This window comes from Cupressus sempervirens, chromosome 6 (genome assembly GCF_028749045.1).
Source record: "Cupressus sempervirens isolate cs-2001-9-10 chromosome 6, ASM2874904v1, whole genome shotgun sequence".
Lineage (NCBI taxonomy): Eukaryota > Viridiplantae > Streptophyta > Pinopsida > Cupressales > Cupressaceae > Cupressus > Cupressus sempervirens.
The window spans coordinates 466,811,024-467,099,381 of record NC_143123.1 but is presented as its reverse complement, the minus strand read 5'-3'; the positions used below and the strand labels follow the sequence as shown (position 1 = coordinate 467,099,381).

The following is a 288,358-nucleotide window of genomic DNA, read 5'->3' as shown; positions in this document are numbered from 1 at the left end:
TGTTGCAGCTATCCCTCTAATGCCCTAGTCTGTTGGTCCCTTGGATCACCCCCTCGTCCAACTAGGGTAGGTGGTATCTATCTCTCCTCCTATCTTAGCTATTGCCTCTCCACTTGAGGTCGTCACACCCATCCCGCTTGTCTCTCCTCCTCCTCCTCCTCCTCATCCTCCACCTCTATCTTTGCATGACTCCTTAATCACATCTGGTAGTTAGATGCACCCCTAGAACTACTCCCCCACTCTCTCCCTCTACCTCCTCTCTCTCTAATCCCTCCACTCCCTCCATCTCCACCATCCTCTCCATCATCACCTCCATCATCTCCTCATGCTCCTATATCCTCTAGTTGTGCATCAAGAATCATGAACCATGGGAACAAATGCCTCCTTATGCCCTGGGCATTATTAGGTGTCACTCCTCCATCTAAGACTCCTGGAAGATAATCGCACATCTCTTGTAAGGCTGCAACATAGTCCAACATGGGTAACCACCCTAAATCCTCCTCTCCTTAGAATGAGGCGTATGTGGTGGTCTCAGTCGGAACCCTTTGTCACCACTCAAACTACCTCCACACCCATGTGATCACAAACCAATCCATAATGCATGCATGTTGTCCTACCAATATCTAACTCCTAAACATATAACATAGCTCATACAGTACATCCTACCAACCCTTGCATCCCCTATAGGAACACCACTCAAAAGATGACAACTCATCAAATAATAATTGATAATATGTCACATCTCCATTCTATGGCTAGGAGATGAAGTTGAAAAATCTATAAATAAAGGGGTAAGATCTCCCCTAAGGTTGTACTCGAGGCCAAATGGTTGTTATGTGTTTCCAAGCCCAAACCTGTGCTAATACTATGGCACATGCCCATGGCTTCCCCTCTTGGTAGATAATCTCATGCAGCTTGTGATACATATCGGCTAGAATAGCCAATCCCTAGAGCATCCATCATGGACTCCCTATCAATTCCATGATCAATTTACCTCATCCATATGGGAAGCCATTATGGCTTCTATTTGTGACTAGTGCCTATGCAACCAAGGAATACACAATGCATATAATTGGGTATTGATCCCCATACTCCTCTATCAACCTCTCCCATGTCAAATGTATGTCAATAATCATCAAATCCTCAAATAATTCCTAAAGTGTTGCCTTACCCTCTATTGGGGCCTAATCATAATACACCTGTGACACACAAAGCTTATTTCAACACTCATTATCACACAATAATTCAAAGAAAACATAGATATATTTGTTACACTTATAAGATCTTTATGAAAAGGTACTCATAGGATGTGATATATATCCTCTACTATGATAGTAACCTCTCCTATAGATAGATGGAAGGTGTTATGCTCATTGTGCCACCTCTCTGCTAGTGTGGTAAGTAGGCCATGGTTTGCCCAAATATAGGGAAAATGCAATATCCACTCAAAACCCATAGCCCTTAGCATCATCCTCTAATACTCATCTAGATGGTGCATTAATCCCAATCCCACTACCTTCGAAGCCCTGATATGCAACATCAAAAACACCATCTACAAAAATGAGCCTATATGTCAATACATATCATAATAAAAACAAAAACATGACTAAACCTATCTATAGTCTGTCATTCAAGTGCAAAAACTTATATTCAAATGAGAAATGATGAAAATCTAGCTCACAAATACAAAATTAACTGACTAAGTATCATATGATACTTTCTCTAATAGTCATGTGATACATCACACGATATCATATGACTATTGGGTGAGTCTTGTACGATACTTGGTTCATGCCCATGTGTTACTTTTCAAAAACTATAAATATTGTACAATAGTTCATATAACCATTGTGTGATACTTAATAAAGTATTGCATGCCATTTTGTGAGAAACCTATGAAACCCTGCAAAAATAGCTCAAAAACTTAGGAAAAAGACTTAAAAAGCTCAAAAAATCAAAAACTCGTCAGGGGCCTCCATACTGTAGAGGCTAGTTATACAACCAATTGAGCTCAAAACAATGTGATACAATTAGAATACCTCCTTGTGCCATCATCTCTCTCTCTCTCTCTCTCAAAAGGCTCAAAGCTCTCAAAATCACAAGAGGACAAATGAACTGAAAATGACCCCTTGGGCCTCTTTTATACCTTTTGACCTCATTTTTTCACCCACTATTTGAACTCTTCAGAATTGTGCAAAAAATGTACCCCTAGCTAATTTTGATGTCCTAGATCCATTTTCGAGATCAAAATCTAAGTTCATCTTGATGGTCAAAATCACATTTTAAAATTTCTTCCTTATTTTATGCAGTTCGCTGACCTTTTGAGGCATAATCTTTGAATCTCACTGGGAATCACCACTTCTTCATTCCTTCATAATTTCTACTCTTTTCCATGCTTCTTACTCACTTTAGTATATTTCATTTCACCGTTCTCTTCGATTTGACCTAGTTATAATGCTTTATCTTCCTTGGTCAAACTTAGTCAAACTTGGGCATTCTATGACTTCTTAATGGTTGCTCTTGCATTTTAGTCACTTATATGTCATCGTGAACCTTTCTTTATCGCAATTTGATCTTGTTTCACTCATTTCTACACCTCCTCTACCTCATTTTGATTTTGATCCCGAGGGGGAAAGAATATTCTATCATCATTGCAAAATTGCTTACTATGGCTATCTATCTCTAAAGAGCATATGCTTGGCCTTTCTATTTTCTATTGAATCTATATGCTTTTCTTGACATGTTAGTCCTCTTCTTGAGTTCTAATATCATCTCTCTCTCCTAGTGTTGAGCATTGTCGCTACTAGGCTATGCATTTAGGGTTTTCTACCTCGCTCTGCACTTCATTCTTTAGAGTCAAATCTCTCTATATGTTGCTATCTACTAGGCTTCTTCATTCTTTGACATAATGTGTTCCCATATCGATCACACATTAGTCAAAGAGGGGCAAATGTAATCACCCAAAATTGGTCACCTAGACTATTAGCCCCCTTCTTAACATTCTTTACTAAATTATTAAATCATTTATCAAGATCAAATCTTCAAAAATCAATTTATTTGATTTTATCCTATAGTTTGACCGCTATATCCCAAGTTCATATTTAATTAAAAGGAACATGTCCCCCTTTAATTTAATTAAAAGACCCCTTTCATATCTTATCCTAAGTTGCACACATAAAGTCATTTTGACATTTAAAAAAATAAAATAAAAGACTTTTTGTCTTGCATAGAGATACAAAAGTCAACTCTTTTTTATTAGTGGAAATGATCTTCCACATGGATCATGTAAAATTCAACTCCCCACCCTTGATTAGATCGTCGTGTCTCATGATCTTCACCATTTGTACTTATTTAAAAGGGAGAGCTCTCTCCTCATCTAAGTATCCATCTTCTTTGCATTAGTGTTATGTTGCATATTTTTCTATAGGTACTTTTGGAGCTCTTGAAGAATCTTGTGGCTTCACACATATTCTTGTATTGCATAGTAGTGTAATCTCATATTGCATTTCTCTAGTTTCCTTTATGCAATAGAGTAGGTTCATTTTAGAGCTATTTGTATTCCTTTGCACTCCATGACTAGGGAGCTCTAGGGTTACATTTGACACTCTCAATCCATGAGATCCCTCAAATAGAAGGACTTTGGCTCTTGGGTGGATTTTCCTACTTGTCAATGTGAAGTATGCTTTATTGGCCCCAATAAATGAGTTCAAGATGGTAAGGGGAATGTCGATGAGGTTAATGGATAGTTCCTAAAGAACATAGTCTCCTAAGAAGATGTCATCAATGTAGATATCATCATAGGCTTTCATTTTAACTTCCTTATGGATGTCTTTCACCTCCACAAGTTCACCCTAGATGTTCAAGAAGATGTGGTCATTCTTACTAGTGCTTCTAGTTGTGGGGAGTCCAAAACTAAGGCCTTTCTTTTTAACTCCTTTGTATTCTTCTGCTAATATCTTAATGTCAGATTCCTCTCGATCTAAGCCACCTCCTTGGTAATCTCACTGTTCAGTCAAAAGTTAGTGTGAGTTAGGATATTTTTGCTTGAATTATACAAGGAGTCCTTCATCTTTAGGAGGTGGTTATTTGTATAACAAAGTACTAATATCTAGGGTCATCTCTTATCCATTTCAGATTCCATTAGTGACAAAAGTGGATGATCGGATCTGTTTGAGTTGGGTGTTGAATCTTTATTTGGACCTTGATGTAATTGGTACCCCTGAGTGTTTGGATCAAGGGGAAAGGCTCCAAAAGTGAATGTATTTGATAAGCTATATTCACCACAATCTTGGTGGTTGGTCTTAATGGTGGAGAGTATGGAGCAAGGATTATGACAGGTGCCAAAAGAACCAACCACAAAAGTGTTGATCTTGATCCCAATATAGTATTATGATGGGGATAGGATTCTTCAAATGCACAATAGTATTCAAAGGGCTCATGATCAACATGAATGGTAATTTCCATGCCTAGATACAAAAATTCGATGCACTGATGATATGTGGATGCAATGACCTTCATTGCATAAATCCAAGGTTGGTTGATGAGGATGTTGAATGGTAGGTTAAGATCAACAATGTAATATACTATTTATTTAGTAATAGGGCCAACTTTTATTGGCAACAGGATAATGCCCTCTGATATCCTCTCTAGGTTGTTGCAGGCCTTGATTGTGATTATGTCATCCATGATATTTGCCTCAGTATACCTTACTTATTTGATGGATTTCAATGTGCATAGGTTTAGGACTGACCCATTATCTATCATGACCCTTTTCACTACAAATTTGGAGACCATAATAATGATTTAGAGTAGGATGGTGTAATCTAGATCAGCTTCAAGGATGTTTGATGGTTTGAAAGATAACACACATGGAGCAAATAAGTGTGCCACTAGATTTCATAATTTAATTGCATTGATGTATGTGGGAACATGGGATTCATGGAGTGCATTATTGAGGATCTCTTTGTGAAGTGGGATATTATAGAGGAGATCCAAGATGGATATTTGGGCTAGCATATTTCCATGGTGTTCTAGAATTTTATACTACACCTCTAAGGGAGGAGTGGTAGATGGGTCTTCTATATTGAGTTAGGTCCTTTGGGTTGTGACAACATATTGGTTATCTAGGCACTTGAGATTTAGAACATTAATAGAGGGCTTGACCTAGGATATAAATCCAATCATACTACTATAATTACGGTATGTTGAGGTATAACTTGTGTTTTTTCACAGCCATCACCTTGTTTGGGTTGGGTGTTGTTGTTTTTGTGATTATTGTTGTTGTTATTATTGTTCTAGCTGGGTGCATTCTGTAAAATTAACATCCCTATATTGGGAGAGGTTTGTACCCCTACCATGATGTCCTTGTAGTTGATGAGGTCTTTCACATATTCCTTGAGTTGCATACACTTGATAGTGGAGTGTCCCTTAACGTAGTGAAAACCACATAACTCATTTTCTTTGTACCATGGGGCCTTAGGCTGATTTGCATCTAATGATTTTTTTTCTATGGATGGATTGCAAGGTTTTTCTTTAGTAGTTTTTAATAATTGACATCAAGTGGTTCCCTTATGGGGGTGTAAACTCTATTGGGTTTGTTCTGAAACCATGCTTTTTACCCAACTCCAATATTTATAACATTAGTTTGATTTGTTGGTGCTTGTTAGGATTGTATTCACACTCTTTATAGATATTGATCTCATTGTATTTGTTGATACAATTGCTTATAGAATGTTTTTTATTACTGATATGTTGGTTGTTGTTGGAATGATTGTTGATGGGGAATGTTTGATGTATTAGGCGTCGTGCTGAGCACATGGACTTGTTGTGTATTCATGGCACCATACCTTACCATGTTTTGATTCTTGTTCTAATAGTGTGGTTTATAATTTGATTGCCCTCATTCTTGAGTGTTCTATTTATAGAGCTTTATGATTTTTTCATTAATAAGTCCTTACTCAAGGCTCATTCCTTTCTCCTTGATGTTCTTGTATGTTTGTAGGAAATTCATGACCATGTAATAAGCAATTTTAGGGTGCACATTACATATGAACATTTTAACAAGGTGTCACTCTACTAAGTTGTAAGAGATCCATGTTGTGACATTTTCCCATCTTTGTAGGTAGCTAGCAGGGCTTCCCCCCCACCATTATAATTGGTGTGGACAAGGCCAACTAATAATAACTCAGTTTTGACAAAGTAAGCATACTATACTATAAAGACTTCTAAAAGATATGCAAATGTGTTTACAGTGCTATAGGGTATCTGATAGAACCATTCAAGGGTCGGGACTCCCAAGATTTTGGGGAAGAGGCACATAAGAAATGCGTCATTGTAGGCCACCTCTTGAAAATGCATATAAAATTCCTTAACATGTGTAATTGGATCTCCCTTCCCCCTGACTTTGTCAAATTTGGGGATTTTGAAATGCTTGGGGAAAGGTGTCATTGTCATAGCCCTATTGAATGGATATGGGTAGACATTTTCATACCTAAATGTTTCAAATTTAGTACATTTCTTTAGTGTTTTTAGGGTGCTCTTTATCTCTTCCCACTATGTATTTTTAGGTCTTGTATTTGGTGCCCTGAATCCCAAAACCCCTAGTGTAGCGTATGTATTGGATGGAGTGGGTGAATATGGATGATTTTGATGCATGTACTATGATGGTTAGAATGTGGATTGACCTACAATTAGGATGGGGTCAAAAGTTATTGTGGTGGTGGTTGGGCATATTGTAACACTTGTTGGGTGAATTGTTGTTGGTATTGTGGGTATTTTTGTAGAGGTAAGTGTGGGATTTTTGTCTGAAGAGATAGTTTTGTGTGATATCCATGGTGGTTGATATTGTGATGTTATATTTTAGGAAGCCATATTTTTTCCTATATAAGATGCATGTGCAACTGCCTTAGAGGATAACTGGGTGTTGAGGGGTTCCACATAATTGGTGTAGGGGATTGTCCCTATTGTTGGTTATTGTTGATGTAGTACTATTTGGCTACTTCCTAAAGGTGGAAAAGAAAAATAGTTGGTGATAGGTGGCAGTAGATGGACTTGTGGTGGTGGTGGCTATTGCACTTGGAAGGTTGGCATGAAAGGATTTCTAGTTGGGAGAGTTATAGCCTATCCCTATGAATGTGTAAAGCTCCAAGGGATTAGTTGAAATGAAGTGGAAGTGTTTTGGGTGGAAGAAAATGGAATGGTATTAATATTAGGGGTGATGAGAGGTTAGTTAAATTGGTGGCATTCCTATAGTGAACTAGGGTGTTGATTGGGAATGGGTTAGAAGCACTTCTAGCGGGTACATATGATGTGGAAGCACCCTTTTGAGAGGTGGAAGGTCTTGAAATATTGAGTGAGATGGATGTAGGTTGCATGGTATCACTAGTAGTGATATAAATGCTTGTGGATATTGTTTGTGCAATGGTGGGTGATTGGGGAGTTGTGTGGACCAATGATTATGCTATGACAGGTTGGTTATTCTATGGGATGGGGGCACCGATTTGAGTTGATCCTATGATTGGGCCTATAACTTGTGGTATGTTGGGATCAATGATGGGGTCATTGGGGTCTACAATTGGTAGGAACATTCCATAAATAGGATCTGAAGGGTCTTCCATCCGTATTGCTGGGAGTGTTCTCCTAAAGCCAAACATGCTAATATTACGTCTCTGTGTCTTGATAATGGCATTAACAAGGGTCGCATGCCCAAGTTTGTTCATAAAAGAATCTAAGTTTGATGGTGAGGATCCTAAAACTTCTAGATTCTAATGAGATGGGTCATGTGTGACCACAATGACTAATCGGTCTAGTTGTGTGTCAACTAAGCCACCACTAAGATTAGGATCCATGTCTTTCTTCTTTCTTTTGTTCTTGTTTTGACATGTGGTAGATGGCATGAAATGATAATGCTCCTAAGGATAATATGCAATATGATATGGTGGTGAGTGCAAGATGCAAGGGGTGTTTTCTATGTTTCCTAAAGATTAGACAACGTTTAACCTATGATGCAAGGATTTCCTAGGATCTAGAGACGTGTGAAAAATACAAAAGGATAACATGTTGTAATGAAAAAGGGTGATGAAGGATCTTACTTTTAAATATGTGATTCTTAGGGACCTAAAGGATTAGTGACATGATTCCAAAGTAAAAAGATTCTATCATATATGTGAGCTCAAGATGTGGTGATTATGTCAACTTTAGGATATACAAATGACCCTTTAGATGACATTTGAAGATCAAATGTGGAGCCCAACCTCTGGCTTAAGGTGATGAGGGACACAAATGACAAAGATAGACTACCCTAGATAGTGTGTGGTCAAAGGGATAGTTGTGATGGTGTAATAAATGTAGGATGTAGGATAGACAACTCTAAAAAAGTAACATCAAGTGCTCAAGGATGATGGGGATGATGGGGGATTTTTGATCTAGGATTTGATTGGATGATGATTGCTTGGCTAAGGATTTATTAAGATATTCTATGAAGATTATGGATCTATGAATTCATATGGGACATAAAGACATATATGATGACTTCTAAAGGACAACTCTATGGCAGAGTGAGTGCAATGTGTGTGAGGAAGAAAATGGATCTAATCACAGTAGTTATAAGTTATGGCCCTAATAAGGCTATAGTGAACACCATGTCTAGACCTCAAGTTTTCAATTTTACAATCCCACTCAACTTGCAATACATTTTCAATACCTTCTCAATTAGGTCTAGTCTAGTAATTGCAGGATTGGATTTGTGATTCATATGTTTTGCTTCTATTTCCCTATATAATATTGGTTGTTTGAGTTTGACCTTTTTGAACTTGGGTTGTGGTTGATCTAACATGAGGTTTCCACTTATCTATTTTGAGTTATTCGCAACATTTGGTTTGAGGTAGTGAATATACTAAGTGTGCCTTTTACTTAGGTTGGAACATATGAACTTTGGGTAGCAAATGATTCTAAATGTGAAAATGGTCTTTTAAAGGATATTATTGTAACCTAGGGTGAAAAATGAGTAAATGAGACAAGACAAACCTAGGGTTATTAGGAATGGACTTGCTAAAAACCTTTTAGAAAACAAGGGTAAGACTCTCTAATAGTAGATAGGATTAGTGAGCAAACAATTTCTCAAAGGAAAAAGCAACTATGGGAGAGACAAATTAGTGATCTCTTTAGCAAAATGATTTTGATAGAACAGGGTGTGTATGTTTTTACAAAAAAAAAATCATGTAGTCTGATCACAAAAAAGATAATTCAAGCACATATTATCCCTAAGGTTAAATTGGCTTCAATATGTTACTCATTAGGTCTACTAGGAGGAGCCCATCTTGATGTTTTATGGATCTAGTGTAATATATATCTCTCAATCTAAGAGGTGATTTGATACAAGATTTGATCAACAAACTTACACATCAATGATCCTTCAAGGTATGACATATAGAAGTCCCCCTTTTGTAGGGCCAATGAATCTTGGGGATAAAATCCAACTAGTCTTATGCCTCTACTAGGGAAAATGCATATGTCATGTAACTTTAGAGAAGCCTTATATTCTCTTGCACCATGAGTAACATACCAAGCTTAAAAGGGTAGCTACTAATTGGTTTGTAATAAGATCCATGGAGTCCTTCCAAATAATTGTTACACACGTGACCCACTTAAGAGTATTTTGACCATGCTGAAATTGTAGGAAAGCTTTTCTACCTTAGGCTACCATCAAAAAGACATAACCCAAACTTGTGTGGATATAAGGAAAGAGTTTTTTTTCAATGTATTGTTTATATATTGACTGAGGTATTTACTAGTTTGAGGTCATTATGCAATGGGGACACACTTCCCAAAGGACATGCCTCTCTAGAAGCACTCCTGGGTTGTTGCAAATGATCTTGCTAACAACTTTTAGTACATGCATCATGTATTTAAATGTATCTAATTTGCAAGGAACTAAAAGATAGCTCAAAGATATGTTAAAAAACACATCTTAAGACACATAAGACACTTGGTTCATTTCCAATTTCAAGTTTAAGATTTTCTATCTATGATTGAAGACACCTATGATTAACATGTATGATCTTTCCAACTTCACAACAATTTTCAACTTAGGAAAATTAGTTCAACTTAAGAAATCATTCATGAAATATTTTTGAAAGAGATAAGAATAAGGACAATTTAACTTTATGGCATTCAATGTTGGATGTGTTCATTTTAAGCCCAAATCTGAAATGTTTGTTTTCAAATGTTCATTGGTACTCCAAAATCAAGTGTTTATCGCATTTGTTATTTTTGAAACCTTAGGCATTTGAGATTTTATGAACTTATTTTAAAATCCTAAAGTTGAAATGTTTAATTTTTTTAAAACATTCATTCCATGAAAAAAGATGTCAATCACTTAAGAATTCAATATTTTATGTTGATTATTTTACAGCCCAAAAAGGGGGTGTTTGATCAAAGCAATGGTAAGTTCCTTAAGGCATTTGAGATGTGATTAGTTGATTTTAACTACCCAAAATGAACTATGACTAAATTTTAGATTTATGAAAAACAAAGATGAACTCCTTAGTACCCTATCCCTACACACCAAAACCACAGTCAGTCAATCAAAGACAATGATCCCACAGGGTTAATAGGATTTCCCACAACAAAGGGAATGAATTCAACAAATGCAAGATTAAATTCAAAAATGGTAAAAATAATAGCATGAACTGGTAAACACCCAATTGTGAGCATGTTTCTCATAAAGTGATCCCATAGAGGACACATTCCCAAAATTTATAGAGGCATTCTTGTAGTGGGATGCATTCATGGGTTTGAATGGTAAAAAATAGTTTTAATTAAATGCTTGAAGTCTTGTAAAGAGTGTTCTTGTAGTCTGTACTAGTGATCTTGCTTACACGTACAAGTTTTCCTACAAAGACAAGAATGAGAGAGAGAAGGGGGAAGTCAAGAGAGAGAAAAAGGAACATGTTAAAAGGACAAGAATTTGAGGAAACATTCTCACCTTCACAGGATCGTGTTCCCATCAAAAGATGCCTTTAGTCTCGTAGTTGTGGGATCACACAAAATAGGTGATTTTGGGGTTTCTTGTGTGAAAATTGATTAGATATCTAGTAGCGTGTTTATCTCCTTCAGACCTACATCCTATAAATAAAGTCAAAAAACCTAACACAAAGGTCAAAAGACACAAAATTTTAGATATTTGGTTAGTTCCAAAATGATGAAAAACCAATAAAAGAATGATAGAATGACCTGAAAGCAAGGTCCCACTAAGCATGCCAAAATGTAGATGTGAAATGTAAGTATAAGAACATGGAGATAAACCACACATTCAATAAACAAAGTCAATATAAAGGGAAAAAAATAAGAGAAGGTAAACCACGTATGGAAAGCTCTCAAGATTATCTCCTTGATGTTCAAACTATGGGAGTGTGGATGAAATTTGACATTATGAGGGTATGGTTTGATAAATTTGTTGTAAAATAGAGAATTATAATATTGGCATGGAAGGTGGATGATTTTTGAGAGGGGAAGGGTTCAATTTATAGGCCAAGGGGTAGTGAAATGGAGGGCCAAGATGTGAGATAAAGGATTTGGTGAGGGAGGGCTAGGATGTAAGGAAGGGAGAGCACATGGATTGTGCTTGTTTGGAGCCAATGAGGCTATGAAAATTATCACAAGGAGAATGAGTATGGGGGGATAGGAGTTTTGGAGGGAATGTGACCATTTTTGGGAATGTGAGGGGACAAGGTGGAGTTATGAAGAACATGGGCTTGTAAGAGGCATTTATGTTTCTGTAAGAATATTTAATGCATTAGGGTGAGGATGTGAGGGATGTGACATGAGGGTGGACTTTGGTTTGAGTTATGATTTCTTAATCCATACTTAAAGATATGAAAATGATTAGGATGGGATTAGGGGAAATATAGGAGACAAGTGAGGTTGGTTAGGAAAAGGCAAGTGGGTTGGTTAATTAAGTAAATGGATGGATTAGCATGAGTGAATGGGTTGGGTTGGGTTTGAGTTCTTGGGTTAGGGGTTTAGTCCATTTGATTTATTGAATTATAGGATAAGTTTGGAATTAAATTAAATAGGTTAGTGCAATTATTCAATTTAATAGAGGAAAAGAGATTAATTAATAAATCAAATTATAGGTTGTCATTTGATTATTAATTGGACCATAGTTAATTAATTAAATTAATTAACTAGGGGATGAAATAAATAAATTAAATAATAAATACTTAATCATTATTTCCCTAAAAGATAATTAAATAGGAAAACTTAAATGGTGTAATTAGATTTAGGTGTCTACGACTTTAACCTTTGCAATCAAAGCTTCCTAACCATCTCATATGATACAAGATTATTAGTACTACCTCCATCCATAATAACCTTGCAACATTTGCCTCCAAATTTACGAATAATTCTTAAAAAATTTCTTCTTTGCACTAGTTCCTCATCATACTTAGCCAACATGATCTTTCTCATCAAAAGAGATTCGTCAACCTAAGATAAAGCTAAATCAGCATCAAATTCCTTCTCACTCTGATCTTCTTTAACTACCAAATTTTTTTCATCAATATTTTTACCAGGGCATTCAAAAGCTTGGTGTCCCTCATTACCATATAAAAAAGTACCTTTAAACATAAATTTCTTATAACGAATTGTTTTCTTATCTTTATCCATCTTTGTGAATTTTTTACCTTTCTCTCTTTCTAACTTATCTTCTACCTTCAATATATATTGAAAACAATCTTCAATTGAACCAAGTTTCAATATACTCAACTCATCCCGAGTGTTGAATTTCAAACCATTAACATACCTTGCAATATTTTCTTTAGAAGATTCATGATGTCCATGTCTGATCTCTACCTTTTAAAATTCTTCAGTATATTCCTTCACAATCACATTTTTTTGTCTCAAGTTTTGCAACTTCTTAAAAAATTCACATTCATAATTTTCAAGAATGAATTTAGCCATAAACATAGAAACCATAGATTTCTATCTACTAATAGTATGTTCTTCATTATCCTCTCCATATTTTTGTAATTGTTTTCACCACAAGGCAACATGACCTTTCAACTTAGTCTATGCCAACCTAATCCTTTGTGTGTCTATAACTCCCTCAAGCTCAAAATAATGCTCAATTTCATCAATCCAATCTATTAGTTCCTTGGGATCTAATGAAATACAATAATTTGATACCTCTATTCTATTACTCTTACCAACTTGTTTCATCACTCTTAGCAATCTTTCCTCTTCTGAAGGGTTCTCTACCTCAGATACTTCAAGATCTTCAATAGTTTCTACATATTCATCCTCTATCTCAGGATTTATCCTCAAGCCATTTAAGATATTACAAATCTCATTCGTCATTTATGCCTTAAATTCTTCAAACATATGTTCCAGCCTCCTAGGATTCATCCTTCTAGGTGACATACAAAATCAAAACAAGGTGCAACTACCTCAACTTTGACAATATGTCCACTAACAAGAAACTAAAAGGTCTATAATAGGTTATAACCAACTTGTGCAAGGCCTTTGTAATTGCAAGCTAGAACCATGATCTGCCACCTCACAACCAAGATGCCCAGTTCTTAATAAGTCACCAACAAGATCAACCATGCTCTAATACCATCTGATGTAGTAAAAGGTTGGTGTATCCCCAAAGGATATGACCAAAATCCAAAATAAAACAAGATACAATTGAAAACAAGCCAGTTTATTATCAATAGACCTTGAATTACATCAAGTGAACACCATACATGTTAGGTTATAAGGCCTTCCTAGCTACAAATACATTCCAGATTACAAACTAACTCTTCTTCTTCTAGCCTCATCTATTAGTTACTTCTCTGTACTTATCATGATGATCTACAAGACACATCTATATTACATATATAGCCATCAGGACACACAAGTTAGCTTTTAATTCACATTATCTGAAATAGGAAACATGTTTAAAAATATAGGAATAACCCACAAATGGTAAATGACTAAATAAATAATACATTATAAGAACCTTTTTTCCCTTATATATAGGTCATTACATGATTCAAGAAATCATATGCAAAGCCACAAAACCTTGCAAAAAGAGATGAACCTAGCAGAAGCAAAACACCATCCCTTGTTTGAAGAACCATGTGTAAAATAATACCCAAGAAGATGAAACATCAAATTATGTGAACATAGGAGAATGAACAAAGATAGGTCCACCATAATAAGCCAAGATCATGGAATCTAGAATGAGAAATCAAGTGATCACCAACTTAAACTAACAAACAAGAAACTAGAAAACAAAAACCAAGCAGAACATTTTTGGGTAATGCAAGATTGCCAATAGCCCGAGGATGGTCCTGCATCACAAATAAGTTTTGGTAAAAAAATTGAGAGTGATTTGAATTTCCATATAGCATTTTGATAAGCGAAAATTTAGTTATCAAGTACTGGGTCCTCTCCCCTTATTTGATTTGTAAGTTGATCATGATGGAAGGAGTAATATTAGCATAAATGAATTCATACTAATCCTAATTCTAATAGCCACATCATGACGCTAGCAACTATAATGAATATACATGGTGATGTTTGGTAGTATGAAAATTATGTGTACGAAAAGTATCACACTTCTATAAACCATTGTTTTTTAGAATGCCCATGAAAGAAAGCATCCAAAGAGGTGGCTTATAGCTCTCTATCTATGATGTGAAAAGGTATAAATAGTGAAATGGTGGCTCTCAAATGAACCAAATCCATGCAACCCTTACAAGGTGCACCATAGAATGAGAGATTCAAAGAGTAGAGGCAATGAGTGCCAATATCCAAGAATACTCAAATGGGTATGCAATGCAAATGAAAAATAAGCTAAATGGAGTGCAAGATGAAAGCTAAGATAACAAGAATAAGGATTACGAGACTTTCTACTTAAACTATGTGATCTATTCCAAAGCATAAAGAAAGCTAAGTTAAGAATGCCATAATGAAAGTAGAATGGAGATAAGCTAAATTGCAAGAGTGAAAGAATGTTCCAAGTCTTTCAAAGCTCCAAAGTCACCAAGAAAATCTGCAACATAATGTTAGCATGAGAGTCTATGATTAGAGAATGAGGAATAGCCCTCCTTTTTAAAGAAAAATGGACGGTAGGGATTACGAGGCAAAAGAGGCATAATCAAGGGAGGGGAATGCATCTTGAGTGATCCATGTGGACAAGAATCTCCACCAATCATAATTAACTATTAACTTTTGAGAGGGTTTGAAATGTGTGGAGGAGAATTAAAGTTATTTTAAAAATAGAAGATTCCTCTCACATAGAAAATTGTGCATTCATGTGTACACAAAAATATTTTTTCTTTTATTTTTAAAATAAGAATAATGTTTTATGTGTGCACACCTAGGATAAGTGGGAAGTGGGGATTTTATTTAATTGAAAGGGAGCATGTTCTTTTAATTAAATAAGAAACATAGGATAAGGTGGTCAAACCATAGGTTATAATTAAATAAATAGATTTTTGAGGATTTGATCAAGAATAAACAATGGATAAATTATACAAAAATGCTAAAAAGGGGGCTCATAGTCTATATGACCATTTTTTGGTGATTACATTTTTCCCTCTTTGACTAATGTGTGGTTGATCTATAAATACATTACGTCAAAGAATTAATAAGCCAAACAAATAGCAGAGTGATCTGACTCTGAAGAATGAAGTGCAGAGAGATAGTAAATCCTAAATGTATTGTCTATTTTCAGCAATGTTGAACATTAGGAGAGAGATAAATAGTATCAATTCTTGAGACAGGCACTAATATATCAAGTGAAGCGGCCAAAGCAAGTAAATAGATCAAGAGAAAATGGAAAAGTCAAGCATATGCTCTTGAGAAATAGATAGCCATAGCAAAAAAGGAAATTTGTAGAAATGATAGAATATTCATGCCCCCTAGGAATCAAAATTGAAATGAGATAGAGGAGATGTAGAAATGAGCTAGATTTGATTAGATAAAGATAAAGTAAGGTCCATGGTGATAGATAATCAATTAGGACCAATGAGGGACCTCCAAGCGGTGATATTATGCCCAAATTTGACTAAGTTTGACGAAGAAAGGTAAAGCATTAAAATTAGGTCAGAGAATGAAGAAAGGGTGAAATAGAATCAATAGAGAGGGTGGAAGAAAGTGGAAATGATAAAAATATGGAGAAATGATGATTTCCCCAACTAGATTCAAAGATTAGGTCTTAAAAGGTCAACTAACTACGCAAAAGAAGGGAACTTTAAAACAAAATTTTTACCATCAAGGTGAAGTCAAATTTTTATTTCAACCTCAGAAATGGATCTAGGTCATCAAAATTAGGTACGAGTGCAATTTTTGTACAAACCCAAGGTGTTCAAAAATTAGGTCAAAAAGTGGTCCAAAATGATAAATAGATGTGATAATAAGACTAACCCCTTGTGATGACATGATATAAAAGAGGCAAGTGAAAGAAAAAAAGGAGATGAAAAGACATGATCAAGAAGAAGAGAAAGGATATGAATGCAATTAGTTGACATGTCCATGAAAGATAAAGAAGACTCTCTCAACATTTAAATGCAAATTAAGCTAGAATGAACCCTCGAATGCAAGCTAGTATGCAAATGTGCAATTGCAAGGGTTATATAAGTAGGTCCTATTTTTTAGCATCAAGCTTTATTAGGGACATTAGAAGATCATACAATCATCACTAGCATAAACTATGAGGATTATATTTGATCTATATCAGATTGAAATGTGGGAACCCAACCTATACATCAAAGACATATAGGTCAAGATGACTAGTGTAGTTAGATTCCCTAAGTTTAATATAGGAAGACTAGACGTATATCAAAGCATAAGTGCCAAGGTAACCCTCGAGTGTGGTCTTATGAAAACAACAAGGATGATACGTTGTAGATCCTAAATGGAAAGTAGTACAAATATGAATGCTCGTGACATTTAAGATAAAAAAAGTATACCCACAACCAAAAAAACAAGAGGAAAAATGTCCCATGGCCTAGGTCTTCTAGTCCATGAAATCCTCGAGAGACTATTAGGGAGGGAACACTCAAAAAAAAAGCATCATAGATAACATGCAAAGAAAAATAAAGTCATCAAGTCTCAACAAGTTTGACATTTAAGTGTGTGTATTTAAGTCACAAGATTATATCATTAGGACTCAAGTCTTCTAATTAGAACTATTTTGATATCCTAGACTCTAGCTAAAGTATCCAGTAAGTGTTAAGGAACACTCAATGTCAAGAAGAAAGTGTTGAAAAACATTGTTGAGCAAGCTACCAGAAAAACACCAATGCAACAAGGAGACCAATGATAAGCTATACAATTTGTGCCCACTAGATCTAGACTAGAGTCAATTCCAAGCTAGGAAAAAAAAGATGAGATGAATGGTTCAAAGTGCAAAGAGAAATGTTGATAGACATAGGTGTAAGGGTCTCAAGTAGCACATGTTTCTAGGTTTTCACCACTTGGTATGATTTACTAGCTATTAAGCAAGATCATATCATTTTGTTTTGATGTCAAGCAAGGTGTAGCATATGATGTAGTAGAAAGCTAGGGGATAAGTAGAGATGGATGGAGCAAGGAGTATGCAGCTAGTGAAAGAGATCCTAAAGGACTATCCTTAAGAGTACCCAAGCTAGGGAAAAGGTAAAAATAGCCATATGAAGCATGTTTTGAATAAGACAAGAAAGCCAAGAAAGGAGGTGCACATGGTGTAAATGAATATTCATGAAACTTTAATGTAGAATGCAGATAGACTAACAACAAACTAGACTAAACCCAAGAAATCATTATCAAAATGTAAATTCTACGAGTGTCTCATGTTTCCCTAACTACAACTGCTAAGAAAGCTCTTAGACCAGAATCTCAATGACAGTTCTAGAATGAGAGTATGCTTAGAATGCAAATTTACTAGAATGCATGCAAGATCTATGACTATAATGTAGATTATGTGAAAATAACAACTCTTAAAGTGCTATGACAATGGCCATACAATGATCTAACATGTAATAAATTATGCTAAATGACACTTTAAAAAATGCTAAAATGCTATGAACTTGCTAGAATGATATTGCTAAAATGATGAATCAAAATGTGCCTATAGTACAAATGCCTAAAACTTGGGTTCTTTGGCTCTTGGATTTCCCTCCTATTTATAGGATTTCGGAAGGGGTTGGGGTAAGAATCAAGATTTTTACCTTTGACCGGTGGGTGAAAGTGAAACTAAAAATTTATCATAAGAGACCAGGAGGAAGAATCCAATAGACTTGGTTTTGAGGATAAATGGGGGTATTTCTAATTCTTTTAAATGAAAAAGGGGGATTTTCTCTTTTGTGAGGATAAATGATTTTTGTTTTAATAAATGTCTTATTCATTCTCAAGACTTTTTCTTTTTCCTCCTTTTTTTGAATTTCATTTAATGAATTTGAATTATTTTTCTCCTTTTTTAAAGTTGATTTAGGTCTTGTTGATTTGATAGATAATTAATAGCCTGATGTGATTTTTGATTTGAAAGTTTGTTGTGTTTCTTCTTATTTTCTCTTTAATTTGCATCGATTGATCGAAATTGCGTGATTTAGGTCTTTGCCAATTTTTGGGTGTCTACAAATGTCCCTCTTTGAGCTAATATGTGAAGCATATTAGTTCAAAGACTGTCTTGACTTTTTGATTTTAGGTCAATTTCTAATGATTGGATGTATGTTCAATGATATTTTGACATTTTACAGTTGTCATAATGGCTTAATGTCTGATCATTCATGATTTTATGTTTTGGTTGTTGTTGATTTGATGATTGGTGTCATGATTTTTTTTGTGCTTGGATACCCTAGTTTCAGTTAATTTGATATTTGCAATTTTGGCTGGGGTAGGATGTTTTTTTACTTTTCAAAAAAAATTGATGCCCCAGTTTGATATGGATATACTGCCCCTCAGAAATGAAATTGAAAAAAAATGGAAGTGCAAAAATTAAGTAGGTTCCAATTTTGTTTCTAAAATTTGGATAGTTGACCAATAAAGATGATCAGGTTGGTTTGATACAATGCTCATGCATGAAAGTGAGCAAAGGATACCAAGGGTGGGTAAATAGGGTGAAAAGTGATATAAATGTCCCATAAGAGGGTTAAATAGGTCAAAAGACATTTTACCCTTGTCATTTTCATACTCACCTTTTGCAATTGGTGATTTGGAGCTCTGAGTCAGTGAGGATGGTGGTCCCCTTACGAGAGCACAAATTCAAGCAAGGTCATTGATATGAGCATCCAAAAGACTATTATACCCTGGTAAATCATTAAGAGCCTCTATTTTTAATATTTTTCATTTGTACCTAAGTTTTTTTGGATTTTCATGTGAATTTTGGTGATAAATATAGTAGTGTAAGTCTTTTAGTGCATTTATCTCATCTGAGTTCTTGTAGCACATTCACGTAATAATTTAGTGCATTCGAAGGCTGATTTAGCGCATACAAAAACCTAGGCTTTAGGAAAAATAGCACATATAAGGATTCTAATAACGCATTTAAAAGTTTGAGTGCATATGATCTATTTTATAGTGCATATGTCTAATCTTTTAACATTTATAAATTAAATAGCGCTTATGCATTGTTGAATAGTGTGTATGATCATTTAAATAGTGCTTAGGCATGTTATTGCACTTATGATGTAGGAAATAGCACTTTTGAATGTCATAATAGTGCATATCTCTTTTTTAATGTATTTAATTGATTTGGTAGTGCATATGTCCTAGGAAATAGCATAAATGGTTATTGAAGTGCGAAAATTAATTGTAGGGCCTCAGTTGAACGTAAAAGGCTAGATTCTAGGTTTATCAACCAGGGATCATCATAATGAGTAAACAATAGTAATCAGGTATTTGTGAAGTGATGTTGTAGGATCAATCTGATGATAGATAGGTAAAAAAATGATGCCCCAGCTTAGGATACAGAGTAGGGAAAACAAACAAGTCTAACTCTGGATAGAGAAAGATGAGTAACAGGTCCAAGTAGAACTAGTAGTGAGGTAGCTATATATAAATAGGAGACTGATGTGTGATCACTTTGTGAGGAAAACTAACATTTTTTTTTGTCTGATGAAAAATAGGTATGTGGGCAAAAGCTCATGGTACAAGGATTGTATATGTGGCCTTTAGAGGCAGTGGACTGATTGTCAGGCACATACCATCAGGTGTGTTGGTGTTTTGAAATGTTACAGGTTTCAAATTACCCCAATGAGAATATGGTACATCTAGGGGCAACTAACTCCCATCTTTAACATATCATTTCAAACACCAAGCCAACTATAAGGCTAGACCCTTCTTCTACTTCAGGCTCTACAAAACCTAGGTGAGTGAACCTCATATTCAATTATATGGTACCAGTGCAAAACATATTCCTAAATCTACTAAGCATATTTAACCCTTATTTCTCTTATCAACTCATGCAATGACCTAGATCTGCAGTAGCTAAACAAATCTATGAAATTCACAAGCTGAGCGAGGACAATCTATTGCAGCTCTTCAACATAAAAAGGGAAAAACAATTGATTAATAATGTTGAATTCAACACAAATCCAAATATGCAGCAGTAAGAACTAATTGATCCTATAACTAATTAGTGCCTAATCCATTGGGAAATTTCATGAATTCAATACATACATTTGTGATACTAGGACATGTTTCATATACCTATACATCAGATCTATCCTATCACTTTGTGAATCAGACATTGGTGTTCATCAAGACCTCATTCTCACGAAATATCCTTCTCAAATAATCAGCAACCTTGTCAAACACATCAAGCATTTACGTGGCCCTTTGTTCCAACAGCAAAACATATCTAACATACAACCTTAAAGGGATGCAAATGGATCTCAGCTCTTTATTCCTAGACCACATAAGACTATAGATTACTAGGATAGGAGACGAGAATTAGAATGAAACTAATGAAATTCTTGCTCATTTGTATTCATTTCCTTGAAATAATACAATCAAATGCATGAAATCAAAACATGAAAACACCTAACATATTAGAACTAGTTGTATTATCTTTCCTACTATTGTTCATACAAGAGAAATTGCTGAAGAAAATGTGGTGTCACAGTTAAGAAAATATGTCAAAACTGGAACCAATGGTCTCACAGTGAATAATTGGAACCCCTAATGGTATCACAGCAATGAAACTTGTTCTTCCCCCCAAAACTGGAACCATTACAATGAGAGAGAAGGAGAATGATATAGGAAGCAGTGAATTCCTAGATCTATTGTGAAGACGACATGTGTCCACTTGAAAAACCTCTCCTAATAGTGAAAAGAATCTCTCTAATCTCTCTCTATAATTGGATATCAAATCCTTGATGATTTTGCCTCCCAAAAGCATAAAGTGATTCAAAAACTTGATGGAAAAATAACTACTTTTGATGCCAGATCTCAAATCAAGGCAAATGCCAAAATCAGTTAAATGGCCTTTCGAATGCAATATAATCTTTTCAAAGTTGTTTTTTCCACATCTAGGCTTTAACAGACTTTTATATCTGCTTCCTAGCCAATTTTGATGCTCCATGATGAAATTTGCCCGTTCTACTGAGAATGCCCCAAAAATTACAAATCTGCTTATAGCACGAACTGGTGAATAGTTGTGCAAAAAATGACTCCATATTTGAAAATTTTGTTTCCTCCCAGTTACAACAATATATTGAAGTCCATATTTCGAACAAAAATTGCTCCAGTTATGCCCCTTTGAAAATCTAGGCTCCTATTCATGACTTTCATGACACTTGAAATTTTTAAAAATTTAACCCTTTTCTATAGTTTAAAACTATAGAATAAATCAAATTTTTATTTAAAAAGGAATTGCACGTGGTTTTGAGGATAAATCAATAAAATATTAAAATTTGAATTTTTTTAATTTCCCCACCATTCTCCTTCGGGTCAAACCTATTGACCAACCCTAGTGACATGTGTTGAGTCTTGATTGGCTCACTCCTATGCTTGGTCATATGTACCTGCCATGTGGATGCCACATGTCAATATCTCAGCATCTCATTATGCCACATTAGTGCCACCTCATCACTAGCTCAATGCCACATGTCAACATTTCATTGGGTCGCCATGTCGCTATGTTAACAATCATGCATCTTTTCCTTGGTGACATGGTGACAACTGTCGGATGTGCCATGTGTCACCACCCTATTCATCATTGCAACTTGATCATCACATCATAGCCTTCCTTGATATTTGTGTCATGTGGCACCTTGTGGTTGGTTTAAAACCCCACATCATTATTGAGTCATTCCATACACACTGCTTGGCTGCCACTTGTCAAATTTTGGTTTGCCAACCACATCCAGGCGGGACCCACATCTTCCTTCACTAGGTTTCAAGTTTTTAGGGCCAGATTTGTGATTTTTTGACAAGTCGCCAAGTTGCTTGGCAGAAAATCTCTTCATTTTCTGGTGGTGACATAGTGACCATCGAAAATCTCCACTTTTTTGGTAAACATTTCTAGCTTTTTTGGTGACTTTTCCGTTTGCTCTATTTTGCGTGCTCATTTAAAAGTTTCTCCTAGGCACCTCCATCTATCAATGGCTAAATTGGGCCCAACATGTAGGCTATAGCTTGCAAAAGCCTGTTGTCTTGAAGAGACTTCATTATTGTGTGTGGTAGCATTTAAAAAACAAAAAGAACACCCACCCGACAGATGTGGGATAAACATTTCAAACTCAAAATTAGTAATCAATGTTGAGCTTTCTCCATTTGAATCATGTAATGTTGATCCAACAATTTGTTTAACTTTCCAATTGTGTATGTCAATGCAAGGTTTGAAATGAACAACACACTTTGCAACTATTGCAATAGTCGATGATGCTTCTCAATAGAGACAATGCTCTTCTTCTTTCTATTTGAGATTATCAGTCAACTAGCGCATGAATCTCTAAACGTACAAGCCTGCAACTCATTTTCCCTTGCTACTAAATCAATCCCATTCAAAGTTGACTTGAAGTAAATTGTGGCATTGCCAACATTATAACATCATCTCAATTTGTCTTTGAAGTTAACACATAACATGGTGTCCAACTTCTTTGAAGTTTTGTCAAGCCACCTAATCGATTTGCTCATAGGCGGCTGAGTCGAGGATCATCTTCTTCATTTTAGTGCATTGGAATCTATTCAAAATATGTAGAAGGGTGTTCCATTATGTTTGCTCCTTTATGGAGTTATCCTTGTTTCTTGGTGACTACCCTTCTTCTACATGGGTTTCCTTTGTTTGGGTTTCTCACATCATTGGTTGTCGTGGTCTTCTTCCATTCTTTGCACTGATTTCCTTTGCTTTTATGGTGTGGACAGCTTTGGAAAGCAGATAGTTTAATTAAGACACTCAAAAATTCATGCCACTTTGCCATTTTTTCTCCTACGGCTTTCACATTTGTCGTGGGCACGTTTGGCTCCCTCTTTGGTGCCTATTCTTGCCTCTATTCATGCTCCAATATACTGATCCAAGCTGATAAGCTCATCCTCACTATACTATGAAAAGAACTAAAAAAGAGGAGCTAATTTTTTGTGATTTGAATTATCTTCAATAGTACCTATCTTAAGATTCTTCCCAAAGTTATCCCAAAACTTTTTGTAGTCCTCTTTATTCTCACTTAGAGCAATGCCTGAGATCATCTCAAATGTCCTTTTCAAAAGGTGTTTCCTCATGACTCAAACAATGTGACTCTCCTAAAGAATCTCCCTGGAGACATTAAGCAACAAGTCATTTGAATCCACCACTCCCTTAACGAAGTCCAAATACCATGGAAACAACTCCCCATCAAAATCATCTGAAATAAATACGAGCTTAACATACAAACAAATTTTTTTTGTCTTTGGATTTTCTATGTCTTCCCTGCCCATGGGAGCTATGGCAGGTATGTAAAGTACACTCATAAATTCAACTTCACCCTGATCTGTATTAAAATGAGTGCATGCAAGAGGATCCATGTATTCATTAAAATTCTTCTTGTAAAATTTGTTGTACTCTTCTAAAGAGACACTCTTTGAATTGGACATCTAGATAGGTTTGGTTTCATTGGCCAACTTGAGGCAAGCAAACTTTTTCCTTACTGGTATCATGATATTTCAACCATGGAGTAGGGAGGATTTGAGCTTCTATAGAGGCAAGTTTGTCACTAATTTTTATATCAAATTCCTTTGCATAAGGATCTTGATCATAATCATTATGGTAAATAGTCTGTAAGATGTCCATTTCCCTTTATGTATTTCTTGAGGATTTCATAAATCTCCTGACCTAAAACTTGCAACATATCAATCTCAAACATAGTCTTGGAAATCTAATGAATTTAATCGAGCCCCAAAGTGGGTCCAACTAAAAAAAATCATTTCCAAACAACTAAATTCTCAAAATTGATCCACTAAGATCTTCAAACTAATCTGAAATTAAAATCAAGCATTGAATTATCCCTTAAAAACTCATTTTTGCCCTTTACTACCATCATTTTAGTGTCAGAAGGTCCTTTGACTATCCTTAAAAATTGATCCAAACAGATAACTCAGCTCTGGGAATTGACACACTGATTCTTTGTTTCACATACTCTTACCCTTTCGAATCTCATCTCATGAAAAATTCTCAATAAAAATATATTCACTGTCAAAGTTACCTTCTCATAATCACTTGCAAGAAAACATGTCAGAAAACAATAAATCACGTTCGGATTTGGCTTTGAAAACTGGGTAAACTGACACTTTGGGGCATGGAAGGTGGGGCATTGGTTCATTTTCATGAGGAAAATATGAATTTGGGATTTTTGCTCATGAAAAATAACAAGATGCATTTGGCAAGCAGTCAAAGTGGGCTACTCATAATTTACAGACTGGAAGTACTGACAAAAAGACATTTTTTGCAAATGAAATTGACTTGGGAAAGTGTGCAGACAGATTCGTCAAGATTTGAAAATTGGCAAAATTAAAGTATTTTTAGAGGAGAAAATAGTGGTACAATCCATTAGATCTCATCTATCATGGATCTTGATTTATAACATCACAAACAGGGGTTCCAACAAATCTGCACTTCTTGACACCAGTAAAAAGTTACAAGTTGCATTTGGAATCGCATTTGAAAACTGATCAAACGGATTCATCATAAGCTCAAAATTGAAAGATAGCAAGTCTTTGACCTCTAGAATGCAACAAAAAAAGAATTTTAACATTTTAATCAACTAGGTCAAAGATATGATGAGCCAAACAAGGCTTCCCAAAATTTAGAACTAATTGCATTAGCATGACATCAATAAATGACCAACTTTGAGGGATTCAAAACCTAGTCAAGTAAATTCAAAATAATTCAAAATCTAAAACATAAGCTCTCTGGTACAGACACTAGAAACTCCCAAAATGGCAAGTCATGAAACATTACTAAGTGTGAAATATTCAGATGCTAACACAGCCTCCTGTCATTGTTTGACACAGGTGAATGCAGATTTGACAAAAGCTCAAAATGGGACTTCATGAAATGGCTCAAAATGAAAATTTAACTTCATTTAACAAGTAGACACATTGAATGCAAGGTGTTAGAAACATTAAACACCTCATAGGCTTCAAATGGATAACTAGGTACATATGTATTAAAAGCATTTATAAGGCCTAATTTTCTCAATGGTACTCAAAATTGAGGCCTCAAAGGTGATAGATAGATGTGGGTTCACATATTTTCTATAGATGTCCTAGTTCCAAGTGAACTGAGAGTTACTGGCAGTTGTGGCCAAGTAATGGCACTCAAACCACAACGCCTTTCATTTACTGATGGGGGAGATGACAGTGACTCCTAAGGATGTATACAGGATATTTTGAATCCTGACAATAGGGGATTTTTTGTATTATTATTAGACTATTGATGGCACTGCTTTTAGAGATGTGTTTGGAGATGACAACATTGGGGATGACAGTGTATCCTAGTTCAAGATGCTACAGTATGAGCCACTGCCAACAGTTTTGGTGGAATTGATAGGAGGGTTTTTGGTTCCAGATTGATAGGGGCAGGGATGTCCAATTGGATGGGGCTAATTGATACAAGATATGATTGATTAGCCACAAAGATTTGCATGGGGCAATTGCATTTTGGCACATATCATGATTTACATCAGGTTGTGTGTTCTAATGCGTCATTGTTATTAGCAGGGGTGCTATTGCTATAGCTATGGACATGGGAGCATTTTCCCATTACTCATCTAGTGTGTGTGTCATAGTGGCCTTGAGGTATGCCATTCATGTATACTTATTCTAGTATGATCATATAGCCCCATTTGGGCAAGACAGAGTATTGGCAGTAGATTTTGTATGACATTGATGAGGTCGTATGGAGACCTTACAGGTTCACCGAGCCGTGGGCAGAGAATGATGATGAGTTGAGATGATATATTTCTTTGGTCTAAGGTATTTTTGGGCCAGATACCTATAGTGATAGAGTAGTTTTATTTTGGGCAAGTGATGAGACAGTTTGGTCGATGGCAAGGCATGCCACAGGGGTCAGCTCATTATGCTATGCACTACAACCATGGGCCTTGCGAGATGGGGTGGCAGATACAGGGATGGAGAGGGATTATGCATGGTAGTTTTGAAAGCATCCCTTCCCTAGATACACAAATCCAATCGAGCCTATTCTGGGGATTGATGAGTCATCGAGTGGGGGAGAGGATGATGATGATGAGGGTGGCTAGGGGAGAGGTAGAGGGAGACAACAGTCTAGAGCCAAGGTGAGAGGTGTGGTCAAAGCATGGGGGAGGCGAGGTTGAGTAGCTATGGTACTACCACAGAGGGGAGTAGGATGAGGCCCAATGTAGGGACCAATGGGTGCAGGGAGGGTTGGAGGGATCTGAGACTATAGTGGGGCAAGGGTGAGAGGAGGATTGGTTGGTGGTGTAGGTGTTGGTCAGTGGGATAGAGGGGTGGAGTGTGCCAGAGCAGAGAAAGTGAGGGCTAGCTTACCAAAGATGTCTAGTGCAGAGGCCATGGGTGTAGGCTTTGATCAGAGATCCACCAAGTGCACAACCACAGGGACAATAGCAGGTGTTACTAGAGGCATAACCATAGGTACATCAACCATTATCACTAGATGCATAGCTTCCACTAGAGAGGCCAGGGGGATCGATTAACTTAGAAGCTAAGATGAGTGTCATGGAGGCTCATATGGGTGAGGTGTTGAGCACCCTACAGACATTTATAGATGTGATGACACCAGGGTGGCCACTGCCACCACTGCTACCAAGGATAGAAGGGGCATCCACAAGTTAGGCCATTGTGATCGGACAGGTTGCACCATCAATAGATGTGACAAAGTAGGTGCCCTGAGAGGGGACGAGTGCCCCTAGCAAGCTAGGACCATTAGATTAGGCACCTACACATGGATGAGTGTATATTATGTGTTGTGGCCTCACTTCTCATTGTGTATGATTATTCTTTTGATGTTCATTTGATATTTATGCTGATGCACTTTTGGATGTTCATATGGATAGACATTTGTGATTTATTGATGTTCATGTTATGTGATTATTGGATGTTCATGTGAGTGTAGTCTATCTTATATTCATGTGGATTTTGGCCTTCAGATGTATTGTCCAATTGTTGTTTTTGCTTTATGAGATATTAGAGCTTATAGATGTTCAGATGTGTGCACTTGTGATATCATGGTCTCATGTATGCATGTGATGGTTTGGTTTGATGGATATGATAGTAGTAGATGCAGATGTGTATATATATGGGAATGATTAATGTAGCATCACAAAATGGATAATGATTAAAACAAATGACATGGCAATAATGGCATAATGAAAAGTTGATGTGATAATATGAGTGTAATGGCATGAAATGAAATATGGTAGAATAACATTGGGTTTATTGAAATGAGATGTAATGGAATGTAATAAAATAGAATATAATGAGATGTAATGGAATGTAATATAACAACATGAAAATATAGTAGAATGAAATTAGATGTGATGAAATGAGACGTAATGGAATGTAGTAAAATGGAATCTAATAGATTGACATTTGGTGTAATGTAACATGATGTAATGAGATGTAGTGTGATTTAATAAAGTGATTTATAATGTAATGTAATGGAATGAAGCATGAAAAAAATGAACTGTAATGGGATGAATGCTGTGGTAATGTAATGAAATAAAATAAAATAGGAATGAAATGAAATAAAATGAAATAGGTAATGAAATATCTAATGAACGAAATGATATGTGATGAAATAAAATGAAATGAAATTGGTAAGTGAATGAGAAATGTGATGAAATGGCAAGGAAATGAAAATAATACGACGTAATGAGAGGAAATATCATAGGAGATATGATAAAATAGGACTATATGGTATGGAATAAAAATGAATGTAATGCAATGTAATGTAATGTAATGATATGTAATGAAATAAAATTTATCATGATGTAATGTAATGATATGAAAATGGAATGAAATGAAATTTGTTGTGATGTGATGCAATGTAATGTAATGATATGAAAATGAAATGAATGTGTAAATGAAAATAAAAATGTAAATGAACGAATCTGTGGCAAAGTGTCTTGGAAGTGAATATGGCAAAAGGAGAAGAAAAATGAAAATATGAAGATGGGATGAAATGAAGTTGAAAAATGGAAGGAAATGGAATGGTTTGAGATTTGAAAGCTGTGGGATGGGATGTCAACTTTTGAGATTCAAAAGCCATGAAATAAAATAGATGAAATGCATGAATTAAAGGTAATGTGAGGAAGAACACAAAATTCAAGTCACAAATGTAGAAAAATAGGGAAAGTGAAATATAATTAAATGAAACAAACTGTGATATGTAAGGAAATGAAATGGGGAGGGATGACGTGTGATGTAGTCAGTTATGGTGAATGAAAAGGAGATGAAATGGGATATGACAAAATGAGATTCAAAAAGCATGTAATGCAATAGAGGATGGGGTGTGATGAGGAATTAAATTTGATATAAGGCAATAGTGACTAGAATTGTTTGAGATTCAAAAGCCATGTAATGCAATAGGTGGGATGAAAATATAAGACAGTGATGCGAAATAATGAAGTGTGATGCATGGTGGCAATATTGCGAGGAGACAAAGTCCATGATAGTTGAGTGCTAAAAGCTCATCTTGATGTTGATGATGTTGCTTGTTATTGGATAACAAGTTGTGATTTTGCTGAATGATGTCGTGAAGGTCATCTAGTGTAATCTTGACTTATGTGCTAATTGTTTGCTTTCAAGGAACCCAAGATGAAAATGCAAACTAGATGAATACAACTAACTATCACTTTTTAAAGAGATGCAAACTAATTGTCATCATAGAGCATGTGATGACAAGTGAATAAGTACAACCACCACTAGCTCAACTATAGTTGTATGAATACTATGTCATGCCAAGAAGTACCAGCAAAGATGAACAATGCAGATGAAAATATGAACAGAAACTATAGTTGTAGAAGAATAAAAATAAGCACACAAACAGTCACATGTAAGATAAAAGACTGCACCTAAGATAGCAAATAAATTGGTTGAGGTACACATGGCTCTCCAAACGAGAGGAGGCACTTATAAGTGGACACCAATAAAGTGTGAAACCAAAGGATGACTGGAGTTAAACAATGAAAATCCAAAGAATATCATGACTTCATCTCGGTACTTCTAGTCAAGCACATCATCAAGGTACTAAAAGCACATGATAGCATAGAAAACCATTATTTGTGAACTAGGTGTGCTTCCAGTTGTGCATAATAGTATCAAGTTTGTTCAGTTATGCTAGGAAACAACTATTGTACCAGGCAAATAAGAAAGCATGGGATGTGTCAGTGGTGATTTAGGAGTGGGTTCTTCCAGGTCATGTGCATCTACGAGAATTAGGGTAGCTAAATGTTGGAGCCAAGGTTCAAGTGTACCAAGTACCAGTGTGATGGGGTGCAAAAAGAAAATACATGGAAGACTATAAAGAACTAGTCTCAAGTGAGTGACAACTATAAGTAAGTGGATAACATGGGAATGGAACAAGGCAAGGTGAAGAGTAGAACGTGGCTATTGGATATATTGAGAATTTGCAGGAAGCATGCAAGTGAAAGTATGTTGGGCTCACCAGATCAATCATAGCAAGAGGGTGATGCTAGCTAGAGAAGGTGGATGAGGCAACCGTGAAGAGTGAAGCACGTTTAGTGAACCTCCAAGGACTTGGTGGATCAGTTAGAACTAAAAATGTTAATTTCAGAGCCAGGTAAAGCAATTCAGGTGGGACAAGGGTCAACACAACCCAAAGAGGTGGGGATTAGGGTAGAATAAATGTCCTTATCAACTTTAATGATTTTGTTAGAGACTATAGTGCAACAGGTGTTGCAGGTGATATTAGATGATGAGTCGATGATGTAGGTGGACAATAGTTCACCTGGGATGATGAAGAGTATGTCAAGAGCAGAGGAGGAGGTGAGGGAGATAAAATCTCTTAAAAATTCCACTAGAGAAGCTCCAAAGGATGATGGACACATTAGCGAGGGTGAGTGATGAGTGAGACGCATTGGTTGATTAGCCTCGGGACACCAGGACAAGGGTCAACAAAAGGGGGAGCGAGCAGTGTAAATGTAGAGGAGCCACAACTAGGGGTAGGAGGCAAAGATCAATCATCACGGGACATGGAGGAATTATGGAGGATGTTAGCTATAGAGAGAGTTTGATCAAAGAATGCATAATAGGAGGTCGCATTTTTGTTGGGATTAATGGAGAAGGTGCCGGAAGATGGAGTGGAAATAGAGACAAGATGGTTGCAAGCAGTGGTGGAGTAGAGCCAATGCGGGCACAATCACTAGAGATGGAGTTGCATGTGGAGCATGCATGAGTGAAGGGAAATGATGTAGGAATGCAAGCAGAGTGGTCATGGGCCCAATGGTTGTAGGAATCTCTGAAGATGGTGCAAGCAGGTTTAGAGAGCGTTCAGAATGAATTGGTCTTACTGCAATTGCAATCTGAGTCATTTAGGGACGTGATTGCCAAAGAAAACTCCCTAGAATTAAAGTTGCAGGAGTAGTTGGCATCAAGTGAGGGGAAGGTGAGGCAATTGTTATAGCATTTGAGTGAGGCAAAAGTAGATGTGGAGCAATGGTGAATGGTGACTAATCAAATGTAATAAGAGCAGGATGTGGCCCAACGAGCAATCACTACACCAAGAGTAAACAAGTTGGTGGAGAATGTGTTCGTGGAAATGCACCAAATGGTGAAGGTACATTGGGAAGCCACTTATTGGATGGGATGTTATTATTGGGCATTCTTGAATAAGGACAAGCGAGAGACACAATTCATAGATAGGGAATTTACACAGCTACTGAATGTGCAATTACACGATGGAATCCCATGGATGCGATGTGGGTACATAGGGGGTTGACACCAGGGGCTTCTTCTTTTGGAGCTAGGCCAGAAGAGACATCATTGATTGGACACCCTGTTTTGCCACCTCCCCTAGGGAGGCTAGAATAATTAATCTGCCAAACATTGTTTAAATGTAATATTATTGTTGTTTTCGTAGGAGAATAAAAATTTTGTGCTTATTGTTGTGGCAATCAAAGGGACAATAGATATTGATTGTAATGCATTCTCATGTGTGTTTTCGTTATTTTCATAATATATTTGGATGTTTTTGGTGTTTTGAGGAATATGTGAATGTTTTTGGAATTTTTGATAGATATTTGTATGTTTTGGGATTTTTTGAAAAATGTTAGAAAGGTTTTAATTATTGTAAAAGTGGGAACATGATACATAGAGGAAGGAAAACCTTTACTTATTTGTGGGGAATTGAATTTCCATAAGGGCTCATGATGAAAGATGAGTAGAGATTTACATAACATTTGCAGAGTCATGATATGTAAGGCATAATTTTGCATATGTTAACAGTCATTACAGATGATCACAAAGCCAAAATTGGGACATTATTCTAGGTGTGTGCCAAGAAGGACATCCTTGAGGCCTATAAAAAGACATTTGGAGCCCCAAAAAGGACACTTGGGTCTTGAGAAGGTGAAATAGGGCCTTGAAAGAGGCACTCTGACTTAAAAAGGCACGTTGGGGGCCCAAAAGGACATTGAGGCCTTGAAAAAGGCACTTTGGGCCTAAAAGGTGCTTGAGGGGCCTAAAAAGGTGTTTGGGCCTAAAAAAGCACTTGAGTGGTCCAAAAAAAGTGTTTGGGCCTAAAAAGGCACTTGAGGGGTCCAAAAAGGACACTTGGGCCTTGAAAAAGGTGCTTGGGGGGCCTGAAAAAGGCACTTTGGGCCTAAAAAAGCATTTTGGGGCTAGGAAGGTGCTTGAGGGGCCTAAAAAAGGTGCTTGGGCCTAAGAGGCACTTAAGGGGCCTAAAACGGTGCTAGAGGGGGAGCCAAGCTCTCATGCTTATGCTTACTTATTCTATGCCCCCGATTGAGTGAGGATGAAAGAGTTTGACAGATATCTGGGATTTCAAGATAGCATTGATATATTTGTTGAAAGGGGCTAGACTAATCATGGCCACTACAACATAAATAAGAATAATGATCCATTGGGAATTTTTTCTTGTGACAAGAGGAAGGAAACGGGCGCACCACTTGCACTATCTGCGTTGTGCCAAATTTTCCAAAGTCCAACAAAATGTTTCAAGACATTAATAAGTTGCTTCTTAATATCAGTGAGGCATGTTGGATTCAAATATTGTTATGTCCTGTTGTATAGCCTAATTGAGCTAAATTGAGGTAGGAATTGATAGAAATTTTGAGGTGTTGTTAATTTTTTGAGTTGTCGCAACTATGTTTGGCAATTATGACCCCCTTTTGAATTTGTTGATAATTTTGGACAATTTTTGAATTTTTTTGATAATTTTGGATATTTTTGGGTCTATGGGAGTGGAATGGGGATATGAGTGAGATTTTTTGGAATACAGGGATAAACAGGGCCATGCAAGGTACCTAAAGAGGCAAGGAGACCAAAATAGGCCAAAAGGCAAGAACATGAGTGTGGATGGCTATGTTTGGGATGCGAGGGGTAATGAAAGGAGTTTGGGACATCAAATGGGCCAAACGAGGGCTAAAATAAGCATTGGTGATCATTGGTTAAGCTGGATAGCTAAGATGTGCATTGATTTTCTTGTAGTTCATGTCTATGATATCTCAATACATAATTAGACTCCCTGTTTTACTGAATTTTTTGTGCTCCCCTTTGTTGCTATCATACTGGTTGTCTTTACTACTGTGAACTACTTTTGATGCCAAAGAACCATAAAACTATGACCCACAAGTGTGTCTCAATTGGGTATGTGTGAAATTAACTTGAATGTGCTAGATGAGCCTCAAACAAGAAAAATTTGTTCGGAGGTAGTTGCTTGAGGGTTGTCTTAACTATTTTTTAGCATTGAAGGACTTGTGTTGTTTAGGGAAGTCCAAAGGTGTTGTCTCTTACCCCTTTTCAACCTAAAGGTGGCATTCTCACTTCTTTTCTACCAAATTTATTTATTTATTTGGAGTTGGTTTTGATTTTATTTTATTTTTTGGTATTTTTGATGTGTTTCTCTCAAAGCTCTAGAAATAAAACCATTTGAGATGAATACTATTGATGGATTCTGCTAGGTCAGTGCCATCATAATCTGAAAGTTTGTAAGTACTAGTCCCAAAGGACTCTGTGATAATGTAAGGACCAATCCAATTGGCTTCCCACTTACCTTTCTTTTCTCGAGCTGCTTGGTTCTTAGGGTTTTCTCAAAGCACTAGGTCACCAATCTAAAAAACATGGGGTTTGACCTTTTTGTTGTAATGTCTCGATAACCTATTCTAATACACTTTGAGATTTTCATGTGTTGCACATTGATGTTCTTCTAAGAACTCTAGCTACTCTAGATGGGCCACTCTGTAATCCTCATCGGACAGGACGTCCCGAAGAGTAACTCTCAAGGATGGGATCTCAACGTCTAAAGGAAGAATAGTTTCATAGCCATAAACCAAGGAGAAGGGTGCCATGCCCATAGGCATCCTAATACTCATCTTGTAGGCCCAGAGGGTGAGGTTAAACTATAAATGCCAATCTCTACCAATGTCATTGACAGTTCTTTTGAGGATGTTGATAATGGTTTTGTTGGTGGCTTATGCTTTGCCATTGCCTTGATAATAATAAATTGATGAGGAGTGGTGTATAATGTGAAACTTTTCACATAATTCATCAATTATTTGATTTTTAAAGTACAGGGCATTGTCCATGAGAATGGCATGGGGTATGCCAAAACTGACAGATGATATGGTTTAGAATGAAGGAAGAGATTTTTTTCCCCTTAGAGTCAGCAAGTGGCACCACTTTGACCCACTTGGTAAAGTATTATGGGGCGGTGATAATCCATTTATGTCCACTGGAGGAAGGTGGATGGATGGATCCAATCAAATCAAAACCTCACTAATAAAAAGGCCATGTTGTGGCCAAAGGGTTGAGCTCTTGGGCTAGTGTATGAATAAGGTTATAACCATGGATTTGGCATTTTTTGCAAGTTTTAACCTAGTCGATAGAATCCTTTTCCATGGTTAGCCAAAAATAACCCATCCTATGAATCTTCTTTGTTAATGTGAACCCACTGGAGTGTGACCCACAAGTCCCTGCGTGGACATCCTACAGAACAACTCTAGACTCATCCTTTTCAAGACATCTAAACATAGTATCGTCAAGACCCTTTCTATATAGCGCATCAGCCACCAAAGTGTAACATGAGGTTTGTTGTATGAGATTTCATTTTTGGTTACATGAGAGGTCAGACAGAATGGTGTTATCATGGAGGTAAGTGATGATGGTGTTATACCAAAGGGAATCAGGAGCATCAAAGTGGCAAATGATAAGAGAGTTAGGTTGAATAAATGTGGGTTGAACCATCTCTTCTACTAAGAACTCATACCGCTCATACTGCTCTGGGAGCTGGAGTAAGGAGGCTAAGGTGGCCATAGCATCCACTGCTCTATTTTTATCTCTAGGAATTTGTTCAAAAGTAATATGAACAAAACATGCCTTGAGGGTGTCAATCATATGTTTGTAAGGAAATAAATTTTCATCTTTGGTTTGGTAAGTGTCAATGACTTGATTGATGATAAACTAAGAGTCTCCATAAACCTCTAGTGTTTTCAGTTTCCATTCTAATGCTAGTTTGAGACCCAAGACCAAAGCTTCATATTCTGCCATGTTGTTGGTGCAACAAAAAAGTAGTTTATAAGACTTAGGGATGGTAACACCTAGTGGCGTGATGAACAAAATACTGGCACCTGATCCATGATGTGTGTAGGAACCATCAAAATAGAATTTCCATATTTCTAGCTCTATTTGAAGAATGTGCATGTCTGGGAAATCTGCTAGGATAGGATTTGAACTCTCTATAGGCACATATGTTAATTGATCGGCAATGGCCTATCCTTTGATTGCCTTTCTATCAACATACTCAATGTCGAACTCACTTAAGATCATCACCCATTAGCCAATCGACCTATGAATGTGGTTTTGATGAGAAGAAATTTGAGGGGGTCAATTTTGGATATGAGCTTTACTTTTTGTGTTAGAAGATAGTGATGTAGCTTTCAGGAAGCAAAAACTATGGCTAGACAAGCTTTTTCAATAAAAGAGTAATTGAGCTCATAGTTGACCAAGTTACGACTGATGTAATCGATAGCCCATTCTTTTCTTTGGTCATTTTCTTGTGCTAGGAGGGCTTTGATTGATTTATATATTAAAGAAATGTATAATAGAAAAGGTTTGTGTGATATAGGAGGTACCAACATGGGTGGATTCATCAAGTAGGTTTTGGGTAAGTTAAAATCCTTCTGACATTGATCATCCCACTTAAAATATATATCTTTGTGTAGCAAGTGTGTGAAAGGTATACACTTTTTTTGCCAACTGACCAATTGATTGAAGCCTACCTTGAAGAGAGTGTAGTTGACTCAAATCCTTTGGAGGTTGCATACTAATTATGGCATGTACCTTTTTTGGGTCAACTTCTATCCCTATGGCTGAGACAATGTATCCTAGAAGCTTGCTTGATTTAACACCAAAAGTGCATTTCTTAGGATTGAGCTTGACTTGGAACACTTCTAGGTGGGTGAATATCTTGGCTAGTATGGGGAGATATTCTTCTCCAATATGGGATTTGGCAAGGATGTCATCCACATAATCTTCCATAAAGATATGCATCATATCGTGAAAGATAGTGGTCATAGCCCATTGATAGGTAGCCCCGGCATTCTTTAGCCCAAAGGGCATCACATTAGAACAAAATGTGCTCCATGCACAAGTAAAAATTATTTTCTCTTGATCTTTTGGTGCTATCCTGATCCAATCATACCCTGAAAACCCATCCATGAGTGAGAACATGAAATGACCTGTTGTTAGATCGATAATGGTGTCGATGTTGGGGAGGGGGAAATCATCTTTGGGACATGCTTTGTTTAAATCCTAGAAATCAATGTAGATGCATATGTTTCCATTCTTATTTGATATGGGAACAATGTTGGATATCCATGATGCATACACCAAGGGCTTGATGAAATTGGTGTTGATTAACTTTTCTAACTCTACTTTGACTAATAGAACTATATGGGGATGCATCTTTCTAAGCTTTTGTTTTACTGGATTAACCTCTAGAAAAATGTTGAGATGGTGGAGGATTAAAGTTGGGTCTAAGTCGAGCATGTCTACATAAGACCGTGCAAAGTTTATCTGTCTTTCTTCAAAGAAGTGAATGAATGCCTCTTGTTCCTCTGTGCTTAAGGATTGTGCTAAATAAATGATCCTCAGTTCTTGCTCTATGCCAATGTTGACTAGTTCTATTAGTTCAATCAAGATAGAAGACCTTTCCTTGGAGTGTTTAGGTAAGGTATCAATTACCCCATCCATGAGTGCCACAATTGGGTTTTCACCTTGGGATGCATCACTTCTATTTGTTTCTATTTTTTTCTTGAGGTCAACCACAACTTGGTAGTGATCATTGAGGTTATGGAATGCTTGACCTATTCTAGTGTAACTGAGGTAATTGATACCAGACTCAACTATATACCCTTCTTCTGTTCTTTATCAATGAGATGGTTCAACCGCATTAAGGTAGATAAAGACTTCATGGTCAGTGTCCAAATGAGGGATGTGGTGAGGCTTGGTTGTATCCTAGTTAATGAGTTTGAGATGGACTAGGGGGAGTGATTTGTAATATAGAAAGGGTTTGCCAAGGTTTAAAGACATGATTTCATTGGGTGACTCATACATTGTATCTATCAGATCTATGACATGAGCTTCTTCTAGAGTATCAGAAAAAGTAGAGCTTGTGAGAGGCTCGTAGTAGTCATCTTCAACTTCTACTAGAAAGAAGTCAGGGAATATTGTTTGAAATTGAAACCCTTCAACATGTTCATCATCTTCTAAGCTACTCTATTGTACCCTGATTCTCGGTGAAGTGGGTCTCGGACTAGAGGTTGTTCCTTGTGTAGCCAAACTGTCAGATGCAGGTATGTGAATAACATCACATTCTTTATTGTGAAGAGACTCCTTGGATAATGATTCAAACTCCCATTTAGTGGATTCATCATCATCTTTGTTATTAGAGGTGTTTATGGATGGTTCTTTCATGGGATGTGAACCTGAGAGGGATAGATTCACATTTATGATGTTAGTTTTTTTCTTGCTATAACCTTACTTTTGCTTTGGTACCTATACCAAGGTGGAAGAGGAAGAATCATTATGCTTAGGATGAGCTTCAGAAAAGGTTTGTGTCTTGTCTTGTTCACCATACCCTACCCTCATTTTGGACCTGTTGGACCTGAATTGTGCCATTAGAGGTTCAATGATGCATGTCCCTTTCCTTAAAGGACCATCTACCATGTATCCCATCTTTTTCATTAGGTCAAAACCTTTTCCGTGTAGGTGGGGGGAGATGTCAATGTTTTGTTGATTGATTTCTTCCACTGAGTTTGGTGGTGTGCCACTCACTTTGATAAAATGTGCATGATACGGTTTGGTGGATGATAGAGATCTTGGAGAAAGTGGGGGATCAAATAGGGAGACTGAGTACTCACCCACCCCTTTGCAATGCAATTTACACTTTCTATCAAATCATTTCATCAATCTATCTATTTCTTCGTAGTGTGACTATTTAGGGTCTTCAGATGATGATGGTGAAGAAACAGAAGGACCCAAACAATCCACTTTCTCTTTACCCTTAGTTGACGTTGATGAGTGGTTGTCATTTTGGTTAGTAGAGCATGAAGCATTTTTAGATGTCGACTAGCTGATGTCATTTGTTAGTGTGCTAGTTTCTTCCCAATTGTGAGGGACAAGGCAATAACAATATTGGGCAAAGTGCTAATCTCCTAGTGTGGTCACCTCGTGACCCATGTAAGGAAATTTAACACACTGATGATATGTGAAAGGAATGACCTGCATGTCATGAATCCATGGTCTTCCCAATAGGATGTTATAAGTTAATTATAGGTCTAAGACCTGACAAATAGTTTCTTTCACAACTGGTCCTACTCTGATTCGCAGAATAGCCATGCCTTTGAAGGATCTCTCCTCATCATGGTAGGCTTTGATGGTGATTTTCTTTCTTGGGTCAACATCATCCTTTGTATACCCTATGGTTTTTACTAGATTGAGTGTGCAAATATTGATGCATGCACCACCATTGACCAATGCTCTTTTAACTCTATTTCTGTGGATAAAGACTTCAATATGCAAAGGAGAGTTTTGTGGCTGAATGACAAACATGTCATCTTGGGCTGAAAAAGATACATAGTTAGGGGCAACCAGATTGTTGACCATGTTCTAAAATCTACTCACATCTAGGTCATTTGGCACTAAGGCTTTGGTGAGTATTTCTTTATGCTTTAGGGAGATTTGCAGTAGTTTGAAAATGGAGATGTGGGTCAGAGTCTTAACTAATTGGTTGACCAGGTTGTACCTAGGCAATGAGGAACTTACAATTGTATGATTAAGATTTTTCACAAGTTCTGGTAGAACAACTTTAGAGGCATGGCCTTGAGTGACAACATTTGATGACTATTTCTTACTTTTATCCTTAACTATGATAACATTTATGACATCAGCAAAATTGGAGATCATGTTAATGGTGTTATCGTAATGATGTGCATAATTAACCTTAGTTTGATTAGATTTGGAGGATTCCCCCTTTTCATGGCTCATAAAGGGGTTATTAAAGGCCATTGGGTCTTCATTGTTGGTAAGATTATTCACTTTGATGGTTCTGTCATTGATTAATTGTTGTATTGCCCCCTTAAGGGAAAAATAATTATTTGTTAGATGCCCCCTATTTTGATGGTAGGTACAAACGTACTTGTCATTCCACCACTTCAGCTTGACTTGGGGTTCATAGGGTTTGGCCTCAGGAAGTACGATGAGCTCATTAGCCAAAAAGGTTTGCAAAGCGCTTTTGTAAGACACCCCGATAGGAGTATACACCTTGGGTATATCGGAGGATTGATATCTGCGGGGAGGAGGAGCTTGATTGTAAGAAACTTGTTGATTGGACATTGAGGGAGTTTCCACATTATGTCAATAGAATCGGCAGGCATTGTCTTCTTGGGGTGTGTTGGAGTTGGTATTGTTGATGGCAGGATACAACTGACTTAGATTGGTTTGAGGTTTGACATGGTTAGCTTCAACCATCCCGTCATTAATGATGTTCTTTTTGTTGTTACTCCACCATGAATTTTGTTTATTGATTGCCCAATCAAAGGAATTATGAGTCTGTGTGGAGTTATTTGAAAAGCTCTTACCATCTTGTGATAGTTTAATGATGTCGTTATTTAGTAAGGTATCTTCTACCTTAGCAACATTCTCTAAGGTAGTTTTGAAATCTTTAGGCCCTTGGAGTTGGAGCCAGTAATTCATTGGTTTGGAGAGACTATTAATGAAGATGTTAGTCTTCTCTTTGTCTGGTATGTCTCTATGATACTTTGTGAACATGTGTCTCCACCATTATAGGAGGGTCTAAAATGACTCACCGGGGAGTTGTTTCATGTTGCATAAGTCAATCATTGTGACTTCTCTTTCGATATTGTAGGAATATTGGGAGATGAACACAAAAGCCAATTGATCAAAGGTCTTGATTTTAGAGGGTAGCTTGGAGAACCACTCCATGGCTTGCCCTCCAAGGCTCCTAGGAAAGAGATGCATCAGGTAAGTCATGTCATGGACAAATTCCATACTCAGGGTATAGAATTGTCTAAGGTGATCTTGTGGATTTGATGTGCCAAAATATTTATCATATTTTGGTATTTGTAAATTTTGTGGGAAAGGTGTGAAGGTAATCTTTTTATCGAAAGGGAGAGGACATACTTTTTTGAGGCTAAATTCTGTGGGTTGTGTTTTTTCTCTCTTCATTCTTTCCATTTCCATTTGTAGGTCTTGTAACTTTTGTGTGACAACATCTAGGGGTGACTCTTCTTCATCTCATTTCAAGTTGGTTACACCAAAATCATATGGTAATTTTGCACCTTGTTGTGCTAATGCTAGTATATAACATTCCTTGTATTTCTCGAGTATATTGTCGATGATATCAACAAGTTTGGGATTTTGTTGAAAATCTTTGATTTTAGTTTTGATACTTTGGTCATCCCATATGTTAGATGAACCCATTGTGGCTAAGGATTTTGAATTTTGATTGAACAAGGGTGACTTTTGAATAACTACATTCTATGAGCAATCTATTGTTGTAGTAGGTTCAAGGAGATTTAGAGGTTTTGTGTGTTTGATGGTTCTGTGGGCTATTCTAGCACTCACTCGTATAGGTGATTGTTTTCCTTTTGTAGCTATAGTGGTTTTATGCAGTGGCATGAAATGTGAATTGGATTCCTTTAGTTCTTGGGCATTTTTGACATGTGAGGGTTTCCATTGACTGTGACTCATCTGGAGCAACAAGCTAGGTTTTCCAAGGTGTTTGCTAATGTCAATAAGATGAGCTTCACTTTTGTGAAGTCAGGTAAATGATGGATGTGTGTCTTTGAATATCTCTAGCTTGATGTGTGAAATGAAGCAATGATAACAGTTGGGCTGATAATGATGTTTGTAGCCTTGCTTGTTTCAAAAAGATGTTTCTCAGTCAAATATGGAATTTCTCAAACTTTGTAAAATACCACCGAGGAAAAGGGTATCCAAATTTATCGCTTGTTCGTAGTTACCATACATGCAAATGGACTTTGTTTTATGTTTTTGCTCAAATGCATCACAAGATTGGTCAAATGCATTGTTTTACTAACCATATTTGCTTTTTAAATGCTTAGATGCACTAGTCTAATTGTCATATGCACTACTTAATGTTTCAGATGCATTGTTTTACTATACAAATATGCTATTAAAGGTTCAAATGCATTGTTTTGCAGGAATATGCATTATAATAGAGATCAAAAGCATCATAGGAGTGTTCAAATGCATTGTTTCCTACAATATATGTGCTACTTCAAGATTGTTCACCAATGTTCTTGTTTTGGACTTGGTTTCTCAATGTTTAGTTTGAAGTTGCATCTTTCAGAAGGAGAGTGATTCGCACTGGTGTTCTTTATTAAATTTTTAAGACACACTCAAGCAAAATGGTAGTATAAACCAAAGTAAAACATAAAACTGCACACACCTATAAAGTGAAAGGAAAGAGCTTCCTAACAAGGTTATCTAAAGCCAGTGACTAGCAGGTCTTAGTGTTTAATCAACTATGTTTGGATTTACCTCTCTTGTAACAAAGAGCTTCCCACCAATGCTAGGGAGGCTTAGCACAATCCCTTACAAGACTACTGGAGGAAGGCTATATTCCAAACATAGGTGGCTTGCATTCGATTGGGAATAAAAGATTGGGAGGCAATCCCTCTCACCGGCCCTACTAAGGAAACTTAGGAGGTCGCCTTTCTATGGCTAGATAATCCTACCTAGTGAAAAGTAGGAAATGGAAGTCACAAATAGGTTTGGGAATCCGATCACTCGAGAAGAGTGAGAGCATATCCCTACTATTTTGGCTTCCCAAACACAATACACACAAAGGTTTAATCATCAGCCCTTATACTACTGAAGATAGAGGGGCTCCTAGTTAAGCTATGTATGGATTCTTTCCTCATTCAATTGTAACCAATCTTTATAGAAGGTCAAGCATTCTGATCAACTCGAAGGAGTTGAGAGCATAGGCCTACTTCTATTTTGGATCAGTGAGATTGAACACTTCTATTAAGCTATGTTTGGAACTTTGAAATGTCGCACTTTATATTAACAAGAGTCAAGGTCCACTTACCTAGTTCAAAGCTAGCAAAGGCTAGGTGCTTTTAGGAGGGTCTTCATTCATGTTGCACGTTGTCTACAATCTAAGAGCTTTATGTTAACTCAGAAGGGACCTGTAAGAAAATGATATTTGGATATGGAAGTTAGATTTAGGAAACTGTAAATTTTACTAGATGTGCTACAGAAATACTCAAATGCATTATAGAAAGCTTCATAAGTGTTGTTTAATCTATCAAAGGCACTATAATAAAAGCAAATACATTGTAAAACACTTTATATGTGGTTCAAAAATAATTAGATGCTTTATAGAACTATTCAAAATCATTGTAGAAAGATGTAAATACATTACAAAACCATTCAAATGCACTTCAAAAATATTAAATGCATTAAAATAGACTTTAGAAGCATCAAAACATCTCTTGAAAGTGTTAAAACAAAGCTCAAAAGTGTTAGAAGGTTCAGATTCAGCCCTTGTGTGCTCAGGGAATACTTTGTGACATTGTTTTCACTGATATGAGGCCTCTCGAATGTTGTAGAACCTGTAATCAATCAGATCTACACAAGAAAATAGCAAGAAACATAGATCTATGCTAAAAATGAAAGATTAGACTGAAAGATTTGAAAATAGAGAGGCCTTTAGTTCAAACCCCACGGTGGGCACCAATTTGTACACAATGTAAACGTGTATTCATGAAACTTTAATGTAAAATACAGATAGACTGACAACAAACTAGACTAAACCAAAGAAATTAATATCAAAATGTAAATTCTATGAGCATCTCATGTTTCCCTAACTACAACTGCTAAGAAAGATCTCAGACCAGCATCTCAGTGACAGTCCTAGAATGGGAATATGCTTAGAATGTAGATCTACTATAATGCATGCAAGAGATGTGACTATAATGCAAATTATGTGAAAATAACAACTCTTAAAGTGTTATGACAATGGCCATGCAATGATCTAACATGTAATAAATGATGCTAAATGACATAAAAACAATGCTAAAATGCTTTGAACTTGCTAGAATGATATTGCTAAAATGATGAATCAAAATGTGCCTATAGTGTAGATGCCTAAAGCTAGGAGTGTGGATAGCAAGTAAGTGTAGGTGAGAAAGTAGAAAAGATCAACATTGACACACACCTTGAATGGTGATGGAATGATGGGGGAATCATAGATAAAATAGCTTGAGGTTTTGATACATGAGATAGCAAGAAACTTTTGGAGGAATGTGGAGTAGAAGCCTTTGGAATATTTTGAGGAAGATATTTGGAAGAAGATGAAGTGGAAGCCTTTGGAAGCTTGAATTTCAACTTTGACTTATTTTCAAGATTCAAGTCTTTCAAAAGAGACTTGAGAGTCCATATCACTTTTGATTTTTCTTTTCCTTTGGATGCTTTAGAGAACATGTATTCAATAATAGATTTAGGAACCCATATTTGCTTTGATTTCACTTTTTGAATATGGACATTTGTGGTCTCTTGAATAATTTTCCTCTCTTTTCATTCACACGTCAATTAGATAATACACAATGATCACTTGTAGATGGAATCTTGTATTTGTTCTTAAGTTGATCATCAAAATTACTTCCAAAAGACTTGGGATTTGTGGATGAAGAAGGCTGATATGACTGGTTCATATAGATAGATGAAGGAAGATTTGTTAAGGATGAGTGTCTTTGTTGATCTTGAGGTACAATTGGAGAGATAAGAGATGAGCTAGGAGTGAAAGTAGGATATGGAGGAACATAAGGTCCAAATATATATATATGGAAGGTTTGAAAGCTTTAGTTTTGATTGATAAGGACCAAGGATAGATTTATGAAATGCAAAGTGATAGTGAGTAGGGATATTAGCATCTTTAGAGTGAGCAACATGATCAAGGCCATCAATGGACTCATGAGTACCTTTAATAGGAGAATTTGAAACTTAAGCATAGTTTTGAAGTGCGTATGGAGAAGTGGAACAAGATGGGATACTTTGGTCTTAACAAATTCTTTTAGATAACATAGGCATAGTACTTTTCTTATGATTTTCAGTAAGCTTATTAGAACTATTAGAAGTGGGTCCATACCAAAGAGGTCAAGATTTATAATTCACCTTGAAGGGTCCTATTACTTGGTTCTTCCCTAAAATGCACAAAAAATATAAATTAAAACCACTAAAAAGTGGAGTATCTCAGTCACTTTCTTTGATCCAATGAAGGGTCAAGATTCCTGATTCACCCAAAGGATGAAGAGCATACTCTCCTACCAATAAAGGACCCCTACTCATGAGTTTTATGTACCTATTGAAAAGAAATAACTAATCAAATGTTACACTTGGAAATGAAAGAATAAACACAAAAACTTGTTTGTTTATTTTTCTTGGGTAGCCTTGCAAACACATTAGTAGCCCATTTATATTTGAAAAGCACTCTTATATTTTGTTTTGGAGGGAAAGTGTACAACTCCTAAAAAACAACAAGGTTAGGGCATCAAAACTAAGCAAGACCTGCAACACAAAGTGTTAGTTGCCTCAAAAATCCAATTTTTCTTCCAATCAAGTGTGTGCAAAAAGTGCAAACTAATCATAAATGCTCTCTTTTTTACTTTTTTCTTTTGACCTACTCAACAAGATCTTATTTGTTTTTTCTATTATTTAAATAAAACAAATTTATTTAAATCAATTTATTGAGCCCTAATATGACCTCTATATTTAAAACACAAATAACCAACCCTCTATAGAATTTAGAGACCTTTCAAAATATGTAGAGTTTTCTTTAAAAAATTGTTGATTTGTGATGAGAAATATTTTTTTTAATGAAAAATAACGACTATAAATAACTCAAATCAACTCAAAATAATCTTAAAATTAGACCAAGACACCTTGAATGCATCTCTAACCTACAAAAAAAAAAATTGATCCAAACTCCAAGTGGTTTTGAAGATATGATCAAATCTTTCAAGAACTAGGTTTTTGGCCTTCAAACCAATCTACACGAGGTTTAACCTTGAAACCAAAATGAGAACCTTTTAAAACCACTTGATTGTATTCAATAAGTTCCTATAGAAAATTAGAAATGAGAATGTAACTAAAATGCAATCAAGAAAATGGAGCTAGAAACTTGGTTGTAGCCCCACGGTGGCTGCCAAAACTGCGTGTATAAAAATAGATCACACTTTTATAAACCCTTCTTCTCAAGAATAACCATGAAAGAGAGCATCTCAAGGGGTGGTTTATATCTCTCTATCTATGATGTGAAAAGGTTGTGAGATGGTAGCTCTCAAATGAACCAAGTTATGCAACCCTTGCAAGGTGCACCATAGAATGAGAGATTCAAAGAGTAGAGGCAATGAGTGTCAATATCCAAGAATCCTCATATGGGTATCCAATGAAAGATGCAAGATAACAGGCATAAAAGATTAGAAAACCCCTATTTAGACTAGGTGAGCTATTATAGAGCACAAAAGGAAATCTAAACTAAAATGCCATGATGCAAGAATGAGAAAGAAAATATCAAATCCAAATGCAAGAGTGCTGCAAGTCCTTCAAAGCTCCAAAGTCACCAAGAAAACCTACATCATAACATTAGTATGAGAGTCTAAGATATGAGAATGAGGAGAGAGCCCTACTTTTAAAGATAAATGGATGGTAGGGATTTAGAAGCAAAAGATGGATAATCAAGGAAGGATAATGCATCATCAGTGATCCATGTGCATAAGCATCTCCACCAATCACAATCAACATTTGAGTTTTGAGAGGAAATAAATGTGTGGAGGAGAATTAAATGTTGGAATACTTTTAGAATAACGAAAGGGGGAGCGAGGTGGGGGGGTGAATTAGTTATCCAATGTCCAAATGTATAAATAAAACTTTTCACAGTTTAGTGAACCCATAAAACATTTATCTTCATGCATGCATCCATAAGATTATGCAATCACTTAAAACTTGCAGGTTATTGTCAAATCAACTTGCATAAATGTAAACATGAAACATGATAGATTCATCAATACACATGACACAATGATTTACATCAAAACCCAATTTGGATAAACCACAAGTAACATGCTACTCTTTTTCACTCTTCTAAAGTGATGCCCTATGAAAGGCCAACCCTATTAAAGGTTACAATACACATTGTTAAATGTGACCCTGTTAAAGGATTTCAATCACCCTTTTAGGAGTGAGCCTTGTTAGAGGACTTTAGACCATTCACTTGAAATGTCACCTGGTTAAAAGATTTACAAATGACTATTAGGTCAACCTTAATCAAAATGATTTACCCTAAACTGATACAAGTATTAGAGAGTAACAATAAAGCTTGATTTGATAACAAATTATAACTCCATTTACAAATTATAGATCTCTGTTCCAATCCTCCATTCTGCTTGGCTTTCACACATTTTAGCTATGATAGCTTTTTCACCCTTCAAGCATTCACAGTCTTAAGCCTTCTTATTTAACATGCCAATATAGACTCTTCTCTTAGGTCACTTGATGAAGCAAAACCCTTGACTCCTTGTCTTCCTTAGGTTCTCACACATGACTACCTTTGCTTCTGACTAGCCATTCCTATAAATAGGAAATTAAGATCTTTTGTTGCTCATTCTCCATCGTCCAATTTAGGGTTAGGATAGATTAGGTAGGATACAATGAATCTGTCCCACATTCCATACCTCTTCTAGAAACTTCTCCTTTAATTCTCTTTGAATTCACCTAAAAATGGTTTACTTTGAATTCTATGCCATCAACTCATCAACCTTATCTTCCACCTAGTTCACACATTCAAAGAAAATAAACTTGTTGGCCTAAATCTATCGAATTCGTGATCTTCTAAATAATGCAACCACTCAACATTGTCTAGCTTCTGGTGCTCGGCACATACTACATTGCTCAACATCCTTTATAAAATCACTTAGCACGAACTAAAGTTTACTCTTGCACAACATCAACTAAACTTTACTTGACATCCACTATTTTTCTCAACATATAGTAGAATAAACTTTTACTCAGCTCCAACTGATTTTCTACTCGACTTGCACTGACTTTGCTAGGCACCTACTATCCACTCGATCAAGCTTGGTAGACAAACTTTATGTAACTTGTTCTTTTAAATTTTCTTAGTGTAACTAGCCTTTGTAACATTAAGTAGATTATCAATGCATCATGTTATCACTATCTTAAATAATTCTTATAGTCCTTTACATAATCATAACTCAATCTTTCCTCTAGGTCCTATTGTTACATCTTTTGACCAAATCCTCTTCATCAATCAATTAAGTGATAGTACACAAATCATATAAGCAGTTGTCTTACCAGCAAATAGCAGGTTTGACATTAGTTACAAAATAATGATTGAAGCATATTGATCATACTTGTATCAGTTTGTTCTCAATAATCTCCCTCTTTGGCATTGATGGCAAACCAAACTGATCAACCAAACTAACTAGATTAAAACAATAAGACAATACCAAAAAGAAATTAATTCTTTATATTGAAATCTCTCCCTCCATTAGTAACTTCCATCTTCTGAGTAGGTTACAAAATTCTTCCTTATAACTCCCTCTGAATTTCGTTATAACTCCCTCTGAATTTTGTCTTATCATATCTCCCTCTTACTAGGTAGATGTTAAGATTTCTTCCTCTTTGATAAGTCTCCAATCTCTTGTATATATATCCCTCTTTTTCTTGTATTTTACTATCTCCCTCATCATACTTGTACTTTCCTTTGATCAACAATTATACAATCTCCCTCAGTAATTACTTTCTTGATCATTCCATTGACTTCCTCTTTCTTGCATTTCCCTTGATCAGTAACTATCTCCCTCTTTGACAACAATGCCAAAGACTTGTCATCTTAATATGCAGATATGAACTTCTTCAGTTTCTCCCTCTGTCACCTGGCTTGTGAGTAATTTGGAGTGTTAGTTCTTTGATTACTTTAGGCAGCTCCTAAAGTAAGATCCATTGCACCAATGTGTGAAATATGAAAATCAACTTGTTTGATTCAGGGCACTTCTTTTGTGACTTAGATAGCCTTTGATAGGGGTATCACCCCTAGATACTCATGAGCATCCCTAGGTAATGTTTTTGTGAAGATATGATGCAGGAGCATCCAGAGGTATAAGGGCAATCCTATGTCACCCAAAAAAATGTACTTAGACTTAGTTTTTGTTTCATGTGTTTTCATTTTTGGATACCCATTTAGGTCAAATAAAGGTTCCAACTCTCACAATTCCACTATCAGTGTTCTAGGTTAGAGTAATTGAACACCTTGGGATACGTGTAAATGTCAAAAAAAAATAGGACTATGTAATTGAGCCATAATTTTGGTAAATTAGAGGGTATAAATTGGTCAGATGAATGTAATTGTAATTTAGAGCATTCCAAAAAAAGAATCAGGTCAAAAGGCCCCACAGTTTGAAAGTTATTGCAATTTTTCAGTTTCTAGAGACCTCCTAAGAATGCTTCAAAGTCAAGTTAGGGGCATTAAATGACCTCAAATAGGGCCAAAAAATGGGGGACGAGCAAAGCTCTTCCATAGGGCTATAGAGTGCTTCGAGAGCTTTTCAAAAATGTAAATGGTTCATCAATCAGAGCTACAGTTCAAAAGTTATGCCTCTCGAAAGTTCGGTTATCATATCTAGATTCTTCTAATTTTGTGCCGACTTCTAATGCGACTTTTGGAGCCTTCTATTTGATCGACGGATGCCAACTAGCACTTTCTAGAATGTATTCCTAATCCTTAACCCTCTAGGGTCTATTTAAGAATATTTATGGCATTGTAAAAGGTAGTTCGGAGTGGAGTTTGAGAGAAGGTACTGGGAGAAGAATTTATCTCTAGATTTATGCTATTGTAAGCCCATAGAGCATGTTTTGGAGTTTTTTTCTCTACACTAAGTGTACTAGCATGTTTTTACAGTTAATAAAATTTTCCCTTTCCTATTGTGTCCATTATGTGCTTGGGTTGTGTCCCCATCAAGATATCAACAATTTGTTCTTTTTTGGTGACATATTCCATCTTCACCTCTTTATCTTGAACTAATTATCTTAAGTAGTGATATTTGATTGCAATGTGCTTATTCTTCGTGTGCATCATAGGATTCTTTGATATATTGATAGCACTTGTATTATCACAATAGAGTGTTACTAGTTCTATGATCTCTTCCTTCATAACCTTGAGTAACTATTTGATCCATACAATGTTTGTACAATTTACAGTAGCAACAACATATTCAACTTCAGCAGTAGAGTGTGATGTGCAATTTTGTTTCTTGCTAGTCCATGTAACCAACCTTTTGCCTAAGAAAAATGCTCCTCCACTAGTGCTCTTAATGTTATCAATGTTTCCAACCCAATCAACATCAGCATAGGCTCTTAATTCAATTTTTTTATTTTTCTTATAGTATAGACCATACTCCTATGTTCCTTTTAGATATCTCATTATTCTCTTTACAACCATAAGATGATTCTCCCTAGGATTCATAGAGAATCTTGCAACTATCCCTACAGATAATGTAATGTCAAGTCTACTATGTACTATATATTGTAATTTACCAATCATAGACTTGTATATTGTTTGATTCACCTCAACCAAATCATCATTCTTTGACAGTTTGTGTCCTGTCACCATAGGTGTACTTACTGAATTGAAATCCTCTAATCCAAAAGCTTTTAATATTTCCTTAACATATTTTGACTGAGTAATGTATATACCATATTTCATCTGATATATTTGCAAACCCACAAAGAATTCGATCTCTCCAAACATAGACATTTCAAATTCCATTTGCAAAAGCCTTACATAAAGCATCTTGACCTCCAAATATGATATCATCAACAAAAATTTCAGATAACAAAATACCTTTGCCTTTCTCTATCTTTATGTACAGATTGTTGTCAACATCAACCCTTTCAAATCCAATCTTTACAAGATACTTATGAAGTCTCTCATACCATGCTCTTGGTGCTTGTTTCAAACATATAGAGCTTTGTGTAATCTACTTGGCCTTTGCACATTTTAGCTCTAGTAGCTTGTTCACACTTCAAGCATTCGTAACCTTAAGCCTTCTTGCTTAATATGTCAATGTAGACTCTTCTCTTAGGTCACTTGATGAAGCAAAACCCTTAACTCCTTGTCTTCCTTAGGTTCCTGCACATGACAACCTTTGCTTCTGACCAAACATTCCTATAAATTGGAAATTAAGATCTTTTTCCACTTATTCTCCATTGTCCAATTTAGGGTTAGGACAGATTAGGTAGGATACAACTTATCTATCCCACATTCCATACCTCTTCTAGAAACTTCTCCTTAAATTCTCTTTGAATTCACCTAAAAATGGTTTACCTTGAATTTTGTGCCACTAGCTCATCAACCTTATCTTCCATCTGGTTTACACATTCCAACAGAAAAAACTTGGCAACTCAGATCCATCAAATTCATGATCTTTTAAATAATATACCCACTTGGCATTATCTAGCTTCTGATGCTCGGCACATACTACGTTGCTCGACATCCTCTATGAAATCACTTAGTACAAACTAAAGTCTACTACTACTCGACATCAACTAAACTTTGCTTGACATCCATTATTTTTCTCGGCATACACTAGAATAAACTTTTACTTGACTCCAACTGATTTTTTGCTTGGCTTGCACTAACTTTGCTCAACACCTACTATCCACTCGGTCAAGCTTGGTAGACAAATTTTATGTAACTTGTTCTTCTAAACTCTCTTAGTGTAACCAACCTTTGTAACCTTAAATAGATTATCAATGCATCATGTTATCACTGTCTTAACTGATTCTTGTACTCCTTTACATAATCATAACTCAACCTTTCTTCTAGGTGTTATTGTTAGATCTTTTGATCAAATCCTTTTCATCAATCAAATAAGTGATAGTACTCAAATCATATAAGTAGTTGTCTTATCAGCAAATAGCAGGTTTGACATCAATGACAAAACAAATATTGAAGCATATTGATCATACTTGTATCAATCTGTTATCAACAATCTCCCTCTTTAATAGTCTCCTTCAATCTATTTTCAACATTAAAGTTATTTTAAAAATAGAAGATTACTCTCACACAGAAACTTGTACATTCATGTGTAGAGAAAAATGCCTTTTATTTTATTTTTAAAATAGGGATAATGTTTTATGGGTGCACTCTTAGGATAAGTGGGAAGTGGGGGTTTTATTTAATTAAAAGGAAGCACTTTATTTTAATTAAATAAAATACTTAGGATAGAGTGGTTAAACCATAGGTTATAATCGAATAAATAGATTTTTGAGGATTTAATGGTCATCTAGACATTAGCTAACAAGAGAGTTATAATAACCACCTAGTTAAACTATGTGATCTATTCTAAAGAATAAATGAAAACTAAGTTACGAAGAAATCCATGAAGCTACAATATAAGTGAACCAAGATGCAAGTATGAGGAAACTAGTATGAGAATGCAAATGCTCCAAGTCTTCAAAGCTCTAAAAGCACCTAAAAACCTATAACATAATGTTAGCATGAGAGTCTAAGATTAGAGAATGAGGAAGAGCCCTCCTTTTTAACAAAAAATGGACAGTAGGGATTAAGAGGGGAAAAGGCATAATCAAGGGAGAAGAATGCATCTTGAGTGATCTATGTGCACAAGAATCTCCATGAATCACAATCAACCATTGGCTTTTGAGAGGTTTTGAAATGCATGGAGGAGAATTAAAGTTATTTTAAAAATAGAAGATTCTTCTCACATAGAAAATTGTGCATTCATGTGTAGGCAAAAATGTTTGTTTTTAAAATAAGAATAATATTTTATGTGTGCACACTTAGAATAAGTGGGAAGTGTGGCTTTTTATTTAATTAAAAGGGAGCATGTTCTTTTAATTAAATAAGAGACTTAGGATAAGGTGGTCAAACCATAGGTTATAATTGAATAATAGATTTTTGAGGATTTGATCAAGAATAAACAATGGATAAATTATGTAAAAATGATAGAAAGAGGGCTCATAGTCTAGATGACCATTTTTGGGTGATTACGAAAATCAACTTGGCACTTTGTATACAATAGTTTTCTCAACAATAACATAATAAGAACTGGACATTGTATATCTTGTTTATTAAATAGTTTAACAATCAATCTTATATAGTACACATATAAACTAACCAAAAATAAAAGTTTTAAAGTTCTAACCTACCTTTTACATATCTTAGAATACCCATTATGCACTAAGATGCAAATGTTACTTCAAAGCTTTTATAAATAGGAGATAAGCCCAAAACTAGCCCTCTTGAAGATTTCTTATATTAATAGCTTCCAAAAAGAGATACCGCCCATGCATTAACTAGAGATTTTTAATTATATAAGAAGAAATTATGGTGTGTATTTAAGTAATTTACATATTTCTTGAACTAGTTTCTCTCAAAACAAAAGTTTGATAAGATCTATTTGATATCCAAATTTGAGCATTCCATTAACAAAAGTTGCGCATTAAAATCCACATATAAGATTTTTTCACTTATTAAAAGTTCATCAAACATACAACAACATATATGTGGCCAGACTAAGATAAAATAAAATATTAAATTCACATAAGAGTTTTAAACATGTAGTGATAATGACATAACAATACATAATCATTTTTTGAGGCTAATATATATGTCCAAGTGGTTGTTTGAACAACTCAAGATGTTGAAATATAGAACTATTTTATTGTATAGGGTAAAATATGGATGATAAGGGTCTTGAATAATGCATATGAAAGAGACCATAAACCCATATTTTTACAAATACATTTAAATTATTATGATATGAGATGTAAATATAGGAGACTAATATAGAAATGAAGAAATAAAATGTACTTACCTCTGAAAATGAATCGGCTAAAAACCCTATCAAACAATCTCAAACAATGTCAATTTTCTCTAACTTGAACCAAAATTGTGAGATCTTCAAAACCTAGAAATATTTTCCTTTTCTAAGGGTAGTTCAACCTTTACCCAAATAGGGGGGCAAAATCTTACCTCAAGGCACAATTGTGCTCCAAAAAGTCAAACTTGACCTACACTACTTCGACAAAAATTTTGTTCATAGATTCTACAAGTTCAACGAAAAGGGTATCCAAATTTGTACTTCAATTCATTGTTCCACACCTATACCTGCAAGAAAAATGGTTTTTTTGTTTGGATGGGGAGTTTGCCTTGGCTAAACCCTAGTTTGGAATCAACCTTGAAATGTAATTGAAATTGTAATATGTATAAAAAAAACAAATGGAACTATTCACCTTTCTTATGTAGAAATCCTTGCGGAGGATTCAAATCCTTGAATCTACAAGTATGGATGCTCCAAATGAATGTAGAAATGAATATAAGATGTCTCAAATCAATGACATTAGATATTCAACACCAATCTTGAATGGATCTTGGATTAGGAAGAGGCTTGAATAGAAATGGATGAACCTTCAACAAGAGGGCTCCATAGAGCTTGAATCCTTCAATGGTTGCTAATGGATCTCCTCAGTGAATTGAATGCTTGAAGATGGATGTTTTATTGAACTTGATAATGCTTGAATGCTTGATCATTAAAGAGTATAACTTTGTCTCATTTTCTTATGCCTTGTTCATTCTTTTAGTCTTAGAGAAAATGAGAGGAGGCTTCCTTATATACAGATCTAGGGCACAAACTTCTAGAGAAGGTCAACATGGGAACATTAAATCCCAATTAAGCTTAAGCCCTAGAAATGGATCTAAATTAAATGAAATTTAAGAATTTACCATTTCAAAGACCAAAATAGCTGACTTGAAAGCGGGAAAACAATTCTTTCTAAAACCCAACATCTGAAAATCATGGAACTTTGAAATGTGGACCTAGTGTCAAGGATGAGGTTGACCCTGCCCTAGGTTAGGGTCGAGGTCATCCTTGACCTAGGTCAAGGTTGAGGTTGACCTTGATCTAAAATGTTGTCCTTAACCCTGAGGTAAAAAATCTTAGGATCTCATTCTAGAATGCCATAAAAGCGCAAGAAAGAAAGTGGAAAGGGGAAAAATAGGATTAAAAGACAAATCCAAGTCAAAGACCTATTCAAGGTGCCTGACATGACCCTAGACCACTTACTCGGATGGCTAAAACACTCTTAACATGGAAGTGCTTCCATTTTAAGATGATATAGTTATATCTAGCACAAAGAAATATTTTGAGCAAGTAGATTAAGCCTCCAAGGATTTTGGTTTGATATTAGGAAGAAGTCCATATTCCTTATTCTCTATTGTATTTTTTTTCTTCCTACAACTCTTTTAAGTTACTTTTCAGTGAGTCTACATTATAATAATACATAACATCTTGAAAATGAATGTGTGGATTTTTATGAGTTTTGAAAATTATTTTGCTCGCTTTGTTGTGTTTATTTTATTATTCATCAATAAAGTTGTTATCAATGAATGCATTATTCCAATTAAGAGTGAAATGCCCTTTTATGTCAATATCATGTAGGCTAAGGATTTTTATAATGATTTAGAATGACTAAGAGGGGGGGATCTTCTATCCTCAAGTCTAGATTACCAATTTAACTTTTAATCACTTTAAACATATTAATCAAACTCAAATACCCACTCGGTCTTTATAGCATAACTTAAGCAATTTAACATTTCATGCAATAACTTATCTCTTTGTCTCTATACATATTGATTGTCAGTGAATAAATAGCTATAAAATATAGCATGCATAAAAATAACATCTACACATGAAAACAACACTTTGACACTAGGATTTAACGTAGAAACCCAATTTGTAAAAACCCACCAAGTAACATGCTACCAAATTTTCACTCTTTTAAAGTGAGCTCAGTTAAGAGCCAACCTTGTTAAAGATTATACAAAACACTATTAAATGTGACCATATTAAAGGATTTAATTACCCTATTAAGAGTAGCCTTATTAGAGGACTTTAAAACATTCCATTAGAATGTCACCTTGATTAAAGGATTTTGATTGATATAGTAAGAATTTTCTTTAGGGAAAAATTCACCCAAGAACAAAGAACTCAAACACAAGCACAATTGTAGACTAGAAAGAGTATGATCAGAATATTGATATGTATTTGATTCAATGTGAATGAAAGTATACTAGGATTGCCTATATATAAAGGCCTCTGAGATGCATCTAGAATGCCTAGGAATCAACATCATGATAAGTCATACAACCAGGCACATGTACACCAGATATGGGTTATCCTCCATTAAGCACGGAAGTAAGTGCGATGATGAGAGGATAAGCCTACAAAGGTATAGTGCACAAATTTATGTTGTAGACACCATGTGCTAAATTAGGAGTGTGAATAACTGTGTTGTCTACATGACAACTCAGTGAATGATGCAAACTTCAGTGTTGTAGACACCATGTACTGAATTAGAGTTGTGCACTTCTATGTTGTCAACATGACAACTCATAAAGGTACACAAAATCCTAAGCGTCTCACAAAATAAATAATAAAATAATGCATTAACCTAAGTAAACTTAAGTAAGTGTAAATAGTAAATACGTATTTACACCAACACCCCCCCTTAAGTGCAACTTATGGGAATGCCCTTAAGCTTACGAAAACTAGGATGAAATGCATGATGGGTCTCGGCTACTAGGCCATGTTAGGTACCCATGTACATAATGAAATGCAATCTCTCATAAAATAGAGAAAGAGGGAAAACTTCATGGGAAAAACCCTCCCCCAAAAAGAGAGATGAAAAAAGAAGATGCATGGATGGATGGAGTAATCAAGACCCCCCATTACGACATACATCCAGTATATACAATAGTGAATAATGAGAAGAACAAGACCTCATAAGAGGAAAAAGTCCCCCCCACCATAAGAAAGAAGAGGAAGAAAGACAAGGTAGTCCCCCACCTAATGAAGAATGTTGACCGATGATTGTTGCTCCAAGGAAGAAGTTGGTCCATGACTATTGAATGATGTTCCTCCCCTTTGGAAGAAAAAATGGCAAAGGTACAATCATGAAGATGTATGTTGACCCTGAAATCTGCTCAAGTGTCCTTGTGCTGATGATCACCCCTTCTAATATTGCTAAAAAGAACGAATGCAAATCTGGCAAGGATGTCTATAGAACTTGTTCCAATGAACCATCTGTCTCCTCAACTAATAAAGAGACCTTTGACAATTGTTGTCCATAAGGATCCACAATCACATCAACCTATAAAGATCGATCATGTAGAGAATGGACATGAGGGTTAGAGTGAGCCCTTGCAACAATTGTAGAAGGATCATCTTCATCAAAGAGAAGATGTAAATCATCAACGATATCTCCCAAATCTACAGTGTGTGACTCCATGAACAAACTTGCAATGTCTACCATGTAGTCATCTTCTATTACTAGAGCTAGAAGACAAAGTGTACCCTACTATGCTAGACCTATCATTGTGGCAATATAAGAATGTGGACTATACTGATGTCGTGACCTCTTGCTACAACTGTCAATAGAATGCCACGTATCTGAATCTATTGAAGCACTATCACTGGCATTACTATCAGTTTCCACAAGGTATGAAGTGTGGAGAGGATTAGAGGATAAGTTGGGCGAACTTTCCTCAAAGTGAACATCCTTCTCCACAAAAATCTCATGAGTCTCTGGATCCATAAGTCTATATGCCTTCGCACTATCTTCATAACCAATGAAAGTACAAGGCCAAGATGGTGGTGCCTTGCATCCCCTGGAAAATAGGTTTGCCCCTGTTGGAAAATTGAAGACTCTAAAGTGACTCATAAATAGTTTTTTTCCACACCATGCCTTAAAAGGAGTTTTTCCATCTAAGGCATTATGAGGAGACTTGTTAAGTATGTGATTCACACTACTTATGGCTTTGACTTCTAGTGTGGGATCAAGAGACTTGGCTTGTATCATGCAACTTTCCATGGACTTAAGAGTGTGAATCCTCAGTGCTATAATATCTATCTTGTGCAGACTGAATGCTAGTGGATTCTAAAGATCAATTCCCTCAAGTTTGCAAAAGTCTTTGGGTCTTCTATTCACATATCTGCTTTCATTGTCCATCGAAAGAACCTTGATGGCTTTCCTTGATTTCTATTCAACATGACTCTTAAAGGCTTGAAGCTTATCAACCACTTCATTCTTGTGATGAAGTAGACCCATGTGAAGTGTGAAAAGTCATCAATGAAAGTAAGGATGTAGCGGCCTTGGCTAACTGATGTCACTGCAAAAGGACCAGCTAAAACCATGTGAACCAATTGATGAACAACAGGAGCTCTTGAAGACTTCCCTTTATCATACTTCTCCTTGAGATTCATATCCACTGAACATGATGAACACTCACCCTTAGAAAAGTGGATGTTGGGCAAACCTTTGACCATGTGTTTTGAGCAAAGTTGCTAAAGAGAGTGGAAGTCAAGATGACCAAACCACTCATGCCATAGTTTGGTTTATGAATCAGATTGAGTTATCAAGGCATGCGAAGGAGACTTAGGCGCAAAGTTGGAGAAGAAATAAAGCCTCTTATCATGATTGACTTTCCCCACTACAACCAATGAATCATCTTGTAGACTTTGCACCATCACTAAATCTAGAAGGAACTCAACTTTATTGCCATCTCCAAGGTGAGTGATTTGAGAAATTGAGAGGAGATTAGAGCTTAGGTTTGGAACATAGAGAATGTGTTTGAATTCCCCATTTTCCATTTTCACATGTCCTTTCCCTTCAACTTATATTTTAGTATCATCTCCCACAAAGATGTTTGGTACTTGTGACTGTTTCACTGAAGAAAAGTCTCCCTTTGAAGAACCAATATGATAGGAGGCACCTGATTCAAGAATCCATTCCACAGAAGAACTTGTATTTTCCATAATTGCTTGCCCTTTTCCCTTGGAAGTAGGTGGAGTTGAATCCTTGGAAGTACCTAGCACTTGAATTTTGTTCTTCTTGAGTAGGTTTTCCAACTCATCGATTCTCTTAGTCTTACAATGATGCTCATCATGATTTGGCTTCTTGCAATATGCACAAAAAAATTTGTCCTTCTTTTCATTACTTCCCTTCTTGTTGGAAGAAGAATTGCCTTGCTGTGAGGAGGATTATTGTGTCTCTGACTATAATTTCTGCTTCCACTGCTTCTTCTTGTTGTTGCTAGAACTTCTTCCTCCTTGACTTGATTGGTGCTCATCACTAACCACCAATGCTTTGGTATTTGATGATGTGAAAGTCCCAATCTATCAAGTGAGATTGTTCAAGTAACATCTCTACAAAAGCATCAAATGTAGGCTTTTGGAAAGCACTTCCCATGGTTAACCTGTGTGTATTATAACTTGAAGCAAAGAAAGTATACTCTAAAGGTAGCCTCTTCAAGATATGATGAATCAACTTGTCATCCTTCATGGGATTTCCATAATCTTTAAGTAGTGCCCTATACTCATTGGCTTTGTTGATGTAATAAAGTTATTTGGATCCAATAGAAGTAGATCATCCTCAATCTGGAATCCCTTTTCTTCATCCACCTTACCATACAATGCTTCAAGTTTGTCCTATGCACATTTTGCTTCCTTGAAACTGGCAATGTGGAAGAAGAGATCTCTATGTACATAACTCCTGATAATTCCTAAAGCCTGATTGTCTATAATTTTCCAATCGATGAGTTCTTTAGCATCAGTGGGTTTTAAAATTGTACCATAAACATAAAGATTTTGACCTTTTTCCATTAATCTACTCCATACAATATCTTTCCATGTAGAATAATTGTGTGAAGTTAGAAGTGGACCTTTAGGTGAACCCATGATGCAGAAAAGTAAAAGAGCACAAAAGAGAGACACAAGAACATAATACACACTCCCCCTTTGCACTCAATCAAAAGACCCCCCAAAAAAGATGCTTTTGGCACTTTATATGTAGTGTGTGTACAATAAGCCACTTATCAAAAAGTACAAAGTGGACTTTTGATTTTCCCATATACAATTGCCTTTTGAGGCCCAAATTTGTCACTAAGCATTATAACTCAGATGTACAACAATTTTGAAAAGTAATCAAAGCATTACAATGCAGAAAAGGCCCTAAGTCTAAAAGTGAGATTTTTTTTCCACGCAACCATATGATCTGATTACAGATCTAGAAAGTAGATGAAAAATAATGCATTTTCAAAAGAAATAAAACCTTAAAAAGTGTCTAGACGAGCCTGTACGAAGCGTTTGAAGTTGCAAAATGCAAGATTGAACAAGTATAGTCACCAAAAAATGCAATTTTTGACAAATCCTTGTACCAAAACTAGAAAAGAACACCACCACTAAAAAGTTTAGGAAAGTTTACCCAAAATCAAAAAAACTTGCACCTAATTTGGAGTCCATATGACTAAGTTCTGGCCTCTCAAAGTCAAGCTGCCAAATCAAAAATGCATCTGAAGAGGGGTCTGGGTAGGAATCTGCTAGCTTAAATTTGACAATCAAATGACCATCACCACAGTTAGAAAATGACTAAGAATGACGGTCAAATGGTTGTCAAATTTAACTTAGTGTCTGGATGATGTCAGCAAAAAAAAGCCAGCCAGTGTGATGTGGCAATATGGATTGCTAACTGGGCAAGGTTGTACACTTACGTGTATGTATGGTCAATGACATGGCAAAATTACAACTGGCATGCATGGCAACTAAGTGGCTTTCCATGTGGTGGATGAGCTGGTATCCACGTCACAGTCGCTGTCCACATGGAGGCAGAATTCGTCGAGGTGTATGAAAGCCATGTGGCAAAGGTCTACTACTAATGGTAGACATGTAGACTTTGTTGAAGATCTGAGAAAGTTATCGTAGCTATTACAAAAGGGTATTTGACTACTGAAGGTGATTTCTAATAATGAAATCTACTATGGAGTCATCGAAATCACAATCAATGATGGTCAATTTTTTTAAGCACACATCAAAAAACTTAAAAGTAACATAGGATATGGTTTGACATTACCACAAAAGGAAAATTGTTGCCAGGGTCCAAGATTGTTGTCGTCGAGGGCCAAGAATTGGAGGGCAGGGCCGATAAACTAAAAATGGCACCAGAATTTACAAGAATAGTCCCACATCGGTGGGAGTAGTAAATGCAAAGGGTTTTAAAAACCCATTCCCGTCGTAGGGAAATAACAAGCCACTAGGTTGTTTGGCTACTCATCGGTTGAGTAATATTAGGTCAAAATTTGTTGCAATACCGTGGGTGACTAGATTTTGATTAATGATAAAGGAATATTCAAAGATGCCCACCAATTGGAATATTCTGCTGCACAGGGCCGAGGTGTGACTGCCTAGTACCTATGCAAAAAAAATTCTCTACTACCTGAAGGGCAAATTTTTTTTGAAAAAATAAAGACAAAAATGGCAGAGAAAAAAATTATAGATCTAAATAAAAAAATGTAAATCTAAAAAAAGATCATACCTGAACTTGCAAATCGAGGCCTTCGAGTTCTGATTTACAAAAAAAATTTGCCTCGCGATTGACTTGGACCTAGGGTAGGCATATTTATAGCTGATTTGCACTGAATCAACATTTTGGACTCAATGGCAAGGTACATTCTAGCTCTAGATGCTCCCAATTTTTACGATACTCCAAATTTGGGCCGAGGTGCTAAAGTAACAATGCTCTCGAATGGCTATGTGAAGAGAGATTCTCCAAGCTTTGATACCATGTAAGAATTTTCCTTAGGGAAAAATTCACCCAAGAACAAAGAACTCAAGCACAAGCACAACTGTAGACCAAAAAGAGTATGATCAAAATATCGATATGTATTCAATTCAATGTAAATGAAAGTACACCAGGAGTGTTGGTATATAAAGGCCTCTGAGATGCATCTAGAATGCTTAGGAATCAGCAACATGATAAGTCATACAACCAAGCACATGTCCACTAGATATGGGTTATCCTCCATTAAGCACAGAAGTAAGTGTGATGATGAGAGGATAAGCCTACAAAGGTGTAGCACACAAATTTATGTTGTACACCATGTGTTAAATTAGGAGTGTGAATAACTATTTTTTCTACATAAGAACTCAGTAAATGATGCAAACTCCAGTGTTGTTGACACCATGTGTTGAATTAAGTTTGCGCACTTCTATGTTATCAGCATGACAACTCATAAAGGTACACAAACTCCTAAGTGTCTCACAAAATAAATAATAAAATAATGAAGTAACCTAAGTAAACTTAAGTAAGTGTAAATAGTAAATATGTATTAACACCAATAGATACAATGGTTAGAATATAATAGTAGGTTTGATCTATAAAGTACAACTCACTTTGAGAATTCAAATCTCCATTCCCTCACCTGTTGGTTCATTGATTGGCTTATATTCATGTCTCCATCATTGATAGTCTTGGCATCTCCTCAAGAAATCACTCTTCACACTTCACCTCTATTGTTATACTCTTCACAACTTCTCCTTAAGATCACCAATCAACAATGAACCAAGCTTTAAAAAAAAATCTCTTGTGCCTACGTAATTTTGACCTTTTTCAACCGAAAGATCATTGTTGATCTTAGGGTTAAAGGTTAGATTTATCAAATCCATCCATCTTTTTGTTCTCCTTCTTCTAGAAACTTTTGATCAAATCCTTACCTTTGATTGCATTAAAAATTCTCCTCACACATTAAATATGCCATTTCATCAATCATTATCTTCCATGCACTTTGACTAATTCAAAATTCCAACTATGTCAGCCTCAAATTTAAATCTTTCTAAAAATATAACTTTTATTGTCACTCAACAATCAATGTGTTCTTCAACTTGGTTATTATTATGTAGCTTAACACACACTATACTTTCTCACTAAATATTAATAGGGTCACTTGGTCATTACTATGATTGGTCGCTACTACACTTCTTCATATATTTTCTCAGCAATAACTAACACTCGACTTGAACTATTTTGCTCGACAATTATATAAGCTCCTTAATCTTTTGCCTTAGCTCCTTCATTGACCATGTAAAACTAATACTCAAACAAGATCATCCTTATTGCTTGTTTCTACTCTTAGCTTCATCCAATTATCTTCTTTACTTCATGTATTGATTTAATAACACATTATCTTGTCAAGGACTAACTTATCAAGTGCCCATTATAATTACATGATACTTAACACATCTCAACTCAACCTTTCACTAGGTTATCTCATGATCTCTTCTTTTCAAATTCTCTTCATCAATCAAATGATATGACACTCTTATACTATTAGTAAATGTCTCTCCAATAGGTTTGAAACTCTTTCTTACCAATAGGTTTGACATCAATGATAATATAACAACTGCTCTAAATATAGTTTCCAACAATATCCCTCTTTGGCATTAATGACAACACCACTCATACTTCACTAGTTACCATGCAATCCAAAAAGCTTCAATACTTGTATTGTCAACTCTCTTTGTGTTTGTCTTATCTCTTTCTTAGTTTCATTTGAATTCTCATCTATGTAGTCATAGGATTCTCCCTCTATTAATTCAACCTCAAGAAGTTTAGAAACATGTATAACAACACTCTGCATCACTTCACTTTGATCTTACTCTACTTCTTTGTGTTATGCTAATCTCTCCCACTTTATGTTTGTTGCTCATGCATTTTCTCCCTCTTTAACTGATCAATGTTGTATGGTAGCTAACTTGTACACTTCTCCCTTTTTTACAACAATTTCAAAGACATAAACTTGTGTATGTATGGTTAATATAGACATATCATCTCATCATTCACTTCTTGTAGCTTCATCTACTCATAGTTTAGTGTCTTGCTTCTCACATCTTTAGGCAACTCCTAAAGTGTGACCTCTTGTATCAATGTTTATGATATTATGATTAAAACATTTGATACAATGTAGCATCTCTTCTTAGTTTGCTTCAGATAGGGAAATGACCCCTAACTTACCTCTTAGATACTCATAAGCATCCTTAAGTAGTGCCTTAGTCAATATGTCAGGTAATTGTTCCTTTTTATTCATGTATGACAATCTCACTTCTTTTTCGTGTACTAGCTCTCTCAAGTAATGATACTTGATCTTAATATGCTTAGTCTTTGTATGCATCACAAGGTTCTTCGATATGTTTATAGCACTTGTGTTATCATGATATATCACAACTTGTTTAGTAATCTCTTCCTTCACCTCTTTCAACAATTTCTTGATCCATAAAATGTTTCAACAATTTACTGCAACAACAACATATTCAGCCTCTAATATAGATTGTGAAATATAGTTCCACTTCTTGCTTGTCTAGGAAATCAATCTTCTTCTTAAAAAGAAAGCTCCTCCACTAGTACTCTTTATTTCATCAATATTTCCTACCCAATTAGCGTCTGTATAAACTTTCAACTCACATTTTGTCACTTATCTTGTACCATAGTCCATAGTCCATAGTCTTATGTTCCTTTCAGGTGTCTTAATATCCTCTTTATTTCCATCATATTATTCTCTCTAGGATTAGAAGAGAATCTAGCAACAATTCCAATAACTAATGTAATGCTAGGTCTACTATGTATAACATATTGTAGTTTCCCAATAATTGACCTGTACAATGTTTGATTCACCTCAGTAGAATCATCATTCTTTGACAATTTGTGTCTAGTCACTATAGGTGTTCCAACTAGTCTTGAGTCTTCCATACCAAAAGTCTTCAAAATTTATTTGATATACTTTGATTGAGTGATGAAATACCTTTATTCATATGATATAATTACAAACCAACAAAGAATTTAATCTCTTCAAACATTGACATTTCAAACTACTTTTCATTTGATCAACAAATGACTTGAACAATGAATCCTTTCCTCCAAATATGATGTCATCCACAAAAAATTTAGTTAACAATATCTTGTTTTCAACTTCACTTTTTAGATACAAATTTCTATTATCATTAGTTCTTGCAAAACTATTTTTTACCAAGTAATTGTGCAACCTTTCATACCATCCTCTAGGGGCTTGTTTCAAACCATATAAAGCTTTGTGTAAATTATATACCATATTCTTTTTATTTGGATCAACAAATCCTTCAAGTTGTTCAATGTAGACTTCTTCCTCTAGAATTCCATTCAAAAATGTAGATTTTATATCCATTTGATACACTTTGAATCCCTTGTAAGCAACATATACAAGAAAAGTTCTCACTCCTTCCAACCTTGCAACTAGGGAAAAATCTTTACCATAGTCAACCCCTTGCTCTTTTGCATATCCCTTATAAACTAGTCTTACCTTGTTCATTGTGACTTCACCTTTCTCATTCAACTTGTTTCTGAACACCCACTTAGTTCTAATCACATTCTTATCCTTTGGTCTAGGTACCAATGTCCATGTCTTGTTCTTCTCAATTTTATCAATTTCTTCATTCATTTCCTTGATCCAATCTTCATTCTCCAAAGAATCTTTGACATATTTAGGCTCAAAGTCATATAATAAGCATGTGTCATTCCTCGGTCTTCTTCCTATCATGACTCTTGAATATTTGTCTCCAATAATTTGATCTAGTGCATGATGTTTTTTCACATAATTTTCCAATATAGGTTGAGGTCTTAGTTTCTCTTTTTGTTGTTCACTAGATTTTGCATGTTCAATTCCTTATGTTATCTCTGGCTCTAACTCAACTTCCTTTTTCTGTTGGTTGGTAGTCATGGTCTGTGACTTGGCTCATATAGCCTTATGCTTGGCAGAGTATTGATGCTCAATAGAACTCTACTGCAGAACCTCAGTAGTACCTAGTTGCTAATGCTTGACATCCAAATTTTCTAGTTTAGGTAAGGTGTTATGTTCACCTTCATAGATATAGAAAAACTTCTATAATCTTTAGGTTATTTCTTGTATTCTTCTTCATTTTTCTTTGCAAATTCATCAACTGTAACATTCACACTTTCCACAATTTTATTAGTGTTAGAATTCAAACACTTATAAGCTTTGCTCTTAGTGGAATAACCTAGAAATATACCTTCATCACTCTTTGCATCAAGTTAACCTTTTCTTAAATCTTTCAATATGTAACATTTGCTTCCAAAAACTTTAAAATAATTTACATTTCATGCATATCCATACCAGAGTTCAAAAGATGCTTTGTTTGTTCCTTTCTTCACTTGAACTCAATTCAGAGTGTCGATTGTAGTACTTACAATCTCTCTCCAATAATTTTGTGAAACATCTTCTCCATCATTAGAGTTTTTTCACAATCCATAATAAATTTATTCCTTCTCTCAGGTTATACCATTTTGTGGTGGAGTCTTTAGTGCACTCATTTTCCTCTTGATTCCTTTGGCATTGCAAAATATGTTAAACTCATCTAAAATGAATTCACCACCTCTATTTGATCTCATGCATTTTAGACACTTTCCTATTTATTTCTCAACTCTATCCAGATACCACTTAAACATTTGAAATGCATCAAATTTTTCCTTAAGAAACATCACAGACATCATTCTATAAAATTCACCAACAAACAAAATAAAGTATTTATTACCATAATAGCTCCATATTCCAATAGGACCACATAAGTCAATATGAACCAACTCCAAAACATCATCAAAAGAATAGATCTTTCTCTTGAAGCCAAATTATGTCATTTTACCCATTTGACATTGTTTTCACATCACTTTATGAAGTTTTCTTAGTCTTGGTAACCCTCAAACTCTTTTCATTTTACTAATGCTTACAAAGTTTTCAAAATTTGCCCTCTTATTCCATAACCAAACATCTTCACATTTTGAAAATAGACAAGTATCTTTAGATAGGTCTAGATAGAATAAGTTTCCTCTTATTATCTCTCCACTTCCAACTATTTCATTCGTAGCATCATAGATCTTTGCCTTATTTTTTTGGAAATCAACTCTATAACCTAAACTTATCAACTGTGCTAGACTCAACAAGTTATATTTCAAACCATTAACCTAGTATGCATTGTCAGATTTTATATTTTCATTCATTTTAAATCCTTTACCTTTCACATAACATGGTGCATCATTACCAAACTTAACACTAATTCTATTATAATGTTATAGCTTATCAAACTTACTTGGATCACTAGTAATATGATGTGAGCAACCACTATCAATTATCTATCTATCATTCTTAATCACATGTGAGATCAATGTAATTTTATCATCTTCATCATAATCATCTTTCATTCCAACATAAATAGTGGAGTAATTGTCAAAATTTAATAATTGTGCTTTGAATGTAGATTCAACATTAGTAGGGAAGTAATTGTCAAAAATTGATAATTTAAATGTAGTAAGTCTACCAACCAAACTATCCAACGTCAGATCATTACCAAGGGTACATGTTAGTTCTTGAATTATAGATACTCTAATTACATAGATAAGGAGTAAATTCCTCAATACCTTACTTATCACAATTTCATTAGTTACATGTCCTCCAGCTCCTTTGATAGCCTTCACCACTTCTTTGATTCAACCACAATACTATGCAATATTCCCACCTTCTTGCATCCTCATGTCATCAAATTTTCCTCTCAAACTTTTTTCCTTAGCTCTCAATACATTCTTGTCTCATCCATGGATTTTTTCCAACTGGTCCCACATTTGCTTAGTAGTAATGTATTACTTCACATCATCAAATTCTACATAACTTAGGGCTACTGCAAGTTCAATCATCATTTGGTTGTGCTTTTGCTTCTCTTTCATTTGCTCAACTATCATAGGTATAGGCATCTTAATGTATTCATTTTCCAAGTAGTAAGATGTTGAATCCCCAACACCAAATAAGTGCAATCTCATTAGCCTTTTCCATGCTAGGAAGTTCTCCTCATTCAACGTAGGTATCTCTCACTTGTACAAGTTGATCTTTGCCTTGAGTCCCTTCAAAATTTCCTGACAAGAACCAACTCTCTAATACCAATTATTATAATGATTTAGAATAATTGAGAGGGGGGTAATCAATTATCCTTAGGTCTATATGTACCAATTCAACTTTTAATTACTTCAAACAAATTAATCAAACTCAAATACCCACTTGGTCTCTATAGCATAACTTTAGCAATTTAACATTTCATGCAATAACTTAAGTCTCTATCTCTATGTGTCAACTGCCACTAAATAAACCACTATAAAATATAGAATACATAAAAATAATATCCACATATGAAAATAACATTTTGACACTAGGATTTAACGTGGAAACCCAATTTGGAAAAAACCACCAAGTAACAAGCTACCAATTTTATACTCTTTTGTAGTGAGCTCAATTAAGAGCCAACCTTGTTAAAGGTTATAAACCACCCTCTTAAATGTAACCCTTTTAAAGGATTTAACCACCCTATTAGGAGTTTCCTTGTTAGAGGACTTTAGAACATTCCATTAGAATGTCACCTTGATTAAAGGATTCACAAAATGAATGTTAGGTCAACCTTGATTAAAGTATTTTGATTGATACAATGGTAAGAATGTAACAATAGGTTTGATCTGTAAAGTACAAACTACTTTGCAAATTCATATCTCTCTTCACTCATCTTTTGGTTCTTTGACTGGCCTTCATTTACATCTCCATCACTGATGTTCTTGGCATCTCCTCAAGCAATCACTCTTTACAAACTCTTCACATTGCACGTCTGTTATTCTACTATTCACAACTTCTCCTTAAGATAACCAATCAACAATGAACCAAACTTAGAAAACATCTCTTATGCCTCCTTAAATAGGTAATTTTTATCTTTTTTTGATTAAACATCACCGTTGTTCATAGGGTTAGGTCAGATTCATCAAATCCTTCCATCTTTTTGTTCTCCTTCTTCTTCTAGAAACTTTTGATCAAATCCTTCCCTTTAATTGCTTAACAAACTCTCCTCATACATTAAATATTTCATCTCATCAATCCTTACCTTCCACGTACTATGATTAATTCAAAATTCTATCTGTGTTGGCCTCAAATTTAAATCTTTCTCAAACTGTAACTTTTGTTATCACTTGACAATCACTATGTTCTTCAACTCGGTCAATATTATGTAGCTTGACACACACTATACTTTCTCACTCAAAATCAATAGACTTGCTTGGTCATTGCTACACTCGGTCACTTCTACACTTCATATATTTTCTTGGCAATAACTAACACTTGGCTTGAACTATTTTGCTCAACTTCTATATAAGTTCCTTAATCTTCTGTTTCAACTCTTTTATTGATCATGCAAAATTGATACTCTATCAAGCTTATCCTTATGACTTGTTTCAACTCTTACCTTCATCCAACTATCTTCTTTACTTCATGTATTGATTGGACAACACATTAGCTTGTCAAGAAATAACTTATCAAGTACCCATTATAATTCCATGGTATTTAACATACCTCAACTCAACCTTTCACTAGGTCATCTCATGATTTCTTCTTTTCAAATCCTCTTCATCAGTCAAATGATTTGGTACTCTTACACTGTTAGTAAATGTCTCTCTAGTAGGTTTGAAACTCTATTTTACCAATAGGTTTGACATCAATGACAACATAACAATCGCTCCAATTGTAGTTTCCAACAAGGACAACTATTGATTTGTCCTGCATGAAATCTTTATATGTTATGTTTTTAATCTTGAGCATTAACTGTTGAATAATAGATTGGTCAATGCAATAATGAATTGTTTATTTATTTTCAATTTTGAGAAGATTTTTTAGACAAAGTTGGTATTTTGAGATGAAGTTAGTAAACAAAGTTTACATCTTTATTGCATATGATGCAGTGGGTAGTTTCTTCTTCGAGGATGTCATGTCTCTTAAATTTGTAATGACAGTGTGACTAGAAAACATGAAATGGTTTGGAGAATGTATTTGTCACCACACCTAAAATTTGATGGCCATGTTGGATGTTTTTCTTACTTTTGAACAATTTGTGCTAAATATTTATAAAACCATAAATATGACACTTAATTTATGAATAAATTGTCAAAAATTGTTATAGCTTGTAGTTCCCACCTATATTTTTTCTTTTCAGCTATTGTTGTCAAACTCTTTTAGGTTGATTTTCATGCATGTGTTAGTTTCAAAGATATTGGATTTATAGTTATATGATGTTACATCATGATTGGATTATACATCACTATTTACTACATAGTTAAAACATTTCAAGTGTTATTTGATGGTTGTGATTACTTTCGTATTGATGATACTTTAGTTAGTAAACATAATTGCTTTACTAATGATGTCATAAGATATGTCTTCAAATGATACTTAATGTACCTTCATGATGATGAGTTGTTCATATTGGATTTTGATTCTAGCTATACTTGTGATTTATTTATGGTACTTACCCTATACTTGCATGTGTATGGTGTACATGTCTAGTTTGCATTTCTATTTGATGTGCCTAACATGGTTAAGGGAGGGAGTCGTAGTCACCTGCGAATCAAGATCTACAAGATGCACTACTCCCTATCATTTATTGTTTAGTTTATACACACACACATATGCACATGTCCATTATTTATGCAGGTTGCAAGTACCAGCCATCGACTTCCCTGAATTGTCAGGATGAGTGTGTCCTATTATAAAAACTTAATGGTAAGAATGGGGAGATAATATTTAGGTCAAATCCCAACCAAGATTAATTACTTTACTAAAAATGAAGACATGCATTTGACTACCTACCCTTTTTAAACCTGCAAATTTTTGTGTGTGTTGTTTGATTTTGGTTTTGGTCAGTTTTGTTTATGTTGCTCTTATGTGGATTTAGCTATGCAATTTACTTGGTAAATTATTTAATTATGATTCATGGATTAATCATATGACATTGTAATTATTAAATATTATTTGTTTAAAAAGAAAATATTAAAATATGATGATATGTATGTTGGAATACTTTTAAAATAATTTGGGGGACAGGGGGGGTGGTGAATCAGTTATCCAAGGTCTAGATGTATAAATAAAACTTTTCACAACTTAGTGAACCATAAAACATTTATCTTCATGCATGCATCCATAAGATAATGTAATCACTTAAAACTTGTAGGTTACTGTCAAATCAACTTACAAAAATGTAAACATGAAACACAATAGACTCATCAACACACTTGACACAATGATTTACGTGGAAACCCAATTTGGGAAAAACCACTAGTAACATGCTACTCTTTTTCACTCTTCTGAAGTGATGCCCTGTGAAAGACCAACCATGTTAAAGGTTACAATACACACTATTAAATGCAACCTTATTAAAGGATTTCAATACCCTATTAGGAGTGAGCTTTATTAGAGGACTTTAGACCATTCACTTGGAATGTCACTTGGTTAAAGGATTTACAAATGATTGTTAGCTCAACCTTAATCCAAAGGATTTACCCTAAACTGATACAAATATTAGAGAGTAACAGTAAGGCTTGATCTGATAACAACTTATAACTCCATTTGTAGATTACAAATCTCTGTTCCACTCCTCCATTCACTTGGCCTTCACACATTTTAGCTCTGATATCTTGTTCATCCTTCAAGCATTCATACCCTTAAGTCTTCTTTCTTAACATGTCAATGCAAACTCTTCTCTTAGGTTACTTGATGAAGCAAAACTTTTGACTCCTTGTTTTCCTTAGGTTCTCACACATGACAACCTTTGCTTCTGGCCAGCCATTCCTATAAATAGGAAATTAAGATTTTTTGTCCAAATTAGGGTTAGGATAAATTAGGTAGGATATAATGAATCTATCCCACATTTCATATCTCTTCTAGAAACTTCTCCTTCAATCCCTTTAAATTTGCCTAAAAATAGTTTACCTAGAATTTTGTGCCACCAACTCATCGACCTTATCTTCCATCTGGTTCACAGATTCCAAGAAAACAAACTTGTTGGCTTAGATCCATCAAATTCATGATCTTTTAAATAATATAGCCACTCGACATTATCTAGCTTATGATGCTTGACACATACTGTGTTGCTCGGCATCCTTTATAAAATCACTCAGCACAAACTAAAGTTTACTGGTGCTTGACATCAAATAAACTTTACTCGACATCCACTATTCTACTCAACATACACTAGAATTAGGTTTTACTTGGCTCTAACTGATTTTCTACTTAGCTTGCACTGACTTTGCTCAGCACCTACTATCCACTCGGTCAAGCTTGGCAAACAAACTTTATGTAACTTGTTCTTCTAAACTTTCTTAGTGTAACCATCCTTTGTAACCTTAAGTAGATTATCAATGCATTATGTTATCACTATCTTAAATGATTCTTGTACTCCTTTACATAATCATAACTCAACCTTTCCTCTAGGTGTCATTGTTACATCTTTTGATAAAATCTTTTTTATTAATCAAATAAGTGATAGTACTCAGATCAAATAAGTAGTTGTCTTACCAGCAAATAGTAGGTTTGACATCAGTGACAAAACAAGGATTGAAGCAAATTGATCATACTTGTATCAATCTGTTCTCAACAATCTCCCTCTTTAATAGTCTTCTTCAATCTATTTTCAACAATCTCCCTCTTTGGCATTGATGGCAAACCAAACTGACTAGGTTAAAACAGTAAGACAATACCAAAAAGAAAATAACTCCTTGTACTAAAATCTATCCCTTTATCAACAACTTCCATCTTCTGAGTAGATTATAATATTCTTCCTTATAACTCACTTTGAATTTATTCTTATCATATCTTCCTCTTACTAGGTAGATGTTAGGATTTCTCCCTCTTTGCTAAATCTCCAATCTCTTTATATATCTATCCCTCTTTTTCTTGTATTTTACTATGTCCCTCATCATACTTGTACTTTCCTTTGATAAAAAATTATACAATCTCCCTCAGCAATTACTTCCTTGATCATTCCCTTGACTTCCTCTTTCTTGCATTTCCTTGATCAGTAACTATCTCCCTCCTTAACAACAATGCCAAATACTTGTCATCTTTAACATGTAGATATGAACTTCTTCAATTTCTCTCTTTGTCACCTTGCTTGTGACTAATTTGGAGTGTCAGTCCTTTGATTACTTTGGTAGCTCCTAAAGTAAGATCCACTACACCAATGTATAAAATATGAAAATTAGCTTGTTTGATGTATGACACTCCTTTTTTTACTTAGATAGCCTTTGATAGGGGTATCACCCCTAGTTTACCTCTTAGATACTCATGAGCATCGTTAGGTAATGCTTTTGTGAAGATATCAGAAATTTGTCTTTTGTGTTGACATATTCCATCTTCACCTCTTTAACTTGAACTAATTCTCTCAAGTAGTGATACTTGATTGCAATGTGCTTAGTCTTTGTGTTTATCACAAGATTCTTTGATATATTAAAAGCACTTGTATTATCACAATAAAGTGTTATTGGTTCTGTGATTTCTTCCTTCATACCTTTGAGTAACTGTTTGATTCATACAATATTTGAACAATTTATTGTAGGAGCAACATATTCAGCTTTAGTAGTAGATTGTGATGTGCAATTTTGTTTCTTGCTAGTCCATGTAACCAGCCTTTTGCCTAAGAAAAATGCTCCTCAACTGGTGTTGTTTCTATCATCAATGTTCCCAACCCAATCAACATCAATGTAGGCTCTTAATTCAAATTTGTCATTTTTCTTATAGTATAGACCATACTCCTCTATTCCTTTCAGATATCTCATTATTCTCTTTACAACCATCAGATGATTCTCCCTAGGATTTCTAGAGAATCTTGCAACTATCCTCACAAATAATGCAATGTTAGGTTTGTTATGTACTACATATTGTAATTTACCACTCATAGACCTATACAATGTTTGATTCACCTCAACTAAATCATCATTCTTTGATAGCTTGTGTCTTATCACCATAAGTGCGATTACTGGTTTGGAATCCTCCAATCCAAAAGTTTTCAATATTTCCCTGACATACTTTGACTGAGTGATACATATACCATATTTCATCTAATATACTTGTAAACCCACAAAGTATTTGATCTTTCCAAACATAGACATTTTAAATTCTTGCTTCATTTCATTTGCAAAAGCCTTACGTAAGGCATCTTGACCTCCAAATATGATATCATCAACAAAAAATTCAAATAACAAAATACCTTTGACTTTCTTTGTCCTTATGTATAGATTGTTGTTATCATCGGTCCTTTCAAATGTAATCTTCACAAGATACTTATGAAGTCTCTCATACCATGCTCTTGGTGCTTGTTTCAAACCATATAGATATTTGTGTAATATGCATACCATGTTCTTATTGTTAACATCAAAAAAACCTTATGGCTATTCTATGTAAAAAAATTCCTCTAATATGCCATTCAAAAATATAGATTTAATGTCCATTTGATAAACTTTGAAACCTTTGTATGAAAAATAAGGAAGTAATATTCTTACTCCTTCCAATCTAGCAACTAGAGCAAATGTTTCTCTATAGTCAATTCCTTCTTCTTGCAGACTAATCTTGCCTTGTTCCTTATGACTTCACCATTTTCATCTAGCTTGTTTCTGAATACCCACTTGGTGCCAATCATATTTTTATCTTATGGTCTAGGAACTAAAGTCCATGTTTTATTTTTCTCAAATTGTTTAATCTCTTCTTCCATGGTGTTACTCTAGTCCACATCTTCTAATGCATCTCTCACTAATTTAGGTTCTTTCATGCTCAACAAATATGTATCATTTCTCAATCTATTTCTTGTCATTGGTCTAACATCTTTATCTCCAATAATTTGTGTAGTAGGATGATGTCTTTTGACATATTTGGATAATCTTGGTTCAACTCTAGTTTCTTCAATTTGTCTCTCAACTTCAAAGTCACTGTGCACATCTCTGTCAGGTAGCTCAACATCTCAACTAATTTCTAAATTTGAATGTGCTTTAGCTTCATTTTGTAACTCGGCATCTGAGTGTAACTTGGTTTCTAAATGCAACTCGACATTAATAGTGTGTGACTTGACAGTCACTGAAACTTTTTGTTGGTTTGTAGCTTGATTTGCAGCATCTTCTTTAGCAAGCATACCTTCATAAGAGTATACAAATGATTTGTATTCTTCTAGTTATTTCATAGGTTCAGCCTCATGTACTTTTGTATATTCATGAAATTTCACATTTGCACTTTTCACAACCTTGTTAGTGTTAGTATTTAAACACTTATAAGCTTTACTTCTTGTGGAATATCCTAGGAATATACCTTCTTCAAATTTTGCATCTAGTTTACCATTCCTAAGGTCTTTAAGAATGTAGCATTTACTTCCAAATACCTTAAAATAATTTATATTGCATGAGTATCCATATCATAGTTCAAAAAATGTTGAATGAGTACCTTTCTTAACTTGTACACGACTCAAGGTATAGAGAGTTGTACTTGTAGCTTCTCTCAGTATTTTAAAGCAACATTTTTCTCCATCATGAGTGTTCTAGCACAATCCATTATAGATATGTTCCTTCTTTTAGAAATTCCATTTTGTGGAGGGGTTCTAGGGGCAGATGTCTATCTTTTGATTCCTTTATCATTACAAAACATTTCAAACTCATTTGATGTGAATTTTCCTCCTTTGTGAGATCTCAAACACTTCGGACTTTTACATGTGTTCCTTCTCAACTCTTGCTAAGTACCACTTAAACATTTGGAAAGCATCAGATTTCTAGTTCAAAAACATAGCTGTCATCATTGTAGAATAATCATTAACAAACAACATAATGTACTTATCTCCTTTGCAACTTTTCACTTCAATTGGTCCACACAAATCAATATGAACAATCTCTAGTATACTTTTAAAGGTATGAGTTTTACTCTTAAAACTTGACTTTGTCATTTTGCCTAACTAACATTGTTTGCACATATTATCAGGCTTCTTCAACTTAGGAAAACCTCTAAATTTTCTTGTGATACTGATATTGACCAGGTTATCAAAATTGACATGACATAACCTTTTGTGCCATAGCCACACATCATCAAATTTTACAACTAGATAAGTAGCATCCTCTATATCAAGATAGAATAGATTACTCCTAGTTTGATCACCCTTTCCAATCAATTTTCCATTTGTGTCATATATCTTAGTAGCCTTGTTTTCAAATTCAACTTTACATCCCAGTTGTGACACACTCAAGAGATTATAGTTAAGTCCTTCAACATAGTAAGCATTATCACATAAAATCTTATCTACGAGTTTGATAGAACCTTTTCCTTTTATCAAAAATGGTGCATCATTACCAAATCTTACACTATTTCCATCATAACAATTTAGGGTAATGAACTTACTTTTATCTCCAATCATGTGATGTGAATGCCTACTATCAGTGATCTATATGTGATTCTTGTTCACACAAGTCATAAGTGTAGTTGCCTCATTTTCATCAAATTCATCCTTCATTACAACATACACCACTTCATCTTATATGTGAGTTTGGTAGAACCTTTTCCTTTTATCAAACATGGTGCATCATTACCAAATCTTACACTATTTCCATAATAACAATTTAGGGTAACGAACTTACTTTTATCTCCAGTCATGTGATATGAACACCCATTGTCAATGATCCATATGTCATTTTCGTTCACACAAGTCACACGTGCAGTTGCCTCATCTTTGTCAGTTTCATCCTTCATTCCAACATACACCACTTCATCCTCGTGTCCATCAGATTCATCTTTTGTTTCCTCTTCAACAATGTAGCATGACTTTTTGCCTTTGTCTTTGTAGTCCTTGTTGTCTTCATCTCTCCTACTTTTGTATTTGTCACCACCTTTGTAGTTCTTCTTCTCTTTACATCTAGCAGCAATATAACCAACTTGATTGCAATTGAAACAAATGATAGGTAATTTACCTTTGAACTTGCCTTTACTTTTGTGGAATCTTCTTGCCAGTAGTGCTTCAAACTGTTCAACATCTTCCTCATTTGTTTCACTGTCACTAGACACATGCTTTATCTTTTTCTTCTTCTTCTTCTTCTTCTTCTTCTTCTCATCAAGTTCCTTCAGTGACACCTTAGCTTTGAAAGTAGATTCAATATTCTCAGGTTTGTAATTATCAAAGTTAGATAGCTCAAAAGTAGTGAGTCTACCTACCAGACCTTCAAGTGATAGATTATTCCTTGATATACATCTCAGTTCTTGAATTGCAGAAACTCTAATAGCATATACAGGAAATAGTGTTCTTAAAACTTGGCTTAGTATAATATCATTATCTATTTTACCATTAGCTCCTCTTATTGCATTGAAAAATTATTTTATCCTTGCAACATATTGAGCAATATTTTCACCTTCTTCCATTCTCATATCATCAAATTTACCTTTGAGACTTTCAACTTTAGCTCTTAGAACATTGGTGTCTCCTCCATAGATGGCGGCTAAGGAATCTCACATTTTCTTTGCACTATCAAGACCCTTGATATCATTGAATTTGGCATAACTTAAGGCAAAGGCAATCTCCAAGATTGCCTGGTTATGTTCTTTCTTCTTTTTCATATCCTTAGCTATTGGGGCTCTAACAGGGTCAACATGCTCAATGGTAATGGTAGATTGTGCATGATCTCCAAGTCCTCCAAGGTGTAGCTTCATTAAACTTTTCCATGTAGGAAATTTATCTCTATTACGCTTGGGTTATTCCCTTTTTGACATCTTGATCTGTGTGCTTCTAGTACCTTCAAACTAGTCCTCTTAAGAAGATGGCTCTAATACCAATTGTTGGAACACTTTTAGAAAAACTGAGAGGGGAGGGGGGGTGGTGAATCATTTATCCAAGGTTTAGATGTATAAATAAAACTTTTCATAGTTTAGCAAACCCATAAAATATTTATCTTCATGCATGCATCCATAAGATTATGCAATCACTTAAAACTTGTAGGTTACTGTCAAATCAACTTGCATAAATGTAAACATGAACATAATAGATTCATCAACACACTTGACACAATGATTTATATGGAAACCTAATTTGGGAAAAACCACCAATAACATGCTACTCTTTTTCACTCTTTTGAAATGATGCCCTGTGAAAGGCCAACCTTGTTAAATGTTACAATACACATTATTAAATGTGACCGTGTTAAAGGATTTCAATCACCCTATTAGGAGTGAGCGTTGTTAGAGGACTTTAGACCATTCGCTTGGAATGTCACCTGGTTAAAGGATTTAGAAATGACTGTTAGGTCAACCTTAATCCAAAGGATTTACCCTAGATTGATACAATTATTAGAGAGAAATAGTAAGGCTTGATCTAATAACAACTCACAACTCCATTTACAGAATACATATCTCTATTCCAGTCCTCCATTCTTCTTGGGCTTCACATATTTCAGCTTTGATAACTTTTTCACCCTTCAAGAATTCACACCCTTAAGCCTTCTTGCTTAACATGCCAATGTAGACTCTTCTCTTAGGTTACTTGATGAAGCAAAACCCTTGGCTCCTTATCTTCCTTAGGTTCTCACATATGACAACCTTTCCTTCTAACCAGCCATTCCTATAAATAGGAAATTAAGATCTTTTACCGCTCATTCTCCATCATTTGAATTAGGGTTAGGATGGATTAGATAGGATACAATGAATTTATCCCACATTCCATATCTCTTCTAGAAACTTCTCCCTAAATCCTCTTTGAATTCATCTAAAAATGGTTTACCTAGAATTTTGTGCCACCAACTCATCAACCTTATCTTCCAATTGGTTCACACATTCCAAGAAAATAAACTTGTCAGCTTAGATCCATCAAATTCATGATCTTTTAAATAATACAACCACTCAACATTATCTAGCTTCTAATGCTCAGCACATACTGCATTGCTCGACATCCTCTATAAAATCACTCAGCATGAACTAAAGTTTACTGGTGCTTGACATCAACTAAACTTTACTCAGCATCCATTATTTTTCTTAGTATACACTAAAATAAACTTTTACTCGACTCCAACTGATTTTTTGCTTGGCTTGCACTAACTTTTCTCTGTACCTACTATCCACTGAGTCAAGCTTGAAAGACAAACTTAACATAACTTATTCTTCTAAACATTCTTAGTGTAACCAGCCTTTGTAACCTCGAGTAGATTATCAATGCATCATGTTATCACTGTCTTAACTGATTCTTGTACTCCTTTACATAATCATAGCTCAACCTTTCCTCTAGGTGCTATTGTTACATCTTTTGATCAAATTCTCTTCATGAATCAAATAAGTGATAGTACTCAAATCGTATAAACAGTTGTCTTACCAGTAATAGTGGGTTTGACATCAATGACAAAACAATGATTGAAGCATATTGATCATACTTGTATCAATCTGTTCTCAACAATCTCCCTCTTTAATATTCTTCTTCAATCTATTTTCAACAATGTATTAATTGGAAATCAATCAAATGTGTGTTTTAATTTAAAAGACTTGATTTAAAAGTCTAATTCAAAAAATTGAGTAAAAAGATAATTAAAAGATTATAATATTTAATATTGATTTATTATAATTATTTAGTTAATAATTATAAAATGAGAGTTGCACTTAAACAGTGGGATTTAATTATTATTATTAATTAAATAATGGATTATGCTTTAAAAAATACTTTGCACAAATAAATAAAGGAGAAAAATAAATAAAGTAATATTCTAAATTAAGCATTAAGTGTATTTACCAACAAAAAAAGTGTGTATTAGGGCAGCAAAAAATTCACGTAGGAATTTGACAAAAATATGCAAATCTTCGACCCAACAACGAAAAATATCTAAAATTTAATATTTTGGGCAGATTTACCTCGTATTTGTCAAAATTTAGGCAAAATTCGATGAAATTAACTCATTTCCACCAAATTTGATCTATTGTCAATCAAATTAGAGAATGATGAGCTTGCAAGAAGAGTAATCGACACATGAATAAGTTTCCTAATAATGAACCATTTTGAGAATCCTACAATAAGCCAAAATTGAATATTGCGGTCCTTGAGAATCAAACTCTAGTTTAAAGAAGATCTTTATGCCAACTAAATTGATCTAGATGAAGTACTTTAGTCTGTGCATTACAAATATAGAAATTTTTGGCCATGTTCCCAATCTTGTCTGATTGTTCAAATGTATGAAACAATTTTTTTCAGCACTTGCTCAAAATCCAACATCAAATCAACATGCTAGCATTGGTGACCTTGATTTGAGCAACTTGATTACATCAATGTTTACCATTTGAACAACATTTTTTTCATTGACCTAGGCAACCCATATCATTGAAATTTTACAATTAAAAAATATCTTCACCGAGGTATCAAACTCAAGTCTAAAATCCATTGGGAAAGTGCTTCCAATTGGAATTATCAGTGCATTTACAAATTGATCACTCCATAATTCAAATTCACATCCAAAATTGAATGTGAAGAAAAAACTGGCGAACTAAAATATCAATAAAATTCTCATGAGATAGTAGCCTGATTGCATTGGAAAATAAAAATTCAAAAGAGAAATAAGAACATGTGATCAATGGAGGCAAATATATGAAATTAAGAGAATAGTACCATGGCTCTACAATCAATGAATAAATTTGCATCATATTTTGCAAAAACTAAGTACGTGACAACAAAAGCCCTGCCAATCCATAATAGATATGAAATTTTCCAAGACATTGATGAAGCTCTATTGATAGGAAAGGGTAAAGGAAAGAACCAAAATCTTCAAAATAATAGCATCCAAAAGATGGATTTTGATGGTAGACTTAAATGAAAAATAAAAAAAATATTTTTCAAAAACCTGTACCAGTGCAATGACAAGGAAGGAGTGGATAACACCCAAGCTCATGAACCACCACATAACTTAAAGGGAAAAGTTGAATCTAGAACTCTTAGAATAACAATGAGGTATGGCCTTAGAAAAACCCTAAGTTTATTTACTAAGCCAAGAACACATATAGTGATGAGGAATGGACTATAATAAACATTAAAATAAATCACTATAAAAACCCTATCTGTATTCCAAAGGAAAATGCATCACAACGACCAAGTCAAGATCCAGATTCAAATAGGGATCCATCCCAAAAAAACATGAAAGATAGTACTAGGGAGGCAATTAATAGTTGATGTTATATATGTCCTCAAAAGTCTATTACAATAACCCTAAAAAGGAATGAAGATGAAAATTCTTATATCCCACCCCATAGACAACTTGGCAAAAGATTAGACAATACTTAGAAACAACCACCAAAACATTTACCAAGTAGATAAAGTAAGAAAGAGGAAAAACTCACACACGATGTTAAGCAGGATGGATGTCCTAAAGCTCTGATTACTATAGAAGAAACAAAAACTAATATAAAGATAAACCTGACAAATAACAAAGATGATAAAGATATTCTGATAAATAGTGATATGTACAACAACAAAAAAATGGTTTGAATGTCAAGATTTAGGGTTCAAATTCTAGAATGGGTCATAATCAAAGAACCCAAATTTGGCCAAATGGTTGAAGGATCATTGTACAGACAAGGTAAGTATATCCTCTTTATCAAATAGATTAGTATATATTCAATGTAAATAAAAATAATTAGAGATCAACTTATTTCTAGCTATGTTTGTTTTTATAAAGGATACTCATTAAATTTATAAAATGGAATCCAAATTTTAGTGAACTTCAAGCTTAAAAACTATGAATACTCACCTAGGTAATAATAAAGACATTACCAAAAAAGTTACTTAATCTTCAAATCCTTAAATGTATTGGTCTATCAATAGGATATCTTATAGGTTTTGAAGCAAATTATTATAACTCAAACAATATCAAACACCTAATTAACACATAAATGTACCTGTATAATATTAAGCCACTAAAAGTCATAACAAATAGATCAATCTATAACTCAAATTTTATTAAATATGATGGGTATATTTATGACACAATCATATTAGACTCCTTCAAGAACCCTTAGACAACTAATTTTGAGTTTTATGAAAGAAGTTTAAATTTAAATGAAGTATTTCCTCTAATATACATATGGAACAAGGTCCTAATTAGGGATCAAAAGCTACAAATCCAACAGATCATCAAACTAACAAAGAAAGTAAACAAGAATAATTCTTATGCTTCAAGGTTGAACTTTGCAAGCAAAATTTTTCACCCAAAGGTAGTAATAGAGGAAGCATAAATAATGGAAGAAGGAGGGAAAACATGAAAAATCCCCTGTTGCTCTAATAAACAACTAGCTCTGGATGAAGTATGTCAAGAAAGTAGGGAACAATATAGGAACCTAGGATATTTATCCAACAAAGATATCCCATATTTGGTGGAGAACATAGAAATCAAGGAAAACATAAATAGATTGCAACAATGTGAAATATGTGTGAAGCAAAATATTTTCGCAGAAGATATAAAAGAGAATTTAAGGATATAAAACATATTAACCCATGAATTTCTATTGATTCAAAGTAATTTAAGTGACTAATTAACCCTTTGAGATAAAGCACATAGAGATCATATAACCGATTTGGATGTGGAAGCCTAAAACACAAAGTAGAACAGAACAATAAGATGATCAGAAACAAACCCATCTCTTTATCAACATAAGAAAATCAATGACAAGAGTAAATACACACATAAATGAACCCTCACAAACTTTAGAAGTAAAATTAATTGAGGTCACAGAAACTAATCAAGGTTGCTCAAAAAGTAATAACTCAGTCAAAGAGGTACTTACCATCAACTCAAAAGAAGGTACATAGACAAAAAAAAAAAAAAATTTGCAAGAAAAAATAATTTGCTCGAAGAAAATAAGAAGATCATGGATGATGACTTAACAAATAGTTCCAAAGAAAATTCAAAAATTCAAAATCACATGATAGAAGAACTAGAAGTAGAAATAAGAGAACTCAAAGATAATAGGAAGATATTTAAGGAAACCAAATAAAAATCTTACAAATATTGGCAAACACCTATCAATGGGAGGAAAATCTTTGATGATGAAGTATTGGAAACATCTACCTTAGATATGAAAGAATAAGTTGGATAAAAAGAAGTTAACATTCCTTTAGAAATAGAAACAATAATTAGTGAATATAGACCTTTAAATTAGGAGGAATTATGGCAGCTTTAGGCAGATGCTATGCAGGATTGGGAAGCATTTAGTGTACAAACTCTAGCATATTGGTTCAAGATCAGAACTTGGATAATGAAAAGGAAAATCAAGCAGAGACTATGGAGATGATTCATACTGAAGAAGGAGATATGAGGCTTGAATAGAGATCTAATAATGCAAGAACTGAGAGAAGAAGATGAGGAGACAAAAGAGAACACAATAGGAAACAATATACACAATGCAAAAAAACAATCTAGACAAAGTAGGCATATACGCTAATATGGATGACCTAGAAAAACAAAAATGTGGGAAAAATAAGCAAGAAAAGGAGCCTTGTTGAACTCAGAACATCAATAGGTAAAGCTAAAAACCAAAAAAAGATCAATGATATCCTTAATGGAAGGAATGGGAAGAACCTTCCCATAGAGCCATAAAGCTCACTACATGAAATTTTAGGGGCCTAAATGCCCCTAACAAAAAGTGCATTCTAAAGCGTAACCTAACATTATTCAAATCAGATATAATATTTTTACAAGAGACAAAACTTAATAAAGAAGACAGAGAAAAGTTAAAAAAGAAACTAGGTTACTAGAAATATGAAATGAATGAATCAACAGGAGCATCTGGAGGTTTAGGAATTATATGGGACCCAAGAAAAGTATAATTTACTTTCTTAATAGCAACAAATAATTGGATGGGTGGTAAAATTTAAATTTTTAGAAGTGAATTTTAATTCACTATCATAAATTTTTATGGACCAACTCCTACAATAGATAAAAAGGTAGTATATACAGATATAAGCAATTTTTTGGATACTCTTCCAATGTGAAAATTTATATTAGGGGTAGATTTTAACACCCTCATAAGCTTTATATAGAAATAAGGGGGTTCACAAACAAAGACGCAAGTCATGACGAACTTTAGAGAATGGTTTGTAATAAATTCCTTCATTGACATCCCAACATTAAACAAGGTTTTCACATGGAATAACATAAGGAAAGGTTTTAGTCATATCATAGAAAGGCTTGATAGATTCATTTACAAAGGTGACTTCAACACTTTTAATTTTTCCTTTTTAACATCTTTCTCTGTTTTCCTAGTTTAGATCACTTCCCTATCAAACTTGAAATTAACAAGCAACAAAAACCAACTAGAAATCCCTTTAAATGTGAAAAGATGTGGTTTCTAGATGATAACTTCCTAAAACACATTAAAAGATGGTGGCTAGAAGATGTTTTTGAAGGATCTAAAATGTTTTGTTTTGTACCAAAATTAAAATCCTTTAAAGAAAAAATAATAAAATGGAATAAAGAAATTTTCAAAAATATATTTAACGAGAAACTATATAATGAAGAAGAAATTAAGAAACTCAATGAAGAAGTTATTAAAAATGATATGAATAGCAACAAATTCAGAAAAGAAAAAGAATTATTAGTAAAGCAAGAAACTATTTTGGCTAAAGAAGAAATATATTAGAAGCAAAATTTGAGAGAAACATGGTTAACATAAGAAGATAAAAATGCAAAGTTTTTTCACAACATGATTAAAAGAAAAAATATTAACAGAATCACAAAAATAAAAGATAATATAGCTCACGAGATAGAAACCTCTAATCGAATAGTAGAAACTTTTATCAAAATATTATGCTAATATACTAATCAACTATGAATACTTTGATTATGTTGCTCAAAATAAAATGCTAAAAAGTATTCCTAAACTACCATATGCTAAAGACCACACAAGTCTAAACAAGAAATTTACCTTAGAAGAAATTAAAGAATCCCTCTTTTCTCACAAACTAGATAAATTTACAGGCCTAGATGGCTTCTAGGCTTTCTTTTTTTTAGAAATGATTGGACATTTTAGCTAATGACCTATGGGAAGCTATAGAAGCAACTAGGAATTTGGTTCATTGTTATCAAAGATTAACAATACATTTGTCACTCTAATACCCAAGAAATCCAACTTCAAAACTCCAGGGGATTTTAGACCAATAGCACTTTGTAAAATGGTTTATAAAATATTGTCAAAAGCCCTAGCTAATAGGCTTAAAAAAATTCTAAACAAACTAATCTTAGAAGAATGAACCAGTTTTGTACCTAATAGATCTATTTATGATAGGATAATCATCATCCAAGAATTAATTCACTCAGCTTGAGTTAATAGGGAGCCATCCATGTCAATGAAACTAGATATCCACAAAGTTTATGATAGAGTGGATTGGAGATTTCTCTTGAAAATAATGGAAGCATTTGGCTTCTCACGTCAAAGGATTAACTTAATCTTTAATTGTATTTCAACCCCAAAGATCTCCTTGTTAATAAATGGCACTCTTAAAGGATTTTTCAACATATCAATAGGTATAAGGCAAGGCAATCCAATATCACCCTTTCTCTTCATCATCATAGTTGAAGCCTTTGGTAGAGCCACAAAGATGGTGTAGACAGAAGCAAAAATAAAGGATTCAAAGTAATAAATGATGTGGCTAGGATAACAAATCAACAATTTGTGAATGATACAATATTACCAAGAGAAAGTGCATTGGAGGAAACATATCAATATAAGGAAATTATTATAACATATATGGAAGCCTCAAAAAAAGAAGTAAAAACAAACAAATCATAGATATTTTTCCTTAATACCCACCCATATATAGAAAGGAGTATATACAACACTATGGGATTTTAAAAAGGAACATTGCCTTGTAAGTATCTCAAGATTCAATTGGAAAAAGGACCTAGAGATAGTAAAACATGGAACTTAATATCTGAAAAATTAGAAAAAAAATTGGAAAGTTGGAAAGGGAAATGACTAACTAAAGTTGGTAGATCAACGATGATTAAAGTTGTCTTATCAACCATACCTACTAATCAGATGTCATGTCTACCATTATAAAAAGGAGTTAAAAGATATCTTGATGGTAAATTAAGAAATTTCTTCTGGCAAGGTATAGATGACAAGAAGAAACAAACTTTGATAAAATGGGACCAAATATGTAGACCCAAAGAATATGGTGGGCTAGGCATAAAAAACTTAAGTTGGAAATATAATGCACTAGGGGGCAAACTAGTGTGGAGAATGCATCAAAAATATGAGAGTAAATGAGATAAAAGCCTTTATCATAAATATCTGAATAATCCATAACCTATTTCTTTATTTTGAACAAGAAACCCACCTAAAGGTTCAAAAGTTTGGAATTTTATGATGCAACGTCGGTATTTAATAACCAACAATATCACATGGGATATAGGAAATGGATAGGAAGCACCTTTTTGGGAAGATTCATGGGATGGTCTCTTGTCTCTGGACAACTTCAATTTACCTATTAACATTAGAAACCACTTTAAAACAAAAATGGGGCCCAGATGTTAAGAATTATAAAGAGGAAATTAGAGAAGATAGATATAGAAGATTGTGTTGGAAATCATCAATAGAAACAAATCTATTTCATGAATAAAAAAAAATATATGTACAATTTTTGAATAATAGGCAGGTAAATAAAAAAGAAAGGAGAGATAGATTAATTTGGAGAGAAGCCAAGAATGGGAAAAAATGGAAATTCCCCTTAACTTATGTTGGGACACAACATGTCTCCCTAAATATGGTATTTTTTATGAGTTGTGCTTTAAAGTAAAATCCTAACAACAAATGAACTCATAGAAATAGGGTTTGAGGGGCCTTCAAGATATGTATTATGTGAAAATGAATCTGAAACTATGAAATATCTTTTGTTCTAATGCCCTTTCTCTAACCAATGCTAGAAATAGTTATGCAATAAGCTTAATTGGAAAACTACTCTAACTAAAAATCTATGGAAATTCTTAACTAAAAATCTATGGAACTTCTTAAAGAGTTGGCCTAAAAAAGGATCATCAAAGGTCTATAGTGACCTATGGAAAATTTCCCCATCCATCTTCTTTGGGAAATCTTAGTAAAGTGGAGGTAAACATATTTGAGGTAGAAAACAATCGCCTAAGAAACATATACAAAGAAGAAATATATTTCTTTGACTAGGATGCAAATATGCAAAAGAATTGGTATAAATTAATCAATCCTCCACTAACCTACAGTAAGGCTAATAGGCAAGCCAAAGTTAACTATAAATTAGATTTGGCCCCAGATGGTTGGGAAAAATTGAACATTGATGGTGCCTTGAGGCGAAATCTTGGGGCTATAGGATTAGTTTGTATTATTAGAAATGAATATGGTTCTTGGATGGCTAAACAAGCTAAATGCTTAAGGATGACCTCTAACAATTTTCCAGAATTAGAAGCCCTAATAGAAGGATTAAATATGGGTTTGGAGGAAGGCATCTCAAAGATAGTTATTGGAGGTGAGTCTCAGATTATCCTTAATGCTCAAAGGAAAAAAAGTACCATCAACTAGGTTCTAAATTCTAAATTTGAAGAAGCTACATAACTATAGGATAAATTTTAGGAGACTAGAATTAACCATATAAACAGATAAGGAAATGAAGAAGCAGACACCTTGGTTAATTTAGGGGTCGATGATGAAGATCTAAAGTTAAAAATATCGACCAACCCCCTATTTAGCAACCTAATCTTGAGCTTCTTAGAAAATTCCTTACTCACTAATACTTTTGGTTTCAACCTAGAGTATGATAATTTATTATCAGAATCTTTTTCAAGCTTCACTTTGTTTGTACCAAGTATGACATTCTAAATAAGTTTATGACAGTGTCCCTAGAGAAGTATAAGGTGTTAAGGATCTCTAGTTCTTGTTTTAATGATCCTCTACCTTTATATTTATCTTTGTCGTTCCCTTTTTTTCCCTTCTTGAGACTAGCACCCATCTTGTCTCCTCTAACAGTCACAATTCATCTTGTCTCCTCTAATATGGTAAATAAATCTCAATTTTATAATAGCTAAAGAAGTATAATTAAATTTTACAATTATATCTAAAAAAACTTGGAAATATTAGTCAAGTTAAGACATTCTAATTATCTTCATTCACATTAACTGCAACTCAGAAATAAGATTATATCAAACAACAAAATTTACTCTTAAAAGAACTAGGGAGTGAGAATAGCAAATGAATGCTAATTGATTTGAAATACTGACTCCTAAACATGAGCTTGAAGTGTATCTAAATTTTTAGGGGCACACAAAGAAATATAGAAAGTAACACCAAAAGGAGGAAATCTAATCACTCAAAGATCGATAATAAAGAGGATATGAATAATAATAGACATAGCATAAAGGATTCATTCAATCATAAAAAAATGTATTTGCAAACCTATACCCATGTCAAGGGTTCATATATGAGTATAAATTTCTAATTTAAAGGAAGGTATGCATTCCTAGCCCTTAGAGGTTTCAGGGGTCTAGTAAACCTACAATACTAATGAAGTAAAGTTGGTCTTTAAACTTTCTCCAGTGTAAAGGAGGGAATTCCCTCTTGAAGCCCATTGCAAATACATAAAGAAAAATGTACCATCATCTAAATAGGACATAAATGTCTTGTGCAATATTAGGGGTTTTCTTCCTTGCTCTTTTTCTCCCAATGCCTACGCTTTGAATGGAAAAAATTGTGAAATAAATATATATAGGGCGTTTAGCCTTTTACCACTAAACAAAAATGCATTAAGTGTGCATGTGAGGATTAAATAAATTAAATAGATTATTTTTAATGGATTTTTAGAATATTGGAGAATAGAAACCATAGGTAAGGTTAGGGCCCTTTAGTAGAGGATTTCAAGTTTATTTTGCACACATAGGTTTTGGAGAGAAATTTTGGGGATTTTGACACGAAAAAGATTGTTGAAAGCTTAGAAATATCTAGAATTGCAAGCTATTACAAATTGTCTAGAATTTCATTTGGAAAATTGAGGTAGAGGCTTATATCCATCTTGTAAATTAATTTGGAAAAAATATATTTGCCTCGTGTTTGTCACATTGTTGAATCTAATTGTTGGAAATGGTAGAATAATATTGCTTTTATTTGGGATTAAATTTCATTTCATGCTTATTTGAAAACTTTGAGAGAGATACAAACAATATGGTTATGCTACCAAAATTCCATTGGAAAACCTAGATCTATGCGACCAGTAGAAAAATCACATTAAAATATAAGGAAAATTGGAATTTATGATCGTTATTAAACCCTTTTCAATATTATAATTTTAATAATAGGAATTGGAGAAATACTATCATATGACAAATCTCAAACATAAGGAAACTAGTATGATTAAATCTACTAAGATTGTGTGTAGAAAAGTAGAAAAGGAAGAAGATATAAAAAAGGAGATTGTGGGATATTTTTCCAACTTATAGAAGGAAGAAGTGAACTTAAATGTTCATTATTAGGAAGACTTGCAATCCCCCATTCCTCGAGGAATATCTAAGCAACATAATAAATGCTTACTACTATTCCTTCTCTAAAAGAGATCAGAGAGGCTACCTTTGCTTTTTAAGAGGAAAAATCTGTAGGTCCTAATGGTGTCACCATTATGTTTTCCAAAAGTTTTGGTAGGTTATCTCAATTGATGTTTCTAAAGTAGTGAAAGAAATCTTTGGATCTCAATCTTTACTCAAAGAAATAGACTCTTCTCTTATAGTATTGATCCCTCAAACTCTAGGAGTTGACTCTGTGGATGGGTTTAGACCTATTAGTCTCTATAACTCTTCTTACAAAATCATTTCAAGGTGCTAACTTCTAGAATTATTTCTATTCTACCTACCATCATTTCAGAACAACAAAATGTATTTGTTCCTCGTAGACAAATCCTAGATTCAATCATCATTGTCTATAAAATCATTCATTCTTTGGAATTTATGAAGTTAGACCTTTCAAAAGCCCATGATAAAGATGATTGGTCTTTCTTATGCAAATTTATTAAACATTTTGGATTCAAAAATAGAGTAATCAATATCATAAGGTAACTCATATCGACATCTCTAGCTACTATTATGGTTAATAGGGCTTCCTCAAACTTCTTTAAACCTATTAGAGGTCTCAAACAAAGAGACCCTATTTCACCAATTTTATTTGCTATCATGGCAAAGTCTTTAGGGAGACTAATTGTTCATATGTTTAGGAATATAAAATTAAAAGGATTCATCCTTCATGTGGTCCTAAAACTTGTTCTCATGAGTAGCTTGTGGATGATACTATTTTAATAGGAAGCTCTTCTATCCATGAAGATAGAATATTTAAGGAAACTATCACTAAGTACACTAGAGAAACTAGGACACTAATTAATTGGACATAAAAGATTGATTTACTTTATTGATCCTCTAGTTCAAAGACAATTGACAATGTCAAGAATTATGTAGTGTAGGATTGAATTGCTTCCTACTACTTATCTTGGGCTTCCTTTGGGTTTGAAAGTGGATGACTCTTTCTAGAATAAGATTATTGATAAGTTTATCTCTAAAGTAGTTGATTGGAAAGGATCCCTCCTAAGTTAAGAAGACAAGATCCAACTCCTCAAGGCTACTCTTTAGAATATGCCAATTTATGCCCTCAACTTGTTTTTGATTCCTACTAAGTATGTAGATTCCATTGAAAAAATTCAAAAATATTTTTATGGTTAGGAGTAGAATTCAAAAATTATATTCCTCTTGGTAAATGAGAAGATGTACATGTAATCCTAAGAAAAAAGGAGGTCTTGGTATAAGATCAATTAGATTGACAAATAAAGCTCACCTAGCTAAACAAACTTGGAGGATCTATGGAGAGGAAAAAGATTGGAATGCAATTGTTAAAAATAAATATCTCTCAAAATTTGTGAACTTGGAATCCTTTATAGAATGTGATATCATTATAAATGGTCCACAAATTTGGAACAACATAGATAAATTCAAGTCCACTACAAGACTAGCCTGTAAATGGATTCTTAGAATGGTAATAAGATAAAAAAAAATTGAAAGATACTTGGTTGATGGATAAACCCCCAAAAGGAGTATCTAATTAAACCTCAACATAAGGACAAATGTATTGAACTAATTGGGAATGATTTTAGTAGCTACCAGAGGGATAATAAACAAATTAATTTGAACTTGATCAACATGGAGTTAGCTCCTGTAAACTTAAATCTCGATCTTTAGTTTATAAGACTAGACTTTGAAGATGAAATGATCTTAATCCCCATGGTAGGTACTGGGTTGCATTAGTGTTCTCAGAGGTGTTCAAAGATTTGGCTATGCCTTTCTAGGCTAATACCTAGATGAAAACTCTTACCCCTAAAATCAATCAAAATTTTGTATTGGTTGTTCCTTCAAAACAAAATTCTAAATACTAAAAATCTTTAAAAGAAGTGCTTTGTTATACCTAATAGATGTTATCTGTGTGAATGGGTAGTTGAAAATGTTTTTCACCTCTTGCTTAAGGATTCCTATGCACAAGAGATATGGACTACTTTTTTTTATAAATTGAATCTTCATTGGGTTATGCTTAACACTATTCAAGGATTTTTTGAACAATTGAAAAGTCCTATTTCTCATAATGGAATTGAAAAACTATGTAATTTCATAGTTCACTCACATGATTTGCAACACATGGAAAGAACACAACAACATGATATTCTAAAACTAGAGTAAGAAATCGAGAGAGATAAGTGTAAGATTATATTTTATGTTAATAAAAATATGCAGTTGGTCAAGGGAAAGAGAAAGAACTAGAACAATTATGAATTTTTTTTTTTTTTTAAATAGTAGATTGCTAAAATCAAGAAATATCAAAAAAAGGGAGAACCTATTTTGGACTTCACCTCCTAAGAATTAGGTAAAAGCCAACTCGGATGGTGTTGCGAAGGGAAACCCAGTAAAAGCTAGATGTGGAGGGATTGTTAGAAATGAAGTGGGAAGTTGTATATGTGCAATTATAATCCCTTTAGGGATTCAAACTTGTCATACTGCAGAAGTCATGATTTCTTTACATGCCATTCAAATTACAAAAATGGCGGGTTGCCAAAAAGACTAGATGGTTGGTGATTTTGAAACTTTAACTGGGAAACAGAAATACTAAGAGGTTGGGGGGGGGGGGGGAGGCGGAGGACTGAATCAGGACCTATAAAAAAATTATCCTTTAAAATAACTTTATTGTATTCACCATATTGACCTTCTCATATCTAGTTTATGTAAAACATAACTTATAAAATTAAATGTTGAAATAAATAGGTCTAACCATCAATATCATCGAAGAAATGTAAACACATGACACAAAAGGTAAACCTGGGGTGGGGATGCCACCCAAAAATCTTCGCTACCACAATAACAAAGTTAACCTATTAGGGTTATAATTTTGATCGCTTCTGATGATCTACCCTGTGAGGGGTCTACCCTACTAAAATCATTTAAGCCTATTAGATCTTACCTTGTTAAAAGATTCTACACTTACAATGAAGTAAGGAGTCTATTAGAAGATTTACAAAGGCTTGTTAAAACCACTATGTTAACAGATTTGCCTTGATTCAATCTATTGAAATTGACTCACTACCTGATCTTTCAGTTTGTACTATAATTGTTGATTATGGATCTCCTCCTTCCAATGTCTGATTTGATATAACTTTGCTCAGTCCTTCACTGCTTCATTGGGTAGCTAAACTATGTTCTTCACAACTTTCACATGCAACATCCAAAACTTAACTCCTTCACACAATACTTCACTTCCTTTGCACAATTCACAATCTCTTCTACAATAGCTCACATCACTTGTTAAAAATAAAGTTTGGATCTACCTATTTAAATACTTCTATTGAGTCTTCTAGATATGTCCCTTTTTCCTCTTCATCTAATTGGTTGTTCTTTCCTTATAGGGATCAACAATCCACGTCAAAATGCATAACAACCTTTGTAACAAACTCTATGATCATTAATTGTCATGTCCAAGTCATCTTGAAATGATTTACCTCAAAGTTTGTATCATTCTAGATGTTTATGTCCACTCTATGTTACTTGGCACATACTGCCTTTGATGCTCGGTCATAATTGTTCTTCGTTATGTTGCTCAATTTTAACTGTACTCTTCTTCTTCTGTATAACTCAACATCTATGTGCTCTATCTGCTTAGTATTCACTAGACTCAACTTATACTAAAAATGCTTAGCGACCAAAGACTTGATCAAATCCTATAGAGATCAGCATATACATCATTATTTACAAGTCTTTACATGAATCAACCTATATAGATTAGCTTGGTCATAATGACGACCAACTAGCTTTGCCTTATATATGATCAAGTGTTTGACACTAATAGACAAAAAGACTTAGAGATATCAAAATCTCCCCATTTGATATTAGTGGAAAAAATATTTTGTCATGATTACTAGAGTACTCCCCCTAAGCCTATGACTTGGTTCTTATAGAACTTTCAAAAATTTCTATGTAACATAGTATATAATACATACTTTACATGACTCAAATTAGTTTGATTGTAACTTTGTCATACCTTGTCTATTTTTTGTCATTCTGATCTCTAAAAATCATCATTCTTCCTTGATGATTTCACTTAATCATCTACCCTTTCAATCATCATCATTCCCCCTTATTTTTGACACTTATGTCTATTGCATTTGCTATTGGGGTTGTGAGGGTAGAATCAAATCGTATTTATCAATGAATGGTTTATGAATTTGATTGATCATGGGAAGTACATGATCCCATGTGGTTCTTATTGATTCCAAAACATAAATCTTCAACTCCTAATTTGTTGCTAAGTCAATTAAGTTGTCACCAATCAAAAGATTATGATATTTTTGCACTAGATCCTTTGTTGAGATCAACTCTCATTGCATAACCTCCAAGTCAGGTATCAACATTGACTGTATAAAGATCAATTTGGCCCTCATTTAGCTATCTATGGTTTGTAGCTCAGCCAACCTCCTTGTGCAAACAACAATCTATTATAATTCATTGAACTTGATTCAACTGATTGCGAGATAGATCCTCCAGATTACTTCATGTCAACTTGAATCCTCTATATGTTTGCCTGAAATTCATTCATGAATCTTGGCAGATCACAAAGTATATTGTACAGATCTTGTAGTTTCTCTACAAGCTCTACTATTTTCTATACAATTTACTACAATTCAACTTTTCTAACTACAATAATAGTAGAAACTTTCTCCAATACTCTCTTCTCAAATTTCTTTTCAGACTAGGTCATTAGTTTTTCATTTGCCTCAATATCTTCGGTGATGACTTTTTCAAAAGTTTGTACCAAATGCGAGATAATGGGGGCTTGCTCATCAATGGTCTGAATATCAAAAGCATCAACACATATGTCTTTGATGTCATGCAAAACTTGTTTTTGTTGCTGTTCTTACCTCATTTCTTTCTTGTAAGGATGTCCTACAAGATGTTAGTTTGCTCAAAAGTGAGATTGGCTAGATCCCATTTTGGCATATCAATTACTTCATCTAGACTAACATTATTATCTAGAGAATTGTATTTTATATTCTTTGGAGTGCTACTGCTTAACATCATTAGAGTAAGAGTAGCTAATGAGGTGTCACCACTTGGTCTTGCTTGAGCTTCAGTGCTTGGAACAACAATGGTAACACTCAACACTACATTCTTTGTTTCCTCTTCTTACTATCTAATCTCCTTATCTCCCTCATCCTGAGGTCCTAAGACATGTGGTCCTTCTTGACCTGTAGTAGAAACTTCTACATTTGTTTCCTTGATTGGTTCCTCTTGCTCTTGCTTCTCCCTTTCTCGTTCCACAACTTCTGAGTTCTTCATTTGTTCACCAATGGGAGTGTTAGGCATGGTGGCATGAATAGGGGATATGTTGCCTTGTGGTCTTAGCACACCTAAGCTTTCTTCATCACTTTGATCATCTTTAATGGTTATTGTATCCACTATTTCTCATGTTCAACTCTTTTAGTAGTTAATTTAAAAATGTTCTTCCATAACAACTCATTTTGTTGCACAACAACCTCAATCTTATTTTGTAGAATCAAAAATGTTTTGAATTTTGGAATGAATTGATTCTTATACTTCTCCAAAAAAAAATTCTTTTTTTAAATTTGTTAATTCAAGCATAATCTTGGCCAATCTACCTTCTCTTATTTGTATCTCTACTTCCAGTGATTGTTGCCATCTTTTATCTAGTCTACTATACATATCACTTGGAATCTTCTTTTCCAATTCAAAAGGAGAAAGATTATTATTGGCCATCATATCTATCATGGCCTCTTCTACATATATTTTATCAACATTTCTCAATGTATCATACTTTACATATCTGAAACTTGATAGACCTGCAGAGCTTTGGACGTTGACACATACCTCGTCAATATTTCTTGGCTTTGTAGGTACAATGACTTGGTGATGTCCAGGATCATCAAACTCAGTCTTCTCTTCATCTTCCTCTTCAATGCATTTCATCTTTATTATCCTTCTTTCATTTGTCTAGCTCATAGTGTTTGATATTCCCTCTTTTCTGCACTAGTGCCACTAGGATTGGTGATTTTAAACACTCCTCTCTTCACTGGTGGCTTAACACTTACTACCATTGTTTCCCTAGTCCTCAACATTGATGGTGCAAGAGAATAGAGGGGCATGGGTGTCATCTTCTTTGCAACCTTCTTCACCTTAGGATTTGTGATTTTCACTGATTTAGCCTTCTTTACTAGGGGGGTGACCAATGCTAGGGTTTTACCTTATTTCTCGACACTTTCTTCCTCCTCCTTGTCACTGCTATCATTTTCTTCATGCTCTCCAAGGCATTGAGTCAACATCAAATGTTATTTTCCTTTTATCTGTTTGCATAGTTTTCCTTATAGGTCTTCAATCATCTTCTTTCTCTTCTTATTTGTAAAAGAAATCTTGATATTAATTGTGATTTTAGCCTTTTCTTCTTCATACTTCCCAAAGGGCTCTATCTCTACATTAATTTATTCCTTGAGTAGTGTAGCAATTCTTACACTCACATCATCACTCTCAACTTCATAACCAAAAGGTTTAAGCCATGCTTTCCTAGGGTTAACTACCTGCACAAATGTATTATATGTGTCCACCAGAAAATATCATCATTGTAATGCTTCATCACTAATGATCATGAGATCCTCATTCTCTTTCTCATATTTATTTTTAACTTTCAAAATATGCATCTAGAATATCTTCAAAAATTTCTTCCAATTGTGTTATAAACTCACCAATTTATCTTGTAACAAGTTTTTATTGCTCTCAAACAACATTTCCAATAGTAGGAAAATAACTCTAAACATAAAATAAAATACAAATAACCAATGATCCAAACTTACATATTGAGTTCCTTGCCTTCTTGATTGATGTCAGGTTTTCTACTAGTTGTGACCTTTGCAACTTGACAAGATCATATATCTTCTATGCTTGATCAACTGCCATACACGACACACTATTCAGTCTACTTGACTGATAAAATTTATGAGAGATGACTCTCATTGCAAATTCAATCACTATCTGTGATGGTTGAAATAGACAATCCTTATCTAGTTCACTCAACTTTTGTATTAGCCTCAATTTCTCCTCAGCTTAGGCAACACATTGTTTTCTTCTTATCCAATGTTGGATACCTGGTAATATTATGAATCACTTTCTTTGAAATCTTGATAGGTCCATTTGTCTAACCACTTTGCATCATGAATTCAACTCAACACAACTTTAATCCATTCAATCTTAAAGTTTCTCAGGAAATCTACGGCAGGCATTAACCCTTTCCTCTCAATAATTTTAAACTCATCCTTTAGTATACCTTCATTGCATAATTTCTAGTATGCTACTCAAATCCCATAATCTCCAACTTCACTAATTTTACACATATAACAACTCCATACATCATGTATCATAATAATCTTAGGTGGTATCAATGATAACACACCCATTAAATCTCCTTTTGTAGCAATATATAGAATAACATGAAATTTAGGTGGACGTCAGGCATCACTCATCACCAATTGAACATTGCTTACCTCTTGACTCTTTGCTACAGATGACGAAGATGTCATTTTATCTTGTTAGGGTTTTGAAAATTTTCTTTTTGAACTATTTGACACAACTAAAGATCAATACTTGACCACTCTATCACTATTAGTTTGCTTCCAATAGCTTCACTACCACTTTGTAAAATGCTCAAATCGCTTGGTGCTCTCAAAATTTGAATGCAAGGTGTGTTCAATGTATTCAAACTCTCAATATATACCTTCATTCATTAAAGTTAGGGTCTTCATTAATTTTGTGTCTTATGTTAGGTGGAATCCAGCTGTCTTGGTCGATATAGACACTTTTGAACTCGATTTCCACTATACAGCTTGGTCAATTTCATCTAACTCGGCCTATACATCAGTTTGGAATTTGGGGTACTCAGTCCATATTGCAGTGCTCAGTCAATATAGACAATTTTACTAATGTTCGACACCCATCATGTAAATGGTTCTTTTGCACTATTGTTTCCATAGATATGTTCTATTGCATCTTTTCTCATGCTAATATGAACTTTTTCACATTTTATGTTGGGAACTAATGTAAGATAAATCATTAAGTATATAGTTCCTTACATATCTTTTTTTATTAGTTTGAGGTGGTGCGATCACCTTCTCCATTGGATTAGGGGACCTTGACTTCATTTGCTCCACTATTTTCTTCTTTCACCTTTTTCTTCCAGGTTTGATTCATCTCCTTCTTTGATTGTTCGTGATCAACTTTTCCTTTACCCTTGTTGTGTTCATTATTTGGTGCTAGTGCTCGGGTCTTGCAATTCTTACTCACATGTCCAATCTTGTGACAATTAGAAAAAACTTTCTTTGGTACATTCCTATTTGTCCAATAGGGTTTTTCCTATGCTCTATATTCATATGCTTTATGTCCAAACTTTTGACAATTATAACAATATCCCTCAAATCTAAGTACAATAGAATTATTGTTCATTCTTGATCTACACTCATGTATTTGATGTTCTTGCTCATTGTAGTAAAAACAATTACTAGTAAACTTAGGTTTAGGATTTTGCATCCCATTCTTGCTTCTACAAATGTTTTTAGTATGTCCAAGTTTACCATAATGGCAACATGTAGATTTGTTTTTAGACTTTGCATTCCTTAGCTCTCCACTCTTGGATGAATCTTCTTCTTCAATAGATAAATGTTGCTTTGTATGTCCTTGTTTAGAAGTGTTGCTAGATGACCTAGGTGATCTCATCAATTCTTCAAAGTATCTTAATGCTTCATTGGGCTTGTTCATCCTTTCTATTAGTTCTTTATCATATTTTAACTCATTCCTCAATAGGTCAATATATGATCTCAAATTTGCTATCTCCATGTCTTTCCTATTTAGTTCTTGATTAGAAAGCATTAGTTGATTCATCATGTCTAGCTGAGTGCTTGTAAACTTTTGCACATCAGATGGCCTTTCTTCAAGTTTGATAGCCATTTGTCTTTTGTCTTCCATAGCTACTATAGAATTTGATGATGATTGAATTCATAGATCCTTGGATATCCTACATGCAAACAACCTATTACAAGGAAGTAAGAAGGGCATAGAGAGATAAGAATTTTCTCAATAAACAAGTAGATTGAATTTTCTTGTGCAAAACTGAATGAATGAACTTATAACTAATCAATCCTTAATAAGAAGATCAAAAACCTAAAGGAAAAACCCTAAGAGGTAAATGACGTCTAATAATTAGTAATTAATTATTAAATGGAAATGCAAGGTGCATAAAGTGAAATCTGAAGAAGGGAGTAAAGGTGATTTAATAAATTAAATTAAATCAACCTTTTACTCTGTCACCCCCCTTAGGATGAGCAACAATGCAACTATAAATAATGCAGAAAGATCAAACTTGGGTCCTAGCAACAAGGTCTGATGAGGTACCCAATCACAACCAAATCTCTATGAAACAAAGAAATAGAGAAAACAAAGTGGGAAAAACCCTACTCCAAAAAGAGATAGAAAATGATGCACAAAATAATAAAAAATATCAAGAGACTCTCTCAAGACCATAAGTACAATAAAAGCCCCTATGATAGAAGCTTGAGACTCCATAGCTCCCCCAAAAATGTAGAAATCCTGTGTCGATGAACATACCAATGTGGCTCCAATCTGAAAGAAAAAAAGGAAGTGGACAAGGATGATATAACCCCTGAATGTAAGGTGAAGTTGGAAGTCCTAGCTAATGCTCAAAGGAGAATGCATGATAATCCTGAAACAAAATCTCCAAAATCTATCATTTGAGAGGAAATGTGTCTCTTCTGATATATCCTCAAAAACTATTGTAGGTGGCTTGATGACTAGAGCTGCAATGGTAGGCAATGTTGAAGAGTAATCATGTGAAATGGATGGAATATGAATAGGAGGTAGAGGTGTATAAGTCACAAAATTGGTCTGGGGAACAAGACATAAGTTTAAGCGACTTGACTTCACCTCAGTGGTCTCCCGTAAAGAAGGAGAGAGAGTCTCTAATAGTGGAGATGGTGAACCAAAATGAGAGAAAGAGTATAGGCGAGAAGAGTGATCAATAATCCTTCTAGTAACAATATTGCTTGTCTCAATATCTTTGATGTGCATTGAATCTAATGCAAACTCAATTGTCTTCCCTGTCCCATTATGTGTAATTTTATAAATAGAGAGAAGGTTAGAGGACAAAGATGGAATACAAATTACATCATGAAATATACCATCATCAATGCCAATAGAAACTTTCTCACATGCAGTCATAACAATGTTGTTCCCCATCAAAATGTGTGGAATAGGAGAAGCCTCAAAAGAAGAGAAAAAATACTAAGAAGATGCCATATGGTGTGAAGCACCTGAATCCAGTAACCATCTAGAAGAGGGTGAAGTAGTAGTTGCACATGGTGTATGACCCTTTCCTATATCCATCTGAATGAAATGATGATAATGAAGAAGATCTATGAGAAGAAGAAGGAATATCAATGTTGTACTTCTAAAGGAGACCTATCAAATCTGAAAATTGTTTGGCATATATCCATCTAACTTCTTCTCATAGCAATCTGATTCATCATGATTGGGCTTATTACAATAAGCACACTTCATTCTTTCTGGCTTTGGTTTACCCCCCTTACGAGGAGGTGGCCCTGATGAATTGTGAGGGCTAGAATCAATCTAAGACTCTATAGAATTTAATTTATTTGTCTTCTCTCTTCATCCCAGAAGATGGCTGAGCTACCAATGCATAAGTCTATAAGCCTATGAGAGAATTCAAATAAGAGAGCTTAGCCTGCTCTTGAGTCAAATGATCATCAAAAATCTCAAAGGATGGCATGGTAAATCTATTACCCAAAGTATCTTTGGTGGAATACAAGGTAGAAGCAAAAATGTGAAAGTTTCCATGAAGCTTAGAAAGAATCAGGTAGATGCACTCAGTGTCAGTCTTAGTTTTCCCACAACCTTGCAATGAGATTTCTATTGTTTGAACTTCATCAAGAAGTCCTCAATGGAAGGAAAAGAATATAGTACATGAGAGGTAAGCTCTGCCTCAATTTGAATTTCCCTTAACTCATTCGTGGTAACAAATAAGCCATCAAGCTTTGTCCACATAGCTAGAGGGGTATTTCACCCATCAAGATGAAACTATAGATGATGGATACTGGTAAAGAAATCAACCCCATTGCCTCATCCATCTTGTTCTTGTGTTGCATAACCTCAAATGGCCTCTGTAAAATTGGCTATACTGCATCTAAACAAGACAAATCTTTTGACTGGAGAATCCATGTCATCAAGGTCTTCCATGTGTGATAGCTATGAGGGGTTAGAAGTTCTAGACAAGAAGAAGTCTCGACCATTTTTTTAGAAGGTGTTGGATTGGTTTTTGAAAAAGTTTTGGTTTAGTAATGTAAATAACAAAAACAATAATACAAAACACCTCGCATAATACAAAAAATTGAACCCCAATTGCTAGAAGGAGTGCGTTAACAAGAAGAGAGAAAAAAAAAACTTTAGTTTGAGAATCACATGTACCTTTGAGAAATACTAATGAAAATTGCAGATAATTTGGATAGGGCTTGAAAAGAGCCTTCTTTTCCAGAGCAAAAAATAGAGCTATAACAAACAAGTTATGCCCCTTGGAAGATTGAAGACATCATTAGACTTCAAGTACAAAAACAAGTACCAAATTGGAAAAAATTCCAAAAATACCTGTAACATTGTCTTAGTCTTTGAATCATCTTTTTTAGCACTTCTTTTGGATCGAAAAAAGACCCTCGCATGCTCAAATTATCACCAAAAACTTGACAAGGCCTCTGGAATGATTAAAAAAAATTGCTTAGGGGCTATAATTTTGGCCCTCGGCCCCCAACATGACCATGAGCTATGCATGGAGGGGTGGAGTAGCCCTTTAGTGGAGCTCGAGCTAAGATATGACAAAGGCAATGTGCGCTAGTGGAGACACTGTTGGAAGTGGGGTGGCCACATTGGTCGAGTGGAGGACAAATGCAAGCATGGGAATAGTGGTGCAATAGATGGAAGCTACACGCGAGCACAGGGATAGCAGAGTGTGAGCTGCTCTTAGTGGCTGAGCCATGATCACTCCATCCTCTATGGTGGTGCATCTTTTTTTTACATTGCAAGCATTGTTTAAAAAAATGTATTGTAATTTTCTTTTGCAAAAATCACATCAAAATGTATGCTAGAGTTTGTACGACCTTGGTATGCAATTTTTTTTGCCTCCAGGTCAACGTTGTCCAAAGTTGACAAACTTTATATGTAAATAAGGGTTTTGACACCTTCTGAATCCAACTGTGGGGTCTTTTTGGCCTAAAAGTGCTCTAAAAATCAGCAACCCCCTATTTTCACAAAAACAAAAGCCTAAAAAATGCTAGATCTATTATGTCAAACCCTTGTTCTTCTTTTTCTACAAACAAGAATAGGTAGCCGTAGACAAGGCTTTGATACCATATAAATTTGATGATGAACAAATTCATATATCCCTGGATATCTTGCATGAAAATAACCTATTACAAGGAAGTAAGAAAGGTAAAGAGAGAGAAGGGTTTGCTCAATAAATACGTAGATTGAATTTTCTCATGCAAAACTGGATGAATGAATTTACAACTGATCAATCCTTATGAAGGAGATCAAAAACCTAAAAGGGAAACCCTAAGAGGTAAATGACATTTAATAATTACTAATTAATTATTAAATGGAAATGCAAGGTGCATAAAGTGACTCTTAAGAAGGGAGTAAAGGTAATTTAATAAATGAAATGAAATTAACCTCTTACTCTGATGGCTACAACTTTGTCTTCTTCAGATTTCTTCTTCTGTTCAATCACTTCACATAGCCTTACTGACTGAATTTCATGTTCTCTTTTCAATCCTCTTACTTCTTCATTCATGATATTGTTCTTCTCTAATAGATTGCAATGGTTGCATCATTCTCATTAGCATTTCCAATGTTAAGCAATCCTTGTGTATCAACTTCTTCATAATGTGTGTCATTTTTTTCAATAGACATATGCTTTCTCTTTGTAAGAAAATTTCTCAGTTCCTCTCTTGCTACTTCAATTTGTTGCAATATGAGCTGGATTTCAATCGCTTAATTGTTAATAACCTTTCCCAATTTGTAAGCCTCTATCTCCAAGATCTGAACTCACAAGTTGTTAGACTTCCTTTAAGAGAACTACTACTTTAATACCAATTTTTGGAAGTTTAATTGGGAAACTAAGATACTGAGGGGGGGGGGGGTGTGTGGGGGAGGGGGTGAATCAGGATCTAAAAAACTTTTATCCTTCAAAACAACTTTATTGCATTCACCATATTGACCTTCTCATATCTAGTTCATGCAAAACATAACTTGTAAAATCAAATGCTAAAATAAATAGATCTAATTATCAATCTCATCCATGAAATGTAAACACATGACACAAAAGATTTGGTAACTCAAAAACCCCCTAAGGTGGAGGTAAAACTAGGTTGGGGATGACACCCACAAATCTTCACTACTACAAAAACAAAGTTAACCTGTTAGGGTTACAATTTTGATCACTTCTGATGATCTACCCTATGAGGGGTTTTCCCTACTAAAAGTGTTTAAGACTATTAGATCTTACCTTGTTAAAGGATTTTACACTTACAATGAAGTAAGGACTTTGTTAGAATATTTATAAAGGTCTATTAAAACCACCATGTTAAGAGATTTGCTCTAATTCAATCTATTTAAACTGACTCAACACCCAATCATTCGATCTACACTGTAATTGCTGATTACATATCTCCTCCCTCCAATCTTTGATCTGGTCTCCAATCTCATATAGCTTTGCTTAGTCCTTCATTTCTTCATCAGGTCACTAAACTTTGTTCTTCACAACTTTTGCATGCAACATCCAAAACTTAACTCTTTCACACAATACTTCACTTCCTTTGCACACTTCACAATCTCTTCTATGATAGCTCACTTCACTTTATAAAAATAAGGTTTGGATCTACCTATTTAAAGACTTATGTGGAGTCTTCTAGAGGCTTCCCTCTTGCCTCTTTGTGTGAATGGTTGTTCTTTCCTTATAAGGATTGATGATTCACGTCAAAATGCTTAACAACCTCTGTAACAAACTCTACAATCATTAAATGTCATGTCCAAGTCAGCTTGAAAAGGTTTACCTCAAATTTCATATCATTCCAGATGTTTATATCCACTCTTTGTTACTTGACACGTACTGTCTCTTATGCTCAGTCATAATTGTTCTTGATTTTGTTGCTCGACCTTAACTATACTTGACTTCTTTTGTATAACTCAACATCTATGTGTTATGTCTGCTCGACATTCACTAGGCTTGGCTTACGCTAAAAATACTCAGGAAACAAAGACTTGCTTGAGTCCTATAGAGCTCGACATATACATGATTATTCACAAATCTTATCATGACTTGACCTATATAGAGTAGCTCGGTCATAGTGATGACCGACTGACTCCACATTATATATGACTAAGTGTTTGACACTAATAGACAACAAGACTTAGAGATATCAACAAGTGATTCCAAGAACATTGTAAATCATATAAATGGTAATTATGATGTGGCTATAGATATCAAACATGTCATTGATAAAATAAACATTGTGGATCAAATTTTTAGTATCTTTCACATCTCACATGACTACATGACTTTAGAGAAAGAAATTCAACAACTGATAAATTGGCTAATATTGGGACCTTCAATAATGAAATCAATACTTGGCATGGTACTATCAGTATGAGAGAGGAATTAATTAATATAATTAATGAGGAAAAGTTAAACCTCTGAGCAGAGGTAACTATTAATCTTGATGGAGATGAAAATTTATTGTGATATGATTACTGTAAACACCTAAATCTAATCACATAGATTCGTAATCACATTTAATCATCTTCTAAAGCATATTTTAATTAAATATTAAATATTAAATTATTTAAGTGCTATCCCCTAATTAATTATAGCCCAATTAATAAATTAAATGGCAATCAATATACTGATATAATAATCAAACCACCCTTCCTCTATTAAATTAAATAAATAGAAAGCTCATTTAATTTAATCCCAAATCCCTCTCCATTTAATTAATTTAATTAATTAAATCTCTCCAACCACAAACTTGCCCCCTAAATGAGCAGATAATTCCCCTTTTAATTAAATAATTCATTTATTTAATTAAAATCCTCTACCATTCTTTTTCCTAACAAATCCATCCACCACTCACATCATCCAATCAACTGAACCACCTCACCCACCTTAACTAAAACACATCACCTCGTCTTCCATTTCTAAAATCCCTCTCCAGATCACTTGTAAGAATCAAGGCAGGATTTATTCTCTCTAACTCAAGCCTAAGTCAACTGTCCTGCCACATCACCCTCTTTCACCTCTAAACACAAAAGTCCATCTCCTACACCTATCACAATCAACTCAAGCCTATCTCACACCTCACTCATTTGACTATCCATCAACAATTATTATCTCCTCCTCACCCAATTGCCTATGAATTGGACCTTTTTCTCCTCATAAATCATCCACCTTCTGAGTAGAATTGCTATACCATTTTAAGAGCTAATTACTTTCAAAGCACTATTAATATAATAAAATTCTCACCCATCCATCCACAATCCATCCGTTGTTGAAGCATTGAGCATACCATCGAGCACACATCTATAATGACAACCATATCAACACATCAAGGAGGCTACATAGAGGTATCAAGGTTTGCATTCTATGTTTTTGGTTTCCTTACAGTTAATCTATTTGTTGCTTTGCTATTAGTCTACGAATGTTTAATTTTAGTTTTATATCCTTAACATACTAGTTTTATTGCATACATTTTGGTAGGTTCGGTGGGACCCCGCAATTGGGTCATTTTGTTATCCAAGATTAATTTTCTTTGTCAAAGGACTAACAAATTTTATAATATTTTTGTGTTTTTGTGGTTTACTTGCATAGTTTCTTGGGTTTTGCAAGTCAAGGTTGATATTAGGAGCCTACAGTAAAATGCTCTGAGTTTTTTGATCAATTTTTGATAATTTATATTTTTTTCATGATTTTTCATAGAAAAAATCATTCTAGGAGAAAATAAAAGAATTAAGATGAATGATTTTTTACAGATTTATATTGATGTCTGCAACCTATAGTAAAAAAAAATGAAATTTTAGATCAATTTTTTATAATTTATATATTTTTTTTATAAAAAAATATTTTAGGAGCAAATAAAATAGTTAGATGATTAGTTTTTTTTACAAGTTGTTGACGTTTGCAGCTTATGATAAAAAAATCAAAAAATTTGAATCAATTTTTGATAATATATATATATATATATATATATATATATATATATATTCATGATTTTTTATAAAAAAAAGTATTTTGGGATAAAATCAAAGAAGTGGATGATGAATTGTTTTTTGAAGGTTGTTGTTGATCTCTGCAACTTACAGTAAAAAAAATAGATTTTCTAGATCACGTTTTGATAATTTATATTTTAAATAATTTTTCATGAATTTTTTTATTTTTGAAGCTAGTAAAAGAATTAAATGATGTGATGTTTATTGGTTGGTATTGATGTCTGCAACTGAAAGTTAAAAAAACCATAGCTTTTGGTATCAATTTCTATCAATTTATAATTTTACCATCATTTTTCATAAAACAATACTCTTGGGAGACAATTATGGATTTGGCTGATTTTTTTTTTTTGCAAGTTGATGTTGATGTCCGAAGCCTACAGTAAAATAACCAGATTTGTTGGTCAATTTTTTAAAATTTATATTTTTTTCATATTTTTTATAAAATAATTCTTTTGGGAGCAAATAAATGAATTGTCTAATGATTTTTTGCAGGTTGGTGATGCTTTCAGGAGACTACAATAAAAATTTCAAATTTGAACAAAGATTTGGGAGATAACATGTTTACATCTTAAAAGTTAACCCACGCTTCATTTTGGGCAATAAAAAGAATAATGCATGCACTTACATGAACACATTATTGAATGAACCAAACAACTAATTTTTTGATTTAGGCTTAAAAACATCACACATTCTTGAATGCATAAGGTTTTAAAGAACATTGCAAACTAAATACTTGGTTTTGGGCTTTAAAATGAATGCACAACTATTGAATGATTAAAGGCTAAACACATTCTTATTCCCTTCATTGTCAAACTTTCTACAAATTAATTTATTAAGTTGACCACCAAATGGTTTATTAAGTTGATAATCGATTTCTTAAGGTGACCACACACATTTTAAAATTAGAAAAATGAACTTACATTTTAATCATGTGTGTCTTCTGTCATAGATAGAAAACTTAAAGATTTCAATTTGGAAAGAACAATCTGGTTGGTGTATTTCTATGAGTGTTTCTACTACAACACTTTCGTGGGCTCATTTTCTTTCTTGCATCTTAGAATCCAGTTCATTAAGCGATGTGTATACCAAAAGGTTGTTAGTAAGATCATCTACAACAACCCTAGGAGTGCTTCTAGAGAGACATGTCCTTTGGGAAGCGCATCCCTATTGGGGAATGACCTCACATCGATAAATTCTCTTGTCAATATATAAACAAGGCTAAAAAAACTCTTTCTTTATATCCACGCAAGTTTGGGCGATGCATTTCTAATGGTAGTTTGAGGTACATAAACTTTCCTATGGTTTCAACATGGTCATAATAGACTCTTAAGTGGGTCACACACCTAACGACCATTTGGGAGGACTCTATAGATCTAATTATGAACCAACTTAATAGCTACCTTTTTAGCCATATTCTACAAAGTCAATTTGACCTTAGGGATAATGTTTTTATGAAGTGTTTGCATTGTGATTTGACCTCGTCAAAACATTTGTTGAACATACTTAGTTCTTGGTTCTTTTTTCCAAAATCCTTTTTTAGAAGAGATCGTGTCCTTATCTCTCGCAAAGTTGCTATGTCCTTTAAGAGCCCGTTTGTTCACATATCTTATTTATTGTTGAGAAATCCATCTTTGAGTATCGAAAGGTTGTTAGCAAGTTCATTTGCAATAACCCTAGGATTGTTTTGTTTGAAAATATAAATAAAATCATATAACTACTTTATCTGTTTAAGAGATTATTTGTCCTATTTGCTATTGAGATTATTTATTTGTGCATAGAGAAGTTGAGTCCTTATGTTCAACCAACCAAAACCCAAGTTTACAAAGGTCAAGCTTAAGCCATCCTTAGCATATAAAGAAAGAGAGTTGACACATCAAAAATTAACACCCCCCAATCCAAGACTTGCAAAAGAACTATGAATTTAGAAAGAAGGCTTCAATACAAAATTACAAGCTGAGTGGAATAATAAAGTCAACAATCTAACGCTTAGGAAGTGAGTAAACCACATGTTTATTAACCATTCATAGGTCAACCATCATAATTTATTTTAGCTTCATCACACACCTTACACTTTGTTACTAGAATTTTCATCATTGAGTACTAAAATGTTGTTAGCCAATCCATTCACAACAATCTTACAATTTGTTCCAAATAAAATGGTCATTCAACCAAAGCTAGGGTATACTTTTTGTAGTCACTACCTAATCTAAAATTTGCCATACTGAGAAAAAGAGTAAAGTTGAGTCCTCATGTCAAAATGATCAAAACCCAAGTTCAAAAAGGTTAAGCTTGAGCCATCTATAATATATAGAGAAATAAAACCCGAATGCAAGAAAGAAACACCTAACCCAAGAGTTTCCAGATTAGACTAAATTAAGAAAGAGAGCGTTGAAAACACATTACAAGCAGAGTGGGATTGCAAGATTGATAACTTCATATCACAACCTAGAGTGAATTATAGTCTTATCATGATCACCACTTATGACTATTATGATTAGGTCCAACTTCTTCCTCACACACCTTGCACCTTTGTTTACCCCAGAGTCCTTTTTAGAGTCATCACATAGGTTACCCTCTTAAGCATTGTTAGATTCACCATCCTTTAGACACATATTTGAAATCCTTGTCCATTTACATCTTGATCCACATCCTCTATCACATCCTGTCTTTGGTATCATCATCCTAGCAGCCACATATCTTATATCTCACATCCCTCATATCCCTATGACTATCCCTTGGCTAACACACTTGCCCAAGGTAGTTTATCTCATTACTTGCGTCCCTTATCACCTTGTTCTATATGTTAGGCTCCATACTTGATTATCTACCAGCATCCTACAACTTCCACATAGATCATATCACATCCATCTTGGATACCAAGATAATCCTCATGATCCTATAGGCACCACATCCTTAGACTAATCCTCCATCATCAGGCCATCTTTGCACTTTGGTCACCATCTTTAGATCCTTAGAAAAATTGTGCATCTTAGGGAAATCATAGACTCTACCTCATAGCTTGCATCCACCATCACACCATCTTTTTGCATCCCACGTCTAGGTTATAGTGTCATTCCATGCCACCAATGCACATCTCAATAAAAAAAGAAAAAGGAAATTACTCCATATCTTCTCAGCACAAGAACTAACACACTACTCAACCCTACGAGTACCACAAACATGTAGGACCCAACATTTCAAGACCCAAAACTTAACACTGAAAACATCACAAGTTCACTGCCTACGATATCTACCATAAAGGCATTCATGGATCGGCTTGACAACACAACATTCATCAATGCTATTATTGCCTAGAATAAAGATACTATCATGGCAAACTTGCAAGCTTTGACTCTGGGCAGATGCCACCAACCAACAATTTCATCGATCCCACTTCATCCTATCCCAATAATGATGAGGATCTTGTTGACCATGGTGGGTACATGGAAAGTCTTAGAAATCTTGCTCCAGACATTCTCCAAAATCCAAATATTCCTTCAAACTACCCCATCATGCCTCCATGCATACCCACCAGTACTCCTTATCCTACCTTTGGCAAGGGAAATCCATTTTTGCATTCATCCACACCATCTCCCTATATCACACCCATGTATCCCTTGCACACATCATTTATGTGTCTTCGTCTTCCTCCATAGTCATATCCCAATCTCCACCTTTCCATAGAAATGCTACTAGCTACATCCCTAGTCCAAATTCACCACCCTCATATCCACCAACCCATTTTCCAAATCCTCAATTCAATCCTAGTTATGTACTGCATAAAAGCACTCACCATTAAATATTCCTAAAAAAATTGAGTACTTATTATATTTTGAAGGACGCTGCTTCCATATGACCCTAATCTAAAGGATTAAAAGAAAAAAATATATTAAATAATCCTCTAGCCTCTCATAATTTTTAAAAAAAGAATCTCTTTGGTGCCCAAGACTGCCTCATAAGATTCCATGTGGAAAATCAAATAGAAAAAGCTTGTGTACTTTGATTGAAGTCCGAAACCCTGTATTTGAGCGCAAAGGATAGAGTGGCACCTAGACTCTCTAATTGTACGAAATTATTTTTAAAATAAGGATAAAACCGTTTTATTTTGTTTTTATCTTCAAAGTGAACCTCGCGCAAATGCGGGTCCCACACGCCACGTCATACAAACGGCCGTTTTTAGTTGGCCAAAGATTTTTTTATGAAATTGTGGCATATATAAACGGGGTACTGCCATCAGAGAACAAATATGGAAACCCTAAATATTTTCGGACAAAACTTTAGACAACTATGTCTGATGTTGGGACGTAGATGAACAATACATCTTTTGAGCTGCAACGCAGCTTCAAAATTCATCTGCTTCACAATTAATCTGAAACCCTACTAAGTTAGCTTCCTCAGCGCTAATATTGGCGCACAGCAGAATTAAAATAACAAGTAAGATCTTTTTGAAATTTTAATTATTCTAAATTTTGTCCTAGATGACTGACTTTTGTACAATTATTTTTAACAGTAATTGCACCTTTTCATTTGGTCTGTCAATGTTTGCAATTCTTTGAACAGTATGCGCATCCTTAGCATCTCCAGATAGACAATGCGTATGAGACTTAGGAATCGTGCAATTTTGTTGAAATATCATAGATTTTCACATGCATTACTGTTTGCATAGTTTTATCTTCTGTATAAACTTTGTTTCATTTTCTATTTTGTATTATGTAGTGCGGCATAAAAAATTGTTAGGATAAAATGTATTATGTCGCATAATTCTGACATTGAATATTATTAGTCCAGCATGGTGGTGATCTTACTAGCTACCTTTACGTTTTCCTTTATAAATTTTGGAAGCATCTTTGTGTTTGTTCAATATCAATGGTTTCTTATTTCTCGACATGACAAATTTTTGGTTGGATAGTTGTAGCTCTAGACCTCTTGCTACAGACGTATATTAGAGGCGTTTGGGAAGTTCGTCTCAGTATGTTGACATGTGAGAACTTGACATAATTAACATTACTGGGGATTTGGTGTGATGTTTCAGGGTTTTGTAGATAAGAACTTGGGTTACAATGACAATGGTAGCAGAAATGGGGGAGAAAAGTAAATTCGTTGCACAGAATGCCAATGGATCGGCGTCTGCCATACCTCCCCACCTTCCTCACGAGATTCAAGACGAGTATAAAAGTGCTGTAAGACTAAGGAAGGTGCCAAATATTGATCATAAGCCAGAGAGCTACGATGATGTGAGAACGGATTATCACCCTACTTTGTTTAGTGCTCTCGAGAGGTTCCTTCCACCAGACTTTCTGAATATGCCACGAGAGATTAAGCTACAGCACATGAATGACATCATAAGTGGCTATTTGCCACGTGGTGAGCGGCTGCGGGTAAGCAAATGGATTGGTTCACTATCAATATTTTATGCATCATTTTTTTCTTCATTTGCAATTTTCATCTTATATGCTTTAAGAATTAGTGACTTAAGTCAACTTTAAACATTGCTAGGAAGAATTTCCCACTTGACAAAAGCAAGAAAGGATAATGTCTGTGGTTGTGTCTGGGAAAGCATTAACAAGCAGAACTAGGTTTTAGTTTTTTAAAAAAAATTGCTGTTTGTCTTCAGAGCTCAGATTTGAATTTTATAATGCTTCTAGGGTGCTTTTTTCTTTGACAAGAGGACAAGCCTTCTTTTCGTAACAAGTGGATTGTGGCATTTGCTGATCATTTTATGATGTACCATCAAGGATACTCTCTGACATCATCTTTGTGCTGATTATTGAACAAAAAATCCCTTGAAACTTGTATAACACTTAAATACAATTCCTAGGGGTTTCCACTGTGCCAAACTCACCTAGGACTTGCATCCCAGATAAGTGGTTTGTCTTCGGACTACTTTAGAACAGCCAAGTTTCTTGTGTGTTGGAAAATACAATATTTTAAGGGCAGCTCAGGCGTGTTGCCTTGACACGCAACCCTGTCAAGTCTGGTTTATCACAAACAATGCGGTTATGGGTTCTACCAAATACATTGCATTTTCAAGATCCAGTAAGTGTCGTGAATTGAAAATTTTACATGAGGGCACGCTAGTAGGGACCTGCATTGTCAGGTGGGATGAATTAAGCTCTTGTGAACTTCCTTTACAGGAAAATTATAGTGAAGACTTCAACACTGGAAGCACATCTTGCACAGCACAGTCCTTTTTGAGCATCATAGTAGTCACCATGGCTTGCCTGTAGGCCGTTTTCTGCTTGACTGGTTTAAAGGACCATTGCATTTCAAAATTAACCACTAGAGATGGATTTCGTCTTTTTGAATGCCTGGTTTAAAATTTTGTATGGAGGGATAAATACCAGAGAACCATAAAGAGTGAACATTGTCTCCATCCAAAATACAGATACTCTAATGATATCTTTGTTGCATACCTAGAACTATAACTACCCTAAACCATAATAGGTCACAATCTATGGTGGAAGTTTTTGAAATGTGTGTATATCATGGTATTTACTTATTGCTTTATATACAAAATGAGCTTGTTGGAAATGTCTTAAAATTATTTTGCAAAAATAGAAATCAACAGATGTATAGTCGTATCTGTCAACTTTTGCCTTCTTTGTCCCAACTTGTATCATACTTGGAGCTTGGATTAGTCATTGAGATCCCGTGTTAAATAAATGAAAGTATAATTTCCACCTGGTTCCTTTTTTTGGCTCACTCATCATCATGAAGAACATACATAGTTAGAGTTTTCAGGATATGAGTCAAACACGAGAAGCTATGAAACTGAAATTGTCATAAGTGAATTGAAGCAGCTTCATTTAAAGGATTACTGAAAACTTGGAATTGTCTTGAGAATGCCAATGTGTGAGAGACTGGGATTAATCTGACCTAGACATTACAAGTCTAGAAAGCAATGCCTCCAGAATTGTATTCTCCAGGGCAGGGGATGTGATAAATAGAAGCATTGATTAGAATTGGTAAGCCTTTTCTATAAAGATTATCTATTCTTTTTCACCAACTAAATATCTAGCAAGTATTGTCCTAACAGTAAAGCAAACATAAAGGATCTTTCAAAACCATAAAATAACCATATAATTTAGGAATATCAACATCATATTTTCTGAAGATAAATCAAACTGCTGGCTGAATGCTTCAAAGGCACAGAAGTCGGCGTAATTAGAAGAAATGAACTTTGTAAAAGATAGTATCATCAAGCATAGAGATGGGTATGAAAAGAAGGGCAAGGGCCAAAGGAGAAATCTAATAAATGATGAGGATGTGGATCTAGCATTATATTGACTTTTCACCTTGTAGTTGATTTACCTGTAGCTGAAGGTAATGATGCACAAATATGAGATCATTCATTGAATTTGGATTTGAAAGGTTACATTTCATGGCTATATGCTGGTTTACATGGAAACACATCTGGTCCTCTCTTCCAAATTTTGAGTCCCTATCTTCTAGCACTATTTATGGGACATGAGGGCTACACAGGATGACATCAAAATGGTCACTTTAGAAGCCCTATATAGTCCCTTGATTGTCTTGGGGATATTCAAACGCCCCAATTTTTCTGAGTAAGGAAAAAAAGAGTGAAAAGAAGAAAGACTTCTGGATCTATATAGCTTGATGAGGATGTGTAACAAGTATTGGTTGGGGTCTCCATTGAGTCAATTTGGTAGAGGAGTGACTTAGATTTAGAACCCGATTTTGCTATAATAACCCAAGTGAGTCACATTTGTAGGAGGTTTACTTATTGGAAATTAGATAATTTTATATCTTGAATCTTCCTGCTATTCCTCTTGTTGGACGTTTGTCATTTTCTATCCTTGAGACATTTTGTTGTAATGATAAATATGAATACGTTATTTTGAATTGCTGCTATAGTTGAGTCATTGATATTAATAAATCTCGAGTTTGATGCATTAAGTGAATCTCCAAAAGTTAAATCTTGATGTCAACTTTGCCTAAACTTGCAAAGAATTATGCATAATATTGGTTTTTATATCATCATTCCTTGTCATTCCCAAAAGTCTCTTCGATTCCCAAAATGTGGCCTACCATCGTCATCCTAAAAACTGTATAGAACAGAAGGCGTATGTGTTAAAACATAGTCCAAGAATGCTCTGAATTGGAAGCATTGCATGGTTGTTCAATATTCAATTAACCATAGTTGGAAGACTCACGCTTTGTGTGTTGAGCTAATCCTCCAATTGTGTGTTGAGTCTGGTCTGCATTCTTGCCGACTTGGTGAGGTTTCTACAAAAATGCACTTAAGTTACCCACTTAGATTTGTGCAACTCATTAGTATTTTAGAAGGGTTTTGAAGTCTGCAGGCAAGGCAGGTTTCTAAATTTATATTAAATCAAGTCTAATCTAATGAATGCTTGCTGAATTTGCTCAACCACGAGCTTGAAGAAACAAAACTATTAAACACACTCTTGTTGATTTGCAGCCTAGCATCCATCCCCAACCCAATCATTGCATGGGAAAAATAAATCTTGATGTTTTTTGGAAGGGAAACTAAATCAGCCTAAGGGGAATGAATAAATGAATGAAAGATTTTAATAACATCTGTGAGGCCGAAGCAGCCTATAGGACCCCAAAAAATAGCACGCGCCCTAGAATAGGGTGTTAGAATTTAGGTCATTTGAAACTTCTTTAAATCTGCTCTTTGACAGTGAACTTTGATCATTAAGTTTTCTGTCTTGTCTAGCTGTGTTTCTTCAAATGAAGTACCTAATTGTCCACTTATAAAATATCCTCATAGCTGGAGCCTAAATTGCCAGCTGGGATTCGGGTTAGAGATTTGGGTTTGAAATTCGTTGAAATTTTTTGGGGTTGAGTTTGGATTCATTTTGGATTCGTCTGTACAAGAATATACGTTTTTAAATAAATAAATAAATAAATAAATAAATAAATAAATATATTTGTGTGTGTGTGTACAAATATGCAGCAGCAAATAAGTTCATGCACCACTATGCTAATTTTAAAGCAACATAGCAAAATACACCACCATATCGATGTTTCAGTTGAAAAACAATAATGTCAACATTAATAATCAGCCATCATGATCAAATATCATCAAAAACCATCAAGCAAATCATCATCATTCCGCTGTTGCAAATTAGAAGCACAAAAAGTAACGCTGTAGGTCCGTTTAAAGCCAATGTTGTGATTGTGCCATATTGTAAGCTTCACACATTAATTGTCATACACGATGATTCAAAGAAAGCAGCTTTGGATCAGACTGGATGAAGCCAAGAAAGTAGGCTTTGGATCCAGATTTAACCATAGTAAAGATCTCTTTAGATTTTGTTCAATCCATAGTTTTCTATACATGTTAGCCTATATGCACAAATTATGGTGTATTCATACATTTCATTGTAGATGCGTGACACTTTTATACATCTTAATTCTTCTCAAATATCATTTAATTCAAATGAAATGTGATTAGCAATTTGAGTCAAATCATGTGCTTGAGTCGAATTTAGTATTAATTTTTTTTGAAAAAGTAAGCAAAAAGATGTTTTTTGACCAAATTCTCCGAAATTCTCTTTAGGTTCCTATATTGGAATCCAAAGTCGCTCAGAAGTCATTTGAAATCTGCTAGGGTTCCTTTGCGAGAATTCCCAACGATGAAAACTTGTCCTACAATGTGCTATAAGCATTTTGACCTCATTTTAAATTTTGCTCTTATGTATGCTTTCTCCTCATGATCTCTCGTGGAGTCAAACTCATTGATCTAGTAGTCTTTTTTGTGCCCATTTTGATTTGACCATTTGCAACTCTTGAATTTTTCCCTCACAAACTTTTTTATTTCTTCATTGTTATCTAGACATTCATGCATATTAACATTTCTTTGTCATCCATTTGATGTTTTGCTTCATCTACGCATTCTTTCTTTTGTCTAGTGTTTCCTCCATAATCAATTTAGGCCAACAATATTTTTCCATCCCTTGAGTTTTCTTTAGATAGTTTAACAATTGAACCATCACTGGAGCCTTTAAAGCAAATATGCTTGTGTGTCTTCTTAGTTTTCCTGTCCCATAGTTCTGCATTCTTGCTTCTATTTTGTAAGTCCCAGAATTCTGCATTCTTGCATCTATTTTATAAGGAATATAGCGCTTTCTAGCCTCCCTAAATTATTTTTGCTTTACATGTTTCCCTATTTAGTTTGTTGTGGAAGTCAATCTTGTAAAGGATTGCCTTTGAAAAGAAAAGTGCTTTGTGTCTTCTTGTTTCTTTTCAAAGAGATCATCACTTCGGTTTTGCTAGTGTTCATGTGAATTCCAACCTCATTACAAAAGGTATCAAGCATCTTCATGTGTTCCCTTAACCCATCAACCGTTTTAGCAATAAAAATGAGATCATCCACATAGAGAACTCTATCACATATTTAGCTAGTTGGACCCCATCACCATTAGTTCTGTTTAACCATTCTTCTAGCTTATCAATATATCACCCAAATAAGGTTGGTGAGAGGGGGCATCCTTGTGTAACACCTATATCGCTACCAAAGCATTTTGATATTCCATCAATAGTTCTCATTTAGCCTTGACCTGCTCATATAGTCTATGTACAACAGCCCTAAGTTCAATAGGAATTTTCAGTTCATCCGTTCTATCACAAAGTTTGTCGTGTGGTACAATGTCAAAGGCCTTAAAGTTGATAAAGTGGCAAACGGCCTCACCACCTTGAGTATTCCATATTTTTTCAACCAAGAATCTAAGTGCAACACCATGATAAATAGTGGAATATTTTGATTTGAAAGTAGCCTTCCCTTGCTCTTTTACTTTCTGTTTCTGCCCACTTGCTGATTTTGCATTCAACCGTGCTACCGAAGAGCTTCCCAAGGAGGGTGTTAATCAGGATAGTGGGATAATTTGATGGATTATTTATGTCTCCACTTTTGTGGAGAGGAATCGCCAATGTCTGACTTTCAGGAAAGCCTTCTTCATTGACATCATCGAAAATACGATTGACACGAGGTGCAAGGACATCAATGCCCCATTTCAAACATTCACCTTGCAGCCCATCAATATCTTGGGCTTTTCCCCATGCCAATCTCTTTATGCCTTCGAAGATAACTTTGATTGTGAAAATTTAATTTGTGACATTGATTGCTGGGGGTCTATACTTATCCTGCTCACGTTCATATGACATCTTTGCAAATTGAAGCCATTGGGATGCTGTGATGTTGTTTTCTGTTTGCTTCCTCTTTTGTTGCATCTCTCTCCCAATTTTTTTGGGATTTTGCATTCCAAGACTAATCAACTCCATCCTTCTTATGCTCACATATTTTTCTTTTTTACACCTTAACGACTTTTCATGCTCTAACTCATAATGTGAAGTTGCTAACCAACCCAAGTTCTCACAGGTTTCCTGATGTCGCTATTAAAGCAACATCATTAAACATTTTTACATATATAATGATGAACATTGAATTTTGATCTTTATTAGTCTATGATCATTTAAATGTTCATAGCTTAGTTAAATGTGAGTAAATCAACTATCATTATTTGAATTATCAACTCAAGCCATTACCGTTAAGATTAGTTTTATTTAGACATTAAGGTAGAGATAAATGTTCATTAAGGTATGTATTGTCTTATTACTTTACATTCATTTTAAATGCATTAAGCAAACATAAATAATTCACTACTCAATACAATCAAGTTAGTGTGTCCATCCATTACATCATACCTATCCATTGATTAAAAGTCTAATTTCCACAAGTTATCAATCATAACACTTCCTTTGAACATTCAGTTAAAAAATGAAATTTTCTTTCTTTTCTATCACTCACTTAGATAATCATAGCATAACTATTCCAAGGTTTATTTTCTCTTTATCCATCAACATAAAGAGGTCCTTAGACAAATACCATTATCGAAACATCATCTTTTAAATGCTCTAAAATAATACAAACTGTTTAACTTTTCCCTTTCCTTTCTCTTAGAGCTACCCGTTCCCTTTTACATTGCTTTGAAATTGATTTACATCAATATAGATCATTATGCCATATACTTACGACGACTTCTAGGAGATTCTATCTACTTGAATACATATACATTAGTACATCTTAATATAAAATAATATACTCGAATATAAAGTCTTCAAAGATCAATCTGGAAGGGAACATGAAAAAGGATCATCCATGAGACCACGAACAATACCTTGATAATATTAACCCTCCATCAACGTGGAACCAAAAATGCCCACTCCCTTGAGCTAGGAGATAGAAACCAAGGTCCATGCAAGAGGTGATAACTAGGATGTTCCTAAGGTGATAGTACCCTTCTCAAAATAAAGTACAACAAGGTTAGAAAAATAATGATGCAAAAAGGACTACCAAATGCAACAACGTCAAGTGCAAGGGATTCTAGGATACTGACTAGGTGAGTGTCACCTCATACCCTTCAAATGTTGGGATCAACCTCTTGAACCATTGTCACACTGCTGCACCTAGGCTTTCTATAGAATGGCGTATTGTCCCAGTACTCCAACAGGGCATATGCGGCCTCTTAATCATCGTTATCTTTATTGATGTGTTAACCCAACCCCCAGTCCCCCAATATCCAGTTTATTTTATTAATGTTTTCACTTTATTACGAAACTTACACGTAGACTCTGACCTACTCACGGTCTTGGTCTCCTACTTCACAGGATCCTCTAATAACCACTTTTGGGTCCTAGCACCTAGGGTGAGCCACTCACCTAGGGTACCTAGTTTACCCTATCCTTAAATGCCATTAAAGCATAGGAAAACACATAATAATGATTAAACCTTCCATAACAACATCAAAACATCATTTGATTGGGTTTAGAAAATCGCTAGTTTTCTCTAGTTCATTAGACAACCCTAAACCCTAATCTAACCTTCAAAACTCATGAGAAGGAATCAAAATGCTCCATTCATCATATCAAAACAATATTCAATATATTTAGGGTCCAAATGAGTGAAAAATAAGATCCTAAAAGCCTTTGGTAACCTACAATTCCTCAACACTTGAAAACTATCAAAATTGATTCATTTCAAACAATGGACAAATGCCAAGAAAAGCCATCAATGAACAATAACCCGTATATTTCACACAACACATAATTAAGCTAATCAATTTGGTGAAAATGAATAAAACATCTACGCATGCTTTCCCGTAAATTTATATGAAGATCCAATGGTGGGGATGAAAGCATTGACTCATGTTCTAAAACAGAAAACCCTATTAAGGGTTCAGACATGCCTTCAATTAAAAAGTTGTTTCACAAAACATAACAAAAATCCATTAAACCAGTGGCAAATGAATGATAAGACATAAGACCATCTCTGATATCAAATTCAGGTCTGTACATGAATTTTACAATCTGTACCATTCAAATAAGCTTGACTGTAAAATCAGAACCCGAAGTGGACAGATTTGGTTTGACAAAATGTACATATTAGGGCATAAATTCGACTCTAAAAAGAAAATCTAAGAGATACCATTTGAGATCTTTGAAGTTTGCTTCGAGAAAATGAACCAAGAAGAACCCTAGACTCAACTTAGACTGTTCAAAAAACCCTAGGAAAATACATAACACTTTACACAAACAAGAACTCAAAATTGTTAAATAACTCTTAAGAACCCTAGGAAAGTACATCCCTGATATCAAATTCAGGTTTGTACATGACTTTTACAATTTGTACCATTCATATAAACTTGACTGGAAAACCCGAACCCGAAATGGATAGATTTGGTCTGATAAAATGTACATATTAGGGCATTAATTTGACTCAAAAAAGAAAATCTAAGAGATACCCATTTGACAAGGTCAACCATAGTCAACAAGGCAAGTCAAGCGAAACACCTGAAACATAACATAGCAAAGATCATCTTAGAGTCGTCCCAAGGAGGAGAAATAAATGAAATGATCAAACAAATAATAAAACCAAAATAATAGAAGTGTAAAATTACCAAGTCCAAGAATATCAAATAAAGTCAACTACTCCACCTAAATAGAAAACCTATACCAAAAGGAGTTACTTGTGGGGACCTTGGTACATCCTTCGCAACAACTTTTGAGGATTTTAAAGGCACACCAAGACCAATGTAGCTAGGTTGAGTTGATGCTTGGTATCTGCTGTAACATCCCAATTTCTTGGGTCTTATTTAACAACTAACATCTCCAAGAAATACAGTTATTACTTCAATTTCATAGGAAGACAATTATAATAGTCATGTTCATGTGAAAGAGATTTACTGTAAAAACAGTTAAACAAAATTTCTCAACTTAAAACATCATCAATGAATTTATTATAGAAATAAAATCCACATACCATGGAATTTGAGATCGAAATTAAAACTAGGGATGCATCTGCAACCACCCGAGTTAGTCCACAAATACCACTATAACAATATCACATGAGGACTAGCATCTAAAAACCGCTATCTCAAAATCAAATGATGATTATGATTAAATACCACTATATTTAAAATTAGGGAATCACATACCACTGTTTCAATTAGGGCATCGATTACCATTGGATCATTTGGGGCTTTCAGTTACCACAATGTCACTTAGGGCTTCCGATACCACTGATTCAAATAGGGCTTCCGATACCATTGATTCAATTAGGGCTTCCAATACCACTGTATCATTTAGGGTTCCAATTATCACTGAATCAATTAGGGCTTTAGATTCCTTTCCTTCTGATTACTTAACTGTGGTGGTAACTCAAGATTAGAAAATATGCTCATATTTGATATTCATATAAATAAAAATCAATCCATAAATCTATCAATTATCACTGAATCAATTAGGGCTTTAGATTCCTTTCCTTCTGATTACTTAACTGTGGTAGTAACTCAAGATTAGAAAATATGCTCATATTTGATATTCATATAAATAAAAATCAATCCATAAATCTATCTCTCGCATCTAGGTGTAAAATATCTGTAATGATGAATTATCTCAATTAATCTTACCTTCTCATATATATATAAGAGATAATACCTGTTTTCGATAAACAATTGAATGCATAGCTTCTCTTTGTTTGACGCACACCCAACGTCTTGGGGAGAGGTAAAACTTGCCAAGGGCTTAACCACCCAACCTCAGACCAAATCTTATCCCCATACGATCTCTAACGAGAAAGACCCTTCCTACCCGGAATAGACAGGGGTCACTTTGCCATCCACTGAGCATCTTGGTATTTAACACACCATGTGGCTTGGCAACAGGAGATCACAATAACAGGATTATGCATGAGCTATAAATATTTCATATTAAAAATGATAAATATTGTTATGTCATAACTGATACTATTGTCATGTTATTGCAGAGTCCTTTCTCTCACCTCTTCACCCTTTTCCTTGGCTACACAGTCAGGTGAGTCCTAGGTGTTTGGAATTCTCAGAACAACCGGTTCTGTCAATTATACAAGAAGATTACACACATCCAACATTTCACAATCTGTGATTACATGTTTATGTTCTTTAAGATATTAGCATTGATTGTTTAAATCTATCATCTAATGACATAGTGAATATGGACCCATACTAAGTTTACCTGGCTATCACTTGCCATGAACAAGGCAAAATTAGAAAGAGAATCAAATTAATAGTATCAAACAAGGTGTCAACGTAAGTAATAAACGTGCAAACATATTGTGACTGGGTCAACATGTACCAAAGAGCTCGTTAACATTCAAACATTACCCATCAACATATCTTTGCCTTGTATTTCATTCATGGAAGTTTGTGATTCTACCTATTTGTGGCATTTGGCATGATGATTGAATTCAGAAATCCAGTTGTTATTTACCTTGCATCGAGCCTTGAGAACGAAATCATACGAATACTGAATTGAAGACAATGTTTTAGCTAAACATTAAATCTGAATGAGAAGTATTTACCAGATTGACCATGCTGCAATAAGAGACAAGGAGTCGATAACATCAACGGCAATTACAGAGATTGACTCAACATGCAAAGATAGTATTTGTAATTGAAACATACGTCAATAACCAAGGATTTTGGCAAGGACCTAGAAGCTTAGGAAAAATTGATCCATGACAGTCGACTTCAAAAAAGCAAGGACCGCTAGAAGGGCACCTCATTTGTGGAAGAGAAAAACATAATGTAGAGATAGGAGTTCAAGAACATTGTACATCAGCTTATCATGGAAAACAAAACAAGAAATATCATTATCAGAATTCATGACCTGAGATTTGTTTGTATTTTGTCCTCCTGCAAATCTGAGGCTTAATTCCAGCTTCAATTTGACAGCATTGATAAACAACAAAGTGAATGTATTTGCTATACCGCAGGGATTCGGGGTGCAAAAGGTATGGTATTTGGCAGAGAGAGAGAGAGAGAGAGAGAGAGAGAGAGAGAGAGAGATCAAATGCAGAGAGATCAAATGCAGACGTAGAGGAGGAAGAGAACAAAAAAATGGAAGAAGTATATACCTTCTAAATTCGATCACGGCTTCTTAATAACTAAGCAGTCTCCTTGGCTTCCATCCGTTTTCAAGAAGACTATAGGGATACCAACATGAATTCAATTTGAAAAGAAGAGAATTAAAGAGGAAAAGAAATAAAAAGGTTGGAAGAGAAGTTGGAAAGATTATAAAACAATTCGAATTGCCAAAAAAAAAATTGATTTATCATGCCAAGTGCTAATTGGTCAAACCAAGAATAGTAAAATGGAAAGAATAGAATTGGAAGATAATAATTCCAATATTATTAAAATTCGAATGTTATTATATCTTGAATATTATTATAATTTTATATTTATATAAACGCGTGTAAATATATGAATTAGGTGACAACACTTAATGAAATCATTATAATATAATGGTGCCATTCATTTTTATATCTATGTGCACGTATATAGATATATCTATTATGATAATATGATGAAAGATTATTTAACATCCTTGAGGTACGTTTTATAATTCAATTATTTTAATTAAATAATTTATTAAAATAGCTCATGTGGGTCCTACGGATGTATCTTGTTTTCAAGTTGCTAGGTTCTTAACCCATTTGCTCAGTAATGGTGATGCTCTTGCCTAATTCTTTTCTGACAATGCTTCCACCCCTTTGACATGCTTCCTACAAGAAAATTCTCCAGAGTTAAATTATATTATCATAATAAATTACTAAATTATAAATAATCACAATGGTTGACCATCTTCTTGATTCCATGAATTTGTGATTAATGATCAATTAGCATGTTATCGTTACTTGAAATCATGACGACTAACTATCTTACCATTTTGCCAGATTATAACAATTTAAACTGCCAACTGACTTCATGTGAACCTCAACAGCTATATTTCAAATTAGGTCAAAAATTGGGATGTAACATCTGCAACCTTGCATCACTGAGACGAGGAAAGAAATACACACATACACATAATATAGGCAAACAATAGCAGACAAGGAGTGGGAGTGCGACATCATGTAGATCTCCCGCAAGAGTGACTATGACTGCTTCCCCTCATCCAACAAAAACACCCAACACACACACACACATACATATAGATACACACACAAGACATGATTGGTTACTAGGGTTAGACCAAAATATAATAATCATATAATCAAATAGCTGCACCAATCAAAGAAATTGACCATTATGAACATTCACATTGAATGATTAAGATGTTGTTCCAAAATAACAAAATGGTATTATCTAGCTAATATTCATTTCATCGATTATAATCAAATCATATGATTCCTCATCCAAATCCAAACACAATAGATAGTATTATCAGGATAGATTCTACAAGAAGGTCATCATGTAGACAATGGTTTAGCACATATCATAGTAGATGCTTTTTGCTAAGTAATATTTAGAGTCCTAATTTGAAAAAAAATTAAAAATATAATCAAGTACAATTTTATAGTATCTCATCCACTGGGTAGAGGTATCTTATAAGCATACATATACCACTGTCAGCTGGATTGCCGGACATAACATTTAGACCCAAGCACTTTAGACAAAAATGTAACTTCAAGATAGCCCTAGTGCTCTAATTACATCCCTTAGTACTTTAAATTACATTTCAGGATTAGAGGGGCATTACACTATCCCTAAAACTTGGGGCTTAGGGTCGGGAACACGTCCTTGGGTAATGTAGTTTTTGAATGCATGCAAATAATCCACATTTCAGCTTTGGATTCTTCATGGTAGAAGTTAGGGTTAATGTAATAATTATCAACTTGGAAGTGCCAATGCAATTTTAAATCTCATCCCTGATACTCCACTCTAGCATATATTTTCCTGGTCTTTCAATTTTGTGGGTTTTATTGCCTTGAAAGCTAATTCATATATTTTCTTCATCCATTTATCATTTCCAGAACCTTAGGTAGTAGTGCTAAAGTCACTGCAACATTTTTTTGTGCATCATTCTGAAAGCTTTGATAAAACAATCAATATTCCCTAAGATATTGAGGACATGGATGACAATGGCGAGGATACAATTTTTGGGGGCAATAAAGGAGATGGTCATATATCAAAATCTTAAATATAGAATAGATGAAAACTTACATAATGCAATTTAAGAAGATGAAATTTAAACAAGTTATAATACCTAAAACTAAATGTTAAAACAAGAATAATTATATATTAAATTTCTTTATTTATCATAACTCAAGTTCAGATATTCACACGATGCATCAATTTCAAGAATCAATGTTCATTGATTCAAGTATAGCAGCAGTAATGTTTTAATTGTTTTCACATATAATGGAGAAAGGCCTAAAGGCTACAAATTGTGTGATAACAGGGATATTAGTAAGATTAAAAGAAATTTAGTGATTGGATGTCCTATGGTTGTACATCATTTTTGATATCAATGTTAACATGGACCTCTATCTATTAGTCATAACCAATTTCAAGTTGGGACTCATCCTGTAATGACCCGAACCAGCACTAAAATGTTCGAACCATATTTTTTTGTTTTCCCCTTGGTGCTAACCCCAGAATATAAACCCTCTAATCAAATAACCAGCAAAGGTGAACTACAGATGATAACCCGGAAAGATATTTCTGCAACTCTTAAATATAATATTTAGAAACACATACACATGAAGAAGAAACACGAACAACAAATAAAGGCCAGAACTCACTCCAATCACTCTGTCTTCTTCAAATTGGCATTAAAGGTGCAAGCAAATGAAAATGCAGTACAAATCAAAGTACTAAACCAGTAACCTTCCCACAATCCGGAAGTACATTGTTGCATTAGATATCAACAATACCATAACTAGCAACTTCTAGATAACTCCTAAAATGTTATTGCATTATACAACAGCAATACAATAACCAACAAACTATAAATCCAATCTTAAACACAGTTATACAATCAGATTGGAAAACTTAAGAGAAGAACTTGAAGCACAACCGAGACACCTGAATTGATATTTCCATTGGCAATGGGTTTGCGTCCATTGCTTGCTTGCACGAGGGGCCATGTCCTCACACGGGCTGAAAGCTGAAGCTTTCCGAATGACTCTCACAAGAGAGAACTGAAAAGTTGAATAGTAAATCCAGGATCCCAAAAGAATGAGTCTCATCGCTTTTTATCTTCACAATGGTGACTCTTCAACTTCTCCTTGGAAAATTGTCTTATCCCTCCTCGTCCTTTTGTGACCACATGAGATATTAATTTGACCTTTAATAATCAATCCTAGGTAACATAGTCAAATTTCATATTGAAAATTCGTTCCTTCTTAATAATTCTAATGTCCCCACAGAAGGGACATTACAAATCTCCCCTCCTTGAGATTGCTTGCCCCAAAGCAATCAATACCAGGATCCCATACAAGTCTGGAGGCAGCCCTGAAATCCAAATTGAAAAGAATTTCGGCCATACTGCGAAGCCAAATGTCTCTTTGCAATAAGACTTTCAACCGGATCCCTGGATCCCATATAACTCTCTGAAAGAACTTAACACCTGCACCTGTAAACTGTTCAACACTGACAAACACCCGGACCACAATAAAATCCTTGTCGAACCATAGATATAATCTGCCAACACTTGGATCCCAAACTCTGTTATGTTGCCTCGCTGCTATGATGAGATACAAATATATCCAACGTCCATGTATAATCCAGTAGAGTGTGAAGACCTGACCTAAGCGGATGATGTAAGAAATGAACTGCTCAAAAGCTGAAACTATCATCCCATGGACATCAAAGTTCATACTATCGGCATAAACTTGGAGAATTCTCAAACGCATAGGTGCTATGAGTATGAAAGATGTTGAAAATCTACCCACAAACCTCACATAAATATTCCACCAAAAACTCTTCAAAGGCTGATGAAGAAAATTCACCCAACTCCTAAATGGGGTGAAATCGGAAAATATGTTAGGGCTGAGCAAATGATAAGCAACAGAAGTTGATTCATCAGTCACATGCTGAGATCCGGATTCGTTGCTAGGATCTGAGCCAGGATCCCAAGGTCGAAAATCAAACTCTTCCTCTTCATGGCCGACAAGAGAAGATCCATCATGAAACACAAAAATAGGATTGTCGTAAATCCAATCAGCAACGACTTCAAACAAAGGGTTGTCAATAGGCTGAAAGGGTTCTGAAGCTTTGCTACTTAATTGTTTGGGGCAGCTATCCAAATCATACATTTGTTGAATGCTCTCAAATTCATCAATTACCTCTAAAAAAAATTCCCGCCTCTCTTTGTCCTCGTGCTCTTCGGAGTGATTCATGATCCTAATCTGATTTTCTGCCTCCTGAAGAGAAAATCGAGCATCATCTAATGCCTCATGAGTATATTTAAGCTCCCCTTTTAGCTCCATAATCTCATTCCTTTCTTTATCTAGTTGACCAACATGAATTTCAGCGACCTTAAAAATGTTATCCCTGTTAGAAAGCAAATGCAAATAATCTGATTTCATAGTCTCAAGAGCTGTTATGATCACCTGCAAATCAGCAACAAGCGAATCTCCTTCCACTCCCTTTTGAACCTTTCTGTATAGATCTTCCACCAACTTATGAGTGTTGTCGTAACGTACCAGAGAAGTCACAATGCTATTTTCATTAACCTTCAACTGACTCAAGGTGTGGATTTCATGATTGTTATTTTGGAGCGGTTCATTGTTTGGAAGGGTCATCTCAAAATGTTCTTCTAATCTTATGTTATGGGCATCAGAATTAAAAGATTCATCATGCAAGTATTCCAACCAACAATATTCTCGAGTGCAACCGCCTTCATCTGCCTATTTGTCAATGCTCACCTTCATTTCACCAACATAAAAACTTGTAACTCGTGTAACCTCTTCTTATGTGATCGCGAGAAGGCTGCCCATCTCTAGTAGTTGTTTGCTCTACAATTTCAAATTCATCCAATTGGTAATTCTGGTTTATCTGAATTTCTTCATACACCCCTGTGTGTTGTTTATTTGCAAAAAGATCCTGGGCCAACTCCAGATACTTTCCTTTTGCTCTATCAGTCATATTCAGCTGCCCTAGATAAAAATCCAAATAGTCAATGAATGATAGATCATTCTAGATTCGGGTAGGAAATTCTTTATATTCTCCATAAATGTCATGTATTTCTGCCCTTATATCAACTTTAGAATAATGAGCCAATTGTGCTTGAGGCTTCATCGTACCTTCCCTGATTTTAACCAAATCTTTGCCCCCCTGTATTGAGCACTTCTTAGCAGAAAAATAATATCTTCAGCTTCTACAAATTGTAGCTTCTAGAAACTAAGTGTCTCTTCGAGCAATAATCAACTCTTCAATAGTTATCTATCCTTTGTTGGCTTTCAAGTCTTTACCAATCTACAATCAGTAACTTCTTTCCACCGGGTACATAGCGCTAAGTGTGTTGATGATAACACCCATTTGTCACCAAATATCCAGTTGCCAACTCAACTGTTTGAAGCCTGCATTAACTCAAACCACTGTCTCAACAAATCTGCTAGTGTCCTTGTTAATGCCTCAATGCTTTTCAATGTAATATAAGGAAATGAATCCTAGTACTTAGAGAATGTAGGTGCTCCCCTATACAGATTGCACATTGAAATTCTTATAATGCTCACAATCTCTTTACTGTCGTCAACTTCATATTGTGCTGCTCCTGTACTTGCTATTTGCACTCAGTCTCTACGTGATAGCAATCTTAGCTATGAATAGCTATTCAATAGTCTCCGCCAAGTATGCACACTGTTGAGAGTCCCCAAAATTATGTTCACAATGCTTATGCTACCATCTCTTGATGACTGAAGCTAAGCTGCCAACCAGTTTGATGATGTTGTAACCAAGTGTTGTGAATATTGTAGAGGTGATATCACCAAGATATAAGCCACAATATCTGATGTATGCGAATGATAGATGCCTTAATGAATGAGCACAATATATGCCCACAAACTCTGATATATGTGCCTGACATTCACAATCTTTGTCACAACCTCCAATGATACTGTGATTGCATGTACTGATATGCCAATGCTTGATCGCAATCCTGAATGGTGGCAGACTATAGGAAAATTGCTGATGTTTGATATCACCCTAGAAAAATATATTGTTGATGTCATTGGGCTACTCGATGGACGCTTCTCACTCAGTTGGAGACGATCATTGAGCTCTATGTATCCAATTTAATACCGCACTCAATGAGATCTTAGATTTTGCTGTTCGTTAGCTGTACCTTCAACTGTCACTCAATGCTCAAATATTCCGCTTTGATTAAAGTTTTGGCTCATTCAGAGCAACTTGATAACAAAATTTAAATCTGCCCTCTGCGTTTGATTAACCCAACTGAAGTCACCAAGGAATGGCCTTAATTTACTTAAGTATTTCAGGTAATGCTTCTGTCCAAGTTTGATAATTTCATTGGACACTAACCAGGGCCCAATATATCCTTCAGACCACAACTCTTGCTATAATAGAAATTGACGGATTTGGTGACGTTACAACTAATATGCATGTGCTTGTAATGTTCAGAAGGCTAAGTACAAACTATACAAAAGACCCCTTTGAATTACTCGACTCCTCAGATGTGTGTCATCTATAACATGCTTACTACACTGGTTTGAGCGTCTATCAAGAAACGACAGTTTTCATGATGAATTTGTGAAAGGCGTTACAACTCCATCTATGAGGCTTCCTTCAAGGGTGATTATTATGGCAACAATCCTCCGTGATGCACGCGCAATTGCTATTTGTCGTGGAATGGCTAAAAAAAATGCTACTGGGGACATTAAAAATGTTGAGGCTATCTGACAGTTTCATCTCATGTGAATTTTGAAACATTGGGAGGAATAATGACAATTCCCTTTTAATAAACCGACAAACGGTTGTCATCACGTTAGCTGAGCCTTTGTCCATATTTTATTTCAAAATATGCTTTCACAAGTTAGATTCTATCAACATGGCTGTTACAAGGGATACGTTACAGCTGGGCCTTGACACCTAGACTTCACACTGATGCCACAGACTGGGACTCAGTGCAGATGGTAAAAATAAAATAAAATTTGATGCTGCTTCGATGATGACCGACTTGGGGAATAAATAATGCCAGACAGATGCCGAAACATCTCCATCCTGTCAAGAATACGTGGAACTTTGAAGCCCCGCACTTATTCAAAATTTGCCCTCACCCGATTCTATGATTCATTCCCGCGATAACGATCTTGCTCACTTTGGCGTTACAAAATCTTGCACGACTCCCACTATGGACGGTTTCCACTCACACCTTCAACACCCGTCCCGTGACCAAGGTAAATGATTCATAATCCTTAAGAAACCGATTGCTTGCTGCCGACGACACACATCATCTCAGTCTCCCTGACGTTGACAACTCTCGGTCGTGGTGGCGTGAACCTGAGTTTTTCCAAGTGGACGTGGCACACTCCAACTCTCTGTGACCCCGGGTTATCCCTTCTCTTGCTTGGGTAGTGTTATGCAAATATTTGACCTGTGAGATGTCTACCAATGCTTCATAAACTTCGATTTTTTGAACATCTTTCCTTTGCCGTCTTGATTGGTGAGAAGTCCTCGTAACTCGACAATGACAGTGATGAACCAGAGTGGTTTTACTGGTTTCGCGTGAGAAGTTTTGTTATATATTTACTCCTGTACCCTAGGCACCATCCACGCATTCCATACAATGGCAGAATGAAACTCTGGTTGGACTGATGGTATTGCCTTCCACGACGCGGACGGAGCTTAGTTTCTTCCCTTCCTTTCTCAACTGGCGACAGTAACTCCAGGTCAAGTTCTCATAGTATTAGCGTACCTATGATGTTCTCATGAAGGAAAGGGCATCTCTCTTTCATAAGCATCAATCATAGCTGGGCCTGTTCTTCAGCGGGAATGAACTATTGAGGACCCATTATTGAGGCCGCCACTGTTCCTGCAACTGTTGCTTGGAACCTAGCACGTCTGAGACTCTTGGTATGTCACTCACGGTACATTAGATGCCCCATGCAATAAAAAATAACTCATCCCTCTCTGCGGTGAGGAAATGGGCTATCCGACACCCTTGAACTCCACGTTATTGGTCGACACTGCTGGTCTGATGCCACACTGTCAGAATGACCTTCCAACTACACTGTTACTGCTGTGACATACCTCCCATACACTGTAGATTTATCATTCGAACTCCAGCTAGTATTAGAGAACTCACAACTATATATTTGTTAGACAGAGTTACTCTTGGGTGAAGATCCAATTGTAACAATGTATCACCATGCAAACTACATGCCAGAAAATGAATAAAGTCTCCACTGAGTAGCTAGGGCTACGTCCAACTCCACGTTGCCTCAAGGGGTTTCGTCCTCAAGAGTAACCAGTCATATTTAAGCAACCTTTGCCATTTTTGAACAATATTATATTTCATGCAACAAATCCCAAGAAGGTCTATTGCTTTTATAACCTCGATACGAGGGAGATCACAAACAAATAGGCAATGTGGGATCAAAATCCTTTTTCGTCTTTTAGTCACTTAAGTTACTTTTGTGATAAAATGACTTTAAGTCATAAAGTAACTTTATAAATCCACTTTATAAAATAAAGTGACTTAACTATAGGAAAACTCCCCAACTTTAATATTTCCCCAAACAAAACCAAATAAATTCCTTTGATTGGCTGGTAGCCTCTAGATTAATGTTGTTAGCCTATCTGGATGGGAAGATAGACCAACAAGGCGCCAGAAAGGTCTAGCGCGGAGAAGGGGACATTAAAGTCCTCCCTTCTTGGGATTGCTTGCTCTCAAGCAATCTCAGTATCAGATGCTGCATGATTGATTCACCCTCCCAAATGGCATCCTCATATGGCAAATCCTTCCAGTGAACTAAACACTCCTTGATGGATTTATTACGCAGCTTCCTTTCTTTGATCTCTATCACCTCGGTTGGAACCAAAACCAGTTTCCCTTCCATATCAAGCGGGGGCAATCCAATTGAAGGCACTATATGCTGATCTGTCACCTTCTTGAGGCACGACACGTGAAAAACATTATGGATCCTATTGTCACCTGGCAATTCTAGCTCATAAGCAACCTCACCAACCTTCTTGGTAATGCGGTAGGGACCATAAAATCCAGGCTGAATCTTTTCGGATCCACTCTTCTTCAAGGAGCTCTGCCTCTAAGGTTGGAGGTAAAGATAAACAATGTCTCCTAACTCAAAACTCTGCTCTATCTGATGGTGATCAACATACATCTTCTGTTGATTCTGAGCCTATAGGATGTTCTCCCTAAGAGATTTGAGGATGTCTTGTTGGTCCTGTATCCAATCTCTAGCTAGCGGTGCTCTTCTATCCTGTAAGGTCAAATCTACGAATGATGGTGGCTCATTGCCATAGAGAGCTCAAAATGGTGTCATCCGAATGGACATTTGATAGGAGTTGTAGCAGTACTCCCCTAAATACAACCATTTAACCCAGGCTCTCTGTTGCCCCGCTACATAATTCCAAAGATAACCCTCCATCCATTTATCTACTATTTCAGTTTGCCCATCTATCTGAGGGTGGTAACTCGTGTTGGGTGTTAACTCAGTACCTGCCAATCTGAATAGTTCCTACCAAAAGGTGCTGAGAAATTTGCTATCCCTGTCGCTCACAATAGTATGAGGTAGGCCATGTAGACAAAAAACCTCTCGAAAAAACAACTCAGCTGCCTAAGAGATTGACCAGTTTGCCACTATAGCATAGAAATGAGTAAAGTTAGTCAATCTGTCGACAACCACAAAAATGGAATCTTTGCCTTGAACCCTCAACAACCTTGTAATAAAATCCATAGAGATAGCCTCCCATTTTTGTGCTGGAATGGGAAGAGGTTGTAATAATCCAGTCGGAAACTCGTGCCCCGACTTGTTCCGTTGACAAGTCTGGCACTCTACATGCTGAAGGACATCATCCTTGAGGCCCTTCCATGAAAACCTTTCTCTGACCTATCTATAGGTTTTGAAAAACCCTGGGTGTTCGGTTGAGGGCACAACATGAAGGGCATTCACAATTTTTACCTTGAGCTTAGGCTTGGGCACGAGGTAGATCCTATCCTTATAAATAATCATATCATCGATTACCTTGTACCTGCTGTCCTGGAGTTGCCCATCCATGATTTGACAAGATTGAGTATTCTTAGAATACTCAACCAATAACTGGGACTTCCAATCTGCTGATATTACCGAAATGACACAACACTCTACTATTGGAGGTCTCCTAGAAAGTGCATCGACAACTATATTGTTCTTACCTTGACATTCCCTATGTCAAAATCATAGGCCTGGATCTTGCTGACCCACTTTTGCTGTCTTTCATTCAGATCCTTCTGTTCTAAGAAGTATTACAAGTTTTTGTGGTCTGTCTTAATCGTGAATTTGTCACCCACCAAGTACTGCCTAAACTTGGTTAACGCTTGCATAATGGCTAACATCTCCTTGTCATAGGTGGAGTACAAGCTCTCACTGTCCTTGAGCTTTCTACTCTCTTAAGCTATCGGATGCTTGTCCTGCATCAGAATTGCGCCAATTCCGTTTCTTGAAGCATCGCACTCTAAGACAAAAGGGTGAGAGAAGTCGGGAAGTGCCAGAACCGGACGTGCTCATCACCTTCTTGAGCCTATCAAAGACTACCTTTGCATCATTCGTCTACCTGAATGCCCCTTTTCGTGTGAGATTGGTGAGGGGGGCTACTGTCTCAGAGAAGCCTCTAGCGAACCTCTTGTAATAAGAACAAAGATTGAGGAAATCTCTCAAAACTGATACATTCCTTAGAGGCGGACAATCTAGGATTGCTTGTATCTTTTCCAGGTGTACCTAAACCCCATCTGCACCAATCACGTGTCCAAGGTAAAGAATCTCAGTCAATCCGAACTTACACTTCGATTCCTTCGCAAACAATGAATGCTCCCCCATAATGCTAAGTACCTCATCTAATTGCTGCAAATGCTCCTCCCAAGTCCTGCTAAAAACCAATATATCATCAAAGAATACCAAATGCTCTTGCGCAACTGCTTTTTAAAAGATTAGCCATATTGTGCATCATGATTTGTGATTATTAAGGGGGGACCGCAGACATTAAGATGTAAAATAAAGAGACCACCGACTGCTATGAAGAAATGAAGAATGGGATAAGATTTTTTATGCGGTCAGTGGCTTGTATGCAGTCCAACAATCAATATCCAATCAGGGCTCGAATTGAGGAATACATCAGCAATAAGGACAAACAAACATACAGACAATATTTTCACATACACAATTAGCATTGAATCCTGCATGTTAGCGCTTAACATCAACGAAGGAGGGAGGAAAAAAAGGAGAGGCTTCAACAAGAATTTTGGCACACCTTGCAGTTGCTGTGAAAGAGTAGAAGAAATAGAGGGAATAACTGGGAAGAGCAAATTTTTGAGGGGAGGATAAGAAAATGATCATTATCCTAATCAGGAAGTCCGTAACTGTCATCAGTTTTGAATGGAAAGATATTAGCATTGATTAAGGAATCTGAGCTAGATGGCAGCCAATCAGCGTTTAGATAGTCAGATCCACGTTAATTCAAATCAACAAGAAAATGAAAGCCAATACTGGATATAGAGGAATCAGATAACTACAATGATCAAACAATAATAATATCCATGGAGTGTTCAGCCCATTCAACCATTTCAGACCCATTCCCAAAATAATATACGGAATAAAAGCATCAAAACTCTCAATATCAAGCATGGTCAGATAATGAGATAAGCAATAATGATTAACAGGTCAAAATTCAGCAATTCACGTCTGTGCATACTAGCTTCCATATCAAAATCAATATCACTCATCCAACACAGTGATCATGGAAACATTTATTTGGAGGATTTAGTATGGCCATTGGGTTATGTATAGAAGCAACGACCAGACCAATTTACCATCCAAGAGAGAAGGGCTCAAGTAAGAGGAATCAATAATTCAACAAATACAAAATTATTTAGATAAAATCGAAAAGGACACATCAAGAATATCAAGCAAACACTTTATAATAACACAGTCAAAATTTACACGGCCCATCATTGATTTAGAGATATCATACAGTCAATAACAAATTCTTTCAGAGTATTGAATCTATTGAAATTAATAGAAGAAGATATAAACTGCATCAATGAGCCTCTAATAAGAGGACAAAAGAGAATCAATAGTAGTTCCCAGAGGAAATTAATGCAGAGAGCTAATCTCTCTGAAGGGCTTCACTAGACATTCTAAAATTGAATGTTCTATTGGGGTAAGGCAGGTAATCAAATGTTCTCTAGAGGAGCCACTATATACTGTTAGGCAAAACATATGCATATGTATGGTTAGACACACCTAGAATGGGTATCCATAAGGCCTAGGATGAGACATAGTTCTCTCATAGGAAGGATGGATGTACCAGGATTGACTATCCATAAGGTCGAGAAAGTACAGTGAGGAGATGGTACGCATCTGGAGACCTGTTCTAAGTTGTATGAGACAACTAGAACTTTAGGAAGCACTCCCCCAGAGGCTTAGTATCTGGTCATAGTCTCTCCTTAAGAAGGGATTAAATCAGGACTTAGGATGTTATGTTTTATCCTATATGCAACTTCTCTTGCTGCCCAAACTTGTCTCAGGAGGGCTCAAAAACCTTCTTATATCACAACAACATTTCTTACACCATGGTTCCTTTGTTGACACTTTTTTCACTTTTCTCACAGACCCATAAAACACACAACAACAACAAAGAATAAGCCAAAAAATGTAAGAAAGAAACACTTGCTTTGTATTATCCTAATGAAATGAAAATACTACCTTCATAAAATACATGCTATATCTACATGGGCTTTCTCATTACAATAATTTGCTAGCCAGAGCCACAAATTTCACTGTTATTTTTCACAAATTGTTTACCTTCTCTCAATTGGAATGTCTAACTGCCTTAGATTGTTATGGAAAGTGCAATCCCTGCTTTTGTGGCCCATTGCTTTTCTTTTTTCCTCTCATAGAATATTCCAAAAATATGCCCAAAATGGGTATTGGCGTCCGCCAAAATAACCTTTGATTTGAAAACCCAGTTGAGCCCAATTTTTGTTTGAACTTAAGATCTCAGAGTGATCTACACCATGGTTTTCCAAATCATCAATTAGTTAAAGTTTCATCAATGTCCCATTTGATCATTTAGAGGTCCAGAACTCAAGGTAAATATCTTTATTGGATTTTGAAGCTTGAAATGTTAATAATAAAGGATATTGAAATAATATTGTCATAAGTCATTTGGTTCTATTCCTTGGGGTCTATTTTTGAGTTCATTTGTGCAAAAATGTAAACTTACCAAAAATAGTAACTCTGCCATTTCTAGCCTACATTGACAATTATTTACTAAATCTAACAAAAAATTAACTAAACTATATTTTTGGGGGGCGCAAGATTTCTCTGACACCCTAGATGCTCCTGCATCAGCTCTTTTCCTTAAGTGATTGGAACTTAAATCCATTTATATCAGCATGTTTATGTAATGAATAATTTGATTGTAAGATCTTTCATGTGTATAAGCTGTTTATCATTTTATTTTGTTAAGAATGTGATGGGAGAATAGATGTTGGTTTGGCATCTCTGAAACTTCATGATTATACAAGGTATTTTTTACATCTTGTTCTCATTAGCTGATAGTTAATTACACATATGAATATTTAGTCAAGCAAGTCATCATATCTTTTAGTATTGGTATTTTGGAGAGTTTAGATAAGATTAGTTAAGTTGGTTCAAATGTGAATTCTGTTAAGAGTAAAAGACCCAAGAATGTCTCTGCCCATTACTAACTCATACGAGTTTTGTTCTGTTTGACAGGCGCAGCGGCACTTTGAATATCGAGAAAGAATTAACAAACATTATCAGGTTAATGCTGTGTAATGTTTTAAATTTTAGTTGCTGAAATGTTTCATTTGGTTTAACTGTGGTGGCAAGCTTTTATTTGTAAAAAATCTCTGTTGCTATTTACTGTAAAGATTTGGTAATTTAAGTCAATTATGGATATACTGGAAGCTATTGACTAACAATTGCACTATATGGAGCAATGAGTATCCCAATAGGGATCGATAAGTTGTGTTTATGAGTTTTTTTACCAGGTTTATAAAAATTGTCTTCAATTTATGTTAGCTTTTTGCTAGATACTTTTTGTCATTTTTGTAGTGGATTCAGGCAATTTGTCTGTATTTACAATTTTTAGTATGTGGCAGCTTTGCACCAACTTGATCTATCTTGGGAATTTTGGTGGATGCATTTGATGTTGATATACCTATAGCTTTTGATTAAGGAAAACATGTTTTGATGGGGCCTTGAAACCCCACAAGACTAAAAGATTAACATAGATAAAGCGCTTAAAGTATCAACAACATAAAAGCCACAAGCTGAACAACAGCCCCCCACAGAAAAACAAGATAAAACCAGAAAAAAAACAGGGAAGCAGAACAAAAAACTAGGATAAAGCGCTTAAAGTATCAACAACATAAAAGATTAAGGAAAACATGTTTTAATGGGGCCCTGAAACCCTATAGCTTTTGATTAAGGAAAACATGTTTTGATGGGGCCCTGAAACCCTACAAGACTAAAAGATTAACATAGATAAAGCGCTTAAAGTATCAACAACATAAAAGCCACAGGCTGAACAACAGCCCCCCACAGAAAAACAAGATAAAACCAGAAAAAAATAGGGAAGCAGAACAAAAAACCAAGAAAGGCCCAAAAGCTAGGAGAACAACTTAGGCAATTTCTCTTAGGATTTCCGTAGCTCGAATCCCCAGCTCAAACATTCTTCTAGCCACTTATTTCAGGTCTGAAAGATCTTTGTCAGGTTCGTGAATGTCCTTTTTCTTTGTGCTGGATCTAGTTCCCTTCCTTGATCCATCCATAGGAGACTTATTTTTGGCGCTGTTGGGAGATTGGTCATCCTCCTTACTATCCTTGTGTTCTTCAATTTTGTTTATGAGCACCTTTATGTTATCATTAGACGCTTTAAGAATGTTATAGCTTTGCTCAGCAATTTTTTGTAGAGTGCCCTCCATCGTCTGAACTCTACTCTTCACTTTATCAACTCTATTTTCCATATCCTTTTCTTCCTCAGTTTTCCTGTTCTGAATGCTGCAATTATCCCTCTCCAATCTGCCCACTCTGTATTTAAGCTCCTGGATTTCATGGAAATTCCATTTTGTGGTTCGATAACTATCAGTAGCACTATTTTTTGCATTGTTAAGCACATCCATCTGAGGGTTTTCTTTTATGTTGTCGCTCAAAATAACAAGGGCAGAGTCAATTAGCTCCTCCATCTGTATTTTGCCCTCCTTATTCTCCTTAACCAGAGTTTTAATCATCTCTCTCTTGAGCCCCATCCTCGTAGAAACATTATTAAAATTCCTCCAAACCACATTCCTGTCTTTGACCAAAATCATACATGTGTAATGGCTATATCTAAATTCCTCAAACTATTGCTTATTCTTTCCCTACTCCCCTACTTCTCATCTTCCTCATCGCTATCCTTCCCCTCCTCCTGCCTTTCCTCCTTTGGTTCGATATCTCTACCTCTTTTCAACCTCCTGAAAGGCTTGCCCACATAATCCTCCTCTTTGTTGTTAGGCATCTTAATAGTAATGTTTCTCTTTCCACCTGTCCTCTCCTTGTTTTCCTCCTCTCTGAGATTGGTATCTTCCTCCCCATCAATGCTGCACCCTCCATATCCATGCCCTCTGCCCCCTCATTGTAGTCCCTATCAGATGAAATCTCAATACCTTGTTTAGGATCGGTATTCTCCTTTTTCTCCATTTTGATTCTCTTTTTCCCCTTGTTGTGCTGTGGGGTGGCATCCTCTGTATCCGAATGCATCTCTTGGCTGTCCTCAGTCTCAGATGGGGTATAATCATCTCCTGACTCATCCGACTCATCTTTACCCTCCTTTTCCACCTTCCTATTCTTAATTTCTTTCCCCATAATCCTAGCCTTAAAAAATTCATAAATTAACAGCAAAAGCCCCTCACGGAAGGCTGGATTACCTATGTGCTTCTCCCTATAGTCATTGATATTCTCATTAATCAATGAATATAGGAAAAAAGGGATTGAAATCTTCGCCCCATACCTAAAATGGTTGAGAAGCACGAAATGATGAGTGTAGAGGTGGTTGAATCTCGTGTCGAGGGAAATGTACTTGATGATAAGCCTTAGCACAAACCTCCACAGCGGCTTGATAGAGCTCGGCAGGTAGTAGGTACTTTTCTTCACTAAAGCCTTCTTTTCCTCCACATCCTTGGTAAATTCGATCAGCCTACCCTAAAATCCGTCTATCTCTGTAGAATTTCTTCCCAATAATGGGTATTCCCGTCACTGCAGAGATAACCTCCTCTGTCATCGTGAAAACTACCCCATCAATCTTAACAATCCCCTCATTCCAACTCTTAACCATGCTACGCATAACAGAGGGTTTCCACCCATGAAGCTGTTCAATGAACGTGGTAACTTCTCCATTTTTTAAAATGCTCCACACCTTAGAGCGCCGACGCCATTTCTCTGCTTCATCCTCAGGTTCCCTCCTATGTCTTTCCCCCACCATGTTTTCGTCCTCTTTGCAAGCTTTTCTTTTGGTAGTGATATGCTTTGAAGGCTGAATCCAATGGATATGAATTGTTTTTGCAGAAGTCCTTTTCACTTTATGTACTTGATACCCAAAAATCGAGCCTCAAATTGTGATGATGAATACTAATAATGTGTTTCGTGCTTTGGCTATTGTACTTGTACATCATTTTTCGGCAGATTTCCCATAACACATAACCTTTCATAGTTGACTTCTAATGTTTCCAATCTGCTTGAGATCCTGTCCCTTTCTATCAACTCTAGGATTTCCGGCGGAATATTATACTCGTTCATCCACTTTTTCATTTCATCATTCTTGATTGCCTAGTTGGCCAACTTGTTAGCTACTTGATTAGCTTCCCTATACTCACGAGACACATATATATTATCAAAAGACTTAAGGATCTGAATGCAATCTTCAATGATATTCACTATCATCCACATAGGCTCATTCTTCTCCTTTAGATAATCTATAATATTCTTGGAGTCTCCTTCTAGCCATAGATTTTTGACTCCCATGTCCCGAGTAAGTTTGATTGTTTGAAGTGCCGTAGTTGCCTCCACATAGTGGTTAGTTTGCATACCCAGAGGAGCCATTTACCAATAGTTAACATGGTCTACAACATTTAAATTCAAATGACATTAATTTTAACTTTAGCATTAGTTAATTTAAATAAATTGAACTTTTGCTTAATTGGGCAACTAGGAAATGTTAAATTGTTTTTATTTAATGAAATGTTTTTGTGCGTGGGCACAAGAATCAAAGAGGTCTCTATAAAGGTATTTTAAGCTCTTTTTTTGATGAATAAGAGGCAAATGCCCATTTTATTAATTTCAAAAAAAAGTACAATTTTACTGGACCTTGTTCAAGTGCAGGCACTGGAGGAAAAGAACGGGGTGAAGAAAAATCCCCGGTAGATGCCCATTTTATTAATTTCAGAAAAATGCACAATTTTATAGGACCCCGTTCAAGTGCAGGCATTGGTGGAAAAGAACGGGGTGAAGAAAAACCCCTGGTAGAGCCTGGGACCGAAGTGTGGATTCTTATAGTTACCCAAATTGGGATTTGAAGAGGGCATTCCCTCTTTTACAAAGATAATTTGGGGTTATATCCCCTATTACAGAAATTTTAAGTTCATAAATCGGAATTGATAATTACTCAAAATAAATAGAGAGCAAGAACAAAGTGGAATTCTTCTGAGAAGCTTGGAGAAGGATAGCTTGCTAACATGAAGAAATGTCCATCTGCAAAATGCAAACACTCCAACAGACAGATTAATCCCTTCCTCAGATTGTTAGCATGAAATTACAAAACCCTTAGATAAACCTCAGTTAAGAGGACAGAGATAGAGGTGCTGTATTCCAGCATGCTGAATACAAATGGAAAAGCTCTAGAAGAATATCCATAGGAGACTTCTAGGGCCCTTTCACCCCTAGCTTGCTTAGATAGATTCCTGATCCATTTCTAGCCCCCTATTTTAAGCTCATTTGGGATTATCATTGGATTGATATTTGATAATAATGCTCTGTTGGATTGAGTTCATTCATTGTGTGGCTTTGTGAGGATAAAAATCCTTGGAAGGAAAATCTTCCTTGTGAAAGATCTACTTTTGAAGATTAATAATGGTGTCTTCAAGAATCACATCCAGGCTTGATTTTTGTAATTATTATTTGTAGATATTAGAGGATTTCATTGTTTGTTTCGTAGTTCGCAGAATTGGACTCGAAAGAGTACTTGGGAAGCCCAAAACTTTCAATTCGGTAAAAGCTCTGCAAAAAAGTTAAAATATCTTAAAGAAACATATTTGTTTTGAAAAATTGAATTAGAAAATGTATTAGTTTGAAAATTAACATCTTGAAAGAGAAAATGCATGGCTTTATATCAAAACCAACATGTAAAAGACACATTTTAACCAGCATTTTACCTGTATTAGTATGTTTACCCATATTTTTTTGTCTATAAATTTGTGAGCTATTGTTAGTACACATTAGTTGGCTCCCATTTCCAGCTGCACCTTCCATTTGCTAGCCATGCAAGATTGAGGAGGGGTGATTGAGTTCGCACGAAGAACGTCTAATATTATGGAAAGTTTGAGGAGGATTTTCTTTTTCCTAGGGCTTAGCAATGCATTGACATTCATTTCATGGTTTTCCATAGCTTACCTTGAAGTGTGGTGCCCAAATTTCTGTTGCCAATTTGCTGAGCTCCAGTCATAAATTTGAGCTATTTGTGAACAGCAAATGGGTATGTTCGAAATATGATCCTTATGCATTTGATCATCCGGGTAAATAGTACTCATTGTTCCAAAAATAATTCTGAAAATTGTTGTCAGTTGTGGATATTTTGAGTTATTGCATTTGAAGAGTTATTTCTGTGGTTTCATTGCTGAAAATAAGTGTATTGCTATACCTATTCCTGCATTTCCATCTGCTTTCTAAAACAACTCAAACAGAAAAATAAAATAAAAATAATGAGGGTGTACATTACAGTGGTATTGCAGCAGTATATCATGCCGTCCTAAAGGGTTACAAATAATAAAGCAGTGACATGTCAGGTTTGAACATCAACATTTGACGGTCTAATCCAAAATTAGCAACAGAAGAATAGAGGCTAGAAGATATGGGCGATCAAGATGTCGAAGGGGAACATGCAATGAATTTGTTGGTCATTATTAGTAGAGGATAACGTGGTGTAGATCAATGTGCACATGAAACAAATTAGCGTCTTACTCAATTGCTTGAGATGACGGCTCTTAGTTTGGAGACAACAATAACAATCACAATGATAGTGGTGCAAATAATAGACAAAATGGAGGTAACTATGTATATAATGGAGGTAATAATGGTCAAGGGGACAAATTGCTGAACATGTCAGCATACAAGAACAGTTAGTCCTAGACCCCTTAGGTTGGTATTCCCACCTAGAGTCCAACCTTAGGTTGAGAGTGAACCACAAGTGAATGATCTGCAAAATCAATTTATGCAGGATTGGACAAATGGAGGCCCGTATTTTCAAGCTGCTATCTCTTAGAGGTTATATAGACCTGAGAATGAAGCATAGACCACATGTTCGTGGAAGAAGTAATAATCATGATTTACAGAAAAAGGTCAGAAAGCTAATCCCTTCTTTGGCAGAGCAGGGAAGACTTCAGCTAGAGCTTTGATACATAAGGTGGATACATATTTTCAGCTAAATCCTATTCCAAGGATGAAGCTATGAAAGATGCCACTATTCACTTGGATGATATTTGCTTATGAGTGGTGGCATCATGGGATGATTACCATGGGACATGATCAAATCACTTCATAGATTGAGTTCATTGAGAGACTTACTGAAAGATTCGATAAGAAATATCCAAAGCTCCATTTCAAGGAATCAACCAAGTTGAAAAAATGAACTAGAGGGGATATGTTTATGTTGCTGATTTTCAGAGGTTGCCTTTGTGGTTACAAATATTTCAAAAAGGAGACATTGTTTTGTTCATGGATGGCATATTAGATCGTTTGAGGGGTTGGATCAAGGCACTCAAACCACCTAATTTGTCAAAGGATTTGAGGATGAAAACCCTCCTATTCATTTGAATAATTCAATGTATGAATTTTTATTGTACCAATCAGATTCATAGTTTTTCCAGTTTCATCATTTAGTTGTGTGGGATCTATAAGATATGTCCCAATTTGGTGTGAAGAATTTAGTTCTCAGTGTTTTTGTGTGGAGCTTAATTTGTGGGTTGTCATCGTCAATTTCTGTTCTCTTTTAGTAATAACAATTTACTTATCTGTAATGATGTTGGCTGTACCTTCCATTTATCTTGTTGTTGCTGTACTGAGTTTACTACTAAGTCACAGGGTTTGAATTTGAATTCGAGTTAGTTGATCATAATATTCAGAGGAAATTCGGCAAGGGTAAAAATTCGGGAAATTTTTTGAAATTAACTCAAATAAATTTATTTATTTTCAAATATAAGTAATAAATCCACAAATTTCTCAAAACAGTTTGACATTGCTAAATAATTAAACTAATAATTCTATATTATTTTAAAATAAAACAATATTATTATAAATGGCAATTGTATACTAAAAGTCATAAAATTCTGATGAAGTTCTGAAAGGGTAAAAATTTGCTGAATTCAAACTTCGTGTATGAAATTTGGCATATCCTGTGACTTAGTTTTACTACTAATCACAACTTATTTTTCTTGAAGCGATTCAACATTTGGCTGCTGTTTGAGTTTCTTAATTGGGCAAGTCTGTATGAGCAACTAACACTTTTGATCTTTAGGGCAACCACTCTTCTTTGTGGAGAATTACAGCCCACAGAGCCTGCGAGTTATTATTTCATTTAACTTATCATTTTTCTGACAGCTTTACAAGTTAGTGAATGCAGCCCAAAAAAGAGAATTTTGATTCCTAATGTCAAAGTTATATGATATTGGGATTTTTGATAATCACTTTAGTATTGCTTCTTCTGTTGAAATTAGTGAGATCGCTGAAATAATACTTTTCATTGCATCTTTTTCTGCAGTTTACCTCACAATATTTTAAGTCTAGAAATGGATTTAAATATTGTTTGTTTGGATGGCTATGCCACTACAGCATTAAAAAAATTTAGTTTTATTTTGACATTTATATATCTAACATTAATTTGTTCAGTTTTCTGCCATATTCAGTATTTTTATTCAATCTTGAAGGCTTGCTGCCAGAATCTATTATATTATTTCCAATCCTTTCATCAGTAGCTATACATAATTGTGTGGCTTATTGCCAGCAAGCATTTTCTACAAAAATCAGGCTAATCCTTTTCACTGTATGCTTTCACCTTGCCCACATTGTGATTGTAATGTTCCTGTTTAGTAGTGTTAATTGGTTCTGCTCAACCTGCACATAGAAGCTTGTTAGAAACACGATAATAATAATAATCCTATCCTTCTACCCTTTGGCTAACCCCCAATCTTAAGGACGTCTCCAAGTCAGGCTTCCTAGCTCGTAGCTACCTTGCCATCTTCTTGGGAGCGCACCCCTTAAGGTTCTTCTTGGACAGGCATCCTCTATCCAAGGCTACTCACATATGCGTATGTTGACAACATTAGAATATTCTATCTTATCGATTATTGGCTATGGTGGACAATGGAGATCTTAATATCTCCATGTTCCATGCTTCAATATCGATTCTCGGCCATGGCGGACAATGAAGAAATATCTCTCATGCTCCATGCTTCGAGTATCATTGATATTCATGGTGTTAACCCCATAGGTTAACACAATCATATAAGTAATAAGTTCACAATAAATTAGTAAATCTTTCCTTGTATTCACATTTGCTATAATCATAAGTTATTGCTTACATGTATACTCTCCATAATATTCACACCTCAACATAAAAGATAATTTATACTTTAATTCATAATCTATATTTTAACTAATAATTATAATTCTATGACATGTAATTATATTGTAATGATCATATATTTCCAAGCAATGATGAGATGTCTTCGTATAATTTACCTTTACTCAATGGTCTACCCTTCCACATGGGTAAGATGTGAGCCATAATACGACTACCACCTCCTTGTTATTGCCTCTGCACGTGGGTTTAATGGTGATATGATCAACTGTCCTCCCATCCCTACTACTGCACACGATCAACATCTTAGTTGAGATTGCTTGTCCTTGGTTTGGTCATATGTCCACGTGGGTATGTGCCTCTATTCTCTTCCCTTCTTCCGATGCCTCCTTGTCTTCATTGCATCCTTATTTTATATGTGTATGAGGGGTCATGACTCACTTGAGTCTTTAATAATTGATGGGTCCGCTTTTGATACATGGTTTATCTTTGATTTATTAAAATCAAGTTAATTTTCTTATTATTAATCATTATGGTTAAACCATGATCTTAGTATTTACAATAATCACTAAATTGTAGTTAATAATTTCCTTATTAATTTAATTTTATAATTTGAACACTTTTAATAAACGAGTAATTTTATTGCCATGATGATAAGAAAAAAGCTTTCATTTAATCATTCTATATTTTATTTACATAATGTTTTGTTTTAGCTAAGGGCCATTGCAGTTCTTTCGTCCTGAATTTGCTTGTCCTCAAGCAATTTTAAAATTTCCTCCTCCCATGTGGCATCTATATCTGGTAGATTTCTCCGTTTAATCAAAAACTCAGTAATAGTTCTATTCTGTAGTTTATGTTCTCGTGTATTGAGGATACCTTCAGGTATTAAAGCAAGTTGTCCTTCATCGTCTAGGGGAGGTAGTTCAGTCTATGGAATTATGTGTTGTACCAAAACTTTCTTTAGTCACGAAACATGGAATACATTATGGATTTTACTATCTCTAGGAAGTTCAAGCTCATAGGCTACTTCCCCTACTCTCCTTATAACTTTATAAGGTTCATAGAATCGAGGTTTGAGTTTTTCCATTCCATTTCTCTTGATTGACGTTTGCTTGTATGGCTGTAGTCTTGACAATGAATCTTCTGTAGACTAAGTATTGTTAGAATTTGGCTAGAGCATGCATTATAGCTAGCATTTCTTTATCATAAATAGGGTAGAGCCTCTTTGAATTAGTGAGCTTACGACTTTCAAATGCTATTGCTCTCATCCTTTGCATGAGGACTACTCCTATTCCTCCCCATGATGCATCACATTGTAATTCAAAGGGTTTGGTGAAATTTGGGATGGCTAGAATTGAGCAAGAACTCATGATTTCCTTAAGTTTATCAAAAGCTTGATGTGCTTCTTGATTCCGAGTGAAGACTCCCTTTTTTGTGAAATCTGTAAGGGAACATGCTAGTATAGAAATCCCTCTTAGGAATTGTCTGTAGTAACTGCATAACCCTACAAATCCTCTGAGCTGAGTTAGGGATTTGGCCCTTGGCCAATCCCTAATCGCACTAATTTTTTCTTCATCTACACTTAAACCCTCAATATTGATTTTGTGTCCTAAATATAAGATTTCCTCCAGTCCAAATTCACATTTTGAAAAACTTCGCATATAGAGATTCTTCTTCTAAGATCTTCAAAACCTTCTCAATATAGCTAAGGTGTTCTTTCCAAGTAACACTGTAGATGAGTATATCATCAAAAAATATGAGTAAAAATTTCCTCAACTGTTGTCTAAAAATGTGATTCGTACATGATTGAAAAGTTGCTGGAGCATTAGTGAGACCAAAAGGGAGGACGAGAAATTTAAAGTGTCCATAATGGCATTTGAAAGCTGTCTTAGGTATATCCTCTTCCCTCATTCTTATTTGATGGTAATCGAAGCATCGATCAATTTTTTAAAAATAACACGCGCCATGCAATTCATCCATTAATTCATCGATTCTGGGAATAGGTCACCTTTTTTTTTTTTGTTTTCTTATTTAGAGCATGATAATCAATGTGCAACCTCATAGTACCATCTTTCTTTTTTACTAATACTATTGAGGATGCAAAGGGGCTACTACTAGGTTGGATATGTCCCATGTCTAGGAGTTCTTTAATAGTCCTATCTATTTCTTCCTTGTATTTTTGAGTGTGTCTGTAGGGAGCGGTTATTACAGGGTTTGCCCCTTTTTCTAGTTCTATGGGATGTTCAAAACCTCTTTTGGGAGGAAGCCGTGGAGGAATCTCTTCAAATACCTTTTTATGTTTATTTAGAATAGGTTGCATATCTATGTGGATAATTTTTCCTTGTGCAACTGACTTATCTAATATCATGCATTATGCCATCCATCCATTTGCCTTGGTTGTGACTAAGTATTTTTTCCTTTTTTTTGCAAGTGACCATTTTTGGGGAGCCATGAGGTAATCCCTTTAGTGTAATTTCTTTTCCATTGTAAGTGAAGCAGATTTTTGAGTTAGGACCATCCATAATGAATCTTCCTAATGAATTTATCCAAGGCATTCCTAGGATGATATCGTTCTAAATATTTGCCACATAAAAGTTCCTTTTAATTGAGTGCCCTCCAAGGGTGACCTATAGGTTAGGTACAATCTTGGTGCATCGTTCGATAGTTCCATTCCCAAAAGCTATTTAAATCCACTGAATTCTTCTATGTGTAATTTTCTTCTAGATACAATGTGTTTAGCAGTGAAATCATGTGAGGCCCTCGTATCCACCAAGGAAATTACTCTTTGCCCTTTAATGTCACCCTTGATCCGAAAGGTTCTAGTCTCATTCCCTTTTGAGATCACTGCTAATATTCATTGTTCATTTTCATTTGTCTTCATTTTCTTGTTAGACTTATCATCTTCGCATACTTAATCTATTTGGTTTAGTCGTCCTCTTTTGCAACGATGATCACGATCCCACGGTTCTTTACATTTAAAACAAGGAGAAAATGAGTGATAGGCCATAGTAGAAACCATAGACGGAAAACTTTCACTTGGCAAAAACTCGCCAAGCCCTAGAAAAACACTCGGGAAAAGAATGGCCAGCCAGTTTTTAAAAATTTGCGGAAAAACTTGACAACCCAAACAACTTAATTTAATTATAAATGCATTTTTTCCCACAATTCAATGAGAAAATGCATCCAATGAGTTAACTAATGAGAATACAAAAGAAACAAGCACAGTTTAGTTACATATAAATGCAAATTGGGTAAAAAATCACATTCTCATGCGGAATACTGATGACGGGAAGCAAAATAGTAAATAGCTTCTATAAAACTAGAAGTAAATGCATCATAGCAAAATAGTCCGTGAGTGAGGTTGAGCAATTTTGGCTTGCTAGAAAGTAATGTTTGTCTTGGGTGTGAGCAAGTAGTTGAGCTAAGTCTGTTAGGACTTAGGAATATAGAATTGAAACCAAGTGATTTGTGAGAAAATGAATTAGAATTAGTAGAAAATCCTTGTTCTAGCTTCAATTTGACCTCAAATAGCCAGGACAGGTTGTGGGAGATAACACTGCTAAAGGCATGTTGAATCCTTAAATTCGGCTAAGCTTGGAATATTTTGAAAACTACCAAAATCTCAAGTATTTATTTTAACTCCTATTACCCTAAAACCTATCCCCAACATCTTGACATTATTTATACAAATATAACTTAAGTACAAGTTAACTGATACTTAAATGTTAGATTTGTATCAATCTTCTTGTCCCTGAGCTGAAAAAATGACTAAATCCTCCTGCAAATAACAAATGAGCTTCGAAAATGCCATTTTTGAAGCTTTTAGATGTTGAAAGAAACGCGGGTGAGAGACTTTTTCAAAAACTTGACATTTTTCAGGGAGTTTTTCTAAAAACTGACCCTCCTTAACCTTTGAGTTTTCCTTTGGAAAACTTGTCGTGTTTTAACCACTTGGCAAGTAGACTGCAAGTATGCCAACTATAGTAGAAACACATACTCATGGAAATTAGTCATTCAAGTGATGAGTTGAGCATCAAAGTTCCATTCAGTGATGAGTCCTAGAAAAATAAAAATTGTAGCAATTCATTTTATTTGTCTTATAATTAAAAATCTGTTGTTATTGCTCATTAATAGGCTTAAATGATGGAGTGTAATTTTCCAAAGAAATGTACTAGTATTCAGGAATGCTTTAAATCAAGTCATTGTTTGAGGATGCTAGTTTCATTATTTTGGTAGACCAGGACTGCAAGTTTATTTATGTCTTCATTACGATTGTTATATATGAACATTCTGGAGTCTGCAACCAATTGGCATTTATCATCTTGGAATAATTTTTAATCACAAAGGTGTACTTAAATGGGTTAGTAGCTCTGGAATATGTTGTTCAGAAAAACCAACCATTAAGAGCACTGACAAATGGTCAAGTTTTGACCTAAGAAAGTTGGTGTTATCATTATGTGCGTGCTCAAATTATCTTCTTGAGAATGGCTTGAATTGATTAGGCATCATGGAGATATCATTGTTTTGATTGTTCTCACTAGGAGTCATTGCTAATCTGGTGCCTAGAAATTCCTCATTAGTTTGTATGGAACTAATGAGAAGCCTGCTGTCAGGTAAACACACTTTTCTCCTGAATCTGAGACATGAAACAAACTGGCTAACAAGTTGTCCAAATTGAGGGGCTGCTTGGTATGTCTATGGCTTTTCTCTTTAATGACAGGTGTTTCTGTTTTGCTCTCAGTCCTCAGTTCAAAGTATAAGAAGAATAAGAAGATAAAACTACAAATAGATCCAAGTATATATGCAATTCTCAACATTGGTCTGATAGTTAATACAGTTACTGTACTGCTGAGAGGACTTCCAAATCTCCGTATTCCTTACGGGAAACGAGCAAAGGCAACACTTGGCAAATTATTATTGTTATTGAGTCATGTAAGTGATATCACATGTATTATAAGATTCCATAAGCAACCAGAGTTAGGCTGTTCATGTCAGTATCTCATCAGCTTCTTGCTGATATTTTGAGGAATGCTGAGAGAAGTCCTACCTTGTTGTAAACTTTGAAGAAAAACATTCTTGTATTTTTATCAAAGGAATTTAGAAAATTGCACTGCCTTTTTTATACAGATATTGTCTTGAAAATCAGACGGATATATTGCTTTAGTTAGGGTGAATAATGGATTGACTTATTGTTTTAGAACCAATTAGAGATTAAATAAGACAATGACCATTTCCAAGCAAAAAAGATGGCAAATAAATCATCAGAATAGGCATATTCTAATGAAATTTGTAAAATTCAATCTGCTACAGTCCTTTTTACTCACTAAAATCTTCCCAGCAACCTGACATTAAGCCCTCCACAAAAGAAGGATCCCTTGAGATCATCTAAAATATTGTAATTACATGCAGCTATTCTAGTGCTACCGGGGTGGTTATATTTTTCAATTGGTAACAGAATCTGTCTATATATTGGTAACATAATCTGAGTTGACCTTGTGAATAAATTGTGCAAATGGTTTGTATGTGTGATTTTGTATTGTGAAAGCTGATGCTTTTGCTTTAATAAAAATAATTCTTCAAGGAGCGTTGTGGCTTTTGGTTTATGGTGGTAAGCTTGGTATTTATGTGGAGCTGTTGCATCCTACCAATATATTTGCTTGCATGCTCCAAAATTTGTGGAGCTTTGTTTAAATTTTTTGTTATCTGGTTTGAAAATCAACGCTAAATGATCAATGTGATTTCTTGTGTCTTTTTTTAGTACTATGCGGTTTTTATTAATAGTTTGATCAATGCAAATAAAGCATTTCTTTGGCTCAGATCTCAGAATTTTTATCCATTTCATTCAAAGTAATTATTTAATTAATCAATAGTTTTGGTGCCAGAGAATTCTATCTCAGTCTTAGGGTCTAGAAAATTCATTGAATGCCATGTTTTCTTTCCATGCTCATTCCAATATTTTTCTGGTTCTATTAGCCCCTCAACAGAGAATTATACACTTTGAAACCTGATTGCGTCTTTGTACAATCATTTATTGATGCTACTAAAGAGAATACTGAGGAGAGTTTTAGAAGGATTATATCAGAGCCATCCCCAGGAGTTTACACATTTAACATGCTTCAACCAGGATTTTGTGAACTGTTAATAGCTGAGGTATGTTCCCAATACCTTAGCTTCATATTCCTATATGTATATATTTTCATGATACAAATATAAAATGCGATCCTGTATTTCACTTGTATATTTTATTTCTTCTGGTTTGTTTTTCATTTTTCTTTGAGTGATGATTCTGTGTGTGAATGCTTAGGTGGAAAATTTTGAGAAGTGGGTTGACATGACAAAGTTTAAGATAATGAGACCAAATACAATGAACAAATATGGGGCGGTCCTTGATGATTTTGGCTTCTCCCCTATGCTTGACAATCTGATGAGAGAATTTGTGACCCCAATGTCTACTGGTGCTTACTTAGATTATGCCTCAATATTTGGGTTTCATTTATTGCTAGCAGATAGAAATTTTAATATGTAATCTTTTGGGAATTTCTAACTTTGCATAGTTCTACAATGTTGCAGTTCTCTTTCCTGCTCTTCTTGGATCGACTCTTGATTCCCATCATGGTTTTGTTGTTGAGTATAGCAAGGATCGAGATTTAGAATTGGGTATGCCATGTATTCTTCATCTGTCTGAAATTTTTTTTTTGGGACCTCAAAATTGATCATCTAGAACTGCCTTGTCTGTGAATTATAAATGTCAATTAGAAAACCTTGTTCACAATTTTATATGAAATGCTGTAGTTGGCATATGTGAATCAGCCTTGGTATTATGTGAATTAACTCAGAGATACAAATTTAGTTTAGTAACATGGCTGATTGGTTTTTCATTGACCTGTAATTGCCATCCAAAATCTACAGTTAATTCAACAGTATGAATCTCATTTCAAAAGAAAACAACTTGGTTGATTTTCAAACAGTTCTATCAGCCTTTTGGATATATATTTAGGAATGAAATGTTTGAATGTTTTGCTTATTGTAAATTGTTGTATGCATACAAAATAAAAATCAAGGAACTGAAACAAAATAAAGCAGAACTCAAAATACACAGAATATACTTTGCAAACCCAATATGAGAACACTTATATAGCAAGGCCTTCACTTTTGAAAAAATCAAGGAACTGAATCAAAACATAGCGTAACTCAAAACACTCAGAATATACTTTACAAACCCAACGTCAGTAACTCTTAAATAGTAAGGCCTTACCTTTTGTTGCTAGCATCTGCATTGACACTGGCAACACATCAATAGTGTCCTTACAACTTGTTTTGATTTGCAACTAGCTGCAACATACTCCATATTACCTAATATCTTTTTTCCTGTATGGTGTGGGTACTCTATATATGTATGTTTGTATATATAATTTGGTTTAATTTCTAAAAATGAAAATACTTAAGTCTCGAAATGTTATTAGACAAAGAAAACACAAAACTACAATCAGTCAAAAATAAAAATTATAAGAACAATGGCAATCATAATTAGTGATAAATATAAGTAAGTTTTAAAAACCTGATATAATTTGCAAACATGAGAATATCGAAGTCTCAAAATGTCATTACACGATGAAAATTCAAAATTTAATAGAAGTAAATAGCCTTTTTATTCTTCTTCATTAAAAGCATTTAATGTCAACGTTTGGTTCAATTCATTTGAACCAAAATGAATTGGAGTGCCTCTCACTAGCTGTGTCATGTGCAAAAGCTGCCTCATTTATGGAAACTTCACCATTACTATATAAGCAAACAAAGTGACTACAAAAGTATTGAAGTCAAAATTTGTTTTAGTTTCACTTGAGCCATAATGGTTTACAATGCCACTTTCACTAGCCATGTATTGTGCAAGCTGACTTATCTAAAGATGTTTTTTGGCAAAGTGCACAGTGATAATGTATCTGTCAACCCACTCAAGAATTAAATACCAATGCTTTTCCACCACCTCATTGTAAGTGGGTTTCTTACATGACAAAAGATCCTAATGATTAATGGAGTTTGGGAGTCTAGAGACTTAAATGTAGTTGGATGGAAGCACCTCTTATGGGGATTTGGAATTGGAACTACACAAACCTTCATGACACATGCAGCATTTGGACACCCTTGGGATTACTTCGGTATGAGTTCAGTTCAGACAAGGTCCCTCTTAGGCACCTTGGTTTCCCTATTGGAACCATTGAATCCACAATTCTTTTAGTTTCCATTTTCCTGTAGGTGTGAAAGTTTCGCCATAACCTATCTGTTCATGTTATTTGGCATTTGAGTTGTCTCTTTTTCTCATCCTTTCTGTATTCTTTTCCTGCACCCTTTTTAGGGCCATACAACCTTTTCTAGTTCCTTCTGAATTGTTAGATCTTCTTGGTTGACTTTTGTAGGGCATATAAGTGTCATATCCTTTATCAGGTGTAAAGTTTTGATGTGCTGAGGTCTTCTTATTGGTGTAAATCTTAGTTTCAATTTATCTTGATAATGCAGAAATTGAATTATAGTGGTACTGTTTATACTCTTATTTCTTGATGTTTATGGTTGAACAAGATAATGTATTTGAAGGAAGAAAACTAAAATATAATTTAGACTGATATATATATAATGTTCTGTGATGAGAGAGTATGATTGCCACGTTGATTGATCTACTTCCCATCACAGACCAGAATATATATATATATATGCGGATAGGGAAGTGAACTGTCACGATGGACAGTCACAATGGACAGTTCCAAAGTGCTTACAGCCAATAGTCACAGCCGATTCCATAGTGTCACGATAGTTGGTAAACAGCATCATATGAGGGTGATTTATTATTTGTTAATAACACACCCTTACATAAGTGTAAGGTGCTGTCGATCTTACGTAATTATAAGATGCTGTCGGCTGTTGAAGTCAATACAATATAATATTACTTTATTGGATTCTTAATATAATCTTATGTATATATATAATATATATGTGTGTGTGTGTAATAATAATGATAAGATATATATATATATATATATATAATTAATGAATCAAATATGTAATATAGAACTTGAGTATAGATCTACAGGTACAAAAAATATAGATACAGTTTCACACAAGCTAACATTCTTAACATTTACTTCATTCATAAGGAAATACAACAGAGTAGTTTTATTGCGTATCCAACACAAGTAATTGCTGGAAATGGAAAATTACTTCATAATGTTTTTTCTGTAAAGCAGTACCATATATCACATGTGTATCTAAAAATCTATCTTATGTCTTGAAATTGTTTCTTCTTAAATAGGGTTCTTGGTACCTTTTCTCATAAAAATGAAAAGGTGCAACATAGCTTTAAACCTGTTCACAAATACAACTAACTACTAACTAAAAGTATAATTGAATAATACTTGAAAATATGAAAATTGTTTTAAGTCTCTTCTATCTCCTCAACAACCATGAACTCTTTGGGAGCATCTTCAGGAACCTTCAGATAGACCTCAATCCACTTGGCAACTTGGGCATTCGTGGGCCACACAAAGTTTTGAACTGTTGGAACAAAGGCTTGTAAATCAACCCATCTCTTCCCTCGGGCAATTTTGACATCTTTTACAAACTTTGTAAATTTAGCTTCCACAACAATCATTTTTTTCAATACCCTATGGAATGAATCCATTTGAAAATTCTGTTCCTCCTTGAACTTGGTTATCAACACTTGGGGTAACACTACAAATCTGTGTCTCCATTCTTCCAATTATTTGATTTTACCCTCTTCATTTGTAATGATGGGAAAACAGGGATGATCAGCAAAGGCAATCAGCTTTAACTTTTCCTCCAACTTCGAATATTCTTGACTTATATTACTCAGATTTTCAATAACAATGTCAATGAAATCAGTGGTGGCCTTTATCTGTGCAGGAGCATTGGGATCCCTTTTTGTGACTTCAAAGAGTTTGTTCATACCTTGAGGGGCCCCATTTCCTCTCTATCTCAGAAAGTATGTCCTTTCCCTTAGCAAAGAAATCCAACATATTACATATTTTTTAAACCCTTCCAATACTTCATCACATTTGGGCAATATAGGATTTATCCTATAGACAAGAATCTCTTCCAATATTTTAAAAATACAATCTCTGTGATTAACATCTGAGGTCATTTCCTTGTCCTGGCCTTCTTTAACATCAACATCTGTAACTTCATGGACTACAATAGCCTGAGTACTTCCAACATATTTTGAATCATGTAGGTCTTTCTCTGACCTCCTAGTTTTTACATGCATTTTATTTATCATTGAATTCATTTCCATTTCTCTTCTTTGCAATTCTATGATTGTTTCTTTCATATGTTTAATCTGATCTTGGCTAAACATAGACTGATGTGTCAACTGTGTTGCAACAAGCATAGGGTCTGTGCTGTCTATAGTTTGTACGAGGCCATCCCTTCTCCTTTAGATATATCAATCATCTCAGGTTTATTTTCTTTTAATGTAACAATTTATGCTGATCATCATCTAAATTTTCATAAGCCACCAAAGGGGTACTAGTCCCTTCTTCCTAAGGTTTGGGAGTAGAAGAGCTAGGACTTGAACCTTTCAAGCTCAACTTTTTCTTTTTGGCCTGAGGGGATGTAAGAGATTCTTGTTCAACTTTCTTTTCCTTCTCTTTCTCAACATATTCTTGGTATAAATCTTCAAAATCTTTAATACACTTTTCAATACTAAGGATTTCAATATCTTCATCAGAATGAAAACGAGGCAAACCTTTACTTAACCTCTGATTCTCTATCTTATTCATGACATTCCACTTCTTTAACCTTTGGTATGCCTCTTGTGAATCATCACAGTTTCTAATAATTTCATCTTCAATATTCAGCTGGTGTGCATACCTGGCTTTTATGGTTTTAATGTGCCCCACGGGATCATAGTCTCTACTTTTATCACTAATAAACCAGAATTATTCATGATGACTTCTTGAACTTCTTGGATCTTATTGTACCCAACTGTATATCCATCAAACTTTATAAAATGAGGCATCATGTTGCCCTTTCTTCTTGGCTGAACAATTTCTTTCTCAACCCAAAATAACTGCCATATAAATTCCAAGAAACCTAATCTTTCAGGGATGAACAAAGGAAGTCTATGAGGTGGCTGTCTACACCCATATAGCCTTATTAATGAATACTTCGGTTTGAGAATCCAATCAACCAAGTTGTACTCATAACCTTTATCTGCTAGATGCTCTTTGGGTCTCCACATATCCTTAATTGACTATGGCAACCTTGTGATAGTTCCCCCAAGTACCCTTGCTATCCACTGCACAAATACATCCCTGAAGATTATGAAATCACCATCCCTCGCATGTGTATCCCCAAGTGGGCACCAAAGTTGGATGGGTTGTCTAATGCCTTCCTCATCAACTGTAGCCAACTTCATAGAACTCCTAAATTGACTGACATTTTGATGAAGAATTAGGTAACATGGCAGGGAATAATTCTTGAAAGACTTAGTGGAATAATTCCATCTAACCAATTGATTGTGTAGGGTCTTCTCAATCTTACTGGCAAAATCAAACTCCAAATAGATATGACGGTTTTGAATTTTCATGCACATATACATGTAATCAAGTGGAATCTTCTATTGCTCATCTTCTCCAAACAGTTGTGACCATGCGTAAAAAGTGTACTTGAAAAAACCCATAAAGGATTTAATAGAATGAGGACCCATATGATCAACATACATTTTTCTTTTATTGTGGCTGTGCAGTTTCCCTTATACACAAAAATGTGCAGTTTCCCTTTATTTGTCGAACTTCATGGTTCTCTGATATTTATTCTTAAAGCGTTCCCTATCGATTTTTATAGGGCTTGGGTGCTCAATCCAAAACACTCTTTGATACAAGATTTCTTGATGACTAGTAGTGACATACCATCCATTTTCCTCATAGTCCTGGTAGTTGGTTCATAATGATTGGTTACAATGTCTATAAGTCCAGTGTCTACAAACACATTGACACCACAATTTTACCTAAATCTAATCTCCATGGGTTGTCCGGAGGTTCTTTTTGTATAACATCCATTTGACCTAAAAAGGTCATTGCACCCTTTGCTAATGCTTGTGATAGAGATGAAAGAGTTAGAGAAGAGTATTGGGGTTTTGTTTTTGTATAACATCCGTTTGACCTAAAAAGGTCATTGCACCCTTTGCTAATGCTTGTGATAGAGATGAAAGAGTTAGAGAAGAGTATTGGGGTTTTGAGAAAGAAATTAGAAAACCGGTTGGCTCTCCCATATCGGTTTCTGATGGTTTGTGCAACTTTGTAGCTTGCACTTCAGCACTAAGGTGCCGAATTTAGAGAGGATTGCGATTCGCATCTTGAGCTAGCCATCTAGTGCATCAAGATGCGAACGTAATTGGAGTCTATTCGAGCATATACACTCAAAGAAGCACAATAGGTTGGTAGTGCAAAAATTGAATGATCTTGTCTTATTTCACTACAACCTTCGCCTTTGCCTTTGCCATAGACAGATCTAGGGAACTAATACATCACTGATTGTATTAGAGACTGTTGATCCACATGCAAAGTGGAACATAGAGATTGTTGATCCTGTCTTAGTGATGAAGACGTGGAGTGGGTTGATCAAGTGGATCAGGAGGCTGAGGCAGTAGCGATGGCAGTCGAGGAGGCTAAAGCGCGAGGAGACAGAGTGCATGACCTTGAGGCTAGGAGTGATGGATCCGAGTTTGATGATGAGGATTATGTGGGTGAGGATGAGGGTGGGGGTGAGGATGAGGATGCCCCTGAGGTTTAGCCTTAGACAGAGGGAGAAAGGATGGCTCTATAGTCTTCCATGACTTATCTTAGGCGTACTTGTAGGAGGACATAGGCTACTATGAGCCTTAGTCTTCTACACTCTAGTTGTTATTTTAATATATGTTTTGAACTTTTGATACCATGGATTTCGTAATCCATGACTATTGTAGACATTTGACACTGTAGTGACACTATGTTTATTACTTTATATTGTGTTAATAAGTTTTTTACATTAGAAATTTGCTCTTATACTTATGTGATCTATGCATAATTGTGTATGTGTATTAAGTAGCTTCTATTTATCTCAATTAGTGTGCATCTGATGTTAATTGACTAAAAGATGCATGAAAAAATCTTAAAATACTTAAAAATATTTGAATTTCATGGGTTTTTCATTTTTTCGAGTCCTTGCCGAGCGATCACCGATTCCGAGTCTAAGCCCAATTTTGACTTTCCGAGTCAGACGTGAGTCTGAGTCCTATAACACTGATTTAAACATTCTAAAAGTCTAAATAAAAAATTGTAAGAATTCACAAAGATATAAAGTCCATTTAAACAAATTTATTTTAAAAGTTGAGAATAATATTTATAGTAGCTTAAATCATTTTTATAAATTGTTAATTAGTAAATAAGTTATGTGAAATAGTAGCATTAAATTGAAGGTGGCTATAAATTGAATTAAATAATATTTCGTTAACTTGATATACTAATCAAGCAATTAAGAATTCTTAAATTTTTTTCTAGAAATATGATTTGAGAATAATCAGTATAAAAAACTAATATATAATGTGGTGATTTGACAATCTTGTCAATCAATAATAGAATAAATGCTTATAAAAAATTGCAATAATGTAAAATTCTATAGACAAATTTTATCCCAATTTGAAAAAAAATTGAAAAACATATATATTATATTTGAGTTTGTGAATCCAATTTGCTTACCATCTTTCAAAAATGTATACTGTATAATACGTTTACTTTGATAAATTTGATTTTACTCAATTTTTTTATTTTTTTTCAAATTATTTTATCTAATGATTTTTTAAAATTACTGTTTGTTTTAAAATAAATAAATAAATCTTAATAATATATTGCTATCGGCTTAAACATTGTATCTATTTTAGGTGCAACTGCTAGTAGTTAATTTGGGTAAGACTAAGGTGATGGTCTTCAATTGCTTCAAGACCTCTCACTTCCATTTCTTTTTCTATGATGTAGAGGTTGAGATTTCTTCTTCGTACACATATATGGGGGTCAAGTTTTTGGCCCTTGCTTTAGCAATAGAAATGCCCTTTAACCTCGCATCAACAAATGGTATGGTGCTTTGGCCCTTACAATGAGATAGTGAGTCCAACATCACTTCTAGGACACCATATCCAAGATGACTATTATGTACAGTTTGATTTGATTGACGCTGCTTTGTGGGTCTATTGTTAGGGGATTGTCTTTGTTAGAGTTTGATTGGGTCTCTATGGAGCGGGTCCAGACCCTCCTCCTTAGACACATCTTCAGATGCAGGCAGTCTACACCTCACAGTATTGTCCTCGTTGAGTTCAGAGAGCACCCTTTCAAACTTAGTACCATCTTTGACTTGGTTTGGTTCTTGCATCGCCTTAAGTGCTTTGCAGACTCTTTTGAGAGGTGTCACAAATATTCTTACCTTGCCTACCTTTCCTCAAAGGTTATTGTGGGTTCTTATCCCATAGATCGAGCTTGGTGCTGGTTTTCTTGGGTTTTGGCTCTTCAGGGTTTGATTAGGATCTACATTGATCACCTTCCTCCTTTCTAGTACTCTTTCGATGCCCCTGTCATCTTTTGTTGTCCCAACAGAAGCTAGATGAGCATATTAGGTTGGATATTTATAGGTAGTATATTCTCACTACTTGGGTGAGTGCCCCCTAGGGGGCTTCACCCAAGGATGACTTTCTATGCAGACCACTTCCTCGATGTTTAGGACATGATCATTGTTAGTCCCTTGTACCTTTATCACAACTACTCACATTCGCTTCGTATGTCTCTTGGCTCTTCCAAAGTGGGATCTCATTGGCTTTGCATTTAGTTAGACCATCAAATGGCTAGGGAGGATAGGATTTGCTAGCTTTGTGACTTGGGGATGGCAAAGACAGAGACACCTTTCATTTTTCATCACCCCATCTACTATGAGATGAGAGGGAGATTCTCCAGTATATTCAGAGACTCAATTTCTCCTTTCCTTCAGATATACAGATCAAAGGTGTCTTGCACTCTACTTTCAAGTTGTCTTGAGGCTTCCGAATTGCTCTCTTTAACATTAGTTCCCCACAAGAGTACAGTTTGAACAACTCATCACTTTATTTTTCACTCTGGTCTCACCTTTCTCATGGTACCAAGGAGTCGTTTGACCTACCTAATATTATCAACTTTGTGAGACCCCGCAAGACCTTTTGTCAACAGTGACCTCCTTTTCGCTCCTCTCTCTAGGGCCATTTTCTTGATTGCTCGGAACAACTAGTTGGTTGTTTGGTTTGTTGTTGCTTGCTTTTTTTGTTCAATTTTCTCTTCTCTGGTATTGTTTGGTGTTCCTAGAGTGGGTTGGCCTTGTGATTTGTTTTGGTAGTCCCTTGGACTCTCTTGGTGTTTTTTTGTTGGACATTAATATATTAATCTTATCTTTTTTTACGCCCTATCCCTGCCAACAGGGTACATGTGCAATTTTGATTTTCTTTTTTGTTCTACTTTCATTGTCCTAGGCACATTAGAGCAAGGCACGTGAAGTGGCAACAGGTGGAGGATTTGTTGGAATTTTCTACTTGAAGTGTTATCCTTGTGCTACGGACCTATGTGCCAATGTTACTCACCTTTGCATTTTGAGTTTTTCAATATTTCAAAATCTTTTGATTCTCGCGATGACTCCTGCCACGCCCAACATCTACAACCCTTTAATGAACATCTCTGGCCTACCTTGCCCCCAAACCATCCATGGCTGCCATTGGTGCTCATTAACCTTTCGTTCGTTGTTGCCTTCGTGTCGATGTTGGGTTTTCTTTGTGCTCGAGCAGAGCCTACTCACTTTCTTCTATGACTGCTTCATTTCCCTTCATGCTTACGCCTCTGTGTCTGATTCCTTCGCGTGACCTTTTGTTGGTGTTGGTTTTCTCTGCAACAAGATGCTTCTGCATGGCTTTCCTTCTATTGTTTCCGCTGTTAGACTTGGGCTTTGTGGGTTTGCTTGATCACATTGACTTCTTGCTCTCTTTCCTGCACGTCAACCTCTTGTGCATCTTCTCTTTGCGGTGGTGGGCCTTTCTCCTTAATGGGCTTCTTGTGCCGTCGTTGTCGAGTTTGTGGTTCTCCTATGGCATTGTGTTTGGCTTATTGTGGTGTTGTTCCAATTGGTCCTTGGTTAAACGAGTTCAAATGCTTTTACTCAGGCGTACCATCAGATGCCACCGTTCCACTTCCCGCAGTGTTAATTTGGCAGAGTTTGGAGCTCACCCCTTCAGACTTATGGTCATTTTCAATTTGATTTAGTTTCTTCACCATCTGCGAGCCTTTGTAGATTCCACTGATGGTCGACACAAATATTCCTACCTGGCTTACTGCTCTTCAGTCACTGTTGTTGGTTATGATTCGGCCACTAGGGCTTGTTGCTGGTATGCTTAGGCCACTACTCTACTGGGTTCGATTAGGATTGAGATTGATCGTCTCCCTTCCTATTAGTTTTCTCTGGATGCTCCCACCCAGCTCCTCCCCTCTTATCAGGAGTTGAATGGACATGTGAGACTTGATATATAAAAATAGTACATTAGCATGACTTTGATCAACCCTCCAGGAAGGTTGCGTTTGTGGATGGCATTTTATGTCGAGCACTTCTTAGATATCTTTGATGGGACTATTGTGCATCTTGCATATTACATTGGTGCCATGCCCTTCGTATCACTCTTGTCTCCTTAGAGTTGGATTCCATCGACTTAGACACCAGATTGACCATTAAATCGACAAAGATGACCGTATGTGCTGTTTATGTACCTTGGCAGAGATGGAAACAAAGACTCACTTTATTTTTCGTTGTCTCATCTACTATGAGATCAGAGGGAGGTTCTACCATCTTTTCCAAGTTTGCAGGTCCTTATCAACTTTTTTCAGTTACATTGACCAACATTGCTTGATGCTCTATATCTAGGAGGCGACTTAGCTTTGAGACCGTAATTGGTATATAGATTAGTGTATCAACGACTTTTATGCACCCATGTGTGCTGCTCGTGGCATGAAGTGACAATTCTGTAGTCCTGCTCCCAACCACATCAGTTCAATGTGACCCTGATTGGGACTCAGTAGACAACGACTCCTCATCTCACTGTATTTAGAGATGATTTGGGACCCTTGGTCACCCTGTTCGTTATCCTGCGGTGCTAGACTTCTTTTGGCTAAGGAAGGACTCCTAGTTCTTTCTGTGGTGTCTTTCTTTGCTTCTTTATTGCTTTGTTCTTTCTCGACCACTGTTTGGTGTCCATGTTGTGGGTGGTTTGTAAATTTTTAGTCTCTTAGACCCTTGTCAGTCTCTTGTTGGACATTAATAAATTCATCCTTAAGATATTTAGTTTGTGATATGAAAATGCTATCTTGATTTTGATTTATTTGCAATCCCAAGAAATATTTCATCACACCAATCATGCTCATCTCAAATTCATTCTTCATTTCTTCTGAAAATTTCTTGCTAGCATCATCATTTCCTCCAAAAATAATGTCATCAACAAATACAACAATAATCAATAAGCCATCTTCTTTTTTTCTCAAATACATATTGCTGTTTGCATTACCTTTTTTAAATCCCAAATTCTGCAAATGCTTATCCAACCTTGCATACCAAGCTCTAGGTGCTTGCTTCAATCCATTTAGTGTTTTCTTTAATCTACAAGCCAGATCTCTGTCTTCTGTCAAGGGAAATCCATCTAGCTTCTCAATGTAAACTTCTTCCTCAAGATCTCCATTAAGAAAAGCTTACTTAACATCCATCTAATTAACCTCAAAATTATTATTAGTTGCATATGTGAAAAACACTCTTACTCCTTCAAGTCTAGCAACAAGGGCAAAATTTTCTTCAAAGTCAATTCCTACTTGTGAATAACCATTGCATACTGACCTTGCTTTATTTCTTACCACTTCTCCTTGCTCATTCATCTTGTTTCTAAATACCCACTTAGTTGCAATAACATTCTTATGTTTGTGTCTAGGAACCAATTTTCAATTCTTGTTATTCCCAATCTGCTCTAATTCCTCTTAAATAGCCTTAATCCAAAATTCATCTTTACAAGCTTCATCTGCAGTCTTGGGTTCAACTTGAGATATTAAACATAGTTCTTTACTTTTCTTGTCATCAATCCTTTGTTTGCACTTCCAATGATCTGATCCACAAGGTGATTCTTTGCAACATATCTTTTAGGTGTTCCATGCTCAATCCAGATTTCTGCTCTTGGTTCAGATCTATGTTCTTCTCTCTATTCTACTCTTTGCATTTCAGTTTGCAAATCAGTGTTAGTTTCATAAAACAATTCTTGCTCAACATTGTGATTGTTAGTTCTTAGATTAGTATTTTTATCAGAATCATAATCAAGTATTCTCTCTTGAATTCTGAACTTTTCATCAACTTTCACATTAGCACTCTCAACAATAGTTTTCAATCTCTAATTGAAACATCTATATGGCTTACTCTTCAATGCATATCCATGGAACATACCTTCATCACTTCTAGAATCAAACATCCTAATATCATTATCCCTTTTAATACAACACTTACAAATTGTCCCACAACTAGTCTTCAAAAAAACTTCTGTAACTTGCGCAAACCTTCATAATTCTTTCTACAAACATAGACATAGCATCTATAGGAATCCACAAACATAATGCTAACTTCGCTAAAAGAAACTCAATAACTAGGAACCTTGCCAAACAAAGTTGTCTCTACTTGTTTGCCAGATTTGTCTAGAAAGCTGATATATTGACTTCAATGACAAACCAAGTCATGAATGCAACACGTAAGCTTTCAATCATCTCCCAAAGCATATTGACAATCTCCATATGGCATTCATGCTAACACATGAAACCTTTCTTCAATACCTCTGATACATTCAAGGACCTTGAGTGCATCCTTTATTGATTGGGCTCTCTGTGTGATGATTTCCTTGAACCAGGCCTTGGCCGCTTCAGCCCTTCGATTCATCAGAATTGAAAGTTATGTAGTGACTACGGGTTGTGAAGATTGTTGGCAAATGATCTTGTGAAGGCAAGCATTCGCCAACTTCAAATGAGTCTTTTGCTGCTAGAGTTCATCATTTTTCTTTGACAAGGTAGAAATTGCATCCTAGGCGGCTTATTGATACCCCAACCATGATTGTTTTCCAAGTTCAATTTTGGTGAACTTGTAATCAAACTTTGAAGTTTTTTGGTCGGCTTATCCACTAGAGGTTTCATAATCTCAGTGTAATTAGTTTTCTTAGAATCAACAAGGATTCTTGAGACAACTTTTACCTTTTGCATGGGAAGCTTAGACTTGTGCTTCTTTGAAGAAAGATCGTCTGGGGACAACCCAATCTTTCTCCTCTTAATGGAAATGTTTCCTAACCATGCAGGCAAGTTGATACTTTCATCCGCTGAAACATGTATGGTGGCTATGGAAGACATTGATCCTAGTTTTATTTCTGTCGTTATAGTGCTCGCCTTTGTTTGCACAACCGGAACCATGGATGTTCTTTGGGATGACCCTCTCATGAACATCTCGAACCTTGCAGTTGAGGTATCAAGTTGGGAAACTTGTTCCTCTAGTATGGCCGAAAAGGAAGAGAAAGCTTCAAAGTCATTATCCAAGCTTTCACATTGCTTTGAGGTGAGATTAGGGGAGCTGTAGAAGAGATGGGCAAAGCTGATGTATTCACCTTTGATACAAGAATGGTAGGTGTAAATACTGTGGAAGAAGAATTCACATCAATATCTATGGCAGCCAACAGTGGTTCATCTTGGATAGATGGCTCTTGACTGCTTGGCTGTTGTGAAGGAGAAAGTATTGTTACTTCTCCCTCTTCTTCCTCTTCATCTGGTTCTTGCACTTGGAGAGATGCTTAAGAAGAATGTGAGGGTGGAATGACATCTTTTCGTCCTTTAAGCTTCGAGTTGAAACATTTAGTTGTCTCTGAGGTGGATGAACCGCCTTTCTTCCTTACCTCTACCTAAGATTGCCTTCCAATTGGTCCGAAATGGCTGCAATCTATTTCAGCTTTCAACTTGATTGTCTTTAATTTCATTCTTTTCAGCCATGAGTTGGTAATCATCAAGATGGACTAGAATTTATCAAAGATAGAAATTGCTTCTTTCTACTGCCATTGGATGGGGAATAGGAAGAAGCTTCTGCAGTTGAGTTTTGTGGAATTTTGTGTCGAGATTAATGTTATTATCCTCAACCCTTTCTGGAATAGGGACTAAGTCGAGATCACTGATTTGTCGCAGAGTGAGCCTGTAACAGTCCATTCTGATGATGTCTACCTCATATAGATCTATCAATACATCCTCAATGTGGTGATCATGGGTGACACCCTTTGATTTTGGAACATATACCTATGAAATCAAAGTCTCCCCTAGCCTCAAATCTTTTCAACATGATCAACTGAAGTTCAGATTCCATGATGTTTGCCTTATATATCATGGTAAGTGAATACTTGCCAATTTGGAGAGGATTATCAGAAGAAACCACGAATCTTAGCCTATGTTGATTGGTTTGGTATGACTGCATTGCCATAAGTTGTCTTGCCAGTTCCATGAGGACTATCCTATTTGTAGGATCCACCTTGGTAATGTGAACGGTTCTCCTTCAAAGTAACTAACCCTCATGTAAGTGAACAAATATCCCATTCCAAGAATTGATGAGTTGATTGATGAATTGCATGGTGCCAAGTACTTCTCCAAAATTGATTTGAGATTGGGTTACCACCAAATTCGTGTGAGGGAAAAAATTATTGAGAAGACAGCTTTTCGTTGCCATTGTGGACATTTTGAGTTTGTGGTTATGCCATTTGGGCTAACCAATGCCCTTGCTACATTCCAGTCTACTATGAATAGGGTATTTCATTCACAATTGAAGCGATTTGTGTTAGTCTTCTTTGATGATATCTTGGTTTATAGTAGGACATGGGAAGAGCATCTTGCACATCTTGCCATAGTTTTGGGTATTCTTGGTAACGAATCTCTATATGCCAAGGAATCTAAATGCGACTTGGGCATGACAAAATTATTATATTTGGGTCACATCATTAGTGCAGAAGGAGTTCAGATGGATCCGGATAAGGTCAAGACAATTGTTGAGTGGCCTACTCCTACGAATTTGACTCAACTTAGAGGATTTTTAGGCTTACGTGGATTCTATCGCAAATTTGTCAATGGGTATTTTCGCCATGCAGCACCACTTATAGATTTGACCAAGAAAGGGGCTTTTGTTTGGACTCGTGAGGCATAGGAATGCTTTGAGATGTTCAAATGACTTATGACTACTTGCTCAGTGCTTGCATTGGCTAATTTCACTAAATCCTTTGAGTTGTAGTGTGACACTTCAGGTGAGGGGATTGGAGCTGTCCTTATGCAAGACAAACATCCAATTGCATATGAGAGCAAGAAGCTGAGAGGTCCTGAGAGTAGCTACAATATATATGACAAGGAAATGTTGGCCATTATGCATGCGTTGGCCAAGTTCAGGCAGTAAGTTCATTTTAAAAACAGACCATAATAGCTTGAGACATTTCCTTGGGCAGCAAGATCTTAATGACTATCAGCAGAAGTGGGTAAGCAAGTTGCAATCTTATGACTTTGACATTTCTTTTGTCAAAGGTTCATAGAATATAGTCGCTGGTGCCTTGTCTCTCCGACCACATTTGAGCTCTATGGCTGAGGTTTCAGAGGATTAGAGTCATTTGATTATGGCAGAATATGCTAAGGATTCTTGGGCTTCAGGTATTATTGATGGGTCACTGCAGGATGATAGGTACACAGTGGTGAATGATCTTATTGAATGATCTTATTATTTACAAGGGGAGGATCTTCTTGACTCCAGGATCAGAAGTAAAGAACATAGTATTGAGGTTCTTTCATGATTCACCATTGGCAGACCATCCCAGGTATTTCAAAACCTATTGACAGGTTCGAGAGAGGTTCATTTGGAAGGGACTAAAATCTGATGTTCTACGATATGTTAGGGAGTGTGTTGTTTGTCAGCAAAACAAACAGGACCATACATATCCTGTTGGTTTATTACAACCACTTCCAATTCCAGACAGGAAGTGGGAATGTATATCCATGGACTTCATCACAAGGTTGCTAAAAGCGCAAGGTAAGGATTGCATATATGTTGTGGTTGATCGCTTGACGAAGTTTGCGCATTTCTTTCCGGTCACTAATTCATATTCAGCCACACAGGTTGCCGAACTACTTTTTCGTGAGGTGTTTAGATTGCATGGATTAACGCGAATCATTGTTAGTGACCGAGACAGTTGGTTTATGAGCAATTTCTGGCAGGAGCTTTTTAGATTGTGTGGGACCGAGCTTTCTCTAAGTGCTAGTTACCACCCTCAGACAGATGGGCAGACGGAGATAGTCAACAAATGGGTGGAAGGGTACCTCAGAAATTATATTGCTGGGCAGCAAAAAGGGTGGGTTAAGTGGATATACCTTTCTAAGTACTGCTACAATACCACTTACCATCTTTCTATTTAGATGACACCATTCGTGGCCTTGTATGGTTATGAGGCTCCTAGTTTTCTTGATTTGTTGATGAGTGATAGTAGAGTGCCTAGTGCTGGAGACATGTTATAGGAAAATCAGGATATCATGAGGGCTCTTCATGAAAACATCTGGAAGGCACAAAACCAACAAAAACAATATGTAGATCAGAAGAGAGTGAAATGCTCTTTTGAGGTTGGGGACATGGTGTATTTGATGTTGCAGCCCTATAGACAGTCTACTCTCAAGAAGAGTGGTGCAGACAAGCTCAAGCCGTGATACTATGGACCATTCCGAGTCATTAGGCGTGTAGGTGAGGTGGTTTACGAGCCAGAGTTGCCGGTGGACAAGAAAGTGCACAATATTTTCCATGTATCATGCCTCAAGAAGGCATTGGGACATCATGTGGTTCCTTCTGTGGTTCTACCACCCTTAGATGACGAGGGTAGGTTGATTTTGATACTAGAGGCTATATTAGATTTTAGAGAGAAGTAGTTGAGAAGTTGTGTCATTAGAGAATATCTGATTAAATGGAAGGACCTACCTATTGAGGATGCTACATGGGAGAGTGAAGAGATTTTGCAACATCCAGAGATTGCTTGGGGACAAGCAATTTCTAGAGGGGCGGACTGTAATGTCCCCATCTTTTTAGCCTCTCAATGGAGTTCTTAGCTTTTCATTCTTTGAAGGCTAAATGGAGAAATAAGGTGAAATAATTAAATTAATTTCTTATAAAGTCATTAAATAATTTAAAAATTAAAAGGTGACTTTATATTTAATTAATTTAATTAAAAAGTGACTAAAATAAATATTAAATCATAAGTCACTAAAATAATATTATATTATATGGAAAAGGGAATCTTCTAGAAGCATAGCTAATTATTGTTGGAAAGGAGGAGGCTTCTAGAAAAGTGCAATAAAATAAAATTTTATGTTCTTCTAGAAGGGGTGAAGGAATAGAATAAATAGAGGAGTGAGCCTCACTGTAGGGCATCCAGATTTGATATTGACATTTGCTTGTGCACTTGTGGAGCCAAGGGTTTCTGCAGGACATTTCAGTCATTGAGAACGATAACTCTCTTTGATTGGCAACTTTGAGGCTGTGAAACTATCAACTGATATTGTTGCATTTGCTGGAGGTGATATTTCAATCATCTCATTGAAGCTTATTCAGTTTTTGCAGCAATTCATGAAGAAGATACTCTTCAGATTTAAGGGTCATTTGATGCCCTCATTTTATCTGCACTTTGGAAGGAGTTAAGCAGCTAATTCAGGAGCATATTAGGAAGTTTTTACCCATCTGCTATAGTGCCATCGCTACAAGAATCATGAACAGTGTCATCGCTACAGGAATCATGAATAGTTTTATCGCTACAATAGTCGTGAATAGTATTGCTACAATGCTGTGAACAAAACCGCTACAGTGCATGACAGATTCTGATTAGTTTAAAAGCTGCCTACCAATCTCAGGTTCCCTTCATTTGATCTTCATATTTATGCATTATCGGAAAATACAACTACATGGTTCTATATGGACAGTCTAGTTAGATTATTAAAGGCATTGTAACCTGATTTTATATCAAGATTTTTATATCAACAAAATATCAATTTTGAAGTTTGAAATATAATGTTAGTTTGCATGCCAGCTGTCTGACATAATGTCACTTGGCTGTAAGTGTTTATTTGCATTGAATAGGTGTCATATATTGCATCAAGAAAAAACAAAAAAAAAAGAGAGAGTTGCATTTTATGTTAGGTGTAGACTAAGTCGAAGAGAAGTCATTTTTCAGTCATCCTATGATATTAGAAGTCATTTGTCTTATTCTGAAAACAAACTAAAAATAAAATCAGTCATATATCCCTCTGCTGTACAAGTGTTTGACAAAATTTCTAAAAGCAAATATAGCAAGTTCAATCAGATTTGGATAGGGATACTACAAATTCTTACACTTGGAGAGCGCTGAGCAAAAATTTGAAAGAAGTTTGAATGAACTTGTTCTCTCCAAAATCGGGTTTAGCAAGTGTGTTTGCATGTAATTACAAAATGTTTTGGAAGATTCAAACCTCAACTTCATATTGGGGTTTGTAGATGCAACTGCATGTGCAAGAAGTTGCAAATGCATTCCTAAGTGCAGATTGCACCTCTTGGAGTGATTTGCATGTTTGAAATATTCCTCCTCAATGCAAATCGTGTTCTAGAAGTTGCATTACATGTGAATGAAATGGCTATGAGATTTGTTGCAAATACCTTTTCTTGCAAACTGCTGGGTAAAATTGTGGTTTAGATGCCCTTTAACATGGACGTTTTTGCCTTTAAAGAGCAAAATCGGGGTTAAGGAGCCCAAGTGCATGTTTTATATGTGCAATGCAAACACATTTGAGCCAAAATTGGGCTTGGCAAGGCAGATTACATTTGACATTTTATAGCCTGAAGGCCAAAATTGGATTTAGAGAGTTGGATTGCATATTTAAAATATGCATTGTCAATGCATAAGTCCCAACGTTTTCCTCCAAGACTAAGATCGAGGTTGGTAAGCCCTTTTACATGTAACTTTTTTCCTCATAAGGCAAAATCGGGGTCTCTAGACTCAAACACATTCAAAATATGTAATGGAAATGCATTAAATCACTTGGAGACCAAAATCGGGTTCTCTAGAGGAGATTACATGCAATGCTTTTGCATGGAAGACTCAAATCGTGGTTACAAAGATCTTTTACATGTAATGGATCCCTTTGGAAAATCAAGGATATAGGAAGCGATTGCATGTTTAATATATGTAATGTATTTGCGTGCATTTGGACACCCAAGCCAAAATTGGGTTTAGCAAGGGCCTTTGCATATGTTTATGATTTGCATTTACATGTATTTGAAATCCGGTGGCAAATCATGGTTACAAGATGCCATTACATGTAATGCATTTACATGCAATGAGGAAAATTGGGGTTGGAGGGTCCATTTACATGTTCTAAATGCAAGTGAAACCACCCAACAATTTGTTTTGTTGAAAAAATAGTGGTTTATATGCCAAAAACGTGGTTTGAAGGAGCAATTACGTGAATTCCAAACAAAAATAACATGTAATGGACTTGCATCACTTAGGTTTTCTATTTAGCATGTCTATTTGATTTTCTTAAGCAAATCTCACTTAAAGGGGTCAAATAAATATTTACATTGTATATTTTACATATTATGTGTAAATATGTTCAGAAAGTGATATTTCACTTAAATGTTTTAAATTAAAACAATCATAGTAAATCTCAACATCAAATTATACTATAAAGTGATAAATCACTTGATAAATTAAAAAGTAACCCAGCATCAAAATATAACATAAAGTGCACTATAATGACTTAAATCTTTTAATTGATAAATTAAAAGCCATAAAGTAGCTTTAAAACATAACATATAGTCATTTTAAGTTATATTTTTAAAAAAGTGCAACTCAACATTAAAATTTAAGGTCACTATTCTAAATATGCAATTGAAGTTGCAAACCCCACTTTTTGGGCAGTTAATCCTTAATATCTTTTGACTAACTACTTTAATTAAGGCCCCAAATATTTCGAATTGATGGTATGGCCGAAAGCAAGAGATTGAAAGAAACAAAAAGATAACATTCAAAACGAAAAATGCAAAATGAAATTTCAAGGTCTCAAAAATAAAAAATATGCTAACAAACTGAAAAAATGAAGAAGAATTGCTGAGATCCTTTAGTAAAACGTTTCATTATATGGATTGGTGACAATCATTCGATCAAATTTTGCCAATCAAATAAACACACTTGCTTTAACACCAATTAGTAGAATGCATCACACGAATACAAGAGATTTGTTGTAGTGATCGTAATGTAACTGTTTTTAAAACTGAGTTACAATACAAGCTTGAATACAAAGAGCAGTATCAATGCCCAATTTTTTTATCATGCCATAGCTTGGTGCGTAAACCATTAAAATTAAATTATATGACAATGAAATCAAATGGCAATAAAATTAGGTTGTTTTTGCTATTTAAAGAGACTTAGGGTGTGGGATCCTACTAGAAACGATCAATTAATTACTTTATTTTTATTGCGAATTGGGTTGAAAAATTAGGGATGACAACTGCCTGCTTTCTCTTTGCTTCCCATCTCTATGTTCTAAAGACATTTTTGGAGGCCCAAGGATGTCCCAACATGCCTTTCCTTTAGATTCACACTCGTGAATGGGATTTGTTACTTGAACTTATTACAATAATAGATAGTTTCTATTATTGTCTATTATTATTTTATGGTTATCTATTTGTAATCTATTGTAAATGTTAGAATGTTTCTAATGCTTAGTTAGTTGTTAGTTAACTATTAGCTAGATTAGAACGAATCTATTCTTTACGATCGTTTCCTAAGGAAAAATTGTTTATTCATTTGTATATATTGATCTATTGATCACTGTTAATAACAAACAAGTATTTTACCAATTACTTTGTAATATGGTATCAGAGCAAATTCTTCATTTTTTTTTTGAATAAAAATAATAATTTTGTTTTTGAAATTATTAGCTCCTTTTTTATTCGAAAATAATTTTCAGCATGAGATTTTAAACTGCAAACAATGCCCTTGTGTTGGTTGTTTTTTCTGCCTTTGCAGGATTTTGAAGTTCCTGTTTTTTTGGAGTTATTTCTGCTGCAAAATCTCACCCACTTTCATGAGTTTTTCTACAATTCATGGTAATTTTTTGTACAAAATATGGTGGTTGTTTCCACCTGATTTGTGGTCATTTTTTTGCTTATTTGGAGGTGTCTAGGGCTTCTAAAACCCTCAACATTGAATTCGTGCTCAGAATCTGCTATTTTTCTACAAATCCGCCATTATTTTGAATCTTTTTCTAGCCAAGGCTGTTTTAGTTCGAACCCCTAGTTTTTTTATAGGTTCTTGGTGCGTTTTTTGAGAGCTTAGTTGGGTTGTCATCCGTTCTTTTTGGGTGCCTTAATTTTTGAGCCAGTGGATACAGACTTTGACAACACATTCTTTTTGGGTCTTCCAATTTTTTGACTCGAGGTATGTGCCTTCACAAATTTTCATCTTGTTCATCGGAAAATGTGCTATGGCATCTTTGACTTATATGGTTGAATGTGAGAAACATTTAGCTGCCCAACCTAAGCAATGTGGTTCGTAGCCCAAAGCAACATTGAGCAGACAACTACTACCTTTTACGTCTTCATGACTAGAAGACTTGCAGATCATGCGAAGTCGTCTTCTTGGTACATTGATTTGTTTGTCTCTCGTCATTTCACCCACCACAAAGACTGGTTTATTGACTACCAAACTTTCTCAGATTCAGTTATTTTGGTGGAGGGGAAGAGTACACTATTGTTGGCAAAGGCAACATTCAGATTCAGTTTGCTAGGAAGAATCTCATTTTCCTTGATGTGTACTATGTTCTACAGATGGAACTCAATCTCCTCTTAGTCAGTCAGATGCCGCGACACTCTCCACGGTTGGATACCACCTTTAGTTCACATTAGTGCACCATCACTAATACAGATATTTAGTCTGTTGTTGTAGTTGGCCTTGAGGATCATGGTCTTTTCAGATTTGTTGATTTTGGTGATTCTTAGGACCTAGCTATGTTTGCTCAACGGTCTTCTGTTAGCTCACTTTGGCATCAACGGTATGTGCACTTAAATGTGCATTGTTGGTATGGAAGAGCTTGTCTTGGTTTGCCAGAGATTCAGACTCAACTTGGAGTCTGTGATGCATGTCAGGCCGGGAAGCAACATTACACACCTTTTTTTGTTGGCGATTCATGGCGTGCTTCTTAGGTACTAGAACTTGTTCATGTTGATATCTACGGCCTTATGGCTACTCCTTTTGTTCTTGGGTCCAGGTATTTGTAGTTGTTGATGATTTCAGTAACGAGATGCGTGTATATATTCTTAAAAAGAAATCAAACGTGTTTACAATATTTCAGAAGTTTAAACCTCTAGTTTTAAAAGAGTCTGGGAAATCTATTATTGCTCTTAAAACAGATAATGGGGGCGGGGGGTGTTGGAAACTTTTTCAGCGCTCCCCTCGAGATTCGTGACAAGGGCTTAACCACCTCCTGTGTATTATAAGTTGAGTAGTTTTAATGAGCATTGATAGATCGGTCTTTTGGTGCAATGGCAACCCTACTCTAACAAGTGGTAATAGAGCTTGGTCATAGGTTTGAATCTCTTTGCGTAATGCTGAGGGGGGGAATGCCAGACTGACCGCCAACGTTCCCCTTCGGGATTCGTGGCATGGCTTAACCGCCTCTTGTGTTCTATAAGTCTAGTAGTTGTATCGGGCATTGATAGATTGATCTTTTGGTGCAACAACCCCACTCTAACAAGGGGGGTAGAATTTCGTTTTGCTGAATTCTCTAGCCTCTGTTATATTCATGGCATCAAGCGCCAGTTCCACACACCACAGCTTAATAGTGTAGAAGAAGGTTGGAACAAAACAGTCACCGAGACAGCCAGATCCATGCTCAAACACCGTCATGTTCTGAAGAAGTTTTGGGCAGAAGTAGTTAACATTGCAGTCTATCGTTTGAACCAGTCACCCACTGTGGCGTTCAAAGGTAAGACTGCAGAATGGGCGTGGTCAGGTCGCAAACCCAAAATCAGTCACTCGAAGGTTTTTGGCTCTCATGCCTATGTTTGGATCCTTGATGCGTCACGCACTAAGTTGGATGCCAAGAGTTGGAATTTGGATTCGACAGTCTTCACAAAGCCTACTACTTGATCAACATTCAAACATCTCGTCTCCTGTATAGTCGTGATGTAGTCTTTGTTGAACAACGAGGACCATTCATGCCCGTTCCTTCTGTTCTAGATCTAGTAGATCAGCCTACGAAGGCTCATGATTTGGGAGTTCGACTTCCATTAGGTTCACCTGATGAGAGGGCTCTAGTAGCTCAAGTTCCACCAGTGATTCCTATACAGACACCTTCGGCTTCTCCTACAGGATCAGCTAGATTTTTTGATGCTTCACTTAAGTTTGATCCAAATGCTTCTAATGAGGAAGCTGATCATAGAGCATATACTGATGCTAATGTTGGTCCTTCATCTCTCTAGCCTAAGTGGTGGGCTAAGACACTTGCTGATCTTCGACATGATGAGCTCATCAATGGGAGAATTGCTTGGGAAAAGAGCAAACCTACAAAGTTAGTTGATTTTGCTGTTATGGCCAACATTCATAGTGTGTTTGAACCTCAAACATACTCCGACGCTAAAGGAATTCTAGAATGGGAACAAGCCATGCAATTAGAATGCCAAAGCCTGCTAAAGAATCACACTTGGGTCCTTTCTGATCTTCCACTAGGGAAGAAACCCATTGGCAGCAAATGGGTTTACAAATTAAAATACGAGTTTGACGATACTTTGGATAAGTACAAAGCTCGTTAGTTGCAAAAGGCTTTTAGCGTTAGGGCATTGATTATGAGGAGACCTTTGCTCCTTCAACAAAAATGAGCACTATCAGATTAGTCCTAGCCATGGCAACTCAGTTTCGCTAGAAGGTCCATCAGATGGTTGTCAAGAGTGCTTTCCTGAATGGTGACCTACAGGAAGAGGTCTGCATGACACAACTTTAATAATGCCTGCTGGTTATAGCTCAAACAAATTCCAATTCAAAACTAAACTAGGTTTGACATTTTCTCAAACATAAACAATCTTTAATGATAAGTCTTTCTTGTAATTTAATTTATTGCTTTGCATTGTAAACACATGGACTAAATTTTAGAATATAGGAATTAATTTAGAAGTGGTTAACTTTTGTCAAATAACACAACTCTCAGAATTTCCATCTTTCCTGAATGGTGACCTACAAGAAGAGGTCTACATGACACCTCTATGGTAACGCCTGCTTGTTATAGCTCAAACAAATTCCAGTTCAAAACTAAACTAGGTTTGACATTTTGTCAAACACTTGGCAAACAATCTCGAATGATAAGTCTTTCTTGTAATTGAATTTATTGCTTTGCATTGTAAACCCATGGACTAAATTTTAGAATATTGGGATTAATCTAGAAGTGTTAACTTTTGCCAAATAACACAACTCTCAGAATTTCCAGAATTTAATTTGCCAATAGTAAATAACAGAATATGATAATGTTGCTTTTCTGGCAGATCCTCCCATATGCTGGCTTTGAGAATAATCAAATCAACACAAAAACCAACCGTAGGCCATGACAATTACAACATCCGCCCTTGTTTGATTGAAAGTCTGACCGCAAACATTGAATATGCACCCTCTAATATGGAGATCGCAGGGTATATAGACCAACAGTGGGCCAAGAAAGAAAAACGCAGGAGCAGCAAATGATATCACAGGCCAGCAAAATGATGGTAATTTTGATCTGCAAACCCGTAGGCACAAAAATATTGGCATCCAAACTTCTCACCAAAACTCACAACCTCTAGACCCACGTGGCTTCCAGTGTGATCACTGAATTCTTCATTGTAAAAAATGCACCTTAGCATAATTTGCATACACCAAATTTAGAATTATCAGAATTATAACTCCAATCTCCTAGTCACAGATAATCATAGTAAGGAGATTTAACCAATGAAACCACCATACTTTAGTAGTGACTTCAAACAATCTTCAGAAACTCAGAAACCCTTATACTTCAGCAAGGGCACACAATTCTGAATTGCTACAAAGACAACAAAGCAAAGAGATAAACTAATAATCGGATGCCTTTCTCATCAAACAACCTCATATTTATAATCTCCAAAAACAAGTTTCCCAAATGAACGTCACTTAAGAAGCTTCCTTCACACAACATTAAAACATAATAAAGTGCCATTATAATATAATTTAATAATTTCTTTTGGCTCAAAAAATGATCTTTTCCACTATAAAATAATATCTTGACACACAAAGCCACTGTTTCTTGTGCCCACGATTTAAAACTTTTCGTCCTAGTTCCAATGAGCTATGATACTAAGGTGACCAACATACAACACCAACAAAAATAACAACCTCAACATATTTAGGTGAATAATAATAATTATTTGTCTTTAGACTCAAATTTGTACATCGAGACTATTGACAGTGACATCATCCTTCTGGTCATTTATGTGGATGATTTGATCATCATTAGGGATTCAACATCTTTGATTTAGGCAATCAAATAGAGTTTATGCCAGTCTTGTGATATGACTGATCTTGAGCTAATGCATTATTGTCAGGTGTCGAGGTTTGGTAGTAGTCTTTTGTTATATTCATTTCTCAGTACAAATATGTCATGGCTTTGTTGGACAAATTCCGTATGTAGGATTGCAAGCTTGCATCCACACCCATGGAGAAAATTTTGAAGTTGTCAATGAAGTCTGATTCTCCTCCAGTTGATGATACTACATACAAGCAACTAGTAGGCTCTATCTCTTTGCTACTAGAAGTGATATCAGCTTCGTGGTTAGCTACATCTCACGTTTTATGACAGCTCCTAAGGCTGATCATTGGATGACAACAATGTGTGTGCTTCATTATGTAAAGGGCACTATAGATTATGGACTTCTTTACTGTCGCCTATACTCACTGGGATCCGTCACATGGACTAGTGAGAAGTAGCAGACAATTTCTCTCTCCTCTACAGAGGCTGAATATAGAGAGACAGTTAAGGCAGATTGTGAAGCTGTTTGTCTTTGTTAGATGCTTGGGGATATGCAAATGTCGCTAGCAGGGCCGACCTTTTTGCTTGTTGATAACGAAGGCCTTATCAAATTAGGACGGAATCCAGTCTTTCATGAACGAACCAAGCATGTGGATGTTCAGTGTCACTACATACGATAACTGGTTGAAGATGGGACAATAGCCTTGCAACGTGTTCCTACAACGGATCAGACTGCAGACACTCTTACGAAGCCCCTTGGTCCTGATATGTTTGTCAAATTCAGAGGACAACTTGGTGTCGTGGATAGTTAACCATTAGGGGAGGGTATTACAATAATAGATTGTTTCTATTATTGTCTATTACCATTTAATGGTTATGTATTTGTAATCTATTGCAAATATTAGAATGTTTCTAATATTTAGTTAGTTGATAAGTAGGAGATAATTTCCATAGTAAGTCAAATTGTTTGACTCAAAATCACATAGTTAAATCCTGATAGCAATATCACAATTTGACTTATTGTGGAAATTATCTCCTACTTATCAATTGATGAGCTTAAGGGGCTTTCTAGTGAATGTTTCATAAGGCACAACACTTGGTGAAGGTTTTGCAAATGGGGTTGCAAGCTTTGGGTTTAACCATGGAGGAAACTCCGTAGTTAAGTGCGCTCAGGCTGGAGTAGTATTGGGATGGGTGACCTCTCGGGAAGTCCCGGTGCTTCACCCCTGTGAGCATCACCTAGATCCAATGAGTGCTAAGTGTTCCATTTATTCTCATGAGAAATGGATTCATGTTGAATCACTATTCATGAAACATGAGTTAATGAATTTGATTGAAAATCACATAGTTAAATCCTGATAGCAATATCACAGTTTAGTTAGTTGTTAGTTAACTTATAGCTAGAATAGAATGTTTCTATTCTTTACAATCGTTTCCTAAGGAGAAACATCGTTTATTCATTCGTATATATTGATCTATTGATCACAGTTTATAAAAAGCAAGTATTTTACCAATTATTTTGTAATAGAACTTGGTATTAGATTTTCTACCTTGTTAAGAAAGGCCTTATAGGGTAGGCTTGCACCTAAACATGAGACTTACGATATGAAGATTGAAATTCCCTTTTTGTTAAGAAGGGGCATATCTATACTCTACATGTGCACTTCTGCGTGGAAAATTGATCTTGAACTTAATCTTATTAGGTGCATGTACCTTTCTATTGGATTCATGGCTTTCTTGTGTGTAGGTGTGCCCTTGTCCTTATGCCTTAAGGTTTTTTTCAGATAAAACTTCTCTTTGTTGTGACATTTGTGAAAAAATTGTTCCATACCTTTAATTCTGATTAAAGCACCACAATGTTTACAAAGAAAACAAATTGGATAAGAACTAATCACAACTTCTATTTGGGAAAAACAATAAATGTTAGCTTTAAATTTAACACATTCTGAAAATGTCGTGTGGACGATACATTCCAAGATTTCTACTTTTTGTTCCAAGGATCACCTTTCTTCCCTCTTTAGAAAATTATTTTGTGTTACTTATCCAATTTAAATTGTGTTCTTCAATGCACTTATTGATAGTTTTATGGTTAAAATGTGTACAATGAGTTTAATTAAGGTTACCCTACTCTAAAGTAAAGGCTTATTTGTTGAAAACAAAATGTTTTAGTTTTCCCCAGCCTTAAAGAATGTGGCCTACCATAAATTTAGGTGTGCAATGTGTTTAGTGTTGTCATTGATGTCAAAGGTTGATGATCAATGTTGTATATATTTCAGAGTATTAATCAAAGTAATAAATTGGAATGAGCTATTTGGTTGAGCTAGTTGGTTGCATGCCTGAGCTACTTGGTTGAGCTCCTTGGTTGTCTGGTTGAACTTCTTGAGCCCACTTGGATCTGTTCTTGAGCACCTTGGTTGCATGCTTGAGCTGCTTGGATGTCCGGTTGAGCTACTTGGGCATCTACTTGAGCTGGTTGTTTGTCTGCTTGTGCTCCTTTCCTGTCTTTGCACATTCCAAGTCAGGTTTTATGCCATGTCAGCATTGGAATATTTGAAGTATCAATTTCTTTAGTTAGAGGCTGCATTAGTCTTGGTAAATGTTGGCTAAATTTAAACTTATCATATATTCTCAATTCTGGACGACTTCAGAAATTTAAGCCTGGGCAGTTGTATTTGAAACTAACTTATTTATTAATATATCTTTTTTAAGTTCGATGGCAGTTTTGAAGCAGCTTCCAATATTATCTCTTGACCTTATTTTATCCATTAAGAGCAAATTCTGCAATTTACGGGATTATCTCTTTAGGCATTGCACTTTATGGGAGTCCTTTTTCCTTTTGAGTGTGTTGACTATTCTTGGAAAAACAAGTGTCTTGGAAGGGAATTGTGTCTATTTTTTAAGACCTGTTTCAAATATTAAATAATGGTGTTGATTGGCTGGTGTTAAAAATAGTGTGTGTGGGAGATGTACATAAGTTGGGAATTGATTAGGCTTTTGAATGCTGTGTTATTGTTTATTGGGGCTGGAGTTTTTGTGAAGTGCGTTAATCCATTTGTGCATGGTGTGTTGTTCATTCTTTGATGAATAGTAACTTAGCACCATATGCTTCAGTTTCTGAGAAAAAAATTACGTGCTGTTTTAGTTTTGAGTAGAGAAAAGATTTCCTGAGCCGGCAATTATTTAAAATTGAGGGCAAGCTACGTGAGGAACATGATTGATGGTGTGATTTGTTTAACACCTATGATATTTCTATGTATGGTAATGGTGAAAAGAGCCCGTGCAGTGTTTTAGTGGAGTTTGAATCATTTCTTCATGATCATGTGGTAAGAATATTGACTGCAGAAATACGTACTGCCTAGGTCCTTATTTGTAATACTGTAGCAAATGATAACGGGTATGGTATTGTAGTTTTCATGAGTTGCAGATATTGGCAATTCCAAATTTTTTTGATGGGCAAGATATGGAGGATATTGAGATTTTAAGATGAGTATGAGAAAGGTGTCAGTTTTGTGAATGACTCAAGCAAAGTGCTTTGAATCATGCAATGTTATAAGTCAATCATGACGTTTTGAGTTGGTTCAGAACTTCAGAATATGCTGAAATTATTTTCCAAGTGTTGCTATTCATCTTAGATTTTTTGTGATTCATTCTCAGTTGGTACTTTCCTCCTCCTCAGTATTTCCTGTGCATTCTTCACAATGGTGTCTCACCTGGGAATTGGGATGGTTTGAAATGTTGAAGAGTCTTCCTTATTGTGTCATCCTCCTCCCTACGAAGCGCAAATGCTACTCTTTCCAGTTCCCCACTTTCGTATGGTGTAACACAGTTAGTGAAGTTTAAACATTTTCCTGGCACGCATCCTCCTTAGCAATCTTGTTATTTTTTGTCAAGCCTAAGCCGAGTTTTTGCTTTCTGTTGGCTAATAAAAAACACTCTTTGCTTTGGTCCCTCATGATTGCAGGCTTTCATGTAGATGATTCTGAGGTCACTTTAAATGTTTGTCTGGGTAAAGAATTTACTGGAGGAGATCTCTTTTTCCGGGGTGTACGTTGTGATAAGCATGTGAACAGTCAACCGTCCCAGGAGGTAAGATCTGTGGAGCACAGTTTGAGGGATTAATGTTGTTGTTTTATGTTCTCTAAGAAATGCTGAAATTATTTGCATGCACCATAGAATAATTATTCTCTATAATTTTTTAATTTCCCTCTTCATCTTATGTGGACAATCTCTTTAGATCAGGGTTCTTATTAGGTATGTCAGTTTTCTTCTTTTGGTATAGCAGTGATTCTTACTTCACTTTAAATTCACAGACCTGTCATTTTGATTTATTTTACAAGTTGTGCCACAAATTATACAATTAACGATCTGATATGCAATCCACATGCTGGTAATATAAGAAAGACAAAAGTTGATGAAATCTAAAATGTCTCAGTTAACTTCAAGAAATTCAGGTTGACAAAGAATACTTTCAACTTTTTAGTACAAAATTAGCTTAAAACTTAGTAACTGTCTTCTGTAAAAATATGCTTACTTTTGGAAACATTTTTTTTCTAGAAGAAAAGTGTTTTTTCTTCCATTTTAGAAAAGGCTTCTTTTGGAATTTTTGGGCTGAAGATAAATAGTAGTGACAGCGTACTGTTCTGACTTGAAGAAATATTTGCATATATTCTTACCATTTGAAAATACGGCTTATATTTTCTATTTATGGGCTCAGGCCTAGCAAAAATGCATAGCTTAGCAGAAATTCCCAGAATCCATTAAACTGTTAGCATTAAATTGTTAATCTAAAGAGCACTGGTACTCACAGTGCTTGACAACCAATCCTTTTTCTTGTCAATTGGTGCAAGCACTGGTACTGGCAGTGTTTAAATACTTCTCAACTCATCATTAGTAATTAGCACCTTCAAATTGTGGATGAAATCTACCACAATGGATGTTCTAGAGTGCATAGTAACTTTATTTGCCAAACCTCCATAGCCAACACTACTTTATGACCTTGAGATAAGTCACCAACTTACAATTAAAGATCTTTGTAAGCCTGTAATTGGAACCTGCTCCAAATGCATTGTGTGTCTTTAGATGAACCACGTGCCATGAGAGCAAGTAGATCTGTCAAGATTATCACCTTTAGATAAACTCTATCGCATGAACTGCAAGTCAAATAGCATTGTTGATACCAATAAATAGACACAAGAATTTTGCTTGATGTCATCATTTATCATAGGAAATGATAGCATTCCCATCAATTTTATTAACAGAGCAATAAATCATTTACATCTAATGAGTGATATAAACATGACACTAGCAACCATCTTCAAACCATCATGAAATGTCTCCTCATTAGCTTTTACTATTATCGGTTGAGGATGATTCTCAATAAATACACGCAGATTCTCATCTTTTAATACAGTAATTGTGGACAATGAGAAAGGGTCTTGCAAAACACCTTTATAGCTAAACCATCAGCAGCCTTGTTATTTGGCTTCATAAAATGGGAAACTTCCATATATATGAATTTTTCCTTCCATTGTAGTATCTCTTCCAGGGTCACCCTAAAGAACCAATTTGGACAATCTTTTGTCAGCTGCATTTGTTGCTAACTGTGAATGTCCATCGATTTCAACATCTCTTTAGGTTGCCCTATGGGGAGCTTGGATTTGTATAATAGGGCCTTCCACTTTTCATTGTTTGTAGATCTATTACCAAGAAATTGCAAGTCCCCTTTTCTAAAATTGTCATTAGAGTATCAAAGAATGATAAAAAAAAAAAATTGTTTGGTTGAAGTGATGCATTTCTAGATTACTACTTTCAGTAATGGCCATCCCCTATTCACAAGCCAAACTTTATTGGAGTGGTTGTCACTAAACATTTTGTTAAATAGTTTGCACACTTTGAGGATTTAAGGTTTTGTTATGCAGTGTTCCATGGAGATGCAGGTATTTTCTGTTGTTTGCTGATGATTTCAGTAGAAAAATGTGGCTGTATTTCCTTAAAAAGAAATCAGATGCATTTCCTATATTTCAGAAGTTTAAACCTTTAGTTAAAAAAGAGTCTCGGAAATCTATTATTACTCTTAGATCAAACAATGGGGGGGAATTTTTTTCTAATGCTTTCTCTAGCTTCTTGGATACACATGGCATCCAACGCCAGTTAACCACACACCACACGCCACAACAGAATAGTGTAGTTGAACGTCAGAACATGACAATCACCGAGATGGCTCGATCCATGCTCAAACACAAACATGTTCCGAAGAAGTTTTGGGCAGAAATAGTAAACACTGCAGTTTATTTGTCGAACCGGTCACCCATAGTGGGCGCCAAAGGTAAAACTCCGAAAGAGGCTTGGTTAGGTTGCAAGCCCAGAATAAGTCACCTGAAGGTTTTTGGCTCCTTTGCTTTTGTTTGGATTCCTGATGCGTCATGCACCAAGTTGGATGCCAAGAGTCAGAAACTCATGTTTGTTAGATATAGTAGTCTTCAAAAGCCTATCGCCTGATCAATGTTGAGACGTCTTCTCTCATCTACAATTGTGATGTAGTCTTTAATGAGCAGCGAGGACCATTCATGCCTGTTTCTCCTGTTCCTAATCTAGTAGACCAGCGTATGCAGGCTCATGATTTGGGAGTTCCGCTTCCATTAAGTCCACCCGAGAGGAGGGCTCTAGTAGCTCCTATAGATCTAGTTATACCAGTGATACCTGTACAGACACCTTCGGCTTCTCTTGTAAGATCACCTCATTTTGTAGATGCTTCACCTGAGTTTAATTCAGATTCTTCTAATGAGGAACCTACTGATCAAGCATGTCCTGACACTAATGTTGGTCATTCACCTATCCAGCCTAAGTGGTGTGCTAAGACACTTGTCGATCTTCGTGATGATGAGCTCACTGATGGGAGAATTGCTCGTAAAAGGAGCAAACCTATAGATTCTGTTAACTTTGCTTTCATGGCCAATAAGCACAGTTGTTTGAACCTCAAACATATTCCAAGGCTAAGGGAATTCCAGAGTGGGAACAAACCATGCAATCTGAACACCAAAGCTTGCTGAAGAACAACACTTGGGTTCCTTCTGATCTTCCGCCATGGAAGAAACCCACTGGCTGCAAATGGGTTTACAAAATCAAATACAAATCGGATGGTACTTTGGACAAGTACAAAGCTCGTTTAGTGGCGAAGAGCTTTTCTCAGCATCATGACATTGATTATGAAGAGACCTTTGCTCCTATTGCAAAGATGAGCACCATCAGATTAGTCCTAGCCATGGTAGCATAGTTTGGCTAGGAGGTCCATCAGATGGACGTCAAGAGTGCTTTCCTGAATGGTGATTTGCATGAAGAGGTCTACATGATGCAGCCTCCTAGTTTCAAGGTTGTTGGTAAAACCATCAAGTTCTTAGATTGGTAAAAACTCTTTATGGCTTGAAGTAGGCCCCTCGAGCATGGTACATCAAAATTGATGAGTACCTCAGTGATCAAGGCTTCAAGAGTAGTTCTTCAGACTCAAATCTGTACATCAAGACTATTGAAGTGACATCATCCTTCTGGTTATTTATGTGGATGATTTGATCATCACTGGTAGTTCAACATCTTTGATTTAGGGAATCAAATAGAATTTATGCCAGTCTTTTGATATGATTGACCTTGGGCTCATGCATTATTGCCTAGGTATTGAAACTTGGTGACAATTTTCTGGTATATTCATCTCTCAGTCCAAATATGGCAGCCCTGTTAGACAAATTCTGTATGCAGGATTGCAAACCTGCATCTACACTTGTGGAGAAAGTTCTCAAGTTATCAACAAAGTCTAATTCTCATTCCATTGATGATACTACATACAAGCAACTGGTAGGCAGCCTCACCTAGCTCTCTTCTAGTAAGCTTGATATCAGCTTCCTAGTCAGCTATATTTCACGCTTTATGATAGCTCCTAAGGCTGATCATTTAATAGCAACAAAGTGTGTGCTTCGTTATGTGAAGGGCACTTTAGATTATGGAATTTTGTACTCTCGAAGTTCTAATCCTAAACTCGGTGGGTTCACAGATTCAGATTGGGCAGGCTTTGTTGATGATAAAATGTCAACTTTTGGATATGTGTTCAGTTTGGGATCCGGTGCAATCACATGGACCAGTAAGAAGTAGCAAGCAGTTTCTCTCTCCTCTATAGAGGCCAAATACAAGGGACTATTAAGGCAGGATGTGAAGCTGTTTAGCTTCGTTGGATGCTTGGGGATATGCAGATGTCACTAGTCGAACCGACTGCTTTGCTTTTTGATAACGAAGACGTTATCAAGTTAGCATGAAATCCAGTCCTCAATGAACTAAGCATGTGGATGTTTACTGTCATTACATACGACAGCTGGTTGAAGATGAGACTATAGATTTGCAGTATGTTCCTACCATAGATCAGACTGTAGACATTCTCACCAAGCCTCTTGGTCCTGATAAGTTTGTCAAATTTAGAGGACAGCTTGGTGTTCTAGATAGATTAACCATTAAGGGAGGGTATTACAATAATAGATAATTGTCTATTATTAGTTAATGGTAATCTATTGTAAATATCTAGTTAGCTTTCACTTTTTTAGCTTTATTTGTTAGAATAGAATATTTGTATTCTTTTTGATAGTTTCCAAAGGAAACATTGCTTTATTCTTTTGTATAAATAGACCTCTCAATCTCTGTTAATACAAACAAGTATTTACCAATTACTTTCGTAATAGGCTTAACCTTCCAACCACGGACCTAGTGCAATCCCCACTCTTTTTCTATTGAGAATGGCCCTACCTTGGAAGGGATAAGGCGCATGTGCATCATCTCGTCTTGCCACCTGAGCAACCTAGTGTTAGAGTTGTTAACTACACAATTGACTAGAATGCAGGTACCTCCCAATAGACTATCCATCTGACTATGAGTTATCCTAACCTCTAGTGATCATAGCAATATTATTCAAAAATTGTGGAAGTTTCCCAAATGAATCCAACATTAGAAACTTCCCAACTTGCTTTTTAGAAATATCTCATAAAGTCATTATTATAATAATATAAACATTATTTTAATAATGCAACATAATGTTTAATAAATAAAGAGAAGCTTATGTAATTATTACTTAATTAACTGTAGGTGACGACCAATTGCTGGAGCCACTCACTGTACTGTCAAAAATAGGAACTGCCAAAAATAGACTTACTAAAAATAGTAAGTCCACAACTGAGACCCCCAAATACCTTGTCAGCTCACAAGGGTCTCTATGATGAGCTAACTCCATCAGCTGAGTAGACCTGCTAAAAACGGGGACATTACATTAACCCGAGCCCTTGATATGCATCCCTAAATGATGAATCCATAGTGAACAATTTGTTACGAGGAAATAGAAGGAGAAATGGCGAAGGCAAAGGAAAATGCTTTGAGAGGCTTCTCTCTTCAGAAAGCGGAGGTCTCGAGGGTACTTTTCAGTCTAATATAAGCAAACAAGGCCTCCTTTCCTGAAGATAAAGAGGAAAATGATTCTAAGAAATACATACAAGGATATTCCGTTGAGATGCCAGAAAGATGCTTCTGGTGAAGTCAAATGCAACCCTTCACCCTTGATACTAAGGAAATTGAGTATTCATGATCGAGGCAGAGAATCCATTCTGTGACTTCCCCAAAATTAAGTTGTGAAATTAAGGAAGAAAGCATTATGCGGAAAAGAGGAAAATGAAGTACCCAAGGTGCCAAAGGAGTATTGCTCATGCTGCGATCTCGAATCAAAGAAAAAGGCAAGCATGTGGAAAGATAAGTCTAAGATCTCTTTCCCCGCACATAGGACGTTGTGTTGAGAACCCTTGTTCCGGATTTTGAAGTAAAAAAGGGAGATTCCATCAGGCCCAATTCAATTGTTTCGCTAAGTGGCTGATCTCGCTACTATAGGAGATTTAAAGTGAATGATATGATTGTTGGATTTATGAATCTTAATGTGGGTGGAAATGGAAAGTTTTAAATAGTTGTTAACCATCAAATTTATTACAAATCCGGCCATTACGACCGTTAGTTGTGATTTATTTCATTCGTGTGGCGCCAATGTTTAGATTCTCGCATCTATATGATCGGAGTTTTCCCAAGCATAGTTCTCCATTGTTTTGACAACTATTTATCGAGCAATTTATCCCCTTTATGAAATTGTAAGTTAATGGCAATCAAAGCAGTAGGGTATGATCATCTTATTAGTCTGGAATGTGAATTCCAAAGCTTCTCAAATACCTTGTTCAAATTTTATGATTTAGGTGATCTGCATAGAAGGCTCAACTCTCAACCAATTCACCCAATAACCTTGAAATTGAAGGAAAGCGGATTAGTTGAAGTTGTTGGATTCCCTATGGCCGTGCAAGCACCAAATTTGGTAATGAAATGTATCAAAAGTTACAATCTAGAGACAAAGCAAATATTGCTACGTGATCAGTCCATTTTGCTATCTATTAAAAAAACATTGATGGAGTTTGCATTTGGCATTCCAGCAAGAGAGGAATACTATGATATTGACTTCTCGTTCTCTACATCAATGTTCAATGAAAAGAAGACTCTGAGAAGAGAACACATGCAGAGAACTTGGTACTAGACACCTCGTTCCAAAAAGAGTAAAATGCCAAAGAGTCTTTTTGGAACCAATTTAAATAAAAGAGATTACAGACATCTTGGCACTATTGCCAAGATTGAAAGGAAGGGAAGAAATCTTAGATTTCATTGAACACCACTTCTTCTTGGTGCATGCCGTATGTCTTGACGGATTGCAGATCGATTGGGTTGAGATCATATGGGAAGAGCTTGCTTCTTGGCTAGGTTTGGCTAAGGCATTCAAATAGTTCTATATGTCTTCATACCTAATATATGCCTTAGCTATACATCACCTCTGGCTAGGTCTTCTTAGTATTGAAGACTATGATGAAAATACGAAGGTGTATGAGTTCTATTTCCACCTACAGCTGTAGAGGAGCTTCGAAGAATATGTGAAGTTTAATGATGCTTTTACAATGATGTTTTGCCGGGAATTGCAAGGGTGCCCTGAGTACAAGTTCTCACTTGAGGCTATATCGACTGTGAGCCAATTCGGATGTTGTTTCATCTAGTTCCCGTCATTCTCCTACCTAAGGATTGGTGCATTTGATGGTTTTCCCAAAAGGCTTCCTAGGTATCCCAAAGACAAGGTTGTTCTTGTTGAACTATGGAGACAAATACTGGAGGTAAACTCCTTATGTTCCAATGTGAAGAAGATAGCCGAGATTTCCTTCCCAATAGTGGTAGGACCTTATTCTTGTGCTTCTAGGTTTGATGCCCGGAACCTAGTCAAAAGCTTTGAAAGAAAGATTAAACTGATTGATTATGAGGTAATAAGGCCTCAATATGACCCAATGAATTTTGTGAAAGATCATTTGAAGCTTGGGTACACTCACATAAATGTCTTGGACATTGAAGACCACTGGGCCAGATGTTGTGATGAATATCAGACTAGGGAGAGGTATTGGTCCAGGCTAACAGTCAATGAAATTAAATTATATAATGATATTGTTGATGTTTCTAATCTTGTAGATGATGGCTCCTACATGCATTCCTTAAGCTCAGTATGACCCAGTGAATTTTGTGAAAGATCATTTGAAGCTTGGGTACACTCGCATAAATGTCCTGGACATTGAAGACTACTGGGACGAATGTTGTGATGAATATCAAACCAGGGAGAGGTATTGGTCCAGACTAATAGTCAATGAAATTAAATTATATAATGATACTGTTGATGTTTCTGATCTTCCAGATGATGACTCGTACATGCATTCCTCAAGCTACGAGCAAGTAAAGAAGACTCCCATTGTGTCAACTCCATCTAAGGGTCCTATTGTTGACACAATGAAGGTCATGATGCGTGGGATCATCAAAAGGACAGAGAAGTGGGTGGAATGGACTAGAGCAAGGAAGAAAAGAATTGGAAGTGTGAGCTCTATTGGTGGAGTAGCTTCTGGAACAGCTCAATCGACTGCTGCCACATCCACGATTGTTGCTACTTCAACATTAGCTGGTCCAACACAGGCTGTTAGTGGAGGAGAAGATCAACCTCCTGAATAGAATATCCAAGTTACTCTAACCTGTGGAGGAGGATCTCTGCTAGACATGGGAAAAGTTGGGAATGACGAGAAGAACAAAGAGGAGCAGGAGAAGTCCCCCGTGCAAGTCATCAACCTTGATGGTGACAACAATCCCCTGGATGGTCAAGAGCAAGATGCATCTCAGCAAGGTGACACCTTAGCCCTCTCAGTCACCAAGGCCACTGCCTTTCCTACTACCACCCAGAGCAAGGAGACACCCTCAATGGCGAGGAAGCTCTTTGATCCTACAGCCCTGCAGTCAGCAATCAATGCTCTTTCAACTGAGTTATGGTTGGAAGAGACTATTGATCGAAAGAAGAGAAGGTGTGAGGAAGTTGCCCTATCCAAAGCCCTCATTGTACAAGCAACCTCTTCTCAGCCACCATCAAAGAAGGTGAAGAAGCAAAAGACTATAGCAACATTGAGCATTGATTCTTCTACTGGTCATATGCTAATGGAGATTGACGAACCTCAAAAGGAGGGAAAGTTTCATGAGCTCAGTGCAAGTGATTTCCAAATCAGAATTGTTGACATAGGTATTCCTGTGCATGATAACATGGTCAACATATGGAAATGGACAAATGAGAAAATTGAGGATAGATTGGAAGAATTGATGGCAGAGAAAGACGTACTAAAGGCCTCAAACAAAGAGCTAATGGATTACATCAAGTATGCCCTTGGAAGCACCTCTACAAGTACATTTGACCCAAGTGCAGAGGAGAACAAGAATTTGCTATTAAAGCTACACTAGGAGAGGCAATTCAGTCAAATTGCCCATGCCTGGATTTGTCAAATGAAGGCCCAAGGTCCCTTTCTCATTGAGAACCTTGGAAACTTGCTGTTAGACACTGATAAATTGAGAGAAGCAGTGTCCACCATCAGACCTCAATACGCAAAGCATTAGTAGGTCTGACAAAGCGGTTAGCCTTGTTGCAGGAGGTAATTTATATGAAGTCCAATGCTGCTATAACCCATGGGATTCTCAAAACATGCCAAAATCCATTGCTTCATTGGAAGCAATCATTGGAATTCATAATTGAGGGCTTAATGAGGTCTAATAATGAGCTGAAAGATGTACATGATTTAGTGAAGAAAGTCATGGATAAGATATTTGAACATCTAAAGGTGTTGTATATTGAATCATATTTCACCAATAATGGTCAATTGGTTGACATCAAGTGAATGAAAGCTAAATTTCTAGTGTTTGTAGAAGAAGCCGTCGATCCATCAAGCTTCCAGATGTCAAGGATCGAGGAGCTCTCAAGGGTAGGTTCCATTCTAGGGCGTGCATCAGAAAAGGTCCAGTTGAAGATTGCCAAAGTTGAAGAGTTGACAGAGATGCATGATTACTAGATGATTCGAGATGATAACATTCTCATCCAAGGTGTCGACGAACTCAATAGTGTAACTGATGCAATGAAGGCATACATGGCTAAAGCTGTGACCCTAAGAAAAAACTAATGCTTTGACAATATCTTTTACAAGTGTCACCTCTTCTCTTTCTCAATTGGTAATACTGTAGCCATCTTTGGCATTCTTCTCATAGGCTTGGACTTTGTAACAAATGATGACTTAATTAATCCTATTTTTAGCTTTCGCCTATTCAGAGATTCTTTGTAATGTAATCATCAAATGTAACTGGCCACTCCTAACAAGGGCCTATAAGTGTAACGTTTTGAGAAGTTAATGAGATTGGCAAATTATTTTGTGGGCAAACCCCTATAGCTGGGACTGCTGTGTGAGAATTTGCGTCTACATCTTAAATTTTTTGTTCATCTAGTTTCTATACTGTGCTTGGGATGAAAAGTGCTATTAATGAAAACTGAGAGATTGCAAATAACTTGGTTTTATTTCTTTCGTTTCAGCGGGTTGTAAGCTTTACTTCTTTGTTACAATATTATCTTATTCCCCTACTCTGTGCATGTTAGTTCATATGCATTTCATTGTTGTATAAGAAGTTCGGGACTTGGTTAATGAAAGTGATTGAGTAGGGAACAATCCGGGTGTTGTCAAATCTCACTAACTTGGGCAATCCGGGTATTGTCAAGTTAATCATACTTTCTCTTCTTATACAATGCTTATTAGTGGATAGTCATGCATTGTTGTAATCTTGCATCAAGGGTAAAATAGATTGCATTTTAGGTGCTAGATGAGCTTAACAGTGACTTACATGCATTCATGTTTGTGGAGTTTGTGAGTTATAATCCAAATTTAGCCTAGATTGATTGAATTGTTAAGTAATCTTGTTGTACCTCTTCTGCTATCTAGCTAGGAGCATACCTCAAAGTTAGCTGATGTACTAAAAACAAATTCCTTGCAAATCTTTGCACCACAAGGGAGCTGTACCTTTCAATTCAGGGGTGTCTGATTGATTACTACATTGACCCATTCTGTCATTAATTGTTGTGTTTTCCACCACTTTGGGCACATTAAGAATCAAGGTATAAACCAAAATCTATGGAAGACAAATTGTTAACCAATAGAGTTGCAAGCTACTTATATAACATTTTTTCAAGTAGGATGTTAATTACAAAGTAAAAAGCCTTTTGTACAATGAAAAAATAGTAAGTATTTGACAACTTAGAAAGCAGGAATGTTATTAGTGCAACTGATCCCATTGACATTGGCATTGTTTTTGAATCAACTGATGGCTTTGATGATGAAAAGAAGAAGACGAAGATTTAGATAATCCATTAAATGATTAAAATCTAGTATAAAGTTTTAATTGTTGAAAGTCAAAATAATGATAGTTGGACTCAATATTATTTAATATTTTGGTGTTGATAATAGATATGATGTTATGATTACAAGTTCATAGTTTTTTTTTGTTGTTTTTGTGATACACAACATTCTACTCTTAATTCATTCTTCTTGGTTGCATACATATGTATATGTATATGTATGTATATACATACTTTTGTATTAACGAACCCAAATGAGCCCAAACCCCATTTCAAATTTTTGCTGTACAAGCAAATTGGTTCTTCGAACCCGAACTCTATCAAGTGCCACCACCACCACCACTACCACTACCAATACCTCTACTTTTGTTGTATAACTAAATCAACTAATTAAAGAAGGCTTTTCAAGTTGTAGGACTACTTAATTAATTATCTTAATGAAGTTACAGAGTTCTTGATGATCACTACTTTTTTTGTCTTTCTTATTAAAGTTATGCTTGTGTACTTGATTTTGGAAATGTTGGTTTTGATTGAATTATGATAATCAGAGGTTTGTCTGTCCATACCCCTGGCCAACACACCTCCCTTATCTTTCCATCTACCCCCAGTTGCTTGTATGACATATATGCTTTATATCCATGGATACAAAAGTTGTCTAGTAATACATTTTTCTACATGGTACTTGCCAAACTCTATGCTTTGTACTACATAAGTTTCTTCTATCTTTTATCAGAAAATCTTGTGGCTTTAATAACATAACAATTCTCTTGTTATCTTACCTTCAAGTCAAAATCTTTCTTATTTACCTTAATTTGGTTATGGTTTCTGTTAGGTGGATATTTTGCAACTGACAATTTGTTCAAATCCAATCGTAGTAGACTAGCCACAACGTATGAGACAAAGCCTCTTCTACCTTTAAGGGAAGGCTGCCCTTTCTCATAGTTCCTTGGATCAACTCAAGGTAAACAAGAAGGTGAGAAATTGTGTAAGGGGTGTTACTAATATCCTTTCCTCATATCTTTCAGGAAAGAATCCACTTACCTGTGGAACGAGTAATCGGAATAATTAAATCTCTAACTACACTTATAGCTAATAGCTAGAAACGGTGATACTGATAAACAATTCTATTAAAGGCTTATGGAAAGCGTATTGGTTTGGATCTAAGTCCCATTTTAATCTGTTTTTAAAGAAAAACCTCTACCGTTGGAGCGCAAAGACTTCCAAAAGTATTCTAACTATTTTTGTGAATTTGAGATGGCAATACAAGCTACAGTCAAAGCTTCTATTCTATGTATCACTACAATCGCTCCTATTCAAAGCTTCAGCTTCGAGTGCTTCTTAATTCGCTATGCTCTATTATTAAACACACAATAAAAAGATGAATCAAAGATAACAGACATAAATTATAGTCAAAGCTTCTAATTTGTACTATCACAATTGCTCTCAATCAAAGTTTCAGCTCCGTTTGTTTCTTTGTATTCACTTTTCTTCAAAGCAGTACTACACAATCAAAGTTACGCTTGCACAATTTTATTAGAGCTTTCTTGCATACAATAAAAGATCCTTTTTGCCAAAATTGGAGGAAAGAGAAGTCTAGATGAATAAGTTTTCTCCAAAATCGGGTTGTCCAAGTGCAAAGACATGCAACAACCAAGAGCCTTTAAAAAATTCGAAGTTTTAATGCAAATCGTGGTCTGCAAGGGAAAACTATTGTGCATGAAAGACCAAGATGTTATTGCAACCTTCTTCCTTCAAATGTATTTGGAGCAATTCGGTTTTAGGAGGCCCAATAACATGGGCATTTTTGCTTGAAGACGCAAAACATGATTGCCAAAGTCTTTTACATGCAAACATTTTTGATAGATTTGCATGTATTGGGTGTTTTTGGTGAAAAACATATCCTAGAAATGCATTTACATGAGATGTTTTTGGCATGGAAGATGAAAATGTGGACTCTACATGCATTTACATGCACTCAAAAGCCAAAATGCCCCATTGAGATGCAAACGGGTAAGGAGAAAATGCATGCATTTGTGACCTCTAGTGCAAATCACACTCTAAAGATGCCATTATATGTAATGTTTTAGAGGAATGCATGCTCTCAATGGAATTGAACTCATAGGATGCAAACCTATGTTTTATTTTTCCTTCCAACTCCAATGCTTTCTTCGTATGAGCAGAATCCGACTCTCCAAGGTGAAACACATGAAGAAAATGCATATGCAAAGTGAGTTTATAGTGCAAATCACATTCTTGGAGGGGCTTTACATGCAACATTTTAGTTGAAAAAGACATGTTTAATAAAAATCAGACTCTTGGGATGGAACTGCATGTTTTAAGATATGTTTTTTCATTTGCCCATGTCGAACACTCACCCTCAAAGAGCAAATCACACTCTCCAAGTGCAATGACATGTTTTAATTTTTTTCTTCAAGTGCAAATCTCACTGTCCAGGTGTGATTGCATGTTTTAAAATATGCTTTGACTTATCATGCATTTGGGTTGGACAAGCCAAAATCGGACTTTGCATATTTTGGTTATTTGCATTTGCTTGCAAGAATTAAATCACATTCTCTAGATGCATTTGCATGATACTGAGTTGCATAACTTAAATTTTCTATTCAGCACATGTCTAATTGATAATCACTAAAAGGGGTCAAATAGAATATTTACACCATATAGTTTAGATATTGTGTGTAAATATTCAATTAAAGGTAACACTTTACTTAGATGTTTTAAACAAAACATTAAAGTAAATCTCAATATTAAATTAGACTATATAGTTAACTATAGTTGAGTGAAAAATTATAAAGCAACCCAACATCAAAATATAGCATAAAGTGCATTCTAATGACTTAAGTGATAAATTTAAGTCATAAAGTAACTTAAAAACATAAACGAATTTAAATTATATTTTTCAAAAAGTGCAACTCAACATTAGAATATAACATCCATTTTTTCAAGTATGTAGTTAAGCTTGGAGAGTCCACTTTTTGGGCACTTAAACGGTCATAACTTTTGACTAACAAACCCGATTAAGCCCGAAGATATACCTAATCGAAGGAAAAACCGAAAGAAAGAGATTGAACGAAACAAAAAAGATTAAAGAAAACAAATTCTCAAAAACGCAAATAATGCCTTTGAAGGCTTCAAAAATCAAGCATAGACTGATAAAATGAAAAAACGGAAAAGGCTTGACAAAAGCCTTTAGTAAAAGGATTCACCGTACGAATTGGGAATGATTGGTTGATCAATTTTGGCTAATTAAATAGTGAATTGACTCAGTGATATGCGAAACTTAGTTGTAAAAGTGTTGTACTGTTACGTCCATTTTGTGATGACAAAATGGAGGACAACAGTTTCTATCCCTATATTTGTGTGCAATTAGATTCTTACCTGGTATATTCTTTCCAGTGCTATCATATTCGACAAGCATTGGGAAAGAAAAGGTCCACATCATGTTTCTATCTTATCCAATATATCTCAAGTTATACAATATAATATAAATTTATTCTGGGCAGAACTACAGACCAAAGTACAAAACGTTGCTGTTAATTTACAGATAAGCAGCATTTTAATTGATTCTTCTGTAAACATTATTTCGTTGTTTGATTGTCTTTCTTGCAAAATTTATAAAGACCAAAGCTTAACCATGCAGCTCTTTTCAAGGCTAGCTTAAATAAAAGATTAAATTATTGTTCTTATCAATTGTTTAATATTTCATCTTTCGCTTTAAATTTTTAAGCATTGTTTATTGGGGAGGATTGTTTCGAATTGTCTCTAAATTATACTTTTTTCATTATGGCAGGAAACTTCTAATTATTCTCATGTTCCTGGTCAAGCTGTACTGCATGCTGGTCGTCATCGTCATGGAGCATTGGCCATTACCTCTGGCTATAGGATTAATTTAATCCTTTGGTGTAGAAGGCATGCTCATGCATAACAAATTCACCTTGGAATGATTATTTTATTCATTGCATTGAGTGTCAATGGTTGCAAATACTATTTCTCTGTGTTTTCTGTTACAAAGTTTCATTTACATTTTCATCAGTTTGATCTGTGGCATTGGAATGAAGACAATTAAGTATGTGAAAAGTATAATTGAAGTGATTCTCTCACCTCTAATGATGTTTAAGGTTACCACCCTGCTGTCTTCCTCTCCACACCTTAATTGGATATTAGCACTTTATGTTTATATTTCTCATGTCAAACGTCACAGTTGGCTTATTATGAATAGTTGTGTCAGGAACAGTTATGATTGATAACGTGAATGATTTCTCAAAAGTTTCCAGATGGAAAGCATCTTGCTTTAATGTAAAATACCACTTTAGTTATGTCCACAAGTTGTCTGCTAAAAGATGTCAGCTTGATATGATTGCAGACTATACATAAACTTTGACTTTATATATGACCATAGAATATATATTATGATCATGGGTTGGTGGTGGGAGTTATGAACTGGGTGGCACTTATTACTTAGCTGTAGCTAAAAGCTAGTTAATAGTATGGTTGACTGTTACAAAATCAGTTGAATACTCCAAATGCCTTACAATTAGGATGTTAAGGCTGAAATATCTATGAATAGGGTTGCTGGCGGGTATTACCATTTGGCTGTTCCTATAAAGAATTGATCCTCGAGGTACTAATCTATCATAGATGGATCCAAATTAAGCTCTTGCAAGATTCTTAAGATAAATGAGCTATGAAATAGTAATAGTGTATGATGTATGAAATTCAATGATGCCTTATTGAAGCAAGTGAGAAACGTGTGGAAAAGGACTACATAGGTGGAATCTGATGCCATGATGAATAAGAAAAGCTGGGTTCTTGTTAAATCACCATAAATAAAGATACTCATTTGATGTAAACAAGTCCACGAACTGGAGTAAAAAGCTGATCGATCCTTGCAAAGTTACAAGGAGAGGTTGTATTAAAGGATTTTTCTCAAGTGGAGGGTATAGACTTACATGGAAGTTATTTGTTCAAAATTATAAGAGGGTCATAATTGGATCAGTTCTGGTCAATGCATTGCAATTTGATTACTCAGCAATAAATATTTTGGCCCAATTTTTTTACAAATTTAGGACTCAACAACAACTGAACAAATTTATTGAACATTTGAAAATATATAATTTCTTAAAATATTCATAAAAAAACACATATACATTGAATTTGTGGAACATATTATTGATTTCCATCATATATAAATTAAAGTTTGAGTTAAATACATATCACATACCTAAGTTTCGCATCCTTGTGAAATTGCTTAGATTCCAATCCTGATGTGATGCGGGTTTTGGTTCTAAGGGAGTTTGGTGTGAGCTCCGCTCGGGTCCTTCCCCGACACTCGAGTTCTCTATGACAATAAATAAACAAGTGGATTGCATCCAAACTGTTGTAAACTCTTTTTAATTTTTTTTGAGGGGTAAACACCCAAAGCTTTTAACTTATGAGGCTACAAATGGGAGACCTCATTACCATTTGAATATTCAACAATAGCATCCCAACAAGGTTTGAACCTTGACTACAAGAACAAAAACACAACTTAGTCATCAAAACGTGTCGATGTCGGCAAACAACATAGGTTATTATAGTGAATTTATACTATTATGTTTTGATTTGCGAAGACCACTCCCTCAAATTGTTCTTAAGTTCATACATCCATATTCTCTTTTCAATCAATATCTAGTCATCTCTTTCTAGGCCAACTCTAATGAGGTCCTACTCTATTTGTTTAAGAGTGTTACTCAAGCACTATTTCTGAGTAGGTTAGCTTTATATAAAGTGACATATTTTCGGTATTATCATGTGTAGTCTAGTCAGGAGCACTTGACTCTTGGGTGGAATAGTGTCGTCTATTCAGCCTCCTTGTCTTTTTCCAGCAAGGGTGTCCCACCCTCTTGATAATCTTACCTTTTAGCTAGCTCTTTGAGGGGAAGAAATAAGCGATATCCTAATCGACATAAAAGTAGTGTTGGATTAGTGTTATAGAGTTATGTCTTTTGGGATATCAAGTTATGGTCTCATTAGTTGAGCAACTAAACATATCTAGTGTGCACTTGACATAAGGCATAGCATTGAGTGTAGAAAGTAGGCAATTTTCAAACTATTGACCTAACAAACAAGAAGAAATCAGGGTATTTAATAATTGGGCTAAAATATACGTAGACTTTGAGAGAGTGGTGTCTTCAATAGAGGAACAAAGTGCTTGACTAAGGGGAGAGGAAATTGACTGCTTGCCCACATTTGGCCCTCCCTATAGTGCCCACCCTATTTCCCCTTCCTACTATTTTAAGGGCGCTAAGGCTGATGTCATGTTCCCCTCTATATATCTATTTGTAGTTACCCCTTGCATCTATTATTGGGAATTGATCAACCAATCACACACACCCCATAGAATTTTAGGGGCCTCCTACGACCCCTTAGAATAGTAGAGTCTAGCCTGTCTTACAATTTTTTGCATTTTTTCCCAAAAAGTACTATATCAAGTGGCATTAAAGATATGATTTCAACTATTATTTTGGCTTTTATATAACTTACTAGCTACTGAGCATTGCAAATTTTGACTTTGATTTTTTAGGGTTTTGAGTTCAAATAAAAACATGTGACTAATTTTGCAAACATTATTACAATTGTATTTTTGATTAAACTCTAAATTGTTTGTTTGGGTTTAGGTTCGAGGAGCTGCTTAGCCGATATGGAAAATTTTTCAAAAGGGGTTTGGCTTTGTTTTGGTCGTTGGTACAAAAACATATTCAAATTATATATCTATATATATAATTATGCAGCTTGGAAGCATGAGTTAAGATTAGAATGTTCCTAAGTATCATAATAACATTAAAACAACAAGAACACCATAAACTTGTAATCATAGCATCATGAATGTAATATCGTTAAGTGATCTGTAGTTATATTGTTCATCCAATTCTGACGTCTACTAATAATAATTCATGGTTTTCCACATAACATAGGAAACCAAAGACTTTCAATATTATGGTGAACATAAGTCCAAACTGGTATTTCAATATCTTAACAAGAAAGAATGTAATAAAAAGTCTTTGGATAGCTCAAACCAGTTTCGAATATCAGAGATGAGGAGGCTCTAATATAAAATAAATAACTTGGTATAATGGACCTTTCAGACGGTTAGTTCGCAGGTAGACATTGGTTGCTCATAGCTGCAGATGGATCATCAGGACTGCAATGGAGCTGTCTTGTTTTGTATTTCACTCGTGAGAATGAATCACCCTCACGGGAGTTCTGAGACTACTTTGATTCTGTGATTATGATGGCTCGCATTATGCCTCCTGCTTCCCACTCCGTTCCTTCTTGGGCAATGGATTGGCTGAGTCTAGACATGTAGATGATTCACAAACTCTTAGACCATGCAGGGTCCTTCCTTGCTTAGTAACGACACACACACCCTGCTCATGACAACTCCCCAATTCCTAATTGAAGTTCCCCTTGATATAATACTCGGTTACCGATTTAGAGACCAACCTGTATTGACTTGGGGCTAGGCCCAAGTATCAAACAAGATTACCAATCAATTTTAACAGGCTCGGATGCTATCTTAAATCATAGTGACTGTGCAATGACGTTGATATTAGGATTTCCTCCAAATTAATGGTACATAGATTGCTTGTTCCTTGTGTTGTAGACAATTTCTGTAAATTCTCCTTTCAGATGATTTCAAATGCTTCCCTCACAATGTAAACCTGGAGAGATGTGACTGCCAACTAGGATGAGGAAAAAGAAAGTGCTATGGAAGAAAAGAGGCCAACACCAAGGCACTACCAGAAGGATTATAATAATTGAGGTGGCATAATAAAAATAAATCTTTTCTCAATATCTATGCCAAAGACACCCCTTGCTAAAACACTTATACTTATTGAGGTGTGAAATAGGCTAAGTGTCAACTCCTAATTTAGCTTACAAAAGGGGACATGATAGTCTTCCCTTCTTGGGATTGCTTGTCCCCAAGCAATTAATTAGCTGGGTGGTGGAGAATCTGACCACCTTCCCGTTTAGCATCTTTAGCCGACAGATTGACCCATCTAACCAGATATGCTATAATAGTCCTTCTATTGCCTTTCTTTGGTGTCTAGTACTTCTGCAGATACTAGCTCAAACTTACTCTCTTCATCGAGCAAAGGTAACCTCGACAATGCAGTAACATGCTATCCCAATGCCCTCTTTAGACAAGAAACATGAAAGATATTATGAATCTAGCTTTCTAATTGTAGTCCTAGTTAATATGTTGCTTCTCTAATTTTCCTTATCACATTGTAAGGCCCATAAAATTTAGGCTTGATTTTGTCGGTCACACTCTTTTTCAATGCTCTTTGCTTGTATGGTTGGAGCTGTAGAAAACACATTTACTCAACCTCAAAAACTCTCTTAGCTCGGTGCCGATCAACATTGATCTTTTGCCACGTTTGAGCACACAACGTATTTTCTCTAAGAGCGGATACAATATCTTGCTACTCCTGCAATCAATCTTTGGCCAATGGTGTACAACTATCTGCTAAGACTAAGTCCACAAAAGAATAGGGGTCATACCCATAAAGTGCCCTGAAAGGTGACATACCAATGGTGATATGAGAAGTGAAATTGTAGCAGTATTCACCCAAATGTAACCATCTGGTCCATGCTCATTGCTGTCCCGAAATGTAATTATGGAGGTAACCTTCTATCCACTTATTCATTATTTCCATTTGACCGTTTGTCTAAGGATCATAGCTGGTACTGGGTGTAAGTTGAGTCCCTATAAGTCTGAAAAGTTCCTGCAAAAACATGTTAAGGAACTTACTCACTTTATCATTGACAATGGTCATGGGTAGACCATGTAGCTAAAAAACCTCCTTGAAGAATAATGTTGCTACTTGATGTCCAATTTGTTGCTACTACAAGGAAATGTGCATTCTTTGTAAGTTAGTCTACCACGACAAAAATGTTGTCTTTGCCCTAAAGCTTCAGAAGCCCTGTGATGAAATCCATTTATATACTTTCCCACTTGTGTTCGGAAATTGGCAGGGGCTGCAATAAACCAGCAGGGTGCACATCTTTTGACTTGTTTTGTTTGACAAGACAAACACTTCCTAACATGGGAGAGGAATCGTCCTTAAGACCCTTCTAGTTGAACCTCTCAAGTATTTGCTTGTAGGTCTTAAAATGCCCAGGCTGGCCTGTTGTAGGGCTGTCATGAATGGCATGCATAATCTGCTCCTTTAACTTGGATTCAAGAACCAAGTAACTCCTGTTCTTTTGTAGTAAATAACGTCATCTACTGCCCTGTACCTGTCATCTTGAATTTGTCCATCCATAACCTCACAAGTGAAGGTGTTTTTGGAATACTTAGCTAATAGTTGAGACTTCCAATCAGCTGAAATCTTTGACATAGCACAACATGAAGCACTAGTTGGTCTTTTGGTAAAGCGTTTGCAACTACGTTGTTCTTCCCTTTGATATACTCAATATCAAAATTGTAAGCTTGGATCTTGATAATCCACTTTTGTTCCTTCTGAGCCAAGAAAAAGCTCAAGCTATTATGATCAGTCTTGACTACAAAACATCCACCCACTAGATACAGTCTGAACTTAGCTAGATCATGCATGATAGCTGGCATCTCCTTATCATAAGTGGAATACAACTTCTCATGATCTTCCGATTTCCTACTCTCAAAGCAATAGGATGTCTGTCCTGCATAAGTACAACACCAATACCATCACTTGAAGTGTCACACTCCAAGATGAATGGTCTATTGAAATTAGGTAGTACTAACACCACGTACTCATAAGCTTCTTAACTGTGTCAAATATCACCTCCAAATCTGCAGACCACATAGAAGCCCCTGATTTCTTAAGATCCATAAGTGATGCTAAAAGCTATGAAAATCTCTTCAGAGACCTCTTGTAGTAAGAGCACAAGCCCAAGAATCCCCTTAAGTTCGACACATTCTTTTGTGGGTGGCCAATCTAGGATAGGTTGGATCTTTTCTTGATGAACCTTCACCCCATTAACCCCAATCACATGTCCCAAGTACAAAATCTCTGTTAAACCAAACTCGCATTTGGATTCTTTAGCAAACACTAAGTGCTGCTCCATGATCCCTAGAATCTCATGCAAATGCTGTAAGTGCTCCTCCCATGTCATGTTCAAAATTAGAATGTCATCGAAGAACACTAGAATAAACTTATGCAATTGCTTATTGAATATATGATTCATACATGACAGGGTTGGTGAGTCCAAAAGGCATCACCAAAAACACGTAGTGGCATAGTGGCATTTGAATGCAGCCTTATGTACATCTTCTTCACGAACCTTAATCTGATGGTACCCAGAACGAAAATAATCTTAGAGAAGTTGACAACTCCGTGCAAGTCATCTAACAACTCATCAATATGGGGTATTGGATGCCTTTTCTTAATGGTCCTCTTATTCAATGCCCTGTAGTCAATACATGTTCGGAAAGTTCCATCTTTTTTCTTAACCAAAACCACCAATGAAGCAAATGGACTAGAACTTGGCCTTATATGCCCCATGTCAAGTAACTGTCGTATGGTCATCTCTATCTCTTCCTTGTAGTGTCTAGGGTGACGATAGGGTGTTGTAATGATTGGCTTCACACCCTCTTCCAACTCTATCACATGCTCAAATCCACGGTCAAGAGGTATACCAGGAAGGATATCACCAAAGACTACCAAGAGCCTTCATATTGTCTGGAAACAAATCCCATTCAACATATTTAGTCATAACATCATCAGGAATGTCTCCTACAGCTCCAACATTAACAACCTCATCATGATGTTCAACAAGAACTAGCATTAAAGGCATGTCTGTAGTTCAAGTGTGTGTTTCTCTGTCTCGTGGTGATCCAACTACACTATCACCCACACTGTAATGGCTTTGGGGTCTTCTAGGCCCAGTGGCCATTCGTTGTATAGATTGTGTAAGTTGCTGCAGAACTTTAGCAACCTGGTTTTGTCCATCTCTCAGAGCACTTAGGGTTTGCCTTGCTTCTCTATCCACTTCCTCAATGACATTTGGAGCCCTTTCAGCCATCAAATTTACTCCAACGATCTTTGAAGCTATTCTGCCCTCGGGAGTTTGTGGGGGTCTCCAAATTCCATGTGGGTCTCTATTGTACTGGTGCATTCAAAATGAAAATCCCCAAGGCAGCAGGTTCTCTGCTCTGATATCACTGTAATATCCTCAGGTTATTGGTTACACTTGTGAGATAATGTGAGCTGTCCGAAACATGAAATAAGATTTGTTGCCTTTCTATAGTTATACTGTTCATCCAATTCTGATGTCTACTAGTAACAATTCATGGTTTTTCTGCATATTATAAGAAAACAAAGTATTTCAATATCATGATAAACATAAGACCAAACTGTTATTTCAATATCTTAACATGAAAGAATGCAATAAAAAGTCTTCAAATAGCTCAAATCAGTTTGGAATATCAAGGATGACCAGGGTCTAATATAAAATAAATAACTTTATATAATGGACTTGCCGGACAATTAGTTCGGAGGTAGAGACTGGTAAAGCTGGTTGCTGATAGCTGCAGATGGATCACTAGGACTCTGACGGAGCTCTTTAGTTCTGTATTTGCCCCGTGAGAATGAATCACCCTCATGAGAGTTGTGAGACTACTCTGATGCTGTGATTATAATGGCTCTCATTAAGTCTCATGCTTCCTACTTTGTTCCTTCTTGGGCAATGGATTGGCTAAGTCTGGACCAATAGATGATTTGCAGACTCTTAGACCATGAAGGGTTCTTCCCTACTTAGTCATGACAAACACACCTTGCTCACGACAACTTCCTAATTTCTGACTGAAGTTCCACCTGATATAATGCTTGGTACTGATTTAGAGACCAACCTTACTGACTAGGGGCTACGTCTAAGTATCAAATAAGATTGGCGATCAATTTCAACAGGCTTGGTTGCTATCTTCAGTCACAGTGCCTCTATGCAATGATGTTGATATTCGGATTTTGTCCAAATCAATGGTACAAGGATTGCTTATTCCCCGTGTTGCAGATGATTTCCGTAAATTCTCCTTCCAGATCATTTCAAATGCTTCCCTTACTGCGATACCACCAAACGCCCACGGTGGAGACGTTACCAAAGACAAGCATGCACCTAACTGCAGGAAGCATTACAATGTAATGTTGGAGATACATGGCTGCTAGCTAGGATGAGGAAAAAGAAGGTGCCATGCAAGAAAAAGAGGGCAACACCAAGGCACTACCAGAAGGATTATAATAATTGAGGTGACATAGTAAAAATAAATCTTTTCTCAACTTCTATGCCAATGACACTGCTTGCTAAAACACTTATCCCTATTGGGGTGCGACATAGGCTAAGTGTCAACTGTGAATTTAGCTTGCGGAAGGGGACATGACAATGAATCATGATCATACCATCATGTATCATATACTTCAAGTTCAACATCAGAGATTCAAACATTAAAATGTCAAGTGATGAATCATAACATTAAGTTCAAGTATCATTGTTTCAAGTTTTTAAATAATGGATTACTAATTTATTGACACTTGTTATCTTTATCATCATTTTCTTCTTCATTGGCATTGGTTGATTCACAAACAATGCTAAGGCCAATGGGGTCAGCTGCACCAATAATATTATTGGTGTCAAATTCTTCAAATTCAGCAAGTGCAAGTTGAGAAGTGGAAGCGTCCAAGTCTGCAAGATTTGCATTTATAACTCACATCTTCATTTCCCCTTTTTTGTATTCTTTATTCTTGTGCAAGAGAAGATGCAAGTTGAAATATGCACATACACCAAGTTCTCCGCTCTATTTTGTTGCAACATATTGCGCTTTACCAAATGGACGAAAGAATGTGCTTTAATTTCTTTCTGATGTAGATGAACTAGCAACCTATGAAGACATGACAAAGCAAACAATTAAAGTAAAATTATTCCTTTTATAAGATAAAAATTAATGGCAATTGATGAAGACAAAATAAAAGATTTTTTTAAAGATAAAACCTTTCTCTTCGTAAATTGATGACAAAGAGCATCATGACTTAGATCTCTTGCATTGACAAACTCTATGAACTCATCTGTAATCAAATCTCTCAAATCATCATTAGGTAAGAGTTTTCCAAATGCTACCCTGTACCCATTAAACACTTCTAAATCTCTATAGGGTGGCAACCTTCCTCGTAGATCATTTTGTTGGGTGCTATAGTATTCTGGTTCAATGGATAAGCAAGCAAATGCAGAGAAGTGGTCATCTTTTTCCATCGTGATCTTGCTCTTTTTCATTTACAATTTGCTTCTTCTCAAGCATTGAGTCAATGCCATCATAGAGCTCTCCAAGACAAGGCTTGTCCATGTTAGTGTACTGAGGCATGGTCATAATGGGCTTGATGAACTTAAGGAGATGCTCCACACATTCCCACCACATGTCATCCAATATCATTCGTTTAATTTTGGTTGCCCTCTCAATCTTGTGTTGTCTCCATATAGACCAATTATTGTTGATTACCATATTGCAAAGTACCACTTTCACTTGCACAAGTCTTCTCAAAACAATTAAGTTTGATTCAGAATGGGTCTCAACAACCTATAACATAAATTAGAACAAATAAATACAAACTATTAGAGGGATACTTTGAAAAAGAATACACATTACACAATCAAATTATGAAAATCAAAAGTTGTAAAATACTAATTTTATTTTTTAAAATTTATTTACCACTACAAGTTCAAGTTCACCTAGCTTCAACAACTTCAAATGTGAGAATAATCTGAAAATTACTTGAGTGATGTGGTTTGTGATGAACATCTGGATGACCTCAACCTCTTCATACACCCCTTTGATCCAACCATTTTGTCCCCAATCTTTTGTAGCACACGATTGATTGAATGGACTGCACAAGGTGTCCAAAAGATATGCTGATATTCCTCTCCAACCAACAAACGAAAACTCTACAATTCTTTGCGTAGTCCTTTATGACTTGGATAATGTTTCTATGTCCCACTTGTTCAATGGAAGAGATAGAGAATACCAATTATAAATGACCCATCTTTTACTTACCCTTCACAATCCATGGATTAGATTTCAAAAACATTTTTCCTTTAGGGGACATTGTTATGATATTTATCAAGGGATGATTTGTTGCATCTTTCCACCCATCTAAAACAATCAATACCCCCATCTCAATCCATTAACCCTTTATGGGCTTCAATGCATCCTCAACTCCCTTGACCGTTCTATCCACCAAGGTGGTCCATACTCTTTCATAATCAACGCCTTATACTGTCTTAGATCTTTATTCACACTTTTGAACATATTCTTCTAGTATAGGGCGGAAACAAATCTAAATGGTAGCTCATTTGCATATAAGCATCTTGCCACATCAATGTCAGGAATTTCCTAACTCTCATTTTGAAATGCAATTTCAAATGGTCACTTTTCTTTGTGTGTAACAAGTTCTTTGATTTCAGTATTAGGGTTAGCTGAGGTAGTATAAAGAGGTGGTCTTCTTTCATAATATTTTTAGAGGGGGACTGCATTCCCTTTGATATATTTTTAGTTTTAACTCCAATGCTTGTATTTTGTCTATTTGCTCTCTCTTTTGCTGCTTCATGCTCCAAAATATATCTTAATACTGTTTCATTAGGTATAGGTGCATTTTTTTATCCAATGCATTTCATGACTCATCTTTTAGGGATTTCACACAAATGACCTACCACTCAATAATATGTACTATTCCTTTCTACATCACACTACCAACATTTCCAAAGAAATACACCACCTTCTGCAAGATCAATATCAACATACTTTGATTGATAAAAAAAAATTCAATGTACTTCCATAAATATGAATTAGAACATGGTTCTATTCTTTCTTTAATGTTGCCTATGGATGAAGAGGTGGATACCATTGTAGTTCATTTTCCTATGGCAATTTATTTTATACATATTCAATATAAAAACAAGAGAATGAAAAATTCAAATAAATAATAGGTAAATCTTATGGACAGTGAAAGAGAAATGGAAAAAAGTAAAAAACTCAAAACAAAAACAAAATCAAATGGAAAAAAAAAAGTTACGTTTTCCACTCATTGTAAGCTTGCAAAAGTGTAGGAATGAGGCATAAACACTTGATGAAGATCCACAAATCAATCTTCCAACTCCTTGCACAGCCAAACTCTTGCTCAGCCGCCTATTTGCTCCACCTCAAGAGGAAGTAACCTATTTGCACACCATAATGAAAGTTATAAGCCAACATAAGTCTTTAGAATCCACTTTTTAGGGTTGTGGATGTCAAAACTCAATTAAATTGGGCATAAAATATGAGCTGGACATCTAATACCACCACTGGCTCACCTTGGTTTGAAGTTGGCCCGTCTAGGTTTGCCCAAGGTTGCTTGGGTCCAACATAGGGTGGCTTGTTTTGAAACAACCCTGTTTGGTCTTGACTCATAGGTGGACCAATCCAAGACCACAGATTAGTTTGTATCCAGGCTAGTTAGGGGGGCTAAATAGGCGAACTAGGTAACTTAGTTTAAATTAATATGCTATAGACTACAATTCTCAGATCTTCATTTTTTACTTTTTTAGTAAGCTTGTAAAAAATTAGATAGGGCTATTTCTTCCGAATCTTTAGTTAAAGGGGATAAATGTATATTTTTAAAATTTAGTGGTAAAAGGTAGGTCAAATTTTTGATATTATTTTTCATTATATTATTTGAAGCTGATGATTAATTAGTTAAGGCTAGTTCTTCATAATTTTTGAGTGGAAATTAATAGTTTCATATTTAATTGGTTAAGGTTTGGTAAAAAAGAAAATGTCAAATTTAATTGTGAATGATGTTCTAAAATTTGATGGAACCTGCACTAGATACTTTCCTTCATTATCTAATAAAAACCTAGATTTAAGAAATAGACACATCGAAAGATTTTTCATCATTAGGATTAGAGGACTTTGCCTGATGTACTAAATCTAAGGGTCCTTTTTTAATACACTAACTAAGATTGAGTGAAAATTTCCACAAGAATGTGAAATGATAGTACATTTTATTAAGGATAATTTGTTTGCTCTATTTTTGACATTTTAAAATTAGGGTTGAGATAGGCTCAAACAAAAACCACTATTTGAATTAAAGCTTTAACAAAAGTAGTTTGGAGGGTAAACCCCTGCAAACAAAATTAAGGTATAGGACAACCTTTTCAAATTCCCAAATTAAAATCCACCTAAATAGACATTATTAAGTTGGATGATACAGATGTGACTACATGGATATGTTTTTGAACAATATCTTAAGCTTCATAATATAGTAGACAAATATGCAATGGTTGGTATGGCCTCATTACATTTGGAACTTTTATCTTATCAATGCTATTAATAGATGATAAATGACAAGAAATGTCAAAATAATTGGCTGGAGAGAATTTAGTCATGGATAGCAACCCACCATATGCAACCATGGAAGGAAAGCTATTTCACCCCATTGACAAATAAATAAATAGGCTCTGTAGTTGTATATTATGGTAAGCAGATGAGAGTGGCAATCTGAGCTGAAACTGTGACATATTTTCAAAGGTGACAACTCTATGTCAACAGACCTATTGACTAAATTAAGCATAATGTTTGTTTGCTGGAACCTTGTATAGGTATGAAAGCTATGAAACACGCATTACATATTGAGTAGTGATATTCAACCTTTGGAAGTTCCACATAAGGCCAAATCATAGGGCAAATAGACAAAAATGCGACTACGTTTTTTAAACTAAGACAAATTACTAAGTTCTCTCCTTAATTGTGGGTAGCAAAAAGAGATAGAGGTCATGCTAGAACTGTTATAGCAACATAGTCTTGAGGTTGTAGGAGTATTAATAGTGAAAAAAGACGAATGATTATTAGAAATGATTTTAAAGCTGAGGGATGAGGTAGTGTTAAAATATTTTAATGTGAAACTTGAGAATGAAAATTCAAAGGAAGAAGAAAGTGTTATTGTCTTCTTATATGCATTAAGTAGTACAAGCACACCACACACACTTAGTGATTGGTTGTATTGAAACAAAAGGTGAGAGTGTGGTTGATATTAGTACACACAACTTTATTGATAGAATATAATGAGCTCAATTATATGGTGCATCCCATCTGTAATTTCTAGTGATGAGAAACCATTTTCTTATTGTGGTAAATAGCATCATATAAAATTGTTAATGGAAGATTAATTGTTAGATTAAAAAAGGCTTTCTGTAGATTTAATTGTAGGTGTGCAATGGCTTTAACAGTTGGGAATAATGTCTATCAATCTTTAGGGCTTATTCAAGGTTGTTAGTATAAAAAAAATTATTAACTTATAGGGATATAATCACCACAAAGTCAAAATATCAAATCCCATAAGGTTGAGAGATTACTTATAAAATAAGGCATAGTGACAACCACATTTGTAGAAGCACAAGATGTGAAAACTCACTGTCCATTGGAGCCTCAACTGATCGTTCAATATCATCACTAGAAATCAAATAATTTAATTTGTTAAGGAAATGTTATATTCAACCATTGTTCATCACAACAAAAGTGTCAGTTCATCTCCCATAATTGTGGTTAACAAGAAGGATAAGTCATTGAGAATGTGCTTTGTTGTCCTCAATTTTGACATCACAAAATTGTGGCAACTCTATGCAATTTTCTCATCGATTTGTAGGTGTATCCTCTATGTTTCAACCCTTTGATAAGGTGTCATAAAGACAATTCATCATCCTTGAATTACACTTTGTACTTCAAATATTTGTGCGCTCATTTTGAAGGTTGTCGTCAAGTTAATCCTTTAAATGCTTATCAAATTGAGTTTCTCTTCTTTGACTACAAGCACTTGATTTTTGGCAATCTTCAAGTTTTTTTTCTTTTTTTTTCTCTTTCTTGTTTGTAGTTTTTAATCTTGTTTTACCCCTAGATTAACAGCCCTTGGAATCTTGCCCATTTGAGCTATCTTAGGCCTCAAATAGAGTTGTCTAGCTTAAGTTATAGAGGAAAAGGTAAACATGTTTTATTAAAAATCCTCCAAAAGTGGGCTTTTAATTTGTAGTTGCACAAAACAAAATTAATATTAATACGTAAAGTGGATTTTGACCCCCACTTTCAAACTTCAACTCATTCTGAGCTGATTTGACCATAGGTTTTTATGTTTTAATGGAATTGGTTTTTTCTTAGTCTATTTTCATGTTACTTGTCATGTCCCCATATTTATAAGATTTTATAATAAATAAATTAATAATAGGATAAATAATAAATAATAATATAAATTATTATGATTTATTATCAATATAATAAGAAACTAAGAATATATAATATATATTGATCAATATAATCATATCATTTATGATATATGATTATAATATAATTAAAATATAATAAATGAATGATAAATGGTAATTAGTTTTTTTAAAACTAATTATTAGTAACCAATATATAATAGATAAAAACTATATTAAGAAATATATTAATTAAATATCAATTTAAATATAAATAATAAATATATTCATATTTAGTAATGAAAATATAAGTGAAAAAGTAATTAACTAAAATAATAATTAGATCCAATCAGTTGTGTCCGTTCAATATAAATTGATCATTCTATATTTATACAAAGAGAAAGTTCAATCAAAAGGAAAGGGGAGAAAAATGGAGAATTATTTGAATAAGATGAGGGCAGATACAAAGGAATGAGATATTAGAATACACATGGAAATATATAAACACACATGACAAATATTTAATATTCTTTAGAAGAAAGGATCATAGACGATAATTATAATTGGTACAAATTTCATAGAAGATAAAGATTTATAAAAAGTTATGTCAATCACAGTGGACCCTAGATGAGATTACTTTCAATTAGGAGCACTAGTGAAATGGGCAATGTAGAAAGAAATGGATAATGTAGAAAGAGGACAATAATCATTACATAGATAGCTACAACCATAAATATATAAAAATGAATAAGGATTTGACATTTTCCTAGTTAGAAAAATTACAAATAGTCATTTCTAAGCGCACATCATTATCATGATTGGAAATTTGAGAGGAAATGTGATAGCTCCCAATAGGGGACATTACATAACTTTATTGAAAACTATAGTTATGTATTAAAAATAATTACATGAGATAGTTTAAATACATTGCATATCATCCACATGCAAATCTCCTGCTAAAAACCCATTACCAATGAAATCCAAATCCCAAACGCATAAAGTGGGATTTTTAAATGCAACTACATATTTTGAACTATAAATGTCATGTAACATGTGCAAGTGGGGATTTGAACCCAATAATACTTGCTTTTGCATTTTAAAAGCTTATTATCGTGTATTTTAACTTAAGTGATGGCATAGAAGCAAAAAAGGTGAGTATTTTTAACTCAATAACATATGTGCTATGTGTATTTGAGCTTTAAAAGTAAAAATATATGTTATTGTTATTAAAAAACCTGTCATTACTTCTCCAAATAAAGGGGTTTTCTTTAAAAGTGCACATGGTGGTGATTTTTGGGTTGAGAGCACATGTTATTGATACCAAAAAGCCTGTTATTATGTGTTTTACTTTAAGTTTTCCCTCAAATAGCTAAGGGTGGCAATTTTTGACTCAAAAGCACATGCTTTTGATTTGGAAAAACCTGTTTTTAGCTCTTTATGACTTATGTTTGACTTTAAAGAGCATATGGTTGCAATTTTAGGATCAATAATATGTTATTGATATTCAAAAGTGCGTTTTACTCACGAAAGATTGTGTTTAGTATCAAAGGCAGTGATTTTGGAAGAGAGAGCACATGCTTCCCCACTTGAAACATATGGTTTCTCTCTTTCCTTCTTGAATGTTTGAAGCTCGGCAAGTTTTGGAAGATGGATGCATGTGTTTTGAAGTTCAAAAACCACGTTTTGCCTCTCATACTTAGGCCGTTTGGCTGCATACTCAAGGGCAGTGATTTTAATAGCAAAAAGACATTGTTTCGAATGTGTTTTGCCTTAAAATTGCATTTGATATGGTCAATATGGTTGCTAATCTTGTGCATTTTAATCCTCTAACTTCCCACACTTGGTAAGCAAAAAATCTTGACTCTAAAATGTATTCGTTTTTAGAAGATTGAGTCAAGATTTGAAATCTTTATCTCTTCCTTTCAATCTTTTCTAAATCTGAAAAGTCTTGAATTTATATCAGATTATGCATAGAGATTTGAAGAGAATTCTACCTTTTCTTTTTGTGGAAAAGAGGTAAGATTTCTTGTGATTTTCATAGTACAAAGTTGTATATATGTTTGTTCTTTTTGAATTTGCAAATCTCGTGATTTCACTTTCAGATTTGCATTTGTTTTGTTGTTTAGTATAAGCTCCTATCTTTTGTTGCGTTTCTCAAAGTTGCATATGCAAATGCTTCATTTTGCTTTTATATATAGTCAGGATTAAAAACCTCATTCTTAAATGAAATTACAAAGGAAAGCAAGCTCAATTTGGAACATGCTTTTGCATCCAAAAGACGCACTTTCATGCTTGTGCACACTTCATCCATGCCTGTTAAATTGCTGCCACATGACCTAAAATTCTTGATGGCAGTTGCTTGCACACTTGCTTATGATGAAAACACAACAATGCATTATAAGTAAATATTATGCTGCCCATTTTCAATGCATTTTTCATGCATGAAGCTTGCTGCCTGCACATGTTATTACCTTTCAATAACCCATTCTTAGATTTTTCCACCATATAAACACATATTTTGAGCTCAAACGCATGTATCTATTCACTGTCTCAAATGTTTCCTGCCATACTCCATACGCTAAAATCCCAAAACTCACACTTGTCCAAAAACACACTGTGGATCCACCTCTTGAAGTTGTTCTCATGTTGTGGAATTTTCATGTTATAGTTGCTTGCACACACAACCTTGGTATGTGAGATGAGATTGCACCAAGTAAAGGTAAAGAGAGAGAAGACGAACTATCAGTACGACTAGTACCATAACTCCATACTACCTTCATAGGTTACTTTATACTGTGAAGACATCAAAGGTACCAATATCTCATATATGGATATCAAAGACTTTTTGAAAAGACTGGAGACTTGCCACAGATGATGTTCATCTTGTCCCCACTTTCCCATTGTCTTCCCACAAACTACTGTTTGTGCAACAAGTGCAAGAAATTTTGATCTACCATCAAGGACAATCAAAGACCAAGATGCGAACACCATCATCAATCTAAACCCACAAACTCTTGATAGGATATTTCAGACCCCCCTGCTCTAGTGGTTACCAACATTTCAAAACATAAGGATTTGGACAGATGGAATTGTTGGTGTTTTTCAACTACTGAACAACAGAAGCTCAATACCAAGACAATAATACTCACAAATCTAGGGATTAGCTATTTCCTATTAACAATTATGTATGCATATTATTTGGATCCAACTTCAACAAAACTAAGACTGGTTTCTTACTCTTTAGGCTTTGCAAAACCAAGGTAGGTATACCTGAGGGATGGTGCAAGTGAATGCTACTGTATGAGAATCTTTTTTAGTTTCATTCTGATTCTCATCTCCTAGCTCTAACATATACATGTTTATTCATTCCTTGATATTTTAAAATGATATGCATCCCTTATAAGCAGATTTGTTCACAATTCTCCTCAAGTTCACAAATATTTCTGGCTATAGTAGCTATTCAAGACTTAGAAATCAGATGCAAACGAGTGCTGACCAGCATTGATAATCTTTGACAGTAAAAATAAAATTGATTTGAAATTTAAGCTTGATGGTTCTTCATGATATTCCCTTCTACAGACCAAATAATCAGATCAGTGCCTAATCTATTGGGATCCAGAGTCTACTCAATTCCTAGACCTTACTGATTGCATTATAATCAATATTATCAGCAATTTTGACTGAGACTCATTCTTACAGATATCCTTTCTATTACCATGGTGATTTTGTCAATTTCACTGAAAGCATTTACTTAATTCTTTGAATTAGAAGCAATAGTAATTTGACATTCAATCTGATTTAATTGCATTCAATTGAATAAGACTTGCTCATACAATTTCAAGACAACCATATAACACAAATGGAGACATGATTCAATCAGAAAAGATGTGGGGATAGCTCATCTTTGCATTGATTTCTTTTAAAAAATTTGCATACAATTGTGAACACTACTCAGAATAACTCAAGACTAAGCATTAAGATCTTAGTCATACTGACACAATTCTCATAGCTCATCTTTGCATTGATTTCTTTTAAAAAATTTGCATACAATTGTGAACACTACTCAGAATAACTCAAGACTAAGCATTAAGATCTTAGTCATACTGACACAATTCTCATAACTTCGCAGAGAAAATATATCACCAAGTGTTCATCAAGAAAATTGGACCAATAGACTTAACAATAATTTTTGAAAGACAGCAGATTGGACCCTTTCTCTAGCCCTGAAATCTCACTTATATAATGTGAGATGCAACGAGCTTCAGGCTAAGAGAAAATGACAGTTGTCCCCTAAGACAAAAATATTTACATTTTGCTGTCATAAAAGACAAAATTACATGTAACAGAAAACTTATACATCAAAGTATTCCTTTGGTAGGTCCCAATTCTGTTACATTTCCAAATGCTACTTTGATTCCTTGGAATATGTAGCCATCAAATTGGTTAATGTTGTGTCATGTTTTGATAATTGCAAATTAACCTCAATTTTGGGATCTCCGCTGGCTTCATCATGAACTGATAAAACCACCTTTATTCTTGTTTCTTCCTTTTCCATGTCAGCATCATGAGCCTCTGAACCTGCAACTGAAATTGGTTGCTTGCTTCCATCTTCTTCTTTCCCCTGATCCTATGGAAGTGCATTGATGATTTGTACTTCATCTTCATGTATCTCATCATCATCACTTTCAGCTTCTTCCAACTGTTCATTAGAAGCAATATCTGCCATCCACTTGTCAAAAAGTGTCATCTGACCAGTTAAACTGTAGGATATCATTTTGCTTCTTAATCACATACTCTGCCTCTTTATCAATGCTAACAAAATCTTGTTTTAAAGAATCAAAGAATAATTGGGCCTTCACTATTTTTTCTGTTGTGGCTGCCCACCATGCATGTCCTTTTTCATTTATGACTTCATTCATTCTTAAACAAAATAAGTCATCTAATTCCTTGACCTACTCATCTTTACTCTTCAATCTATTCTGTTTATCCAAGGCCAATGGGAATAAGTAAAATTTTTCACTTTTATACTTATTTAAAAAACTAACAATTTTCCTCTATAATCCTACTATGCTGTTATCAAACTCTGATAGATCATGAGCAACATTATAAGTTTTTTCAATATGGTCATGAGAAGACCTTATGACAGAGTAACACAAGAATGTAATTTCTTTTCTCCTCTTATCCCACATATTGACAATAGGCTTCAAAGTCTCTTCATTTGCCTTTATATCTTCCCATATATTTATTACCCTGGCTAACTGATCATAAAACAATGGCTATTCAATTTTGTCAATGAGATACATAAGAGCTTTCGCTAATTTGTCTTCATACTGCACATTTAACTGGCATAGTATAGTATTGTGGCCTTTGTGGAGTATCTGGCATTTCAATAAGAGGAGTGGATCTAAAAGGCTCCACTGGTGGGTGAAGGTATGTGATCCTTGGTCTAGTAGACCGTCCCAACATCTTATTTTCAAGTTCAATCATTTTTTGAACTTCTTTATTGTAGGCTTCAAGAACCTTTTCATATTTGCTCTGTAATTCAAACATATCCTTTTCCTCTCTCTGTAGTGGCCAAAATTAAGTGAGATGTACCAACATTTAAATGTGCAACCTCCACATGAGTTGTATCTGCAACTCTCTTCACAATGATACTCCCCATTAAACTAGTGTCATCTGGTTGTGATGATATAGCCCTGGATCCTTTCCTTAGTGACCAAATAACTAAGGCAGCTTGGTCTTCGCTAAAGGTGGCACCTTTTATTTCTTTCTTATCTTGATCATGTAAATCTAGTTTATTTGAAACGAAGTTAAAAACTAGGGCATCTGCTATATCCCAATTGGGTAGCAGTAGAATATTTGATGCTTTCACTATTTGTCTCCCCTCTTCAAGGGTTATATTTTGGAATTCTTGCATCATTTCATCTTTCATTGATTCTACATGGCTGCCTCCTCCATTTCTGGGTGCTCAATCCTCAATTTATTGCACCATTCCTCATATTTTCTCATATTTGCTCTCTATGCAAATTGGTAGAAGGCTCTTGTTTTAACAAAATTGTCATTAGACAAAAATTCATGGCTGGCCTGTTCTATTATAGGGTCCAATTCCCTTCCTCTATAAACTTGGCACTGGAGGCTTTGGAAGGTTTCCTTCATCTAGCTCTACTTGTGTAATGAATACTCCTCCTTGGGACCCCTGCTGTTCAACCTGCTCTCTAGTGAGCTGCTCCTCTCCAATCTGCAAAGGGGATTGAGTAGGTGAATATTCCTCAATGTGAGGACCTTGTTCTTTCATTATTTTTGGCCTCTTAGGAGAGGGCTCATCAGCTCTTTCTTCCAAGACAGCACTAGTGGATCCTATTAATTGTTTACCTTTGTCCACAGTGGTCTTCTCATTTTGGATTATATTGTAGCCTGGTCTTTTTTGGACAATCAATTGTCCAGATCCAACATTGGGAGTGAATACTAGCTTTTTCATAGCCTCTCTGGCTTTATCAGGATAAGCATTAATAAAGAATTGCTTCTTCTCATTCATTATTTCGATTTTCTCAGGAAAAGTTTTCATGAGTTTGCTTATTCTATTTGCCTCTTTTTTTGCATTCTCGAGAGGTTGATACTCCTTATCAAAACAATGTATAAATTCCAAAACTCTTGAAAAAACTCTCCGCTTTTCCTTTTTGGTCGCTTGCTCTTGCAAAGAGAACTTGTTCCTTATTATGTCTTCAGGGTAATAAGACACATGTTTTATTTTACCAAGCTTAGCTTTGTGTCTAAAAGCCAAGTCATAGAATCCCTCCGTATCACAAAAATGGGGATGAGACACTGCCATCTTATATTGATCTAAAATTTTGTATAAAAACAACTAGCCTCCCTTTGTAATAACAAAATGATGGGCTACAGTACAGGTTGGGAAAATTGAACCTCTTGCTCTCTTCACCAAATATTTTTCCTCCAATCCTCCAATTGCCATAATATCTCAGCTATTCCTATCTTTAGTGGCACTTGGTAAGGCAATACATGAGGAGCCCCTTGAAAACCATAAACTCTAATAACAGTAGAAATAGGGTATGGTAAAATGTCTCCCCAGTTATGAGATGCTTTCAAACCAGATGGGTTATCCATGGGTCTAATAAAATTTACTAGTGCCTTAGGCACTTTGGGATTGTCACTTAATAAAAGGCACCTCAACTTTGAGGCAAAATACTTATTAAACCTAACAAAACTAGCATTTTCTGCATCCCAAGTCATATCTGCACTCCACAACTGAATTGGTAGAGCCCCTCTCTCATTCTCTCTATTCAAATGCATTTCTTTACCAAAATATGTTGCTCCTTTGAACAAGAACATGTGCATCAATAGAGAATAATGACCAAAAGTTTTTTCAATCTTGCCTTTAGCAATTCCAACCAAGCTTGTATGGATTTCTTCTGCTAAGTAGGAGGCAAAATAAAAAATAATATCAACACCAAAAGAAGAAATCTGAGCTATGATATACATGAAACTTATAGGCATAAAATTTTGTTCATCTTCCCCAAAAACCCTACATAGACTCATGTATATTTCTATAGCCCGGGAAGTGAAATATTCCTTCTTGAAAGGCTCCCTAGAGGAAGCTGTAATCACTGGCAAGTTTCCAATTTTGCCTATATGTGCCCTCAGTGCACCCTGCCTGATCTTATCCTTTTTAGACAAATATTCTTTTTCTAGACCTTGTAGGTCAATGGGTGTATGATAATCTGATAGTGGCGCCAGGCCAAATACTTCCCTAATTTTCTCAGGGCTTACTGTAATCAGGCATTGACCATCTGTTCTTCTTACTACCCTAATTGCTGGGTCGTAGCTTTTGGCAATAGTCATTAATAAATCGACATCCATGAAGACACTAGGGACCACTAGCTTTCCCAAGTCAAAGTTCCAGATGTTGGCATGAGGGGCAAATAATTTCCTTTTTGAGAACCATTTTAAAAAAAGGGCGAGCCTTGTTTGAGCAGTTCTAGCATCCCTAACCCAATTTCCCTTATCATACAATCCATTAGTGATTTTAAGCCTAGGCTTTAGAAAAATTATTTTCTTTACTTCAACAGTCTCATTTGTTGACGTAGGTAACAACTCGACAAGATCATCATGAATATTTCTGATCAAGTAATCTTCTTGACCAGAGAAAACCTTCTTTGAAGGCATGGTGAATACAATTTGCATAAAACTAGAGTACTTAGATATTTACAGTGAGAACAGGGACTTACTTGATTCTCTGCTACTCTTCTCTGCAATTCTGCAATACTTCTGCAAACAAGTAGAAATCCTTTAACGTCTTGATCACCCCAAGCACAAGTTTTTGATAGCTTTGAATTCTTTTAGAAGCCTAAAAATTTGTTTGTGTATGAAAAGATAGCAAGATCTTCTGCAATATATCCTGTTACTGGTTCGCACGAGGAGCCTTCATTCTTCATAAATAAGCTGTAAGGCAAATAGGGTGGCACCACATTTGGATTTTAAAACTGCGTTATCAATCTCCAAAAATACGACGATCTAGGAATAAAACTAGGGATGACTCGTTTCGCACTTGCCGAGTTGGAAGTCAATCTAGTAAGCTTTCTCCACATAAGCTTTTCTTTTATTGCTGGCAGCTTAGATTGTACCCACTAGCACTTGAGGACACGTGTTGCCATGTTGCTATGTCACCATGCATAAAAAGTGAGCATTTTGTCTATGCGACATAGCGACAGTCATTGATTCCATCTCAATCTAATGATGTACATTTGATCAGTGTTTTAATATGATTGTGGTGGGTCCCTCTTTTTCTTCCTTTGGTCGCTATATCACTATCCTTAAAGAACGAGCAATTCCTCACAGCGACAAAGCACCCATCATTAATGTGAATTTGATTTGACTTGAGAAATTTGCATTTATTTTACTTTAACTGTGATGGGTCCATGCGTTCTTTTCTTTAGTCGCCATGTTGCGTTAAATAATTAGAGTGCAACTCTTGATAGCGACGATCATTGATTTAACTTTAATCCGACGATCAAGATTCTTCATTGGCCCTTTCGTTTGAGTGTGGTTCCACGTCACGTGTGACTTGGAAATATTCTGACATACTAGCCAGTCATATAATATTTTAATCATTTCTTGTGCCACCATAAAACAGAGCTTTGCAGTGTTTCATCTTTTCCAGTAAGGCGCTATGTCACTATCGGCATAAAACAAGGATTTTCCAGTTGCAACATAGCGACCTCTTGTATTTCTTGGAAATTCTGGCACATAAAACACACATGTGCTCAAATGATGCAAATGTGTCAAAGTGATTACCTGGCTTACTACTAATGAAGTCAATACGTGGTACTCGCTTTTAGAGTTGTTGCCACATTCGCTTTTTCTGTCAAGACGCTATGTCGCTACCGGTGGGATTTCTTCGTTTCCCGATCGCGACATAGCGACCTCCTTAAAACTTTTTGAAATCCCAATATCGTGAAAATATCCATATTCTGCCATGATTACTGTAATCAATTCTTCTGACAGGGAATTGAAGTCACACAACCATACTAACATCCAAGAACTTTACGGTGCCCGTCCGTTTCATAATCTCCCGCTTTTTCTTAAGTTCCCGGCAAGGCGCTATATCGCTACTGGCAGAAAAAAAGGATTTTCCGGTTGCGACATAGCAACCCACCATAAATGTCAAAACCCGGTGATGCAAATTGTAACCTGTTCCAGCTGGTCCCTTCTTCAATACTGACAGCTTTGACACTAGTCACATCGCTGAAAGTTCAAAGCATTTAAAAGATCCGGCGCCCACTTTCCACTTTATGACACCGTTTTTATATTTCACGGTAGTCGCTATGTCGCATAGGTTAAGATCTTCGCATTTTCTTTATGCGTCATAACGACCATTGTAGATCTTGCAAAGATCTGACAGTGCAAACGACTTTGGGAACAAAGAAACAGAAAGGTGAAAATTTAACAAATCCGAAGGAATATTCGAAATTCAAATTAGCTTCGCACCCAATAAACATTTAAAATACACAAGACTGAACACATTTATTTGGGACACAAGATTTATTTTAGTAGGGTTTCATACAGGGGTAAAAATTTGCAAAACCAAGAAACCAAACCCTAATAAGCAGGATATAGAACTTATTTAATTTTTACACCTAGTTTTAGGAAGACTTCACCTTGTGAAAAATTAGACCAACAGGAATGATGACATCGCACATTGTATAAAGTAGGAGAATGACAACTAGTTATGAAAGGAGAGCACCTCAATCAGGGACCATTTTGAGTCTATCTTGGACATTTTGGTTGAAGAAAAGAGGGCTGAAAAGCATAAATATGAAACTGAGAAGATACTTCGATCTTGCTGGTCCAGTCAGGTTAAAATCCAAAATAAGAGGTAAAGGAAAGGATGACACATCCGCCTCACATCTAGAACCCTTGGTAGTATAGACTTCAAAGCTTCCCATCAAAGGGGGCAAGTCAACTAGTCTTGTGCTTGAAGTGAAGTCCGTAGGGCCTTAGAAAATCCATATTGATCCAAGTGATCATGAGCTGTTAGTGCCACCAAGGAATCCCTTTCCAAAGGGACCTCCTCTTGTAGAAGTGTCGGTTTCCACAGTTCATCTTGATCCTACAGCTGCTTTAGACGAGTTAGTTGATTCACCATTGGATGTGGCCATGGATACCTTTCCTACAGAGTAGGCACCTTCTCATGAGGACCCAATCTTGGTTACACCAACTTTGCCTATATCCTTTGCTACCCCTACAGTCTTGGTTGTGGATCGGTATCATAGTTTGGAGAGTGCATTGGATGCATACTCCATGACCATTCCTAATGTCATGTTTCCATCCATGGCATTGGTGAATACCTCATCTACACAGTTTGAACAACTCATGGCAAAGCTGACACACTATAGTCCAACTCTAGTCACAATCTAGAATGAAGCTCCACCCATTGTGAATACACTTGCACAAGTTGGTCCAGTATCTACTTTGGCTACCACTACTGCAGCAAGATCCTCTTCATTCTCTTTTGTTCCTTGGCTTATCGTAATTACTCAAAAGAGAAAGAAAGAAGAGCTCCCACTTGAGGATCATGATTTCAGGTAGGTTACTAAGGTCAAGATCCCTAAAAGCAAGAAGGCAAATATGATTTCGAAGGTCATGGTTGATGATAACAACACCAAGTATGCATAGGTAGTTGAGCCTCTTGTTCAAAAGCCAATGGAAGATATGCAATTTAGTGACAATGAGCTCACCACCATTGCACTTGGCAAACAAATTCACTTGGCTTGTCAGCTGTTGTAGTAAACTTCTTGCTAGGAAACGAACTTTCTTCTGCTTAGCCATAACACATTTTTTGCACACACCATTAGTAGGCTTCACAATTTTTGGTAAATCTCTAATAGCAAATGTACTACTAGCCTTCACAATATTATCAAAGTTTATATGACAAAACCTTCTATGCCACAACCAATTGTTATCAACTTTTGCAATCGAACATGTCATCTCTGTAGGGTTCAACTGAAAAACATTATCTCTGGATCTTGTACTAGTGCCAATCAACTTACCATCTTTATCCTTAATAATGCATGTCTTCTCTTTGAGTTGTAACTAATATCCCTTATTAACCTATTGTCCAACACTCAATAGGTTACACTTTAATCCATCAACAAAGTAAACATCATCTGTGTTAGTTTTCCCATCAAGAGTAATAGATCCTATTCCCTTCATATGACAAGCCACATTGTTACCAACTCTGACAATACCTCCATCATGACTATTAAACTTAACAAATTTATTCATGTCACCAGTCATATGCTGCCAACAACCACTGTCTATGATCCAATCAGCTTTCTTTTCAACCTTTAAACTAGGGCTTTCTCTTCTCTGACTTCTATTTCATGATTTTCGTCTTTTATAGCTACAAATCGTAACTCATCATCACTTTCACTCTGAACTCTCTCATCAGACGCATCATCTTCATTTGCATACAAACAATCTCTAGACCTTCTAGACTTGAAATTCTTTTTATACTTTTTCTCTCTCCTAGGACCTTTAGAAGCATAATGACCAAATTCATTACAAGTCCAACATTTAAAGATTATCTTAACGTCTGGGTCTCTCCTTCCAAGCAAGGCAATTCCTTCTTCAATCCTTTTGTTTCTTTAGATCTGGATTTGTTGTTACTAGCATAATCTTTACTAGTGCTTGCAGTTCTTGACAAGGAAGGGTGAACACTCAATGAACTAAAAGCGGTTTCCACTCTAGGAAAATCTCTAGCCTGCTTAAAACTCACATCTATTGCTTCCAATCTTCCAAGAAGAGTCTCTCTGGTAAACTTCTTAGTACAAGGTATCACTTGCTCAATCATCTGCGTTGTTTGCTTGAATGGTGGTGTCAAGGTTTTCAAGATCTTCCATATAATCTCATTTTCACCTTTAGATCCATTTCTGATATTCTACCAATATAACTTCTTACATATTCATCTTCCATCATCTTAGCATCTTGAAACAAACATATCCAATTTTGCAATTTGATTCTCTTAGCATGCTTATCACCTTCAAAAGTAGATTCCAAAGCTGTCCAAATTTTACGACACATTTCTAAGGATTTTACACGAGTGTTTTCATTGTTAGGAAAAGATGACAATAATGCTTCTTTGGCAAGCACATTACACATAAATAGATCTCTTTCAGCTGTTATCGACAAAAGTATAACAAAGCCGACGGGATTAGTTAGTACCCGAAAGGTTGTGCGATGATTGAGTTGCCCCTTTGCGATATATGTATGTCATCCTATTAAACTATGGATCATCAATATAGTTGTACTCGTGGTTATATACTTCGCTTATATGAATAAAGTACTCTCTTGTTTTGTGTCATATTCGGGTCTTTGAGTTTACCTCGTATGGTACGCATTTGGTGCCATTGTCTTTGGAACCTGGTATCAAAGACATGTTTTGAAGATTGATGCTGAATTTACGTAATAAGGATCAAAATAAAAGAAAAGAATATGATGATGTACACACAACACATGAAGCATTAATTCGCACACAACAAGCAGAATGAAGGTATAGACTTTAGCAACTCGCCGATGAGTACAGAGGGGGTGTTACTAAGGGTGACCATGGTGCCATGGGAGCTCTGACTGACAGAGTACATTCGGCTAACCATCCACAAGAGGACTTGATAGAAGAGACAAGGGAAGAGTTCCAAAGACTGAGGTTGATCAAAGAATCAAGGGAGGAATTCCTGGAGTTGTATATGCCAAGGTTGAAGAATCCAGACGGAAGAGAAGGAACCAACACGGCTCGAGGTGTTAAAGGAGCATGAGCGTGGGGTGAACTCTTCGTCCCTGACTAGATGAACATATGCAGTTTGAAAATTGAACAACTAGGTTGTTAGAACTCATCACACTAGCATAGACAAATGTGGTTGTATAGAGTAACGCGGTTGTGCAAAATGTGGGTACTTAGAACAACATGGGTGCATAGAACAACGTAGGTGCGCAACAAGCACATAAGTCAACTGGAACAAAATAGAAGCTAATGATGGCAGGGGCGAAGGAGAAATTGTCTAAATTTACTAGTGATGGGACGGTCGACCTAGTTTGACACTGTAAAACGTGTGAAACGATATGGATTGCAAATGGCCTAATAGATGAGGATGATTGAATCCGTCAGTTTCTAGCTTCCCTAAGAGGCATATTAATTGATTGGTTTTTAGACATTGACCAAAGGTGGCCACATGGGTGGAACTCAAGAAAGAATTTACAGTAGAATTCCGACTACCAAGGGATGACAATGAGATTGTAGCGGAAATCTACAGTACAAAGCAAGGGAAGAATGAGACAGTCTGTGGATACACAAGGAGACTGAAGGAGCTGGTGGGAAAGATGGAAAACCCGCTAGCCGATGGGTTGAAGTAATGATGGTTTGTTGAAGGGCTACAATCAACACTTCGGAAAAAGATGAAAATAGTACCTCTGACATCGTACATTAATGCATATAACTGGGCAATGGATTTAGAAAGCGAACACAAAACAGGGAAAAAGAAGAAGAACATATCTTTTGACTTGGAAGACTCATACTCTGAAAGTAGTTATGAAGAATCACATAAAATGATTCGAGCATTATAGAAAGATATGTTGTGTATGATGAAAGAATTAAAAAGCAAGAAGAAAAACACAGAAGGGGAACTATGGTGTACAAACTGCAAGGAGGAAGGCCATACAAAGGGCGTTTGCCCCAAGAACTAGTTTTATGATATCTGCCAAATTACTAGACATTCCACTAGAGAATGTCTGTTCAATATGAAAACAAAAAGTCACTAGCAAGTGCTACTTATGCAAGAAGTGTCCAAGCTCGGGAGTTGTGGGAATAAATACAAACAATGACGCGGCAACTTCAAGAGGGTATTGAAACAATTGATGCAAAAGAGGAGGCATCAACAATAACAACAACAATAATGGGGGCCACAGCCGGATTCGATATGATCCAACTGGATGACCAATGATACAATGCTGCCCATGCAATCTATGGGGTCACTTCGCAAGAGATTGTACCATGAAGGGAACACCGCAACTATTGTGTAGATGGTGTGGTCCTATAGACCACAAAGACTCGAAATGCCCCAAGTCCGAGGTGAGCCTATTGACTATAGAAAGAAGTGAGGAAGAAGTATTAACTGTCACCCATGCACAAGCAAAAAAGGTGACATATCTAGATCCTGAAGAGGAGAAAAATAAGGATGCACCATGCAAAAGCAGAAATAGAAAAGGAGATGATGGCCGAGAAAATGCAAATGAATGACACTACGGGTACCTCAAGGAGGACCTAGGTGGAACATAACATTATACAACAAATAATGCAAGTTGAGGTTCCTATGAAATTGAACATCTGTCTTCTTGCAATGCCATAGCTAAGAACAACAATCCTAAACATGACACCATCCCCAAAGAGGGATGAGCCAAGGAAGAACACTCATAGTGGAAGTGAAGCCCCCACAACAAACCCAATGTTACTTGCATTGAACAAAGGAAGACACCCGACTTGGTAGAGATGAGTATTCTCAGAACCATCCTAGTGGACACCATTGTGGACGAAGGATCTGGTGTAAATGTACTACCTGAAGAAATGTGGAAGAAGTTAGGACAACCAACCCTTTGGCCGCCTACATTCCAATTGCTTAGTGACGACCAACCTGAAATCAAATCCCTCGGGACTTCAATGGCATAGATTGTAACAATCGGGACACAACCCTTCCTGTTTGACTTTGTGGTCATTTCGCTAGAAAGGAAGGGTTCCAACACCATCCTTGGAAGGGGTTGGCTAGTACAAGCAAAGGTGAAACGTGACTGAAAAGGAACACTCTTTCGATGGAAAGAGGGGGTTGTAGGTTCATAATTGTCCTACACACCCAAATGGTGGGAGAAGACGTGGCGTCCTCATCAGACTTCGAAGGCGAAGGAGATGACAAAGGAAAGAAAAGGATGGAACTCGACAAAGAAGGAATTCTGAAACTAGGAGGATCCGATGATGATGACTTGGACTCATTGAATGGCCTACTCCATTGGAAAATGGAGGACTACGAACTCTTCCCAAGTTGTCACATGTTAGGGGTGGAAGAAGGAAATAAAGGCGATGAAAAGAATGCATTCCCAACAGAGTACGGAGAATTCAAGGAAGGAGACGCACCGATAGACGAAACACCTACGCACACATTTAGCGAAGAGAAACCCATTAAATATGAAGAACCTATGGTGAAGAATATGAACTTAGGGGATGATGCCAACTTGAAAAACATTTTTGTGGGTGATGATCAAAATCCTGTACTGAAAGCAACAACATTCAAAATATTCATGGAGTATAGGGATGTTTTTGCATGGACGTACAAAGACCTAATGGGAGTGCCACCAAAATTATGTGTCCACCGGATCCCACTAATACAAGGAGCGATACCTAGACGGAAGTGACCATACCAGATGAATAAAACTATTGTGCACGAGTCAAGGATGAGATTAATCGAAGTGGGTGTCTCCAATCGTAATCTCACTAAAGAAGGATACCACTCAAATAAGAATATGTGTGGATTTTTGTTGTATGAATGCAGTAACAATTAAGGAGGACAAGCACCTGACCGTACTCAAGGACTGTATGTAATGACCCTTTCCAATAGGCCACTAAAAAAAACCCTAAATTTAATACATTGCTGAAATTATATTGCTGAATAAAAGAAATAATAGTGCCAATGTATTCATTCAATGAAAACCAAATGTTTTTACAAATGATATGGCAATTTTCAGCACCAAAACATTATGACATGGCACATTACAGAGAAACCCTAATTGGCTGTATACAATTGAGAACTTGTTGCAACCTCTCATAATGTGCCAATTAGGGTTTCTCTGTAATGTGCACATCTCCTTATCATATATGTTGAATGATCTCTCAGCCCCTCTGAGTTTCCTACTCTCATAAGCTATAGGATGCTTGTCCTACATGAGTACAACACCAACTCCCTCTCCAGAAGCATCACATTGAAGCTCAAATGGCTTTGTGAAATCAGGCAATGCTAATATTGGGCATGTAGTCATTATTTCTTTGAACTGCATAAAACACTCTTTTGCCTCCCGAATCCACACAAATGCCCCTTTCTTCAGCAAATCGGTCATGGGCGTTGCATGTCGTGAGTAGCCACTAACAAACCTGCAATAGAATCCACATAGACCAAGGAACCCTCTTAACTGTGTAAGGTTCTCTGGTGGTGGCTAATCAACAATAGCACGGATCTTTTCAGGATCCATTCGCACTCCTCCTGCACTAATGATGTGTCCAAGATACAACAATTCTGTCATCCCCAAATCACATTTGGACTCCTTGGCATACAAGGACTTGCTCTGTAAAATGTTCAATACTGTCTCCAAGTGATCTAAATGTTCCTGCCATGTCCTGCTATAGATCAAAATATCATCAAAGAACACTAGCACAAATTTCCTCAACTGATGGTGGAAGACCTTGTTCATAGTGGATTGAAAAGTGGCAGGTGCATTAGTCAAACCAAAAGGCATGACTACAAGCTCGAAATGCCCAAACCAAAAGGCATGACTACAAGCTCGAAATGCCCATAATGACATCTGAAAGCAGTTTTTTCAATATCCTGCTCTCGAACTCTGATCTGGTGATAGCCTGATCTCAAATCAATTTTTGTGAAATAACAAGCCCCATGCAATTCGTCTATGAGCTCATCGATGCGTGGGATGGGATACTTGTTCTTTATAGTTCTCTTATTCAACACCCTATAATCAACACACATTCGTAGGGTTCCATCCTTCTTTTTTACCAAAACAACAGAAGATGCAAAAGGTGACTTACTTGGTCTGATGTGTCCCATTGCTAGCAACTCCTTGATGGTCCTCTCGATCTCATCTTTGAGTTGTTTTGGGTGTTGGTATGGTGTGATCATGACAGGCTTAGCACCTTCCTCCAGCTCAATAATGTGCTCAATACCTCTATCTGGTGGCCTGCCTGGTGGAATCTCACTGAATACCTTCCCATACTTGATTCTCAATTTCTGAATATCTGGATGATATTCAATCTTATGTTGCTCCCCTTGGGTAGGCATCAAGAGGCATATTGCTGCCCACTCTATATTATTATGCTTGGCTAATCTCTCCAACCGCCTAAATGAAATAGTCCTAACATCACCATTACGGATAGCCTTCAGCACATGAGTCCTGCCATCCACCACGAATCGTATCTCGATATCCTCCAATCTCAGGGTAACCTCCTTCAAAGAATGTAGCCATTGCATCCCAAGTACTATGTCCATGTCACCCATGTTGACCACATGATAGTTTGCCTTAAACTCATAGTTGTTTAAGCACAAAGGTAGATCTCGCACCATCCTATCACAATGAAGAGTATATCCATCGACTACCTTAACTCTCAGTCCCTCGAACTCCTCAGTAATTAGTCCACACCTCTCCACAAATCGTGCATCAATGAAATTATGCGTGGCACCTGTATCCAATAGAGTAATAACCTTCTGTCTTAACAAGACTCCTCGAAATCTGAAAGATCCCTCTCTTTGAATACTAGATAGACGTGCCTCCTGTAAATGTATCTCTGGAGCCTCTTTTTTCTCAGCACTATCTACCTCTTGTTCACCCTCTGCCTCATTAGGATCCTCATCATGGTGCTCTGAGCTCTCTGAATCTGAACCCTCATAATAAGCCCACATCGCTCGGTTAGCCTTCCTCTTAGGCCTCATAGGACAATCATGACCAAACTCATAGGGACCTTTGCAAAAGAAGCATAGCTTTTTTCTACGCAAGTCATTAAGTGTTTCCTTATCCCAAGGTGCAGCTAGCTTTCCTTTTGAGTCACTAACCTTCTCTTTACAATTGCTGAATTCCCCTTTGTTATCTCTAAATGATGAAGAACCCTTTGAACTAAATCGGTTTGCTGGAGCTGCAAGTTCCATACTGCGGGCTTTCTTCATGGCTTCCTGTACTGTAGGAGGATCAAAGGCCTTTACCCACCCCTTGAGTGGTTCAGTTAATCCCTCTGTGAATAAAATAACTAGCCTCCTTTCTGAAATGTCAGGCACCATCATTGCAAGCTTCTGGAAGTCGTTGATAAATTGTTCTAAGCCTCCTGACTGTCTCAACTGGGCTAACTCCTAGAAATAAACTTCAAGATTTTTTTCATCAAACCTTTCTATCAATCTATCCACAAACTCCTTGATAAGTGGTTACTTGATTGTGTTGCAATGTGATCATGCCATGTGTCCACCAATCATGTGCTGCCCCATCTAAGTGTAAAGTGGCATAATTGAGTGCTTCAAATTCTGTCATAGTCTTCAGAGATAGGAAAGTATCCACCTTATGAATCCAAGCACGAGTAGTCATTTTTCCACTGCCATCAAATGTGGGTAATACCAACTTGTTGGTGACCTGTTGCAACTCACTGTGTTTATCTACTTGCTTCTGCCTGGCAGCTCTATAGTTCAGGTACCTGTCAAATGTCCATCCATCCTGTACATATTCTGGTAATGAATCCCACTCATTCCTTGCTTGTCGGAGTTCATCTACAATATCTGTTACCATAGCATCGGGTGTGCGTGCTAGAGTTTCTTCTCTGAATGTAGGACGTGTGGGTTTGTCAGCTGTTCCAAACCGTGTCCTATGTTGTGATCCTGCTATGCTCTTGTCATCCTGGTCATTATTATGATTATTTCTCCTATTTTCCCCAATCAAATGTTGCATCATAACCATCATTGCCTGTGTACTTGCCTCTATTGACTGTAGAAGCCTCTCTTGTTGCTGTAAAGTCTCATCATCTCGCACACTTCTGGATGGGCTTTGAGCATGTCTCTCAGCCATATTCTCAATTATGTTGGTTCTTTTGTAAACTAAATTAAATGGTGGCTGGGTAACCCTATCAGGCTGGCAGGAAACCGCTTTGATACCACTGTAATGACCCTTTCCAATAGGCCACTAAAAAAAAACCCTAAATTTAATACATTGCTGAAAGTATATTGTTGAATAAAAGAAATAATAGTGCCAATGTATTCATTCAATGAAAACCAAATGTTTTTACAAATGATATGGTAATTTTCAGCACCAAAACATTATGACATGGCACATTACAGATAAACCCTAACTGGCTGTATACAATTGAGAACTTGTTGCAACTATAGATTGAAATGAAGAACCTGGATTGATCAAATGGTGGAGACTGAATGCTGAAGATGATATGATGAAAGTGCAACTCCAATTGAAACTCCAAACCAGCAATTGAGCACAAGTGAAAGGACTGAAATATCCTTCCCACCACTGCAATAATTCAGGTGATCTTTCACACCCTCAAAATTGCGTACCAATTGAAATTTTTCGTTCTCAATGGCCAATTGTGACTACTTGCAGAAACCCTAGGCTCCACAACACACATCAGCAAATATCAATATAAATCTCGATGATAGGCAATGGGCCCTCAATGCCCATTTATTCTTTTTTCCTCGATAGGTCGGCCTCCTTTTTAATTTTTTCTCCGCTTCTTCTAGCAACCTCTAGAAGATTTATTTATTTATTTAATATATAAAGTTACCTTGCAATATATATTTTTTTAATTGATAACTTTATAATTAATTCCTCCAAAAAATGGGACATTACACTGTATGGAGAGATGTAGATGGGCATGAATAGCACTAAATCCTAAGAAGTGTAGATTCATGGTGCCTCAAGGAAAACTATTAGAACACATCTTGTGTAAGGCAAGCTTGAAGATAGATCTGGACAAGGTCTGAGTGATATTTAAAATGTCACCGTTGACAGATGTGACCAAAGTAAATCATTCATGGGACATATTGACTGCTACAGAAGGTTCATCAAAAATTTCACCGAAGTGTCTTACCCTCTCGACAGATTAACTTGCAAGGGGTAACCCTACAAGAGGGAAGCAAAATAGGATGATGCTTCTAAGGAGCTGAAAACACGATTGGTCACAGCACCTATCTTGGCTTACCCAAACTGGTACAAGGAGTTCCACATACATATTGATGCATCAAATTTTGCAATCAAATTAACACTTGCTCAAACAGGTGATCATGGATTAGACCACCCGGTTTACTTTACAAGTAGACTCTTGTCGAAAGAAGAAAAGAACTACGACACGAACTAGAGGGAAGCTCTCGGAATGGTGTATGTTGTACAGAATTTCAAGCACTCCTTACTAGCAACCTTGTTCGTGTTTTACATAGACCATCAATTTTGCTGTATTTGGTAAATAAACCAATCATTCAGGGACGGATAAGTAGATGGTTACTTCTCATACAAGAGTTCAAATTTAAGATTGTAGCATGTCCTGGAAAAAGCCGCGTGAGCGCAGATCACCTTTCTAGAATCAAGTTAGGGGAACCACCTGAGGGAGTCCATGATGACTTTACGGACGCACAATTGTTTCAGATCACTGTACTTCCATCTTGGTATGTGAGTATCAGAGAGTATCGTTCAATGGGTCAGTTCCCGAGAGAAATGCAACCAAAGGAGAAAAGGAAACTCGGACTAAGAAGTTGAACATTTCAGTTGATTAACGGACTACTATACAAAATGGGACCTGACCAAATCTTGCGGTGATGCGTTCATGAAGAAGAAATATTGAGAGTATTAAAGGAAGCACACGAAGGGACAACAGACGGGCATATGGGGCCAGACACAACTGCACGAAAGATACTCGTAGGGCTATGGTGGCCTACTGTGCACAACAACGCCAATGAATGGGTCGTTGGATGTGATACATTACAGAGGTGGAAAGCCATTGACAAGGGATTTTATGCCCCTGAACCTTTCACAAGCATAGGAACTCTTCGAACGGTGGGGACTTGACTTTGTTGGACCACTGAAGGTAAGTAGAGCCCGCAAATGTTGATACAATGTTGTAGCAATGGAGTACCTCACAAAGTGGGTAGAGGTGATGGAGCCCTATTTTTTGGAAAAAATCAGGTCTCCATTTATGGAATAAGAATGGTAAATTAATGAAAATGAGTCTCTTTCCTACTTCACATGAGGATTGTGCTGACAAGGAAGAGATTTGGAGATTTCAGAGGTAGTGTTGCAAAGCAAGATTACTATGTCCATCACAATGATCCTAAGAAACCTAATGTATCAACATGTGAAGATTCTTTATAAGTAGTATGATGTTGGGTAGAACATTCTATTCATCACAAAGATTCAGAGACACGTCAATTCTCTGCAGGCTGATATACTTTCAATAGAAGGAAGCTTCAGTGAGTTTATTAAGCTTGGGCAAGGAAATTCTGAAATTGACGTTGCTGGTGATCGAGAACATATGAATTCTCAGGCCTTAGATAGCCCTCATCCAGTAAATCCACCATATTGTTGCACATGTGGACAGTTGTTTAGGCACCTTTGACCAGTTTGGTAAACAAACTTTTTGCTCTGCATAATGGGACTTTTTGTGTTGTCAAGAACAGTTCAGTTCTCTACAACCAGAGACTTCTAATTCAGAAGAATTAAGTAGCAGTGGCATCAGTATTTTCTTAACATCCATAGCTGACAGTCATATAGCAACACACATTTCAGCTACCTACAGGACATTTCTCTTAATTCAGAAATGAATATCTGACACACAACTGGTGGAGCAATGCAGTCATAATTGTTAGCAGCAGATTTATCTCATATTAAGCTCACTGCAATGATTCTACCAGATTTTCCGCATTTAGTCATAATCGATCATTCCCTTTCGGCAGGCATAATCAACAAACAAAGTCTTAGTTTCAGTGATTTATAAATCTTGCGGTGTTGAAGGTGAAGATTGGGAAGAGAAGTTGTCATTGACATTATGGGCATATCGTACCTCCTACAAAGTCACCACGGGACACACCACATTCTAGTTAATGTATGGTCAGGAGGCCGTGGTACTAGCAGAGTTAATGGTACCAAGCTTACGAATAGCAATTGAGAACAAGTTGGGAGACATGGAGAGTCTTAGGGAGAGGATATACAACCCAAATACGCTCGATGAATGAAGACTACAAGCACAATGGGCTATAGAGATTTGACAGCTTAGGTGCAAGGTCTGATACGACAAACATTTGAAACAAAACAAATTCATGCTAGGCCAACTAGTACTAAAATATAATGGGCGTAATGAGATCAAACCTGACAAATTCAAGGCGAAGTGGGTCGGGCCATATAAGATCCGTAAGTTAGCGATAACAGAGCAATCAAGCTCTGGATGTTGGACAAGAATGAAGTAGCCAACCCAATAAATGGTTCGAAGTTAAAAATTTATCAAGCAATATGACAAGCAGCACGGGCTGCTGTACGGTATAAGCACATGCCAACGCAAGAAAACACCATACTTGTGGGTTGGCGTGGATTGGTAAAATTGTACGATATTAAGAACATGTAGGAAAGTAGTCGTACGACCACAATGGAATACATAGTGTATGGAAATTAGGAGACACTTACAAGTATAAGGAGATAAACAAAAAGGGGACATTGTATGGCCGTATGAGTGAAGGTTGAAAAGAAAATACAAATGTTATAAGGAGCTGTTACATGCCATCAAACTACACAGTATCGACTTGTTGGGAAGGAGCAGTAAGGAATAAAGGAGTTGTACAGAGGAGTTGTGAGGAGCTATTTTGAAGCAAAAAGCCTAACCGTTTTCTTGGAAACAAAAAGGTAAAAGCGGAGACAGTTATGGAGTCGGCTGGGAAAAGAGCTTGGAAAAAGAAATCTAAAGAAGGTTCGGCTACCAGTAAGAGGATGAATAAGAATGTAAAGACATTACCCTTAGGCAAGAGGATGAATAAGAATGTGAAGACATTACCCTCAGACATCTGTGTTGCAAGAGGGATGAGCTTGAGCAAAAAGGACAAACAACAAGTGTAGACGGTTGCAACAATGCCTCTCACGCCTTAGAGCATACCATTTGAAGGTTTGAATGGGTTGGAGTGTAGGAAATGGTGGCAAGATGTCCCCGATGATCACGCAGTAAAAAATAACATAAGAAAGGCACATGTGGAATGGGCAATCCGAATGCCAGTCTTCTGCATTCGAGAGTACGAGGCCTTTGTATGCACAATGATAGACACTTATGATAAGTTTTCCATAACAAGCTCATTTTCGTACCTAGGGTGGGACTTGGTGATTTCTTTTAGGGCAGCAAACTTCACAAGGGTATTTTGCATACCTGGACATGCACAAGGAGCCAGGAAGATTGACGAAAAACCCAAGCAATTGAGTCCGGAGGCAAAGGTGTGCCTGATAGAGATGGTGTGCAGCAAACTATCTCAGTTAGAAAAGGTGTTGATGGACACTTCTAAAGGTAGAGGATTGAAAAAGTCCAACATTCAGGAGGGAGAGTGGCATTGCTTGATGGACTTGGTTAAGAGCAGGCTCACGGGATCAAGTCGTGCGTCATATATTTCTTTTCTGCAAGCAGCAATGATGAATGAAATTATGAAGGGGAAGGTGTACGATTGGGCAACAGTATTTGCGGAACACATGTACGAATTCATGACTTTGCAGGACAAGACATGTTATATGCCCCTTTACGTCATTGGATTGTTCCTCAATGCTACAACACAAATGATTCCCATTGACAGGCTGGAGGTTAAGCTTGGCCCACTTGCTCCAAGTGAGCCCCCTATTATGCAGTGGAAGCATTTAGACACACCAGGTGGGTAGAAGGGCACGGTCAGGTAGAAGTGACCTAGGCAGGAGATAGACATAGGCTCAGAGGACGGGAACATAGATAGCGGGAGACAAGATATGTCATCCGAAGATGATACCGGTGAGACAGATGAAGAGGATGAGGATAGCATGTTACTATTGCCATGGCCTACCCTCTTTGCAACATCTCATTTGGCTCCTTTAGGTGTGCACATTCCTGGCTTCGGACAATTTAGGCAACCTATAGTCATGATCCCAGTTACAGTAGCAACCCAGCTAGTACTAATAGGGATTCCAAAGCCTATTGTTGTTCCGGAGGCAGTGCTTACATCACAAATAGAGTCTCATCCATCGCCACCTACAACTTTATTGGAAGAGGTGGAGATACATGAGTGATGGATACTTGCACAGGAGGAGGCACCTAAGAGTCAGAGGGCACCATAGGTCCAATTGGATGTAGTTGGTTCAGACGCTGTGGTCACCATAGATGTTGCATTATTGTCCAAACCAGTCAGTGAGGATACCAATAGGGAAAGAACAACACAAGACTTGAGTGCTTATCTGAGTCAGAGGTTTAACATCAGGCCAGTAGCGTGGGCATCCAGTATTTTCTCGCCTATGAGGGAAGTGCCCCAGGAGGAGGACCCTATAGTTCTGCAAAAGGAGAGTCACCCCATTGGTACATATGAGCTACCACCTCCACCTCTGACGGATAACACTGCCAAGAGGATATTGGAGGCAGTTGAGATAGCAATGGGCACACAGGACCGGCACACATCAGGATTATTGACAGATATGGGAGAAGATGTAGAGGCATACTTGGCTGATATAGTGACTTGAGGTTGCCAAGTGGTGATTTTTGCGCAGAGATGTACACTAGAGATAGTTGTGCAGGAGCTAGAGCATGTTCTATTCATTATGCAAGTGAGTTGCCCGACTGCCTTTTCAATATGCTTTGAGGCACGAGGGTGGCCTAATACAGACTTGATGCGACAAGAGTGGATTGCGAGAGAGCCAGTAGAAGAGAGCTGAGTGGAGAACCTTACCCGAGAAATAGTGCAGGTGTATTGAGACGCCTACTATGCTCTACGTAGGAGTCAGAGAGATCAAGTAGCAACAGAGAGGGCTCAAGAAGAGACAACTACCCGATTAGTGGCAGTAGAAGTAAGGTTGGCTACATAGCAATCAGCTTGGGAGTCAGAATGGGCAACACTCATTTCTAGTTGGAGGTAGTTAAATAGGAAAGGGAATAAGAGAAGGCAACATTCTTATCTCAGCTTGAATAAGAAAACAAAGCAAACAATTGGCTACAAAAGGAGTCAGAAGAAAAAGAGGCGGAGCTCAAGAATATAGCCAAGATGATGAAGAAAGCTTTAGAGATTCAGATGCAGGCGAAGACAGATCTGAAGACAGGGACTCAACAGGTGCATGAGTTATGAGTATAGTTGCACCCTCCTACATAGTCATGTTTTGATGTACTTAGTGGTCTTGATTTTGTCGTTTGGAGATGACTCTTCTTTTTTGGGGGGATGATTTTATCGGCAAAAGTATAACAAAGCCAATAGGATTAGTTAGTACCTAGAAGGTTGTGCGACGATTGAGTCGCCCCTTCGGGAGATATATGTATATCTTCCTATTGAACTACGGATCATGAATATAGTTGTACCCGTGATTGTATATTCTACTTATATGAATAAACTACTATCTTGGTCTGTGTCATATTCGAGTCTTTGAATGCAATAAATATCCGTTTACCTTGTACGGTAAACATCAGCTTCACTACACTCTTCAAGTTTTCTTTCTTCGACAATAGACATCTCATTCTTTGTCATCAACTAATATTATGGACCCATGCATAGGAGATGTGTCTTCATCTTCTTTTTCCAACTATCATAGTTAACTCCATCAAACTTAGGACTTCCTTTTATGAAATGACTTGTCATTGATCTCCTTAAGTTGTTAAGCTTCTCCTTCAAGGACTTGATGCTCTGATACCAATTTTTCACATTTCACCCCCATTGATATACCTTGATGTGCTTTGTCTTCCTTCAGTACATCTCTCCCCCATACATTCTCTCCCTCATATACATCACCCACATACTACCAGAAGATGTTTTTCATGCAATCTCTCCCCCATTAACATCAATGACAAAGGCATCATTATGTCAATCAATTGCTCAAAGTCTTCAACCAACTCAAGTGTCCAAATACATTGTTCCTTTGGTGCAACGACAACCCTGACCTTTCTAACAATTGGTATCATAGCTTGGTCACAGGTTCAAATCTTGTAGGCCATGACAAGTGACATTGGGAGGAGGATTGTTGGTTGTGGGCCAGCGTCCCTCGCAAGATTCACGACATGCATTAACGGCCTCCTACGGTTCTATAAGACTATTGCTTGTATCAAGCATTGGTTGGTTGATCTTTTGGTGCAACGAGAACCCAGGCCTTTCTAACAATAGTGTTTTTAAGTTATATTCAGTAAAAGGTGAATGAAATAAGTTTTAGTTCGTTAAAATCTCTAAATTTCAAGGGTTTTTTTCACTTTGCCGATTCATAACTGATTCTGATCTGATTCACGAGTCGAGTCGGCCTCATCAATTCTGAGTTTTGGTTCTTTGGGGCAAACATATATTGTTTCTAATGAAAACCTTCCAGGGCTTCTCACCATGCATAGCATTATAAATCCATTTAGAGACCAGAGCAGCCCCATGGGCTTTCAATTTTCTTAGACCCAACCCTCCCATTTGCTTGAAGACACAATATCAATCCCAGCATACACTGTCTCCGCTTATTACCCTGTCCATCAGACCACAAACTCTCTACTATATTAACTTGGTAGTTAAGAAAAAAACAGGTAGATGAATAAAAAGTAGCATGAGAGGACAAAACCTTCTAAACTTGTTGAACCCTACCAGCTAGTGTTAACAAATGTGTCTGCTAATTCAAGTTTTTGTTTTCCACCTTTGCAAAGATCAAGTCCTGCATATCCTGTATGGAGGGACTGATAGAAAATGGAATCCCAAAATACCTGTTGATCTTAGTGGGACCAGCTCAACCCATTCTTTGGAGGCGATCCAAACTGGAGGAGATTCTATCCGTCACAATTGATTTCTGGGGAACCTCTTTGGCTCTAGATGCTGCACAAAAGAATTGTAATCTGTCCATATTATTATCTAAGTTCCTCTTTTCAAGTTCAAGAATAATGCGATATCATCTGCAAATCGTGCATTCGCTAAGCTCTCCCAATTAGGGAGTCTTATACCTTTAATTGGGGGGACCTAACTCGATGCATATTAGAATATAAAAATGAGCATTTGCTGCAATAACAAACAAGGATGGTGCAATAGGACAGCCTTGTCAAATTGACCTTTGTAGCTGAATAGCTTCTAAAAGCTTAGCATTGACAGCAACTACAGTAGATGAATCCTTAAAAGAAATCTCAATCCAGTCACTAAAATATGGAGGGAACTCAAATGCCTAGCATCCCAATCACAAAGGGCCATTCAATCCTGTCAGAGGCCCTCTCAAAGTCCAACATTATCGTATCCACATTTTGCCCATCTTCCTTGGCCCAATGCATGGCCTCCCAACTTGTAATTAAATTCTCAAGTAATGTACCTCCCATTAATGAAGACTCTTTTGATTATCGAAATTATCTTCCCCAAAAGCCCAACAATTTTATTTGCAAGTAGCTTTTCAATGATCTTTTAAGAAAGGTTGAACAATGTTGTTGGCTTCCAATTCTTAACCTGTGTCTTGTCTCCATTATTATGGAAATTTTTAATCACTCCTTTGTTAATATGCTTTCCTAGAGATTCTTCAGAGAAGGCCACATTATATAGCTCTAGAAGCTCTATAGCGACTCGCTCAATTTTAGTCTATAGCATTCTGTTGGTAAACCATCCAAGCCTAGAGACGTACGATTAGCTAATGACGTAATGGTCTGCTCAATTTCTACGCCGAGATCTCCTTGGACAAAATTGCAGCATGTAATTTAGATACTTTCCTTTAGACTAATTTTAAGCACATTTGTAATTTATCATGATTGTCCTAGTGCTCCAAGGTAAACAACTTTGAATAAAATTCGGAAAATGCCACACTTATACTTAGGGTCTTTGGATATATTATTATTTAGATTAATATCCTTTTATCATTTCTTTTTTCTATTTTTACCTCTATCCCCTTCTTTTTACCAGTTCAGTTTTGCCTTAATTCTCTGCCCTCTGAATCTGTAGTTTTTAATCTTCTCGAGTTCTCTGGTTTTAAATTCTAGTCAATTCCCCTTCCAACCATCCTGCACTTATTCGTAGAGGAATCCTTCAACATTATTGAGTCTCAGTTGAAGAGCATATTCCAACTTATTTCTATCCTTCACATTCTTTTAAATTGGAACATTTTCCTCCATAGAGCTAAGAGTGCTTCCCACTTTTCCACATTTTTTCCACCCTTTATTACATAAATTAGCTAGGTATGCAGCCATTCTAATAGAAGCTAAGTTGTCCTCATCTATGAAAAAGAAAAATATTAAATTTGAACACCTTATTGCCATTGTCCTTCCTAAAATATTGCTGGGAGCACTCAATATTGATCATGGCACTAATCAGGGAGTGATCAGACATAATAGCAGGAGTCACAGTAACCAGACTGTTGTCTAAGTTATCCTCAAAGTAGAACACTGACACATCGACATACATCCTATCCAATCTGGAGTAAATCCTCTGTTTAGCCCCTTCATTATTGTACCGTGTATATCAAATGCCCTGAGATATAATCCTTCTTCCTTTCTAAGGGGTTAACCAGATTGAGACATCTATTGCATTTGGGCCAAAAGAATTGTTCATTAACCTTTCCATTCATGCTTATTGTGTCCGTTTTTATCCTCTCTATAATTTATCATATTGAAATCCCCTACGAGGATCCAATGTGTTTTGGGGAGGGAATTGGATGCCCACCACCACAGAGATGCCCTTTCCCTATAGTCATTAAGGGCACATATATTGCAGATAACAATGTACGTTCCTTGATATTTTATAACCATTCAACATGCTCTATTGCAAGGGCAGACACCAAAGTTAATAACCAAGTCAGCCCACGAGGGACCAAAAAGAATAGAATCATGCCTTTGCCTTTTTCATGCTCAATGATAAAACATTTTGCCTGATTCCATATAAAATAAAGTTGTATTAGCCTAGTACCCTATAACTTAAATTTCCTGTAAGGAAATAATATCTTTCTGCACCATCTAATTGCACCAGTCCGCAAACATTTGAGCTAGCAAGACTCATAGTCATTTATCGGATTGAGAAGGGGTTTTCTGATTCTCATACAATCTATTAAAATAGTTTGAAAAATCACCACTTTTTTTAGGAGTGTTCTTGTCACCACTGGCATGAGAGAGAGAGATTGATGATCTGAGGTTATCCTCTCTTTTTTTGGTAACCTTTATGAAGGGAGAGGTGTTCACCTTTTGATTAGCATCAGGCATCTCAAATTCTGTGTTAACAACAGCCCCACAATATCAAATATCTCTATCAATGAATTAGCTTTGTTTGATGGGATTTGTCTAAATTTTTGGAATATCTATGCTTTTCCATTAATAGTGGCTAGAGCTAATTGTTGAGCAGTAAGTATACTTGGTACATCATCCCCATTAGAGACATCATGGTGAGCCTTGTCTTGGTTCTTATCATTTTCTGTAGGATGAGTGGGAATAACTTTTACCTCATCTTAAAACAGAGGATTAGACAAAAAGATACTGAAGTTCTTAGGTGTATCCTCTCTCTCACAAAAAGATTGCTATCACCTGGGTTTTTAAAAGGCTGCCGGCCTCCTTCAAGAGCCTAGTATCCGTTTTACCCCTATCTCGTTCGTGAATACCAGTATTTTTACTGGGGCGAATTTCCTTGCCAGGCAGACTCTGTGTAACATTAAATGACTCATTATTGGGTTTTTTTCCAACACAGGGCAATCTTTTCTTTTATGGCCATTCTGTTTATTGTGAAAATAAGCATTTCAATTGCCAAGCATGTTATATCCCAACATAGCACATATTCTTCAATATTTAAGAGATTTTTTCTGGAATATCAATTTCTATGTTATGAGTAATCAAAACCCTAGCGTTGAGGTGCGAGAGAGACAACTTAGATTCCTATATTTGTAACACATTACCAATGGGTTATAATATTTGAGGCAAGAATAACCAAAATTTAGCAGGTACACCTTTAATTTCCATCCAATTTGGCAAGGACATAGAAATGACTTGTTCCGTGTCCTCCTTGGTTGACCATGGGAAGGACTTGGATAAAGAGTGTCCCACATTCCAAAAACCTTTTTAGTATTCTCTCTTGCATAGTGTGTGTTTTGAAAACCACAACAAATTATACATTATGCATCATACGACAAAAGCTAAGATAGATACCAAGTTTTTAACCCCATACATTACCAATCCATTCATCAAAAAACTTTCTGGATGGAAGAGTATTAGAATCCATGCATACAAAACATAAACAACAAGACTCCTCAAACTGTTCTGTTGACTTTTAATAGCCTTCGACATATCATCATTAGTAGTGAGCAAGAGGATTTTCAAAGCAGGAGGAGACTTGTCATTCTGTCCTCCTCTGGAGTTTCTAGTTTGGACGATGCCTCCATCTTGTACTCGATGTCTGTCGGCCCCCAATAATTCCCCTGGTCCCATTCCACTGACTGTCATGATTCCTCCATTGAACGCTATAGAATTTGGGCACTCTGTTTTCCCTTCCTCAACTGATAAAATTGCTTTCAGATAGACTGAATTTTGAAGACTCGAAGCTCTTAAAATAACCACGCTTATGATTTATTATACATAGAAATTCACTTGAGGATGGTTGCTATTGACATAAGCAATAACAATGAAAAAGAAATGCAACAGAAAGAGCTAAGTTTCAAAAATCTCTCTTTATTCCTCAGACAAAACAGAGAATTTAAAGACTATCTCTGTAGAAATGGATCATATTTTCATTAAACAAATACACTGATATCCCCTTTACATAGTTAGAATCAGAAAATGATTCTATCCCTTGAACATAGGCTTCAGAAGAAAATCAGTCCCCATTATTATCTTTCATTTTCCTATTTGAAGGCCTCCCACTGTCCTTTTAGTTTTCGTGGCTTTTCAGTTTTCATAACTGATTCTTTAAATCCATTACAAAGATGGAATATACAATATTTTCTTCTTCTCCTGGACATAATGTTTTAATTCATCAGGATAAACCAAACATAGTTAAGAAAAAACATTGATTAGGATGATATACATCATTACAATTAATAAACTTTAGCATTGGACCTTAGAGAAAATTAAGCGGCTTTGTTTCCTGACTTCAACTGAAAGACATTTAACGTGCCAACTGCTTCCATACAGGCATAAATCCGACTTGTCACTAAAATCCTTCTGATTTTTGATTCCTCTGAATAGACTGAAACAATTTCATTTATTAAATCTGTCATTGGAAGACAGAGCTTGTCTTTTTCTTTTTTCCTTGTCGGGGAATTCTGCAACTGCAAGATGCACCAACCCTGTTCGTATGCTATCTCCTTTGCACATAATGGACTAGAAAATGAGGAACTTTCCTCTTGATCTCTAGTACACTGCTTAGCTAGATGTGCCAATAGATTGAGTGCTGGACAAATGCCCTTTTACGATTGTGCATTACATATTACTCATCTAATGTGTTGGGTGTGTTTTCTGACACCAATTGTTGTAAATAGCTAACATGACCATACGATAGTGAGCACCATAAAGACAAGTACTTGATCATCGCAAAATTTGAACAAGAATTCAAGAGTTCCAATCACGATAGGTACAAGAGTAAGATACACAACGACAAAACAAAAATGAGTTGAAATGTTGGAGGATGATGCTGAGCATGATGTCGAAGCAGATCTGTAAACGTTAGCATCCACCACCTAGTCTCTGAGAGAGTAAATTTCACAAGCATTGTGATGGTGAAAAGCGTAAATAGTGACATGATAAGTATCCCACCAGATAATTTTCAAATCTGAAGGGCATGTTTATAGACTCTTGCGGATAAGTAAGGTCACAAAACTCCTTTGTTTGGAAATTATAATGGTAACATTCCCCATGACCATTCAGCAAGCTATTCATGAGAATTGCATCATAACCATTGAAAGTGTTTATAAGAAGCTGTTACCACCTGGCCAAAATTTAATGATGATATTGTTAAATGCTTTCACAAAGCTTCTTAGAAATGTTGTCTTATTCCTCGCACCCTTGACCATACTTTGCACGTTGGATAATCATTATGAAGTCCAAATTCTTAATGGATGACTTGATATCTCCACTGCTTTGGCAGTTTCATGCTCCAGGTAGGGGAGTCGGTAGTATACATTAACTTCTATACCTTGATTTGTTTGCTTCTTGCACAGAAACACGCTGATGACCCGACTTCACATGGGCTCCAAAATTTTCTTACAATTGGTCTTGGAGGAATGGTCAGGTCCATGGATGGCTGGCACACCACGTTGTACATATTGGGAATACTTGTTGGTGTGGGAACCCTTGAACTATAGTTGGGGACTTTTCACAGTTCATAAAACCATCTTACTGACCCAACAACATGTTTGTAGCTTTTTTTTTTCAACCAATGAATTTTCAACCTCATTGCTTTGGCTCATGATTTCAGAGGAAGCCTGATTGTTGACCATACATTGGGTCCCATGTCATTAAAATCCATTCCAAAGTCTTGTTTGTTGAGAATATCTCTGATACAATATTTGACCATAAATTGCACCAATTTGGTTTGGTGTGCGTTCACCCTTTTTTTCAGAACTCCCGTTTTGGCACGGGTAATGAGAGGATTAACAAATGGTTGTTGAATTGGTTTCACACCTGCCAACTCCAGTTGTTTTGAGAGTTTTTTGAGATCCTGTTCAACAAATACATCTAGTGTGAGACCAGTGCATCCAATGGGGAAACATTGCTCTGAGACTTTTTGGAATGTAGTTCAGGTGTCCTATCTTTGTTTTCATCACCTCTGTTCACGACTCTGAAGGTGCTTGTAAAAACAAACAGTAGGTAACTGTTACAAAAACTTTCTTGGTGAAGTCTCTCTTAAATTGCCTGGAAAGAGGTCATGAATGTTTTCAAAAAGGATTTTCACACCGTCTTATGCTTGCTTCAATTGTTAAAGTGAATCACTGCTTCAATAGTTCTGACTGAAAATCATAGGTGTTTCTGTTTATGGAGTGACAAGGACCTAGCATGAGATATCTTTGATTATGAATTCCCTAATTTGATGGTTTTAATGAAAAATATTAAATTTGACTGAGTTTTCAGTAAGGGTCCCACATAAACACAGATTAAGAGGTTGTGGATGGGGGTGATTACAGAGTATCTTATCAAATGGAAAATTCTTGCAGTTGAAGATAGCTACATGAAAGTTATGCAAAAGCATCAACAGTCGATTACTGTTGAATGTATCACTTATCTAAAGAGGGAGTTATTGTAAGCCATTAACTCGTTGGTCGTATTGGGATATGTATAGTGGACTTGAGGCTAGCATAATTCTTAATTTAGTTATATAATCAATTAAATAGTCATGTGCAGCATCCACAACCTAAATATAGTATATATAGCAGCCAGTGGCTCATCATATAGAGAATTGAGTTATCACACTTTTGGAGGTTTGCCTGTCAAAATGGACTGTTGATTCAAGTATCACATGACATCAAGATTTAAGAACACATTTCCTATTATATTTTTCTCTTGTGCAAGTTATTTTCTTGCATTGTCAAACAAACGATCTTGCTTCAAACTTGACCGGCAACGTGTTTGTGTTGATGTTGTACTTTGGAAACTTGACTAAAGAAATTTGCAGGATTTCAAACGGAATCGAAATCAAGCTGTGTAGTCAATAAGTCTAGTGAAGTATATTTGTCAAACATAAAGAATGTGAATTTTATTAAGTTAGTAGTCTTGAGAAGAGTTAATGTGGTTCAAGTACAAATATGAGCTCCAGGTTCAGTTATGTAAATGGAAGAGTTGTTTAGGATCATTTGATCTCTAAAAATATTGGGTGTAAAAACCCTTTGCCGGCTATAACTTAATAACACCAATTTCTTTTACTGAATTAATAGTTTGGCAGTTCGTGAAACACTTGGCAAACATTCCCACTCTATGCCATTTGAGCTATAGTGTTAATGCGACCTCCTTTGTTTCGCTATTTTGAATATATAAATAATGGTAAAGAAAATACAATGCTAAATTTTAAAAATTCACTAATCAACCAGTTCTGAAATCAAAATGCTATTGCCACGTTATTTATATGAACTCAATGGACATTCTACATGAAAATTACATAGTGCGGAACCTGTGATAACTCCAGCATTCTTCACGCTGATTGCAACAATAAATATGAGCTCCTCTCATGAAACACAGTCCCCAAATTGAGTTCACAGGCAACTAATTAATAATTGCAGGTCTCTAATTGTTGGTTGCAGGCGTATTGATGCCTAACATTGCCTCAAGAAAGGGATGAAAGCCTCCAATGATACCCAAATGCCTCTCCGAACAATCGGAGGTGCTCTAAAACCTGACTACTGACCTCCAATAATTGATTGCAGCCTTCCACAAAGTCTGAAATTGCTGCCAAATACAGGGACAGCAGCCACAGTACATGCCTCTTATAACCATGCCAAACAGTAGACAATTATGGCGTCCCAAATCACAAATTCTCCAGCCACAATGAAATTCCCAAGCACAATACATAACAGTTGGAAAAAGCTATAATTCAATTCAGACATTTCTCAGAACTAATTTACAGTACCTCAGCTGTGAATTACCAAGTACTTCTTAATTCCAAACCCTTATACTTCAGCAAGGCACAAACACATGAGAAACTCTTCACAAGCAAACAAAGAAAATAATCAATCAAATGCCTTTCCCATCAAATGGCCTCGTATTTATAATCTCCAAATTGCACAAGTTTCTGAAATGAACTTCACCTAAGAAGCTTCCTCCATAAATGTTAAAATATAATAAAGTGTCATTATAATATAATTTATTAATTGCTTTTGGCTCCAAAGATGACTTTTCCACCATAACATAGTATTTTAACACACAAGCCCTCTATTTCTTGTGTCCACTATTTAAATACTTTTAACCCAGTTTCAATGAGCTATGATACTGAGGTGACCAACATCAAACACCAACAAAAATAGCAACCTCAACATATTTAGATGAATAATAATAATAATTCACCCATCTTGCGAAAACAATTGAAGAAGCATCAGAATCTAACAACATCAGAGTGATCCTGATGAAGAAAGAGGATGAATGAACCTGACGAGGTGACTTACTATAAATAAATGCTCCCTCCAAGATTCTTGGAGCCCAAACTGGAAGCCTGAAAAGGAATTGAGAGCATCACTCAACTCCTCTAACTCCTCAGCTCATCAGAACCAACAGTTTGACTTACTTTAAATAGTAAGTCCCTTAAATGAAGTGAAAACACACCATAGGAGGTTGGAAAGTCTATAACCCTACAACTGAGACCCTTAAATCGCACTATTAGCTCACGAGGGTCGCAATGGTGAACTAACCAAGCCAATTGTAGGAACCTGCTAAAAATGGGGACATTACAGTCCTCCCTCCCTAAGATTGCTTGTCCCAAGCAATCCCAAAGCAAAAAGAACATCTTGGATCCCAAGGGTAGAACTATGTGCTATCCCTGCTGTGTACAAGCAACTCTTGTAGCACCATTACCCAAATAATAGGCATCAACATCAGAATCATTTGAAAACTGACTCTAGGCGTTGATGAAGGCAATGACTCATCAAAACTCAACCCAATTGAAATACCAACTCTGTCCACACCTAAGCACCCATCAAAGTGACACTCACACCCAATTGCACTGTAGAGACGATAACAACCATAAGTACTTGAATCACTATCATTAACTCCAAGCTTAGATAAATTGTCCTGGGTGTGTGGATATTGCAAGTGGTCTAACAGCTACTGATCCCATATGCAAAAGATGGTGCTAACCCATCCCAGAATGGATGGTATGAAGCTAGAGCCAAGCCACACTGACGTGAAACTAAATCCTCTACGTGTGGGTCAAAAGAGAAGTGAAGAGCATTCCTCACATTGTAATGCCAAAAAAAAAACTCCCAATCTTTGTCAAGAGCTCATCAATATCAAAATGGGGATCATGAGATTACTTCAATCTCTGATGCCAAAGTACTAGTCAGATAGGGTCCTGGTCAATCCTCTCAGCAAACCCAAGCATGGTAGATAGAGTCTACGATCTTTCCCACCAACCTCCGAATAGTACAAGAGCCTCAGATGAGATTACCCTTAGACACTCTCTATGAATCCTCCCACACATTTGAACTCTCCAAAAGATACTCAATGAAAGAATCTGTGCAGTAGAAAGTATATGTGGAAGCAACAACCCGCTCCCCAGTTAGCCACAACTAATCCCTCTAAAAACGTGGCACAACAGGAATCACACTGCAGTCCTCAACAGATTCTCTCATCTCTTCTGTATCTATTGCACCCATATCTTGGATAGATGTGATTGCCACATAATCATGCCCCTCGTTCCTAACTGTGGAAGCAAACTCATCACCAACCACAATATGCAATTGAACATGATTTGGGGCTGGTGTCTACTATACTCACTCCAACTCCACAGTAACCTTATCCAACTGTGACTATTACTCCTAAAGAGCCAATTGAGTACACCGAAGAGAGTCCACAGTCACCTCAAGCTCTTGGATGAGCTCAACCACCTCCTCTTTCCCTAACATCTCATAACAGGTGCTACACCACTCCAAAAGGTAGTTCCTATCAGCAACTAATTGCAAATAGTTATGCTTTAAGATCCTGACAGCCTCTCGAAGTGCATGAATCTCTGCTAGAGAGAGTACTATTACCATATTCATTTGACATAGGAACATGCCAACCATATGTACCTAACATCTAATGAATCACATCATGATGCTCAAAAGCTGAAGAGATGTTACCATCACTCACCTTCGACTGGCTGGCCACATGATGCCTTTGTAATCCCTGATTCCTATGCAAGCTCTCTGTCTTGCTAATTGTACAGTGATAGGAAACTCAATTAGAGTTGCTCACCATTAGATTGCTCATTGCATGTGTGCTATCCTCACACACATCTGCAACCAAAATACAACTAATTGGTACCTCAACTGACACCTCCTTTGAAGAAGCGGAAGCCCACACGATATCACACTCTTCGCATGACTCTACTTCCCCCTCAATAGAAAGTCCCTGCATATCTTGATCCTGGTACCTGTCCAAAACCTCCTTAGAATCATCACCGAATATTTGAAAAGGAATATTATCCCTGGTGTAGCTCATAGCATCCTTAAACGAATAATCAGAGGTGTCCATACTATCTGTATCCCCATCACCTGACAGAGCCTCAACTACTATCACATGATTTTGCACACATGACTCTAGGCCAAGTTGTGAATCAATAATGCTAGAGTATAAACCAACATTTGTTGACTCCACTTTAACACCCAAATCACCAATATCACACCTGGGTGACTCTACACATGCATCGGTCCGACTTGCAGAAGTAGCTGCCTCCTGTAGTGGAGAAGCACTACAAAAACTGACATTTAAATCTCCCATAACAATCCCCTCCCCGAGATAGGCAGAACAATCAGCAGTAACTACTACCCCAATAGTACCTGCACTATTTACACGAACAACTCTTGATTCATCAACCTGCTAAAGCTTAGTGCTGCTATCCACCAATGACACTGATACATCCACATGTCTGTGTGTGGAAAGTCCATCATCAAAACTATGGATAGGACTAGTGGGTGCTGTACTGAACACAAGTACATCTATGTCCTGAATGCCAATCGGTGAGAACTCAAGCCTTCTTCCCTACATCCTTAGTGCCGGTCTCTTGAAAGCAGAAACCACATACCTTGCTGCCTTATCAACTGTCTTTGAGTTCGACAAGCTCTCTGCCAACCTTTGCGGATGAAACTTAAATTTCTCCATACTCTCTTGCAAAGCCTTCATTTTCCTTTTAACTTCTTCATTACTCCACCGGTTTCCAGAACTACTAGTCCTCCTATGTTTGTCCATTGCTAGAAAATGCTAGAGTGCTGGTCACTCCATATACAACAACAGATGTGAATTAATAAATATTTTCCTACCCCACAAGATGGTAGAAAACCGCTCTAATACTACTATAAAAAGTTAAAACCCTTTGCTGGTTATAACATAATAATACCAATTTCTTTTACTGAATTAGTAGTTTGGCAATTTGGCAAACGCTTGGAAAATATTCCCACTCTATGCCATTTGAGCTATAGTGTTAATGCAACTTTCTTTGTTTTGAGTTTTTGAATATATAAATAATGGTAAAGAAAAGACAATACTAAATTTTAACAATTCACTAATCAACTAGTTCTAAAATCAAAATGCTATTGCAATGTTAATTATATGAACTCAATGGACATTCTACATGAAAATTACATAGTGCGGAACCTGTGATAACTCAAGCATTCTTCAATGCTGATTGCAACAATAAATATGAGTTCCTTTCATGAAATGCAGTCCCCAAATTGAGTTCGCAGGCAACTAATTAATGATCACAGGTCTCTAATTGTTGGTTGCAAGCCTGTATTGATGCCTAACACCGCCTTAGGAAAGGGACTACAGCCTCCAATGATGCCCAACTGCCTCTCCGAACAATCGCAGGTGCTCTAAAACCTGATTGCTGCCTCCAATAGTTGATTGCAGCCTTCCACAAAGTCTGAAATTGCTTCCAAATACAGGGATGGAAGCCACAATACATTCCTCTTATAACCAGGCCAAATAGTAGACAATTATGGTGTACCAAATCACAAACAGTACATAACAGTAGGGAAAAACTATAATTCAATCTAGATAATTCTTAGAACTAATTCACAATACCTCAGCTGTGAATTATCAGGTGCTTCTTAATTCCAGACCCTTATACTTCAGAAAAAACACAAACACACCAGAAACTCTTCACAGGCAAATAAAGAAAATAATCAATCGGATGCGTTTGCCATCAAATGGCCTCATAATTATAATCTCCAAATAGCACAAGTTTCCCAAATAAACTTCACTTAAGAAGCTTCCTCCACACAATGTAAAAATATAATAAAGTGCCATTATAATATGATTTATTAAATGCTTTTGGCTCCAAAAATGACCTTTTCCATTATGACATAATAATCTAACACACAAGAACACTGTTTCTTGTGCCCACTATTTAAATACTTTCAACCTGGTTTTAACGAGCTATGATATTGAGGTTACCAACATCAAACACCAACAAAAATAACCTCAGCATATTTAGATGAATAATAATAATTCACCTGTCTCGCAAAAACAACAGAAGAAGCATCAAACTCAAAATCTGACAACACCAAAGTGGTCTTGATGAAGAAAGACAATGAATGAAGCTGACCATAAATAGATGCTTCCTCTGAGATTCTTGGAGCCCAAACTGGAAGCCCAGAATAAAAAATGAGAGTTATCACTCAACTCTTATAAGTCAACTAACCTCATTGAAACTAATAGCTTGACTTACTATAAATAGTAAATCCCTCAAATGGAGCCAAAACACACCATCTGAGGTTGGAAAGCCTATAACCCCACAACTGAGATCCTCAAATCCCACTATCAACTCACGAGAGTCGCGATGGTGAACTGACCAAACCAACTGCAAGAATCTGCTAAAAATGGGAACATTACATTGGGCTTCTTTGCATTCCTTGTTTAGAGGATATTATCCATGTACCATCATGTCTATTGGATGTTATTTATAACAAACTATTTGAGTAACTTGTATCACTTTGTGAATTGTTTTATGGAATTTCGAAGGATTTTTATGAAATAGTGGTTTGGTTTGAAACAACTTTCTTTGTTCTCTGGATATTTAATGCGATGGCGATAAATAGTGGTATGTTGATGGATGTTTTCTATAGCTTGTGATATATTCTAAGTTATTCCTGTTTACAGCTCTACATAATCTGCAAATAAGTAGTAGTCCTTTACACCATATCAATGAATTGGAAGGTTTTGAATGGTGGATAGTTGAGTAGGGTACATGTTCTTCAATTAAGATTAGTACACATGTTTATTGCAGTTCACTGTTTAGGGAGCTAAAGCAGCATCGGACAGATTTTCCTGATTGGTGTGGCGACTGCTTTCGTCAGAAGGAAGCTCGTCAAAGCCAGATCTTTGCTTCAAGGAAGCAGGTAGCAATGATACCCACTGTTTCTGATCACTGAATTAAATTGTAATTTTTTTGTTTAGGTTACTTATTTTCCCCAATTGTTCATCTTGCAGGAAATACTTATTCAAAGAGATCAAGTGTAGCTTCTGTGAATGCTTCATTGTATCATATTGTCATAATTTATCTGTGTATAGGTGGATGCTTTCTGGTTTAGTTTTTCAGCATGAATTCCAGCAGGCAGTTTCCCATCTGTTTAGTTTTAGGTTTATCATGCTAATTATTTTTTGGCCCAGTTGCAACAAAAACATGGCCGTAGAGTTCACAAATTATTTTTGTATGCATAAAGAAGCTCAATCTTACTCCTGAAGATGCATAAGACCAATCTTGGACTTGTAAGAAATTAGACCCGAGTTGCCCGAGCTATTGATATGTAAAAGCTAATTAAATGTTTTTCTGTCTCTGGTATGGAGTTTAATGTGACTGGCATTAGTATACGTCACACCGGAAAAGATAATTTCTGTCCAGTTTTGATCATTTATACGCTTCTTTTATCTGGGTTTATTCTTATTGGAAGATTCGATGCAGATTTTCTTTTCTCTGGTCACGTTTAGTATGTTTCAACACAGTCAGATGCCAGTTAGGATCTAATAACCCAATGAGAGAGATTTAAATATTTCTAAATTGTAGCAAAGAGTGGTGCTGACAATTGTCAGAATTGTGTTAAGGCATTCTTTAATCTGCTTTCATGGTGTAATTTTAATTTCATTCTCTGCCATCAAAAGAGAGAGTTGGAAGACATTGCAAGTGTGGAATGTCAGGGCATGTACTCTAGGTGAACATTTTTTTTTTATGTGTTCTTTCTTGTCATTAGGAAGTTACTAATCAACCTGTCTGTGTAGGGACAAAACTTACAGTGCTTTATATTGTATTTGTGTTTTGCATAGATTGTTTGTAGATTCTGGTTTATAGATAGTTATTATGATCCCAGAGTTTGATAGGCAGACTGGTTCTTGCAGATGAAAAGGTTTATACCAATCTTAACATGCAAGGTGTGAATTGAATGTTCAAATCGGGAAAAGTTGAAGGGTTCTACATCTTGTACATGGATGGATAACCTCCTTGTGGAATGTTGCATGAAATGTCTTACGGAATGTTGCATAAGGCCTGGGGTGGTGTGGGGTAGGGGCGTTGAATATACTGAAGTGGTGTATGGCTTGCTGGTAACCTTGAAAGCCATGCATATATGTTCTGTTTGTAATCAATTTCTCGGACACATCTTTTGTGTCTTAATAAGGGAAGGATAGCAGCAAATGCATTTTCAAGTTAGGCAGTGAACTGAATAACTTTGTAATGATGATTTAAAATGCTGTATCCTGCAAATAGTTGCTTTTGTCCCATGGTAACAATGTTGATGCTGGCAGTAGCCTCTTGTTCATTCTTTGATAACTAAATGTTCATAGTATAATACTCTTACATTATTTATCCATATTATTTAATCTATGTCTGTTCTTTACAAGCTTTAACTTTAGGTCAATAGATAGCTTGGATCCACACTTAGATTTTGCTAAAATATCTATTAGAAAATAGTGAAATGTTCAATATTGAGGGAATGAATTCTCTAGAAAGTATAATATGTAATTATCAGTTATTATTAATTTGAGGAAATGGATGAATAAAGATTTCTAATGGTATCCACAAGATCAATCAGTCCATGGAACCCAAAGTTGAAAACAATGCAATGCAATGACCACTAAAGAACTAAACAACAAAACCCAAAAGCAAATATAAGTGTGATATTTAAACCTTGCAGATCAATTTTCTTTTGTGGTGAATTTTGACTAGATAATCTGCCATATTTATAATTCCTTCCTCCCCGAACAATGTTTTTAGAGAACTTTTTACAATACATGTAGATTTGCATTGAAGTCCTCAAAAGACAAAAATCCAGATGTAATGAGATTCTGTTATCACTGGTTGAAACGTGCAAAGGACAAAAACCCTGCTAGCATGTCACCCTTCGATTGTTTTCAACCTTCTTGTTTCACACATAAGATGTTGTGAGTTGGTTCTTTATTGGGCTATTAGCATTTTTGTGTCCCATTTTATATCCGTCTCTATGCAGTGCGTTTGTTCACATGTGGGATTGAAATGCTTGGTGTAGTATTCCATTCTTTTCCCAAGATGTTTTGACTACAGTGTCACTCTTACTTCTCTCACATACTTGATTTCGGTATTTACACTTGGGCACTCATGCGATTTTGTCCACTATATCTCAACCATTTGATATTTTGTTTGATCCAAGCGTCTTTTCTTCATTTCAATTTTCTCTTCGCCACAATTTTTTAGGCTAATTGCGATCTATATTCTTTGTTATCTGAAAATAATCTAACCAACTAATCAATGCAGTTGTCTCGACATGGAAGACAGAGACTTTGACTTTAACAAAGATGATTTCGTCTGGGATTGTGGTTTTAACTCGCTCGTGATTAGAGTTTTTTTGGCGTCAATGAAAATGACACATTCTATATGGTAAATAGAACACAATAAGGCATGTATATGTTTTTTAAGTTTTTTGATGAAGGATTTAATGTATAATTTAGACTGTTTTTCCAATCCATTTCGGAAGAATGGACCTTACATATCTTTGGCAAATTTGATAGTTGTCATTTTTAAAATTATAAATATTTTGCTAATATCAATGTTGACAATGTGTATTTTATTTAAAATCTGATTTGTGTTTTGTTTAAGGTACAATGTATATCCATTTGTTTAAGAGTCGATGTAGCATGTTTGGAGGACCCTAACGTAGGAAAAAGAGAAATGCTTTAGGTTAAGGTAAACAATGATATTAAAAGGGCCAAAGCCCTTTGGCAAGAGGAAAGATTTCATAATAAGAACAAAACAACAAAGGAAAACTAAGGAGCAACAAAGTAAAGTGAAAAGGCAAAGAATGCAATACAATTTAAAATCTTACAAGCATTTTATCTATGATTTGGGTGGTTTCTAAAATTGTTTCAATGTTTTTTGTTTAGCTATAGGGAAATGATCCTTCTCTAAATTTATTTCCTTGGACCAAGAAGTTTTAATAAGATCACATGGGCATAATCCTCTTCTAGCCTGGATGGCTAAAAAGAGGAATCCAACATCATATTGTCCACATGAGATTTCCTTTTATTGTCTTCTTTCTATCCTCCTCAAAGGATGTATTGAACTCCTCTCTCAAAACAAACTAGTGTTTCTTATCGTTGAAACAACTCATAAAAGCCACTAGAATTGTTTGGTTGCCATTATTATTGATTGAATAAATCACCTATAGTGGTGAAAAAACCCTTTTCTTGGCTCCCAAAATGGATCAACCTAAAGAACACCATTTTGGACTTCTTACCAGTCTCCCATCAATTTCACACCCTTTGTACCTTTAGAAGATTCTTAACGAGAACATCAATGAGTTGTTTGTGCTCATTAGATCATTCACTTGTACAAATATACTTAGCATTAGAACTACCATTCTCAACAAAACTCAAGTGAGACATTGGCATAACCCCATTTGAAGATAGAATTTTAATAATAATTAGACAGTATAGTATTAATAAGGAAATAATGATGACCAAATCATATCAAAATTACTAAAAAATATATTAAAAATACAAATAATTAAATGCATATAATCTATGATATTCTTGGCTAGCCCCCTCTCCATCTCATCCTCCCCCCACCCATTGTCACCTCTTCTCCTTCTCCCACATTAGTGAGGTAGTTAGAGTTATGAATAGTAGCAAAACACTAGATGAGGAAGGATTCCAAGTTGAATTCTTCAAGTTGGGTATCTCTATCCTAGGCCCCTTTCTTACAATGCTCTTTAATTGAGTGGTTTGCATTGGCTTCCCCAACTCTTGGTCAAGACATATTATCTATTTGATGCATAAGTCTAGGCCAACTTTCGACCCTAGGAACTATAGGACCATCATGGGTGGGCATACCTTCACCAAACTCTCTGTGACTGTGTTGAACGATATCTTGTCTAGAGAGCTCGATCAACAACATTGTGGGGGTAGGGGTTAGGCTAGGTTTCGTATAGATTTTCAGACCATTGATCATATTTTGACCTTATGGGCCATCATTGAGGAGGCTCACCATCGCTTGACAAAAGTTTATTGCTATTTTGTTGACTTTCGCAAAGCCTTCGACTCTATACCTCAGGCATCTCTCTTTCAACATCTTAAGGACATCAGGATCTTAGAGATTTTCCTAACAACTATTATGAGGTTATGCGAGTGCGTTGTGGGTAGATTTAAGACTCCACAACGCTTCTTTGACCCTATCCAAAGCACTATCGGGGTGAAACCGAGTTTCCCTCTATCCCCTACTCTCTTTGGCATCTACATCGACAAGCGTGAGGCATTTCTCTGTGATTGCTCACTTCCTAGCAATGGTTGTTACTTACATCAGGCGTTGATCTCTATTGTCCTATTTGTTGATGATGTGATTCTCCTAGCATCTTCCTTCGATGCTCTTCAATGACTCCTTGATGACTTGGCCTCTTTTTGCGACTCACATGACTAGTTGTAAATCAAGGTAAGACTCGAGTCATGGTCTTCAATTGTTTGAAGACATCACACCTTTTTTACTTCCAGGGTACCAAGATCACGATTGCATCTTCATATGCCTGTGGGGTTTGAGTTTTTTGGACCTCAATTTAGCTTAAGACTAGCAATGCAGCCCTGAGTCAACAAGAGGCTCGACTCCCTCACTATTCTCGAGTGATAGTGCTTTCGACACCACTTCCAGGACACCACAACTAAGATGTCTCTTCTTGACTCCCTGGTCAAGTCAACTGTCCTCTATGGATCTACTGTTTGGGGCCCCTCCCTCTTGGAGTCTAATTGGGCCTTTGTTGAGAGTCCAAACTCTTTTCCTTCAATGCATTATCAGATGTCACTGATCCACACCACACAACATCATTTTGGTATAGTTTGGAGCTCACCCTTTCAGATTGGGGATCATCTTTGATTTAGTTTGGCTTCTTCACTGGGTCCGGAGCTTCGTTGATTCCCCCGATAGTCATCACAGATATTCCTACTTGGCTTATTATTCCTCTAAGGAGGTTGTAGGTTTGGACTCTGGTCACAGGTCTCATTGTTGGTACACCCAGGTTTCTGCCCTCTTGGGCTCAATTAGTATTAGTATGGATAGTCTTCCCCCCTTTCAGTTTTCTTTGGACGCTCTAGCCCACCTTCCACCTCAGTTGGAGTTGAACGAGCATGTTAGAATTGACATCTATAGACAGTATGTTATCATGACCTGGAGGAATCCCCCAAGTGGACTCTGTCTGCGTATGGCCTTCTATGCTGAGCACTTCTTTAACATCCAAGACATGATCATCTTATGTCTCTGGTACCTCACTCGTCGGACTCACACTCTTCACATCTCCTTGGGATCTTTTAGAGTGGGATCTCACTAGCTACGTATTTAGACTAATCACCAGATCGGTATGGAGGACAAGATTTTTTAGCTTTGTCACCTCAGGGAGGTTGAGATTGAGTCTCACTTTATCTTTCGTTGTCCCATTTACTATGAGATCTAGGGGAGATTCTACTATCTATTCAAAAAGTGCCAGTCTCTTCCCTCATTTTTCAAATATATTGACTAGCACTGTCTTGCTCTCTACCTTCAGGAGGCCATGTGGCTTCATGAGCACACTTTATAGCTCTAGCTTTGCTTGACACCAACTCCTATGCAACTCATAACCTCCCTTTTCAGTCCTACGGTTCTTGCCCGAGGATTGAAGCAGCCTCTCTGCACTATCTCAGTTCACACCAAATTTGTGAGACCCTGTAGAGATCACACTCAACAGCGTCTCTCTACTACTACTACTTCCTGTAGACCTCAGAGGCAATCTTCTAGAGCACCTTCTTGCTCTAATGCACACGTTTCCATTTTTGACTATTTCTCACCTGTGAGGAGTTCGTGGCTGTTGCTCTTCCTTTTCTTGGTTCTTTTGTTGTTTTTCTTTCACGTTCTTTTTGTGGACACCATTTGGTGCTGCTCCCCCTTGCTATTGTTTCCAATCCCTTAGACCCTCGTTGGTCTCCTGTCGGAATTAATGAATTTATCTTATCTTATTATCAATAAAATAATATCTATTCTAAGATTTAAAACAATTAAATATACCAAAATTACAATGAATGAATGCATTCATAAAATTAATAATATAAATAAGAGATAATATTATAGAAACTATATTACCTTTCTATATAGGACTTATAATGAATGATGATAAATATAAAATAAATAATATAATAAGGAATAATAAAAATTAACAAACTTTAATGAAAACTAAAAGATGTAATAAAGAGATGTGACTCCTTCAAATTAATAGATGAAAGGGAGGAGAGTTCATTTTTAAAAATGGAAGAAAGAGGATAAGATAAAAGTTAAGAATAATTAATGGAAGATGAAATGTTGACAAGAAAACAAGGGACTTTTCCAAAGGTTGCAATTATGAAAGAATGCAACTCTTTGGTAAGGTTGTAATTATGAATGGTTGTGATTCTTCAAAAAAGTTGTTTATGTTGTGTTGTGATTTTTCAATAGGATTTTAATTATGAAGTGTTGCGACTTTTCAAAAAGATTTTAACTATGAATTGATGTGACTTTATGAATGGATTTTAATTATAAAGTGTTGTGACTTTTCACAAGGACTGTAATTATGATCTGTTGTGATTTTTTTGAAAGGATTGCAATTATGAAGTTTTGTGACTTTTCAAAGGGTTGTTATTAAGAGATGTTGTCATTATTTGAAAAGGACATATATGACAAATGAAACAAGGAGGAAAATAGGTGGAATCAAAAGAACCAATCTTCAAAGTATCAATGAGATTAAACATAATTCATTATGAGACTGAACCATGTGTGCTAATCAAAGACAAGGTAAGGAAAGTATGATGCAATCTATTCATTTATTTATATTACTTATTTCATGAATTATGTATATGGATAAGTTATGCATATGTATATATGTTTATGTAAAAGTGACTCCAAATAATATTCATGATTTAATGGTTACGATTAATGGTTTAAGATCAAGAAAGTCCCTTTTTAAGGGAAGAGAGTGATCTTTATATGGCATCACCTCCTTAATGTTGGTATGCAAGGTAAGTCTCTATTTGATTGACATGAGTGATGATATAATATTTATGGCCAAAATATTTCAAAAATGCCATCCTTTGCATATGTTAGGATGCAACTATCCTCCCTACAAATAGTATAGCTGACCAATTTTCAAAAAATCAAAAACATCATGGATTTTTCTAAAAATTTCAGCATTTGATCTTTACGATTTGCATAGTTTATAGTCGAAAACAACAAAAAAAAGGGAAAAAAATCACTACGTATTCGTGAATTTGGCAAAAAAAGAAAAGTTTGACTTTGTTTTTCTTTAGTGTATTTTGTCTGGAGATTAGTCTATCCCTATATGTTATAAGGACCTTGGATAGAGGATAAATCTTTGAGGAAGGACCTTAGAGGGAATACTCCATAGAAGACGAAGTAACTAAGGATGGTGCTAGAAATGATATTATATCATTTAGGACTTGGAGATCTTTAGGAAGGTTAGCAATCCCAACTTGGAGATGTCTTTAAGGTTGGTGTTAGGATAGAGGGTAGAATACTGTAGTTAATTTTTAAAAAATTTTTATTTTGATCAATAAAAGGCTAGAACCCTTTTATATATTATAGTCGAAAATTAATTTTATAATATTTTTGTCCCATTCAAATTGCAGGTACTAGGGAAAAAGGAACGAGAAAGAAAACCCCCAATAATGCTTGGGATGCTAGTATCTGGTCTATTTATAGCATAAATGCCTCTAGTTCTTCAACAAAGGGCTTTTAGAGGACATACCCTTTGTTACAAATATGTCTACTATATTTGATTTTACACTATTGCATTAATTACATAATTTTGAGGGGGCTTTGCTTCGATTCAAGTCCTCTTAGGTTTACATTTTCTGTAGACTATCTTCATATATTCTCGATTGTTATTCATTTCCCATTCAAAATTCTTCTTTCTTTGGAATTTAGCACCTGTTCATTAGTTGGAAAATCCACAATAAATCTTAGTGTCATAATTGTGTGAATGCTAATTTCATGATGCATGCTATTTGCTAGTTTATATTTCTGTTAGTTGAATACTAAACAAAGAGGTAAGTGATGAATGAATAAGTTAAGTTGCCAATGAGTTGTTATATATGGCTAAGTAGATTTATGAGTTTGAATGAGTTGTTTGAAGTTGTTAAAAGTTTAATTGGTACATCTGCACTTGAGGATAACTAATTCACCCCCCTCTTAGTTATTCTATCATTCTAACAATTGGTATTGGAGCTTTGGTGTGTGTAAGGAATGTTTGAAGGGACTTAAGCTAAAGATCAAGATGTACAAGAGAGAGGTACCCAAGCTAAATAAAGAGAACTTCCCAACATGATAATGACTCATGAGATTACATCTAATTGGAGTTGGAGATTTTTCACTATACTACATGGACAATGAATTCATTGAAGTACCTAGACCCATGACTATTGAGGAAATAAAGGAGAAACAGGAGCACAATCAAGTGATGATAGATCTGACATCTTCCTTGAGTTATGTTGAATTTGATGATGTGACATACTGCACTATTGCAATGCAAATGTGGGATAAGTTGGCACAAATTCATGGAGGAGACAAAAATGTGTTAAGGGCTAAAGCAGAAAGTTTGACAAGTAAGATTGATGACATGAGATTGAAAGGAGAAACTATTACACATCATTGTAGCCGAATTAAAGAGGTTGTAAATGCAATTAGAGGAGCTGGAGGACACATATATGACAAGACCGTGTTAAGTAAGGTATTAAGGAATTTAATTCCTATCTATGCAATTAGAGTATATGCAATACAAGAACTGAGATCTACACCTGGTAACGATTTGACCTTGGATAGTCTAATTAGTAGACTCACTGCATTTGAATTGTCAAATTTTGATAACTATACACCTTGTAGTGTTGAATGTGCTTTCAAGTCTCAACTCTCCCTTGATGGATCTAAAAGAAATAAAAAGAGTATGCTGGTGGATAGTGACAATGAATCGCATGATGATCTTGATGATCTAGAAGCTTGATTGACAAGAAGGCTACTAAGAGGGAAAGGCAAAAACAAAGGTAAACTTGCTATAATTTGTTTTGCATGTAACAAAGTTGGTCATATTGCTGCAAGATGTCTCGAGAAAGATCAAGAGGAAATGAAAGACAACAAATGTCGAGGAAGGAGAGACAACATAAACAACCAAGGTAATAAAGACTAAAAGGGAAAAGGTAAGAAATCTTATTACATTGCTAAAGAAGATGGTTTTGATGAAAATGATGAAGTTGTTTATGTTGTAATGAAAGATAGATCTTATGAAGATGAGAAAACTGCTTTAATCTCACATGTGGATAAGAATGATAAATAGAAAATTGATAGTAGTTTCTCACATCATATGAATGGTGATACAAGTAAGTTTGAAAAGCTAGAACATTATAATGGAAGTAGTGTTAAGTTTGGAAATGATGCACTATGTTATGTGAAAGATAAAGGATCAATTATATTGAATGACAAGATCATATGTGGCAATGCATATTGTGTTGATGGATTGAAATATAATCTGTTGAGTGTGGCACAATTGAATAGTTTAGGCTACTGAGTTAAATTCCAAAATAGGAAGGCAAAAATTTATGATGCTACTAGTGAACTAATTGGAAGTGGAGAGCAAACAAGATGTAACTTGTTTTACCTAGACCTATATCAAGATACATGCCTTTTTTTCCAATTTGAAGATTTTTGGCTATGGCATAAGAGGTTGTGTAATGTGAACTTTGATAATTTGGTAAGCTTTAGTAAGATGAAAAGAGTAAGATGATTATCAAGAATAAGAAAACCTGATAAGGTCATGTGCAAACAATGTCAAATTGGAAAAATGAAAAAGTTATCTTTTAAGAGCAAGACCTATTCTTTTGATGTTATTTTGGAGATGGTTCATACTGAATTATGTGATTCTATTAGAGTGAAAATCTATTCTGCTGACACATACTTTATTCTATTTGTTGATGATTTCTCTAGAATGATGACCGTGATGTTTCTTAAAGAAAAATTTGAGGCTTTTCATATGTTTAAGTGGTATTTTTCTAGAGTTTAGAAGGAAAGAGGTAAGAGTCTGAAGTGCTTGAGATTAGATAGAAGAGGTGAATCCATATGAGATGAGTTTGATATATTCTACAATGATGAAGGAATCAAGAGACAAATGAGTGCCCAAGGATTTGGTCACAAAATGGGATAGCTGAAGGAAGGAATAGATAAATCATAGATTGTGCAAGAAAATTGATGATGGAGAAAAATGTTTCACAAGAGTATTGGAGAGAAGCTATAAGTATTGTTGTTTATACACTGAACCAAGTTCAAATCAAGATAGGTACAAACAAAACACCCTTTGAACTTTAGTATGGCTATGCACCCAATGTCAATTATTTCAAATTTTTTGGAGGTAAATGTTATGTATTGAAAGACACAAGGAAAGAAAAACTTGATGCAAAGAGTGATGAAGGTATATTCTTAAGATATTCCACTAAAAGAAAGGCATAAAAATGTTTGAGTTCTAACACTAAGAAATTTTTGGAAAGTGCAAATGTTAGAGTTGATGAATTTGCATAGAAGAATGAAGAGGAATTCAAAAAAGAACTTGAAGATTACATAAATTTTGTCTACATCTATGAAGGAGAACCAAGTACCTGACCTAAACTAGAGAAAGAGGTTGTCGAGCATCAACATACTATCATTGTCGAAGTTCAACAAAAAAGCTCTATTGAGCATCAATATGTTGCCGATCATCAGGTTGTAGGAGTTGAGTCATAAAGAGAAGAAGCTAAACATTAGAGAGAGCAAGACAAACACTAGAAAGACAATACTAAGTTATTCCCAAAGATACCTGAAGAGGATGAACAACCTGGACCAAGTGAACTACCATAAGAAGAAATAAGATTTGAACCTATTTAGAAAAATACTTGAGAAATCACCATACACCTGATCAAATCATTGGAGACAAAGATTCATGAATCATAATAAGAAACAAGTTGAAGAATGATACATGTTTACTATGTGAGTTTGAGCCAAGATCAATCAAAGATGCTTTGAAGAATGAGGATTGGATTAAAGCAATGAATGAGGATATTGATCAAATATAGAATAACATGACATGGACATTGGTACCAAGGCCAAAGGATAAGAGTGTGATTGGAATAAAGTGGGTATTCAGAAACAAGCTAAATGAGAAAGGTGAAGTTACAAGCAATAAAGCAAGATTGGTTTGTAAGGGATATGCACAAGAAGAGGGAATTGACTATGGAGAGACATTTGCCCTAGTTGAAAGGTTAAGTGTAAGAACATTACTTGCATATGCTTCTTACAGAGAATTCAAGGTGTACCAAATGAATGTCAAATGTGTATTTTTTAATGAAATCCTAGAAGAAGTCGTCTACATTGAACAACTTGAAGATTTTTTTGAACTAAGCAAGAAGAGTATGGTATGTAAGTTGCATAAAGAATTATATGGTTTGAAACAAGCCCCTAGAGCATGATATGAAAGGTTACACACATATTTGGTGAGATTTGGTTTTGCAAGAACTAACGATAGTAACAATCTATACTTGAAAAGTGATTATGAGACTAAGATATTTCTAGCTAATTTTTTTGTTAATGATATCATATTTGGAGGACATGATATGTTGTACAAAGCATTTGCTAATGAGATGAAGAAATAATTTGAGATGTCAATGTTTGGAGAGATGATATTCTTTGTTGGTTTACATGTTTATTAGATGAAGTAAGGTATTTACATTACTCAATCAGAGTATATCAAGGAGATATTGAAAACCTTTGGAATGGAAGATTCAAGACCAATTCAAACACCTATGGTGATTGGACATAAAATCTCAAAGAATGATTATTCTTGGAAATTAAATTAGACATTGTATAGTACAATGATTGGAAAATTGCAATATGTTGTAAATAACAAACCTAGCGTCACATTAAAGTTGTTGGTATTGTTGCAATATTTTTTGTTAATCCTAAGGAGAATCACATGCTGACAATGAAAAAAATTATGAGATATCTAAAAGGTATAGAAGACTCTGATTTATGGTACAAGAATAATGAAAAATTTGAGCTGAAAGTGTATATAGATGTTGATTAGTTTGGAAACATTGATAACATAAGTGTACAAGTGGATGAGATTTCTTTCTAGGTAGTAGCTTGATTTCATGGACAAGAAGTAAAACTATATTTCTCAAAGGAGATATGTATGAAAATTACCATACAAGTTACATATAAATAGTAAGATGTTGTGTTACCATCCAATTACAAGAAGAGATGTCAAAGAGGGAGCTAATACAATTGGTACTACATTGAAGAATTCACCATTAGTATTGTAGAGGGAGAAGTGTAATAGAAGCAAAGAGGAAGCATATTGGAGAGTGCATGGATGGGAATCATAATGAAAATAAGGATATTAATGAAGATCTAATACAAATTATAGAGGGAGTTGATAGAGTGAAAATTATGAAGATTCTTTTGCATTTGCATGGTAACTAAAGGTGTTGTCATCAATTCTAAAGAGGGATATTGTTGGAAACTATGATTGTAATAATTGCTCTATTGTCATTGATATCAAACCTTACTAGTAAGTCATTTTCTATCAATATAGAGTGCTATATCAATTGATTGATAATGATGATTTGAAAAGAGAGATAAATAACTAGATGAACTAGTAAGTTGTTGATTAAAGGGGAGTAAGTATGTTGGAGCTACAATGGGCACTTGATCAATTGGTATTTGAAAAGATAATGTGTTTTTTCAGTATTACATAAAGTGAAGAAGATAAGAAGTTGAGAAAAATGCTAAGCTTGACCGAGTACCAGTTTACAAGGTCAATGAAGAAGTTGAAACAAAATATTAAGGAACTTAAGAGATAGTCAAGAAAACAATATTAGCCAAGTGATAGTTATGGCCAAGCAAGATAAAGGAGAAAATAAAGTAATGACTGGGCATAGTGAAGACTGAGCAAACTAGTGTTAGTTGAGCAAGAAAAACTAGTAGAGATTGAGCTACACAGTGTTGATCAAGATGAAGAACATAGTGATGAATGAGTGTCAACAAATTAACAGTTTGTAAAAAAATCAAGTTTGAGACTGACATAGTTGACTTTTCAAATTGGTCAAAATGTGTGAAAGATAATGATTGATGAGATGACATATTTAATGCATGAATTGAGTTTGTTAAGCATTTTAAGGTGTGGATTCAAGGAGAAGTTTCCATAAGTTTCAAAAAAGGAGTAGAAGGAAAAAACAATGGACAGATTCAATGAATTTGATCAAACCCTAAGATCTGCAGTGATGTTTAAGTGGAAAAAGATCAAAGCTACCTATTTCAAGAGAGATAAGAGATCTTTTAATAGTTGGTTCATTATTTATTGGTGAAATTGTGAGGTGATTGTGAAGAATAGAGCAAGCAAGGATGATGCAGGGGACTCCCCTTAATACCATGAACTCATAATAGAAACAAAGAAACAACAACAAATGTAAGAGAAAAATATGAATTTCTTATTATCGCTGCAAAAGCAAAATTATAGAATTCTCAATTACAATATGCCAACCCAAATGGGTGCCTTCATTACAATAATCTACAAGACAGTGCTGTGAACTATTACTCAGCTTGTATGACAAACTTACTAAAAATAACAAGTTCCCATTAATAGTAACCACCCTATCTAACTAGTCCTTATTAAAATAGAAGACTAACAACAAAATATTTTTGTGTGATGCAAGATTGCCCTTACACCCAGGATACTCCTGCATCAGACACCTAGGGTAATTTGAGAAGTGACCTTGTCACGTCTCAGGTGTTCAGAGGAAAACCAAGATGGTTGACCTCCTCCTTTGCTAGCCATGATGAATCCTAACCTGGTCTTCCTTTAAATTTGACTAGATATTCCTCATAAGTTTTTTTTTTGGTACTTTTTCCAATACAATTGTCTAGTATCTCCTCAATCTCTTTGGTAGCCAAGCTAGCTACTAGAATGCTCAACTGCGCTTCTACAACTTCATCTCCATCACCTCCTTCATAATACTCTATCAAATTTGAAATATTAAATACTAGTGAAATATTCAATTCAGCAAGCAACTCTACTTCATACACATTTTCAAAATCATGCCTCTTCACTATCTTGCATGGTCCAAACTTCTTCATCTTCAACTTATTATATGTACCTACTAGAAAACACTCCTTTCTCAAATGAACCATGACTTCATCTCTAATCTGAAATTTCTTATATCTCCTTTTCACATCTTCCTTAGCCTTATACTATGTATTCATCTTTATGATGTGCTTCCTCACCTCCTCATGGATGTTCTTGAAATGTTCAACAAAATCTTTTGCTTCAATACTACTTATCTCTCCCTTATCCAAGTTCCTCAATTTAGAAATATTTCTAGGACTACTTCCATATACAATCTGGAATGGTGATTTACTAGTAATCTTATTGAAAAAATTATTATATGCCAATTCCACCTATGGTAGAATCATATATCATCCTTTTGGTTTATCTCCAACCAAGCATCTCAGCAAGTTTCTCAAACTGCGATTCACAACTTCTATCTGTCCATCAATCTGTGGATGATGTGATGAACTGAACTTTAAATCTATCTTCAACTTCTTCCACAATGTACGCTAGAAATATCCAACAAATTTGGTATCTCGATTTGAAACTATACTCCTTGGTAGACCATGTAATCTCACTTCTCTGAAAAAAAACTCTGCTACATGAACAACATCACTACTCTTCTTGCAAGGAATAAAATGTGCCATCTTTGAAAACCTATCAACCACTACAAAAATAGAATCATGTCTATACTGTGTCCTCGATAATCCAAGAACAAAATCCATGCTGACATCTTCCTATAGCTTCTTTGGTACAAGTAATGGTTGATACAACCCTGTTTTCTACTTCACTCCTTTCATCATCTGACATATTGACAACTTTGTACAAACTTTGTCACATCTTGTTGTAACTATGGCCAGTAATAATTTTCAGCAACCAAAGCTATAGTTTTATCTCTGCCAAAATGTCTAGCCAATCCTCCACTATGCTTCTCCTTGAGGAGGTTCTCTCTCATTGAACTTCTTGGAATGTACAACTAGCTTCCTTTGAACAACATATTATCTTGGATCATAAAATTCAACCACTTTGTCTTATCATGTGTAATAGGTTTTGTATAAGCCTTCCACGCTTCACCAAAATTAGGATAATCTCAATATAATGTACTAAGTTCCTTGAACCCAACCAGCTCTATCTACATTTTTGTTAGCAAAAGTTGTCTTCTACTAAGAGCATCTGCAACTTTGTTAGACTTCCCACTTTTGTGTTTTGAAACAAATGTATAACTATGCAAAAACTCAACCCACTTTAAATGCCTTTGGTTCAATTTTCCTTGACTATTCAAATGTTGCAAAGCTTGATGATCGGTATACAAAATAAACTCCTTGGGAAGAAGATAGTGTCTCCACTTCTTCAATGCTTGAACTATAGCATAAAATTCTTGATCATAAACAATTTTTTTTTTTTTTTACATCATTTAACTTCTCACTGAAATAAGCAACTGGTCTACCTTAATGGCTCAAAATAACTCCTATTGCAGTACCACTAGCATCGCAGTCTACTTGAAACACCTTGTTAAAATTAGGAAGTGCTAAAATAGGTTGCTTAGTAACTTTCTGTTTATACAAATTGGAACTCTTATCTACTCCTATAGTCCACTTAAACTCTTCCTGTCTCCTTTCATTGTTTCAGTCAAGGGTCCACAAATACTGCTAAAACTTCTTATGAACTTTTTGTAAAATGTAGCTAGTCCATGAAAAGATCTTACCTCTGTTGCACTCCTTGGAGTAGGGCATTTAAGGATAGCCTTCACTTTCTTTGGATCCATTTTTGGACCCTCTCCTAAAACTACAAATCCCAAGTACACCAAATCCTTCTTTACAAAACTGTACTTCTTTAGGTTTATCAACAACTTTTCTTCTGTCAACTTTTCAAACACCTTGTGAATATGAATCAAATGCTCCTCCAATGTTTTACTAAAGATCAATATATCATCTAGGTAAACAATGACAAACTTACCTAGAAACTCCTTTAGTACCTCATTCACGAGCCTCATGAGAGTGCTCGGTGCATTGGTTAGCCCAAAAGCCATGACTAACCACTCATACAATCCTTCCCTTGTCTTGAAAGTAGTCTTCCACTCATCACCTTCTTTGATATGAATCTGATGGTACCCACTCTTTAGATCTATCTTTGTGAAATACTGAGCTCCACTCAAACAGTCCATAATATCATCCATCCTTGGAAAAGGAAATCTATACTTGATGGTGATCTTGTTGATAGCACAAGAATCTATGCACATCCTCCATTCTCCATTCTTCTTTGGTGCTAACACTGTTGATACAACACATGGACTCAGACTCTCTCAAATCAACAACTTCTGCAACAACTCATGAACTTGCCTGTTCAACTCTTCACCTTCTACTAGTGTGATTCTATGCGCTACCTTGTTTGGAAAACTAGCTCTTGGAACCAAATCCATTTGGTGACTGATCTTCCTCATTGGGGGCAATCCATCAGGTACATTATCTGATACAATATTAGAAAACTCTTCCAACATATCTGCAACTTCTATAGGCACCTCCTCTACTTCTTCTTTACTATCTTTAGGAATTATAGAAAAACACATATGCTCATGTTTCATACCTTTAAGAAACTCTTTTCCATCAATGAAACATATTCTAGAAGCACTACATACCTTTTCTTGTTTATCTTTTAATGGCTTCAACTTATGTTTCACTCCATCCTTAGTTACAGTGTAGGTATTTTCTCGCCCATCATGTACAACATGCCTGTCAAATTGCCACGGCCTACCCAACAACATATGACATATGTCTAGAGGTATGACATCACATAGTACCTCATCCTAGTAGCTCCCAATCTTGAACTTCACTGAGCACTACTCATTGACCATAACCTTGTGGTCATCTTGCACCCAAGCAATATTGTATGGACTTGAGTGTTTCTATCTCTTCAACTTCAACTTGGTGACCATCATTTCTAACACTAGATTGTCAGTACTTCCACCATCAATGATTATGTCACAACACTTATCTTCACATCTATACCTTGTGCAAAACAAACTCCCTCTTTGATCAGGTTCATTATTACCACTCAGTAGGACTCCTCTGCTAACTAGGACCTCTTCTCTTTCAACATCTTTAGAATGTGAACATTTTTCATCTTCATCAACATGTGCAACTCTCACCTAAATTTTTTTTCTTTGATCTGTCCTTCCTTGGAATTAGATACATTCAAATGCTCTATGCCCTTGTTCTCTGTAGTGAAAACATTTTCCACAGAAATCTCCTCTTTTAGATCCTTGTTCTCTACCTCTTTCTCTCTGATATCTATTGTTCTAATCATGAAAATGATTGGAATTGTTTCTCCTTTGGTTTTGGTTGCTACTTCTAGCCTCACCCTTTTTCTTCTGATCATCATTACGACCTCCATAAGATTGTCCACCAAATCTTCCACCATGAACTCTTCCACTATTTTGATTGTCAAACTTCTTGCTCAGTTTCTCCTAAACTCTTAGGGAAAACTTGTATGCCTCCTCAATACTACTCATTCAAACCAAACTTAGCTCATCTTGAATGCTTGGCCTTAACCCATTGAGATAATGGGTGACTTTCTCCTTATCAACTTTTGCATGGTTGATGAGAACTCAGTAGAACTCTTTGGTATACTCTTGAATAGGTTTTCTCGCTTGGTTCATTCCTTGCATCTTCTTTAATAGATCAAGGTCATAATCCATATCAATGAATTTTTGCTTCATTTTAGCTATCATCCGATCCCATCTGGTGATTTTGTCCTTTCCCTTTCTATTTTGTTGCAACTAAACCTCTTGCCACCAAATCTTTGCATGTCCTTTCAATTTTTTCTTCACAAACTTGACCCTATCCAGATCCTCAATATCTTAATACTCAAAGTACTCCTCTAGTTCATTGATCCAATCGATCAACTCTTTTGGGTTAAGATTTCCTAAAAATGTGGGAACCCCAAACTTGGGTCTTTTTCCAATCTTGGAGATTGCCCTAAAAAACCTCTCTTCCTCTAGATTTAGAACTGCCTCTACTTTGGCATTTTCTTATACTTTGTCCTCATCCTCTCTTTCATCTCTTATAGGAAGATTTATTCCTCTTCACATTTGTTCTTCCAACACTTGCATTTTCCTTTGGAGGGCTCAAAAACCCTCAGGTGTAACACCTACAGTTCTTCCACTGTGCTCTCTTTGTGGAGGCATTTTCACACTTTTGCTAAACCCTAGTGCAAATTGCCTTACAATTAGTGATATGTCTACACGCTTAGCCCAAACCATGGTCCTAGTGCAAACTGCCTCACAATTGGCAATCTGTCCACACACTCAAGAACTCTAGCTCTGATACCACTTGATGCAGGGGACTCCCCTTAATACTATAAACTCATAACAAAAACAAAGAAACAACAACAAATGCGAGAAAAAAATATGGATTTCTTATTATCATTGCAAATGTAGAATTATATAATTCTCAATTACAATATGCTAACCCAAATGGGTGCCTTCATTACAGTAATCTACAAGACAGTGTTACAAACTATAACCCATCTCGTTTGACAAACTTACTAAAAATAGCAAGTTCCCATAAATAGTAACTACCCTGTCTACTAGTCCTTATTAAAATAGAAAAGACACAAAATAAAATATTTTTTGGGTGATGCAAGATTTCCCTTACACCCATGATGCTCCTACATCAGAGGAAAAGTGAGAGATTGGTGAAGTGTGATTACTTGAAGGGTTTCCAAGAACACCAAAGATGGAGAATATGATGGATTCTAGTCAATGAACCAACATGATCTGAATGGAGATTTGAATTTACAAAGTGAGTTGTATCTTAACAGACCAAACCCAACTGTTACTTTCTAACAATTGTGGTAGTAAAATCCTTTAATCAAGGTTGACCTAAAATTTATTTGTAAATCCTCTAATCAAGATGACATTCTAATGGAATAAGCTAAAATCCTCTAATAAGGTCAGTCTTAACATGGTGATTAAATCCTTAAGTAGGGTCACACCTAATAGTGTGTTTTGTAACCTTTAATAGGGCTAGCTCTTAACTGAGGCCACTTTAGAAGAGTGAAAAGTGGTAGCATGTTACTTGGTGGTTTTTCGTAAATTGGGTTTCCATATTAAATCCTAGTGTCATAATTGTGTGATTGTTATTTTCATGATGCATTCTATTTACTATTTACTATTTCTTTTAGTCGACATATACTAAACAAAGAACTAAGTGATGAATGAATAAGTCAAGTTGTCGATGAATTGCTATATTGGCCGACTAGATTTATGAGTGTGAATGAGTTGTTTGAAGTTGTTAAAAGTCTAATTGGTACATCTGGACTTGAGGATAATTGATTCATCTAACTCTCAATTATTCTATCATTCTAATCAGTTTGGTTTCCTGTAATTATATTATTTTTTCTTTAGATAATGATATGTTATGCTTAAGAAATCATTTTTTGTGAGGGGTGTTAAGGCCCCTAACATTGTATGTTGTTAGCTTCATGATGCTATGGGAATGATCTTCCTCTTCCCATCTTTGAGAATATCATTAATCTTTATTTGATTTTTAGCTATGCTTGTAGTTGATCTTAGTTTAGCAGTGGATTTCCTCCCCCATTTCTACCTTGTTTGCCACATTTTGGGCTCTCTATACCCTCCATATTTATTGTAGTACCAAGATTATCAAGGTTGTTACTTGAGTTTTGTATGCTATTCACTATTGAAACATCTTCTATATCTTGCTCATTTTCTCTTAGCTCTTCCATTATTGCATCACTAATGTTTTGTTTAAATTCCTCATTGAATTAATTATAGGTACCTTATTTTCCTTTTGAATTCTCTTTCTTTACCCTTATTCTAGTCCTAAAACCGTTCTGCTATAAATTGAACACTAAATTCTTCCCAAATTTGCCTTAAATCTTCCTGATTATTTATCTTAACATCATTATCCTTGTTAGGAGAAAGTCCTTCAGATTTGGTTAGTCCATGTCTAATAATAATAGTTTCTATTTCGATAGGAATCTATGTCAACCTATGGCCCTCAAAATTTTCCATTTCTTGGGGACTTGTTATGATCTCTTCCTCCTCGAAGGGATAATTCCTTCCTATTGGAGTTTTCCAAAATTTGATAGAATTTTATTTTGTTTCATTTTCTCTTCTCCTCTTATAATTAGAGGTCATGTTTACCAAATTCCTTTCTTTAGTTGATATCACTCTGTGACTGTTACTTTCATTAGATTTTTGTCATTTTGTTATTGTTTCATCATTAGAATTAATGTCAATTTGATCATACTCATTGTTCACTCCTTTACCTTTTATGTATTCTTTATGAGATTGGTTCTCCTCCTCTAATTTTTTTTGATTTGAATCTTCCCCACTTTGTGGTCTGGTACTTGTCATTTATTCTGTCTTATTTTAGGGCTAATACTTTCTTTCTAAAATATTGGATTCTCTTGTCTATTGTTAGTAACCTCATGTAATCTATCTTCTGAGTTGAGAGTTATAAATGTATCTGTGCATTCTTTAATTTTATTTAGATTTATCATTGGAAGCGGGGGGGATCTAATTCTTTCATCTAAAATCATATTATTCAACTCTAACTTGTTCTTTGTTGCACTAAGAAATTGATTGATAGAAGATAATCCCTATGAGCTTAATCCCACAAGATAAGTTGGTCACTTATATCATAATGAATGTACATTTTATCTTGTAATAACCTCTTATGGGAATTCAGATTCTCCCTAATATCTTCTATGAATATTTTTTTTTGTATGCAATGTCCATATTGTTGTAGTCTAACTGTGTTTTGCTCATCATACCAATGCAATCATATCTATGGTCAACTATTGAAGCAGAGTATCTGTGCTCTCTTCTACCTTAGCACCTTCTTCAACACTTCATAATTTCATGCTTGACCACCACACTTTGCTTCGTGACCTTATGACTCCTTAAATAGAAATTTGGAATACCTTTCCTGCTCGATTCACCCTCTCCAACTTTAGGGTTTCAAAAGATTAGGTAAGATACGATGTATCTATCCCTTATCTTGCTCTTATCTAGAAACTTCATCTAGAATCCAATTGTATTTTCCAAAAACATTTTACATAGTGTTTTGTGCCAGGAGGTCATCATTCTTATCTTCTATCTGATTCACATAATTCTAGATAACTACCATGTTGACTCATATTTGGAAAATCTTAAATTTTCAAAATAATGCAGCAACTCGACATTATTGATTTACTGATGCTCGACACCTGAAGAAATTCTGTGAAACTTGGCTCTTGAAATTCACTCAACACTTCAATATCACTCGACACTTATATCTTGCTTGGCATTTGAAAACTTACTCGAAACCTATTTCTTTTCTACTACTCGACACCTGATCTTCACTCGGCACCTGAAGACTGCTCGACACCTGAAGACCACCCGACATACACTAAGTTGAACTTTGGTCGGCTTCAATTGAGAATCTGTTCGGCACTAACTAGCTTGCTTGGCTCTTGATCTTTGATATATCTTAGTGTGTCCATCCTCTGTGTCTTAGAGTATGTCATCAATACACTATTTCATCAATGGCTTAGCTGATCGTTATACTTCATTACAACATCATAATTTCAACCTTTCTCTAGGTACTCTAGTTACATCTTATTGATTGCCACCTCCTTTTCAATTAACAAACTTTATAGTATTTGGATCACTAAAGAAATTGTCATTCCTGCAAGTAGCAAGTTTGACATCAATGACAAAACAATGATTGAAAAAATTCTTTACCAGTTCCATTACTCTTCATTCATGAGCTTTTCAATCATTTCCAACAATCTCCCTCTTTGGCATTGATGGCAAACCAAACTGATTACTTGATCAACTTAGTTACCACCAAAATTATATTCATTTTTTGCTACATTTTGCTTCCTTCTTGACTGCTGCATCCTTTACTACTGATCTCATATATATCCATATCTTTACCTTTCAGTCTCCCTCTTACTTTGTATAGATGATCAATTTTCTACATATATCTCCCTCTTTGACATAAATGCCAAAGATGTAACATCTTTAACATGCAAAATACAAGCTTTGCATCTCATATTGTCTCCCTCTGTCACCATGCTTGTGACTGATTTGGAGTTCCTGCTCCTGCTATCATCCTTTACATCATTCTTCTGATATTTCAATGATTTGTTCCTGTTGATGCAGGGCAGCTTCTTTGTTGCTTTAAACTGCTTGAGTTAGGGGCATTACCCCTAACTTGCCTCTAAGATATTCATAAGCATCCTTGGGAAATGGTTTGGTGAAGATATTTGCAGTTTGTTCCTTTGTGTGAATGTACTCCATCTTCACTTGTTTTTCTTCTACCAATTCTTTGACATAGTGATACTTGATTGCAATATGCTTGGTTTTTTACATGCATTACTAGATTCTTGGATATGTTTATAGCACTTGTATTATCACAATACAATATCACAGGTTTGGTTACCTCTTCTTTCATTCCTTGTAATAAATGTGTGAGCCACACAATGTTTGTGCAATTGACTGTTGTTGCCACATATTCTGATTCTGCAGTGGACTGAGATGTGCATGTTTGCTTCTTGCTAGTCCAAGTACCTAGTCTTTTACTTAAAAATAATGCTCCTCCACTTGTGCTTTTTCTGTCATCAATGTTGCCTCCCCAATCTGCATCTGTGTATGCATTGAGCTCAAACTTTTCATTATTTTTATAATATAGGCCAAAATCATCAGTTCCTTTGAGATACCTCATTATTCTTTTTACTGCTATGAGATGATTCTCTTTAGGATTAGCAGATAATCTAACCACTGTTCCAACTGCTAATGCTATGTCTGGTCTGCTATGTACAACATATTGTAGTTTTCCAATAATGGATCTGTACATTTTTTGATTAACTTCAGTTGATACATCATTTTTGGATAGCTTATATCTTGTTGCCATTGGTGTGCTGATTGGTTTGGAGTCTTTCAGTCCAAACGTTTTAAGTATCTCTTTGATGTACTTTGATTGTGTCATAAATATACCATGTTTTAGTTGATGTACTTGCAAACCAACAAAAAGTTTGATCTCTCCAAACATAGACATCTCAAACTCATGTTTCATTTTGTCAGCAAAGTTTTTGCAAAGCACTTCCTTTGTTCCAAACACTATGTCATCCACAAAGATTTCAGATACAACAATATCCTTATTGATGGGGACACAACCCAAGCACAAAATGGACACAACAGGAAAAGGGAAATTGTATTAACTGTGAAAATAAACTAATACATTCAGTACAGAGAAAATAGACTTCAAAACATGCCCTAAGGGCTTACAATAGCACAAAACTAGATATAATTTCTCCTTTTGGTACCTCCTCTCAATTTCCACTCTGAACTGCCTTTTACAATGCCAAAAATGTCCTCAAATAGACCCTGGAGGGTTAAGGACTAGGAGTACATTCTAGAAAGTGCTAGTAGGCATCCACCGACCAAGTAGAAGGCTCCAGAAGCCGCGTTAGAAGTTGTTGCAAATCTAGAAGAATCCAAAAATGGTAATCGAACTTCCGGGAGGCATAACTTTTGAACCGTAGCTCCGATTGACGAACTGTTTACATTTTCAGAAAGTTCTCGAAGTGCTCTATAGCCCTATGGACCAGCTCCACATGTACCCCATTTTTTTGCCCTTTTCAAGGTCATTTAATGCCCCTAACCTGACTTTGAAGCATTCTTAGGAGGTTTCCAAAAATTGAAAAACTGCAATAACTTTCAAACCGTGGGGCCTTTTGACCTGATTCTTTTTTTGGAATGCTCTAAATTGCAATTACATTCATATGGCCAATTTACACCTCCTAGTTTACCAAAATGATGGCTCAATTACATACTCCTATTTTTTTAGCATTTACACGTATTCCAAGGTGTTCAAATACTCTATCCTAGAACACTGATAGTGAAACTATGAGAGTTGAAACTTTTATTTGACCCAAATGGGTATCCAGAAATGAAAACACATGAAACAAAAACTAAGTCTAAGTACATTTTTTTTGGGTGACACAGGATTGCCCTTATACCTCTGGATGCTCCTGCATCACTTACCTTCTTCTGATTTGATGTACATGTTGCTATTATCATCAATTCTTTCAAATCCTATTTGCACTAGATACTTGTGAAGTCTCTCATACCATGCTCTAGGTGCTTGTTTCAGACCATAGAGTGCTTTATGTAGTTTACAAACCATATCCCTATTTCTCTCATCAACAAATCCCTCTGGTTGTTCAATATAGACTTCCTCTTCCAATATACCTTTCAAAAAAGTAGACTTTACATCCATCTGATAGACTTTAAAACTTTTATATGCAACATATACAAGTAAAGTTCTTACTCCCATTCTCGCAACAGGGGCAAATGTTTCCCCATAGTCTAATCCTTCTTTTTGAGCATAACCCTTACATACTAGTTTGGATTTGTTTCTAGTAATCTCACCATTCTCATCTAGCTTGTTTCTGAATACCTACTTGGTGCCAATCACATTTTTGTCAACTGGTCTGGGAACCAAACTCCAAGTTTTGTTCTTCTTTATTTGATCAATCTCTTCTTCCATAGCTTTATACCAGTCACCATCTTGTAATGCATCATACACTGTTTTAGGTTCAAATTTTCTTAACAAACATGATTCACAATTATTTGTTCAGCAGGGTGATGCCTCTTGACATATTTGGACAATCTTGGTTCTGTCCTTGTTTTCATGTTTGATCTTTTAGATTTAGGATCACTATGCACTTCATTGTCAGGTAGTTCTACATTTCTGTCATGTGTACTGATTTCAGAGTCAGAATGAGTATTTCCTTCATTTTGCAACTCAGCTTTTGAATGCAGCTCGACATTCACTAGTTGTGACTCAACTGAGACTAAAACTTACTGTTGAATCCCAATTTGATTGATAGTATCCTCGTCAATAGGCATTCCTTCATAAGAATACACAAAGGTTCTATAGTCATCCATTCTCTTTGGTTTTTCAACTTGGGCATCTGCATGCTCATCAAATTTTACATTTGCACTTTCCACAATTTTGTTAGTGTTAGTATTTAAACACTTATATGCTTTACTTCTAGTGGAGTAACCAAGGAATATGCCTTCATCACTTTTTGCATCAAATTTTCCATTTCTAGCATCTTTAAGGATAAAGCATTTGCAACCAAATACTTTGAAATGCTTTACATTGGGTGAGTGACCATACCATAATTCAAAAGGTGTTGCACTTGTACCTTTCTTGACTTGTACTCAGTTCAGTGTATAAACAACCACACTTATAGCTTCTCTTCAATATTTCAGAGCAACAATCTTTTCCATCATTAATGTTCTAGCACAATCAATCACAGATCTATTTCTTCTCTCAGCAATTCCATTCTATGGGGGAGTTCTAGGAGCTGATGCTTGTCTCTTGATTCCTTTGTCATTGCAAAATGTCTCAAATTCATTTGATATGAATTCACCACCTCTGTCTGATCTCAGTCACTTCAAACTCTTTCCTGTTTCCTTTTCAACTCTAGCCACATACCACTTAAACATTTGAAAAGCATCAAATTTTTGCTTTAAGAACATAACAGTCATCATCCTAGAGTATTCATCAACAAACAACATTATATATTTATCTCCTTTGTAGCTTTGTACTTATTTTGGACCACATAAGTCAGTATGGACTAACTCAAGTACTTCTTTAGATGTATAGTTTTTACTTTTGAAACTTGACTTGGTCATCTTTCCTAGCTGACAATTTTTGAATATGATATTGTTAATTTTCTTCAGTTTAGGTAAACCTTTGACTTTCTTCATTTTACTAATATTGACTAGATTATCAAAGTTGACATGACATAGCCTTCTATGCCATAACCACACATCATCAAATTTTGCAACAAGACAAGAAGCATTTTTCATATCAAGATAAAGCAGATTACTTCTTGTTTGATCTCCTTTTCCTATTAATTTACCATCAATATCATAGATTTTTGCAGTTTTGTTCCCAAATTCTACTTTGCACCCTACATTGCCTAACTGTGAGACACTTAGCAAATTGTAGTTTAGTCCTTCAACATAGTATGCATTATCAAATGAAATTTGTTCTATAAGCTTAATAGAACCTTTTCCTTTGATTTGACATGGAGCATCATTAACAAATCTAACACTATTTCCATCATACCGAATGAAGTTAATGAACTTACTTTTGTCTCCTATCATGTGATGTGAGCATCCCCTATCTACGATCCATTTGTTATTCTTGTTCATACATGTTACCAGTGCTGTAGGCTCTTCTTCATCATATTGGTCCTTCATGGCCACATAAACAACTTCATCATCATTATCATCAGAATCTTTTTCAACAATATAGCACTTCTTGCCTTTGTCTTTGTAATCTCTCTTATCATCTTCTTTTCTATGTTTGTACATGTTGCCTTCTTTGTATTTCTTTTTTTGTGTACACCTTGCAGTAATATGTCCTACTTCATTGCAATTAAAACAAATGATAGGCAACTTACCTTTGAATTTTTCTTTGCCTCTGTGAAATCTTCTAGCTAGTAATGCTTCTAATTGTTCCACATCTTCCTCATCAGTGCTACTTTCAATGGATACATATTTCATCTTTCTTCCCTTCTTTGATTTCACTTGTTCAACATCTTTTAGTGATAGCTTGGCCTTGAAAGCAGATTGAACATTCTCAGGTCTGTAGTTGTCAAAGTTAGATAACTCAAATGCAGTGAGTCTACCCACTATACCTTCAAAACTTATATTTTTTCCTAGCACACATCTTAGCTCTTGTATAGCTGATACTCTAATAGCATAGATAGGGAGCAAGGTTCTTAAAAACTTACTATTAATAGTATCATCATCTAATTGACCATTCAAACATCTTATTGCACTTACCACTTCCTTTATTCTAGAGGCATATTGAACAACATTCTCACTTTCTTCCATTTTCATATCATCGAACTTTCCTTTGAGGCTTTCTCTTTTTTCTCTTTGGACATTCTGATCTCCTCCATAAATGTCTGATAAGGCTTTTCACATCTTGAATGCAGTGTCACATCCTTTGATATCATCGAATTTAGCATAGTTGAGTGCAGAAGCAATTTCCAGCATTGTCTGATTGTGTTCCTGTTTGTTTTTCAAATCTTCTGTAGTAAGAGTGCCTATTGGATCAACATGTTCAGTAACACTTGAATTTTGGGCATAATCTCCTATGGATCCAAGATGTAGCTTCATCAAGCTTTTCCATGCAACAAAGTTGTCTTTGTTGAGCTTGAGAACTTCTCTTTTAGGCATTTTGATCTTTTCTGCTTCTAGTCCCTTTAAACTAAGTTAGCAACTAGGCTATGATACCAATTTTTATAATTCTTTAGAATAATTGAGAGGGGGGGGGGGTGTGAATCAGTTATCCAAGGTCCAATGCTATTTTTTCACAAATCCTTAATGGTGCATAACTGAAACTATCATGCATGCAATTTGAACATTTAAACAAATATGTAAAGTAAACATGCATCACACCATAACACTAAGAATTTGATAACCTAGAAATCCTCCAGGAATAGGAAGGTAAAATTGGAGTGGGGATGATACCCACAAAAATAACTGCACAATTGATTTCAACCACTTCTGATGGTCTGCCCTATTAAAGGCTATAACACATTATTAAATGTGACCTTGTTAGAAGATTTTACCATACTGTTAGGAATGGGCCTGGTTAAAGGACTTTGGAACATTCACTTGGAATGTCACCTTGTTAAAAGATTTACAACATGGCTATTAAACCAACCTAAGTCTATAGGATTTATTTTAACTGTTACAATTGCTAGAGAGTAACAATAATGACTTTTGATCTGATACAACTTACAACATATCGTGTAGATTATAGATCACACTTCAGTTCAATCCTTTGCTTGGCTTTAATCGCTTAAGCTCTATAAGCTTTTCATCTCAAGCTTCATCACCTTGAGTCTTCTTACTCATCATACCAATGCAATCATATCTATGGTCACCTATTGAAGCAGAGTATCTATGCTCTCTTCTACCTTAGCACCTTCTTCAGCAATTCATAATTTCATGCTTGACCACCACACTTTACTTCATGACCTTATGACTCCTCAAATAGAAATCTGGAATACCTTTCCTTCTCAATTCACCCTCTCCAACTTTAGGGTTTCAAAAGATTAGGTAAGATATAATGTATCTATCCCTTATCTTGCTCTTATCTAGAAACTTCGTCTAGAATCCAATTATATTTGCCAAAAACATTTTACATAGTGTCCTGTGCCACTAGCTCATCATTCTTATCTTCTATCTGATTCACAAAATTTTAGGTAACTACCATGTCAGCTCAGATCTAGAAAATCTTCGATTTTCAAAATAATGCAGCAACTCGACATTATTGATTTACTAATGCTCGGCACTTGAAGAAATTTTGTGAAACTCAACTCTTGAAATTCACTCGACACTTCAATATCACTCGACACTTATATCTTGCTCGACACTTGAAAACTTACTCAACACCTATTTATTTTCTGCTACTCGGCATCTGATCTTCACTTGGCACCTGAAGACTGCTCGACACCTGAAGACCACTCGGCATACACTAAGTTGAACTTTGCTCGACTTCAACTGAGAATCTGTTTGGCACTAACTAGCTTGTTCAGCTCTTGTTCAGCTTGTTCAGCTCTTGATCTTTGATAAATCTTGTTTTGTAAAGAATGTTTTCAATCTCTGTGGAAAACCACTTGGAGACATGGATGGTCCACTTCATTAAGAAGATTAGGACTAGGGAAACCACGATTGACTAGTGAACGATCATCAATGACTCTTTGCATGATCAGATGGAATCCATTCAAATTGACTCTAGATTTTACATGACCTCATTCATAGTATACATGTTGGAAGCCCAGCTACCCTAGTACCCAAGACTCACCAAAAGTGGTAGTATCTAATATGCAAATGGGTGGCCATATATTATGTACCCACAACTTATAAAGTAGGACCTCTAGGAGGGAAGCCCCAAGTACCAAATTGTAAATGATGCATTCATCTTCACGGTAATCCATATTATTAAGGGAGACTATGCAAAGATGTTATTTGTAGAGGGCACCATACAAGTAACCCAAGTGGGGGGTTACTTCATCCAATTCAAAAAAATCACTTATATCCTTGTGTCTAACTCCCTCCTTCAGCCCAAGAAGCTCCCACTCTATCCTTTAGATAGGCTCATTCTTTTTGGAGTTTGCTAGTTAGCTAGACTCAACCTATGACCAAGTCAGGAAGAAGCACAGAAAGACTTGGTTCTAGCCAATAACCATAGACCCTTATGAAGTGAAGCAAAAGAAAGAAATTTTCACATACGGGGTCAAGTGGGACCAATATCCTTTGGAGGACTACCCCCTCACCAAGCCTTATTTTGATAGCATTGACATGTTCCAAAATATAGCAGGAAAAGACTTTGTGCCTGACTTGGCAGTGGAGGATCATTGGTTCAATAGAATATATGCCTATGAGGTGAGAATAAAGGATTATTTTTAGAAGGGGCTTGCATTGGTAGAAAAGTTGCTAAACATTCCAATTCCCCTCAAGGTGTGGGACAAGGAAACCCTTGATGTCCTTGATCCTATTTATAAAAGGGATAAGATATATGAGAGGCTAGTGGTCAATTTTGAGGTTGACCAAGAAGAAAATGATGACATTATGCATCAAACCTAACATTTTATCAATCTGAGAAAGTGTTGGATAAGGAATCCTTTCTAGTTAGACCCAATTGCCAATGCTCCTACACTATAGGCACTGACTAGGCCAAAGAAGGGGAAGGAAGTGAAGGTGACTATCCTATCCTAACCTACTAAGTCCCCAATTCATGTAGAGATAGTTAATTGGTATGCAAGGGATGTAGCATATTTTGAAAGAGAAGAAAAGGGGAAAGGTAAGAAGAAAAAGAAAACTTAAAAAAACTAGAGAAGAGGCATCTCCCATAGAGCCCTAGGTTAAGGTCATTCCCTCAATCCCAAAGAAGAGTAGAATGAAGAATGTAAAAGTTGGGATGAATAGGAAGAAAATGAAGAAAAAGGTTTCCTCCCCATCAATCCCTGAGACCATACTAGAAGGGGTAGAAGATGAGGAAGAGGACAAAGAAGAACATGTTACTTTAATGAAGAGGACTAGAGAAGCTTGGGAAATGGAGGAAAGGAGAAAGAGCCAAACCCTAGGACTCCCATTGACCTAAGACCAACCTTTCTAGATAGAAGATAAAATAGATCTATAGGGACAGACTGAGTCTACTATAGGGAGTGGCTCTTAAATTTATAACCTTTCTAATTTTGATTGGATGCGTGTTGGGATAGAGCTCAAGGAAGAACACATTTAGGATACTTGTCCTATTGAATCAAAAGACAATGAAGATTAAAGTATCCCTCCTTTTTTGAAAGGACCTCTTGGAATATCTTCTCCCCCCTATTAGAAGAAGAAGAAATACCTATACCTCCTCCTCTTATACAAGAGGAGAACCCATCTCTAGAGAAAGGAGAGGAGCATGCGGTTCAAATAGAAGAAAGAGAATGAGAGGAGGAAGAGGCTAGAGCACTAACCTATGGACCTACCAAAGCCTCCTCTTCACCCCTAATGACAATGATGGTTACTGTTGCTCCCATTATAGAGCTAACAACCATGAAAGAGGGAACTAAAAAATCATGCATGGGGAGAGGCTTGAGAATGACAATCCTTACACCACCAAGTTGAGATGTCTCTTTTGTGGGTATGGTGCCAACTTAGATTTCTAGAGCAATGGAGGTCCTTAGGAGAAGATATGTGTAGTCTAAGATAGAGGGGATGACAATGCTTACATAGGACATGACCACTACAAAAACACTGATGGAGGATCCCCATCAAATGGCCTTCATATGGATGAATAGATAGGAGGACATGGTGGCCTATATTTCCATTCCTCCTCCACATGTTCATCAAGAGACTATCATTGCAAAAGACTTCAAGGTGAAAGAAGTCATTTTGGGTAAGTTGATGAAGGACATGACCAAAGCCTAAACAACTTTGGGCCTAAAGCAATTATTTAAATGGTTGGACATCGATAAAGAGGAAATACAAATGTTGAGGAAAAAGAATAAAGTTTTGAAAGATTTTTTAAGAGGTAGTGAGCCCTATTAACCTTGGGAATCTATAAATAGCATTGGTGGTTTCCCTTGAGAAATGAGCTCTGACCCAGAGATCTAGTGAATCATTTTTGAATGTATGCAATAGGTGGCATCTCATTTTTGAAGATAGAGGGGTGGAGATAATAGAGGAAAATATGCACATTTTGTATAGTATTAGGAAGAATGTAGATAACCTAGCAACAATATTAAATTAGGATTTTGGGCTTATAGATGAGGTGTCCTCTTGGACAAACAATTTGGAGGCACTTAAGACCATAAAGGGTTAGGAATACCGGATGATACTAGCTAATTATTTAGGAAAAGAGTTGAACAGGATCGATGATTGGGTGGAAAGCATACAAGCCAAAAATATATGCCTGATAGCTTTGTATGTAGACATTTAGGAGATGAAAGCCTGAGTTTGGACTTAGATTTTAGAAGCAAATAATTACTATGATGTAGCAAGCTTGGAAATTTTCAGTGATGACTCTAGAGAACAACTAAGTGCCACTAAGGTAGTAGTCTAATAGTTCAAAGCTTCCTTTGAAGAAATAGCCTTAGAAGATGCAGTTAGAAGAATCTTCAAGATTGAGGAGGTGCTCAAGGGGATAGATTAAAAAATGGACAATTTTGTAGTGATAAGGCAAGAGGTGAAGGATTTTCACATGGTTGCGAGAAGCCAATATCAAGCTCTTAGTCTCCCCAAACTTCAAGGAGTGGTCACAATTATAAAGAAATTCAAGGGCTCATCCTGACACCATTTTGGTAAAAAACTGACAAGACCAAGAAGTTGGAGATTAACTTTTGTAGAGATAGAAAATCTTATCAATTCTAGCCCTATCATGTTTTAAGAATCGTAGGTGTGCAAGTCTGCATTTTGAGATTTTGGTGGAGAGGATCCATTTTAACACAAAGGGCCATAGGTGCACAATTTTGTAGGTGCACATGTGCAATGATTTTGGTAGACATGAAAAAATGTTGATAGTTAACTACCAGTTTCAATTTTGAGTAGTTTTCATGCATCAAAAATATGTTTTGGCAAGAATTTAACTGGCAGTGACCCCCAGAAGAGGCTGAGTTTGTATTTTAGAAGTTCCAGAGACTCCTAGTGTTTTCTTCTCTCATCATCTTCTTCTTAGTTATTTTTAAAGCCACACAAGGGTCCATGCACCAATTAATGAATAAAATAAAGTGTGCAGGCCTACTTAGCACCTTGTTAGGACTTTGTTTATACATAGTTTTCCTAAAATTAGTGATTTTAGCATGTATTTTTCAAGGAAAAACCCCTACATCCAAAAAATACATGAAAATATGGGGTTTATTATTAATACATGATTTTAATACGTATTCTGGGCCAAATTTTTGATTCAATAAAGTATGTTATTGGTGCTCTTGTTCTGCATGTAGCTTATCTTCGTGGAATGTGCATTTACTTTATAAATTTTATGTTCATGAATTGATATGGAGCTAGTGGTTTTTTTGTGTTTGAATGATCATGCAGCCTTTTAGTTTAGGTGTTTTCATTTTCTAAAAAATTCCTCTATTATGATGAATTGGAGAAAGGATCACACTTGTGTTTCTGCATAGTGATTTGTCTCATTTACACACACTATTTGTGGCTGCACAACTTGACAAATCATGAAATATCTCTTGGTATTAGTTAGTTTCTTTTGATGATTACAGTAGTGGATTTGAGGATGCGTTGCTCCTAATTTTATTGGTTTCCTACTGATACTTTTGAAGATTTAATTCATATATTTGTTGTTGCTTTGACTTATGTCCATTAGGAATTTTATTTTCAGCAATTTTATTTAATCTCTTTTTACCCTATCTCATTCATTTGATTTTGAAATGTGGTTAGAATAGGAATTCATATAGTTGCATTTTTAAAACTTGCATTTATCATATAATCAAAAATACAAAAACATACATTAGATTGCGATTACATTTGAATTATGCAAAATCATCAAAAGATACTAGCAAAAGTGTCCTTGTGAACAATCACATTTATCTTCCATTAAGCTACCTAGGGAGTACAAAAAAATCCATCTAGAACCTTGGAGTTGGTTACTTAATCAAATTTTCAAGAGAGAAATTTGCAAGAATTTATGCTATTGGCATCATGTAAAATGATCGCTCAACAGATACCCAAGTTGGAGTTTTAAGTGTACTTACCAAAGATTCATTAAAGTTTGACTCCCATTTAGTAAATTCAACACTAAAACCTTTGAAGAAGAAGAGAGAAATAGAAAGAGAATAATGTCTAATAGGTTTATTTTTGCAATATAAATATACGATATGATTTGAGAAGGAAGAGATACTTACCTATTGGCCACAAAAATTATGCAACCATTTTTCCAAATTTGGGTGCTCTATTTTTGGACCATTCTAGAAGGTGAAGAGGCCTAAGTCTTGACATTCCAACTATTGATGCTTTCTATACTTGTCACTAATTATTAAGGTGTTATCCAAAATATTAATGTTAGGACATCTTAATGAATCTCGTGCCCCTGTAGTTCATCTTAGATCTAGTGAAATGCCATATTACACCCCTTTAATTGAAATAACAAGCCTAGATTCTTTTTTTAGATTACTAATATTTTGACTTGGCATCGGGGTTCGATCCTTGTATAGAGGATTCCATCCATTCTTCTTTAATTATGTGTTGACTACTCTCCTATGAGGTGGGATGTATGTAATGGATGGTTCTTTCTTATACAAGAGTTTTAGATTTATCTCCCTTTCCTTATTATGTGGAGATTGAAGATTTTGTGAGTCAATTCGTAGGGATGACAAAAAAAATGAAAAGTTATAATTTTTTAGTATGCAATGTGTTGGTTCTCAAAATTTTTGGTTGAAAACCTACAAGCCTTGCTTATTTAATGCTAGGAAATCAACACAATTTTTGTCAATGAAGAAGGATGGAAAATACTTACTCAACCTTCACCCTTCAAGCTTGACAAGACATAGGTGGCTCTAGTATATATCTCAACTCCTATAGAGGAGGAAAATCACCAATGGACACTTAAAACTGATACTCTTGAGTAGGAAAGTTTTTACTCAAGGAGAAATCATAAAGTTAATAAAAGAGAATGAATGAAAATATATCAAATATATTCATGCAATACTTGTGAATACAATTTCACTAGTCTACAACCATACATATCAAGTTTTGATGAACATATAGAGAATATCAATCCCTTAATCCATTGGGAAATTGAGTCAATCTTCCACACATCCTTATCATCAAAGAATTTCAAGAGATAGTGTGCAACCCATCAACAATTGTACAAATAATATGTAAATATAATCCCTAGTCTAAATATTTTTAACTCCAATTGAAAGAGATCAATTAGATAGATACCATAACTTACTATGAAAGTATCTGATAAATAAAGTTCATGTAATACTCTCATCCATCAGGACAATAGCATAATCTAAAGGGACAATAAAGAGTATGAGGGATTAAAACCATATGCCATTGAAAAGAGAAAGCATCATCATATTAGTTTCATTCAAAAGGAAATACAATAGAGAAGTTTCATTGTATATCCAAAAAGTAATTTTAGAAAACAAGAATTACTTCATAGTGTATCTTTAATAAAAAATTACTTCAAAAATTATCATCTATATTGTTTTTAGAAAATGTAACTTCTTAAATAGGGGTTTTGGTACCTTTTCTTATAAAATGAAAGGGTGCACAAAGATTCAAACCCCTACATAAATATAGCTAAGTATTAGTTAAAGCATAAACAAGAAAATAATAATCATCTCCTACTTCGTCAGCGACCACACTTCTTCAATGATTTCCTTAAGAACTTTGAGATAGTGATCAATCCATTTCGTGATCTGAGGATGCGTTGGCCATTCAAAATTTGATATTTCCCTTTGATATTTTTGGGGAAAATGCTTGCAGGTCCACAGACATTTTCCCTTTGCTATCTTCACCTATGTTATGAATTTTCTAAATTTTGATTCTCTTGTAATTATTTTATTTAATAACCCATGGAATCAATCAATCTGAAAATCTAGTTCTTTGAATCTAGCTATTGCTGGTGCCTGAGGCAACATTGTAAACTCTAACCTCCATTCCTCCAATTTTTCAACATTTCCATCCTCATTATTAATAGGAAGTAGGAAGGAATGATCAAAAGAGGCAAGTTGATTCAACTTTTCTTCTAATTTTGGATGTTCCTATCTTATGTAGCTTAAATTATTTGAAACAACACCAATAAGATCAATAGCAGCCTTTATTTGTGTAGGGACATCATGATCTCTCTTTGTGACATTAAAGAGTTTTCTTAACCCATATTTGGTGGGTCTCCATTTTCTCTCTATCTTAGAAAGCTTGTCTTTTCCATTCTCAAAGAACTCTAACATATTCCTAATTTTATTGAATCCTTCATACACTTCATCACACTTATTTAAAATGATATTCACCCTATAAAAAAGAACATCTTCTATAATTTTTAAGGTACATTCCTTGTGATAAACACTTGCAATCTCCTTAGCGTTCTTATTCTTAGTACCTACTTTTGCAATCTCATGAACCACAATAACTTGAAATTTGTTAGATTTTAAGCCATGTGATTCACTCTCTAACCTTCTTGTTTTCACATGCATCTTTTTTACAATCAAATTATTTTCCTTATTTCTTCTTTGTAATTCTACAATCATTTATATATGCCTAATTAAACATTGACTCATGTGTCAACCTAGCTGCAACAAGCATGGGGTCAATATTGTCCACTATTTGTATCAGAGCCATTTCCTCTTCCCCCTTTGATATATCAGTCATCCTAGGTTAATTTCCTTTGAATGTTACCCAGATGGGGAGAGTTAGTGTCTTAGGTTCATACCCTGCTCCTACTTTTTCTAAAGATTGAAACTCTGATGCAAAAATGGAATCCTCTTGCTTCCTTACTTGATCAAGTAGGAAAAATTCCTTCAATGTCAAACCTAGAAGAATCAAGATATCACTATTCTTTATCATCTCTTTTGCTTCTTCTTTAGTACATGAAATTTGATCCAAGTTTAAATCATCTATCATTTGCTACACAAATGGTGCATGCTAAGATTCATCAATGCCTTCAAGTCTCTACTTCTTTCTCTCTTCAAAATCCTTCATTTTGAATTTGATCTAGAAATATATAAACTCTTGTGTTTGGGATATATTATCTTGTTTAATAAATCTAAGGGATATGGCTTCTTTCTCATCATTAGTATCTATCAGATTGTCACTTGGTATCATCTGAGCATAATAACCATATTGCTCCTCAAAATATCGAGGAGGTGGCTTAGATGTCTTAGTAGTCTCTTTCATCTTCCTAAGAACATTGGCAACTCTTGTCGAGCCCTCATCTTCTAAATCCTAATAAGATACTAGGGAATTACTTTCTTCATCCTTCTTTTGAGGAGTTACAGTTGATTGAGTAACACTTGAACGTGCTTGACTCATCCTCCTTTTCTTTTCTTAAGAAGGTGAAAGAGATATGCATGTTATGACTCCTTCCTACATCTTGCTCAACATATTCTTTATAAAACTTTCAAAATCATGTATACATTTTTCAATTCTAAAAACTTCAATGTCCTCTTCAGTATGAAAACAAGGCAAGCCTTTGCTTAATCTTTGATTTTCTATTTTTCTCAAAACATTACATTTTTTGATTCTTTGAGTTATCTCCTGCATGTCATTACAATTCCTTAGAAAATCATCATCCATATTTAACTAATGAGGATATGTGGCCTTTATAGCCATAAAATTTTCTTTAGTATCATAATATCTGCTTTTATCAATAGTCAGCCAAAATTTATTCATAAGGAGTTCTTGTACTTCTTGAATCTTATGAGCTCCAATCACATACCCATCAAACCTTAAAAGGGCAAGCATCATGTTGCCATTATTTCTTGGTTGAATGTATTTCTTCTCAACCTACAGTAACTTCCATATGAATTCCAAGAAAGCTAATCTCTAAGAGAGAAACATAGGGAGCCTATGAGATGGTTGTCTACATTGGTATAATATTATCAAATAATACGTTGGCTTAAGAATCTAGTCACCTAGGTTGTATTTAAAACCCTTACCAGCCATAAATTCCTTAGGTCTCAACATATTCTTGATTTATTGTGTTATTCAAGTGAGGGTTCCCCCAAGTGCTCTTATTATCCATTGAATAAATACATATTTGAAAATTATGAAATCCTCATCCTACGCACGTGTGTTCCATAGCAGACACCATAGTTGAATGGGTTGTCTACTAACTTCCTTATAAATGGAAAACTTCATGGAATTTATAAACTAATTTATATTTTGATGAAGAATTAAGTAACACAATAGGGAATAATTTTTGAAAGACTTGGTCTTCCACTTAATCAATTGATTATGAAGAGTCCTCTCAATTTCATTAGAAGAATCAAACTCTAGGTACACATGAGGGTTGTGTATTTTCATGAAAATGTACATATAATTTAGAGGGATTTTCTAATGTTCATACTTTCCAAATGATTTAAGCCAAGCATAAAATGTATACTTGAAAAAATCCACAAAGGAATTAACTAAGGACCCATACTATCCACATACATCATCCTGTTGTTATGCCCTCTATAAATGAAATGTGCAATTTATCTAAACTTTCCAAACTTCATAGTCTTCTGATACTTAGATTTGAAATGTTCCTATCAATTTTTTTAGGGCTTGGGTGATCAGTTAGAAAAATTCTTCAATGTAGGACTTTGTGATAACCAACCAAGACATTCCATCCATCTTCCTTACAGTCCTAGCAGTTGGCTCATAATAACTCACTACAACATATATTAGCTCAGTATCCAAAAATATATTTGGGACCACAATCTTTACTAAATTGAGCCTCCATGGGTTATTTATAGGTTCCTTGTTATCCTTTTTTGGATAAATATACCAAAACAAATACCAACCATGTAATAGAATGTTAGAATCTGTACAATCTTGAAGCTCATCTAGGAAGGCTAACTTTTGACCATTGAGTGAGGAATCAAGAAAGACATCTAACAACATTTTTTGAATATGTTTCTCAATAGGAACTTCTTTAGACTCTTTAGTATTCTTCTTGACAAACACTTTCATCAAATGCATTATAACCAGGGAAAGAAAAGAGATTAAACTTACTATTTCCACAAACTCCTAGCTCACTCCTAAATTCTCCTCTCTAGCTTCTATTCCAACTTTGCTCATACAAAGTTATGAAAATGACCCTTTTGCAAAGATGAATAATTCACTTTTATTCCACATTTATTGGTCATAGATTTTTGTGCATATCCCCACTTTGAAAATTGTCCATGTGTCCCATCAACTAAGTACTTGGTTCATACTTCACATCATTAATTTAACAATTTTTCTTTTTGCTCGCTTGCATCCTTCTTATAAAATCATTCCTACAATTACAATTTTGAAAATCTTCATAAGTCCATTTAACCTTTTCCAAGGATTTGATTCTACATCTTTATCAAAATTTCTCTTTCAACAACTTTTAAATCTTTCATCACCAAAATTGTGAATTTGGTAGCACCTCTTTTAATCATTAGCGAAATCACAATCTCAGAAGCACTTTTCTATATCACTACCCAAATCATGATTTTAGACTTCAAGAGTTTGGGTACTTTCAAAATCATGATTTTAGAGACCATTTTTCTTGGCTTAATCGATATTTTTATAATTCTCTATTTCATTGAGTGCTCAACTTATCCATTCCAAAGTGGCAAAAAGACATGAAATTGGGATTTGGTACAAGGATTTTTTAATGTCTACCAATGGCTCTTTCTGGGGACACATGTCTATCTAAGGCATAATGAGATCCAAATTATCATCTGAAGGAGCAAACCATAATCTTTTAATATACCTCTCTCAAAATGTTTATGCAACATCATTCCTTCTTTGAATATAATATGTGTGTGTCTTTTCTTAATATATTTCATGAGTAAATTTTGATTGTTAGGAAAATCATCATAGCCTTTTTAATTGTGCATTTGAATAAATTTCAACATCTTTATAGCTTCTTTTGATAATATATTTTTTACTTCAATATTCTCCACATCATAAATATACTTCAGAGATGAAATGTATTCTAGGTATTGTTTCCAAGAAGAAACAAACTTCTCGATATCATCCGTAGATTAGTTCACACATATTTTCTTACACTCTAGCCTCTATTCCTTCTTATTAGTGAAATGATCTTCCATAATTTCTATTTGATTCTAATTCTCAATCCTCAAAAAATCAGAAAACATATCTTCTTCTATATGTTGTTTTAGGCTACCATTATCTTATTCAATCTCATTATATACTAGGTAACAAACCTTTAAAAAAAAAATCTTCCTTTTCACTATCAAAGATTATTTCATCATATATTGGATTAGCCATTAAAGAAAAAATAGTGATATTTTTCTAGACATTCTTCTTATATTCTACCTCTAGCTAGTTT

The 288,358-nt window shown here is 35.7% G+C and overlaps 1 protein-coding gene across 2 annotated transcripts; it reads left to right on the top strand.

Moving 5' to 3' along the window:
* Positions 1–109,177: 109,177 nt before the first annotated feature.
* LOC149553077 (2-oxoglutarate and iron-dependent oxygenase domain-containing protein CP2-like) lies at positions 109,178–249,886 on the top strand. Of its 2 annotated transcripts, none has more exons than XM_089788583.1 (10): positions 109,178–109,365; positions 109,964–110,309; positions 135,218–135,265; positions 149,304–149,480; positions 149,635–149,785; positions 149,901–149,987; positions 178,953–179,077; positions 193,588–193,706; positions 248,402–248,513; positions 249,508–249,886. In XM_089788583.1, exons 2-10 carry the CDS (start codon positions 109,992–109,994, stop codon positions 249,544–249,546), a joined length of 1,176 nt encoding a protein of 391 aa, XP_089644709.1. In that variant the 5' UTR covers positions 109,178–109,365; positions 109,964–109,991; the 3' UTR covers positions 249,547–249,886. The 2 variants fall into 2 exon arrangements, with proteins under 2 accessions (XP_089644709.1, XP_089644708.1); XM_089788582.1 differs by lacking the exon at positions 249,508–249,886 and adding an exon at positions 248,605–248,949.
* Positions 249,887–288,358: the final 38,472 nt, after the last annotated feature.

Bases quoted from the DNA above. Each gene is read 5' to 3' on its own strand.
- LOC149553077 (XM_089788583.1), top strand. From the start codon at position 109,992: ATGACAATGGTAGCAGAAATGGGGGAGAAAAGTAAATTCGTTGCACAG. The intron at 110,310-135,217 runs GTAAGCAAATGG...TCTGTTTGACAG, and splicing joins CACGTGGTGAGCGGCTGCGG to GCGCAGCGGCACTTTGAATA. The intron at 179,078-193,587 runs GTAAGATCTGTG...TCATTATGGCAG, and splicing joins ACAGTCAACCGTCCCAGGAG to GAAACTTCTAATTATTCTCA.